The sequence below is a fragment of the Equus przewalskii genome, chromosome 1 (genome assembly GCF_037783145.1).
Source record: "Equus przewalskii isolate Varuska chromosome 1, EquPr2, whole genome shotgun sequence".
NCBI classification, from domain to species: Eukaryota; Metazoa; Chordata; class Mammalia; order Perissodactyla; family Equidae; genus Equus; species Equus przewalskii.
The window spans coordinates 111,344,024-111,632,381 of NC_091831.1; the positions used below are offsets into that span (position 1 = coordinate 111,344,024).

The 288,358-nt window shown below is 42.6% G+C and overlaps 1 protein-coding gene and 1 pseudogene across 1 annotated transcript; both read right to left on the minus strand.

Annotated features, from left to right (window-relative positions):
- Nucleotides 1-5,680: 5,680 nt before the first annotated feature.
- ATP10A (ATPase phospholipid transporting 10A (putative)) lies at nt 5,681-185,516 on the minus strand. The gene is given in 23 exon segments (XM_070572238.1): nt 5,681-5,960; nt 5,962-6,540; nt 6,683-6,870; nt 7,347-7,451; nt 7,530-7,610; nt 9,190-9,390; nt 13,048-13,173; nt 15,087-15,163; nt 17,769-18,096; nt 23,611-23,795; nt 29,363-29,489; nt 29,579-29,682; nt 42,909-43,506; nt 49,378-49,572; nt 50,870-51,087; nt 54,248-54,500; nt 56,665-56,795; nt 57,842-57,973; nt 58,332-58,438; nt 68,971-69,056; nt 116,581-116,785; nt 181,886-182,456; nt 184,317-185,516. Coding segments are annotated over 23 exon segments (4,848 nt in total). The 5' UTR covers nt 184,537-185,516; the 3' UTR covers nt 5,681-5,929.
- Nucleotides 185,517-288,329: 102,813 nt separating this feature from the next.
- LOC103567321 (RNA helicase Mov10l1-like) overlaps nt 288,330-288,358 on the minus strand; it is a 6,967-nt pseudogene continuing 6,938 nt past the window's right edge.

Consider the following 288,358-nt stretch of genomic DNA (forward strand, 5'->3'; position numbering starts at 1 on the left):
GTTTTATTCAATACATTCTTTTTTTTGTTGCTGCAGTAACATTGGATTGTAACATTATATAGCTTTCAGATGTACATCGTAATATATATCGATGTCTGTGCAGATTACATCATGTTTACCACCCAAAAACTAATTATAGTCCAACACCACGCAGATGTGCCTAACCCCCTCTTTTACACCCCCCTCCCCCCTTCCCCTCTGGTAACCACCAATCCAATCTCCGTTGCTATGTGTTTGTTTGTCATTTTTTTTATCTTCTACTTATGAGTGAGATCAGATGATATTTGCCTTTATCCCTCTGACTTATTTCACTTAGCATAATACCCTCAAGGTCCATCCATGTTGTCACAAATGGCCAGATTTCATCATTTCTTATGGCTGAGTAGTATTCCATTGTGTATATATACCACATCTTCTTTATCCATTCGTCCCTTGATGGGCACCTAGGTTGCTTCCAAGTCATGGCTATTGTGAATAATGCTGCAATGAACATAGGGGTGCATGCATCTTTATGCATTTGTGTTTTCAAGTTCTTTGGATAAATATCCAGCAGTGGGACAGCTGGATCATATGGTAGATCTAGTCTTAATTTTCTGAGGAATCTCCATACTGCTTTCCATAGTGGCGGCACCAGTTTGCACTGCCACCAGCAGTGTACAAGAGTTCCCTTCTCTCCACATTCTCCCCAACACTTGTTGTTTCCTGTCTTGTTAATTATAGCCATTCTGACTAGAGTGAGATGATATCTCGTGGTTTGGATTTGCGTTTCCCTGATAGCTAATGATGTTGAACATCTTTTCATGTGCCTGTTGACCATCTGTATATCTTCTTTGGAGAAATGTCTGTTCAGATCTTTTGTCCATTTTTCAATTGGGTTGTTGGGTTTTTGGTTGTTGAGTTGTATAAGTTCTTTGTATATTTTGGATATTAACCCCTTATCTGATATATGGTTTGTGAATATCTTCTCTTAAGTGTTAGGTTGTCTTTTCATTTTGTTGATGGTTTCCTTTCCTTTGCAGAAGTTTTTTAGTCTGATGTCATGCCATTTGTTCATTTTTTCTTTTGTTTCCCTTGCTTGGTCAGACATGGTACTTGAAAATATGTTGCTAAGATCAATGTCAAAGAGCATAGTGCCTGTGTTTTCTTCTAGAAGTTTCCTGGTTTGGGGTCTTACATTCAAGTCTTTAATCCATTTTGAGTTGATTTTTGTGCACAGTGTAAGATAATGGTCTACTTTCATTCTTTTGCATGTGGCTGTCCAGTTTTCCCAACACCATTTATTGAAGAGACTCTCCTTTCTCCATTATATGTTCTTGGCTCTCTTGTCGAATATTAGCTGTCCATAAATGTGTGGATTTCTTTCTGGGCTCTCGATTCTGTTCCTTTGATCTGTGTGTCTGTTTTCGTGCCAGTACCATGCTGTTTTGGTTACTATAGCTTTGTAGTATATTTTGAAATCCAGGAGTGTGATACCTCCAGCTTTGTTCTTTTTTCTCAGAAATCCTTTGGTTATTCGGGGTCTTTTGTTGTTCTGTATAAATTTTAGGATTCTTTGTTCTATTTCTGTGAAAAATGTTGTTGGAACTTTATCTGATAGAGATTGCATTGAATCCTTTTGTGTTTTTATCGAGGCTTCCTTAGATGGGCATGATAGATGAAATCATTGGCCTTTGGTGATTGAATACATTCTCTAGCCCCTGTCCCCTCCTCACGGGTCAGGGTGGAGGTTAGCAGGTGGGAGGGTGGTAGGACTGAAAGTTCCAGCCCTCTGATCACATAGCTGGCTCCACTGGAAACCAGCCCCCATCCTTAGCTGCTTTCCAAAAGTCACCTCATTAGCATAAACTCAGGAGTGGTTTAAAGGTGCTTGTTATGAATATCAAGACACCTTTACTACAGGAAATTCCAATGGTTTTAGGAGTTCTGTGCCAGGAATGGGGACAAAGACCAAATATATATTTATTATAAATCACAACATTACAGTGGGCCTGAGGGAAGTTTGTAAGAGCAGCATCCTGGATGGTTCAACTGATAGTTCCAGATAATAACAGATCTGGGTTGGCAAATCCCAAATGGGCCTATAAGAAGCCAAGAAGGTTGAGAAAGGAGCTGTGTAGGGCATGTGGTTCTCAGATCGCCCGTGGGAAGCAAAGCCTGAGGAGTGCCTGGAGCCAAAAGGCAGATAAGACCCCAGGACCTGCCCCAACTGCCTACAGGGCCACCCTCTCCAGAAGTTTGATATTTGATTTCAATTTCTTCTAGTTTTACCATGGTTTGAGCTCTTAAATGTTTTAATTTATTTGGAATTTATTGCTATGGACATAAGATAATGAATTATTTTTCCACATTGTTGACCAATGCCAGTGTGATTAAGTAACTATTTCTCTTTCTTACTGATTCTTGATCATGTTTTAAAGCATAAATTAAGTTCTTGTATGTAATAGGATAAATTCCTGTCATTTCTAGCCAGTTCTATTTACGTATCATTTCTTGAATTATTATTATATTAAGTTTTAGGGCTTTATGAGATATTTGACTAGTTTGGTTTCTCCATTACTTCCATTTTTCAGAATACTCTTTGATGTTTTTGCCTGTGTATCTTGCCAGATAATCTCCATATCCATGCTATTAATTTCAAAAATACCTAAACAAGGAGAAGGAATAAAAAAGAACTAAAAATTTTAAAAGGCTATAGAGATTATGTTTGGGACGCAGCACCTTTACAGTACTTAGCTTTTTAACCCAGAAATGAGGCAGGTCTTTGTAGTTAAGACTTTGGCTAACGTCTTCGGAAACTCTGAAGTTGTCTTTATACTTTTCGAGACTATTTCTGCATTTACATTTTTATTAGTGTTGATCTTATATTGGTGAGTGAGATCTTTTCTTTCCCTTCGTTGTGCTCTGTAGGAAAGCTACAGTTAGCTTTCCTCATAGCCAATTTATTGCTTCATCTTATTAGTTCCGAGACCCTTTTAATTTATTCATTTGGACTTTTCAGGTATACAACCACATTATGCTTAAGTAACAATAATTTGGTCTCTAATTTCAATATTTACTCTTTTTAAAAATTCATGTCCTATTGCATTAGTTCAGAAATTCCAGAAAATATTAAATAATAGTGGGTTATAACAAGTAACTTTCCTTTATCTCTATTTTAACAGGAATGTTGTTAGTGTTTCACTATTAACATTTATTCTTGGATTCAGCAAGCATGTACTGAGTGCATTCTAAGAGCTGGGTTCTATGCTAGTGCTTGGGATATAAGGTGAAGAGAACACAAGATCCAGCCTCCAAGAACTTAACACTGGTTTGGGGTTTGACACAGGCATTCTGTTTAAGGTCAAATAATTAGTCCAGCCATGTTGTCACCAAGAGCAGAGGCAGCCTTAAGGAGCCAGCCTTCTTATCTATTTTAGGTTTGCGATTAGGATTGGGTAACATATTTACATAGTGTTTTTTTTTTTATATGAAGATTAGCCCTGAGCTAACATCTGCTGCCAATCCTCCTCTTTTTGCTGAGGAAGACTGGCCCTGAGCTAACATCTGTGCCCATCTTCCTCTACTTTATATGTGGGATGCCTACCACAGCATGGCTTGCTAAGTGGTGCCATGTCTGCACCCAGGATCCGAACCGGTGAACCCCGGGCCACTGAATCAGAACGTGCGAACTTAACCACTGCACCACCGGGTGGGCCCCTACACAGTGCTTTTTTGAGATAATCATGAAATTCACCTCTGTAGGATGCTCATTTTGATCAAACTTAGTTGTTCATGATGGATTATTATCATAGGCTTTTATGAATATTCTTCATCCTAAAGAGCAGCTAACTGCCAACGCCTTTCATGATGTTTGTTTCTCTTAAATGGCTTTAGTATGTGTTTTCCCAAAGCCACTTCCTGGATCATTCCACTTCCCAAGAGGAAGTATCTATGGAGAGAAGATGTCCTTTGGAAAGAAGGTAGGTTGTGAGTGCAGGAAAATCTAGAAGCTGGGGCTCTCAGATACTCTGGTATCTGAGTAAATATCCATACAGTTCTTGTACTTTATGCATACAGCCATTACCTTAATTCAGGAAACTGTAATGTTGTACCTCTTCCCAAGGAAATTCTTTTCATATGTGTTGCTCCAAGAACAGATGAGGTAGCCTCAGTCATGGGGGCAGGGTTGGGATTGTGTCACCTTCAGTCCTGGGCATTGCTGGCTGCTGAAGCCTCCTCCACTCTCTCGTCTCTCTTTCCCCTCTAACAGGTCCCAGATATTCATCTGAGAATCCACTCATGCAGCCCAGGTACTTGGAGGGAAGCTGACCTCTCTCCCAGCTCTAGCTGGGAGCCCCAGCAGGACATTCCCCTTAGTTTGGCAGTACCCGGTTTAAGGCTGTCATGCAACCTCTGTGGTATGAGGTGAAGGAAACCAGGATTCTGCTTGGAATGTGGAGAGTGGTGCCTTCTCTCTCCTCTGGACAGTGTGATGTGAGCCTATGTCCTGGGATGGTTCCAGCCATGTCATCACCAAGAACAGAGCCAGCCTTAGGATAAAATTGACCCCAGAAAGCTTAGGGCAGGAAGAATGGAGAAAAGCCCCGGGTCTGAGTTGCTGATTTCAGTCATGCTGAGACCCACCCTCTCTCTGGCCTTGCACACAGTGAGACTTGCCTTCCTTTCTGTCTGACCGGATGAGGTGCATCTTCTGTCATGTGCAATAAGCCACACCCACTCGATAACCAGACATTCTTCCTGTATGCTGTGCTCAGGAACTGCTCAGTCCTGAGACCCTCCACTCTCTGTACCTTGCTGTTCTCAGGGACAGGTAGACACAGAAGCCCTAAGCAGGGAGCACCCTACGCACTTCACATCCCCAGCTGAGCAGAGCAGGCACCTCACTGCTTGGCAAAGTGCAAAGAGAGGGCTCCGAAGAGGAAATAGTGTGTAATTGCCTTAGGTTTTTATAATTTTTCCCTCTCTTTTTCTCTATTTGGAGGCACAGAAATAATGATTCATAAGACAAATGTGTAAAGATACACACTTAAAAAGCCTAGCCTCTTGGCAGAAAGGGCTTGGGGGGTGCAGATGACTGGTGCAGGGAGCTGTGGTGTAACTCAGTGTCACAGCGTGACAGTGTGCAGCTACCATGTCACCTAGCTGTTTCCTTTTTGGTGTCTGAAAGGACTTGCCATGAGGAAGTGTCCTTGGCACTCAGAACATGCTCTGTTAGGTCACAGATTAATAACTCCACACAACAGTGGCAACTGGACACACACTCTTTGCTAAGTGAAGTTGTTTATTGTCAGGATTTTGACAAGCAAGACTCTACACAGGAACCATAATACCCACAAGGCGATCTTTATGAAATGCCTGTGTCAAATTGAATGGTGGAATGAACTTCACGTATGTGTTTTTCTTGAGTTCTCATTTTCAATTTTCTGGGGGAAATGGAGCCCCCGCTCTCCCAAGGTAGCAGAATCGGGAGACAGACTGGGGGGGGGTCTGCTGTTGGGGGCCACATGCTCGCCCCTCTGTCACCTCCCCTCACTGCTGTCCACACCCACCCAGGTTCCCGGTGCTCACACACACATTTACACATGGGGAAAGCAAAGGTCACGCATGTTGTAGAAAACCAATCGTACTGCATTTTCTTATAAAATGAGATGAAAAAATAAATCTAAACACACTTTTCAAGTGTCACTCTTCTTTAAACTTTATGTATGTTAAAGTTCTTATTTTTCTTTCCAATATACTCTACTTAGAACTTTTAAAAAGTATACTTTCTTTTTTGGTACCTTTTGTTTCCCGTGTTAGCCTTTGAAACATATAAAATACATCTCACTAGAACTCTTCTGTGCAAATAATAAACCATCTATGTTATAAAAAAGGCCATTTCAAGGTTTTCACAGTGGCTGCTGTCAGCTGCAGTCCCTGGAAGATGCTCCTAGAAGTAGTCCGTGGTCTGCCCGTTTAAGGTCCTGTTCTGGCTGAGGGGCGCTGGGCAAGAATTCGCTGTCCTGCTTGTCCATCTGTAAACTACCTCGGGAGAACTGTAAGACACTTCCCAGCCTGCTGACCAATGAGAGGGAGGAAATCCAGTTGAGTGAGCTGAAGGTAGGCAGGTTGAAGATGGACGACAGGAGGGTTGTCCTACTGGTGCTGGTGGGTTTTCTCTTGGAGTCCCCAGGACACCCTTCCAAGACAGCCTCTTCTGGCAGGGAGGACCCTGGGGTCTGACTGCTCAGTCCCGCCAGCAGGGTGTCCTCCCTCAAAGGTACGCCCATGTCCACTGTGCTGGGCTCCCCGCTGGCCTCTGGGGAGCAGGATGGCTGTTGCGTGTGCCAAGACACCGGCAAGGTGCAGTCCTGGGAGAGGGGTCCAGAGGTACTAACGCTCTTCTGTTCCGCCGGTTCAGTTCTCATTTCTCCTGGGAGATGTCCCTGAGCAAAGGTCTCTTTGGGAGCATTGAATTTCTTGGGGGACTTCTTGGTGAACTGGCGTCCCAGCTGAAGTTGGGTGGGGAAAAGGCTCCCCTGCAGGGCTTTGAAAAACAATCTGGAAAGAGCATATAAAAAAGTCAGCTATCGCTGTGGTGGTGTCTTTGAACTTTCTGAGACTCATACAGCGCAAAAACACAGATTTTAAGATGCTCTCAGAGCTCACTTAGTACTTGAGAGACAACATCCTTGATACCCACCTGGGCAGCAGCGCGGTGACAGACGTTAGGAGACAAGTCAAGTAAAACATGGGGTCGCCCATTAATATTTGCATTGTCCAATAAGGGTTGGACGGAGGATAACAAGTTGCACACGAAGCATTGTAAATCAAAGCCACAGTGAAAAATAGAAGGATACTGAGGCCACAGGCTGTCCAGTTGAGCCAGGTCTGAGGGGGAAAGAGAAAGACAGGGCTTTTATTTCAACAAAAATGCACTGGTCATCCGTGAGTGGGTGTGATGTTCTAAGAGCTTAGTGAAAACGGGGGTCTTGGCATGGCTGACTGGTGGGGCTTGGGGAAGCCTCGGGAACCTGTGGACCACCCTGGACACAGGTGAAGAGATGGAAGTCACGGTGTGAGAGAAAGGAGAGAGGGAAGGGAAGCACGTGGTAGAGGAGGAGGGAAAGAGGACGGGAAGGAACTAAGTGCTGCCAGCAGAAGTGTGGGTCATGGGCTGCAGCAGCTCCCACACCAGGGGCTTGAGCACATGTGGCCAGCCCATGGATCTGTGTTCTTTCCCATTACAGTGAGGCTGGCTTTGTAGTCCCCTGTCTGCTTAAAAGCCTTCTAGATCTCATGGAATCTGTATGGAAGAGTGGGACTGGCAGCATCAGCACCCTCTGGACCACGCCTGCCATGCTTACCCATGTCTTGGTTTCAATACCCAGGTGCAGCAGGAAGGTGAACAGTGCGATCGCCGTGATGAGGGTCCCCCAGGTGAACACGTCTGTGTCTGAGTCGTAGTAGGCCTGAAAGATAGCAGTGCTCTGTGCCTGTGGGACGCTGTATGAAGCTGATGGGAAAGGCTGTGCCAGGTGCCAACTTACCAGGTAAGGAACGAAAAAGCACACCAGGCTCTGGAAGGCAGCGTCGGCCATGTTCAACCAGAATGTACGCGGCCGATATTCCTGAGACACAAAAACCAGCACAGAGATTACAGGGAAGTGCTCATCTCTTCAAATATGTTTTTCATCATGCTACAGGCCAGTGACGAACAAGTCATGCACCCCAGGGAAACCTGCTCATTCAGGACTTTGGAGAGGGAGGTCCCAGAGGGCTGGCAAGAAAACACTACACAAATGCCTGCCGAAGCACCTTCAGCTGAGTCACCACTGACAGCATCTGTACCACAAGACAGCCACGGCAGTTCTAGGTCAACAGTAGGAAGATGAAACTGCTAAGTCCTATGAGAGAACATTTCCTTAGAGGAGACACAGAACCTGGAAACCAGGGCATCCTCCTCCAATTTGAGTCCTTCTACTCCTACGTGGTCAGGGTTTTGTCTCCTTTTGTTGGTGGATCCCCTAGAATGTTTCTTAAAAGTGAGGCTTTTAAAATTAGATCATGGATATGTTTTAATGTTAAAATAAAAAAGCTGTATACTAAGGGCAAAAATGACCTTGATAGATGCTGAGTCTTCAGTACCTGGGTGACTAAATTTGTGTGTGAGTTCCTGAGCAGCTGGCCGGTACTGGCCTGCAGAAAATGCACTGCAAACAGACAGAAGGAGAATCTAATGAGCGCCTATGAAAGTCCTGCCTAGGCTCTTCCTGTTGGTCATCTAACCACAGGACAAATGCCCTGAGTCTTGGTCCCACAGCCAGCCGAACAGATGAGGCCTGGCTGAGTAGAGGCGACAGTAACAAGCAGAGGCCTTCCTCACCTGCCTGACCCTCAGTCACCCGCACCCATGCTGCCTACTTGGTGGGAACCCAATGTCAACAGAGATGACCAGGGGAACTCAACTCATAAGTAAATGAACTCTGAATTAGAGTATATTGTAGGAGGTATGGGGCTCCATTCCCTTTGCACACATTTAATAATTCCAATTAGCTTAAGAGAAGCATTTAGCTGGCTTACATTGATGGCTGGCTGAGAATAACTGGTAATTAGCATGTCAATCTATGGCATGCATTGATGCAAACATGTATTTACATCTGTTTGTATTCACTTGTTCTTTCAACAGTTTCCCTAGGGGTTTATCTTCTTGTTAATTCCCATTCAAAATAAATCACATTTTTGGGGGGATTGTTTTAGAAAAACCCCTGCCAGGCTGCAGAGATCCCATGTGACCCTGATGTAGATTCCAAATGGGCTTTCCTTGGGCTTCTAGAGATTCTTGGTGTGGATACAGTTCTCACCTCACTATACACTTTTTTGAATCCTCCTCTCTTTTTTAAGCTTTATTGAGGTAAACTGACATACAAAAACTGCACACATTGAAAGTAAACGACTAGTTGGGTTTGGACACATGCATACACTCACGATACCATCACCACAACCAATCACCTCCCTCGGCTTAATGCCTTGCATAGGCAAGTAGACAGAGTTCATTTTTTTCCTCTTGCTGGTCAGATTCTAGGATTTTAAGAATCTGTCTCAGGGTGTCCATTTAAAGGGAGATGTAGGGACTTGCACTTTCCAGCAGCTGAGCGTGGTGGGTGGGAGGCCCAGGAAACAGGAGGTAGAGGCAGGAGGGAGCCTCACCTCCATGTGCTGGCCACTCCTATAGAGCTGTGGCTCAGTCAGCAGCACATAGGCTGGCACGTCCTTGTCCAGCACCCCAGTCACGAGCTGGGGAAGCGATGAGAAGAGCAGATTAAAGAGGATCAGATACCACTGGTCAATCATGGTGGATGCAGAGAAGCCACAGTAAAACTGGAACCAAAACAGGAGGCCCACGAACATCTGAAATCAAGCCAGAAAGAGGGGAATGAGCAATTCTTCGTTGCCCTTGCAGATTCTCATCCGAGAGATCTAAGGGTTTTGCAGAGTTTGACTATAAAGATCGAATTTATAGGCAGCAGTTTCCTCCAAAGACAGTCCTAACCTTGTTGCCTTCTGTCTCTCCCTCCACCTCCTCCCTGTGCTCTTCTCATTCCCCTCAGTGTGAAGGACTGGTAGCACGAGCTGGGAATTCCCATGATCAGCCCTTGGAGGGATGAGCCGCAGATCATTAATGGAAAACAAAAACGGGTCCAGCAAAGTCTGAAGGCTGCTCACATTTCAAGAGGACCAGCTGAGTACATCACCCATTATGGTTTTTTCCCTAGTATTCCTCCTCTGTGACCCTAAACCAACCTACCTGTGCCATATGCCAGGTCTTTCCTCCCTCTTTAGTTATATACCCTTTTTGCTGAGGAGCAGTGAGCAATTATTGGCTCCCACGGCAGAGAGGACACAAGCATGGCAGCGAAGTCAATGATGATACCAATATTGCTGCCTTGACTAAGCCCTGATATCCACTGGGCACTCTGCTGGCAGATGAGTTACAGGCATTATTGCTGGTTCTTACAGCTACCCTCACTTTGCCAAACAGGAAAGTGAGGTTCAAGGAGTTGAACAGCCTCCTCAAACCCATGCTCAACAGGAGGAGGAGTTGGGTGGATCTCTTCTCACTATTACTAGATCACTGAGTATCAGGGGCCAGAGTGCATTTATATGAGGGGCATGGCAGTTTAGCAACTGCCAAGCATTCTTAGAATTATTAGCTGTGCAACTTGGCACAGATCATGTAACCCCTCTCTGCCTTAGTCTCCTTGTTCATGAAATGGGCATACCAATGATACTTAGCTATGGGGTTGTCATGAGGAGCAAATGAACTAATGCATTTAAAGTACTCACAAGAGATCCTTGCACACTGTAGGCACTCACCTATGGTTTGCTGTTGTTACCATTAGCAGTAAAATTATTTCACTTGAGGCTCAAGCAGCCAGTGTGCTTACCCCATTTAGAGAAAAGGAAATTAGGTGCAAGATATTAAATTATTTGACTATGGTCATTGTATAAGTAATAAGCCAACTTGTTTACTCCTGGACTCTGGCCTGACAGACATGGACAGCCCCAAGAGAAAACACGGTAGACGAACATTCTCTGCTGGGCTCCATAGACAATGGCCTTGGTTTTGTTTCTGCAGTGGCCACAGTCTACCTATCTGACCTTGATTCAATCACTTAACCTCTCTGAGCTTCGGTTTCTTGACCTGGAAATGGCTTGAGATATAACCTATAATGATATAACTTTGATATAATCTATAACCTATAATGACATATTCTCCAGGTCCTGTTTCGGCCTAAGATTTAATGCAACGTTTCCCCTCCACACTGAAAACGGACAAACTTGGATTTTTCATTGACTTTCTTCCCTTTCTCACTCCCACGGCTGACTTTCTCTCACCCACCCCGACAGGCTTAGCCTAATGAATCATCAGTGAGCAAGTGCAGTCAGGAGAACGAGGAGGAAAAGTACTTAGATAATGGAGACTTTTTTTCTTGTACTACCAAAAAGCCTTCTTCCCAAACCACTGTTGCTATGGAAACTTTTCTTCTCTGTTCTTTATTGGAAAGGAAGGCCAACTTATTCCTAAAATTAATGACTTTCTTACTTTGGGAGGCAGAGTGATCATCCTTGAACTCCTCAAATAGATTAAGTGCTTGTTAACAGTGGCCCTGCATTTTTTAAGGAATAAAAATAAGCACCTCCTTCTTTCTGTCCTCTCCGTTAGCTCAGATTCATCTGGTGGGCAGGAGGCTCTGCCCACTCCAGGTGGCCACTCTGGCCCTTGTTTGCAACTGAAATGTTGAATGCCTTCCCCTCAGTCTGAGAAATTTTCATTAGGAATTATGAGGAGCAAAGCTCAATTCCCAATGTTGTTGTTTCAGATAAAACAAAATCCATAGAAGGCAAATAACTTGCTTAAGAGCGCACAGCTAACGAATGACAGAAACAGGGATAAGATTCTGCCCCGACCAACCCCACTCACCCTTACTCAAGGCACCTGTCCACCCCTTTGGGAGCTGGGAACCTCTAGGTTTGCAATTGTGTGCATAGGGCCTCAGTGCTGGGGATGCAATGCCAGGTGGTCAGAAGTGAGGGGGAGTGATCAGCAAGGACAGGGGCAGCGCAGCCCTGCCTCGCTTGGATACAGTCCCAGGCAGAATCTAATCTGAATTAATTTCCAGAACTCAACCTATCAAATCAGACAGGCCCTGATTGGTCCTGAGCATTTGTATTCATTTGCTAGAAGACATTTCAAAAAATGGTGAGAGTGAGGGGGCAGGAGAGGATGGAAAAAGAAAGGTAGGTCTAAATCTCCAGAGCAAACAATTAAGAACATGAGCAAGAAGTGTACTGATGGCAGCTGAGAGTTAGCATGGAGATTTTAAATGGAATTACATAAAAAAATAATAAAATAAAAAATATATCTTTTAACGTATTTTATTCTTTTTCAGAAGAGTACAGGATGATCTTCGCTGTGGTATCCAACGTGGTAGATTTATGGGACTACTCTGGAAGGTCACTGATGCCAAGAGTTTACTTATTTTGTCTCCTTGTTTGTACATTCAACCACAAGCTATCAGAGGCAAGGGCAACAAGCCCAGGAACTTCTCAGCAGAATGTCCACACCTCACTTACAAGTAGGGCAAGTTCTGAAGTGGCCATGCTGTCCATCAGGGAGAGGTATGGAGAAAGACTCCTGTCTTCCAAGTACTTAGTAACGAAGGAACTAAGAGTCAAATGTGAGGATCCATGTGAAATGGACCAGAGCCCTGGATCAGAGCCCCTGGAGAGACAGAACTGTCCTCAGCCAATCAGGCCTGGACCTGACCTGACTGAAGGGGCAACTCCAGACAGAGCTGGCCAGAAGGGGCGCATGTATCCTGAGAGCACAGGAGAGACTGTGGCCAGGTCCTGTTGGCGGTTCCCTTCCTGCCAGGCCCAAGCCTACACCTTGACCTGGGACTCGCTTGCATGGCCTGTTGTGGGTGTGTCCAGAGGGAGGCCATTCAATATCGAGATCATAGTGTGACAACGTGCTCCTATTCTGACTCCAGGGCTGCCAATCACACACCTACTTATCATTTCATTTCCCTGGCCACTCTAGAGAAAGCAGTGATTGGAGGGCTTCTATCTGTGGACACCTCAGCAATCTGCTCCTGAGAAACACGTTAACACAATGGTTAAGAGCTTAGGGGTTGGACTGGATGGACGGGGGTTAAACGTGGCCTTGACTGCTGACTACCTGTGTGACCTTGTGCAGACCACTAGACTCATGATCACTCTACTTTTCGTTCTAAAGCACTAAGTGGATGTTCTTGTTTGATCTACCTGTTTCCACAACCTTCTCCCTTAGAGGAGCAGCTACCCTTAAGAGCCTGTGAGCTAGACATCTGAGCCTACAGGGTGCAAGGCAAGGCCAGGCCAGGCCTGGGGTAAATGCACAAAGGCCAACCAATGGGAAGCCGTGAGGTGGCCCGCTGGCTGCATTTGGGTGATAGTCCTATGAATCTCAGGTTAGGCCTTTTGATTCAAAAACCCTAAAGACTGGTGGTGTCAAATACCTACTGTGTTTTTGTAGAAGAAATACAGCACCATGTTGGCAAGTCGGGAATAGCACCAATGTCCGTGAACAATTAAGAGTCTCTGGAGGTATCGGAATCTCGGCACTGCAAAGTCGCTGGCCATCACTGCCTTGAAATGGAGAGGAGTTCTCATTATTGGTGATGTCTCACTCCGCCTCATGTCTGTCTTATCTCCCCCGAATTCAAGGTAGAACATGGATGGAGAAATCCAGTTTGGAACACGGTGTGCAGGTGACTGCCAAGGCTCGCTTTACCATTGTTTCCCTTATTATCTCCTTCAAATAAAAAAATTCAGTCTCGACAAGCACTCTAGTTCAGGGATATCACCTTATAGGACTCATTTAAGATTTCCAATACATGTAATTGATTGATTTTTAAAAGTGTTTGCTTTGTCTTTCCCATGCTTTCTTTCATAAGCCAAAAAAAAAAAAAAAAAAAAAGCGGAGATGAGCACAGTTTCCCTGCTTTTCTCTGCCCTCTGATATTTTATTCATCTAAAACATATTAGGATCTCAACCCAAAGATGAACCAAAGCTGTCCCTTTTGTACATGTCACAGACAGATGGTCAGCTGTCCTAGGAGGTGCATTTTGGGTCATTCTCCTCAGGAGTCAGAGGCGATAAGAGAGGCAAGGCCCATGGCTCCACTGATATCCTCGTAACCCAGTCCCAGGACGGCCAGTGCGGGGCACTGGACGTCGACAGGAGGGAGTGGGGACAGCAGGCTGCCCCTGTCAGCAGGAAAGATGTGTTGGGGCAGGAGCTCCCCTTCGCTTCCTTGGGCACAGTGCTCTGCACAAGTAAGCTAACCAGGCCAGACCAATGACATCAAAACGACACCTTTTGTGCCCAGAAAAACTTGGAACATACCATATAATGAATTTCTCTATTTGGAAAAAAAAATCAAAGAAAATGTCAGGAAAAGACAGATTTACACTTATCTTTGGAGGGTTATTCCATACAAAAATGTAAGTCTGCTTTTAAAATTTAACTAATTTCCCTACATTCAAATAACACCCAGAAAAGAGCACAGCACACTTGAGGTATTCCTTTCTGTGAAAGACAGTAACGTCTTTAATACATGGCAGACGTTTGAAGCCTCAGAACTTCTGCTTTTTGAACTGAAGGATTTAAAAGAAAATACTGTCTCTATACTTCTTCCTGTTAACACATAGGGGTTTGAAGGGCTTTGTGCATTCCTTAATTTATTATTCACCATTTATTGCATTATTTATTTCATTTGTTTCATTATTCATCCTCTCAAAAATCATTTATTAAGACCCTTCTATTGCCAGACTTGGACCCATGAGACAGGGTCCCTTCCTCAACAGAGTTAGTCTAAAAATTCAGCCGAAGGGATGGTTGTCAGAAAGAAGTTAAAGAGAGGAATGCGAGGTAGACCCCTAGACTGTCTTTGAAGAAGCTCCAGCCCTTGGGAACTGCAGATGAACCCCTCCTACCAGGCCGTGCCTGCCTCTCCAGCCTTCTGCCACTCCTTCCCACATCCAAATCTAGGTCCTAAACCCAATGCTTGCCCTTCTGTCAAGGTGGCCTTCCCAAATGCTTCCAGCCAGGTTAGACCCTCCTGTGAAATATCCAGCACAGAAAATAGTGTTTCTCTTTCATAGCACTTATTACAAATTAGGACTATTTGTGTACATTTAAAAAATGTCTTCCAAGGATGAGCCATAAACAGCCAGAGAGAAGGCAATGACTCACATTGCCTTTCTCTGCTTCACTTACTCCACGAAAATATACTTATAGACATAGGCAGACATATTTACTGCACATTGCTTCATAAATAGGAAGCTTCTACTTCTTATCTTCTACTTATTCTACTTATTCTTCTACCTTATCTTCTACTATTGGCTTAGCAGAAGGCGAGTATCAGTTGTATTGAAGGCCAAACCTTTAGCTTTGTCAGACAGAGCCAACAGGAAAGCCAGGACAGATTGTGGCGTGACAGGACAAGGGGCCAGTGAAGGCCAAGTGGCCACACAGGACAGCCCTGATTGGTCTTTACCTGCATGCCCTCCTGGCCTGAGATTCCCACACCCACATCTGCCACCTGGATCATGCTGACATCATTGGCTCCGTCTCCTAGAAACAGCACAGGCAGGAAGAATCGTTTAAGTTGAGATGCACAGGATCAGATCCTGTTGGGTTGATGGGTCTTTACAGGGACCGAGTCCTGTGAAAGGGTCATGGGCAGAGCGAAGAAAAGGCACTGCAGTGTCTGCCCTGAGAGAACTGAGTGAAGCTGTCAGAACATGGTGTGAGGTCTGGAACTACCAGCCACACTAGGAGATGTTGGAAAGGAGGCTGGAGTTATCCCTTTTTATTTAGTATTCACTCTACATCATTGGCTCATACACCAACAGAGCCCTTAACACAGTGTCTGGGACAATGAAAGATGCTATCATCACCTTCATCATTATTATTTACTGAACTACCCTGGTCTTTATCTCATGTACAGCACATTAGTCACAGCTATTCCAATTCATACTTACAGGAGCAGTTTTCTAAACTGAGAGAGGAGGCTAAATTCTGCCCCGCAAACAGAAGAGTTCTTTCTGCACCTTATTACCAGCTAGCTTATTAGCGACTATGCTCACCTGTGGGCTCTCTGAGGGGGCAATAAAGGAGAACTTCTATTTATTCAGTCAAACTGCCAATAGAAACGTGTAGGAACACAGGGCATAGGTCAGAGCTCTCGACACCTTTGGGGAAAGGCAAGCAGAGACTTAAAGTCATTGTTACTCAGTGATAGTGACCATTCTTGGAAGGGGGCAGCAGAAAGGGCCAAAGCATGGAGAATCTCTCAAGCTGCAAAAATCCAAAAGCACAGTTAAAGTCAGAGTAGCTCATAACATGCCTACAGGATGGCTCTCTTCTGTGATTTTTCCGTTCTTTATTGCACTGAGTCCAACACCAGCGATCAGTCAGTATTTGTTGAACTGAAATTCTGTGAAGCAATAGCAGTCTCTACAGTTCTTCCCAGAATGTCCCATTCACAATGAGACACGGCAGCCTCCTCTGTTCTCTGTATCATAAACCACTGGATGCCTGGGAATGGATCACATCAGTGTTCTAACTCATGGTCAAAGAAACGAGCTAAAGTTCTGAGGGGTCATTTCTTTCCCTTTCCCTTTTGAGATTCTATTTGTTTCTTCTTTTCTTTGTAACCAGCCAAAGCTTCATCTCCATTTTCTTAAATGAACACCACACATCAGTGATTCAGTGGCTGAGCCAGGCACTGACCAAGCTGTGACAATGTGGTTTATCAATCACATCTTAAACCAGCCTTACCAGGGGGACACGGATCCTCATGTCACCACTTAGGACAGGAACTCAGAGGAGCAAGGTTGGCGGTGAGCATGCAGACATGCAGACCCAGCCTGAAGACTCCTTAGCTCCTGCCTCCAACACTTGCCCAGGGAGACCAGAAGGCCCTCCAGGCACATGAGGGCAAAGGTGGTCCTGAGGCAGCTTCCCTCAGGAGGGCCCCACCCCCGGAAGAGCTGCCTGTCTTCCCTCAGCCTGAACCAGGGGACCACAACTGAATATGTGCTCACATCTGTGCCAATCTCACTCCCCTCCATGGCCCTCAGGATTTGCAGAGCTGTCTCCATGATGATCACATTAAGGCCACCAGACCTCGGACCCAGGTTCTACACTGGCCTCAACTCTGTCCTGATGAGGTGTCCCATGTGCCAGGGTGACAATCCTCACATCAACAAGTAGGGGCTGTCACAGACCTTTTGCAGAAAATACTGTAATTATTACTGATTGGTGAGGATGTTTTATTTCAGAGCCAACTCTCACCTGGGTGTGGCTTTTATATGCAGGCAGACCAAACTTTATAGCTGGGGATCATGGGGATTACCCTTTCCTCAGGCTACCTGCAGCCTTTCCTGGTTCTCACCAGCATGTGGCACTGCTGAGTCCCTGAACCTGGCTGGAGAAGACTTGACCCAGCTGTGGGTGGGATGATGCCTTGCAGGGGCAGGTCAGCACCATGTAGCACTGGAGAGGAACCCAGAAGGCTCTCCAGGCCAACAGTCTGCATGGAAAAAACACCATCAAACACACAGTCGTTAAGGAAATGGCATAACATTCAGCAACTATTCATATCTTAGGATGGATTTATTTAATTAGATGCTTGTCTTGGAACAATGAGCAAAGTAAAGCTGACAAGAGGCAATGGGAATTCTGATCACCAATCAAATCTGTGGATCCTTATGGCATTAAGAAGCCTTAGACTCCAGGTGGCTCATGGTGACCAGAAGAACTCGCAAAGGGCCTTCTTTCTATGCTGGCCTGGGATAATGCTTTGTGTGCAAGACTCTGCTATCGCTGTGGCTGTCTGGGATGGGCAGTTCTCTAGTCTCCTGTCTCCCAGGAAACAGTAAAAGCTCCATCTTCTTAAACCACGTTGTATTACTGACCTCCTAGTAAGTAGCTATAACTGTTGTTAATCTATTTTGTGGCTTTCACATCTAAGCTTTATATTTGGAACAGGCTGCCTGTTTCATTGCACTGGGTATGATTTTGTGAGTAGAAAAAAAAGCAAGGAATCATTTTCCCATTTTATAGTATAGCATGGAAGGGGTAGGAAATTCAGGATGCATCAAGAGGAAGCAGCTGCAAGAGATGGGGGCTGCTCATTCACACACAGACTCATCAGGTCAGCCTCGATACTTGCCTATGGCCAGAGTCATGGCCTTGAGCTTGCTTCTGACCAGCTTCACCACCATGCTCTTCTGCAGGGGTGTCGACCGACAGCAAAGGACTGACCGGCACTGCTTAGCGAGGAAAAGAAATTTATCCTCTAGATTTTTCTCAAGGGCATAGGCCAGACTTCTCCCATCAATCACAAGGCTTGGACTGGGGTCAGAAGTGGTAGACGTGGAGGGGGCGCCGAGAGGGGAGAATCCCACGCTCATGTTGTCCATAGTCTTCTCAGGAGTGCTGCAGGGGCTTGTGGACCGCACGTAGTGTAGGCACTGGTCCAGCAGGGCTGCGCATGCCTCCTAAAATGGACATGAGAGGACCGTGCAGTTCACTTGGCTGCATGCAGACCAGGTGACCCTCCCCACACATCTGGGTCTGACATTGTCCAGGGCATCAGGCTGCAGGTTCTGCCCAGAAGGCCTCCCTCCAGAAACTGGGAAGTTAGTTGAAGAGGATGACTTTCCACAGAGAAGAGAACGAGCTGGTCTAGGGTTTCTATAAGATTTTCCTTTATTTCCCATTATACCCTGTAGAGGTTGAAAGAGAATGCCTTCACTTTGGGAGGCCTAACAATTTTGTGGCTAGATTGCTCGCTGATTAGGCAGAAGGGGCCTCACATGTACTTCTCCATAGTTCTCTGAGGTCCTCATTCAGCCCCTGAAGAAGTGTAATCATCAATGTCTCTCTAAGCTCTCCAGCTGACCAGGAAAATGACGTAAAAAAAAAAAAGCATAATTACTAAGCCTTTTAATTGGCAATGCTCTTCCAAAACTCTATCTGAATTCCAGAAAGAAGAGGAAAACTTATGGAAGAATCTGCAGGTCAGGGGACAGAGACATCGGAAGGACAGCTGTTTCCAGGAACAGACCCACTCTGGGGAACTCAAATGGTTCCTGGTCCTCCATGGGCAGTGAGCCCACCGAGTTAGTGACCAGTTTCCTACAGAGTATGGAAATCAAGCTGTGTCCAACAACTTCTTACTAAGGACCTTTTATATTTAGGAAAGTGAGGGAGACCAGAGAAAAGAGGATTGGAGAAGACAGTTAGCAGCCTTGGGGCGATAGGCAGGCAGCCAGACATGCAAACACACATAGTCACACACACTCATGACCACAGCAAGTCGCAGATCAGAAGGTGAAAAGTGTTACTGGATACAGACAGGGAAAGATTTGCTTCCAGCGTGGGGTTGAGAGTGGTAGCAATTGGGGAAGGCTTTGAAGAGAATGTGGGACCTCAACATAGCAATCCCTGAGTTCCCTGGTCCTAGCACAGAGCACTGACAAGGTAAGATGGAGCAAGCACACACCACCCTGTCTCCCTCACTGATGCAGTGATGGCACCTGGACAGAATTCACAGAGCACTTATTCAAGGACTCTGGAAGGAAGGAAGTAGTAGCTGTTGGATTAGGGAAGAAAACCAGCATTCCAAGCACAATGACCAGGTGGCTGAGTTTTCCATTTTCACTCTGGCAGCCTCTGGTCTGGACCCATCATAGAACCTGAGAGTGGGTACCAATGCAGGGACAGAGGGAGCTCCAGGAGAAGCCCTGCGGGTCTGGTTGAGGAATGGAAAAAGGAAGTCCCCATGCTCAGAGAAGATAGAAGAAATTTCATTTTAATTTATTTTTCTCTATTCTCTTGACCCTAGCCCCAGGCAATTTTCCCATGGTGGCAGTGGAAAGAACAGCAGTGGCAACAGGACTGTCTGTGCTGAAGATTCTGAGGGAGATGGACATTCTCTTCTGTCCGTGAAGCTGTGGTCCCACAATGGCAGGATAACTGTTGCCTTCCTTCTTTCTGTTCAACCCTCACTTGGCCCTGGAGGTAGATGTCAGTGCAAAGTACAAAGCAGAAAAAGGTCACTCAAACCCCAGCTTCCTTGACATAGGACTGAAAAGGGGAGTCCCAGAGAATGGGAAAGTACTGGAAAGACTGTGAAGAGGGAGGAGCTTGGCTAACTGGCCCCATGATGTGGTTTATTAATTCCTGCGCTCACCCACAAGCTGTGCACTCATGGACATAATCCTAAACAGCATAACAAAGACTTTTCACAATTGAACTCTGGGGTACATTGTTACTCAAATTGCAAACTGACCTCAGGGTGGCAAAAATGTGAGACAGATTCTAACAGCTGGGCAAAGGCTGAACAAAACTGACACTGAAACCAACACAGAGGCTGTTGAGAGCAGGCAGCCTGAACTCAAGAGGGTTGATCACCTGTGTAAAAAAAATCCACATTCTTCACAGAATTAAAAAATGACCAGAATGTCATTCAAAATGCCCACAATATAACCCAAAATTTATCAGCACACAAATAACCTCAATGTATGTGGAAAAAGACAATCAACAGAAGCCAATGCCAAGATGACACAGATAGTGGAATTATTTGGCAAAGGCTCTGAAGAAGCCTTATTCTCCAAGAGGTAAGAGTGGGCATTCTGGAAATGAATGGAAAGGAAGTCTCAGGAAAAATATAGGAGATATAAAGAAGAACCAAATAGAAATTTAAAAAACAAAAACACATTAACCAAGATAAAAAGCTCACTGGATTCTAAATAATTTATGTAGATACTCTGCCCTCAAGGAGGGAGACTACAACTCCACATTCCTTAAGTGTGAGCTATACACAGTGACCTCCTTCCAAAGAGTACAGTATAGAAAGGGGTGAAAGAATTAGTTTACAGTGGAGAAACCTGACAAATATAACATTAACAATGATAAGCCATGTTGATATGATGTACCGTTGATATCATGTGATGAAATGATGAAAATGGCATTTTGTCTGTGGCCTTCTTCCCCTAAACCCACTGCCCTACTCATGAGAAAAACATGAGACAAATTCCAATATCAGGGCATTCTACAGAATACCTGACCAGTACTCCTCAAAACTGTCAAGGTCATCAAAAACAAAGAAAGTTTGAGAAATTGTTGAATCCAAAAGAGCCTAAGGAGACACAATGACCAAATGCAATGTGGTATTCTGGATGAGATGCTGGAACACAGAAAGAACATTAAGTAAAAATTAAGGCAATCTAAATATAGAATGGATTTTAATAAGTAATAATTTACAGATGTTAATAATAGGAAACATTGAGTGTGGATTACATGGAAACTCTCAGCACTGTCTTCACAATTTTTCCTTAAATCTAAAACTGTTCTACATATATCAAGTTTATTTAAAAAAAAAAAACTCACTAAATAGGATCAACAGCAAAATAAAGATAACGAAAGAAAAAGTCAGTGACTTCAAAGAGAGATCAATAGAAATTATCCAATTTGAATAAGAAAGAAAAAAATTGAAAAAATGAAGAGAGCATCAGGGATCTTTGAGACAATACCAGAAGGCCTAACATTCACGTTGTCAATCTAACGAAGAAGAGAACATGTGGTGCAGAAAATGTGTTTGAAGAAATGATGGCTGAAAACTTACTGAATTTAATGAAAGACATAACCCCACAGATTCAAGAAGCTTAGCAAATCCCAGAGTATAAATCTAAAGAAATCCATGCCAAAACAGTCATAATCAAACTGATTAAAACTAAAGACAAAAAAAATGCTCAAAAACAGCAAGAGAAAATGATTCACTAGTCACAGGGTAACGATGATTCAGATACTGTTGATTTCTCACTAGAAACCGTGGTGAAATAAAGACATTCTCTGTTGAAGATAAGTAAGAGAACTTGTTGGTAGGAGACCTACTTGAAGGGAAGTGATAAAGGAAGCTCTTTCAACAAAAGGAAAATTATGCTGCAAGGCAACCTGGAAATCAGGAATTAAAGAAGAGCAACAGAAATTGTAAATATTTATGTAAATATAATGGACTGTTCTTTTCCTCTTGAATTCTTTAAAATAGGCTTTTTGATTGAAAGCAAAAATTATAATATTATCTGACGAGGATTTCAACGTTTGTAGCTATAATATATGACACCTACATCATAAGGGGAAGAGAAGACAGACATATGCAGTGACAAGATTTCTTCATTCCACTTGAAGTGACAAACGACTGATTCAAAGTAGACTGAGAATTTAAGTATGCACATTAATCTCTAGAAAAAACACTAAAAAACTTAAGTGATGTTGAAGAAACACAATAGACAAATTAAAATAAAATACTAAAAAATGTTCAAATAACCCAAAAGAAGATCAGAAAGGGAACGGAGAAACCAAAAACAGAGAATAATAAGAAAACAAAAAATAAAATGGTAGAACTGAATACAAACATATTGATAATTAGACTAAATGTAAATGATCTAAGCATATCCATTAAAAGGGACTGTCAGAATGCATTCAAACATGATCTACCTGCCAAAAAAAGCCTTATTTTGAATGTAATGCTATAGGTAGATTAAAAACTAAAGGATGGAAAAAGATACACTATGCAAATACAAATCAAAATAACTGAGTGACTGTGTTGGGGCAGAGAGTAACTATTTTAGGATTTGCAGGTCATTCGGTCTCTGTTGCAACTACTCAACATTGCCATTATAACGTGAAAATAGCCAATGATTGTACATAAGATCAAAGGCAAGGCTGTGTTTGAACAAAACCTATTTATAGAAATAGGTGATGGGCTGGATTTGGCCCATAGGTCACAGATTGCTGAACCCTATTATATAAGAATTAACCATACCATCTACAAACTGGATCTAACTGATCCACCAGCCAACAACAAAGCAGAATACACCTTCTTCTCAGGTGCGCGTGAACATTCACCAAGACAGACCACACCCTGGGCCATTAAAAAAATTAACAAATTTAAAAGAATTAAAATCATAAAAAGCATATTCTATGACCATAATGAAATTAAAACAGAAATCAATAACAGAAAGACAACAGGAAAATCTCCAAACACGTGGAAATTAAACAAAACACTACCAATTTTAAGACATAATAAAACCACAGTACACCATAGTATTGGTGAAGGGATAGACACATAGATCAATGGAACAGAACAGAAAGTCTATAAATAGATCCACACAAATAGAACCAATTGATTTTCAACAAAAGTGTAAAGACAATTCAATGGAAAAAAGACTTTCAACAAAAGGTGGTGGACTAATTGGACAGCTACATGTAGAAAAGTGAAGTTTGACTTAAACCTCACACCTTACACAAAATTCTACACAAAACAGATTGTGTCTAAAGGTGAGATATTAACCCAAAAAATTTAGGAGAACATATAGGAAACATATTTGTGGTTAGGCACATCTTAGATCTGACTACCTAAAGGATGATCCATAAAAGAAAAAGTTGATGAATCAGACATCATCATCCAGCTTGAGGAGACGCTTCAAGTGGGAGCTCACTGGAGGAATCAGAGCCCAGACCAGGATTTTACGAGAGGTAGGTACTCCCTACATACTGGGGGATTTAATTAGATAATGTGACTGGATGAAAACCTTCAGTGCCCATTGGGCCATCCATGAGACAGCCTACATTGTTGTGAGGACTTTGATGTGTCCTGAGCTTCCAGGTGATCTCATGAAAAAAATTTCTGATACTGTTGACATGGATACTTTATCAGGAAAAAGCAGGTTGAATTTTGCAATAATAAAGCCCAGATGTGTGTTCTTTGAAAGAAATCTAAGAAATTCCAGCAAATTCCGCACCCTCCAAGGCAACAATGAGCATGTTCTAAGTGCCAGAAACATAACACAGAGGTGCAAACAGAGAGGCAGAGGGAAAAGGCCCACCTCACAGTGGATGCCAGCAACGGAGGCTCCCTGGTGGCCTTCCCACAGAGCTCTGCTGTGGGTGCTGGCCAGGCACGTGGCTGCCTCAGGCAGAGCAGGGCCTCCTCCCAATCCACCTACCCGGGATTCAGCATTCAGGGTGATGATGTCCTCATCATGGTCCAGAAGTTTGCAGGCGTACGCAATGTTAATGGCTGTTTCTTGTTTGTCACCGGTGAGAACCCAAATCTGAAGTCCTGCTTGACGCAATTTAGTAATGGTTTCGGGGACTCCATCCTGTAGGCGGTCTTCAATCCCAGTGGCACCTGGTCAAGTGTACAACAGCGTGGGTGAGCCCACTCCTCACGTGCCCCCAGACCCTGATGGGGTGTGGATGCCATATACCAATACACCAAAGATGTCCGCATGGCCCTGTAGACTGGGATCTGCTTGAGATCTGACTCATTTGGAAGCACTCTTTGATGACTCATCATTTCAGGACAGTGGTGGACACTTACAACACCTTTCTTGACTTGACACAATCGAGGATGCATAGGAAGAACTGGGAGGCACTGAACAGACTTCCTTGTACCTACAACAAAGCACCTTCAATGCTTTCTAACTTTTAACTTTATAGATAACTTGGAAACAAAGCTTGTGGGGAAATGGTGGCAATGACCACATTCTGAGGGATGGAAAAGTTTTAAGAATTACCCATCCCACATAAAGCTTCTGGTGAATGACATCCACAATGTTTGCTCTCAGCGATGCTCGAAACAGACTGCACAGGCCCATTATTACTTGAAAGCAACATTATTTTGAATGTACTTTCCCCACAAATACAACGAATAAGAGGCGAGTTTTCCATTTAGGTCTCAGGATATTGGTAAAAATATACCACTCAGTGGGAAATGTGCTCTCTAGGCCAGCCTCAGTGTTTTCCTCTGTTTCCAACTTGGTGAGATGGTCTCTACCTTCCCTCTAGAGGTGTGTCATTGACTGAAGGCTCCTCATCAGCCCTGCCTTTCTCTTTTATGCCAAGCTGTTCCCTGTGCTGGGACGTGGCTATGAATGTGTCCCCTCCAAATTCATAGACTGAAGCCCTAATTCCCAATGTGACGGTATTAGGAAGTGGAGCCTTTGGGAAGAGATTATGTTATGAGGGTGGAGCCCCCACGAATGAGATTAGTGTCCTTATAAGAAAAGACACAAGAGAGATGATCTCTCTCCACCATGCAAGGATACAAAAGGAAGACAGCAATCTGCAAACAAAGAAGAAGTTCTTTATCAGGAACCAAACTGGCCAGTACCTTGATTTAAGACTTCCAGACTCGAGAATTGTGAGAAACGAATGCCTGTTGTTTAAGGCACCCAGTCTGTGGTATTTCACTATAGCAGCCCGAAATGACTGAGAAAAGCCCATTCCCTTTCTCCTCCTAGAAAGGACCAGATGGCAGGCACAAGGAGGATGGAGTCAAGGTATAACACATGTACAAAAAGTGCCCATTTCCTAAATGATACCCTTCATTGTGCTTTCACAAATCACACATACGTGTAACCAAGGTCAGGATAAAGAGCTCCTCAGAAGCCACCTTCAGGGGCAAGTGTCTTCTGTCTTCCACCTCATGCACCCTGTGTGGTGTGTTGGACCTGGGCCTACCTCCCACTTGAAGAATGCACCAGAATGTTAAGTGGGACCTTGAGAAGGACCCAGAAAGGAGGAGGGGATATCGTACCCCAGCTGCCCTCTGCTCTGAACCATGGAGTCCCCATGGGACGGACCAGGCAGAGGTGTGGGGTTCGAGGTCTACTTAGGAATGAGACCGCATTATGGTCCATGCTCACTGTGAACACCTCCCTGACCACTCAGGCACCAGGAGGCCATCTGGTCTTGGCCTCTCCACTCTCGCAGCCCTCTGGCTCTAGCACGAGGAAGAGTGTGTGCCTGGTCTCTGACTCCCTATCTTCACCATCCAACAGAGTCGTCATTGTTCAGCGCATCCTAAGTGTCATTTCTTCTGTGACATGTTCCCTGACATCTGGTGAAAGAGGGTAGGATGATCAGGCCTGCTTCCATGTGTTCATAGTGCCTTGTTCATACTTAATGCTAATAATAATGATTATGGAATAATCACAATGACAGCTAACTTTGATGGATTGCTATCTGCCAGATAAAAATTTGGGCAGCATCCCTAACATCTGAGTACTACAATTATCCCCATGATACAGACGTGGAAAGCAAAGGTGAGGGAGGTGAGCCTGCAAGGAAAGGGCCAGGATTCCAGGCACAGTATGTCTAATGTCCCAAACCTCTGAACCGCACGTCTGCTCTGGGATAATTCTTCCATGATGGTGTGGTGATTCGTGTATAACTCATTCAATTGTCACCCTTCATTAGACAGCAACTTCCTACAGAAGAGACCGTGTCTCCTGTCTCTGTATCTTGGCCACTCAGCCAGGGCCCCTTGGTAAATGCCCACCAAGAAAGAAAGCAGGGAAGGCCTCACAGATGAATTCAAGGGCAGAGGGAGTTTGCCCCTTTATGGAAGACCTAACACCTTGAAAATATAACTTATTTATTTCAGGACTTAATTGGCCAAAGTAACGGGCCCCCCACTGGGTCACTCAACTGACCCTCACCTATATAAAGTGCAGCTTTGAATCAAACACAGAATATTATTGATATTAGAAACAGAGTTAGGGAAAGTATGTTTGTCTCAGCATGAAATATGGCTGAGGATAAAGAGTAAATACGAGGGAACAGTCCTTTTAAAATGATCTGGAAGCACAGCATCTTTCTCCAGCTCTCCAAGGTAGCTGTTGTTAATATAATGTATGTGACTTTGAGTAAATGCCACCTTCTTTACAACCTGATCCTCGGGAGAACCTGGCATTTTGGGTATTATAACAAGGGTGCAAGCTAGTGCCTCCAGGCCTCCCTGTGCTCAGATATAGGCAGCTGTTAATGGGAGGGCAAAGCTTTCACCAACTGAGGAGTTTCAGATGACACTTGGAGAAACTAGCAAGAGTGCGGAGGAAAGTGAGCAGAACATTGTCCTTTGAATTTAGGTTCTTGGCCAGAACATTATGGAAAATAACATTTCAAGAACACAGCATGAATGATAGTCTTTCCTTTGTGGTTCTCTGATGTTATTGAACATGAGAACCTAAATGAAAAGATCTAGAAAGGGGTATTTGGCTTTGGGATATTAAAAATAGAAACAGCTTACTTCACATTTCTCAGAAATGAATCTGAGGAGCTGGGACACAGTGCCAGTGGATAAAGCTGTAGGGAGCATGGTGGTGGTGGCTCTCCTGTTTTCCAGCTCAGGCCTCATCCTGAACCATAAATATCCCAGGCTGCAGGAGATGGTATGTGTTTAACAACCAGCTTGCAGGAAGAGGCTGTCTGATGCACTTGCCCCTTTCTGTGATGGAAATACCCTCACCTTGGCTTGGATTTCAAGCTAGCAACATAGCGTCAAAGGCTATGCAACGTTCCTGAAAATTCATGCAACACAGCAAACAGTGATTGCAAAATTTCCAAAAATTTATCAACAGGGTCTCACCAACAGGCATGAGCAGGCCCCAGTACACTGCTGGTGCCCACTATGGACAGTCCAGTGGTTCCTATTTTTTTTTTAAAGTAGCACTTTCTTTTTTGTTTTTTTAAATGAAGATTGGCCCTGTTCCTAATCTTCGTCTCTCTTTTGTTTCCTCCCCAAAGCCCCATTACATAGTTGTATATCCTACTTGTAAGTCCTTCTTGTTCTTCTATGTGGGATGCCACCACAGCATGGTTTGATGAGTGATGTGTAGGTCTGCACCTGGGATCTGAACTGGCGAACCCCAGGCCGCTGAAGCAGAGTACGTGAACTTAACCACTATGCCACCAGGCAGGTCCCCCTGGTTCCTGAACTGACCCATCTCAGAGCCATTCTAACACACTCCTGGAGAGAAGCATCAGCCTCAGGATGACAGTGGAAGGTGGCTGAATCTGAATTCTGAAAATCTTCACTAGCCAGGACACAGACCTGACGCCAAAAGAAAGAATGGGGACAGGGATAAATAGAAAACCATACTTGTAGAAGTTTACATAGTTGCCTGAGTAAAAGTTACAGAATCCAAGCTAGAAAGCAATTCCTGTGAAAAAGATCTAGGAAGGAAGACTGATTTCAAGTTCAGTATAATCCTAGGGTATACTAGGGCTATCAAAAACTTAGGACATGTTAACAGAGATATAGCATGGGGGCCGAGGGAGGTGATGAATGTCCAACTACCAGAGAAAGTTTGTAGAAGAGGCCAGCCAGGCTGTAACAGATGTGGGAGCAGTAACCTGAGACTCATCACCATGCTGCTGCTGAGGGCTGGACTCAGTACCTGCACCTTGCTCAGTGCTTCACTGCATCCCCTCTGTTCACCCTCACAGGATTATTACCCCGCAGGTAAGGAAAAGACCTCGTGGCCAGTAAGTGCCAGAGCCAGGACTGGACAACCAAGCCAGGGCTCCTAGACTCTGAAAGAAGGAAAGGTAGGCATGCCTGAAAATATGGGTGAAGAAGGGGATGGCTCAGGGTGGGTCTGGGGGGTTGCTTACAACCCTGTCCTCACACAGTTACGGTCTCGTCCTGTAGAAAGGGGAAGAGATTGTGTATGCATTGCTCCAGAGGGTGGGACCAGCGCCCTCTAGAAGGCAGATTTCATTCCATTCAAGAAGTCAGACTGTCAAGGGAGAGAGGCTGCCCCGGAGGGAGAGTGCTCCAGGGTGAAGTGTCAGAGGTTGGGCAAGCGTGTACTGCACTGCAGGCCAGGAGAACCAGCCGGACCCCTGCTTAGCCGACAGGTCTGATCAACAGGGTCTTTCGGAGAAGCACATTCTAGATGTGAAGAGTTTTAGTTCAGTAAATCAAAACTTGGCCGTCCAGAAGACACATAGCTGTTTTCCAAGGGTTTCTCTGAATTCTCCCCAGGGACACTGTTCATGGCATCTCTGCCTCTGGATCCTGGGGCTGTCCTGAGTAGTGCAAGGCCTCTTACAGGACACCATAAGCAAAACAGAACATTATATAGTATGTGTATACATTGTGCTATTAAATACATGAGTTAATATGAATTAGATATTATATCAGATATGCATATATAGGTATACAGACATCCCAACTCATCTGCCAAGGGAACAAGGCCAAATGAATTACAGCCTTTCTGTGTGAAATGAAAGAGGAACCTGTTTCTTCGTGCCCCAGGAGTACCATCTGACCATCAGACCACAGGATGGGGTGTGTGTATACATAGCAGGTCACAACTAGCTCCTGGTGAGGACACACAGAGCACACATACAGAGGCTCAAGTAATTTAATAATGCTTCAATAAATATTAACTATTTTAAAATATTAAATTAAATATTAGAATAAACATTCAAGTAATAAATACTTTTATAAATACTAATAAGAACACAGTACCAAATATGGGCAAGTTTTAGTAAAAGTGAGTCTGTTTTCTTTTCATCCAAACTGAATCTGTGAAACATTCATAAGATGTAAATTAAAGTGCAGCCACTTCTGGGGTCCAACAGTTTCTTTTTGTCTCAGGGGTAGGCGGCATCAGTTGTTGAGAAGCCTTGCTCCTCATCTCTATTTTTGGTAGGAAAGCAGGATTTAAGGGGAGGCAAGTCGGCTGCCCTTGCAGGATGCCTGGCGGGGGACACATGGAATTCCACAGAAATAGTGGGCCACGGTGAGAACATTCAGTCAAGGACGATCCCACCTGAAGATCGCGCTAGTGTCAGGCCAGGCCTGTGCAGAGCTGCCAGTGGCTAGAGCTGTGTCACCTCCTATTGAGGACTGTCTCTAAACTCCACACTGCTCTACGCAACACACGTTGTGAGTGTAATTACCCAGCAGATGCAGATTCGTCTCCAGGCGGATGGCAGACTGAAAGAGGAGCTCCTCACGGTTGTCCAGGGAGGATTCTGCTTCCAGGTGGCTTTGCAACCAACAGGCATACTCTTCCTTACTCAGAACCTATGTGAGACACACTAATGAGTGCCCACAGGCACTGAGCACTGCTAGGGCACCGTCAGTGTGCCACTCACAGAGCGGCCCCCACTTACCCTCTTGGCGATGCACAAGGTGCGCAGGCCTTCCACCGCATACAGGTTCAGGTAATTCTGAGTCATGCTTTGGATTTTCTTTTGATGCCTTCCTCTGGCATCGTCTAGGTTGGAATAGAAGCAGAAACATGGATGAGTAAGAACAACAGAGTCCAGAGATCTCGTCAAAATGGCGGAGGTAGCAGACTCTGAACTCATCTCCTCCCATGAACACAACCAGGTTATAACTATTTTTGGAAAAATTACCATGGATAGAAAACTGGAAACTGGATAAAAAGAACCCCCACAACAAGGGACAGTGCTGACTAAGGTGGAAGAGGCAGAAATTCCTTCTGGAGAGAAAAAAAGCCTCCTTCTGGAGCAGAAAACTTTCTCAGCCAGCCAGGCAGGAGCCACCCTAAGGTACGCAGCCTTCTCTGGAGGAGTGAGGCCTGGAGCGAGGGCCAATACTGCTATAAGCACCCTTCACACTCAGCACAACTGAGATGAGCATCTTAATATCTGGCTTCGGTGGCCATTAACTGCAGCGGGGATACCCCCAGAAAAGCTACTGGATGAAAGCCAAAAAGACCCGGGCCTTAAAGGGCCCATGCACAAACTCACCCATCTCAGCAACCTAAAATCATCAGAGAGAAGGATGACAGTCCTGGTGAAAAAAGACTCACCTGGTGGGCTCTGAGTGCCTGTTGGTGAGAGGAGAGACCTCTCCCGAGACTGAGACATTGGTGATGGCCATTGCTGTGACCTGGTCCAGGCATGCTGACACAGACCCTGGCAGACGCCATTGGAGTTTTTCCCCTGGCCTATTATCCCAGGGGTCTGCCACACCCACTAGAGCACAGATTTAATCCAGTTCAGCCAGGCCAGGCAGCCCATCTTAGGGACCAGCCTGGCCCAACAGCAAGCCCTCAGGCTACTTGTTGGCTTGCACTGACTGGGTGCCTTGATCCTCTACAGGCAGGTGAGTGCGTCTGCCTCTGTGGGGGAGGGCCTGTGTGGGGGCCAGGTGAACTGTGGGGGATATTGCTGGAGAGGTGGGGGCCTCTGCAGTGTGGCATCAGGGTATGCTCCAGGGGGGTGGGAAGTGTGGACGGACCAGGACTGTACTGACAGTTTGTGTGGTCCTGTGGGGGGTGAGGCTTATCAGTGGAAGAAGACCTGTGCTTCACAAATAACCATAAAAAGGATCAGCCCCACCTTCCAAACCTGAAACAATTGGGTGTTCCCATGCCTAGGGCCAGCCCCACTCAGCTGCACTCCTGAGAGAACTCACAGCAGCCTTGTAGGCCTGAGGTCTATAGGAACTATAAGCCCATGAGCCTAGCAACCAGCTACACTGGGTACCTACTCAAATAACAGGAAAATGGCAACAAGAGTGTGCTGTTAGACCTAGTAGACAATGGTGCAGAGGCTCCCCAAACTGGATTTACAAACAGCCTGCCAGGGAGGGAAAGACTAGAATCCGTGGGTACCTGCATTAAGAGCAACCCTGCTACAGCAGAAGAACACAACTAGCCCACAAAGGGGTCACTCCTGGATCATTTGGACTGGTGATGAGAGGGAAGCACACTGCCGGGCCTCAAAAGGCAACTCTTACATAAGGCCACTTCTCCAAGATCAGGAGACACAGCTGACACACCTAATACATAGAAATAAGCACAGAGAAAGAGGTCTAATGAGGAGACAAAGGAATACATTCCAAGCAAGGGAACAGGACAAAACCCCAGAAAAAGGACTAAATGAAACAGAAATAAGCAACCTACCTGAAAAAGAGATCAAATAAAAACTAATAAGGATGCTCACAGATATTGGGAGAAGACTGGATGAACACAGTGAGCTCATCAACAAAGAACTGGAAAATATAAAAATGAACCAATCAGAAACAAAGAATACAATACTGGAAATGAAAAATTCACTAGAGGGACTCAATAGCAGAGTAGAGGATACAGAAGAACAGATTAGCGAGCTAGATGAAAGACTAGAGGAAATCACACAAGCTGAACAGAAAAAAGAAAAAAGAAATAGATAGAATGATAACAGTCTAAGGGAACTCTGGGACAATGTCAAGTGCACTAACATTCGGATTACAGGTGTCCCAGAAGGAAAAGAGAGAGACAAAGTGGTAGAAAATTTATTTGAAGAAATAATAGCTGAAAATTTTCCTAACCTAAGGAAGGAAACAGACATCCAAGTACAGGAAGCACAGAGAGTTCCAAACAAGATAAGCCCAAAGAGGCCCACACCAAGACACATTATAATTAAAATGTCCAAAATTAAAGATAAAGAGAGAATCCTAAAAGCAGCAGGAGAAAGGCAACAAGTGACATACTAAGGAAAGCCCATAAGACTATCAGCAGACCTCTCAGCCAAAACCCTACAGGTGAGAAGAGAATGACATGACATATCTAAAATGCTAAAAGGAAAAACCTACAGCCAAGAATACTCTATCCATCAAGGTTGTCATTCGGAATGGAAGGAGAGATAAAGAGCTTCCTAGACAAGCAAAAATTAAAGGAGTTTATCACCAAGAAACCAGTTCTACAAGAAATGCTGAAGGGACTTATTTAAGCGGGAAAGCGATGACCACAAATAGGGATACAAAAATTATCAACCCCCCCCCCAAAAGAAAACAGGCAATAAAATCACTAGTAAAGGTAAAAATATAGTAAAGGTAGTAGATCAACCATCTGTGAAGATAATATGAAGGTTAAAAGACAAAAGTACTAAAATTACTTATTTCAATGATAAGAGGGTAATGGAGAGACACACACAAAACAAGAGATTACATATGATAACAAAAACATAAAATGTGGGAAGAGGGGAGTGAAAAAGTAGAGCTTTAGAAAGAGGTCAAGCTAAAGAGTCTATCTACTCAATGTAGACTGTTATAAAGATAGAATATTATATAGGATCCTCATAGTAATCACAAATCAGAAACCTATAATAAGTAAGCAAATAAGTAAGACAAAAGAAATCAAACATATTACTAAAGAAAGCCATCAAACCACAAGGGAAGAGAGCAAAGGAAAAAGAAAGTAACAGAGAAGAACGACTAAAACATCCAGAAAAAAAAGTAACAAAATGGCAATAAATACACATTTATTAATAGCTACATTAAATGTCAATGGACTAAATGCTCCAATCAAAAGGCACAGGGTAGCCAACTGGATAAAAAAACAAGACCCATGTATATGCTGCAAACAAGAGACACACTTCAGACCTAAAGACACTCACAAACTGAAAGTGAATGGATGGAAAAAGATATTCCATGCAAATGGCAAAGAAAAGAAAGCAGGCGTAGCAATACTTATTTCAGACAAAATAGACTTTAAAACAAAAACTGTAACAAAGGACAAAGAAGGGCATTACATAATGATAAAGGAAACAATCCAAAAAGAAGCTATAACACTTGTAAATTTCTATGCACCCAACAGACGAGCACCTAAATATATAAAGCAATTATTAACAGACAGAAAAGGAGAAATAGACAGTAACACAATAATAGTAGGGGATTTGAACACTCCACTTACACCAATGGATAGATCATCCAAACAGAAGATCAAAAAGGAAACACTGGCCTTAAAGGACACATTTGACCAGATGGACTTAGTGGATATATATAGAGGATTCCACCCCAAAACCACAGAATACACATTTTTTCAAATGCACATGGAACATTCTCCAGGATTGATCACATATTAGGCCACAAAACAAGTCTCAATAAATTTAAGAACATTGAAATAATACCATTCATCTTTTCTGACCACAAAGGTACGAAACTAGAAATCAACTACACGGAGGCAATCAGAAAAGCCACAAAAATGTGGAGATTAAATAAAATGCTACTGAACAATGATTGGGTCAATGAAGAAATCAAAAAATTCCTGGAGACAAATGAAAACGAAAATGCGACATGCCAAAATCTATGGGATACAGCAAAAGCAGTTCTAAGAGGGAAGTTTATAGCAATTCAGGCCTACCTCAACAAAGAAGAAAAATTCAAAATAAACAATCTAACAGTGCATCTAAAGGTACTGGAAAAAGAAGAACAAACAAAGCCCAAAATCAGCAGAAGGAAGGAAATAATAAACATCAGCAGAAATAAATGAAATAGAGACTAAAAAGCAATAGAAAGAATTAATGAAACCAAGAGCTGGTTCTTTGAAAAGATAAACAAAATTGACAAACCCTTAGCTAGACTCACCAAGAAAAAAAGAGAGAAGGCTGAAATAAATATAATCAGAAATGAAAGAGGAGAGATTACAATGGACACCTCAGAAATACAAAAGATAATAAGGGAATACTATGAAAAGCTACATGCCAACAAATTGGATAATCTAGAAGAAATGGATACATTCTTAGAAACATACAACCTTCCAAAACTGGACCAAGAAGTAGAGAATTTGTATAGACCGATCACCAGTAAGGAGATCAAAACAGCAATCAAAAACCTCCCAAAAACCAAAAGTCCAAGACCAGATGGCTACCCTGGTGAATTCTACCAAACATTCAAAGAAGACTTAATACCTATCCTTCTCAAACTCTTCCAAAACTTTGAAGAGGAGGGGAGGCTTCCTAACTCATTCTACGAAGTCAACATTATCCTGATACCAAAACCAGACAAGGACAACACAAAAAAAGAAAATTACAGGCCAATATCACTGATGAACATCAATGCAAAAGTTCTCAAGAAAATACTAGCAAATGGAATATAGCAATACATTAAAAAGATCATAAGTCATGATTAAGTGGGTTTCATTCCAGGGATGCAGGGATGGTTCAACATCTGTAAATCAATCAACATGATACACCACATTAACAAAATGAAGAATAAAAACCACATGATCATCTCAATAGATGCAGAGAAAGCATGTGACAAGATACAGCATCCATTTATGATAAAAACGCTAAATAAAATGGGAATACAAGGAAATCATCTCAACGTAACAAAGGCCATATATGGCAAACCCACAGCAAATATCATTCTCAATGCAGAAAAACTGAAAGCTATCCCTCTAAGTACAGGAACCAGACAAGGATGCCCACTTACCCCTCTCTTATTTAACATAGTATTGGAAGTCCTAGACAGAGCAATCAGGCAAGAAAAAGAAATAAAAAGGATCCATATTGGAAAAGAAGAAGTGAAACTGTCACTCTTTGCAGATGACATGATTACAGAAAACCCTAAAGAATCCACTAAAAGACTTTTAGAAATAATAAATGAATACAGTCAAGTCACAGGATACAAAATCAACATAAAAAACCAGTTGCGTTTCTATACAATAACAATGAAGTAGCAGAAAGAGAAATTAAGAATAAAATCCCATTTACAATTGCAACCAAAAGAATAAAATACCTAGGAATAAACTTAACCAAAGAGGTGAAAGATCTGTACATTGAAAACTATAAAACAATGTTGAAAGAAATCGACGGTGACACAAAGAAATGGAAAGATATTCTGTGCTCTTGGATTGGAAGAATTAACATAGTTAAAATGTCCATACTTCCTAAAGCAATCTACAGATTCAATGCAATCCCTATCAAAGTTTCAAGAACATTTTTCACAGAAATAGAACAAAGAATCCTAAAATTTATATGGATCAACAAAAGACCCCAAATAGCCAAAGGATTTCTGAGAAAAAAAGAACAAAGCTGGAGGTATCACACTCCTGGATTTCAAAATGTACTACAAAGCTATAGTAACCAAAACAGCATGGTACTGGCACAAAAACAGACACACAGATCAATGGAACAGAATCGAGAGCCCAGAAAGAAATCCACACATTTATGGACAGCTAATGTTCGACAAGGGAGCCAAGAGCATACAATGGAGAAAGGAGATTCTCTTCAGTAAATGGTGTTGGGAAAACTGGACAGCCACATGCAAAGAATGAAAGTAGACCATTATCTTACACTGTGAACAAAAATCAACTCAAAATGGATTAAAGACTTGAATGTAAGACCCAAAACCAGGAAACTTCTAGGAGAAAACAAAGGCAGTATGCTCTTTGACATCAGTCTTAGCAGCATATTTTCAAGTGCCATTTCTGACTGGGCAAGGGAAACAAAAGAAAAAATGAACAAATGGGACTACATCAGACTAAAACGCTTCTGCACAGCAAAGGAAACCATCAACAAAACGAAAAGACAACCTAACAATTAGGAGAAGATATTCGCAACCCTTACATCAGATAAGTGGCTAATATTCAAAATATACAAAGAACTCATACAGCTCAACAACCAAAAACCCAACAACCCAATTAAAAAATGGACAAAAGATCTAACAGACAATTCTCCAAAGAAGATATATGGATGGGCAACAGGCACATGAGAAGATGCTCAACATCATTAGCTATCAGGGAAATGCAAATCAAAACTACAATGAGGTATCACCTCACTCTGGTCAGAATGGCTAGAATTAACAAGACAGGAAACAAGTGTTGGAGAGGATGTGGAGAGAAGGGAACCCTCAGACACTCCTGGTGGGAGTGCAAACTGGTGCAGCCACTATAGAATCAGTATGGAGTACCCTCAGAAAATTAAGAATAGATCTACCATATGATCCAGCTATCCCACTGCTGGATATTTATCCAAAGAACTTAAAAACACAAAGGCATAAAGATACACGCACCCCTGTGTTCACTGCAGCATTATTCACAATAGCTATGACTTGGAAGCAACCTAGGTGCCCATCAAGGGACGAACGGATAAAGAAGATGTGGTATATATACATAATGGAATACTACTCAGCCGTAAGAAATGGTGACATCTGGCCATTTGTGACAACATGGATGCACCTTGAGGGTATTGTGCTAAGTGAAGTAAGTCAGAAGCAGAAAGTCAAATACCGTATTATCTCATTCATAAGTAGAAGATAAAAACGATAGACAAACACATAGCAACGGAGATTGGATTGGTAGTTACCCAAGCGGAAGAGGAAATGGGGGAGGGCAAAATGGATGATTAGGCTCACATGTGAGGGCATGGACTATAATTAGTTTTTGGGTGGTGAATATGATATAATCTACACAGAATTTGATATATATTATGATGTACATCTGAAAGTCATATGTTATAACCTGATGTTACTGCAATAAAATAAATAAAAAAAGAAAAACAACAGAGTCCAGCAGAATGCCCTGGACCACTCCAGAAACCTCTGGGAGCTCTGTATGGTGCTGAAATCACTCTGCACATGCCACAGTTCATGCTGCTGAGAGTGTAGCACCATCCCAGAGGCTCTACTAGGAAGCTCTTCGCACCCAGCTTTTGGGCAGCTTCCCATGCCACATTGTAAGGTCTCTAGAGTAGTCACACTGAGTGAGACAGAAAGTAGAATGGTGGTTTCAGGGGCTGGGGAAGGGGAGAAAAGAAGAGTGTTTAATGGGTAAAGAGTTTCAGTTTGGAAAGATGAAGAAGTTTTGGAGATCTGGTGCACAGCAATGTTAATATAGTTAACACTACTGAACTGTATTCTTAAAAATGGTCAAGATGGCAAATTTTATGTTATGGGTTTTTTTTTAATCACCATTAAAAAAAAAGCTAACAAATTAGCTGTCAGTTAGTAAGAGTTCCCCACACATCCCCCTTTCTCTGTTTTCTGTAGACACAGATGAGGAGCAGACTTGCTGCTTTGCTTACTATACCCAACTGCAGAAGAGCTGGCTTTGAGCCTCACCCAACCGTAGAATCCATGCCAAGGTGACACACACCTTCTTACCTTCACCATGTTCTTGCGCCAACAATTATGAGTGGGAAGGCAGAATGCACTTTAGTTTGTTCATGACAAAAGTGTGTGATGAGTGTGTTTTGGGGCCAGTGCAGGGTAACTGGCCCTTATGTATACGCCTTGCTCTAGGTGGCTGCAATTGGAACACTGGGCCAGAATTTTGTTGCAATTCATTAAGCAGGAATGTCACAAGAGCGTCCTTTCCTGGTGATTTACTCCAACAATCTCCAATAAGGGCATGTGGGAAACCTCTGCACCAGTAGATTTATTCCATGTCTATTTCATTACTTGTAAATAGCACATACTTTCATATAAAATTTAAAGTAAGAGTTAGCTGTTATTTTAAAAGGAATCTCATAATATTTTTGACTGTTCTAATATCCCTTGTTGAAATGAGCAGCTCATATAAACAAAACCTCATTAAGAGTGATCTGGCATCATTTTGTCCAGAAGGTAGGCATAAATGGAGGTGCATATTCTTCCTCTGTTTATGAAAAATCATACTTAATTAAATATGAAATTTATTTCCCCAGAACACCAGTAGTGTTGCCAGATAGAATATAAGATGCCCATGGGGCTTGCCCGGTGGCACAGCAGTAGTGTGCATGTCCCGCTTCGGCAGCCCGGGGTTCGCCGGTTCGGATGCTGGGTGCAGACGTGGCACCACTTGGCAAGCCATGCTGTAGTAGGCATCCCACATATAAAGTAGAGGAAGATGGGCACGGATGTTAGCTCAGGGCCAGCCTTCCTCAGCAAAAAGAGGAGGATTGGCAGTAGTTAGCTTAGGGCAAATCTTCCTCAAAAAAAAGATGCCCAAATATTGCATAGGACATACTTTTACTGAAAATATTATTTGTTGTTTATCTGAAATTCAAACTGAACTGGACATTCAATACATTTTGCTTGCTAAATCTGGTAACCCCACTTACCAGTGGTGAGGCCCCTGGCTTGGGGAAGGCTGTCTACTACCCAAGGTGGCCCCTTTACAAACTGAACCTGGGAGGAACACTCTTACCTCCTGGACGTGTATTCTCCACAGAGAAGACAGCACCCCCAAGGGAACAAAGAGTCGTTCTTGAAGGCAAAAACATCTTTTTTATGTGTATAGCACAGATATACATATAGTACATAAACATATATACAGAATATCTGTGGCATTACAATGCCATGGGGGGACAATGAGAAAAAAAAAAGTCTAAAAAGCCTCCTTAAGGGGTCAATAATGAAAAAAAGTGAGAGAGAGAAAGTTGGGAAACACTGCCCTAGATTACTTTGCTTTAGGAATTTAAATTTCCTTAAAAGATGACACTCAAAGTCATCTTAACTTTGGCTACCATTTACTCCTGATAATGTGATAACACTCTTAGAAGGCCATGATAACATTATTCCAGATTCTGACGGTTCCTTGAGCAAAGGCCTGTCTGTCTGGGAAACGCTGGAATTCCAATAATAATAATAATGATAAAGTTCTTTGGTCCTCCAGAGATGGGAGGAGACGGTTGTGCTCCAGGGAAGGAGAAGAGTGCAGGGGCTGGGATGCTGCGATTAACCACATCAGTCAGAACAAAGCTAATGGAGCAAGAGGCAGGCCAGGCCACTGGACCCCAGGTGTCCTGGAGGAGGGTAAGGTCACACAAGAGGCCACACAGAGGCGTTCCTGTGCAGGGCAATCTGCAGCAGGGCCTGGGGACAGACCCCCCAGCCCTGAGGGGAGAGAAGCAGTGACTGCTCCACTGTCCCACTGTTTTTAAAATTGCTCCTCCAGACTCAAGGACACACAGCTCCTCGGCCACGTCTGGGAAGACCTTGCTCCTCATTCTTAGGTGGCTTCTCCCTTACAAATCCTCACTGCAACAATGGCTGGACAGTCACTGGGAAAAACCAATGTCAGGGTTTGTAGGATTTCATTCTTTATGAATGCTGGGATCCCTCTAAATTCGGATGGAGGGCATAGGAGAGTGCAAAGAACCTAAGCTCAAAGCAGAGGATCACCGAGGAGCTGGGAAGATATTGAGCCCTGTCCTAGGGAGTAAGGATGTGGACCCCCAGAGTGATTCGGTCAGCCCGGCTCTCCTGTGCTAATCTCAGACTACAGGCACTCCACATTCACTTTGCATTTTAAGTGATATTCATGCAATATTAGCCTCTTCTTCCTGATCTAACACAAGGCAACCCAGAACCCCTGTGGCTTTTCTACCTATGGTTCTAGGAGAAATTCTGGGTCCAGAACACAGCTGATTGGGTAATGGAGCAACATCACTTGAAGAAGTGGAATCAATGCTACCCAGCGTCTGATCGGTAGGTGGTGGCTGTCTGAGGGGGCCTATGCAGAAGTTCCTTGAGGCCACATGTGGGTCCTGGAGGGGCCAGGGCCACAGTGTTGGACAGTGACAGTTCCTGTCAGTCTGTTAAGATGACTCCCATGTCCACTGACCTCAAGACACAGCAGGCCTGAGATAAGCCCTGCTCCTGCTGAGCAGTGCAGATGGACACTGCAGTGGAGCACAGGCTGCTGGCTTGAGTCCCCACCACACACCACTGGCAATGCTCAGGACCCCGTGAAGGGGCCCTCAGAGGAAGATGCCCACTCCTACTCAGGATTTTAAAGTGTGTTTTTAAATTGCTTAAAGTGATATTTCCATTTCTTCTACACATTAGAAAAATTTATTTCTCCAACAAGTAGTTTCATCTCAGTAAGATGGAAAATTAAGAAGGAGAACTCCCTCCTTCACTCATGCATGCATTTATTGATTTACTGAATAGCAGCAATGTGTGAGGTCCATGCGAGGTGGTGGAATACTCTCCATCCTCACTCTTGGAGGAGGGGGGAGCAGTCTAGAAGTTTGTGCCTTAAAGACCAGAAAGACTTAAAGACTGAAGCACAGGCAAGTGAATCTTAAGGGGAAAGAGCCAGAGAAAAGGGAAAGGAACCTAGCTTATGCTTATGCTTTATACAAGCACAAAGCTAGGGGTACTGTGCTAGGGGCTTGGGTGGGGGCTTCCTGTGAGGTCGGCATCCTGGTTTCCCTTGTATAGGTGGGAAACAGAGGCACATAGAGAGTGACTTGTTCAGGGTCACCCAGGCCTTCAGTGTAGACCTGGGATTTGAACAAAGGTCTGTAGGTACTGCGGTGGGTGGAGTCCCTGCTTTCTACCTGATCCCACATAGCTTCCTGTCAGGGCAGGCAAGACGCAGTCATGTCCTGCAAATCTGACACGTTCCCTCTAACACAGTCACGTCCATCCCCAGCTTAGCCTCCTCTGCCTTATTTAATAAAAGTGGCATGAGCTCTTTGAAGAAAGATGTTGGATTAAATCCAAAGGGTAACACTCATGTGTCCTAGTTACTTTATCACCTGCACAGCTTGGCCACAGCGCTGTTTCCTGAGCACAGATCAACATCTGCAGGTCTGCTCCTCTCCACACCCCAGAGTAAAAGTTGAATGATTTATGCGTAATGCCAGGGTGTTACCAGTGGATACTTCAACATGACCCCAGAGCCATCCTACAGCCCCTGTCTTGGGAAACCACTGGGGTCTCTGAACATCATGAATCCTAATTTGCCTGTGTCTACATGTAGATCTTCCCTATCCAAACCTGTCTGAACCACAGACCACTTGGCAATTCCCAGAGGAAGGAGGAGATCTGCACAAACTGCTTATTTTTAATTTGCCCCTTCAATGTCATGGTTTGGGCAAGGTGACAGTTACAGCAATGTCATTCTTTTACCTATTTCTTCTACGGTGCAACAGATAGGAGGCTTTGCTCCTTCTCATCTGCAGGTACCTGGATGTGGATGGTAATTTCCTCCCAGGGACCCACAGTAGGAGATGGACAGCAGCAGAGGAGATGGGCGCAACAGCAAAGCTACACTGGTGCTGCAGGATCGGTGGAGGTGCTGTGAGGCTCCAGCCTGCACATGGGCTCCCTGCACCCCTGACCTTGATGTTGACTCTGACTTATAAGAGTTTTGTTTGCTTCTGCTTTGTCTATAAATTTGAGACTTTTTACTCATTTAAGAAAGTGCATTGCCAGCTAAGTGAAAGTGTGCCAACTGTGGCAACCTTCTCGGTTGCTCTGGGTCCCTGGAACAGCTCAGCAGGGCTCTCTGCCCCACCTCGGGGGCCTTTCCTGCACCCCTGTCCTACCCTTGCTTGCTAGTGCTGGTCCAGGCCTTTTACATCCCTGACACACTATACGTGGTAAAGTCTGAAACACAGCACTCCATTTAACTGTCTTTACTGCAAGGCTGTGGGATATGACAATGGTTATTTTTTTTTTACAATAGAATGAAATCTCAGATAATTGCCTATTTATCTGTTTTTCTTTGGTATGTATGCAAAAATCAAATTTCAGAATGAAGAAGACTCTTGGAATGCAAAATCAGCCTGTGAATTGGATTCTCTGTCCACCCTATGGCAGAACCACTGCAGGGGTGGAAAGGCAAAATTCTGCCCTCCAGAAGGTTATCTCCATGAAAGCCCATCCAAACTGTTTTTAGAGACGTATTTGCAAATTTAGCTCAGCTGCTTTTGGGAGGCAGCAGCTCTGTGATGGGAAAAAGGATTTCCTGTCTGCAGAGATCCTCCAGGGCACTTTCCCACAACAAAGTGGTCCTGGCCTTCAGAGCGACGAGTCCTGTTCCAAGGCACTGAGAATATGTTCTGTTCTGAGGCACTGCAATTATGGAGAGAGGACCATGGGAAGTAAGGCATTCCCTAGCTCCATCCCAGGGCTCCGGAAAGACATAGCCAGCATACGGGTTTTTCCAGCAGGTTGTACCCAGAGCTGTTTCCAGGATACAGCAGATAGGTAGGCTGTGGTGGTCAGGCAGAGCAGCCACGCAGGGTCCCTCCCTCTGCTAGTATCATCCACCTCCACTCTGCTTCTCTCCCTAGAGATCAGAAGTGCACTCCTTTGTTCTCCAAGTGCGGAGAGTGGGTGACCAGCTTTACAGTGGAGACCAAGGTGCTTCCCTCCCAAGTCCCAGAAGCATTGCATCTGGAAAGAGGTGAAGCCCTTCTGCTTGGTAAAGTTCCACCCTCTACACCAGTGGTTTTTGAACCCCTCTTTGCCAACCTAAAAGTTATATGGAACTCTAGTACACAAAAGAGGCCAGGAAGGGGCTTCTCTGCTCTAAGCTGGGACAAAGAGCAGGGGGCAAGAGGTCAGCAGCCTCCACTATGTGGGCCCCAACTGTGGACCGAAGCGGGTCCACAAATGGACTAAAAACTGTGGCCTGGGCCTCACAGCTGCTCCAGGTCCGGGCAATCAGAGAGCAGAAAGGAACTTTCTGGAACATTTAGTCTGAAAGTTCTTAGCTTTCATTGTCCAGATTTTAAACCTGATGCCTGGTCTCACCCCCATTGTTATGAGAGGAGTTCAGGCACTGAAGCCCTCCACCCCCTGCTCCCCAGTGCATTCTAGTCCAAACCCTTCAAAGGCGGAAAGTGCCATGCAGAGACGCAAATCTCGGATGGGGACTGCTTAAAAAAGGATTAATGAAAATCACTTTATCCATGGGACGGGACTGGGGGAGGGTTTGATTTCTTGGGATTCTACCTGGGGCTGGGGGTGCAGCCAAGCGAGGGAGCTGGATACCTGAGGAGCAGGGCAGCAGCAGGTCCATAATCACGGAGTCCGCCCCCTTGGTGTAGACGTAGATCTCGTCCGTGAGCGGGTGCCGAATCACCACCGACATCCTCTTGCGGATGGAGTCAAAACCCAGTGTATGCAGGAGCTCGAAGGTGAGCCTGCCCAGGTGGGGAAGTTCCACGGACACCTGGTCATGCAGCCGGTCCGCCAGCGCGCAGTTGTAGGCCCTGGCGGCATACACGAGCGCAGCCTCATCAGGGCTCTCGGCCTCATAGCGCAGCTCCTGCTCTTGCTCCTGTGCCTGCTCTAGCTCCCTCTCCCGCTCCTGCTCCCGAGCGGCCGGCTCCGGAGACCAGCCCTCAGCCCCGCTGCTGTAGCCATTGCTGGTGATGGCTGGCGTGGGCTGGCCCAACCTCTCCTCCAGTCTGAGCAGCGTGCTATTGTTGGACAGGGTGGACAGAAAGCTGGACCCCGACTTATGGGTGGACTTGGTGGCCAGGCTCCCAATGCTGCTGCTGCCCGAGGTCAGGCGGCTGGGTGTGAACCTCCGGAGGAAGTCTTCTATTGTCTTTACCGGGGACTTCAGCTCAAACCTCCCCCTCACCTGCAAGAGAAGCAGTCAGAAAAGAGGTGAAGTGTGTCCCCCAGAGGCCTCACCCCGACTACCACTGGGCACTCCTCCACTTCCCCAGCAGGGGCTCCAAGCACAGATATCCCATTTCTCAGATTTCCGGGCATGCAATGAAAATTGCAGCCAGAGTCAACATTTCTTCCTTGAAACCATCTCTTGGCCTCTTCCACTTCACTTAAACCAAGATTATCCAAAATTCATTCTTTTAGGATGTGATCACCAGAGTAGCCACAACTGAGGCTCCGGATTGACTCAGTGGAGTGTGTGGCTGGTGGTGTCCGCACGCTTTGAGACTGTCTCCTCTGCTGGCTGTCCTCTCACTGCAGTGTTCCACTGCTTTGCAGAAAAGGTTCAGAGGAGTGGGCTTATCATTGCCTGGCACTGCCTGGCATAAAAGCCAGCCTTTTTTGTTTTTAATTAAAAAACCATTTAACAAAAGGTCAATTTATACACTCCTTTGAATTATGTCCATAAAAAATTTAAATATACAAATAACCTTCCGAAACCCAAAAGAATCTTTCTAAACAAATGAAATACATACACAAATTCAGGATCCAAATCACTAAACAAATTTTTTAAATCACAAATTATGTATCTTCTAACAAGAAATGAAAACAACAAAATTACAGTTATATACAATTGTTAAAGTTTCAAGAAGCTCAATGATGGAGCAACAGAGCAACACTTCTGAGTACTGTTCAGTAATGCTGGTATAACACATCTATTTTAATTTTCTGCTAGAAAATGGATTTAGAGCTAACGTTGAAACAAAACATTGAATTATAGTTATCCTTAAATTTCTAATTTTGCCCACCAGTCCACAGTTGTGAATTACAGTAATAGCCTCCAGAAAAGGCAGGTATTTGGTAAAGCAAGGTACATAGGACCAAGTATTTTTCTTTTTTTTCTCTTTACTGCTTGGACAAAGTGATTTTTTTAACTGAGTTCATAATAGTTTACATCATTGTGAAATTTCAGTCCTACATTATTTCTTGTTCATCATCACATAAGTGCTCCACTTCGCCCCTTGTGCCCACTCCCCACCCCCTTCCCAAGGTAACCACTGAACTGTTTTCTTAGTCCATGTGTTTGTTTATAGTCCACATATGAGTGAAATCATATGGTGTACGTCTTTCTCAGTCTGGCTTATTTCATTTAGCATAATATCCTCCAGGTCAATCCATGTTGTTGCAAATGGGATGAATTTGTCTTTTTTATGGCTGAGTAGTATTCCATTGTATATATATATTACATCTGCTTTATCTAATCATTGGTCGATGGACACTTGGATTGTTTCCACGTCTTGGCTATTGTGATTAGTGCTGCAATGAACACAGGGGTGCATATGTTACTTTGGCTTGTTGATTTCAAGTTGTTTAGGTAGATATCCAGTTGTGGGATAGCTGGGTCATATGGTATTTCTATTTTTAGTTTTTCGAGGAATCTCCATCCTGTTTTCCATAGTGAGTGCACCAGTATGCATTCCCACCAGCAGTGTATGAGGTTTCTCCACACCCTCCCCAACATTTGTTATTTTTAGTCTTAGTGATTATAGCCATTTTAACAGGTGTAAGGTGGTATCGTAGTGTAGTTTTGATTTGCACTTCCCTGATGATTAGTGCTGCTGAACATCTTTTCATGTGTTTATTGGCCATCTGTATATCTTCTTTGGAAAAATGTTTGTTCATATCCTCTGTCCAGTTTTTTTTTTTTTTTTTTTTTTTTTAAAGATTTTATTTTTTCCTTTTTCTCCCCAAAGCCCCCCGGTACATAGTTGTGTATTCTTCGTTGTGGGTTCCTCTAGTTGTGGCATGTGGGACGCTGCCTCAGCGTGGTCTGACGAGCAGTGCCATGTCCGCGCCCAGGATTCGAACCGACGAAACACTGGGCCGCCTGCAGCAGAGCGCGCGAACTTAACCACTCGGCCACGGGGCCAGCCCCTCCTCTGTCCAGTTTTTGATCAGGCTTGTTTTTGTTGTTGTTCAGCTGTGTGAGTTTTATATATACTATGGAGATTAACCCCTTTTGGATAGATAATTTGCAAATATTTTCTCCCAATTCGTGGGTTGCCTTTTTGTTTTGATTCTAGTTTCTTTTGCATTGCAGAAGCTCTTTTAGTCTGATGAAGTCCCACTTGTTTATTCTTTCGTTTCCCTTGTCTGAGAAGACATGGTATTCAAAAAGAACCTTTTAAGCTTGATGTCAAAGATCATACTACCTATATTATCTCCCAGGAGTTTTGTGGTTTCAAGACTTATTTGCAAGTATTTAATCTATTTTAAGTTTATTTTTATGCATGGTGTGAGATAATGGTCTACTTCCATTCTTTTGTAAGCGGCTGTCCAGTTTCCCAACACCATTTATTGAAGAGACTGTCTTTTCTCCATTGTATGTTCTTGGCACCTTTGTCGAAGATTAGCTGTCCGTAGGTGTGAGGTTTTATTTCTGGGCTTTCAATTCTGTTCCGTTCATCTGTGTGCCTGTTTTTGTACCAGTACCATGCTGCTTTGATTACCATGGCTTTGTACTACATTTTGAAGTCAGGGACCGTGATGCCTCCAGCTTTGTTCCTTTTTCTCACGATTACTTTAGCAATTCGAGGTCTTTGTTTGCCCCATATGAATTTTAGGATTCTTTGTTCTATTTCCATGAAGAATGTCATTGGGATTCTGATTGGGATTGCAGTGAATCTGAAGATTGCTTTGGGTAGTATGGACATTTTAACTATGCTTACTCTTCCAATCCATGTGCATGGAATCTCTTTCCACCTCTATGTCATCATCTATTTTTTTCAATAATGTCTTACAGTTTTCATTGTATAAGTCCTTCACCTCCTTGGTTAAATTTATTTCTAGGTACTTTATTCTTTTTGTTGTGATTGTAAATGGAGTTGTATTCTTGAGTTCTCTTTCTGTAAGTTACTAGAGTATATAAATGCAACTGATTTTTGTGCATTGATTTTATACCCTGCAACTTTTACTGTAGGTGTTAATTATTTCCAATATTTTTCCGATGGATTTTTTAGGGTTTTCTATATACAAGATCATGTCGTCTGCAAACAGTGAGAGTTTCACTTCTTCACTCCCTATTTGGATTCCTTTTGTTCCTTTCTCTTGCCTAATTACTCTAGCCCAAACCTACAGTACTATGTTGAATAAGAGTTGTGATAGTAGGCATCCTTGCCTTGTTCCTGTTCTCAGAGGGATGGCATTCAGCTTTTCCCAGTGAGTATGATGGTGGCTGTGGGTTTGTCATATATGGCCTTTATTATGTTGAGGTAATTTCCTTCTATCTCCATTTTGTTAAGAGTTCTTATCATAAATGGCTGTTGGATCTTGTCAAATGCTTTTTCTATGTCTGTTGAGATGATCTTGTGGTTTTTATTCCTCATGTTGTTAACGTGGTGTATTGGTTGATTTGCGGATGTTGAACCATCCCTGGTTGGTTGTATAAATCCCACTTCATCATGATGTATGATCTTTTTGATGTATTGCTGTATTCAGGTTGCCAATATTTGTTGAGGATTTTTGCATCTATGTTCATCAGTGATATTGACTTGTAGTTTTCCTTTTTTTGTGTTGTCCTTGTCAGGCTTTGGTATTAGAGTGATGTTGGCCTCATTGAATGCGTTAGGAAGTATTCCATCTTCTCTGATTTTTTGGAATAGGTTGACAAGGATAGGTATTAAATCTTCTCTGACAGTTTGGTAGACTTCTCCAGGGAAGCCATGTGGTCCTGAGCTTTTATGTTCTGGGATGCTTTTGATTACTGTTTCAATCTCTTTATTTGTGTTTGGTCTATTCAGATTATTTCCTCTTGATTCAGCTTTGGGAGGTTGTAAGAGTCTAAGGATTTATCCATTTCCTCTAGATTGTCCATTTTGTTGGCATATAGCTTTCCATACTATTCTCTTAGAATTCTTTGTATTTCTATGGTATCTGTTGTTATTTCTCCTCTTTCATTTCTAATAGTATTTATCTGGTCTTTCTCTCTTTTCTTCTTTGTAAGTCTGGCAAGGGGTTTCTCAATTTTGTTTATCTTCTCAAAGAACCAGCTCCTTGTTCCACTGATCCTTTCTACTGCCTTTTTTGTTTCAATTGCTTTTATTTCTGCTCTGATTTTTACTATTTCTCTCCTTCTGCTGACTTTGGGATTTGTTTGTTCTTCTTCTAATTCACTCAGGTGTAATTTGGGAATGCTTATTTGGGATTTTTCTTGTTTGTTAAGGTGAGCCTGTATTGCGATGAATTTCCCTCTTAGTACCACTTTTGCTGCATATGTAGGACCAATTTTGATAAAGGGGCTTTTCTTTGTTCCTACAATGACTTTAAATATGCTACATATCCAGGTGGGAGATTCAGCCAGCCACGCTGGAGCTCCTGTGGCTCCAAATACCCTCAAAGGTGGCACTCGCTAAAGTGTTGGAACAGAAATGCACACAGAGATGTTCATTTACAGTCTGAGGTGGGTGATTGAATATTGTGCTCCCTACATGGAACTCACTACATGTGTGACACAGGCTTCAGTTATGTTGGGGTCTCTCTCATCTATTCAGTCCTTGCAACAATGACTAGGTATGTTAGATAGGCTCTAACCTAGAAACCAAATACCCCTCCAGGGATGCACATCAGAGTGATTGAATACAGGGTGGCGGAAGAACCCAGAGGCCAGATGAGACATGCTGAGACAGCTAAGAGATGAGCTGTAGCAGGAGACAGCTCTTACCCAGGCTGGCAGCACAAGCCTTCTGTCTCTGAGTCCTTTCCACTCGGATCTTCTGGGTCCACTGGGGCCTCTGCAGGCCCACGTGGCAGAAGCGAGAGCACAGGGGGGCTGCACTGCTGCCAGGCATGCTTCTGCCACAGAGAGGACAGGGACGCCTGGTTTACCCCACATCCCACACCAGTGGCTCCATCAGTGGAACCTGTTGGAAGGGCTGACCCAGGAGATCGGGAAGAGGCCTGGGAAAGCAAGGGGCTCAGGGGCAGGTCTATGGCATGCATCTGGCCCTGGAACACTTTTGTTTTGACCCATTTAAAGTTGCTTTGCTGCATTTACAAATCCATGCTTGCATGACTCCCATACCACCTGGCCCACCTGAGGACTTTCTGAGGAGCACCTGAGTTATAGAGGCTTCTTTCACACATAAAAGCTTACTCCTTTTGGAAAGAACTTTAATGTTAACCCAAGCAAAAGAACTTGGGTACTGCTATGCTTCCACCTCCTCAGGTAACCTCTGATTGATTCTCAATCACTTCTTGAATGACAATGTTAAAAACCTCTATTAAGGTCAAATACTTTTACTGTGTGCCAAACCCTATTCTGGGCCCCCTCTGTAAATCCTTACCACCACCCTCATGTCCCAGATGGGATTCATGAGGCACAGGAGGGGAACAGCTTGTCTAAAGCCACTCAGCTAAGTGGTGATGTCAGGATTCAAGTCCAGGCCACTCATCCCAGAGTCTGTCCTGTCCTCTCTCCTGTGAGAGTCTGCAACCCAGAGGCTCTGCGTAGGTTGTATAAGGCAGCCTTGCTCCTGCCCCTGCCAACCCCAGGCCAGGCCAGCAGCTCTGCACCCCTTCTGTCCAGGGCTCAGAGGGTGTGTGTCTTCTCCCACTTGGCCCAATCCTGGCACCCATCTGCTGCATCCTGGGATGGCACTGAAGAACCAAAGAGCTGGTTTGCCCCTATGAAGCCCTCTGCTGCATCCCCTTAAACATGAGAGGTGGTGCCGAGTGGCTCCTGCAGAAAGGAAAGAGCAGTACCCACAGGAAGACTGACAACAGGAGGGCTGCGCCAAAGGTCAAGGGCATCATGGGCTCACAGGAATACTCTAGAACTTACCTTTTGTCGTGGCTGATCCGGGGATGTGACAACCACTGTGTTGCAGATGGTGAGTGCAATGAAGAAGTCGAAAACATCAGACAGCTCTGGCGAGAGGTGGGCCAGTGGGTGCTCCTGGTGCCTAGCGACGGCCAGGCACCTGTCACACTCACTCACCTTCTCAAACAGCTTTGGGTCAGGTGCAATGTCTTTCTCCTGGGAAGAAAACAGAGCCTGAAGGGTGAGTCTGACCCAGTGACCTGACAAGCGTCTTGGTGCTTGACTATTGAAGGCACCCTGACTTTACCATCAGCAGTAAACGCACCTTCATCTCACACATACACATGTGCCATTTTTACAACAATAAATTATGTGTAATTTTAATTGTATGAGAATATATCTTACATATGAAATGAAATGCATATATTCTTATATATAAGATATACATGTTCTTATTATAAAATAATACATCTAAGAATATATATTAATATAACATATCTTACTCAGAAAGACTTCAAAAATCAGAGAATAGGGGAAATTTAGCAAATATCACCTCAGAGTAATGTATACTTTTTGAAAAACATGCTTCTGCATTTCTTTCCAGTCGTTTCTCTATACATTTTACATAATCAAAACATTTTATACATAAATTGGCAGTTTCCATTTTCCCCAAGACATGATATTGTCTGAACTTTTCCAGGCCTTTAAGAATTATTTGAAAACACAATTATCAACAACTTCAAAAAGGATTAGCATAATTTATCTGGCCATTCCTTTATCACCAGATACAGTTTTTTCACTGCTCTGCTGATGTAAATAACACACTGATAAACTTCTGTGTACAGAAATCTTTGCCTGAATCACTAAATTTGAAAGTTTGAGCATTTCAGATATTCTTGACCGATATTGCTACATGGATGTCAGGAAAACTTGTTCAGGGCGGTCTCCCTCCTGCCGAGTGTGAGAGCCCCCTCCCACGTACCCTATATAAACCCACATAATTATGTGGATCATAATTCTCCATCATCTCTATTTAAATGGTAGCATCTCTGTGGGTTCAGAAGGACATAAAAGAATGAGGCCACCACAGAGTGAACAAAATCGACTCAGAACTCTCTGCTCTTAAAACATTTTAGCAAGGCAAGGGAGAAAGAAGTTTTATTGGATTTGAGCTCATCTAATTAACTCCTTCTTTTTTCATTTGGCTTTGCTTTTTTTCATAGTTGTCGTCTTGCTCTGATGTTTTAGTTATTTCATTTGGCAGGATGGACTTCCTTTCTGTCACCCCTTTCAGTGGCTCACCAGCAATCCTCCAGCCTTAGAAGCTATAGTGAAGGGGCTGTAGATACAATGGTGTTGGAAAAGATACAGTGCTGTGGGGAAAAGGTGTTGGCCAGAAAGACTTCTGCTAACTGAGCAGAGTCAACCTCCAGCAACAGCTTGTTTGTATTACCAGGCACAGACACTTTCGATGAATACGGCATATGGAAGTGGGAAGGAATGGTGGACTCACCATGGGACTACTGAAGGCCGTGTGCTTGGACAGCATGCTGGCCCGCTTGGCCTCCGCCCGGCTGCCCGTGCGCCGGTGCGTCTTGGTGCTCTGGATCCTGTGCATGATGTGGACACTCTGGTGGCTCCCAATGCTGCCGCGCTGGGGCAGCGAGCTCCCTCTGGGCACCATCTCTTCCTCCTCAGAGTCCGCCTCCTGGTACTTGGCTAGACGCCGGGCTGTGGGCAGAGGGACAAGGGGTGACACATCATAGGGAGGCTGGGAAGACAGATCTGATTCAGAACACTCACAACCCTCACTCTCTAATGGCAAGGCCCCATTTAAAGAGGGTTTCCACTGAGGGATGGAGGACGTTCTCATTTCTCTGCTCCTTCAGTCAACCTGATGAGGTTGATATTCTCAACCCCAATTCACAGATGAGAAGGTTGAGTCTCTGAGACCTTAAGGAGCTTGCCAAGGTCACAGGACACAGAGGCAGGGAGTGCAGATGGCACCCAGGCCCGTGGCCCACCAGAGCTCATGTCCTGTCCATTATGGCACAGTAGCTGTTCCCCTCCATAAACAAGTCAAGCATGGGCAGAGATGGATTCACACAGCCCCTCCGTTCAGGTGGAGTCTTGGTGTAAACACGGGCTGGATGGGTCAGTGGCTGGGAGGAAGGCAGGGCAGACGGTGAAGGCCTGGCCCAGAGTAGCTGGGTTCCAGGCTTTGCCCTTCATCCTGAGATCATGGGGCCACCTGGCTCACTGGGGCCATCAGGATGGATTACATTGAGCATCTGACTTGCAGTCAAACAAAAATAACAGTTTTCATGCTGTGTTGAAGGTACAGTGTGGGGGCTCCTTGCTCAGGGCCTGGTGGGTACTGTCCACACTCAATCTGTACAGATGAAGCACCATGCAACAGCGGGGTTCACCGTCCTCCTGGGGTTGGGGTTGCACAGCATGGACTAATGCCCCTGGGTTTTAGAACCAGCAAGCAAAGCTCCACTGAAGAGGACCTTCACTGCGATGCTACACTCAAGCCCTTAGGGGGCGCTGCGAGCAGACGTCCCTGTGGCTGCTCAGTGAATCACAGGAAGTGCATCTGTGCCGCTGTTTCTTGCTGAGGATGGCTCTGAACACGTTTTCCTGGCTTTGCCTAGTTAGTTCAGCTTGTTCCATCATGGGTGAGCCACAAGGAGACTATTCATGAGGATTACTCATTCAAAACAAGTGATTACTCAGAACTGCAAGAGCAGGCCCAATGCTGGGCAGGAGTGCAAGGTATCCTCAGACAAGGCAGCCTGGGGGAGTGGCCAAGAGAAGGGGCCTTTATATAAGGATGCCTGTGGTGTTGGGCTGTGCTGTGGGCCCAGCCTTATATTCAGCATCTTTCTTTAGAAAGACTTTTCTTTAGAGATGAGAAAAATGGAGATAAGGAAAGAGAATTCACCTGCCCATGGTTACAAGGCTGAGTAATTGCTAACGCCAGGATTCTACCTCAGGGAGCTCCTAATTCCAGGAGCAAGATTCCTCCTGCACGCCCCACCCACTCTTGGCTGACATAAGTCCCGGTTTGGTGGCAAGTGGACAACAAGGAAGAACAAAGCCAGGACATGGGACTGTCTAGCTCCTAGGCTTGTGTGTTAGGAGCTTGGCGTCCAGCCTCCTGAAAAGCACACCTGCCTGTTCCACCCTCATGCAGCAGCTGTCGGATGTTAGCCTAAAAGTAGCCATCCCTCAGGCCATTGCTGGTGTCTCTGTGGTCTGCAAGTAGACAGCAGTTTCTGACCAGAAGCTGCCTTAGCGATGCCCTTGAGGACGATGAGGGCAAGGAGTGGGTGATGCCTGTCCCTAGGTGTGCACTGTCACCAGGACAATAGGTCAGAGAGGGTCATGACCACCCATGGCCTCCGTGGCCAGTTCAGGTATCTGTGAGCTGGGCTCAGTGCTCAGAGCCAAACCCAGAATTCATTTTACTAATGAGACCTGAGAGGTCAGGTCATGGGAGTAACCGCTAAAGATGCTCTTGGACCCGGGTTCCCATCAATGACTGATGGCAGCACTTCTTTAAAACAGGTTGCAGAGACTCCTGGTGGTTTCAGTCTTCAGCAGAAATGCTTTCTTGTGTCTTTCAGAGGTGATGGAACCCTTTGGTTTTACGGTAAGCATTTGACAACTGTCAAATTCTGTAATCTTAGTTGGGATTCTGCTCATTGAGCCTCAGGTCCAGCTTTCAAAAGCTGCTGCTGACCTGACTTCCTAGGTCTTTGACTCCTTCACAACTAGGCTGAGTTCTGCTTTTAGGTAAATAAGCTCTTCTGCACAAGGTTGAGGAATTACAGAAAAAGGAGAAGGAGAGGGTGGACAGGTGGTGGATGGGATACCATCAATGACCGTTTATTTTGGATGGCAAATAAAACATTAAACAAAGTAGGTAAGTTCCTATGCCTTCTTGTTTAATATGACAGCTTTAATTTTACATGGACATTAGTGGATATCATGATAATTCTTGGTTTTATAAAACTCACAAAAAATCTCTTGCTTCCAACAGATCCTTGCCACCAAATCCCCCTAAAGTACAGTTTCCTATTCTTGCCCACATGCTGTCCCTCTGTTCTATATTTGCTTCTGTTTCCATGGCAAGGTCTCTTTGATGTTCTCAGATGCCGTTTCAGCAAGGAAAGGGAAGGCTGCAGAGCAAGTGCCCCCTGTCAGAGGTGCGATAGCCCCAGAAACAGGACTGTGGCACAGGGACCCTTATCATGGTGCCCTCTCCTGACTTGGGTGCTCGCTGGTTACAGCCACACACTCAGCTTATGAAGTGGATGGCTCTCCTGTGTGTTTAGAGAGGCAGAGGCAGCAAAGGGTAAGGAAAGGAGAGGTGGGAGGAGGGACCGCTTGAAAAATCCAAACTGAGTGACATTTCTTTCCAGCTCCCACAGACATTGTATTCCAAGGGAAAGAATGCAGCATGAATTGCCCAATGCCATTCTGAGAATTTTCAGCTGAGAACAAGAGGACCAATGGGTGACAACAGAAACATCTCTGTCTCTTGGAGTGGTAGAGAGACTGGGTGCCTGAGAAGTTCCACAAGGATGCCCTCCTTAGTTCCCCTTGTCTGGCAAAAAATGAATGTTTAGGCAGATGCCCACCATATGGAGACCGTGCAGTGAGTGGGTGCTGTCAGCCAAGTGGAAGTGCCTTTTCCAAAAGTGCCACCAGGCTTCGGGCTCCCAAGTTCTCTGACAACCCTTCTATGTTGTATTCTCCCTCGAAAATCAGCAATCCCTGAAGCTTGTGTGCACATGTGACAGTGTGAGTGTGCATGTGTGCTTGTGCATGCAGCTTTGACACAGCAGCTTTCTGGTCCAGGACCCCCTCCCTACCCACTCACCATTTGCATCATGAGAATATTCTATACCAGACACAGTGCATCTTCGGAAAACCATCTTATTCTCAGTTAAAGTGCCCGTTTTATCTGAGAAGATGTACTGTATCTGCCCTAAGTCTTCCGTGATGTTCAGAGCTCGACACTGCAGCTGTGAGTCTGTTTCTTCATCGTACAACTCTACATCCTGGTTAATGAAGTACACTTGGCAGACTTTCACAATTTCAATGGAAACATATAAGGAAATTGGGATCAAAACCTGGAAGACACAAGACACAGAATGAATGGCTGTGAGGACCAGGGAGCTGCAGAATTAGTCCAATCTATTTAAATGACAAATGACTACAACCACAGGTAGGTAAGGACTATACTGTACCTTTCAGAGCTTAAACAGGTTGGTTTAGAGTCAGTATTGGAAAAGTACTAGGATATTGGCAAAGAGTTTAAAGTAGGACAGCCTATGGTGCCAGTGCAGAGCAGAAATCCACTACTGTGTTTGAAAGTATGGTAACCATGGCTTGGATAGAGGCAAGCGTTTTCATATTACTAAGTTGTGCTTGAGAGAAGCTAGGAAAGAAAAGAGAGAAAAGAGAAAAAAATCACATGGCACAGTCAGAGTCATCATAAGCAAAGTTTCCTCGCACCACAGTGGCACTCTGCCCCCAGGCTGTCCTGGGGCTCATGGCCACAGGAGTGCCTGTCCCGCAGACACAACCCCACAGTTCAGAAGAGAGTCTTTTCAGAGGTTGGTTTTGTGTTTAAGGACAATTTCTGTGATCTTGCACAATGCAGAGCAAAGAGAAGACGACTTTCAGAAGGATATTCAGTTATGCTTTGACAATTTAAGGATAGCCTCCATGAAATCAATGTTTAATTTTCTATTTTTTTGTGGAGTAACAGTATTGAACTGATGTTGATTGGCTCAGAATATCATATCTAGACTAACAGGATTCTCCTGGTAACTTAAGTAAGTTAATGCAACACCTACCACAATACTAACCCAAGGCTAGAAGAAAATTTGCATTTACAAAAAAAGACAGTGAAGTAAGACAGAGAAAGAGAAATACTGTATGATCTCACTTATATGTGAAATCTAAAAAAACAAACTCATAGATACAGAGAACAGATTGGTGGTTGCCAGAGGTAGGGGGTGGGCAAAATGGGTGAAGGGGGTCAAAAGGTACAAATTTCCAGTTATAGAATAAATAAGTCATGGGATGTAATGTACGGTATGGTGACTACAGTTAACAATACCAAACTGTGTATTTGAAAGTGGCTAAGAGAGTAAATTTTAAAAGTTCTCAACAAAAGGAAAAGAACATTTGTAACTATGTGTGGTGACGGACCTTAACTAACCTTATTGTGGTGGTCATTTTGCAATATCTACATATATCAAATCATCATGTTGTGCACCTAAAACTAATGTAATGTTATATGTCAATTATATCTCAATAAAACTGGAAAAAAGTTACAGAACAGAAAGAATTACTAATAAAATAATAAGTGAATTTCTTGAATAATTCAAAACCCCATATGAATCACCATAATAGTTTCAATCTCTTTTTCCATCGAACTTTTTATGAGAACTAGGAAATAAATTACCACTTTGAGTTCCAAAAAAGAACCCCTGCTATTTTGGAAAGTTAAATAAGGCTGTTTCCCATTGTGTGAAGCACAAGACAGCAGAGCTCCCCTCCTAGGCAAAGCTAAGCAAATGCTCACTGGTCACTCTGTGCTCCCAAGGAGGTTGACAGTGATGCTCACAGCCCCTTCTCCACTCTTTAACAGGCTTTTTGGGCATAGATTCTCAGTTAGTGACTGGGAGTCTTTGGGTAGGCATGTGAATTAGTAATGATAATAATAATAAACAATCTCACTAAATGCAGTGTGATATCCTGAATTGAATCCTGGAACAGAAAAAGCACATTAGTGGAAACACTAGTGGAATCCGAATACATCTAGAGCTTAATTCATGGCAAAGGACCAAAGTTGGATTCTTAGTTTTGACAATGTTCCATAGTACTATGATACATTCACATCTGGGGAGCCTGGCTGAGGACACATGGGAACTCTCTGAACTATTTTTTGCAACTTGTCTGTAAATCTTAAAATTATTTCAAAATAATGTGATTTTTTTTAGAAGTAATTGAATAGAAAAACAAAACAAAAGAGAAACAATGATAAAAACCAACCCTACAATGCTTAAGAATCTTAAGAACAGCAAAGGAGAATTTTACCTTGAAAAGCCCCAAGAAAAGACTCTATAAATAAATTAAGTGGAAAAACAAAATGCAGCATGTTAGGCAGGTACATTCATGGTCCTCCAGATGCAGAGATTATAGAAAATTCTTGGCAGACTATGATGACTTGAAGTTCTCCTCAAGGAAGTAAAGCAATTATTGTACGATACTTAGTACTGTTACCTGCAGAACTATTATCATGGTCAAAAATGAGTACACTGCAGCTGTGACTGGGGACAAAGAGCTCCCATCAGACTCGGGAACATCGAACAATGACTTCTTCTCTTTGTACCGCCACACCCATAGTCCGTGTCCTGTAGTAACGTTCAAAGAGAAACGTCATTTATCCAAAGGAAAAATAAGAACGCTGTAGTGCAAATTAAAGCAAAACTTTAAGACTGTGACTCGACGCAGCCACATGTGGGTTTATCAGCTGCCTTGCCACGTCAGAAAGCAAAAGCACATGGCACTGTGGCACCCACGATCAGACTGCTGGATGGCAGCAGGACCTGGACCTTTCCTCACACCATGTTGGCACTGAATGGCACCACTGGTCATAATGCAGGAATTGAAGGTGCTGGCAGCTGCCGTGGGAAACCCTCAGAAAGGAATTTCCCAAAGAGTGCCTCATAAAACGCCAGTTTTGTCAGTAGCCTCTGGATACCGCCCATTATTGTCCCTTCTTGGAGGTTCAAAACGCACTATCACAGACTCTGAGAGGCCAATGGCAATGCGCATTATTTCATCATCCGGGTCTCACACCTATCTGATAACGGAAGCCCTTTTCCTGTCCCATACACCTACGTCTCCCAGACCACGACACCCGCTGGTGCATGATGGCAGCTGAGCAGGGTAAGTGGTGAAGGTCATTTACCTAGAGGCTCAACACACTTCCCTGCAAGGTGCTCCCAAGGCAGTGTGCTGGGTCTGGGGACTTGAAGGATGGAGAGCACCAGAGCCCACATGCAACCCAACTGCCAGCTCCTTCTGAGGATCCCAATAATTTTTTTCCTCTTTTCATGGAGTTCTCATTAGTAGCATTCATCCTTCTCCTGCTGTTACTCTCAGTTCATCACCAGGTTACTTCTTCCATTGGAATCATTACTAGTGATATGATTAAACCATTCTTCTGTCCAAGATGTTGCCAATTCGAAAAATAACATTACTTCGCCAAGCCCATTCATCTAGGCATCTCAAGATGGCCTATGCTGATGCAAACATCCCGTGATTCCAAGTCAGTGACAAATGTGCATTTTAACTTTAGATCAGTGGATCAGGACGAGTTATGGGCAGCCTACCAGGCTCACCTGGAGGCTGTCCAGCAGCACCCACTCATTTGTGACCCGTCAAGGAGACTTACCAATCGCTGAGAACAGAGACATAAAAACAAGGAGGAGGACACACCAGAGCACATCGCAGTTCATCTGCCTCTCAAGCTGGCTGCGCTTGTAGCGGGGCCCGCTGTTATTCAGCAGAGCCTTGGTTTCGTGTCCTGTGGGGGAGAACGAAGGGTCACAGTGAATCAATGCCCAACAGTTAAGGGATGCACTACGCTGACTGCATGGCTTGAGGTATGATGCTGCTATACTTATGGGATAAGCTCAGTCAATAACAACTGTGGAGAAACACATGGGGAGAAACAGGCTAAAATGCTCAGAGAACACTTTTGGTTGAGGTATTATTAGAAGTTTTCCTTCTTTTTATTTTGCTCGCTTTCCAAATTTTCTACAATGGATAGATGCTGCTTTTATAATTAGGAAAAAAAAAACAGGAAGCAATGTCCAAGAACACGCAGCCCAATGTGGCCAGCCAGTGCTGTCACAGACCGCATGTGACACGGCCATGCCTACCCGCGTAGATGACGATGCCGACAACGGCCTCTGTGTTTCGGATGGTGCAGCCTCGCAGCAACAGGTTTTCTTTGTACAGCCCAGCCTTCTTCCCATTATCGTGTATGCTGTCGAGAAAGAGTTGGCACGAGTCACTCGGATGCTTACATGTTCCTTGTGGCTCAAGTAGCACTGCCTTTGGGAAGGAAGGCCTGGATGCTGGACTTGGATGGGGATCAGGGAAACTCAAGAGGGGTGGCTTGTCTCAGTGGACCTCTGCAAAGGCTGAGGGGGAGCTGGTGCTCACCAATAACTGGGCTTCTAGAAGCATCTCAAGAAACTGATATTTGATTGTTTACTTTGCCGATGGGCTTTGTGAAAAAATAAGATAGATATATTGGTCTCTGCCTCCAGTTCCTGACACTGGGCCCCTGAAACCTTGTAAGTAGGAGTGCTAGGAGAATCTTTTGTTCTAATATTTAGTCTCTGCCCCCAGTTCCTGACACAGAGCTCCTAAAACTCTTGCAAATTCCGAAGTGATAAGAGCAGTAGGAGCATCTTCTGTTCTAATATTTTGTCTTCGACCAGTTGTTCCTGACACAAGATACTAAAGCCCTCGTAATTTCCTGGGTGATAGTAGTGTCGTTTGTTCTAATGAGGCAACTCTGGGTGGGCTCTTGGATGGCTCCTGGATAGGGGCTGATCACCAGAAAGAACGAGCCATGATTAGAAGCTTGGAACTTTCAGCCTGGCCCCCTATTCTCTAGAGAGAGAAGAGGAGCTGAAAATGGAATTAAAAGTCCATCATGCTTCCATCAAACTCCCGCAAGTATGAAGTTTGGAGAGCTTCCAGGTTGGGGAACAGGTAGAGGTGCAGAGTGGAGTCCAGAGAAGACACTGAGGCTCCACATCCCTTTCTACACACTTGCCCTACGCATCTCTTCTCTCTGGGTGTTTGTCTGTATCCTTTATCATATCCTTTTATAATAAACTGGTAAACAGCAAGTAAACTGTTTTCCTGAGTGCTGTGAGCTACTCAAGCAAATTAATCAAATCTGAGGAGTGGGTCGTGGAAACCTCTGATTTATGGCCAGTAGGTGAGGAGCACAGGTGACAACCTGCTCTTGTGATTAGCATCTGAAGTGAGTGTAGGGGGCAGTCTTGTGGGACTGAGCCCTTAACCTGCGGGATCTGACACTATCTCCAGGTAGATAGTGTCAGAATCAAGTTAAATTGTAGGACTTCCAGCTGGTGTCGCAGATTTGCTTGATGTGGGAAAAATCCACACAACTGGAATTGGTGTCAGGATGGTCGTAGACTTATCTTCACCACAGGGATTGACCACAGCTAAAGAGGGCAGACGAGGAATGGGAGACCGAGTTGGGAAGCTGGCCAAGGAAGGCCCTGCTAGGTAGTCACCCACCCATCTCCTGCTTATCATATAGAGCACTGCTCCTCATCAGTACCTTGTGTGTAACAAAGATACAATGATTTCTCCAGTAAAGGGGATGATAGTGGTTTCAGCAACATTTTCTGCATCCTTTTTTTCTTATAAAAAGTCAAAATTTTTAGAAATGCTAATATATTAACTTTGAAATGTAGTAAATTCTATGAGACAATTTTATAAATTCGGTTTCACTGCTACTTAGATTCAGAGGGATAGTCCAAGTTCAAGCCACTAGTTGTCAAGCTCGTCTTCTTGGCTCACTAATGATGGCTGCGTCCTCACCCATGCTAATGAGGATCCCCCCTGTGCTAGAACCACACTGGGACAGACATGGTCCCAGGAGCCTGAGGAACAGGTCACAAGGGGAGGCACTAGAGGCTTGTGGAACTAGAACTGGGGCCCAGCTTAATCTACATCAGACAGTGCCACGGAGAAGTGGGCCTTCCAAGAAGCCACCTCCTCACACCCTCAGTAGACAGCACTCCCCACACCTCCCCAACAAACCCATAGCCCAAACCCCTTCTCTGTGGTTCTTGAAGCTCACCAAGGGCCCCTGTAAATGTTTTCCCTCCCACCAGCTCCTAGCATGGTGCCATTGACACGAGAACAGAGCTGGTGTGGAGAGGTGCAAGGTCAGAAGAAGCCCACAAGGTTTCCAGGGAAACAGAACTTCCTGCCACATCTGGAGCTTAGTCTCTGGCACGAGGGGCAGGGCCACCTCTCAACCTTAGACACAACCCTGTTCTTCACAACCAGGGAAATGAATATATTTTCTGGTGAAGAAGAGAAGCTAAAACATAGAGACAAGGCCAAACTGTGTCTGGGGGGGCACACTTTCCTCAAGCCTGTTATTCACAGTGTAGCATCGGGTCCCCTGCACAAGATGTGCAAATGAGCATGCAGGAGGATGCTCAGTCAACACTGTCCACGGTTCCCTTACGGCAATTCCAGGATAGAGTAAAACTTTGCTTTAAAAAGAGATTCAAGCCTGAAAACCTCCCTGCCAGCTAAAGCATCCAGAGACTAGCGTGTATAAGACATGACACTCAAAACTCGGCTCCCGCATCTGGAATGAGTGGGTGTCCGTGGCCACAGTTCTGTCTCTAACAGCCAGATCTAGCAAGTATTTCTCAGGGACAGGAGTGAAGAATGAATCACCTCAATCAAGGTTCCAGGCATGCTTTTTTAGGACAAGAGATGAACTCAATAGAAACAAAAATATTTCACATTAAGCTTTCTTTGACATGCCCAACACTTTTTAGCAACTACTGTGCTTTTTAATCAGACCAAGCCAGACCAGCACACATCCCCAGCAGGTGCACCGGCCTATATGAGGAGCATAGCCACAGGGACAAGCAGTGGACCATGGGACGAGGTCACACTCCTGAGTGAAAGACCCTGGTATCAGAAGCCAGAGGACACCAGAGGTGGGAGGAAGGGAGGCCAAGCTCCAGCAGAAGGCTGAAAAACGGCATCACCAAGCAGGCTTGGCCTCTGAAGTGCTGCCTGGGATTATGAGTGAAAAAGTCCCTGCCAAGAGCGGAGCAGGCCCAGGGCCAAGCAGGCATGAGGCCTGACTCCAGGAGGGTGCACACAAGAACATGAACCCATCAAGCTGCCCTCAGCGCCTACCTCTTTCTTATGGGTTGACTTGTGTCCTCCCCAGAATTCATATGTTGAAGTCCTAACCCTGGTATCTCAGAATGTGACTGTATTTGGAGTTAGGTATTTAAAGAGGTAATTAAGTTAAAATAAGGTCATACGAATGGGCCCGAACCCCTTATGATGGTGTCTTTATAAGAAGAAGGAATTCAGACACAGAGACAGACAAGCATAGAGATTAAGATGATGTGAAGACACAGGAGAAGACGGCTGTCGGCAAGCCAAGGACAGAGGCCTCAGGAGAACCAGTCCTGCTGACACTTGATCTCAGACCTCTAGCTTCTGAAACTGTGGGACAATAAATTCCAGTTGTTTAAGCCGCGCGGTCTGTGGTCAGCCTGAGCAAACTGATACACCCTTCAACATTTAATCTGAGCCCTTAGAAGAGCTCCTCTAGTCCATGTGTTCAGGTCTCTGACTCATCAAACCAATTGTTTCTAAATCAAAACTGTCCAAAAGTAAAACATGATGGGAGAGCTGTCTGGTGATATGTCCTGCCCACTGGCAAGTGCCACATGCAGGCTCCTTGGGAAATGGCAGAGTTCAGCTAAAAAGTGTCCTGCCTGTCTTTTCTTCCTCAGAAGATGTGTCTCCCTGACAGCTTGCTACTGGTCATGGAGCCCACGTCAGTGACCATACATCTGAGTCCCAGCGGGTGAAGGTGCTGACAGGGGCCTGCAACCCCATTTCCCCCAGGGCCAGAGGCCCTAGCGCAGAAGTCCAGGGACCTTGGACAATAGACTGCAGCCGATTCCCTCCCTAGGTCACATCACCTCCAGCACCCAGAGTCCTGGGCCCTCCTCTCTGCTCCGGACCAGGTACTGGCTCCACCGTCGATCCAGTCACCTGGACAGCATCCTTGGGTATCCTTGTTGATCCCTCCTCCCTTATTTTTACATCCACTCAAACATCAGTCCTCAATTTCACCCTCCTCGATGGTTATTTCTTTAACCCACCTCCTTCTCACTCTCTGTGCATCATTGCCCTAATTCAGCTTTCCACAGTTCTCTGCCAGAAACTGCAAAACACCCCTTGCTGGCCCAGTTGCCACCAGCCTTGGTCCCTCCTGTCCATTTCTCACACAATCCAGACCAACCTTTCAGTGTGCATGTCTGAATGTTACATTCTCCTTGGAGAATCCTGTATGAACTTCTTACTTCCTCTAGCTTGGAATGCATGACCCAGCCCACTCTGCAGCTCTTTCTGGATCCTTTCTGTGCAGGATTTCAGCCCCAGCCACCCAACACTACACAACCTGCTATCCATGCTGCCTTTCACCCCAGCACAGCCCGTGCCAGCCTCTCTGCCTGGAGGAGCTGGGCCTGCTGGCCTGGGCTCACATTTTGCAGGCTTCAGGAAGATTCTCTGTGCTAAGTACCCAGGCCCTGCAGCCAGGAGACTGCAATATTCTTCTGTGCTTCCTTGTCTCCACTTCTAAATATGGGACTCATACTTTGTTCCAGTTTGCATCCCTGATGTTCACCTCAGTGCCCAGCAAATGCTGAAGGTTGCCTTGCCCTTGGCTTCAGGTTGGGTCCATCCTCTGAAGATGTCAGAAGGACAATGGAAGAGTGGACAGAGGCAAAAGAGGATGGGGGTCTTATTCCCTGGCTCCCCCCAGGGAGAGAGCACTGGGCTGACCATGCCCCTGGACCAGGGCTGTGAGTCTCCTCAGGTGGCCCCGAGCATGAGTCCCTGGTGGCCACTTCTTCCCTGGGACTGTTGGGCCTCACAGTGGTGACAGCTCAGCTGCTACTAACCCTTGTGGCTCCCCTAAGCTCCACTCGCTCCACTCTCCAGGAGAAAGGGACTTTAGTGGATAGACCCCTCCACTTACGCAAATCTGAGTGCCTGATCCTAAGGGTACCCTGACTGACACAGGCAAGGTGGAAGGAACGATAGATAATTCCTTCCACTGTCAAACTCTGGGCAGAACTTTCTTTAAAATTATAGTTTTTTAAAATTATCAGGTTTTTGCTTATCTATGGAAGTGCAGAAATGACTAACCAGGTGCCTTTTGCCAATGTTAGATTTTCTTGAGTTGTAAATATGTTAGTTAAAGGTGCCAAGGTAAAATAAAAATACTCCAATTTTAAAGAGTATAGTTGATGAGGTTATAGTTCATCTTAATGCCTGGTCATTGGTAGTGAGGACATTTGAGACATAAGCCCACACAAAGCTCCATCCAGATGCTGGGCAGGAGGGATGGGGGACATGAAGGCTCTGCTTTTAGTAATGACCCTGATGTGGTCTCCTGTGAGGTGACAGTGGTCGTAGAGCACGTCATCTGCCGAGGTGGGGAGGCAGCCCCAACAAGCACGTCCTGGGCTCTAGACGGCAGCCGGTGCTCATGCAGTCCTGTGTGGTTGCATGAGACTCCACAACACTCAGGAGGGAGCTCAGAAGCTGTTCTGTGGAGGACTTTGGGGTAAGAAATGGGACACAGCTTTACCATTTGAAATGGAATTTTGCATCAGAGGACTAAACCAATCAACTTTTTTGCTTTATTTTTTAGGGGTAAGGGGAAATGTTTGATTGACTGCTGGCTTCAAAGGCCACCCATGGTGTGCCATGAAAGTGGCCGACCACAGCCAAGCAGGGCACCCTGAGCTGCCAGGTGCACTGGCCTCTCTGGGCAGTGGCAGGCCAGGGGCTGAGGGCAACTCAAAGGGTTGAGAGTGCTGTTCCTTCCAGTTCCTAATTATGAGGATTTCATTGGCACTTAGGTACACAGATTGCATTAAAATGCACCCAAATAATGAAGCTCCTGACACTTTTTTTTTCTTTTTCTTTTTTTTTTTTTTTTTTGCTGAGGAAGATTAGCCCTGAGCTAACATCTGTGCCAATATTCCTCCACTTTATATGTGGGTCAAAACCACAGCATGGCTGACAAGTGGTGTAGGTCCGCATCCCGGATCTAAACCCAAGAACCTGGGCCACCAAAGTGGAGCACACCAAACTTAACCACTACGCCATGGTGCCAGCCCTCGACATTTTTTTTTTAACTGCTTGAGATATGTTTCATATACCATAAAATTCACCCACTTAAAGTGTACAGTTGAGTGAATTTTTTTTTGTATATTCACCAAGTTATGCAGCTCTCACTATCAGCTAATTTTAGAACATTTTCATGACCAGAAAGAAACATGGTACCCACTGACAGTCACCCCTCATTCCCATCCCACCTCCACCTCCTGGCAACCACTAATCCACTCCTGTCACTGAAGATATTTGTATTGTGGACATTTCATACCAATGGACTTGTACACTACAGCTAACACCACTCTCTTGCACAAAGCGTTCCAATTCAAGACGTCCTTCACACATACTCCTTCACTCTGTTCTCAGGTCAGTCATTGTTGCTTCCAGAATTAGGAGGGAGTGAGGGCTCGGAAATGCAGGATGACTCTCTTTAGGCCACCTGTCCAGGGGAGGAGGAGAGCTGGAATTCAGACTTGGGTATTCTTGCTTGCAAACCCAAGCTTAGTTCTCCAAGTGCAAAAGACTAAGGTTCGAAGGTCGGACTGGCTGGTCCAAATAAGACTGAAACCTGATGAAACGGCTGTCGGCTGGGCTCAGCCTGCAGGTTGGGCTCCCTGGCATGACTGAGGCAACAGCGCACAGCTGTGTCAAGGCTGAAAGGAGGCCACCCTAGGCAGATAATGAGAGCAAGCCAACCAGCAAACCAGGAAACTGGCTCGGCTGCTGCTCAGCTCCCTGGTCTAAACTGCAGGTCTACTGCCCAGGTTAGCTCCACCCCTGAGCATCAGGACCAGTATGAGGCTGAGGCCCCCCTCTGGCTGCTGACAGGACTCAGGGGTGTGAGCAGGCTGCTCCCCTCTCCTCTGCACTCTTCCTGCAGCAGTTCAGCCTGACTTTCTGGGGCCAGAGGGCTGCTCACTCTGGTTGCACCCCAGAGCCACGGAGGGAGGAACTTTTAACACCCTGACATTCCTGTAGCAAATCCAAATTCCCCACCTGGTAGATGTGGCAAGTCACAATGACATGGGGGTCTAGGCACACAGATGGCCAGGACTTCGGCCCAGGCTAAGGGGCGAGACTCAGGGCAGCCAATTTGTTGGAAAAATTAAGGAAAAAGCCTGGCAAGACTGGAGAACAGAATGGGAAAAGATTTCACACAGGGGACAGTTGCCCTCTTCACGTTTCTCTCTCAGGCAACATGTCAAGGAGGACACTGGTGCTGGGAACCCTTGCCCCAGTTGGCCTGGCTGGTGACAGCATCCATCTGAGGGGCCGCCTTCTGAAGGAGGCAGCGGGGGCGCTGAGTGAGCCGAGGGCTGCGTGTGGGGGTGGTGTGGCACTGGGGCTGAGTGAGGATTCACGGGACACTGCCCCTCATTGGTCACCACCCTCTCCACACAAGGAAGTCGCCACACCCCATCACATGCCCCAGAGAGCTCTACCAGCTTGGCCTTTTGTGTCTTCTCTCTTCCTAACAAAAGCCCCTGTTCTTTTTTTGAAGATTAGCCCTGAGCTAACATCTGCCACCAATCCTCCTCTTTTTGCTGAGGAAGCCTGGCCCTGAGCTAACATCCGTGCCCGTCTTCCTCTACTTTATATGTGGGACGCCTGCCACAGCATGGCTTGCCAAGTGATGCCATGTCTGCACCTAGGATCCAAATTAGAGAACCCCGGGCCGCCGAAGTGGGACATGCGAACCTAACCGCTGAGCCACCGGGCTGGCCCGGCTGATCTTTTTTTGAGGCTTTCATTTCTGGCCCTGTCCCTCCTTTTTAAGCCACATTTCTGTAAAGAGTGGTTAAGCAATATAATTCCTCTTCCATCTCCTGCAATGTGGAGTCTGCCGTCTCAGGCTCCCCTGGCAGTGTGGTCCTCTCTTCCTAGGCTCCCTGTGAGGTCTAGCATTCTACAGACCTCCTTCCTAAACATCCCTGCTGTGCCTCCACTGCTGGGCATCGCCCTTGGAACTGCATTCCTGTGACAACAAGGCCTCCTGCTCCTGACTGCTGGGGCTACCATGTCTTCGTTCCTTCCCTCTCTTCCCTAACCCTCTGCCCCACCTTGGCCTGGCCTCATCCCTGACTTCAAACATGACCTCTACGCAGATGGGTCTCAAATCTCTACCTCCAGCTCCCACTCCCCTGATTTCTTGACCCATATTTTTTTTTCCTGTCAGCTGGGTCACTCCACCTGATGCATTTGCCAGTTCCTCAAATTCAGGAAACCTCAAAACCCCATCTTTCTTCGTCCTATAGCTTCTCTGACACATATACTGAAGACAAACCATCCTCCCAGCCACCTCTTCAATTGGATCTTCCTGCCTGGACACATTCAATCAGCTACCTCCCTCCTGACTCTTCTCTCTCCCTGCTCTACAGTATTATCTCTAATAGTAATATTAACAAGAGTAGCAGTAACCATAATAGCGGCGGATACTTATTAACCCACCCACCCTTCTGAAAGCTTTCTGTGGACTCAACTGACTAAACTTTGCACTGATGACACAAGGAGCTCCTGTAATTCTCCCCATTACAGAGATAAATCAAGTCAGGTTGTCTACTTGAGGTTATTTGGCTGGACAGTGTGGGCTCCAGAGTGCTCCAGCCTCAGCACTGAGCCACACTGTTTAATCTCCTACCACAAAGGTAGTTCCCTGAGGGTGGGCCCGAGAGCTGCTGACTTAGGGGTGAATTGCCTTCAGTGTTAATCCAGCTCTAGCGCAGGCAGCAAAGGGGTGAGCAGTCGTCGGAGCATAAGAGCGCCACACCTTCCAGGGCTCCAGGGGGACCCCAGAGATGCAGAGGAGACTGACTACAGTGAGGTGAGGTGTACAGTCTTGGAGAAGGACGTCTACCCTTTTTCTGTGGTAGTGTTGGCCCCCAAAAATTACCCCATGAGCAAGAACGTCCACAGAACATTCTCTCTAGAGGTTGACACTGCCTCCTTCACAACAGGTATTTCAGGGTCTTTGGAAACCCAGTACCTGCTCTGTTGAGAGATTCGTGGTGGTGTTGAGAATGGTGCCATGTGAGTGAGGTCCTGGGGACACCAGGTCAAGGGGTCCTGGAGAAGATAGCCCAGGGGCCAGAGAGGTTAAAAGTCCACAGCAGACCAGTTATGTGTGAGTAGTTGAGTATTCTCCCCCAAACTGTACATACTACATTTTAATGTTTCCTTATGAGTTTTGCCCTCCTTTAATTGGTTCCCTTAAGGGATGATCTGACATTTTCCAAGTTTGTGATCCTCAGGCAAGAATCAGGGCAATTTCAGTGTTACTGGGCCATCACTCATCAGCAGACAAATTTCACCCTTTACTGTTAACACTTTTTATTTGTTGATTCAGCCCACAACATGACGGAGAGCCTACTGTGTGCTGGGCACAGGCAACGTTGCTGGAGGTGTTTGTAAAGCAGAAGATTCAAACTTATACCAAAAGCTCTGGGAAGTGGAGCCCACTTTCAGAAGCAGAAAGTGGGGCAATGCGTCTATGTGGGGGGGGGGGCACTCTGCAGCTGGACCGCTAAGCAGCAGACTCGTCAGCTCCCACCTTGAGTGGGAGAGCCGGCCAGAAGGCCCCGAATTCTCCAGACAAGAAATCTAGGCCTGCAAGAGTTGACTGATGCACAAAAGATTGAGCAGGAAATCAGGGTAAGTCAAACCTGTGCCCTCAGGTTCTTGCTTACACATCTCCTTTCGTTCTTTGTGAGGTCACCTCCGACTGCCCTGGTATGCAACTCAGCGACTCCTTCATTCTCCCTATTTCCCTCCCATGTTATTTTTCCCCACACCAACTGCCTACACACACACACACACACACACACACACACACACTATTATTATTATTGAAATTTCCAAATGTATATGAAAGTAGAGAGACTAGTATAATTACCTCCTGTGTACCCAGAGCCAGCTTCAGTAAGGACCAACACATGGCCAATCCTGTGTCATTTATCCACCTTTTCTATCTTTCTGTTTTGGAGCAAGGGACTGGACTATTTGACATATTATATCTTGTACTTATTCTTGTGTTTATTGTCGCCCTTTTCCTGTAACTAGATGAAATGAACATAGAGGCAGGGATTTTGTCTATTCGGTTCATGGTATGATCCTCAGAGCCTTGAAGAGGGCCCAGTATTTTGTAGGTGATCAACAAATATCTTTTCAATGGGTAAAATCATAAAGGAACGAATGAATGAACTCCACCCAGGCTCCAGGTGTCTGGTCCCTGAGCTACCATTAATGGGGCCACAAGTAGTCAGCTACCCTTCCCTTGTCACTCCCTCACCTTCCCAGGAACCAAGAGAGGAAGGAAAAGCAGTCACTCTTCATCACAGGCTGCTCTGATGAGTTCCTACTGCATGTAGGATCTTACCAACTAGTCCCATAAGCAACCAAGAAGGCTCAGGTGCAGGGCAACACTCCTCAAAGGTGCACAACATGGCAAAGAATACGAATACTATTTTAGAACTGGTTTGTGTGTGTGTGTGTGTGTGTGTGTATACAGAGACATATTTACATATACAGTTTGCCAAATAGGATGACCACTTCAGGCAGATGTAGGATACTCACATGCAACCACGAAACCTAGTCAGGTCGTTGTTTGGCTTCTCACACTCGATTACACTGGTGAAGGTCAAAGGATTGAATTCAGAGACCTAGAATAATACAGCATGTAGACATTAGAGAAATATGGACTCAGACTGCTCTGTTCTAAAAGGCACTTGATTTTCTGTCTGGCATCCACGGCAGGGAAATGTTACGGAAGAAGGTCTCTGTCTAGTAACCTTTACAGAATCCCCATGCACATGGCACTTAGACCATGCTTCTTCCTTTTTATAATGAATGATAACTAATCATTATAGAATGAAGAGCAATTAGTAGAATAGTGAGTGAGTGAGCTGAAAGGATTGTAGCTCTAATGCAAAGTAAGAGAATATGAGATTACAGCAAAGGAAGCCACTAATGATGGGAAGGGATGAATGAGTTTCTTCAGAAAGACCAGCACCTTCCAATTTTCTATACAGATTCAGAGAAGCAAATTCCATCTGGAAAATAGGAAATTATAATAAACTATCATTTCCTCAATGTGTGCTAAAAATCCTTCACATATATTTGAAGAAAAACGTTTAAATAACCAATGTGTAAGGCAGTAATTTCTTTATTATTCTGCTTGATGAAAAAATGATAGCTCACCCCAAAGAAGGTCTTTCATTTAGAATTTTGTGACTGATAGATATAAAAGTGCCATAGAGCATATGAAGAGATCAGGAGTGGAGAGAGGGAGGAGAGGGAGGAGGCAGAAAGGAAGGAAATATAGAAAATAAGCCTTTAGTATAAATAACGGGCTACAATTCATGGATTTTTTAAAAATCAGCTCTCTCTTATTAAGCTTGTCATTCTCTTTTCTCTATCAAGTGTCACAACATGGTGAAAAGTCAAACTGTCTTTGCTCACACAAGTAAATCATCACACAAAAAAGTGCAACTGGTAAAAAATCACAGAACTGGCAGAAACATGGTTGACCCCAGCCCAGATAATTATTACTCCACTATGACAATGCAGTCCCTGGCACAGAATACAGCCATAAAGGTAACCACTCCAAAGGCAGTTCTGACCATTTTCAGTGCGTCCTGTAGGTTAAAGAGAAGACTCACTAGATGATAGTAGCGCAATTCAATAGCTAAAATTAAAATGTCATTTTAAAAAGCTCTTCTTGGACTTTAATTAGCCATCAGCCCCTCTCCTTGGACTGGAATGGCCTCTGGTTCTATTTCCAGAGTGAGGCTATGTTTCCAGAGCCCCGTGTGGATTATCTTAAAGCCAGTTGGTTGCTTTTTCCAGGGCAGACATCTGCAGATATAGCGTCCAGGATGGCCATGAAGGGAGTGAGTTCCAGAACATGCCAGGATTATTCTTGGCAGACAAGGAGGGGAGACTTAAAATACTCTGTCTCTGTTTATTATTCTTTCTAAGAAAAATGTACTGTGCATGGCTCAGAAATGGTAGGACATTCTGTCTCTGAGACTCCAGAGCTGCATTCATAATGTTCTACCAATGATCATATACATTGGGGAATGTGTATGGCCATGGCACCAGATGCCTGGCTTCATCTGCTTCGTCTGGAATTGGGGAGGATTTTGAGGATTTTTACAACTGGAGAGATCTTTAGAGACTGTTATGAGTTGAACTGTGTCCCCCATCCCTACCCCCAGAATTCATATGTTGAAATCCTAATCCCCAATACCTCAGAATGTGACCATATTTGGACACAGGGTATTTAAAGAGATAGTCAAGTTAAAATGAGGTCATTAGGGTGAGCCCTAGTACAATCTGACTGGTGTCCTCACAAGAAGAGGAAATTTGGACACAGACAAGCACAGAGGGACGATCATGCAAAGAAAAAGGGAGGAGATGGACATCCACAAGCCAAGGAGAGAGGCCTCAGAAGAAACCAATCCTGTGGACATTTTGATCTCGGACTCCCAGGCTCAGCACTATGAGAAAATAAATGTCTGTTGTTTCAGCCACTCAGTCTGTGGTATTTTGTTATGGCAGCCCGAGCAGACTAATACAGAGCCCATCTTTGAGTTTCTCATTTTACAAGGGTTTCACATCTGGAGTGCACCTTTTGGATGAGAAAATTATACTTACATTGATTGTTTTTAACTTAACTGGCGATGCAGTTTAATACCCCCATTTAAGAAATATATTTGTTTATCGCTCTATCCACTCATCTACCCACCTGCTTCATTCCAAACTGGCTTCAAGGCCATGCCCTAGTCATCCTTCAGCCAAGGTTTTGTCAACCTCCCCTTGGAGCATGGACAGAATGAGACACCCGAGCCCACCCTTCCCTTTGGAGTATGTTGACTCTACTTTTTTAAAAAAGCAGATATACGGTGGGGGAAGATGAAAAAGTTCTGGAGATGGACGGTGGTGATGGTTGCATAACAATCTGAATAAAATTAATGCCATAGAACTGTATACTTAAAAATGGTTAAAATGGTAAACTTTGCATTATGTACATTTTACTACAATAAAAAAAAGTTTAAAAGAGCAGATATAAATGAACATTGAGAACTGATTGTAAAAAACGAATTAATAATCAAGTAGAACATACAGCCCAGAAATCCAGGAATGTCAGGACAAACATGGAAAGCCTCATGCGTAAGTCATTCTTGAGGGAGCCACTGTATTACTTCACCTGCATCATCTGCATCATCATCATTATCGTCATCAACTACAATTACAATTCTGTAAATGTAAAAAGCTTGCTAAATGCCAGGCTTTGTGCTAAGTGCTGCTCATTGCTACTTACACCACTACTATGGGGTTGGTTTTCATACGACCTTTAACGTTATTAAGGACCATGTCCAAGGTCATGCCCAAAGTCAAGAGGCCTTGGAGTGACTGACAGAAGTTCCTTGGCCTCTCAGAGATCCAGCTCAGCCACCAACACTGACTGAGCCTATCTTGCATTAACAGGAAAAGACGACGCTCTGCTTAATACGCTGGAAAGTATATAATTGATTCTACAGAAATTTCCAAAGAAACTTACACATGTCTTAAAGTTTTAATGTTTTCCAACAAGTAAATGTACCCAGATCCGATGGTCTATACCCTCTTCTCATCTTTAGCAATGCCCATAGATGTGGAGTTAGCAGAGTTCACCCAAAAGTGGACTAAAAGATCAGGAGCCATGTGATTTAGTTCTAGGTGTTCTGATTAATAAATATGAGAGTTTTGCAAGTGAAGTGAGGGCATTTAAACTTGGATCTCCGAGGTCTCTGGAGCCCTGTGAACCCACAATCCCATGGGACGCAGAGGTGATTCTATTCACACCAGTGCTTGTGATGGCCTCAGTATGGAGAGGCACTGCAGAAAGAAGCAGCCTTACCTTGCCAGTGTTCTTGCTCCTGCAGGCCCTCAAGCCGAAGCTGCCAGCCCTCTGCAGCTTGGCCACGGTAAGCTGAGCACCTCGGGCCAAGTGCAGCTGATGACATCAAGCCAATGACATCACTCACTGCAGAGCACGCAGGTCCAAACCAGTACCTTACTGGCAATGAAATGCTCACAGTTTCTGCTGCCATACTCCAAATATTTCTCAAGCTTCTTTGAACAAAGTGATTTGCCCTTATTAGATGGAAAGGAAGAGGCAGGGTGGTGATGCAGGGTAGGCCCCTTAGCCCTGTCTTTGAACTTGCATTTCTGCTAGAAACTGTAGCAGCTGAAATCTCTGTGAACAGAGTCACCCCAGAGGGTGGTCCCTCTCTCTTTCCCTCCATAGATGCCCAGTGCCCACCTGTTTCTGATGCTCAGCACCCCCTCTAGCCAGAACAGGTATCTGTGCAGGTGCTGTGTACCCCTGTTCAACCACACGGGACAGGTTTGATATGTTATTCAACGGTGCCCATACCATTCACTGAATGGATGCTTGATCCATCTGGAAGATTCTGTTACCAATCTTGTATTTCACATTTGCATTAAATGAATTACTAATAAGTACTCAATAAAAGCAAAAGTGGACTTCCTCCATGCTACAAAAGAAGCAGTGATGTCTGGAGGGACATTTATAGTCCATCAAAACAGACACCATTATTTTTTATCATAAAAGAAGTGAAAAAAATGAGTTTACATTGCTTGGCCGATTGGATAAGCAAGTACTTCCAGCAGGGACCCTGCCTAGCTCTCTATCTGGAGATTTCAAGGTGAGGCTCTCTGCCTTGGTCTCTGGATGCCATGGTCACAGAGGAGCCTGGTGAGAGAACGCACAAAGCCCAGGAACTCCACCTCCTCACCAGCAACAAGACATGGAAAACACATGCTCCTTGTGTTCCCTGCATCTGGGACTCGGTCCTGAAAGTGCCCTTTGTGTCACCTGTCATCAGGCTCCTGGTCACAAGGGACTCAGGGTTTTCTCTCTACCTCCACCCTCAACATCACTGCCCCACACCGGCCTTTGAAGGCTGAATGCCCTACATCAGCTGCTGCCTTACAAGGTGAAACCTACACCCTGACACAGCTGCCAAGCTCTGCCCAGGGAGCCTTGAACTGACCCTGTCAGCTGCCAGCCCTCCCAGCACCTGTTCATTCCTCCCATGTGGCTTGTCCTGGAGAGGCACAAACCTTTGTGCACAGCTTCCTTTGCCCTCCCATCCTACTCTACCTGGAGAACTGCCCTCTACATTGCAGGATGTGACAGCTCCCCACCCTCCGAGCTTGCATGGCCCCTATGCACACACGCTTGGCTGGAGCCGGCTCCATCTCTCGTTCGCTAGACCTCACGTTGCCTGAGAACAGAAGCTATGTTCCCTTGAAACCAGCACAGAGCCTCGTGCACACACAGCCCAGGGGTGACGAATGCTTATTCCAGAAAGATTTCATGTACCACAAGCTTCCAAAACATCCCAGAGATCCATGCTGTGCTCTTGGGGGCCTACAGCCCCTGCTTGCTGGGTGGCCCCCCCACCCACTGCTGGGGAACATGGAACTCCCAACGGGGGCTGGTAGGGCTTCTCTGTATTCCAGAAAGCACAGTCTCTCTTTTATAAGTTTTTTTTTCACTTGGTAGTAATATAAAATGATTTCTTCAGAGTCTCTAATCTAGCTGCTAGAACAATATCTGAATTAATTTAGGCAAAGCATTTAACCCAAATTAATGAAATAATTACCCCAACTTGTTTTGCTGTTTCAATACAATTTGTTTAATACATGCCTGTCAGTGCTGTGGGAATTCAAAGGAGGGCAGATGGGCCAATACTGATGGGCGAATGAATGAATGAATTTACTTATTTACTGCAAAGACTGTATTGTCAAAGCAATATTTTCAACTAGTTAACCTGAAATGGGAAAGAAATTGTCTTGTCTACCACAGTGTCCCCTGGCACACAGTGGGTACTCAATCAGTATCTACTAATAAATAAAAATCTGAATGGAACTGTAGGCATTCTGGTCCTGGTGGCAGCAGACGTCAAATGTATGAAGAGCCTTAAATCAAAGGAACCTTTTCTCCAATAAGCTTCATAGATTCAGTGTTACTTAGAGCTTTTGCTCCAATACAAATAGAAATAGAATAGAAACGATCACAAAACACATCTAAGTAACTATTTAATCTACCATTGCAATAGTCGTGACTGTATTATTTAACGTGTCCTAAATATATCAGTGCATAAGTAGGTTGGCACAGCAGCCCACGACAAAGCACTGGACTGCAGGCAATACAGCTCACGACAGTCTCTGTGCTGTCATTATCTCCAGGGAAACAACGCTGACAGGGACCATGGGACAGACGTCAGGGCCTCAGCGGGCCTTACAGGAGGCTCCCGGAAGCTCAGTGCCTTTGACAGCTCATAGGGGAAAGTGATCAAGGGGTGTCTGGGTTTCTGCCTTCTTTTTCTAATTGCAAATTTTCCGGCCCTAAATCCAAGCATTAGAGACCAAGTGCATCTCTGTGTCTGAAGGTAGAAAGCCAGCCTTTCACTCCTGCAATCTGCCCTGAACATGCAAGAGCCAGGCCTCCCTTCCCTCCCTGTCTTTTCAACCTTTGTTCCCTTCCCTCCTGCTGTTTCACAGTCAGAAAACCTCCCAGCTTTCATTTAGATGGTGGCAAAATTCAAAGGCTCAGAGTCCTGGGTTTGAGTCTGAATTCTCAAAATCAAAAGTCTTTCTTTCCCTCTCAGCTAAAAATGCTTCGTGCTGCCTTTGTGGGCTGTGATTGCCAGCAGAATTCCACTTTCTCTTTTATCAAATGTATTTAGAGAATCTAAGGACTGGCTATGCCTACAAACAGTAAGCAACAAGAGCTGTTTTATAGAAAACCAACTTCAAAACCTAAATGAGGGCTGTTCTTTAAAACAGCCCTCTCAGAAGAACCTGTCCTTAATCCAACAGGTGCCACTGCAGGAGACATGTCTAGAGAAACACTATTGAGCTGCTTTGCCCCACCAGGTTGCAAGTCAGCCTGTCTTCTTCACAGCCACAGGCCTCTGGTCCCTCTTTCATCACTACCAGTGGGCGTGATGGTGTGAGCAAAGACGGGGCTGCAGGGTATGAACCTGCCACGTTCTGGAGATGACTGAGCAGAAAGTCCAGTCGGAGAAAAGGTGCTCTCTTCTCACCAGGTGGTGGAGAAGGGAACTGGAGTCTCAGATTCATTTATAACGAAGTGAATCCTGAGGCCAGCTCTCAATGGTAACCATGGAGGAGAAAGTCATACTGCTGGCTAGAAGAAACTCAGGATGGAGGATAGAGAAAGAAGAGGTCAAAGAAGAAGCTCTTGCACTAATCTGGGAACTGACTCTGAGACTAAAATGGCAGCAGGAACATGGAATTCTAAAGCACAACCAGACGAGCTCAGTCATCAGGATTCAAAAGAAAAATTGTCCAGCATTAAAGACATGCAATTTGGACAGACCATCTGGCTGAGGGCAAATAGGAACAGTGGACAAAACATTTCAAACACCAGCCTGAAGGTATCCGAGATTGAACAAGAAGGTGAGGAATACCCAAACAAGACCCAGAGAGTCCACACTGGTCTCTGGGGCCTCTTTTCCCTTAGAAAAGTCTAGTTTCTGAAAAAGTTGAGAAATTGAGTGGAGCCAGTGAGTCAAATCTTGGAGTATAGGACCTGAATTAGTTCACCATTTCTGCTGTAACAAATTACCACAAACTTGGTGGCGTAAAATAATATAAACGTGTTATCTTAAGTTCTGGAGGTTGGAAGTTGGAAATGGGTCTCACTGAGCTAAAATCAAGGTGTGAGAAGGGCTGAGTTCCTTCTGGAGTCTCTAGGAAAGAATCCACTGCTTGCTCTTTCCAGCTTCTAGAGGCCATTCACATTCCTTCACTCATGGCTTCCTTTCATTTTCAAAGTCAGCAACTGAGGATGGAATCTTTCTCCCACTCTATCATCTGGCGCTCACTCTCCTGCCTCCCTCTTTCACTTACAAGGCCCCTTGTGATTACACTGAGCCCACCTCAATAATTCAGGATAACTAGAGATAATCTCCCCACTTCAAGGATAGCTAATTAACCACCTTAGTTCCATTTGCAACGTTAATTTCCCCTTATGAAGTACCATAACATGTTCTCAGGTTCCGGAGATTAAAACACGGGAATTGTTAACGGGCTATTATTCTGCCTACCGTAGAATTCACCAACAGAGGGGCCTGTTAAACAGCTATGCTTTTTAATGGGTCCATGAAGAACTGAACCTCATAGAGTGAACTGGAAGAAAGAGTGGGCCTTTGTGTAAACTGCTACACAGCTTAGAGTCAACTGGGTGGCCCAGAAAATCTCAACCCCTAAAATTGAGTTAAAGTGATTCCAGACTTCTGGAACCCCCAGATACTGAACAAAACAAAAGTCCCCTCTTAATGAAAAAAACATAATCCTAGGCGTCAAATGATTTATAAAACACAAATTTCCAAGTGCAACGTCAGACACATACTCAAAGATAATCAGGTATAAGAGGAGAATAAGGCAGCATGCAACAAGATCCAAAAAACACAAAAATAGGAAGCAGCTCACAGGGACTTTCAATTACTATGCTTGCTAGGATCATGAAGCTAAAGCCAAGGCTGACATTCTAGAAGAGCTGGAAACCATAAAATGTGACCTAATGGTCAGATTTGAGAAAAACAAAAATAAAAACAAAAAACTAGACTTGAAAAAAGAACTCAATTAAAAGCGCACTGAATGGTTCAACAGTCGATTTGGCTGACCTGAAGAGAAAATTAGTAAACTAGAAGAAAGGTCAGAAAAATTGATTAGAATAAAGCAAGGGGAGACTAAAGACTGGGAAATAATAGAAGAGGGTAAATGCATAGAGGATGGAGAGGGAGGGGCTGATGTATATGCAATTGGAGCCCTAGAAGAAAAGGAGAGAAAGAATTAAGCAGAAGCAATGTTTAAAGAAATGACAGCTGAGAATTTAGCAAATCTGATAAAAAGTCCCCAACCACAGATCCAAAATCCTTAAATAGGACAAAAAAGGGAGATTATACCTAGGCACATGACACTAAAATGCTGAAAACCAAAGAAGATAAAATCTTAACAGGAAATTGAGAAAATAGGTCAGTGTTAAACTAGAACTAAACAAAATACTTAAATAGTGTCCTTCCAAGAGAAGGAAACATGGCCCTGATGACAAAAGGGTTAAAATGCAGGAAAGAATGAAGAGCAACACAAATGGTAACTGTGAGGGTAAATATAAATGCATGTTGGCTGTATTAAATATTAATAATGATGTCTTAGGGGATTTATAAACAGACTTAATTATAACACATGACTCTTTTTAACAAAAGGTCCTTTCGTTGTCCAGGAAGAGGATAAACATCAGTTCATATTAAATACTGATAGGTCCAAGACGCATGTTGTAATCTCTAAGCACTAACATAAGAGTAAAGGAGTGTATAACTTTCAACGCAACTCAAGAAAGAATAATAAAATTCTCAATCATGTAAAAGAAGGCAAAAATGGAGGGAAAGAGGAAAACAGATCAGGCAGACCAAATAAAAACTAAAAGATGGAAGTTTCAGACTCAAATGTATCAATAATAACATTAAAAGTAAATTAAGTAAAATCTTCTAATGAAAATATAAAGATCGTCAGAATGAATAAAACAAAACTCAACAATATGAAGTTATAAGAAATATACCTAAAACATACAGATATCAGAAAACAATGTGAAAGGATGAAAAAGATATCTGGCAAAGAGTAACAAAGAGAAAGCTAGTGGGCCTGTATTAACATTAGAGAAAGCAATTTTGAATCACAAAGAATTTCTATACACAAAAAGGGTTATTTGAAATGAGAAAAAGTTTAATTCATTAGGAGCATAAAAATAATTCTAAATTTACATACTACTAATAACATAACTTCATATTACAGATTGCAAAAATTAAGAGAAACAAAGAAGACATAAACAAATTCAAAATCTCAGGAGATTTTAACACTCCTTTCTCAGTGTTTGCTAGAACAAACAGTCAGAAAACTAGGAAGGTATAGAATTTTGAACAGCACTATCAACAAACTTATCCTCGTGGACATATATAAACCACTGCACTCGACAACCGTAGAGTGCGGTCTCTTCAAGTGCACTCTCAATGTTTACAGACAGTGACCACATTCTGAGCCATAAAGCAAGTAACAAATCTCAACAAACAGAATTCATATAGAATTCAACTACACCATAATTAAAAATAAGAAGAAAATTATTTTAAAAAACTCTCAGGGGCTGACCCTGTGGCCAAGTGGTCAAAGTTCCACACGCTGTGCTACTGCGGCTCAGGTTTGCGGGTTCAGATCCCAGGCGTGGACCTACTCCACTTGACAGTCATGCTGTGGCAGCATCCAACATACAAAATAGAGGAAGATGATTGGCAATAGATGTTAGCTCAGGGCGAATCTTCCTCACACACACACACAAAACAAAAAAACATTCCATTTGATTTGACATTGAGGAATACAATTCTAAATGACCAATTTAAAGACTTAAATGACCTAATAAATGACCAAAGGAAAAAAGTCACAAGAGAAATTAGGACATGTATTTACTTAAACAATATTAAATATACTATGCATCAAAACTTGTGGGATATTGCTTGCTTTCAGGGAAATTAATATTAAAAATATTAAAAGCTGATGTTAATGAGCTAAGCATCCATCTCAAATATTGGAAAATAGTAAATGAAGTCTAAAGAAAGTTAAGGCTATATTAAACATAATAGCAAGAAAAAACACAAATATAATAACTAACCCACCCCAGAAAGACAGAACTTGAAATACATGGGTACAAAATATGAATAAGAGAAATAAAAAAGGGGACATCACTGCAGATCCTATATACATCAGAGGTAAAAGTACTATATGAGTAAGTGTACGCAAATAAGTTTGAAAATTTAAATGAAAAGGACAAATTACTAGAAAAATACAAATTACTAAAATTTGTAGTAGAATAGTACATATTCTAAACAGTTATTTAACTTTAAACAAATTAAAAGATAATTTAAATCTTTCCACAAAGGAAATTTTAGATTTGGATGGTTTCACCAGTGAATTTTACCAAACATCTGAGGAAGAAATCACACTCACCTACAAAAGCAATTCAAGTGATGAGAATAAACACTTCTCAACTGATTTTTATGAAGCCAATGTCAACTTGATACCAAAACCCATCAAACACATTATAAAAATGGAAAATTACAAGCTTATTCATGCAAATATTCTTTAAAAAACATTAGCAAATTAATCCCAACAATATATGTTAAAAAATAATACATCAAGAAAGTGGATATAGTCCAAGAACTCAAGGTTAGTGTAGCATTAAAAAAATCAGTCTAACTAGCCACATTGCACAAAATGAGAAAAATCGTATGATTATCTCAGTTGAAGCAGAAAACACATTTGATACAATTCAACATCTGTTCATGATAATGTCTTCTTAGAAGAATAAGAATACTTAGTCTGTAAAAAGCATTCAGAAATATCCTAATGAAATATCATATATAATGATGAAATGTTCAAATTTTTCCCTTTAAGATTGGTATCAGGGAAAGAATGTCTGATTTCACCAGTTCTATTCAAGACTGTATTGGAGGTCCTTGCCACAGCAGCTGGGCAAGAAAAAGAACCAAAAGTCTAATAATTGAAAAGGTAGAAATAATGCTACCATCATTTGCAAATGAAATGATTATATGTGTAGAAAATCTAAAATAAACTTCAGAAAACTTGTTAGAATTAATAAGTGAGTTTAGCAAGATTTCTGGAAACAAGATCCTCCATTGTATTTCTATAGATTGTATACACATACATACATATATAGGTATGTATATTGCATTAATTGTTTTGTAAATGCACACATGTTGCATTTATATACACATTATAACAAGCTAACAAAATAATCTTATAAGACTAAATCTAAGAAGAATGCGCAAGGTCTCTATGTTGACAACTACAAAGCATTATTGATGGAGATATATAATATTTATGAAATAGAGGACTCAAAATTGTACTTATCAAATTCTCTTATCCCCATATTTATCTATGTAGTCAATGTAATTACAATAAAAATTCTAACGTCTTTGGGAACTTGACAAGTTCTTTCTAAAAGAATGGAAATGTAAATGGTCAAGAACAGTAAAGACACTCTTGAAAAGAAGAGCAAAGTGAGAGGAAGATCACCACCATGTATTAAGACTTATCAGAAAGCTAGAGTAATTAAAACAGTGCACTGCTGGTGTAAGGATGGACAGTGAATTGAGAGAACAGAATAGAGAGCCCTCCCAACAGAGCCTGTATATGTGCTCATCTGATTTATGACAAGGTGGCATTGCTTTGGAAAAAGGAGGTCTTTTCAATAAATGATTTCGGGATAACTGGGCATCCACAGGGCAGAAGGAAATGAAACTTGACCCTACCTCTCAACTACAAAAATCAATTCCAGGCGGACTGTGGCCCTAAATGTGAAAGGTAGAACCAATAAAGCTTTTAGAAAATTATAGGGGAATATCTGCATGATACCAAGATAAGGAAAGATTTATTAAATAGGACTCCAGAATCATAAAGAAAAAGACTAATAAATTGTCTTATAGCAATATTAACAACTTCCTTTCATCAAAAGGGTGGAGAGGCAAGCCACAGAATGGGAGAAAATATCTGCACATGACTTTTATAAGAGAATATATAAAGAATTCCTAGAAAATGATTACAAAAAGACAGAAAACCTGGTGGAAAATTAGACAAAGGACTTGAATAGGGACATTACAAAAGACAGTATCTATGTGAGAAAAAAAATAGAAAAGAAAAGATCTTCAATATCCTTCATAATCAGAAAAGTGCAAATTAAACCACAATGAGATGCCTCTACCTACCCATCAGAATGACAATAAAAAACAAAGAACCACGTGTCAGTGAGGACCTGGAGCAAAGTGAACTCTCACACACTGCTAGTGAGCACAACCACTCTGGATGACTGTTTGGCATTATCTATTAAAGTTAAAAAAGGTGTGGAAATGGAATGGCCCCTCTCCTTATTGCTCCCAGTGACCTTCATGAGGAATTTGTGCTTCCTGTCCCTTCAACCTTAGGATCTGCTGGACTAGAAGCCCTAGTTCCTCAGCGGGGAAGGTGGAGGTGGAGGGAGATGATTTTCTACCAAGAAACCATTCCCTTAACCTAAAGCTGTTGCTGCTACCTGTCACAGGCTCCTCATGCCAGAACTTGAACAGGAAAAGTTTGACCCTAATTATCCTGAGTAGAGAGGGTTGTTGCTATATCAGGGGGGCAGGGAGGAGCATGTCTGAAATCTAGAGAATTTGCTAGGGCATCCCTGCTACTTCCATGACCGGTGACAATGAACAGGCAACTGCAGCAACTATGGCCAACAAGGGCACAGTGACCAGGAGCTCATGGAGAACGGAAGTCAGAGTCATCCCACTAAGCAGACCTAGACCAGCAGACGAGGTGGTTGAGGTGAGGGGAATCTGGAATGGGTGGTTAATTATGGTCTTGGGACCAACAGCTGTCTTCTCATTTTACTTTTTTAAAAGAAATTGCTATGGCTACCACTTCGAAGAAATGACATAAGGGTAGCATGTACTTGATGTGGAGAATGAGTAGATTTGGGTGGTGTGCTGAGAGGAGCCACGTATACGTCCTGTGTCATCCCCTTTCCAGCACGTGCTTCCTGCCTTCCACGGCCAGAACCTGCATCTTTTTACTTGAGGGCTTTTGGGGACTCACAAAGCCCACTCCACTGTCCTAGGGCAGACTGGAAGTGTTGGAAATTAACACCTCCTGGGAGTGTCTCTCAACCAGGGAACGGCAGGTGTCAGTGTATAAACATCTCAGTCCCCTTGCCTCTCAGCCTGAGTGAATCTAATGTAGCTGTCTACACTGCCATCCAGAGTTTAATAAATGGCTGTGATCCAGTTCCACTTGCCGACAGTGGAAACCTGCTTGGTAACGTGCCCTTTAACAGCTGCCTTCCTCCCCAGTCTTACTTCCCCACTCCCCCATTTGTGTTTCCTAGAATCATCTTCCCCAAAACTGCTTGCACTCAAATCCTTTCCTCTGTGTCTGTTTCAAGAAAATATGATGACAAGGGTTCAAAAAGAAAATTCAAGAAGAGGGAAGAATTGAGAAGAGGTACCATTTGAAATGCACTTTGGTTTCCTCACCTTTATTCTCTTTGCACTGCCATCCTGACCATACTCTATTTATAAGTTAATTTCAGAACACATGGTTTCTATCATTTTGGTCCCATGATCCCCTCAATGGCTCCTGGTGCCTAAGAAATTAAGTATAAATGTCTCCACCTGTCATTCATTGCCTTGACAAAATGGTCTCCAACTGCCCTTTGCTCCAGAATTTTTGCCTGCTGCTGCCATCTTATATCTGTATGCCAACGCAGCTGGAGAACTCACTCTTTTCTGAAAATGCAGTCTAATCTTTCTTGACACCCTGTCTTTATTCAAGCTATATCTTATACCGGGGAGGTTCTTTAAATTGTTCCAATGTCTACATTATCTTATTAAGAGAAATAATGAGTGTGAAACTCTGCCAATTGTAAAGTACTATTCAAATGTGAAGTTTTTCTATGCTAACGTAAGTGCTGACCAACTCATCCTTCAAGGCTCTTTTTAAATCTCATCTTGTGTATGAAGCCATTTTCTTCTGTACTCAGCTTCTGAAGTGTCTTCTACCAAACTGCCTCACTAACTTCTGCTTGGATGAAAGCAGTTCATATACTTGTCTTAACATTGCCCATGACTGTAAATGTCGTGAAGGCAGGGGCCATTCTCCTCATGGGCATTCTCCCTGCAGAACTAAGTGCCTTGCTTAGGGTAAGAGGTCAAGCATGTGTAACTGAGTGAATTAAAAGACAAGTGCAATCTACAGGGGAAAAGCATCCACAACAGGGAGGGAGATTTTAAAATGTAAAGTTCAGGACTTCCACTACTTGTTGATTTAGTAACAGAAACTAGACTTAATCTACAGTCAGAAATAATAAACAACAGACAAAATATATAAAACAAAGACCTTGAAGACACTGAACATTTGGACAGCAACAGCTGACATGGAAAACAAAGGAAGTGAGCCCTACAATTGCCTCAGAATACTGCTTTGAAATACTTTATTTACAGACAACGACAGACAGAAAGAGAACATAGAAGTTTATTTCCTCAGTTGAGCAGCTGGACCTCAGAGTCCAAGGAGACTAAGAGAGCTAGAGTTTGCAGGATAGAGTACCTGAGAGGAGACAAGTGCACAGAGAACCCTGGAGACCTGCACAGGGTTCCCCTGGAGAATCCAGCAAGGACAATGGACATATGCATGTGACAGGACTACTTGAGAATAGGCAAGAACAATCCAAAAGGATTAGAGGGAGCTGTGCTCTGGGCTTACTCAGATCCTGGACCAGTGCCTGTTCCTACCAGGCAGACTGGAAAAACTCACAATCCATGGGCCCTGGTAGAAGAGTCAGAAGTGGAGAATAATTAGCTCTAGGTGAACACTGCTTCATACCCATCTAAAAAATCAAACTATTGCCAGTTATTTAACTGCAGTCCAGAGTGAAGCTCAAGAATATTTATAGGAATATGCAAATAGACAGCACCCAATAATGTAAAATCCAAATATCTGGAAAGAAAATAAGACTCATAATGAGGAGAATAAATAAATCAGTTGAAACTGGTCTGGAAGAGGCACAGACGTTAGAATTAGAAGGAAAGGACATTAAAACAATAATTATACCTGGATTTCCTACGATCAAAAACTTAAGTAGAGTGGGCCAACCCCATTGCCTAGTGGTTAAGGTCAGTGCACTTCACTTTAGCAACCTGGGTTCAGTTTCTGGATGCAGACCTATACCACCTGTCAGCAGCCACGCTGTGGCAGTGGCTCACATACAAAACAGAGGAAGCACGGATGTTAGCTCAGGGCCAATCTTCCTCAGCAAAAAAGAAAAAAAAAACTTAAGTAGAGATATAGAAGGTATAAAAAAGATCCAAGTTGAACTTCTAGAAATAAAAACTACAATGTCTGAGATGAAATTTACACTGAATGAGATTAACGGCAGATTAGAAATTGCAAAAGAAAAGATAGTGAACTTGGAAGATAGTAGCAGAAACTATCCAAACTGAAATACAAAGAGAAAAAAGAGTCAAAAAGGAAGAGAGCAACAGCAAATTATGGAACAACTTCAAGAAGCCTAACATTTGAGTGCTTGGAGTCCTCAAAGGAGAGGGATGGTATGAAAAAAATATTTGAATAAGTAATAGCCAAAAAGTTTCCAAACTTGATGAAAACTATAAATCTACAGATCTAAGAATTCCAAGCCCAAAAGTTATGAAGAAAACTACAAAGGCACATCATAATCAATTTGCTCAAAGCCAACAACAACAAAATCTTAAGAGCAGCTACGTTATATACAAAGGAAGAAAAATAAGGATGACAGCAGATTTCTAACTGGAAATAATGTAAGCAAGAAGAAAGTTGAGCAGAATCTTTAAAGCACTGAAGGAAAAGGTACTGTCAACCAGGAATTCTATACTCAGTAAAGTTACCTTTCAAAAAGAAAGGCAAAATAAGGATGTTTTCACATATACAAAAGCTGAAAAAAAATTCATCACCAGCAGAACCACACTACAAGAAGTGTTAACTGTTCAGGCAGAAGGAAAATGATGTCATTTGGAAATATGGCTCTGCACAAAAGAATGAGGAACATAGGAAATGGTAACTGCATGGGTGAGTATATAAGATTTCCTTCTTATTATATAAATCTCTTTAATATATATGTATAAACAAAAAATAATAACAAGATGTTGTGGTGTCTATAACATATAAAAATGTAAAATGTATGATGACAATAGTATCAAGGCTTCAAGAAGAGAAATGGAAGCATATCACTGCAAGGTTCTTTACTCTATCTGAAGGGGATAATATCACTTGGGAGAGACTGTGATGAGTTAAAGATGTATACTATAAACCCTGAAGTAACTTCTAAAAGAGCAAAACCAAGAGTTATAGCTAATAACACAAGGGAGAGGACAGAAAAAGGGGACAAAGAAAACAAATATCAAGATTATAGACTTAAGTCTAACCATGTCAGTAATCACATTAAATGCAAAACCTTTAAACACCCTGATTAAAAGGCAGAGATTATCAGAAAGGATTAACAACAACAACAAAAAAGACAAGGTCCAACTCTATGCTGCTTACAAAAAACATACTTTAAAAACAAAGACACACATAAGTTAAAAATAAAAAATTGGTATGTTAATACTAGTCAAAAGAAAGCTGAAGTAGCAATATTACTAGCAGACAAAGTAAAATTTCAGAGCAAAGAATACTGTGAGGGATAAAGAAGGTCATTTCATAGTGACGAAATGGTCAAAATGCCCCAAACAATGAAACTTTAAAATAAATGAACCAAAACTGATAAATCTGCAAAGTGAAATAGACAAATCCAGAAAATTATACTCAGAGGTTTCATTAGCCCTTTTCCATAATTCATAGAACAAGTAAGCATAACATTAGCAAGGACATGGAAGATTTGAACACCACCAAAAACCAGAATGACCTGCTTGACATTTACAGAACATTCTACCCAATAACAGCAGAATTCACACTGTTATCAAAAGAGCACATGGAGCATTTACCAAGATAGACCATATTCTAGGTAATAAAACAAGTATCAGTAAATTTAATATAGTTCAAGTCATACAAAATATGTCCTCTGACCCCTATGGAATTAAGTTAAAAATCAGTAACAAATAACAAATGCCCAAATGTTCAGAAAAAAGGTAACACATTTCTAAATAACCTATAGGTCAAAAAGAAATCAAAAAGGAAAGTAGAAAGTGTTTCGAACTGAATGTAAATGAGAACACAAATATATGGGATTCCATTAAAGCAGAACATAAGGGAGAAATTTATAGCACTAAATTCATGATTAGACATGAGAAGTGGTCTCAAGTCAGTGACCTCAGATTTAACCTGAAGAAACTAGAAAAAGAAGAATAAATTAAAGTAAGCAAAAGAGTGATAAAAATCAAATTGGAAATCAATGACATAGAAAACAGAAAAGCAATAGAGAAAATAAAAGAAAAAGCTTGCTCTTTGAGAGCATCAATAAAGCTCACAAACCTCTAGCTCGACTGATAGAGAAAAAAAGAGAGAAGACACAAAGTACCAATATCAGGATTGAGAAAATATGAACAAACATTGCCAATTAATTCAACAAATTGGACCAAAAGGGGAAAACTGCTTAAAAGACAAACCACTAATACTTACTGAAGAAGAAACAGGTAACCTGAATAGCCATGTATCTATTAGAAAGTTGATATATGATATGATCCTCTATATACAAAGTCTTAAGGAATCCTCAAGAAAGGTACTAAAGCTAATAAATTCAGCAAAGTTACAGGATACAAGATCAACAAACAAAAACCAGTTGTTTCTATACACTAGAAACAAACATTCTGAAAAGCAAGTTAATAAACTTATTCAATTTATTATAGCATCTAAAAGAATAAAATATCTCGGAATAAATTTAACCAAGGAGGTGAAAGATTTGTGTACTGAAAACTATATACTATTGCTGAAATAAATTATAGAATACCTAAGTAAATGAAAAGACATCAAGTGTTCAAGGATAGGAAAATTTAATATTGTTAAGATGCCAGTACTGTCCAAAGCGATCTACACCTACAATTCAATCTGTTTCAAAATCTGAAGAGCATTTTTTGCAGAAATGGGAATGTCAATCCTCAAACTCATGTGGAACTGTAAGGGGCCCCAAACAGCCAAAATGATCCTGAAAAAGAAGAATGAAGTTGGACAACTCATATGTCCCAATTTCAAAACTTACTACAAAGCTACAGTAATCAAACCAGTGTAATAGTGGCATAAGGAGAGACATATAGACCAATGAAACAGAATACAGAGCCCAGAAACAAACCCTCGCATATAAGGTCAAATGATTCTTAAAATAGATACCAAGACCACTCAATGGGAATAAAATAGTCTCTTCAACGAATGGTGCTGGGACAACTGGATATCCCTATGCAAAGAATGAAGTTGGACCCCTACCTCACACCATATAGAAAAATTAACTAAGCCAGTGTCAAGATGGCAGCATAGGAGGACTCTGAACTCCCCACCTCCCTTGGACACAACAAATTTACAACAACTTTTGGAGTAATTATCCTTGAGAGAGAATTGGAAACTGGATAAAAAGAACCCCCACAACAAGGGACAGTGCTGACTGAGGTGGAAGAGGCCGAAATCCCTTCCTGGGGAAGAAAAAGCCACATTTTTAGCCATGGTGCTTCACAGCCAGGAGCAATCTTAAGGTAAGAAGCATTCCTTGGAGGACTGGCAGCTCTGAGCAGGAGAGCTTTGACACAATAAGCAGCTTTTGAACTCACAACAACCAAGACAAGTGTCATAATATCTGGCTTTGCTGAATATTAACAACAATGGGGAACATGCCAAGAAAAGCTATCAGACATAAGGGAAAGAAAAGCCTAGTCTTAAAGGGCTCATGCATAAATTCACCCATTTTGGAAAGCAACCTAAAATCAGCAGAAAGAAAGGTACACAGTCCTTTGGAGAAAAGAGACTCACCCGATAGACTATGGGCACATCTCAGTGAAAAGTGAGACCTCTCAGGGACTAAGACATTGGTGGCAACCATTATTGTGACCTAGTACAGGCATGCTGACACAGATGCTGGCAGACACCATTGGAGTTCTTCCCTCGGCCTGTTAGAGCAGGGGTCTGTCCCACCCACTAGAACATCAATTTAACCCAGCTCAGCCGGGACAGGCAGCCACCCTAGGGACTGGCCCCAACCAAAAGCAAGCCCTCGGGAAACTTTTGGGCCTGCAGAGGCAGGGTGTGTGGGACCTTTGCAGCAGGGTGATTGGGTCTATTCCTTTGCGGTAGGACACGTGCAAGGGGCAGGACGTGTACACAAGGGGCAGGACTGTGTTGATGGGGTGTGTGGGCAGAATGTGTAGGGCCTGCAGGTAGTGGGGCTTGTCAGCTGCAACAGATTTGTGCATCTGAAACAGCCGTATAAGGGATCGGACCCACCTTCCAATGCCTGAAACAACTGTGTGCTGCCAGGTCTGGGGCTGGACCCACCTAGCTGCACCCTGGAAAGGCTGACAATAGCCTTGCAGGCCAGAAGTCTAGGGTAATTGTAAGCCCCTGAGCCTAGCAACCAGCCACACTGGAGGCCTGCTCACTTAGAAAAAAAATCCAACAGGAATGTGCTATTAGACCTTGCAGCCAACTGTGCTGGGGCTCCCCATGCCTGAAAAAGAAACTGAAGGGATTGTAGCAGCTACAAGCAGCTGAGTATTACAACCAGTTGGCCAGGGGAAAGGCTAGCCTCCCCATGCACCCCTGCAGCAACACAAGGACACATGTAGCTCACGTAGGGGACACTCCTGAAACATTTGGAACTGGTGATGAGAGGGAAGCACACTGCTGGGGCTCATAAGGCATCTCTTATTTAAGACCACGTCTCTAAGATTGGAAGATGTAGCTGATCTACCTAATACATAGATATAAGCACAAAGAAAGAGGCAAAATGAGGAGACAATGGATATGTTCCAAATAAGGGAACAGGACAAATCCTCGAAAAAAAAACTAAACAAAACAGAGATAAACAATCTACCTGGTAAAAAGTACAAACTAATAGTCATAAGGATGTTCACTAATCTTGGGAGAAGAATGGATGAATTCAGTGATAAGGTCAACAAAGAATTGGAAAATATAAAAAACAACCAATCAGAAATGAAGAATACAATAATGGAAATGAAAAATGCACTAGAGGGACTCAATAGCAGAGTAGATGATACAGAAGAATGGATCGGTGAGGTGGACGAAAGACTAGAGGAAATCTCCCAAAAACACACTGAAATCACTGGTAAAGGCAAATACACAGTAAAGGTAGCAGATCAAACACCTATGAATAAAAGAAGAAGGAATTAAAAAGAACGAGGATAGTCTAAGGGACCTCTGGGACAACATCAAAGGCACTAACATCTGTGTTCTAGGTGTCCCTGAAGAAGAAGAGAGAGAAAAAGGGGCAGAGAATCTATTCAAAGAAGCAATAGCAGAAAACTTTCCTAACCTAAGGAAGGAAACAGATATCCAGGTACAGGAATCACAGAGAGCACCAAGAAGACAAACCCAAGAAGGCCCACACCAAGTCACACTATAAACATAAAATAAAGTGTAAAGAATTAAAAATAAAGAGAGAATCCTAAAAGCTGCAAGAGAGAGGCAACAAGTGACATACAAAGGAAACCCCATAAGGCTATCAGCTGACTTCTCAGCAGAAACCTTACAGGCTAGACAGGAGTGGCACAATATATTTAAAGTGCTGAAAATAAAAAACCTACACTGAAGAATACTCTGCCCCACAAGGTTATCATTGAGAATGGAAGGAAGATAAAGAGTTTTCCAGACAAGCAAAAACTAAAGGAGTTTATCACCAAGAAACCAGCCTTACAAGAAATGCACAAGGGACTTATTTAAGTGGAAAAGACAAGACTACAAATAGGAATAAGAAAATTATCAATTAAAAAAACACACTAAAATCATTGGTAAAGGCAAATACACAGTAAAGGTAGCAGATCAACAACCTATGAAGATAATATGAAGATCAAAAGGCAAAAGTATTGGGACGACCCAGTGGTGTAGTGGCAAAGTTCACACACTCCACTTCAGCAGCCAGGGGTTTGCTAGTTCAGATCCTGAGTGCAGACCTATGCACTGCTTATCAGGCCATGCTGTGGTAGGTGTTCCACGTATAAGGTAGAGGAAGATGGGCACAGATGTTAGCTCAAGGCCAATCTTCCTAAGCAAAAATAGGAGAATTGGCGGTGGATGCTAGGTCAGGGCTAATCTTCCTCAAAAAACAAAACACAAAAGTACTAAAATTATCTGCTTGTAGGATAAGAGGGTAACAGATATACATGAACAAAAAAGAGGTTACATATGATATCAAAAACATAAAAGGTGGGACAAGGGGAGTAAAAGAGTAGAGCTTTTAGCAAAAGGTCAAACTTAAGGGACCATCAATTTAACATAGGTTGCCATATACATAGGTTATATGAATCTCATGGTAATCACAAACCAGAAACCTATAATAAATAGACAACAAACTAAGAGAAAGGAAGCCAAACCTAATACTAAAGGAAGCCATCAAACCACAAGGGAAGAGAGCAAGAGAAGAAGAAAGGAAGAGAGAAGAACTACTAAAACACGCAGAAAAGAAGTAACAAAAGGGCAATAAGTATACCCTTATCAATAGCTACCTTAAATGTCTATGGACTAAATGCTCCAATCAAAAGGCACAAGGTGGCTGATGAGATAAACAAACAAGACTCAGATATATGCTGCATACAGGAGACATACTTCAGAATTAAAGATACTCACAAACTGAAAGTGAAGGAATAGAAAAAGATATTCTATAAAAATGGCAATGAAAAGAAAGCTGGTGTGGCAATACTTGTATCAGACAAAACAGATTTTAAAACAAAAACTGTAGCAAGAGACAAAGAAGGGCACTACATAATGATAAAGGGAACAATCCACCAAGAAGATATAACACTTGTAAATATCTATGCACCCAACATAGGAGCACCTAAATACATAAAGCAGTTATTCACAGACATAAAAAGAGAAATGGACAGTAATACAATAAGAGTAGGGAACTTTAACACTCCACTTACACCAATGGATAGGTCATCCAAACAGAAGAAAGACAAGGAAATAGTGGCCTTAAATGAGACATAAGACCAGACAGACTTAATAGATATGTACAGAACATTCCATCCAAAAAACACAGAATATACATTCTTTTCAAACACACATGGAACATTCTCCAGGATAGATCACATATTAGGTCACAAAACAAGTCTCAATAAATTTAAGAAGACTGAAATAATACCAAGCATCTTTTTTGACCATAATGGTATGAAACTAGAAATCAACTACAGGAAGAAAATCAGAAAAGCCACAAATATGTGGAGATTAAACAAAATGCTACTGAACAATACTCAGGTCAATGAGGAAATCAAAGGCAAAATCAAAAAATACCTGGAGGCAAATGAAAATGAAAAGGGCATATGCCAAAATTTGTGGGATACAGCAAAAGCAATTCTAAGAGGGAAGTGTATAGCAACACAGGCCTACCTCAACAAACAAGAAAAATCTCAAATAAGGAGTCTAACAGTGCACCTAAAGGAACTGGAAAAAGAAGAAGAAACAAAGCTGAAAATCCATAGAAGGAAGGAAATAATTAAATTCAGAGTGGAAATAAATGAAATAGACACTAAAAAAAAAAAAAAAAAAAGAACAAAGAAACAATGAAACCAAGAGCTGGTTCTTCGAAAAGATAAACAAAATTGATAAACCTTTAGCTAGACTCACCAAGAAAAAAAGAGAGAAGCCTTAAATAAATAAAATCAGAAGTGAAAGAGAAGAAATTACAACAAACACCTCAGAAATACAAAGGATTATAGGAGAATACCACAAAAAGCTATATGTCAACAAATTGGGTAATCTAGAAGAAACGGATAAAGTCTTAGAATCATATCACCTTCCAAAAATGAATCAAGAAGAAATAGAGAATTTAAATAGACCATTCACTAGTAAGGAAATCAAAAGAGTAATAGAAAATCTCCCCAAAACTAAAAGTCCAGGACCAGACGGCTTCCCTGGTGAATTCTACCAAACATTCAAAGAAGACTTAATACCTATCCTTCTCAAACTCTTCCAAAAAATTGAAGAGGAAGGAAAACTTCCTATCTCATTCTACAAAGGCAATATTACCCTGATACTAAAACTAGACAAGGGCAACACAAAAAAAGAAAATTACAGGCCAGTATTGCTCATGAACATCAATGCAAAAATCCTCAACAAAATACTAGCAAATCAAATACAACAATACATTTAAAAAGATCATACACCATGATCAACTGGGATTTATTCCAGGAATGCAGGGATGGTTCAATATCCACAGATCAATCAACATGATACACCACATTAACAAAACGAAGAATAAAAATCACATGATCATCTCAATAGATGCAGAGAAAGCATGTGAAAAGATACAGCATCCAATTATGATAAAAACACTGAATAAAATGGGTATAGAAGGAAAGTACCTCAACATAATAAAGGCCATATATGACAAACTCACAGCTAATATCATTCTCAATGCAGAAAAACTGAAAGCTATCCCTCTATGAACAGGAACCAGACAGGGAAGCCCACTTTCACCACTCTTATTTAACATAGTACTGGAAGTCCTAGCCAGAGAAATTAGGCAAGAAAAAGAAATAAAAGGGATACAGACTGGAAAGGAAGAAGTGAAATATCACTATCTGCAGTTGACATGATTTTATATGTAGAAAACCCTAAAGAATCCACTAAAAAACTTTTAGAAATAATAAATGAATACAGTCAAGTTGCAGGATACAAAATCAAAATAAAAAAATCAGTTGAGTTTCTATACACTAACAACAAAGTAGCAGAAAGAGAAATTAAGAATACAATCCCATTTACAATTGCAACAAAAAGAATAAAAGATCTAGGAATAAATTCAATCAATGAGGGGAATGACCTGTACACTGAAAACTATAAAACATTGTTGAAAGAAATTGAAGACAGAACAAGAAACGTAAAGATATTCCGTGCTCTTCTTGGAAGAATTAACATAGTTAAAATGTCCATACTTCCTAAAGCAATCTACATAGTCAATGCAATCCCTATGAAAGTTCCAATGACATTTTTCACAGAAATAGAACAAAGTAGCCTTAAATTTATATGGAACAACAAAAGATCCCGAATAGCCAAAGGAATCCTAAGAAAAAAGAACAAGTCTGGAGGCATCACACATTCTGATTTCAAAACATACTACAAAGCTATAGTAATCAAGACAGCATTGTACTGGCACAAAAACAGACACATAGATCAATGGAACAGAATCGAGAGCCTGGGAATAAACCCATACATATACGGACAGCTAATTTTCAATAAAGGACCTAAGAACCTAAAATGGAGAAAGGAAAATCTCTTCAAAAAATGGTGTTGGGAGAACTGGACAGCCACATGCAAAAGAATTAAAGCACACCATTATCTTCCAGCATACACAAAAATTAACTGAAAATGGATTAAAGACTTGAATGTAAGACCTGAAACCATAAAACTTCTAGACGAAAACACAGGTAGTACACTCTTTGACATCAGTGTTTGCAGTATATTTTCAAATACTATGTCTAAGCTGGAAAGGGAAACAACAGAAAGAATAAACACATACGGCTGCATCACACTAAAAAGCTTCTGCACAGCAAAGGAAACCGTCAACAAAATGAAAAGAAAATCTAACAATAGGGAGAAGATATTTGCAAACCACGTATCTGATAAGGGGTTAATATCTAAAGTATATAAAAAACTCATGCATCTCAATAACAAAAAAACAACCCAATTAGAAAATGGTCAAAAGATCTGAATATTTTTCCAAAGAAGATATGCAGATGGCCAACAGGCACATGAAAAGATGTTCAACATCACTAATTGTCAGGGAAATCAAAAGTCATCAAAACTACAATGAGATACCACCTTATTCCCATCACAATGGCTATAATTAACAAGACAAGAAATAAGTGTTTGAGAGGACATGGAGAAAAATGAACTCTCATACACTGCTGGTGGGAATGCAAATTGGTACAGCCACTATGGAAAGCAGTATGGACATTCCTCAAAAAATTAAGAATAGAACTACCACTACGGAACTACACTAAGGAACTACGATCTAGCTATTTCACTGCTGGGTATTTTATCCAAAGATGAAAACACGAATGCGTAAAGATACATGCACCCCTATGTTCATTGCGGCTTTATTCACAATAGCCAAGACTTGGAAATAACCTAGGTGCCCATCAAGGGACGAATGGATAAAGAAGAAGTGGTATATATACACAATGGAATACTACTCAGCCATAAAAAAGATGAAATCTTGCCATTTGACAACATATATGGACCCTGAGGATATTTTCCTAAGCAGAAAAAGTCAGAGGGAGAAAGTCATATACCATATGATCTCACTCATAAATAGAAGATAAAAACAACAACAAACAAACACATAGAGATAGAGATCAGATTGGTGGTTACCAGAGGGGAAGGGGGGAGGTAGGAGGGTGAAAGGGGCGATTAGGCACATACGTATAGTGATGGACAGTAATTAGTGTTTGCTTGGTGAATATGATGTAACCCACGCAGAATTCGAAATATAATGATGTACACCTGAAATTTATATAATGTTATAAACCAATGCTATCTCAATAAAAAATTTAACTCAAAATGGATTGATGATCTAAATGTAAGAGCTAAGACCATAAATTCTTAGACGAAAACACAGGGGTAAATCTTCCTGACCTTGGATTTAGCAATGGATTCTTTAATATGATAACAAAAGCACAGGCAACAACAACAACAAACTGATAAAATGACTTCATCAAAATTTTAAAATTTTGTGAATGAAAGGACATTATCATTAAAGTGAAAAGACAAGCTACAGAATGAAAGAAAATATCTGCAATCATATATCTGATAAAGGTGTAGTGTCCAGGATATGTAAAGAACTCTTACAACTCAAAAACAAAAGACAACCATATATTTAAAAAATGGGAAAAGAACTGGAATAGACATCTATCCAAAAAATATACACAAATGGCCCATAAACATATGAAAAGATGCTTAATACTTTAGGCATTAGGAAAATAGAAATCAAAACCACAAGGACATACCAGTTCACATATACTAGGATGGCTATCATTTTTTTTTAAAGAAGGAAAATAACAAGTGTTGGCAAAGAACTGGAGAAACTGAAACCTTCATACACCCCTAGTGGGAATGTAAAATGTGTAGTTGCTGTGGAAAAGAGTTTGGTGGTTCCTCAAAAAGCTAAACATAGAATTACCAGATGACCCAGCAATTCCACTTCTAAGTATAAGCCCCAAAGACTGAAAACACAGACTCAAAGAGAACTTGTACACCAATGTTCACTGCAGCATCATTCATAACAGCCAAAAGGTGGACGCAACCCAAGGTGTCTACCAACAGCTGTCTGTCAACAGATAAATGGATAAACAAAATGTGGTACACACGTACAATGGAATACTATTTCAGCCACAAAAAAGGAATAAAGTTCTGATACATGCTACAACATGGATGGAACTTGAACCATAATAGTAAGTGAAATACGTGACACCAAAGGACAAAAACTATATTATCCCATTAATATGAAATATCTAAAATAGGCAAATTCATAGAGACAGAAAGTAAATCAAAGGTTGCCAGGAGCTGGGGGAATGAGGAGTAGCTTAATGGTTACAGAGTTCTGTTTGGAGTGATGAAAAGTTTTGGAAATAAACAGCGGTGATGGTTGGATAACATTGTGAATAAAGTTAATGTCATTAAATTGTACATTTAAAAATGGTGAAAAAAAGAGCTAATTTTATATTATACATATTTTACCACAATTAAGATAAAAATACTGGCTGACCACTCATGACACCAAATGTTGTGGAGGGTGTAGAGGAATCAGAATTCCCACACATGCTGGTGGGAATGTCAAATGGTGCAGCCAGTTTGGAAAACAGCTGGCAGTTCTCAGAAAGTTAAATGCACACCTACCATACAATCCAGCTGTTCCACTCCTGAGTATTTTATTTATCTAAGAGAAATAAAAGCCTACTTCGACACAAAGACCCATACAGGGATTTTCATAGCACCTTTACAGCCAAAAGCTGTGAAAAACCCAAACGTCTATCAATAGATGAATGCATCAAGATACATGAGATTTATCAATATAAAGGAATACTTCTGGCAATGAAAAGAAAAAAAATTATTGATAGAAAACAGCTTGGATGAATCTCAAAATATCTGCACTGAGAGAAAAAGTATATACTATATGATTCCATTTATATAAATCTCTAGAAAATCCAAAATAATCTATAGTGACTGAAAGAAGATCACTGGTTGTCCACAGGCTCAGGGATGGGTGGAAGAGAGGGATAACAAACTTAGGGGTGATGGATATGTTCACTGATTTCACTATGGTGCTGCTTTCCCTGGTGCAGACATATCTCAAAACTCATCAAATTGTCCACTTGAAATATGTGCAGTTTATTGTATGTCAATGACACCTCAAGGAAGCAGTTTTAAAAATGAAAAAGTAGCTGAAATTTGCAACTGATAATTAACTAGCAAAAGTTTTTTATTTCCTCTAGTGGCACACAAATTTCCCCTAACTTTTTATTTTTTGAACAAGTCTTACAGAGCAAATCAAAACAGCCGCTTAATGAAGCCTGTCCTTCAGGAATTACACTGCTATCTGACTTCTCCGAGGCTATGTTCACCCTAGGAAAAGAGAAACTTCTGTAAGAAAATAATTGCTCCTCCACCTGTGCTTAGTTCATTCTCCAATAAAATTCACCTGCCTAGGGCAGGGGCTTTACTTTTACAAGGCTAAGTTACTTGCACATGGGATTCCTAAAATAAATTCTTTTCACTGGGGCTCAGTGTCCTTTTAATTCTAGATCATTAATTTACCATCTGCTTATTTGTTTGTCTCCTGAATATTAGCAACTGGTGAGCCCAGTTCATCCCAGATGACAGCAGATGATCAGCTCCTGCTTGCAGCTGCTGACTCTCCCAGGGTCCTGGGACTCACTTCCTCCCGTAGACTGGCTCCCCAGCCTCTCTTCAAGCACTGTGCTCCCTGAGCCTCGATCACCAGCTTTAATTGGCTCTCAGTTCCTCTCTTTTCTAAACCTTCCCATCACTGGACTCAGCTCGGCTCCCACGCACAACATTTCTGATCCTGGCTCCTAGGAACATCCACCGTACACCAGGTCCATTGCAGACCCACCCAACAACTAAATACAGCACTGTCTTTTACTGAGCACATGCCATGTGCCAGGAACTGTGTCTTAATTTGCCTCCCATCTTTACAACAGCACTATAAGGGAAGTATTTTCTTATCCACTTGACACAGATCAAGAAACCGGGATCCAGAGGGCATGTAACTGGTCCCAGGCAGAGTCAAGCAGGAGTCTTCCCCCTTTGGAGGCATCACTCCTCTTTCTTTTGCTCCTTCGTGCCCCCAGGGTCAGTGTCCAGCTTGGTGGGAGTGGAAGAAGGGGGCTCCCACTCACAGAGGACTGTGCTGTGTGTGCTGCTCTCACGCATGCTTCCCTTTCTCCTCTGCTGTTGGTACTGCTGGTTCAGTGCCTCCTCGCTTTGCTCTGCCCAACAGGTCAAGAGTAGTGGCCTCTGTCGCTTAAAACGACTTAGAACGATGGTCCGAATCACACGCTTAATTGGCTAGCAACACTTATTCTCCTGACCAAGTCCCTAATCCTCATGAGGATTAAAAACTTGAGCAAATAAAAGAATCCCCTGTGTTATCCAAGGATCTGAAGTCAGACAGCAATTCTCCTCTTGGCCAAACAGCCGTGCCTCTCTGCTCCCTCTGCAGCCTTCAGTGCACCTCTTGGGGCAGCCAGGCAGTTGTGGTTCTGTCCTCCTAGGGTATAGGGCAGGAGACTCTTGGCTCCTGCTGAGCACAGAGTCAGTAGGTCAGTTTACCTAATTCCCGCCAGGCTCACTCTTACATGCTCCTAGGCAACTGCCCTGGTTCATCCAGATCAAAGCAGAGGAAAAGTGAGGAAGAGAAGGAGCACAGAGAGGGGCGCCCTGTCTCTAAGGTTCCCCTTGTTATACACATGTATAATCTACCTGTGAGCAGCAGACACCAATGCCCACACACCAACTCCACCCGTGCTGGCCTCTGACGAGATCCATCATGCGGCAGCAAGCGAGGAACAGAACTTCTGTTGATAGTCATTTTTAACCTCGTCTTGAAATGTTTCTCTTCTGTAGTATACTTCATGATGTACCTAAAGTATTAGTATAGTAGTAATTTGACCCATGAAAACAGCATCGGTTCAACCTAATACACAGAATTTAATTTACAAGGAAATAAGCACAAACCGCAGGGAGGATATGCACCCGGTCACTGGTTACCAATTAGGGTGGGTGAACAAGTTTGGGAACTGGTGACCTTGCTGGGAGGACAAAGGGCACGTGCACAGTTAGAAGAATCCAAAGGGGAATCCCAGGTTTCCCATGCCCCAGTCATGTACCTGCCAGCACATCGCTGCATCTTTTGATTACATACAGGGATTTCAATTCCCGCTGGTGGAATTAAAGTGGGGACCATGGTAGTCCTGTCTCATGAGTGAGAACTAACAGGACACGGACATGAAGTGATTAGCCTGGTAAAGGGTGGCAGTGAACATGAGGCCCGTTGTGGCCCAGGCTGAGCACCTGGAGGGGCCAAGGCAGGAGACGGGGTGAGTGGGACCACAGGGGACCCAGAGGAAGCCCTAGAGAGACTCTCAGGGCTTCCTTCCCTGAAGAAAGCACCTTACACATCCAAGGGGCCACACTGATGATGTCCAATCATTCTCTGGGGCACAAACTCTTCTAGGCCACAGGGCCCTCTGTGTTAATTATTATCCCAGCCCTTCCTTTTGCAGATAAGCACACCCTCACCTCACAGCTGCTGGCTGACAACAAGGCCACAGATCTAGAGCTTCCTCCCCAGGAAGGAATTCTGCCCCCCAGGACCCTCTCCCACTCCCACACTAGGGGAAGACACAGTACTGTCTTGATCATGCAAGAGAGTCTAATTTGAATCTCCCTGCCCAAGTCCACCTTCCTCGGTTCTATTCTTCACAAAGCTGGACCTCTGACTGCAGTGCAAGGAGGCAGACAAGACATGCCTCAGCCGAAGCCCGAGTCCACTTGTTGCTGTGCATCCCACTCTGAGAAGCTGATTTCATGTGCCTGCTTCTCGGCAGCCGCATTTATAAAATGGGAACAGTACCAGAAGCAAAACCATCAGGTTGCTGAGGGTTAACCCCTGGGGGCCTGGCACACGATGAGCCCACAGGCTGGCACTATGGTTGGATGCTGTGGTGACTGGGCACAGCTGCCTGTGTAGCTCTGTTGTCTCATCACCCCACACCATTGCATCCTTGCCCTCTTTCATAAAAGGCAGTCGCAGAGCGGGGGCAGGAGGGGCCCTGAGACCTTATGGTCCAATGACGTCCATCTCTAGATAGGGAACAATCCTTGGGACAGGAGAGGGGTGACCTGGTCAATGTCCCCTGGCCATGTCACGGCCAGTGTCCCCACTCACTGCCTCCTGAAATCACGACTCCATTCGCTCCCACTTCTCTTGCTCCCTTGGGAGACCCTGGGATTGCATGGTCCCTCTCAAGCCATTGGTCAGCATCAAAAGCAGAACAGTCAGGGCCTAAGCAGAAGAAGTGCCAGAATGGGCTCCTCCCTTTGTATTTTTCATATTCTCTCCAGGGAAAACCCCAAAAGATCCCAAGTAAATGCACGTGATCTTAATTTTATGTGTCAACTTGACGAGTCACAGGGGTGGGCAGATTAAACATTGTTTCTGGGAGTGTCTGCAAGGGTGTTTCCAGATGAGATCAGCATTTAAATCAATGGACTGAGTGAAGATTTCCCTCCCACACTCCAGTGGGCATCATCCAATCCCTTGGGAGCCTGAATACAACAAAAGAAGGAGGAAGGAGGAATTTGCCCCTTTCTTCCTGCCTCACTGATTGAGCTGGACATCCTCTCATCTTCTGCCCTCAGCCTGGGATTTACACTATTGGCCCACACGGTTCTTGGGCCTTCAGTTTCAGACTGAATTACAACACCAACTTTTCCTGGGTCTCCAGCTTGCAGATGGCAGATGATAGGACTTCTGAGCCTCCATAATCACACGAGCCAATTTCTAGAATAAATCTCTCTCTATATATAGATAGATCTCCACATACATAGATAGCTATATAGCACTATTTCTCTCTAGAGATCTATCTATAATAGAAAGAATGATTTATTATAGATATTGGCTAATACGTATATATAGAGAGAGAGAGATAGCAAGATACCAACATGAGAGAGAATTTATCTATCTGTCTCTCTCTCTTTCATTGGTTTTGTTCCTCTGGAGAACTCTAATACAGTGCACAACAACCTTTTAGGGTCTGTCATCCTTTCTGAGTATTCCCAGAGACCTAAGTATGACCTCTTCCCAAAACAGCCTCATGGCCCTAAGAGCAGTGGGTATGAACCAGGCAGAGGCTGAGAAGAACTCAATTTCTGTAAATGGTTCCACCCTTAGTGATTTCTACCAAAGACAGCCTCCCAAGTTTCAGCTGACCGAGGTGGTAAAAATCACGATTCTTGGGACAAGCACTTCCTAACGGGAAAGCTGCAGGTCTCTATATATCTTACTACGCTCACACACACACACGCACGTGCAAACACGTCAGTCACATGAGTGTGCTGTGTGCCTGCTGCTTATCCTTACATTTTAAACATTAAAAACCAAGAGTACTTGTTATATATATACATATATATATATATGTATATATATAATTTTTTTGGGGGGGGTGAGGAAAATTGTCCCTGAGCTAACAACCATTGCTAATCCTCCTCTTTTGCTTGAGAAAGATTGTCACTGAACTAAAATCCGTGCCCATCTTCCTCTATTTTGTATGAGGGGTACTGCCACAGCGTGGCTTGATGAGCAGTGTCCAGGTCTGCACCCAGGATCTGAACCTGTGAAACCCGGGCCGCCGAAGCGGAGCGCACAAACTTAACCACTACCTTAAGCCACCAGAACGGCCCCCTACTTGTTATATATTCTAATCTTGTGTGTAATATTTCTGGAGGCCTTAGAGGATAGAGTGTAGAATTTTAAAAACAGGCAGTACCTGAAAAGAAGCCAGACTGCAGGAGCAGAGGAAATCCCCGAGGTTGCCCAAGTTTACGCCTGGAGGAGAACCCGGGACCCTGAGTAAAGGAGGTCTGAGGCGGGCTGTGGGTGATATTCTAAAATGCTGGTGTCTCCTAACAGTGTGCCCACTCTGGGAGGCGGTGGGCTGAGGGAATTTAATAAAGGCAGACACAATGAATGAAGAGCCAACAACAGGAAGCAAAACAGTTCAGAAGTGGAGGAGCATTTCAGGTGGGTAGAGGGGCTTCCTTGGGAGGCCAGCGGACAGAGGTCCTCATTTGGGAAAACTGGAGGGAACAGAGGCTGTCGGTTCAACGAAGACCAGGACCCAGCACCCGCTGTAGAAGGACTCACCCCAGGAGGCACTGTTGATAATTAACTACTGTGCAGATCAGAGCCAACCACACAGGCTCCTCTCCCGTGGCTCAATCCATCAGTAATGCAAATAAGCAGCCCGGAAATTACATCCATGGGAGAATATCATTCAATTTTATTTTATCCAGAGTTTTTCAAAGCACATGTTTTGTAGAAGGCGATCTATGTTTGTAACTTTTTTAAAAAAGGAAGTATCTTAATCAGTGAATTAGGGAAATATCAGCTCTGTCATGTGAGCAAGAAGAACACAAAGACTGATTATTATCCCACTCACGTCTGGAAACAGAGGAAATAATTACAGAAGAATAAGTATTCATGTCCAGGTGTAAATCCTGCACTGCATGGCTTCTCAAACATGAATGCCCTGGGGACCCTGTCAAAATGCAGATCCTGCCTCTGCAGGTCTGGGCAAGGCCGGGGACCCAGCATTTCTCACCAGCCCTACATGAGGCTGATGCTGCTGCTCTGCCCATCAACCTCTGGAGCAAGGACCTAGGAACACATGGAATTATGTGCAAGAAGTTTTTCAGTCTAAGATCCACGATGCAGTATGGGTTTCCAGGAACAAGGATGTTCCCTTTCTGGCAATCTCAGCCATCCTTAACTTCCCCTGTCTGAAACACAAAAGTTGGTACCAAGGATGGCTCCACCTGTGATACTAGAAATCGTATGGGCTCCACCCTCAGACTCGAGGGTGCCAAGAGCTAACGGCTCCAGCCCGCCAATTGCAGAGGGTAATTCCGTGGTGTGCTGTGACTGCTTATGAGGAGACAGAAGAAACAGTGGACATAAATTAGGGCTTGCTTCTAGATTATTTTCCTTTGTAAGACTGGCCTTTACAACAGTCCTCCAGTTTGAGGTGGGGCCTGTCTGGAGAGGCCTGGTGGCCCCGTGGACCCTCATAATGAAGTTGGCCCTGCCCTGTGGGACACTGTGTCTGCTGAGCTCAGCACAGTGGCCCAGGCTCCCGGCCTGCAGTAGAGATTTGTCTGACAGCCACTGGCACATTAAGCCAATGTCCTCCCTTATTCTGTGGAATACCTGCCAATAACTGCAATACGTGACAAAAGAATTCCCTCTAAAATTGGAAATTTCCTTAGAGGCATGTGGCCCTGCCCCTGCAGTTGAGCCAAGCAGCCCAGGTGTTGGTTTTGTCCTACTTGCTCCCGTGCTCTTGCCCCAGTGAGGCTCAGGTTAAAGCCACAGACCCAGCATTCCACAACCCACAGGCCACAACCCACAGGCCAGCACTCTGCCTGTGGGGAACTTGCTCTTGCCACAGTGCTAAAGCTGCCCTCCTCAAAGGCACAGCCGGGTGGCGACTCCCACAGCCTCAGGGAAGGTATCAATGACACAGCCTCCTCCTTCCCACATCCCTGGACAATTCCCTACTGGCGCCAGAACCCTCCAGCCTCTGTGGACCCACTGAGCCCAAGGCAGTGTGTCTCACTTCAGACAGACCTATTGTGTTTATTGTCAGGCTCTTCTGCACAGAGAGGTGAACTCTTCTACCTGTAACTTGTTTGCAGGGGCCACTCCCACTCTCCCTGCAGAAGCCCTTCAAGGATAGCAGCAGGGGGGCAGGGGCAAAGCCAGTGACAAGAATGGCCACCCCCGCTGAGCAATGGCCTGCCAGGAGAGAAGGACCTCTACATTCTTTCCATTTTGCAATGTTGAAACTGAGGCCCAGAGAAGTCATATGACTCTCCTGGGTCACGAGCTACCCCACGCAAGGACCCAAAGTCTGCTCTCCTTGCTGCTCTGCCACCAGCCCCTGTCTTTAAGTGCCATGTGCTGTGACCAAGCTTGCCCGTGCTCCTCCTTCTCAGACCCTCCACTGTCTACCAGCATCTTCTTCCCCAGGCCCTTGCAGTGGCCCTGACTCCTCCTAAAATAGAGCTTTCTTCTGAACCGGTAAGAATGGGTGAGAAGAACTGGCCTCAGTGAGACAGGCTGGGAAGCTGAGAAGACAGGAAGCCACAGGCCACTTCACAGACCAGGGAGGGTACAGCTGTATTTCTACTTTGCACGAAGTGGAGGGCTGCAGCACTAAGTCAGCTTCCCCAGCTCTGCTGGCCTCTACAACAATTGGGTTTTTCTCCCAGAAATTCTTGGAGGGAGTGCGGCAGGCGGCGCTGACACGCACAGAGCATTCCCCTCCATGCCTACCAAGTAATAGGCAGAGTTTAGGTGTGGTGACTGGGGAACCTAGGAGGTTGGGCATATTCCTTCCCGGCTGCTTAAGCAGGCTTCAGCATGAATCCGGCTCTGTTCCACTCAACAGCTCAAATTACTTAACCAGTGTTTCCTTGAGGCAAGAGATTTTTTCTATTTTAATTACAGTGCCTGGCACACATAAGTGCTTAATAAATCTGTGAGCAATGAATGAGCTTTTCAGAGCCTCCCATTCCTTTCCTTGAAGGCAAATCCTGGATACTGCCACCCTCTGGGGGGGGAGGGTGACAAGGCAGCATCCCCAGCACCACCTCCCCACTCCCCCCTGCCTGCTCCTCACACAAGGACAGTAGAAAGCAAAGATACAGTGAGGGCTCAGTTCTCTCTCCACATCTTGGCTAGATCTCTAAAGGTGACGGGTTGTCATGTAATTTAAAAGCCTAATGCAGCATCACGGTGGCAACACGTGATCCGAGATGCTCCAGTGCAGTACCCACACTGAGGTGCAACTACTTCCAGTCCTTACCATCTGGTAACAGCAGCAAGCACCTAACACGTGCAGGGGGCCTAGACAGGTCATCTCATCTCCCTGCGAACAGCCCCAGGAGGGTCCCTCATCACCCCCATCTTACCAGTCAGGGGTCCCCACCCCAGCTCCCATCAGCAACAGAGCCGACTCCAGCCTAGGCCTTTCTATCCCCAGAGCTCAGTGTCTTGCTCCACTACAGAGTGCCCACGGTGCCTCAGCAAAGCCTCCTGGAATGAAGCCAGGACTAGAGCTACAGCTTGGTAAGGCACAGAGTCACAATGCACCCTAGGAATAATCTAGTCAGGGTTTCATCATACATTAAACCAGTGGAACTCTCTTATCAACAAAATCTTAAGGGGAACCCATATAAATGTGTGTCTATGTATACCTATATCAACTATATCTACGTCTATGTGTATATATGTATTTACATATGTGTGCATGCATATATATATATATATACACACACATACATATATATGCATTGTGCCTGCGTGGTTTCTTTGCATCAGCAGTTTCTTTAGACCCAGTTGTTCTGCCTGGTAGCAAATTATAGTCCATTTTCAGACAGTAATCAATTTACTTTCTGCCCATTCTGTTCTAGGGAGCTGTTACTTAACTTTACCATGGTGCACAAAAATGCTACTTGCCAGGGCCAGCCCAGTGGTGTAGCAGTTAAGTTCGCGCACTTTGCTTCAGCAGCCCGGGGTTCCCCGGTTTTGATCCCGGACTCAGACGTGCATACTGCTCATTGAGCCACGCTGTGGCAGGTATTCCCCATATAAAGTAGAGGAAGATGGGCACAGATGTTAGATCAGGGGTAATCTTCCTTAAAAAAAAAAATGCCACCCGCCACTGCAGGCTTTGGAACGAGAGACTGCCAAGATGAGAACTGCAATTTGGGTTGATGATTCTGGTAGTCACTGCAGCAGAGTGCAGGGCTGACTGCGTTGAGAAGAGACTGTGTGGACACAAGGCAGTCCCCTTGAGAAGGTGCAAGGAGGAGCCAAGGAAGCAAAGGACGGACACAAGCACCCCTGATGGGCAACCCCAATGAGCTGAAGCAAGCAAAGGGCAGGAGGAGGGCCGTTGGGAGAATGGGCTTTGTAGCCATAATGCCTGGTTTGCAGCAGCCCCTTCTCTGACGAACTGCATGATTTTGGGCAAACCATCTAACCTCTCTGGACCTGGACCACCTTATTTGTAAAACAGGGAAGCAACTGTGCTTATCTCAGGGCAGTGGTTCTCAGCCCTGGGGAGCTTGGAAAACACCAGTGCCTACCCACCCCATGCCAAGGGAGCCAGGGTGCTTGTGGGCCTGGCCCTTGGGACACCTAAGTCCTCCCCAGAGGATCTCGTGCACCCCCAAGGGTGGGTTTAGATCAATCATACTCGCAATGTGCTAAGTGGAAAGTGCTGGCAAATGTTAGCTGTGGAGACTACTCCCATCAGCTCGCCCCCTGGCAGTTTTCAAAGATCTGAAGAGCTCTCCTTTGGAGGGGAAATTAGACATGCTCCAACTGGTCCCAAGAGGGGAACTTTCAGAGCCATCTATTTGAGATGAATCTCATGTGCTGGCCTAGACAGGTGCACGGAAGGGCCTTGGGTGTCCTTGACTGAGGTGACACCTGGTGAAGGTGGGGCCAAGGGGGGCTGCCTCCTAAATGCCCCTCATCCCTGTGAGTCTGGTTCCCAGTCCAGAGTTCCACAGGACTGAGACTGGGTGTCTGCACTCAGTGAGGGAGGGTCAGGTCAGCGGTAACTCCAAGACCTGGGCCCAGGTGGCTGGGAAAGGACCAAACCACTAACAGGGTGCAGTGAGAGGAGTGGCCACGACAAAGGGGAGCGTCAGATCAGCAAGGCCTCCTGAGCTGTGGGGTGAGCGGTGGATGGAAGGGGCACCCCAACCATCTGCTCCTGCCACAGGACCTCAGTGGCATTAACTGTGGACTTTGTGAAAGGTGTAATCAAGGGAAAAATGGCTTCCTCTGCTTAGAACACAAGCAAATGTTTCCTAGTTTCCTTATGTCACAGGTGTGAAATCAGGCAGAGCTCCACGCTGGGCAGCGAGCCCCGCTAGGCCAGGCATGGCAAGAGCTGGACTCCTACCTGTCCACCCCAAGGAGAGCCACCCTCTACCCCGCAGCTTCCTGCTTTGTTTTTCCAAATTGTCTCTCAGAAGAGCTCTCTTCTTACTACTGACATGAAACAAGTCCTGAGATTCCTTTTATAATGTGAAATGAACAAGTGGATAGGAAAAACACAAGATATCACGTCCAATGGAAATGACACCTTCTTTGAAGATCGAAAGATCAAAAGGATATTTTAGTCAAGGGTTGAAAGGTATTTCCCTCACTACTTCTATGGGAAATTATTAGGAGAAAGGGTTTCTGTCCTGGCAGGGTATTAACTATTAACACTTGGACGTACACATGATATGCACATACAAACACATGCACACACACAAATACTTAAAAGAACTCTAATCAAATTTTTGAACTCTATCCCATAGTAAAATTCATGTTCTCTTTGGTCCATTGTCACCCACAGAGTTTTTAATATATAATGTATGCATATATGAATGTTTAGCTTCCTGGCAGGCTGCAGCCAGCCAGAAAAGCCATCCTGCCTAGGCCTTCGGCAAATGTACTAGAGCTCAAGTTTCTAGCAACAAGTTCATCAAGAGAAAGCATGTTCCTCCTCCTGGCAGTGGAAGACAAGTGATCTGGAATGCAACGGTGGGTTGATCTGAGAAGACTAGAATGTTAATGCCACCTTCAGGAATGGTAGTCACCTTCACTCTGAAACTGCAATGTTATGGATTGAATTGTGTCCACTCTCCAAATTCAGACATTAGAGTTCTGAGTTCCAGTACCTCAGAATGTGGCCTTATTTGGAGAAGGAGTCTTGACAGAGGTAATCAAGTTAAAAGGAGGTCATTAGGGTAGTCCTAATCCAATGTGACCAGTGTCCTTATAAGAAGAGGGGATTAAGACAGATGCACATAGAAGGATGACCACATGAGGACACAGTGAGAAGACAGCCATGTACACACCAAGAAGAGAGGCCTCAGAAGAGACACACTCTGCCGATACCTTGATCTGGGACTTCCAGCCTCCAGAACTGTGAGACAACAAATTTCTGTTATTTAATCCACTCAGTCAACAAATACATGCACATTTAAAACATGACCCATGCAGAAGCTGAGAATCACCCTGGCCAAGCCTGCAGCCATCCCTGCCTGAGGATTTCAGCTGGGAGACTCCCCAGAACTTGAAGCTGACACTTCTGCTGGTGTCTCACTGACTCCTGCAGACTACACTGAAATGAGCAGGGACCATGATGCAGTGCTGGACCCGAGGCCTCAGAGCCGGGGTTTGAGAGTTGGAGCATCATGAAGCCGATGCCAGGCATCCCTTCCTTCCTTCAGCCTGACACAAGTCTGCATTTCTCCCCATTCCTCAGGAGATTCCCTGTCGAGGCTGTGAGAGTGGGCTTCCTGAGCACTTGCTCCAGAAAGGCATGGCTGGCACCCCTCATCGTGCCGTTTGAGGTCTTGGGACACCCAGGCCTGACCATAGCAGCAAGGGAGTACTTCTCAGTGAGTGCACCAAGGTGCCACCAGCAAAGGCCTGTGTGTTCTCAGTGGAGGAGAGACAGATCCCCTCAAATGACCCACGGGAACCGGGGACTTAGAAATTCCATTCCCCCAGTGTGGGCAGGGCCAGGGAGCACAGGGTGGTAACCAACCACTGCATTTACAAAGTAACTTTCAAAACCCTCCAGCCATCCAGTTGACCTACACATGTCACTGCCCCAACATAAGAAGTGCTCAACTCCATGTTTTGGGAGCATCTGAGACTACTATTAATTGCTGGAGTTAAAACTTTGATTTGCAGACATATTCTCAGTTGCTCATGATTTTTTCCAGACTTTACCATGACTGTGGATTAGCCCAACTTGGCCCACATCAACCAGAATATGCAATAGCATGGTAAGGGTAATCCCTGCAGGTGGCTCTGAAAGGGCCTCACAACCAGGCACTGAGCTCCACTGGTCTGCCTGGAACCTGGCCCACCACTCCCTTTGGGTCAAAAGGCTGAGTGAGCCCCTCTGTGTCTCTGTTGCTTATCTGTTACATACAAATAACAACAGAACCTCCCTCACAGAGTCCTCCAGAGAATTAGAGGAAGCAAGAACAAGAGAAGGCTCAGAAGAGGGACTGGCACATTGAGCACTGAATGAATGTTAACTGGTACTATTGCCTAGGGTGTGTGTGTGTGTTGGGGGGGATCTTGCTACTCTCACCAGAAGGGTCACAAGCTTTCTGAACACTGACATAGAGCTCCCCCAATGCCAGGTTCTAGGCGGTACGAGCCCTGTATCTCCTGTCAACAGGTGATTTGCAGGCAGCTTGTCAGGGAGACCCCAGTCTCCCAAGGAGGTGCAATGTCCAGAAACACTCAGAACAGGTAGGAGGGCTCCCGCCTTGCTGACTACCAACTGCCCCCCAGCCTCCTGAGGCTTGAAACAACAGTCCTATCTCAGGTACAAAACCCAAGCCTGCACGCACACCTCTGTCTGCCTGCTGTTGGCCTTGAAAGGCCAACTCTCAGAATACCAGAGAAGGGTTTCCATGGCTAACACCGGTCTCACTGGGCCGAGGCAGAGGTGTCAACCTCACAAGGTCCGTCCTCACAAAATTTCCTGCCTGATGGTCAAGGCTCCAAAATGCTTGATAAAGGTCGGACAAGCAAACCAACTATTTGAAGTTCCATCCAAAACAAACCTAAATCGGTAATGCTTTGAAGTCAGCCTTTACCACCCAAATGAAAGGGCTTGTTTTTAGCCAATGGTGGGTGCAACTGCTGAAAAGTTAGCCACTTCAGGGGAGAACTAATTTTTTTCCTTTTTTCTCAAAGCCACAAAAGTCACGTGTAGACATCTTTGTTTAAGTCTTGCGGTGTGTGTGTGTGTGTGTGTGTGTGTGTGTGTGGTTGAGACAAAGAATGACTTCTAAGCTTTGGCCCAATTCTTAACTTATAAAACCCCATCCTAAGCACCTGCTCTCTGGAACCCGAGGGGAAGACTTGTCCTCATTGGCAATAACCCTTTTTATAGTAGGAGTGGGAGCGTCAGGCATTCTGACAGATAGACCACTGAAAATGGCTTCGCTGAAAACTGACAAACTAAATAAGTTTGCTTTAGGCCTGACCTCAGATTAGTTAAAACTCCCACTGGGGCCCATTAAGTCATGCCCTTGGCACCTTTCACAACATGGGTTGCTCATTAGCAATGGTGAAAAGTCCTGAATTTATTTCAATATGGCTTAAACCCAATTTAGATGTCAGGAAGCATGGTTTCATCCATATACAAGTAGGTAATAGTGTTTTCTGAAGTACACTTTTTGCTTCCCTTAAAGACAGAGCCCCCTCTAAGGTATGGTTTCTGTTAATACCATTATGAGAGTGCAAACATACAGATCTCTCTGCCTTGGTATCTCTCACTCGTGGAGAGGCGAAACTCTAAGGAACACTAACACCAAAATGAGAAGCAAAGTACTGCCTTCCACCGGACAAACATGAAAGCATTGTACAACTTCCCCAGCAATTCTTGGTGAAATGGGGAAATAGACTCTTACACAGAAAAAAAATTAGAATAACTTGAAGAATTTAAAAGCTGTGGTGATCAGGGTGTGGCGACTGGTCTTGTGCTGTGGAAACAAGGAACTTCCTCTTGTTGGGGCCTTTGCTCACAAAACAAGTGAAGGTACACAACACCAGGCACAGATGCTCTTCAAGGAACAAAGTGGTCCACAGCCCACTGAACAGACACTGCACTGTCCAGGCACCTGCCACCTAATGCATGCCATGCACAGTAGGTGCTCAATCACCAGACTGGAAATTCCAGATTCTCCAGGAATGTGCCCTTGCGGATCAATCTGCTTCTAGAACATTATGTCCTAGCCCAAGAAAGAATATGTATTCTCTCCTCAAAGCTAATAGAAAGTGATACCTTAAGCACTCTCATCTCATGTTGCTTTCTTCTTTAGAACATGCACACACTTGCACACACACTCACATGCTTGTGCAAACACGTGTGCACAGACATGCACACACTCACACACAAACACATCCACACCCACTTGTGAGGAAGAACTTAGCATCAACTGGACAGATCTCACACTGTCACTTCTTACTGGTAGAGAAATTTCTGCTCCAGAAACATACACACTCACACACACACACACACACACACAAACACAAAGCCTCAAACCCTTTGCAATTGCTGATGCAATTCAACTATATTTAGGAAAGTTGGAATTTGATTAAATTCCCTTTTTTTAACAATGAAAATACAGTCAGAGAGAAAAACAGAATTTCCCACTGTATACCACCATAAAGAGAACCAAAACTTCTTACTGCTTTGCTTGTCTTTTTCCTAGAACAAAAAATGACCACTTCTAACCACACAAAAAACATGAAGTTAAATGCACACAGAGAATATTCAAGTTTCCATACGTTGTAATAAGATCTTTTTGGATTACTACTCAAGTTAGGCTAATATTATCAACTCTATGGCACTGAGTTGCTCTCACTAAGATCACACACCTTACCCTCTATAAGCATTGATTTGCTAGATCACAGGATCCAGGAAAAGAATCTCTGGCAAAGTCACCAGGATTAGAAACAAAAAAGATCTTACTACACAATCGAATTTACATTGTCCATGAAGCTAACCCAGTTGATATTATAAAACATGGAATGTCTCAGATAATTACATTACCTACCTACCTGGATTGCTTGGAATATCCACACTTGCTGGAATTACAATTTTAGTCTAAATACTGTTGTGTTCTCCAAGTAATTTTCTTTCTCATAGTCTTTCCTGTTACATATTTAATATCTTTCAACAAAAGTATGTGATTGTTAAATTTGAGACTGAAAATGCCCCACGATATAAATTACGAACTTAGAGACTTGAAAAGAAAACCACACATTTTTCTGTAAAGGCTTCCTGTTGACCGATCCAATGAACACACTCAGCCAGCTGTCTTTGTTTTCTACTTATATGATGGATTGTTTCCTCCTCCAATTCCACGGCCCACAATGTAGTTAATTTAATTAAAGATTAACAATCTGAAAAGCTTAAGGAAAAGGCAGCTTTGGTGCAAGAACTATCTTGCAAACTCTACTTTCTCACCTCTAGTTTTCACTTGGTAGAGATGGTTTGGGGAACATGCATAGGTAGAAACAAAAAATAATAATAATTTTGTCTCCTACATATTGGGAATTTTTAAGTCATTTTTCTAAGCTCCTTGAATCTTTCAAGTAACTTTGGGGAGAACTGCCTCTCCCTCATAAAGGAAATTTTTCTTTGTCATTGCCTGAGAGTGCCTGGCCCCCAAGAACACTGGGGGGAATTTGGTAAAAATATATGTGCAAAGTGGAGGTAAAGCCACATAATGGTCTTAGGATCACTGCAGGTCTAGACATTCGGTACGTGTTTTCGAGTAGCTTCTCAGACTCCTTTCAGCCTAGGAGAGTTTCCATACCGGTTTCATCCTTCCTCTTGATTGGGAGCATCTACCAGGCACACACGCAAAAGCACACACCCACACATGCCTGGAAAGGCTTATGATTGGCAGCCTTGTGATCTCAGCTCTTCCTGCAAGCCTCACAGTCACTGCTCCAGACGGCAAGAGGCAGATGGCCCCGTGGGTGTGCCTGGGGGAGAGGGCAATAAGCCCCTAGTCCATCCAAGAGACAAACTGGAGGAACGTGTTTTCTCAGTAAATTAGCCAGTACACAAGTCACCTCCTGGACAGCTCCTCCCAGACACTGATGAGGCTGGTCCAGCAATGTCTCAGGTCCCACTCTCCCACAGCTCTGGGGGAGGCCTGCCCTGCCCCACCTACACCTGAAATTCCAACACCCACCTGACATTTCACATCCTGTTTGTGCTTTATCATTTACTCCTCAGCACCAATGCTCTTCCACCATCTGCCTAATTTACTTACTTACACGGCCTCATAAACGCTGTGAGGGGAAAGATGGTAGCCTGCTTTGACCAATGCAGCGCCTAGAACTGCATTTGAAGAGAGTGGGCAATCAATAAATACTTGTTGAAAGAATGAAAAATCAAAAGAATTAGTCTTTGAAAAAAGCAACTTTTGTATAAAATTATCAGCCTAAGGAACTCCCAATTCTGCAGAAATGACTGTGCAAATGTTGTGATAGATGAACTAGAAACTTCTACTCGTTCAGAGGCTGAGGGCACGCAGGCTCACGGGCAGGGATGCAGGTCTGAAGGAATATTTGTGAAGTGACCACAGATGCCAAGTGCGAAACAGGAGGCCTGGATGCTGGAGAAAACCAACTCAGGAGGTGAGAGAACCCAGAACTGGCTCCCAGCTCTGCCCTGATTTGGGAGGAGGGCGCCTTGGGAGAATCTCCTGATGTCACATTTTCCATTTCTCATCTATAAAAGGATGTGACAATCACGATCTCACAAGATTCATATTAAAAAAGATGTGAAGTTGTTTTTAAAATGTTTGTGCTACCACAAATGTGAGAGGCATGGCGAGGGCTGGCAGTGTCTGGGAGCCTTGTCCTTGGGTTTGGCGGTCTGGGCAGGCTGTGCATGTTGCCTTCCTGCTGCTAGCCCTCCAATTCTGTACAATTTGTCCAATGCTCTTCATTAAATCCTATCCTATTTCCACCTCTGAGACGCCTTCTGACCTGTGTCATTGCCTAACATACCTGGCACCCAACCCTCCCCATCCTAGCCTTCAGAGTAAGTTTCAAGCTCCTTTTTCTGGAAGCCTTCCTTGACCTCTTGACGGCCACTTTGCAACCCCAATCCCCTAACAGGAGACCCCAGGATTCTTATTTTTTTTAAAGATTGGCACCTGAGCTAACAACTGTTGCTAATCTGCCAATCTTGTTTTTTTTTTCTGCTTTATCTCCCCAAATCTCCTCCCATACATAGTTGTATATCTTAGTTGCAGGTCCTTCTGGTTGTGGCATGTGGGATGCCGCCTCAACGTAGCCTGACGAGCAATGCCATGTCCGCGCCCAGGATCTGAACCGGCGAAACCCTGGGCCACCGTAGCAGAGTGCGCGAACTTAACCACTCAGCCACGGGGCCGGCCCTCCCAGGATTCTTTCTGCTGCTCAATACCGGGAGTCGGCTAGTGAACAGGCCTGAGTCCTCAAGGTAAATTATTAGACCCTGCAGCACATGGACCATGTCCCTCTTCATCAGCATCCTTCTCAAAGCAAACAAGCACTTCATAAATGACTTCTAGAAAGGGAGAGGGTGGAAAGAGGAGCTAAGTTTTTGCCTTGTCAGTAGAGGGCACTGGAGGGACGCTGCAGGAGGAAGGAACTGGCTTTGGGGTGGTGGGGAGTCTGGATTTATTCTCCATTGCCAGGCCCCTCCAGGTTTTTCCAAGACAGGAAGCCTGCAGGGCACAGTTTTCTCTGGGACTCGGCCTGTGCATGTTTTCTTCAGCTCTCAGCTTGGATAACCAGAGGCCCTGAGGGCAGGGGCCCAGATCCCAACCTGGGCCGCTGCTCCCTGTACCTTTTCCTGGAACGCTTCTACATGCAGCCCTGAGCTCCATGGGGCCAGCTGTCTAGAGAGCCACCACCTGGGTTTTGTCTACTGCAGTGGTGGGAGCCACAAGCAGAGGGTGGCATCCCTGGCATCCAGCGGCCAGAAGCCCCTGGCATCTCCCAAGTTCCCTGGCTTGGCACTTCCCTGTGGACGGTTCCCCTGCACCCTGAGGGTCCACTTCTAGCTTGCACAGCCCCTCAGCAGCTTTTCTACCATCACCTGAGTGATGGCCGTGCCCTCGGCCATCAGAATAAGACTCAGCCTGGGGGGCCTCTCCCTGGGTGCTATCTCAGCCCCAAGGCCAGTGGCTGCTCCTCATTCAGCTATGTCTGTATTCTTGCAAGTTTTTACTTCTTACTTTACTTCTTACCACACAGTCCTTCAATGGAATTCTTTTTTTCTTGGCTGAGGAAGATTCCTCCTGACCTTAACATCTGTTGCCAATCTTCCTCTTTTTGTATGTGGGCCGCCACCACTGCATGGCCACTGATAAACGAGTTGGTATACGTCCATGCCTGGGAACCGAACCCAGGCCACCAAAGCAGAACACGTCAAATTTAACCACCAGGCCACAGGGGCTGGCCCTCCCCTGGAATTCTTTACATTAAACTTTCCCTGCCTGAATCATGTGTGGTTTCTGCTTCCTCCATGGAACCTGACAGATACACCCAGTCTCTGCATTAATGCCAAGCTCCTCTCTTATGCTTCACCTAAGTTTTGCAAATTGCTTCTAATTTATGTTTTCCTACGGGCAACAACTTCCAAGTGACCAGTCCTCAAACTCGCAACATATCACTTTGTATTGGACAGGAGTCAGTTCTTCTCCAGTCTGAGACACTAGCTGACTCCGTTTTATGAAATCGCTTAAATACAGAGAACCGAAATGTTCTTGGCATTGGAAGATTGCAGTCAGAGCCTTGCTTTCCAATTGACAGGTTTGTAAAAGTCAGAGACTTCCTATGTTTATTTTCCATGACATGGTTCATATATTTCAGAATAATAATGTATGAACAGGAATTCAAGTACCAGAAAAATGTCTTTGAACATTTAGGGAAAGAGTAAAAAAAAAGAAATGAGAAAGCGAAAAAATATACCAATAATGAGCACTAGAATTGTGGATGCATATTGAAGATTTGGGGTGCTGATAAAGAAACTTTTTCTAAAATCAGAATTGTTTGGGTTGTTAATTTTGGCCATTTTGACTAAATTATGGCTCAACCCATTACTGCCACAGACACTCATGGGGCCCTACAGAAGGTGATATAGGATGTGTCTGTCTGCAGCCATCCTTGAGTTTTAAACATCCGACTAACAAACAGCTTGTTTATAGAAAGCATCATTGAGCTATGAAGTGTTCCAGTTGTTGTTTGGGGAAAAAGTGGGCAGAGGAGCTTTTAAATATTACTGAATTCAGTCACTGAATAAAACCAGAAGGTATGAAACAAGGAAGCTATTCTTGAGGCTTGACCAAAGAGAGACACTTGTGGCTTTTCCCCCACCCACTACCCTAAACATGCATGCTCTGCTCTTCGGTTTTCAAATTTTGCCATATCTTCTACAGTGTCTGAAGTTTCACCCATTAGCTATTCACATACATTCATTTACGTTACAGTCATCCTCTGTGCTCACTGGCTGCTCCTCTAGGTGGGTAACGTTCTAGCCTGTGCAGCCACTGCCTTTTCTTAACCCCGTGCAGGCCGAGATCACAAGAACTGGGAGGGAGATGCAGTATCCTACTGATTTCAAGGTTAGTCCACATACCAATCTGTGCCCTGGAGAGGCGTTAGGAACTTTGGGTTCTGGGAGCCTCCCAGACATGGTTGAGACAGGCATCCTAGGACAGGGCAGGTATTAGGAGAACAAGGCTCAGGCAAACCCATTTCTCTTCCAGACACTTCCTGATCCTGGCAGCTCACGCTACTTTAATTTCACTCGGAGTTTGCAGCCCTGCATCCTCTGCACAGACCGGGAGGTGGGAGCGTGGACTCTTCACAGGGGCTTGAACTTTCGGGCCACAAGGCTGCTGGTGAATGCAGTCAGACCTCATTTCCCCCTCTACGTCTCACTCCCCATGGGCTGTGCATTTCTGAGCTGTGGCTGATGTTCCTCTAGGCAGAACTGAGTTATGGAAGACCTGATGCTGAACTCAGAAACACCCTTGAGGGGAGCGATGCATCGGCAACAGGCCATTACTTCTTCTGCTGTGTTGCCGTTTAGTGAGGTAGAGTAACAGCTGGGTAAACGTCAACAGTCAGCTGGTCGTAAATGTCCCTTATAACATTAAAGGGACTCCAAATACTATTTTGAGAAACTCAGAAGTGTACAGTGGAAATGACAGTCCTAAAAACTGGGTCCTGTTCCCCACAGCTTCAGGCTACTCATGAGCTCAGGAAGGTCAGGGGTTCTCTCAGACCCTCAAGTCCCCCACTTGTCTACTAGGAAAAGGGGCCCGGCCTGATGGAAGGGGAATGCAGTGCTCTGAAGCCCAAAGGGCCGGCATGGGTGATACTGTGTGGACATGGTGCCTGGGATGCCCTGGAAGTGTGGGGGCACTTACATGCTCAGAGAAGCCGCGGACCACCTGCCGCCGCTTCAGGTTGGTCTCTCCGTCTAGGTTGGCAGTCTCAATGTGGCACAGCCCATCGGGGTCGCTGGAGGAGAGCAGCAGAATGTCCGCAGGGATGATCTCGTTGCAGCGAAGACGCACAAAATCTCCCACGTGGATTTCTTTCCAGAATCGGTTCACATACTGCTTTTTTTCCCTGGTAAAGAGACCATCATTAACAAGACTGGCAGGAGGTTGATCATGGTCAGAGCTGAGTGAAGGGCACATGGAGTTCCCTTAACAATTCTTTGTACTTTCTAGTATGTTGAAAATTTCCATAATAGAAAGTATTTTAAAAAGAATATTCATAAAGGCCACATATAGTATGACTCCATTTATAGCAAATATCCAGAAGAGGCAAATCTATAGAGAGAGAGGCAGATTAGTGGTTGCCAGGGGCTGGGGAGAGGGGAAGTGGGGAGAAGTTATTTACTGGGTACAGGGCTCAGTTTGAGGTGATGAAAATGTTCTGGAACTAGGTAGTGGTGATGGCTGCACAACACTGTGAAGGCACTAAATGCCACGGAATTGTACACTTTAAAATGGGTAAAATGTCTACTCCAAAGAATTAAAGGCAAGGATTCATAGCATCATTACTCACAATAGCCACAAAGTGGAAACAACTCAAAGGCCCAACAACAGATGAATGGATAAGCAAAATGTGGTATATCCATACTATGGAACACTATTCAATTGTGAAAAGGAAGGGAATTCTGAAACATGGTACAATATGGATGAACTTGAGGACACTATGCTAAGTGAAATAAGCCAGTCACAAAAGGACAAATACTGTCTGATTCCACTTCTATGAGGTACCTACAATAGGTAAATTCATAAAGACCAAAAGTAGAACCTCTCTACATCTCATTGTCCTCATCTGCAGAATGGAGATAAAATAGATGCGTCCTCTCCACATCATTCAAGATGATGTAGATAACACAAGCCAGTCCCTCAGAACCAATGCCCAACACAGTCAGTTTTCTACACCTGTTAGTTACTATTAATAGATATTTAGATGAAAACGTTATTTGTAAATTTCTTTAGACTTTTTTTTAACTCTGGAAAAATAGGCTAATTAGTCCCACAGAGGGCATTTTTAAGAGTTCCTCAGAGGCAGTTTCGTCCGTTGTTATAACTAAGTAGAGGAACATGGCTTTATCCCAACATGCTATGCTATATGAGGAAATCTTACCAAGAAATCCGCTGGGTGATATTGTTGAAGGAAAAAAAACACTAAAACACATTTCACTTCAACCATCACCTTCTTTCTGGTTCTTTCCCCATAAAATGCCGCTCCTTGCCTGCGTGTCCAGACTGCTGAATTAGGGCAGCAATTCTGGATCTCAAGGTGGACCAAGTGAGCTACATCTGACTCCTGAGCTTCAGGGGTGAAGTACTGAGATATTTTTTCCATACTGTGAATCTGAGGGAACCCATGGTAAACTTCCAGGGGCTCCTAGCCATCAGGTGCTCCAGACACTGAAGAGAGCAGTATTCCCTTCCATTTTAAGCCTCTATTTTCTTGTATTCCTCTAATTCAAGATCTTCCAAGCCTATTATGTGCACAGCATAGTTTTGTCATTATAGGGCCAACAAGGATAAATTAGATATAGCTCTGTCCTCAAAAAAAAGAAAAAAAATGCAAGGCAAGATCAAACCACTAGATAGCACCCCCTGGGGGCAACAGAATCAAGACCCCCCAATGTGAGCACAAAGGTATTCTTCCTGGGCCAACCTGCACTCCCTACAAGGCCAGGGCCTTCTTCAAGGCTGCTACTCCAGCTGTGACGAGGTCCCAGCAGGCTCCAGCCTGAGGTCAGCTGGCTCTGAGATAAGACACAGAAACAGCGCTCAATCACCTGCTCATCCTGCTCACTCACTGCCAGTCAGACCTCTTCTTAGTGGACAGACAGCCTTGATGTCTGATAAGAGAAACCACAGTTAACCACATTCCTATTTTCTTTCCTAAAGGTCAGACCTTGACTTTATATCACTGTGAGCAGTAGCTCCTCAGTCTTTCTTCCCCATCATGACCATTGGTTGGGTTCCCACAGAAAGTACAAGGGAACTTGAAAGCGTCCGTCCTCTTCCAGAAGAAAGTTTCCAAACGCTAGGTCACCATTTAGTCACAGGGGAAGGCAGCGTATGCTCTGAGAATGAGCTGGACAGGCTTTGGTGTGATGGGAACTGCCAGGAGACCGGCGGTCTGGACTCGCCCGGGGACAGGCAGAGGGAGGTGACGCCAAGGAGGCGGGGAGGGAGTGCTGTCTGTGCACAGTTTATCTTAACTACATTCCACTTATAGAACTCAACAAAAAGAAAGTCAGTTTCCATCTGCCTTGTAATCTTAAAACATTAGCTTGCCTGCTCCATCAGAACATATTTTTCAAACAGCAACTTTGGTAGAGGCATTTGAGCCCCAAAAGAGATTTCCACCCAGCCCCACACAGCCCCCAGATGCGCCTGGAAACAGCAGGAGATGGGTGAGGAGGCTTCTGGTGATAGTCTTGGGGAGAGGACCCACATGAGCCACGGGGGGCAGAGGAAGCCGGAGGCAGAGTGGCTCCAGGAAGCCTGAGAAAGCGCTGGTTTCTGTGAAAAGGCTCTGCAGCTCACAGGAATTCCTACAGCAGCAGGACCCTGGAAAACCCAGAATCGGGAAACAACAACAGCATAAAGGAACCCCTTCATCACCTCCATAGACCAAAGATTTTCCCCATGAAAGCCACACACTTCCGTCAGTTGTGCCAGCTGGAGTGCCCAGCACCAGGCCTGGACCCTACACCAACCCTGCAATGTCCCTGCCTGCTTTTCTCTTATTTATTTTTATCATACATATATATATATATATATATATATATATATACACGCAAAATATATCATATATATTTTTATATATGCCACTATATTATATACTACATTACATATTATATAGGTACATATATACATATACATTTATAATATATACATCACACACAACATATGTGTATTATATATAACCAGCCCTCCTTTTCATGGGGAAGGTTTATTTACTTTTTCCCAGCAACTGTGTTTGGCCATGGGGTCTTTAAGGAGGTAATGAAGTTGAAATGAGGTCATAGGGTGTGGGGCCCTAATCCAATGTGACTGAGTGTCCTGATAAGAAGAGGAAGACACCCCAGGGGTGTGTGCACACAGAGGAAAGCCCATGTGAGGTCACAGAGAAAACCGTCGCCTGCAAGCCAAAGAGAAAGGTTTCAGGAGACACCAATCCTGCCAACACCTTGATCTTGGACCTCCAGCCTCCAGAACTGTGAGACGATAAACTTCTGTTGTTTAAGCTGCCCAGTCTGTGGCGCTCTCTTTTGGCAGCCCAAGCAGACTAACACCCAATAACTTCCATTCTCACCACTCCTGCTGGAACGAGCAGCTCCCAGGCTGCAGCGAGAGAACAGAATGAGCAGCAGAGGACGCGGGTAAGGGAGGGGCATGGCATCAGGTGGATTATCCACATGCATGTGCCCCACACTCCCCTACACATCTGTGCACAGGAAAAGCACCATAGAGAAGACAGAAACGAATCCCGCTGACACAATACTAGAACACTGGCATCCTAATAACCTTCTTCTTAGACTTTTATAAGGAGCAGGTAAACAATTTGGGACTGGCTTCTGTTTCCAGAGTCACTGTGGATGCAGTTCAGGGTGGACAGGATGTGGGACCCTTCCAGTACACAGGAAAAGTCTCAAGAGTGCACACCACCCCACGGCCTCTCTGCAAATTCCTGAATTCTAACTCCAATCAGGGACATGCCTGCATCCCTCCAGGAACCACAGGATGCTCCTGAGACGCATGGGTTGTATTTTTTAAAATGGTAAGGTTTAAAATCGTCCCAGTCCTCAATGCTATGCATTTGTTTACAGCAATTTTACGAAGTGGCACTGTTCAGTTTGCCCACACCATATTCCTTCTAAGGACAAGTGCCACCCCATGAAGCAGCAGGACTCTGAGATGACCTGATGTACACGTCCTGCCAGCCCCTCTATGAGGTCGGGACTATGAAAGTGGTGGGAGTCAGTCCTGCAGATGTAACTAGGGTGACCAATCAGTAGACTATGACCCAGTCAGCAGGGAGACCACCTGGGCCTGACAGAGCCACAGGAGCCTTATGAATCTGGGCCTAAGGGAAAAGACAGGGAGTCAGACACTGGAAGTATCAGACAGCAATGGAGGGGCTACATGGCCAGGAACTGAGAGTGGTCCCCAGCCACCAGCCAGCAAGAGCGCGTGGTGTCAGTCCTGCCACTGCTGGAGCTGAAGAGTCTGAAGGAGACTGGAAGAGAACTTGAGGCTCAGACAGGACCACAGCCCCAGCTGACACCACCACTGCAGCCTGGCGAGACCTTGGGCAGAAGGCTCCCGAAACCATGAGATAACACGTCTGTGTTGTTTCAGCTGTTCAGTTTATAGTGACTTGTCACACAGCAATAGAAAACTAATATATACCATTTCCTTTCTCTGCTCAGAAGCAGGAGCTACATGCTTCTCTCTCCCTGGCGATTCGATCTTCTACAGTGTGCAGCAAACTGACAACTCCACCCACACTCAGCTTAATGATATGCTTACCTGAGAAAAATAACTTCACGGGAGAAGAATGCAGAGCAACACGTTAAAATCCAACACGTTTCTCTCTCTCCACAAAGTGGAAGCCCATCAGAGGGCATGAATACCACATTCAAATGTGGGGAAACCCTGAAAACATGCAGTCTTGTAACATGGGCTGTGTCACAAATATTAAAAACACGGGACATGGTTACTCCACAGGAACGACACCGGCTCTTGCGATGAGCCACAGTTCCCTGCTCAGGATTCCTGCTGGGTCTAAATTCAGTGTTGATCCAAGAGAGTCAAAGGTTATTAGTGAAAAAAGTGTGATATTTCTGAGATGGGGAAAAAAAACAAGGTGAAAAGGAGTAGTGATAAAAATGTCTTGTTAAAAAGATCCAGTTATGAGGTCAAAGGCAAAAGCGAGTCTTTTCTGGAAAAGCCCTGCCACTGGTTTTCTGCAGCACTGCCTCATCTCTCAAACCGCTGTCTGCTCAGCTCTTAAGTGAGGGAGTTAAACAGAGGATCTGAAAGGTGTGTTCTGAGCCTAACGTAAGCCTTCTGTGATTAGTTTTCCTCTTCTGGGAAAATCTGTTAACAACATTTTATAACTAGTCATGCTGAGCTTTGAAATTCTTATCTGAGCCTTTTTTGTCCAAAACAACACAATGCAGGGGTGAAAGAATAAGGACATATTAGGATGACGAGCGACAAATTTTATTTAAAGAAAAGCAGTCAACAAAATTTTAAGATTCCTTAATTCATCATTTTTGCTCCCTGGTTCAGGGGAGTTAAACTATTTATTTGTACTAGTTATGTGGTTTTTTTTGCTTTCTTTGTTTTTTTGTTTCTGCTTTATCTCCCCAAATCCCCCTGGTACATAGCTGTATATGTTAGTTGCAGGTCCTCCTAGTTGTGGCATGTGAGATGCCGCCTCAATGTGGCCTGATGAGCGGTGCCATGTTCGCGCTCAGGATTCAAACTGGCGAAACCCCGGGCTGCCGCGGCGGATTACACAAACTTAACCACTCAGCCACGGCGCTGGCCCCAGTACTAGTTATGTTTTTAAGGTTATTAAGTAAACACCTTCATAAGAGAAGATAGCTGACTTATGGAATTTACAGGCATAACGTTAAGTAGTTGAAAAGCACATTTTTGCTGGGAGATCACTGTTACTTTTATGTAGCTCTTCATGAATGCAGGGTCAAGGACTACTGCTCAGAAATGTTTTCTTAATGTTTTATTTTTTGAAATGCCTCAGAATCGTCACCATTTCAGCCTCACTGACCCGCTGGGATTCAACGCGTCTCTGCAATGGCTAAGAGTTTTCAACAACGTATTTATAAATCCCTCCAATGTGTTTCATGAAGCTGGGATCTATTTCATAAAACCAAACAAACTTAGATACAGTTTCTTTTAAAAAGGCATTTGCAGGAAATAAGGGAACTGTACTTGCATCTTTAACATGCTGTTTTCAAGTGGATTTGCATTTAGGTTATCGGCTACAATTCTCCCTAATAGTAAAGGAACATTTTTTTCTTAAGTTGACAACAGATTCCAAATTTGCCCACAACCAGTTAACACCCTTGGTGACCCACCGCCACTTCTGTACAAGGACAGTCACAATTATTATTGGATCCTCACTGTCCCTGGTCCAACCTGGGCTATGAATCCATGAGTGGGCTGTTCCATTTGTAAGAGTCCTCCTGGGCTGGAGGAAGAGGGAGAGGAAGAAGCACGCTCATTTCTGATTCCACCCACAGCACGTTACTCCTGACTTGCCCTTGACACCATCATTCACGTTCAGTGGCACTGGAGTCAACATAAACCAGTAGCAGGCATTTGCAGTGGCATGCTGCCTACACTGCTGACCATGTCCACAAAATACCACATGCCACATGCATGGAGGTGCCCCCTGCCGGCTTCCCAGGGCCTCTTACAGTTTGAGATGCTTGCCTCTTCTATTTTTTGGTAATTTAGGAGATGAATGAAAAGTCTGAAATGCTTATAACATGCATACACAGTTCATTTTCTTACCCTTACACTATCTAACCACTTCATATGGCCATATTTTCTTGTATACTTGCCCATGTTCCAAAAATGTCAGCTTTAATTCAGTTGCATATTATTTTCACAACTACACATGGGAACCCCTTCCCCACCCTCCCACCATTCACTACACCCACACCCTGCTCAGGTGCTCGCCATGGGGGCATGGGGGTAACGAAGGCTCATTTCACTGCCTCCCTTGCTTTCTCCCCCCTTTAAACTTGTCTTTCCTCCAACACCACCAACCAACAAAGGAGTGCGTCTTGGGTTAGGATGGGCAGGAAAGAGAGTGAGGAAGAGAAACAAGAGATAGAGGTTTTTAAGGTTTGAGTGCTAAAATTTTTTAAGTACAATTTAATGCTGAGAGGAAGGACACTTGTTTTGATTAGGCAATCAGGGACTGCTTCCGAAAGAGTGGGCATCTGAATTTAGATCCTAAACAATGAAAAGAATCTTAGCCCGACCCATACCTCACCCCACCCCAAGGGGACTACCTATACTACAGAGCGGAATTTAGGGAGAGGCTGGAATGGCAGTGCCCAAATCAATGACAAGGCAGGGTCAGATCAAAAGAGATCAGGAGACTTGGAAATAGAAACAGCAAAGAAAGGATCAGCCTGGAAATCTGACTGTACAATCTATGTGACTAGACACCACAATAGATTAGATGAGGATGGGCATGCTGGTGTCCAGGTCTCCAGCCCTGGTGGCTGGAATGTTACTGCTGCGAACCTCACCCAAGAGTGGGTCTGTTGTGGGAAGGAACAGAGTCTAGTTGTGAGCAATTCTGAGTTCAAGGTGCTGGTGGGGTGGGCTTGTGGGAGATGCCCCTAGCTTTGAAGACAAAGGCAGATAAAGACAGGAATGTGGGGCCCACAGCATAGAGGTGACAGGACCCTACTGTGGACACCATCACTGAGATTACCAGGGAGAGTACGGCTGGAAGGAAAACAGTGATGAGAGCTATGCATGACTGGGGGACGACAAAGAGTAGGGAAGTGCTCAGGTGGGGAAGCCAGCAGAGGTGGCTGGGCAGACAGGGCATGGCATGGGCTGGGGTCCAGAAGAGCACAGGGTCCACAGAATGAAGGTGTGCCCAAGTCTCCGTGGTGCCCACCCACCACCAAGGGCAGCCAGGGGTAGGAGTCCAGGGAGCCTCCACGCCTCTCCCTTGGTCCTTCCATGGTCAAGTGAACGCATCTGGAAAAAGAGTCATGGAATGTGAGCACACAATCATAGAATTTTTATTTCCTTTTTTGGAACTGCAACTTTCAGTAGCACACACTTGAAAATGGCACACCCATTAAGAAGAAAGGTCACCTTTCCAAACATTCCTGGTACTTCATCTCCCTCCAGACGTGTTCACCACTCAAGCACATTTCCTGCCCAGCTCACGTGAGACTTCAGACTTTTGAAAGACTGAGAAATGTCTTCCAGAAGTGAACCTTCTGTACAAGGGTCATGAAGGCTTAAAGTCTTGGGACAAGTCTTTCAGCCATCACCAGCTGGAGGTCTAGACATCAAATCCCCATCAGTATTGAGACATCATCGTCATCTTAATAACAATAACAACAGAACAGTAAGCACAGCTTCCCTGCATACCGCTCATTAGGAACCAGGCACTGTGCGAGCATTTCATGTCCTTTATCTCAGGGAGTCCTCACACAATCCGGACACTGTATTCTCACGTACAGATGTAGAAACTGACGTGGAGAGACTGATCCATCCAAAGCCACAACCAGAAAGTGGCAGAATAAGAACCAAACCTGTTTGACTCCAGGGTCCACGAAGCCTCAAGGCGATCTGGTTTAGAAAGCACATTTGATCTGGTGGTCTAAAGGAGGAAAGTCTAGTGACAACTTTGCAAAACTCTAAGCCAAAAACTCTTCATATTTTTCTTTTAAATTATGCAGCCCAGAGACCAACATGGTCTGAAAACAAAATATTGCTATGCCTGAAAAAAGGTGAAAAGGCAGACAGTTCCAGCCCGATGCAGTGTTTGACACAGACACAGAATAACAAATTTTGGTCCATTTTCCAAAAGCCCTGCCTATTTGCAAACAACCAGAGGGGCCATGTCCAAGGTCAGAAGTCACCAAATTGTGGTCTTTGCAACAAACTGGGAAGTATGCCCCAAATCAGCCTTGGCAGGTGGAGGGATGAGCTCATCGTTCACTGAGACCACCTGCACCCAGGACCTTTGGAGCCACTGCAACAGAGGGACCGCTGTCTGCCTCTCACGCTGGAGACTCCCTCTGGGATGAAAGGCGGCTGGTGGTTGTCACTAAGGCAGGAAAGTGGTTTATTCTCACAGCTTCAGGATGACTTGGTAGCTTTGGGAAGTGCTCCCAACTTGGGCAGGACACAACTGACACTGTTGGAGACAAGGCTTCGGACCAAACTGCTCATTTTCAAATACGGTGGTTCCACACTACAGGCATCTTACAGGTCACTTCTGCGGAAAGCTGTCCCGTCCTTTCTCAAAAATACCTCCTGTGGAAAATATTTACAAACAGTACTGGTTCTGGAATGATCAATCATTAATGATGCCTCACATCTGGGCAGTGCATCGCCAAGGGTCACAAGCACCAGCATATGCACTGTTTCTCTAAGTTAATGACTCAAGTAAGAGGCACGGCCAGAGGAGATGGCTCAGGGCTGGGGGCCTATCCTCTAGCACCTGGGGTTCCTGGGCTACAAGTAGGGGTCTGAGCAGCCTCTCCAGGTTCTTCCAGGAGAAACTGTTCTCCGTTAACCTCGAGCAGCCCCTCCTCTGGTCCTAGGTACTTCCCGCTCTCGAGGTGGGCACCAGACCTTCCACACGTACCCTGGATTGAGTGAGGCCATGGTCTCTATTTGGATTTCCCTTTCTATTTTTTTGTGCATGATTTTTTTCCTCGTTATTTTTTTTTTCTTTAGGAAGACTGGCCCTGAGCTAACATCTGTTGCTAATCTTCCTCTTTTTTTTCTCCCCAAAGCCCCAGTACATAGTGGTACATCCTAGTTGTAGGTCATTCTAGTTCTTCTATATGGGATGCCACCACAGCATGGTTTGATGAGCAGTGCATAGGTCTGTGCCCAGAATCAGGACCAGCAAACCCCAGGCTGCCAAAGTGGAGTGCGCAGACTTAACCACTCAGCCACGGGGCTGGCCCCCATCACTGTTAGCTTTTGAGTGAGTTTGACTTTGCCCTGTAAAATCAGAAATACCACCAATGGACATCAAGTTACCTCTTACAGCATGAGCCACTATTCTGTTTTCTTAGAGAGACGAGGTGACTGTTCTCAGTAGTCAAGGGAACCAGGGGGCCTGGATGGGCGGTGCTCACCATAGAGTCACACGGAAAACATGACTGCCTGGTGAGTGTCATTCTGTACTACTTCACTGGCAGACAACAATTAATCTCTGTGAAGAGAAAGCCGTTTTCCAAACATCAAATTGCTTCTGGCATCCTCTGGATGAGACAGGCATGTTACAACTCAAGTGGAGTAATCCTTAGCACCAGGCCCAATGCTTTGGGGAGAAGAAAACATTTCACGGAATTTATTTTTCAGGTGGTGGGCAAATGAAGGAGTGTGTGTGGGGCGAAGAGACAGACAGACAGAGATAGAGACAGGGAAAATTTTCACAGCACTTTAAAAAAGCTCACGAGACTGTAAAATTACCCCAAATTTAATACACAGTCATTACACAACAGGCAGAAAAGGGGAAAGCCCAGAATGAGAGAGACAATGGCTTTAAAGCAGGGTTTCTCAATCTCAGCAAGACAGACATTTGGGGCCATGTAATTCTTCATCACCAGGGCTGTGTTGTGTTGTAGGACACTGAGCAGGATCTCTGGGCTCCACCCAAGAGGTGCCAGCAGTGTGCCCCTCCCCACAAGCTGTAACACCCAAAAGTGGCTCTGGATGTTGCCAAATGCCTCCCGGGGTGCAAAATCGCCTCTGGTTGAGAACCACTACTTTGAAGCACCCGGGACAAACATTCTGGAAAATGGATTATTGAGTAAAGGCTTACAGAAACAATACATTTTAAAAATCATACAGGTGAGAACTCAGCACTGAAACAGAAATGGTAAAATCTGCAGCAGGAACTTGACCCAAATATGTTGTGTAATGTACAGAATGTGTCTTCTTTCTCCCCTAAACTGAACCATCTGCTTCTTCGGTGAGATACGCTAATGGATTCTGAATCTAACACGAAAAGGCAGAGGCAGTGAGAGAGGACACTTGGGGTGATTTTTTCTGAAGTGAATCTTGCGAGAGCAAAATTACTAAAAATACAGTAGTTTAAACTATATGCATGAGATATTTTCTAAAATATTTTCTAGTCCAGATATCTCCAAAAAGCTATATGCACTGTAAGAAACGTCCCAGATGTGTGTGGAAGCACACATGAGCATGGAGGAGACTGCCCAAATGCATCAAGAGGAGTGGAAAACACTGGCCCCTCTGAGGGGAAGTCAGAAAGGACTGATCACTGTCCTGGCAGAACTCTCCCTCAAATGACAAGGGCCTCTCGCTTCTTTAGAAGAATGGGTGCCGAGTTTCTCAGCCCACACTATACTATGCTAGGACCACACAATTATTCACTACAAAGCAACAGTGCATACCCAGAAGAATGAACTTTTCCCAGGAAATGTACTAGCTTGCAATAGCAAAATGATACCTAAAAGCAAGACAACTTAGAGACCAATTTGGAAATTTTAACATTGAACTTTTTCTTTTGACTAATCATTTCTACCGCAGACTTTTCTGAATTTCATGGAACATTCTCAAAATATCTCAGCAGATATCACGACGAGGGGATCAGATTCGCCATCTCAATAATAATACTGCCCATTTGTAAAGCATGTATAACACTTTGGGGGCTATTTTAGAGTTTTCAAGGTAACTTCTTCTACATCATTTCACTCATTGGGATAACATCCCCACAAAACAGACAGAAGTAATATGATCCACATTCTTACAGGAGATGCCCTAAAGCTAGGAGAGGTCTCATGTTTTTAATAATTTTTCCTAAGAGGCTATGAGAATTCACATTTCTCCATCGGTATGTATCTAATACCGGCCCCCGTATTTCTGCAGCAATAGCTGCTTCTTCCTCTCTTCTTAAAACCTCCCTGCCAGTCTGACAGGCAGGATACCACGCTTTACCTTTTTATCTGCATCTCCCTGACTCCCAGCCCATCTGACTTGTTCTTCTGAGAATTAACTGCGTATTTTCCCCTCATTTTTTCGACTGTATTGTTTGCTTCATTCTTGACAACTGAATTTTTGAGAGCTTTTATATTAAATATAGTAATCCCTTTTCTGTCTCTTGCCTTGAAAATATTTTTCTCTAAAGAACTATGGTTTGTTTTTTCAATTTTTGCTTGTGGTGTATTTTCTCACATAACAGTTCAAAACTTTTATATAGTTTAATATGTCTGACTTTTTTTAGGCCTGGCTTAAGAATGTCTCCTGCGCCCTTGAGCTGTATGTGTTGACTCTGTTTTTTGTGGGGGAAGTGCAGAGTTCTTTTCTTTTTCATATTTAAATGTTCAAACCAACTGATGTTCATTTTTATATGGTACAATCTAAGGGTCTAATGCTGTTTCCTCCAGAGAGCCAACTGTTTAAACACTATTTATTAGATAATCTTTTTCCCATTGAACTTAAACACCCACTCTAAAATTCTCACATATAATATCATTTATTTGGGGTTTACCTTTTATGCTGAAGCAATCAACTTGCCTTTTTTCATGTCCACACTATACTAGTCTGACTGCACAGTGTGTCAGCTCAGCTCCACCATGAGGTACCCCAGCCTGGGTGAATAAGCCCCTAGGAGGAGCCCCAGCTCAGCACGTGGGGTGAATGCTGGACAGGCTCCCACTCCCCCCTGCAGGGCACGCAGGAGTCACACACAACTGCATGGTGCAGCCCTGGTTCCACTAACTGGTACCAAAAGTCCCTCCTTTTTCATCTTTTTAAAAATGTCTTGGCTATATTGGGCCATGATAAGGCCATTTTATTCAATCCCAAGAGAACCTCCAGGCAGAACTGTACCACACACAGGCATATTCTTGGAAGAAAACTGGGATTGCACTAGCACTCACTCTTCCACCAGGGCCACGGGAAGCTCTCCATCACCCAGTGCATACATCCTTCAAACCCTTGCCTACATTCTTGCTTAAGTCCTTCAAGAAGACAGTGCTGTTTTTTTCACGAAGGTTTGAGCCTCCTTGTTAAATTTATTCTGAGGTATTTTACAGTTTTTGTTCCTATTTTCAGGGGACCATCTTCCCCACTTCCTCTCCTAGGTGCTCACTGCTCCCTGAAACACTCTAAGTAGTTCTTCTCCGTGTGGTCACAAGGCTTCCGCAGCAGCTTCCATTTCTGTGGGTATGAGCCCCCCTGCTCAAATCATCTGCCTCTCCCTGGCAGGCAGGCCCCTTTGGAGGAACAGTCACTGTGCTCAGTTAGCATGCTCCGGCTCTGCTCTGCTTTGCTCTTTAAAGTGATGGACGGTGAAGTGGTCCCCAGGAGAGCAGAGAGCACAGAGCTTCACCCAGGCCTCCCTAGTAGCCTCTCCCAGCCTCAGGGGCAAGTGAAAATCACCCCTGGGACTAGGGTGTCTAGTCACTTTTTTATGCACTGACAGGCATCCTTGCATGCATGGAGGGCCACCTTCCCCACTGGAGGCCCACAGACCTCTGCAGGCCCAGGCTTTTTCAAGATGTTCTGCTTTGTGAGACTCATCCCAGGTCTCTCTGACACTCTTCTCCAAGTGCCTGTGGCCTGTGGGGGGAGCCTGCACTGGTGCTCATTAGGGACCTGGATGGAACCCAAGGCCTGCTCCAGGTGCCCAGAGACCCCAGAAGCCACTCTGCTCAGGCTCGTGGGGTTGGAGGGGAGAAGGATTTGTGCTCAGGCCACATTTCCCCAGAGCGCCCTACTTCCTCTGAATCCGAATTTTGAAAGCAAAAAGACTTCATTGGTGACAAGCTCCCTCCCTCTCATTTGAAATAACAAGGGAACTAAGAGCCAGAAAAGCAGATCAATCTCACTCACTGTGGTGGGGGGTAGGGGGAAGACTGGGTCGGTGCAGCCCAATTTGCCTCTTCCTGCACTGTTGGGAGGTCCTCCTGATGCTTCCTGCAAAGCACCTGCCTCCCCAACCACCACCAGCCTGGGTTTCTCCTTGCCATGCAGAATTAGAAACCAAGCAAGCAACCTCTTCTCTACATAAAACCTTCCTAAAAAAAAAATCACCACAATGACATTTTTCCATAACATATTTATTGCAAATGTCCCTAAATTGTGACAGGCTCTGAAGAAGCAGGATCACTGAAAGACCTCAAACAAGCACTGCCCCTCTCAGAAGATTTAGCCCCTGGAACAGAAGGAATGCCAAAATATGATCAGACTATGCTATGGTGACATGATTTCTTCTTATACAGTTTGTGTGGTGACATAGGACACCTCTGGTATTCACAGCTTGGGGGTCAAATCCCCATTTTCTCCAGTAAAGCAGTTAACAGCAGCAGTAACCTCAGGAAGTTGACTTCACCCAATAATTTTCTGAGAACGATCAACAATGCTGGAATTCAGAACAAACAATGAACTCTGTTTTCCTCCTTGGGTAAAAATATGGTGAGACCGGCCATGCTGACAGTCACCTTTTCCCATGTGCCATGGGCGCCAAACCCCACAAGGCCACATCAGGGTCACTGTCACCATTCTGTCTTTGCAGAACCCCTGTGAGGTGGTGCCATTTCCATCTTAAGGATGAAGATACTGAGAGTCAGAGGGGGTTAGGTTAATTCCCCAAGACTTACAGCGAGAAGTCAGGAAAGCTGCTCTAAAAGCATGCATAGAAGGAAGGCCTGAAACTAAAGTAGCTCGTGCTTCCAATTTTAGATAATTGGGGGGAAAATGCTGACAAATGGGAATTGCTAAATTATAGATGTTCTTGCTTTTCTTTATTTAGAAAAAAAAAACAGTATAGTTTTTGTTCTTTGGGAAATTGAGCACATTACAACTGGTTACACACAAAGTGTTCTTTGTCGCCATACAAATGTACAAAGATAAGACGCTCGTCCCTCCTGAGGAACTGAATCAGCCAGGGGGTTCCCACCACCTCAGCGCCGAATTGCCGTCACACAGCTGAGCCCACCTCACGGGACCTGGGTGCCACAGACGTGACTGTCACACACGGTCCCTCTGGGGGAAAGCCTGCACCGACCTGTCACCTCTGGTCCAATTTAAAACCCGTAATAATGATGAGTCTGGGCCTTCGCTGAAGCCTTCTGAGATGAGGGAGTAGGAGACTCTCCCTCAGCGCTCCTCAGTGATTTGGGATTGAAAGGGCTTGTAAATAGAAACAAAAATTGTTTCAGTGTTTTTGGATTCTGCTTATGTTTCTAACAATTTAAACGTCGCTGAATTACATTTCCGATTTTGGTTTTAGCAATAAGGTATTATCCTTATCACTATTCTTGGTAGTACTTACTCTCCCAAAGTGTGCCAGATAGGTACCAGCGCTAAAATTACTGCCTGCAAATATTACTTTAGACATTTTGTTCCTTAACTCTGAATTTGTGTGTCATGAAATCCACTGGGAAAAGTTTGGCCTGTGAAAACAGTTTGTTTCAGAGCTAATGAATATGAGCTGAGCGTCCATCTACCTCGGTCATCTACACTGCCACGCTCTATCAGGGCCTGGGCCCACACACAGCAAGCCCAGGCACCTGGACCGTCCTGCAGCAGGGAACCGCCAGGGGGTTTACAGACAGCTTTTCACGCGCACACTCTGTGCTGACAGTCACCAGGGAGCAGTCACCTCTCTTCATACAACCCTGGGGTTCCCACTGGGGGACGTGCCCCCCATAATCACCGATCCAGTCACAGGTGACCCCACAGCCAGGCAGGCTTCCTGGGCATGGATGGAGCCACATGTAGTTTGATAGGTGTTCTCTGCCCAGAACTTGCCTGGTGTCCCACTGAGATGGGCCAACTGGGTCACAGGACAAGCTATCCCTGGATAGAAGGGGCGGCAGCAGTGATTCGAACTCGCCTTGGAGAGGCCTCTACTCCTTCAGGGGCTTTGGAAACTTTAGTAAGTTGGAAATGTTATTTTTTCAGAAAAGAATTCACAAAGCACAAGTCTTTGTAAATTAGGACTCCTGAATGGCATTAGGAAATGCTGCCCCCTAGGCAAGGCAGGGTCTGAGGCCAGCACTGTGGTGGCTCCCTGCTCCCTTGTCCCTGTCCTTCCTGGATGCCTTCCAGGGGCTCTGTGCTCCCTTGAACTCAAGTCTCTGTCTGACTTCTCTATTTTCCGCTAGGTTTTATCTTTTAAATCACGGACTCTCTCCTGATGAAGACGGGATGCTCTCTGAAGGGTGAGCAGGTTGTCAGGTCCCTTCCCTTGGGGACAGTCACCAGGATGGCTGCTCCACAGCTACGATCTTCCCTGCCTCAGGCTCAAGGCTCAGCCTCCCCACCCTTCTAGGGCAGAACGTTGTAACAAGAGATGACTCTCCTCTGGGGCAGGGGACAGAAACTGCAGGACAGAACACACACAACCCCACCCTGCTCCCACCCTCGGCCAGGATTCCACATCTAGGTCAAGTCCTCCAGGGAAGTCCACAGAGGAAACTGAGCATGTGTCACACACAGAGATCAGGCTCACCACAATAAGAAGTTTCCTGAGAACAGAGTTAAATGTGAGACTTCTGTGACTATTACATACTTAGTCTTAAGCTTCTTAAAAACATAACCTTTGCAAAGTCTGTCAGGGCCACACATCTGGGATACAGACTTCGTTGGCTGGCAGAGGCCCCCAGTGACTCCCGTCTGCCTTCTCCCTCTCATCTGCAGTTAATAACTTACTAGCACACCCCTCTATTTATATACCAACGTCAGACACTCTTCTGTGGATAACAGCCCGGCCCTAGTTGGAAGGACCAGACTCCAAAGCCAACAAAATCAAAGTATCTTGGAGGAAAATAAATGCTCCTGAGGCACCAGGTGCAGTATGTGCTTCATGTTTCAAGGGTCTGGATTCCAAACTAGGACAGTTCCCTCCCTGAGGTCAGTGCTCCCAGGCGAGGGGCGTGGGTGCCCACCTTCCCCGCACCTCCCGCAGTCCCCCTGCTGCCAGCAGAGCTGGAACAGGTGCCCCTAAGGCCCAGAAGACACCACTATGAGAGTCATTTGTTGTAGAAAAGGGGGCCAACCCTACACACTCATGTGGGTGACAGGAGGTGGACATGAAACCACAATGACCCTCAGAATGTGCTTATAGGGGTCAGATCACCCACCACAGCCTGTCTGTGGATGTCCTATAGAATGGCTGAGAGCACATCAGAAGGCAGAACGAAACAATGAGAAGGCTTAAATCAGCAGGAGAAAAAAGGGCTTTTCTCCTGCCTGCAAAGTACCAGATTCCCACATGGTGAAACAGCTTCCAGGACCCCATGGCCACAGTGGACTGGATGACACTCAAACACTGAAAACAAGAACACACTCTCTCCAGACTGTGTGGGCAAATCTCGACTCTGTGGGAGCTTCCTGATGCTCTGGCTAGCTGACCCCCACCCCTCACTCAGAAACACACAGCATGCCTCCCACACGCAGACAAGCCGAAAAAGCGACTACACTAGGAGCCCAATAATGCAAACTAAGCCTAGTTTAGCGTGGACAGGTTTGTCCTGCAGCACACTCTGGAACAGTCCCTGAGACTTCCCACCCATCCCAATAAAATCCTCTCTACTTCAAATATCAGCACTCACGGTAACTATTTTAACCATCTATTTCTTATCCTATTTAATTTTTTATCTTTCAGTTTATTATTAGTATTTCAACAACATCAGAGACTATGTGTTTTTACAGAAGTAAAATCCACACATTTCATATCTTCTCAGTGTCTGAATAACTCTAGCTGTCTGCACTACCCTTATGCTGTTCCCGTTTAGAGCTTCAGCCACAAGGCGTGGGATTTGGTGAGTCACTCTGGCTGAAGGGAAAATGCGTTTCCTTTTAGGTAACTACCTTGAGAAAAGAAAGCCCTTTGGCAGCCTCCCTTCAGCCACGGAGGGCAGTCTGGCGCACGCAGTGTTCCCAGGGAGACAGGGACTCATCTCACATGCACGAGCCCATATGCTATCATGTGTGCACTGGGTTTGAGGAGGCTACTCAGCCAGCAGCAACGCAGACCCTGGAGGTGGGAACACACACACACAGCATACAAGGGGGTCTGGGTGCCCCTCAGCGGCACGCAAGTGCACAGGTGTGAGGCAGGTGAGCTGAGAAGAGGAGCCAGGGATGGGGGCCAGACTTCTAGGTTAAACCTCCAGAGTAGGCACTTATGAGCTGCGCAGCCAGTCATGTCTCTGACCTCAGAGTCCGCATGTGCAAAGCAGGATAACAGTGATGTCCCTGTACCATGGGTGGTGGCCCGTGGGTGAGGCAACACGAGCCAGGACAGCCTGAGCTCAGTTCTGCACTCAGGGCCACTGTGAACGTGTCTCAGGTGCAAGTCTCTGGGGGATGGTGGTTGGAATGCTGACTCACGTTAACCTCCCAAGCAGCCAACACCTATCACCCTTAGTTCCCCATTCATCAGGCCTCAATTTGCTCATTTTGGTAAAATTGTTCAATAGGGCTCCTGGAGCAGCTTGCTTTTAAGGAAAATACACCTTCTAGCTCTAGAAAGCATCCTGACCCTGATGCCGATGCACCTAAGGCTCACCTGGCCTCCTACCTTTCGCACCATAGGGCAGGAAGGGCACCCCAGTCCCCCAAAGGGAATCCCTCATACTAACCTCTGAACTCCAACGCGTCCTACAGAACACAAAAGCCATCCGTTATTGATCCATCACTCTGATAACCGCTCCAGGTTGGTGAGCAGCTACTCACGTGCCCTGAGCCAAAGGCTGAAAACCTCTCCATATTTCAATGGGAAGGATCTCATTTACATTTTTATACCGACACCAGGAACATACGCTACACCCGAGGAGGGCACATGGCCTACTTAGGTTCAGTACCACAGCCAAAGCCACCTTGTTCACCAGAGAGACTTTTTAAATTATTTTTCTGTTTTAAGTCAGAAAAATGTTGCTTTAGGGCCAAGATTTTATTTGGGAACTCTCCATCTGGATGCTTTTCTCCTTAGAACAGGAGAAAAATTGGGCAAAATGCACAGTGGAAACACTGGTGTGTGCCCATCCCCACAGGACAGACTGCATTGTCTTAACATCGCAAACACAGAGCTGGGCTTTCCTCGTTTAAAACGAAGAAGACGACCACACTGAGGATAAACGTTGAGGCAGATGCTCTCAGGCCCACGAGCCTCCCTCGCTGCAGGCTGCAGACCGGGGCTACACGGACAGTCTACCGAGTCAGATCACTAGAATAATGAAGCTGTTTCCTACGGCTCCTGTAACACATTACCACAAACCCAGGGGCTTAAAATCACACAAATTTATCACCTTATAGTTGTGGAGGTGAGAATTCCCAAACGGATCTCACTGAGCTAAAATCATGGTATTGGAGGCTCTAAGGGAGAATCTGTTTCCTTGGCTCTTCTGCTTTCTAGAGACGCCCACATTCCTTGGCTCACAGCCCTTTCCTGCATCTTCAAAGCCAAAAATGGCAGCCAAGTCTTTCTCACTGAGCTGCCTCCTGTCTGGTTCTCTCTTCCGATTCTTTCTTCCCCCTTAAGGACCCCTGTGATTACATTGGGGTCACCCAGATAATTCAAGATAATCTCCTTATTTTAAGGTCATCTGATCAGCCACCTTAATTCCACTTTACCATATAACCTAAAATATTCACTGTCCTTCAGTATTAGGATGTGGACATCTTTGGGAAAGCCATTATTCTGCCTATAACAAATCAAAAACAGAAGTTTGGTAAAGCTGCATTTTACATATGAGGAAGATGTGGCCAATATTCAGTGGGGTGTGCTGTTTTAGGGGCTTCACCAAGAACTCAGTTTCCACCTGGTGCCCTCATGATCAAGGGGTCTTTGTGAGGTGGGATAATTCCTGACATCAGGCAAGGCCAGGTCACAGGAATACATCCTCATCTGAGCCCCTGGACACAGCAATCTTGGGGGTCTGAGGAGATAAATTATTAGTAGGAAGGTAGTGGGGTAGTGACACTGTGGCCTGCGTTGAGGCCCTCCTTCCCAGTCTCTCAGGCACTTCCACTACGTTGTCCTCTCTGACTCTTGAATTACACACTACCCCTAGGCTACTCTTTCATTCATTCATTCATTCATTCACTCACCTAGCAAGCATCTGTTGGTTCTGCTGGGCCCATGCTAGGTGCTGAGGATACATCAGGGAGCAAGGTGTGCTCATACCCTCTGAGCGCCTGCACATTTTTCTCTGCTTCTCAAGCATAAGGACCATGTCTCTAGAGTGACTCGCCCACTATCAAGAGTTCTTCAGAGAGAGTAACAGAACCAAAATAAGCAGCCCGAGCTGCTCTGTCTTCATTAGTCCGTTTGACCCAGGATTTGGCCACAATGTAGCTGCCATTTTATCCTCAGATGAGCTAAATCCAGTCCCCATCCACAAGTGCCTTTGTCACCAGCACTTGTTCCATAAGGATATGCATTCTCAAGGCTCCAATGCCTGCTGCCATCCTGTCTGTGCTTCCAAGACAGCCCACAATGGGCATGCCAGCAGTGCCTGGTGAAGTGAACAATGGATTCAGAAAGCCCAAGAGTCAAGCTCACTCAGTCTTGACCACGCTGGGAAATTCCCAAACCTCCACAGGCCTTGGCTTCTCTGAGTGTAGAATGGAAGGAGCAGTGCTCCTCCCAGACATGGCCACACGTGCGTCTCTAATGCCACCCACGTTGGCTGGTCTGTCTTCACACTGCTCTGCCTCAACAAGTGTGTGTGAGAGTGTGTGTAGTGTATGCAAGAGTGTGTGTGGTGTATGCACATAAGTGTGTGTGGTGTATGCAAGTGTGTGGTGTGTGTGTGGTGTATGCATGTGAGTGTGTGTGTCAGTGTGGTATATGTGCGTGAGTGAATGTGAGTGTGCATGATGTATGCATATAGGTGTGTGGGGTGTGAGTGTGTGGAGTGTGAATGGTGTGTGCATCTGTGTTTGTGTCTGTGTAGGGTATGTGTGTGCACACGCACGTGCAAATAGGTACATGCAGACATACACGTAAAGGACAACTGACAGGGAGCAAACAAAGTAGAGCAGAAAGAGAATGAGGCCTCAAATAGAGCCCAAGTGTTCAAGTTCATCTCTGTGATGTGGGTCTGGACAAGCCATCTAACTTCTACGGACATGAACATGAGTCATCTTATCTGTAAAATATGCTTAATGACTAGGCAAGGCAAGTTGTCTCTCAGAATTGTCCTTGAGAATCAAAGCAGAAATTTTCCAAAGCATACCAAGAATTTGTTGAATAGTTAATACATACATTCAAATAAATGTTTGCTGACTAGTCAAATGAATAATAAATGTGAAATTTCTTTTAGAAGTAAAAAATAAAATACTATAGAAATATTAGATATTTTAAGTTCTGGCTTTTTCTATTTTAATGAACCTTGGGTAGGTGGATGCTTTTGGTTCAGAAAATAGAAAGGCGGGAATGGAGTAAAAGTAAAAACTCTTCTGAAATACAAGGCACACTGTCAAAAGAATACACACAGAGGGTGTGGTGAGCTGACGGTGATGCACAGGGACGTTCTGAGAGAAGCCAGCCCCAACATCCACAAGTGGATGGATGGACCACGTGTGGGCCCACGTGAGCCTGCTGGACGCCCACTCAAATGATACTTCTCAAGGCTTGTTTTTGAATGACTAGTTGAGTCCCTCCGACCCACAGCGCAGAAGGAATCTATCCCGCCAAGCCACACACTGGTCTCAGAGCCACTACCTCACAAGGGATTAGAACCACGCTGCCAAGTGGAGGATTTCAAGTTCATCCTGCTGTGCCTAAGAGTCATGATCCAGGAAAAGACAGGTTGCCTTCACTAAAACAGAAAGTCGTTTATCATAATCAATTTTTTCAATGGTAGCATTTACCAAAAAATGTTCCATCTACCGCCTCGTAATTCACACTAATTTTGTGCTCTCTCCAAGTTAGAACAGTAACAAAAAGGCTACTTATAGATTCTGATGGGGAAAGTAATGATTAACATAAAAGTCAGAGTCTTGCAGCCCAACAAATGTAGGTGTACTCCTCTCTAGCACCTCCTGGGCCCACAGACTGGAGGGTCACGCTTCTCCTCTAGGAGTAGAACACAAGAAAATGCTAAATCCCTACGTAAAAAATGAAGGCTGTCTTCTCTCCCAAAAGCTACTTAACCCTAGAGATTGTCAAACATTTCACAATTTGCTTCATGAAAACAAGTTTCTACCTTTACTAAAAATAAAAGAGAAAAAGAAAACCTGTAATCCCCATAGTTCCCAAACAGAGACTAGAAGAAAAGCTATTTTAGAATCAAAGAAGACAGGAGCATCTGCTATTTATTTCCAATGGTTTACCTTAATTATTACAAAGCTCCTTAATGCTTTGAGAAGAAGCAACTGAAAACTTCTGAACAGGATGATTTTCTAATAGAGAAGATTAACATCCTCTTGGCCATGCAGATTCATTCCATGTACTACACAAAATGGTCGCCCTAATTCATTTTCTTCCCTCCTCCCCATCATGATTGTTCCCTTACCCCAAATCACGATTCATTCTTTCTCCAGGAATAAGTGAAGGGCAGGCACATATTTTTCTCTAGTGTTTCTAAGAGTCACACAGTTCTGACTACTGCTGACACCTCCACACACCACGTTTCCATAACACGGATGGGCCTCCACCATGGCTAGGTCAGTTTTTTAATGACAAAAGAGCAAAGGGGAGAGAAGGAAATTCTCAGGACTTCTAAAGAATGACTCAGAGGTTGTAAGAATAGGAAACAGCTTCACTCACTTTTTCACTTACATTTTTCAAGAACCAGCTCACGTGCATCTTCTCTCCTCCATCAAGCGCCTCTGAACTCTAGAGATGACCAAATGCCAGTCTCTGAGCACCCGCATCACAGGCAGGGAGGGGCGGGCAGCAGGGTAGCACCCTAGCCTGGCCACGTGCCTCCTCACCCACTCCACAGTGGCCATGTGCACACAGCTGTGGGCTGGTCTTCAGGCCACCGTCCCTGCCCCCAGCCCATAGCAGGTCTCCCAGAGATGCTCAAGGGAGCTTTGCTGGCTGAATAAATGAATGCTTTGAAAGTCCTTGCTACAGTCAAGTACTCCTTGATGCGGGATGTGGGATGATAGTTTTAAATGAAGTCTTAATTAACCAATTATTTTTAAGAGGAAAATGAATTTATTGGTACCAATTGGAACTCTGAGATGACTTTCTTATGGATTTTGTCCTGTCTTTATAGTGAAGATGAAGGGAAAAAGTTTGGTTGAATGATTTCTTTGAGGAAGACCACAGTAGAACATTCTAGGAAGAAAAGAGCAATCGTCAAATAATGTTAAAGTTAAATATGTCATATTCACCATTCAAATGTGCCAAATATATCAGCAGGCTGAGAGAAGACACGTCCTGATTTTATTTTTTGTTCCCATGCCGTACTTACATGAACAACGCTTTAGTTTTGCAATACAAAAATAACATCACCACGAATTGCCCCTGGATATTAAAGTTACTCCCCAGTATCCAGAAGATTACTTCCCAATTCTAAGGCTTGTTCTCAGGATTGCGTTTGCTTTTCGTCAAGGTCTCACTATGGCCTTACTGTCCTGCAGAGTGTTGTGGATTAAGCAGCTAGCCATAAATTTAACAGTCAAATGGAGCAACAAAGGATTATTCAACACAACTGATCAACAATCTCCTTGAAGCAGTTTCCGGTTTGTCTCTTGCTTCCCATGTGGGAAAACTGCATAGGTAATTACTAATTTCCAACTTACGTATTTTTATGCTAATATTTTCCCCACATTCAGTGACCAGCCTGCATCTATGGTATTTATATGCTACATGCTGTCCATTCTTTGGGGGAGCCTGGAGAAGTGTCTTGGATGAGATGGGATTTAGGTTTAGGATTAAAGAGTGGGGGGGATTCACAAGTGCTAACATTCTACAGGCTTTCCTGGGCTTTGGGGAAGACTAAAGTCATTGGGAGAATGTTATGTCTCAATGATTGGCCGTGAAATGGGGGTGTGTGGAAAGGCCAGAAGTGGGCAATAAGGTCCTTATAGAAGATGAAGGGGAGACATAATGGCTAAAGGAGAGGATCCCTACTGTGTTCTTTTAGGCTGGAGCCCTGAATTAGCTTCCTGAGCATTACGACAGTCTGTACTCTAAGTAAGAGCACCCCCAGGTGGCCGTAGATGGGATGGTGGGAAGTGGAGAAGAGAGATCACCACCCAAAAGAGCCCAGTGAGTGTGGATGGTGGAGGCCCTGAGAGATGTCACAGTGGCGGAGTGCCCATGAGATGGGGTACAGGAGGAAGCCTGTAATTTACATAATCCCCAAACAGAGTCTAGGGGTGAAGAGGGGGGTGAGGTGAGTCGTGAACTGAGGGCATTCACTCCCCAACATTCAAGGACAATGACTGCATGGCATGTTATGGAGGATGTACATTTTACTATGATTTTCTCAAAAGAATGGATTTCCTTTTAAAACCAAAGACAAGAAAAAAATCAAATTAAGCAACAAAGCTTAATTTAAGAACTTCATCATAAATTTGCTGTGAGCTAAAATAAAAAAAGGGCACATTTCCTTTATCCAAGACTGTCTGGTGGTTTTTTTTGGTAAAGTCTATCTTCAAAGTAGCACATGATTAAATTTCTGTTTTAAATGTTCCACTTGTATTCATTTTTCTTTTCTCTTAGAAAAACCTCAAAGTCACTCAAAGTTCCAGAGATGTACAATGTGGCTGAGCACAGTGCTCATCACCTGGACTTGCTGAGAAGGTGAGAAGATATTTCCATTACTGCAGTTCACCTTCGGTCTCTGCCAGCACATTGTGACTTAACATGGGACCCGTTGCTAAAAATCCTGAAGGAGAAATGAGAATGGGATCAGAGGAACTTAGCCCTCTTTCCCACAGACTTCATTCTCAGCTCTACCTACGGACTGGTTATATCTGGGCTGGTCACCCAGTAGGGAAGTCACCTGTCTCGGAGCTGCCCAAGCCAGAGACTGTGTGAACTTCAGGTGGATCTAGAACACAAATGATAAACTATCTGAACACAAGAAATTAATCACAAGAATTCTTCTTTCCGAAAAAATGACAATGTGTATTTTAGAGTCTAGTCCTAAAAGTCACAGTCCTCAAACAGAGATGAATGCTCACTGGGAGTTTCCCCCATCACTCATGACTAACTCCTGATGATCCATGGTAGTGATGGGGGCAAGGAATGAGGAGGCCAGAGCAGGAAAACCATTCTCAAGCTCCTCATCTCCTGCAAACTTTCTAATAAGATCTGCTGTCAGAAAGCCCAAGGACCTAGTTCAAGTTTCCCTAACTTTTCTATCCGTGGTCACCCAACAGAACAGCTGTTAGAAAAGCAGTGGGGTTGTCAGGAGAGGGAGTGCAGGGAGGAAGGCTCAGAGGAGTTACCAGCTTGACTGATTAGAGCCCGACATGCCTGCACTGTCTAGAATTCACAGCCCTCATAGGTAGCTTGAGCACAGACTATTCCTCTTGCCTGCATATTTTATGGTTCCATCAAATCTGAGCATGTTCTAGGAAATGCACATCTATGCATTTAACTATTTTCAAAGTGTAGCAATGCCAAGAGAGCTCTGGGCACACAGGCTGTTTTTCCAAAAGTTAAAAATACAAGATGAAAGATGGCCAAAGAAAACAGTAGCCAAATTAAACTCAGATTATATGTCCAACAGGGCTTTACCTCCTACCTGCCTACAACAGGCACAAGAGGAACAAGGCATGTTTGTACCTCAGTCTGAAAACTGAGCCAGCAGTTTGGGGCAGGACTTAAAGAGGCAAGGGTTGCCCAGGGTCTGATGTAAAAGCCTTCCACAGAAAATACCCCACCCCAGGATTCCAGTGGGTGACCACTGCATGGTGAGCAATAAGTCCTCAAAGCCAGGAAGGTAAGGTGCTGCAAAGACCCAAACACCATAATTATGTGTAAAAGCTAAGTGGAGGGCATCCTATGGTCTTCCTTTTGACCACAACCTTACAAAAACAGAGAGAAAGTAATGATGCCCTGATCTGAGAGTCAGCAGAAGGCTTCTAGCTATATGACTACCGTTGTGTGTTTTAAAGAGGTGAAGGAATCATGGTATCCAGCAGGGGATACAGATGACCTGAGAGAACCTTACTAGGAATTTTACTTCATTGGGTTAATTGCAGCCCATTAACACCCAATATCCATAAGCTACCAGACAATGGGGTACAACAAAAGTAGGCCCTAAATAGATCAGTATGGGTGAGACCCAGGAAGTGGGGAAAGGTCAGCAACAGCAGGCACTGCACAGGCCCAGCAGGGAGCTGCTGGGGTGTCTCAGGCAGACATAGTCAGCCCAGGGCTCTGGCAGGCTCTTCAAAGATACCGGAGGTGGGTGATTAAGAGGAAGAAGAAGGTCAGAGGCAAATTTTGCTGACTGGCCAGTTCTTGGCCACCAAGAAAGAGAAGCATCCCACAAGAAATAAGGCAGAGTTGGGAGAAGAATGGAGAGGAAGAAAATAAGAGAAGATCAGGAGATGAAGACGAAGAGGGGAAAGACAAAATGAGTAGGGTGGGGCATGCCAGTAGCCCTTCAATAACTGCCCCAAGTGGACACTGTACCCCTGAGGGTTCGCTCCAGCTTTAAACAGATGGAGACAGTGGATACTGCCAGCTCCACTATTTTTCAAGTGTTTGTGGCAAGACCAATGCATAAGTGGAAAGGTGATCTGAAAATTTGCAAGAAAGGAAAAAGCACTTGTAAGACTGTGAGGAGGAAAAGATGCAGGTGCCCAAAAACACCACAAGTGTCAGGAGTGCAGCAACAGCACACACGGGCTATGTGACATACAACACACTCTGTGACACACAGGGACCAAGCTCAGCCTCCGTCCAGCTGGACAACGGCTCATCCCCACCAGCCACTAGGTGCCTGTCAGTGCCTGACTGCACTCCACTGCTCTCTACTCTACAAAAGCCACCCTGGAAGTCAGGGGAAACTGAGGCAAGTGGCTGGAAGCTGCTAGCAGGCGGTGCATAGCGTCACACAGGAACCAAGAGGGATGACAATTCTCACTCAGTGGGTGTTCCGTGTCTCTCCCCATATGACTCCTCTGAAAGGGACCAAAACACCATTGATTAGGAGACAGTGAGAACACTTTTAGGAGCAAGGATGACAGCTGTGCTCCCTGCTGGACACTCTAAGAACCTGGAGCCTAGGAGTTAAAACCAAAATGACTTTGAGTTCTCACTGTTTTGTTTTTTCTAACAGTTTCCTTAGTTTTTGACTATTCTCTGGTGAAGAGCATGGTATCAATCACACTTAAAAATAAGTCAGGAAACAGGAACCTCATTGGGATTCTTACCGTGCTGAGAACATTGCTGTAGTTGGATACCATGCCCTGTTCCAAGTACAAAGCCCTATTTGTCTCTGCTGTAATGCAGAGTGTTATGTTCTACAGTTGCTACACAATCGCTTTGAGGAAACATTACTATAAAAATAAATAAATTTCTTTTTTCATTCAAAGTGAGGGAAAATAACAAGGACACCCTAACACACCCATGAACCTTTTCCAAGAACACTTGCATTTGTCGCTGGCTGGCAAGAATGTTTTGCTGATGATATCAAAGCCCTTTAATTTATCTACAATCAACCTGACTTCAATGCAGAGGAAAAAATACTCATTTTTGATCCACTTTAAATTAAAACAAGCTATTTTTTTTGGTTCTGGGCTGTCTTTATTTTACTTTAAACACAGGGGAATATACTAATCTGAAACCTTGTACTATTATTCGCTTTTGGCTATGGAAGGGCAGCAAAACACATTATTAATCTCTGAGCTGGATTTTTAGAAAAGACAAAGTATAATTCCATTTTCAAAAATGATTACCAATTTCCCCTTCTGACCAAGATGAAAGAAAGGTACAGGATTTACTCTCCTCTAGGAAGTAAGTAAGAAACTGAAACAAAATATATTTTTCAAAAACGGTTCTCAGACACTGGAGAGCAGGAAGCTAGGGACAATGAAACAAGGTGAGCCCCACTTTATTGTCTGGAGAAAGTTGCCTGGCTACAGACAGGACAGGGAACCAGGCAGAGGCCTTGGTCTCCCTAAGTGGAAGAGACAGGGCTGAGGGTCCAGGGAGACCAAGGCAGCAGCAGTTTGCAGGGCAGAGTCCAAGAAAGGGGAGAGCTGCCAAGAGGGTCAGCTCTGGAGGCCAACGGAGGGTCCTCCTTGAGTTTTTGGCTGAATCTTGATTGGATGGCTGCATGTGAAGAAACTACCCGAGGCAAGGGCAAGAGCCACCTGAAAAAAAAAGCTAAGGAAAGCTCTCGAGCTCAGAGGGGTCTAGAAATGTCCTTGCTGTCACCAGCTAGGGTGGAAAATTTCTTACTTCAAAGGACACCAGCTAGAGGAATCTGATGGGTGTTATCTCAGCATTAGGGAGAGAAGGAGCCCTAGGCTACAGGCTACTCTGATCCCACCTCACAAAGGTTAAGTGTATGGCTCTACAGGACCACACTGCCTCTGAGTAACTTAACCACATTGAGAACAAGGCTCAAGAATATTTATAGGAACACAAACATGTCCAACACCTTAACAGGTAAAATTTACAACACTTGACCTCTAATAAAAAATTACTAGGCATGCAAAGAAGCAGGAAAATACAACCAATAATGAGGATAAAAATCAATCAATACAAACAAATCCAGAAATGATACAGAAGACAGAATGAGTAGGACATCAACACAGTCGTGATCATTGTAATCCATGTGTTCAAGAAGCTAGAGGAAAGATTAAATTGTTAAGTAGAGACATGAGATGGATTAAAAAAATAAAGACCCAAATCAAACTTCTGGAGCTGGAAAATACAAAGTTTGAGATGCAAAACCCACTGGATGGGATTAATGGCAGAGTAAGACATTGTAAAAGAAAAAATCGGTGAACTTGAAGACATCGCAATAGAAACTATCCAATATGAAATACAGATTTTAAAAAAAGATGTTGGAGTCTGGTTATGAGAAGAGCATCAGTAAGCTGGGGGACAACTTCTCATAGCCTAATCTTTCTGCAATTAGAGGTTGGGGCAGAGAAGAATAGATGAAGAAATAATGACTAAAAATTTTCCAAACTTGATGAAAACTATATAGCCACAGATTCAAAACACCCAATAAACCCCAAGCATGAGAAACAAGAAGAAAACGACAGCCAGACTCATCATATTCAAATTGCTTAAAATCAACAACAGAGAAGCATAAAAACAGAGAAAAAAGATACATCAGTACAGAGAAGCAAAGAAAAGAATGTAAACTTCTCTCTGGAAACAACAAATCAAAAAGATAGTGGAGAAACACCTTTAAATTAATGAAAAAAAAGTTTGTCTACCTACAACTCTGCACCTAGTGAAAACATATTTTGAAAACAAAGGAAAAATAAAGACCTTTTCAGACTTAGAAAAAGGGGTAGAATTCATCCTGGGCAGACCTGCACTCCAGGAAAGTAAATGGAAAGCCTTCAGGCAGAAGGAAAATGATGTCAGATGGAAATCTGCATGTAAGACAGGAACGAGCGATTGTGCCATCTGCCTTGTGTCACCAATGATGCCTGCAGATCAACAGCTGTGGTCTGGAGTCCAAATCCTCATTTGCCCTTTTCCTCGGCACTGTCCGTGCTGACTGGGGCCTCATTTTCCTGTGTTTCTTTAAAGTTGCTCTGGGAAATGCACATTTCCCTGTGGATCCCTGGAGCTTTCCACAGTCTTAAAGCTGGGCAGATGGGAGTCAGTTACTTCCAAAGATAAACGAATAAACTTTCTTAAGTTTAAATTAGGCTACTTTGGATTCCCCTTGGAACTATTTCTGGTTTTGGAACTCATTTTGTATATATAAAAAGAGGAAAATCTTTTATATTTACAAACTTGAGGATAGACAGAAGAAGATAAAGGCAGAGGCAGCCATACAAACTGGAAGCATAAAGTCTGTCAGAGTCTGGGACCAATGTTAAAAAATTAATGCGAAAATGCACAAATATTTGCACTTTTTGTATACAGCGTATACCCTCTAAACATGAAACATCTGTCTGGCTTGTGGAGAATAAGCATGCACGAAGGTTCTCTCAAGAGACCAGAATATCCTTTTAAGAAGAAAGATATTACAGTTGAGTGTCCTGCTGTTTGTTAAAATCAACTTGATTCAACTGCACGCCCTTCACCGGCCACGCCCGCTGCCAAGTTTACACCGAACCACTGGGCGCTCAGAGTTAATCCAGAAAACCCACACTGCATCCAACCTAAACAAAAGCTGAAATAGACACCTACTCCCTGGGTCCAGTTAGTTGAAGTTACTGGTCAGTTAAGATTACCAGTCCTCAAAATGACTAACATAACCCCAAGTTCCAAAACAGCAGAAATCTGTGTGGTATTCTAGGGAGGGGACACAGGGAGGTGACAGACAGCCAGAACGCTGTGGCCACAGACTGACCACTCACACACTCTATGCCTGTTTTCTTATTTTATAAGTGCACTTATTTCTCGTTGCATAAAGGAGGGACTGTGGCTCTCCAACTGCCTCAAGGTTCTATTTCGAACACTTCTAAAATAGTATCTACAGAGCTGATAGAAGCTCTGTTCCATGGGAGTGTCTCGGTCCCAAACTAGTGGTCCACAATCACTTTTGCCCTCGGAGTTGAAAAAAAGAGACATAAAAATGCATTAATAAGAGTCTCCATGTCTAGCTTGCTGTGAAACTGCAACTCCATGGGAAAGAGGGGCTTTCTCGGGCCGAGCTGGCTTCTGCAGCCACAGGGTGCCAGCCACCACAGCATGCCTCAGTGCCTGCAAGACCTGGACCCAGCCTCCGTGTGCACACACCCTTCTCCTGGCCTCTTGCTTCCGTCAGCGCCTCCCACCAGCTCTTCCCATTTGCCATTCCAGGAGTGGCCAGGCAGCAAGAAGATGGAAAATTTAAATGCATCAATTTTGCTATTTATTAGCAGATGTTCTTCAAATTGCAGAACCTCAGAGGGCAAAGAACCTTAGCATTCACCCTTTCCAAATCTCAACAACACAGGCTAAAATCAAACTCAGGAATGAATTCTGCAAAAACATTTCATTAAGCTTATTGTAACGATCAGATTTTCTTCACACGTGAAAAGTGGCTTTTCCCAAGAAAATAATATTGCATTGGAAATGTTAAAACAACACGCTGGTTTAATTTATTAGCCATTTTAGAGGAAAAGTTAACTTTACCAAGCAACTAAACTCCCCTGCTTAAGATAACACATTTTTGCTTTAAATAGGATAATACTTTTGTATTTACATTGACTTGTTATTTTAGTTCTAACTCTTGCAAGTGTAAGGAAATTTTACCTTTCCGATTCTAGGCTGATTAATCTGAGGGTTAATCTGACAATTTCATCTAATGAAAAAAGTTTCAAGAAAAGGAGGAAAATTACTTATATCTTTTTTAACCAGAAATTGCCATAGTAGGGGATCTAGAACGCCCATGATAATTAACTTACAGGGAAATTAAGAATACTTCTAAAAGTGAGATATTGCCATTCCTTTACTATCAATAATATTTACACTTTAGAATTTAAAATGTTTGAAGGCGGTGAATAGAACTTGCACGGCAATAAAAACTATGATGAACGAGACGACAAACCTCATGTTGCTTTTCTGACTTTGCTTGTAAAACAAAAGTGGAAAAATATGGAAATGAACTCAAAGTTCTTCCTTTCTAACTGTGCCTAAAGAATAAAAGTGGTTTTACGTAAGGTAAAAATTCAGATTTCTGTTAAGTGATAGCCATAGTAAAAATCAATGAAATACAGAGAATTCTGTGTAAGTTTTTCTAGAGTATACATTTATTTAATATTTTCAAAAATACTGTCATGCCCTTAATATCTCTTTAAAAGGTAAACATCAACGAAGTTAAAGATTTGGCTATTTCTCTCCCTAACCCTGCACTATCAGCCATCATGTTACACCGTTTCGAGATAGTATGATACTGCAAGAAATTAACAAATGAGAAAAAACTGATTTTTTCTGTCTTATCTATATGAATTTTTGAAGTCTGATTATCTGCAAAGTGAAAAGATCTAAGATCGTGTTTAAAGCATTATTCTCCTCATTAGACAGAAGAGAGGCTTGCAAAGAAAAGCCTGCTGTAAGAATGGGTGTGAGAATTCCTGTTGTGGCTTACTCTTGGCTACAAACAGTATGGGTCCCTACCCTAGAATTTCATAATGTGTAGGAAAAAAATTCTGCTTGAATTTTACAATTTAGCTAATCTATTATTTATAATGTAAGTTTTCCTCCCCCCCCCCTTTTTTTTTGGTGGAGACAATTGGCCCTGAGCTAACATCTGTTGCCAGTCTTCCTCTTTTTGCTTGAGGGAGACTGTCCCTGAGCTAACAACTGTGCTAGTCTTCCTCTATTTTGTATGTGGGACGCTGCCACGGCATGGCTTTGATGAGTGGTATGTAGTTCCACACCCAGGATCCGAACCCACGAATCCAATGCCACCAAAGTGGAGTGCGTGAATTTAACCACTATGCCACCAAGCCAGCCCCTTTCCTGTCTCTCTTTTAACAAATAATGCAGTCTGTATCCCACTGTAAAGTAAAACCCTTATTTAAATAGATCAGTTTAATAGATCAATTTCCAATTTTGATAGTATGGAGACTATTAAAATGAAAATACTACTCTTTTGGTAAATAAAATTTCACTTAACATAGTTATCTTACAAAAGTGTCTAAAAATGATTGATACGATAATTTATTTAGTGAGTACAACAACTGCCCAAACGCACACCAACAGCTCGCTCTTTCTTTTCTCCGAACTCTCTTGTCCACATAGATTAGAGCTGAAACAACACTGGTCGCCTCCATGGGTAAGAAGTGATTGTGAGGTTCAACTATCAGTTCAGCTCTTAACAGAGGGAGATGCAGCTGGGTCCACATTACCTAACCTTTTCCAGGGTCCGATTCCTCATCTCTAAAACGGGAACGATATCAAACAGGGCTCTTTTGAAGATAAAGAGCACTAAAGAATTTAGAGGATTATACATAATTCAGTGTAGACAGCTGTGATGATGGCAACAGAGTAAACTCCTACGGGGAACATACATTCATTTATACAGAATACATAACATACTCATTATTTGTTTTCCTCTAGAAATTAGTTTTAATGTTCTAGTAAATCAAATTTTCATGGAATTTGTTTGAAACAACTGAGAAATAAATTCATAAATATAAAAAGCCATCCTGAAAAACATTATTAATTCATACCATTACTTGTGTGATCTTAAATTCCATTAAAATGAATCTTAGGGATAACTTTAAATTGTCAATTTAACTTTATTTTTATGCAAGCAATATACAAAAATAAAAATAGTTCCTCTTCATAGGAGATAAACTTAAAGCAAATTTAAACCAAAAACAATTCTTAATGTGGAAAAATACAGGACAAATATATGAGAAAATAATTTTCAAAAAGAGTAAATTAATAGTAAACAAATATTTTTAAATAAAAGATATTAAAGAAAGAGATATTATAGTGATAAATATAATATGTATAGATGAATATAAATATAACAGAACTATCATGATCATAATCAAAAACATCAATAAAATAGCCAGATACAAGTGAACAACATACCTAAGCTTTGGCAGTCACTTGCTCAACCATGTGGGGAGGGAGCATGTCCAGGGAAGGCAGTTCACTCACAATAGCACAAAAATTATAAATAGAAAGAAATAAATTTAAAAATTAATGTGCAGAATCTATACGGAGAAAACGGCAGTGCTTTCTCAATGACTTAAAAGGAAATTTTGGCTAATCGAGAGACCCATCATGGCCCTAAATGGAAACACTCTACACTATATCGATACTGCTTCTCTTCATATAAGAGCAATCTCAACCAAAACTCCAAAGGGACTTTTTTGGGGAGAGAGTGGCTTGAAAATATTTCTAATATTTATACGGAAAAGAAAATCGATGAAAATACCCAAGAAAACTATTTAAGTGGAGTGATTTTTCACCACGATGTGTTAAATGTTTATAAATGCGCAACGTAATGTGCAAGATAAGATCAGTGGTGTGTAATAAGAAGATTAAAAAAAAAATGAATACAATAAAAGTAGGATTTTAAGTTGGTGAGGAAGAGAGAATTCAATAAATTCTCCTTGAAAAAATACATCATATGAAGGTGAAAAGGCCAAAAGGGAGTTGGACGACATATTCAAAGCGCTAAAAGAAAGACCATGAGCCACTAAATCTATATCCAGCAGAAACTATCCTTCAAAAATGAAAGGGGTGGGGGGTCGGGGCTGGCCCCGTGGCTGAGTGGTTAAGTTCGCGCGCTCCGCTGTAGGCGGCCCAGTGTTTCGTTGGTTCGAATCCTGGGCGTGGACATGGCACTGCTCATCAAACCACGCTGAGGCAGCGTCCCACATGCCACAACTAGAAGGACCCACAAGGAAGAATATACAACTATGTACTGGGGGGCTTTGGGGAGAAAAAAGGAAAAAAAATAAAATCTTTAAAAAAAAAAAAAATGAAAGAGGGGGGCCAGCCCAGTAGCATAATGGTTGGGTCCACGCACTTCACTTCAGGGGCCCAGGGTTCACAAGTTCGGATCACAGGTATGGACCTGCACACCGCTCATCAAGCCATGCTGTGGTGGCATCCCACATACAGAGTGGAGGAGGACTGACAGGAATGTTGACTCAGGGCCAATCTTCCTCACCAAAACAAGAGAAAAACTGAAGAAGGACTTGACATTCCCAGATAAACAAAAACTTGGGAGAATTCATCACTAGCAGATTTCCCCTATAAGAAATACTAAAGATAGTCCTTCAGGGTAAAATGAAAGCACACTAGACAGTAATCTGAATCCATCTGAAGAATAAAGAGCACCAGTAAAAAAATCTACTAATTAAACATAAAAGAGAGTGAAATGTAATTTTTTGTAACTCTTTTTCCCCCTTGATTTAAAAGACAAATGCATAAATCAATACTTAAAAATCTAGGTTGATGAGCATAGAAGGTATAAATATGTAATCTGTATAACAACAATAGCACAATGCAGGGAAGAGCAAATAAAACTATATAGTAAGCAGCAAAGTTTTTATAGTACTGTAATTAAGATGGTATTAATCTAAACTAGATTTCAAGAAATTAAGATGTTAATTATAATACCCAGGGTAAACATTAAGAAAATAGCTCCAAAAAAATAAAACAAATGACCATGAGAATAGAATGGTACGCTAAGAAATATCTATTTAACAAAAAAGAAGGCAGCGATGGAGGAAGAGAGGAACAAAAAATACATAAGAAACAGTGAAAATAAATAGCAAAATGGAAGACTTAAATCCTACCTTCCCAGTAAGTACATTAAATGCAAATGGATCAAACTCTCCAATTAAAAGGCAGAGATTGACCAAATGGAGTTTTTAAAAAAACATGATGTGCCTATATGCTATCTATAAGAGACATCCTTAGGATTAAAAAACCAAATAGGTTGAAGGTAAAAGGATGGAAAAAGATATAACATGCAATTGGCAACCAAAAGAGAGCTGGATTTGCTACATTAATATTAGAAAAAACAGATTTAAAATAAAAATTGGTACTAGAGAGGCTGTCCCCATGGCTGAGTGGTTAAGTTTGCACGCTCTGCTGCAGGCAGCCCAGTGTTTCGTTGGTTCGAATCCTGGGTACGGACATGGCACTGCTCAACAAACCACGCTGAGGCAGCATCCCACATGCCACAACTAGAGGGACCCACAACAAAGAATATACAACTAGGTACTGGGGGGCTTTGGGGAGTAAAAGGAAAAAAATAAAATCTTTATAAAAAAAATTGGTATTAGAAATAAAGAACAATATTTTATAATGATAAAAGGGTCAATCCATCAGGAATCTTACAATTATAAACATAAATGCACCTATAAAAAGAGTCCCAAAACACATGAAGCAAAAACTGACAGAATTGAAAGATGAAACAGATTCATCAACAATAATCGATGGAGATGCCGATATCCCACTCTCGATAATGAATAGAACAACTATCAGAAAAGCAACAAGGAAACAGAAAGATTGAACGAAATGAACTGGATCCATAAGACAACTATAGACTATGTCACCCAACAAGAGCAGAATACACATTCTTCCTAAGTGCACAAGGAACACTGCAGCACAGACCACACGCTAAGCCATAAAACAATCCCCAATAAGTTTAAAGGACTGATATCATACCAAGTGTGCTCCCCAACCACAATGGAATGAACTTAGAAATCAATAATAGAAGCAAACTTGGACAATACAAAAATACATGTACATTAAACAATATACTCTTGAATAACTAATAGATCAGATAAGAAATCACAAGACAAATTAAAAAATACTTTGAGATGAATATAAACAACGGCACAACACACCAAAACTTATGGGATGCAGCTAAAACTGTGCATAGAGAAAATTTTAACATGTAATATTTAATATTTGCATTACTGTTTTCAAATACAAGCATTTCCATGTAATTAACAGTACTGTTAAATACAATTTAATAATACATAATATTCCAACAAATGAATGTACCATAATAACTAAGTATTAATGATAATTCAGTAGCATTTAAGTTGTGTTCTATTTTTGCTGTTGTAACAATTGGCTCTCTTTGGGCACTTTAATTTTTAACTGCATTTAAGATTATTTCCCCAGAATAGATTCATAGAAATGGAATGTTCACTTAAAAGGTAGGTATTTCTATGGCTGGTGATATCTGGCAACCTTATTTGTAAGTTATGTTCAATATCATACATAATGCTACAGGGATTGGGAGAAAGGATGGGTGGGAGACAACATAATCCCAACATGCTTGCGAGAACCAACATGGTAAGGAGGGAGAAGTGGAAGCCAGTTATATTCCCTCCTTTCTCATTTTTCTTGTAATAACACAAGTATATGAAAAGAATACTTTTTTATAAAATAATTTTTATAAAGCTTGGTCACACTGGCCTGGGGGAAGGGTAGGCGGGTTCTCAGTTCACATCTCTTTGTGGCCGGGTAGTAATGTCATCACTGATGATGATAACCTCTGACAGCACCCAATGAGCAACAACTATCAGGGCTTTGCATTATTTAACCTAACCTACACTCAGGGGATAATAGTAGTTCCATTTTAAAAACAAGTTAAAATGGGGTACTCAGTAAAAGCATTTCTTAAATAAGTGAGTCAATGAGTACTGTGTTGATGTTATTTGTTCTTTAAAATATATATATATATACATACATCTTCAGCGTCTTTTAGGAGGCAACGTCACTCTACTCTAGGAGTCAGGTATTCTTGCTCCCCTGGAGTTTACATTCTAACGGGGAGGGAGGGCTGCAAAATAGCCAAGGACACAAATAGGTAAAAGGTCAGAAGGGGGTAAGTGCCATCAAGATTAACCGAGCAGCTTAAGGACAAAGACAAGGTGTTCAGGGAAGGGTTCCCTGAGGATGTGACACTGGAGCCAGGGAGTGCTGGAAGAAGGTTTTGGAAAGATTCAGAAGGTTTTAGAAAGTCCCTGAGTTAGGGCACCGCCAAGAGGCCAGTGTGACACATGGTGGGACTCAAGGTGGTGGGTGAGGACACAAGGGAGGGAGGTAGCAGTCAGTCAGGTACAAAGCCTGTAGGCTGAGGAAAGAGCTTAGGGTCTGACTGTGAGGGGAGTGTGGAGTGAACCAGGGAGGCTTCCAAGCAGAGTGTGTATGATCTGCTTTATATTTAAAGGCACCACTCTGGTTGCTGGTTGGAGGGTACATGCTGTGTGCTGGGGGCAGAGATGGAGGTAGGAACCGGCAAGAGTAAAGGCAGAGAGGCCAGCTAGGTGGTATGGTCAGTTGGAGTGGAGGGGGTGAGAAGCGGGCACACACAGGACCTGAGGGAAAACCAGCAGGAGCTGGGAAGGGAATGAGGCACAAAGAGGGGCCACCCCACAGCACAGGCACAGCAGGGGGTTAGCTGTAGGAAAGAGAGTATCACTGGGCAGTGCCTTGCCCTGAGCCCATATCCTCACCTTCACCTCCCTGAGAACGTGCCCCAAGATGCCACGCCTGTGCTCTACTAAAGGACTACTCTCCCCTCCTTCTCTGACTGTTGGTTTGGGGTCTGGACTAACCAGAACTCTCATGATTATAACTAATTTTCCCAGACCTGAGCTGTCCCAGAAAGGCATGACACTTTAAGACTATCTTTTTTTCATTTTAACTATTAGACCCTTTAAAAAAAGTAACTTTAGAAAACTTGCCACCTGATGAGAACTTCAATATCTAACAGCTTATGGGAATCGGTAATTCAAATCTAAGGAATTTATTTTCTCAGACTTACAAAAGATACCAAAAAACAATTAGCTGAGCTAACAGTACTCTAAGAGGGAGACGTCAATACTTTGCTGGCTTCACAGCTTCACGATGTGCCAGATTTTCCTTCATCTGACTGCCCATCCACATTATTTAAAGCCAAAATTATATTTGGAGTGAATGACAAACCTGCAATGAAATGCAAACAAAGTTCACAGCCACCCAGCCACCTTCCCCACCACACCCTGTCCTACCCTCAGCAGACAGGCTGGACCCTGGGCCTGACCCAGGATCCCCTCCACTTTGTCTGGATGTCTGGAATCATTGCCCACACCCTCTCTCTTCTAAGGAAGCCCAGCTCATTCCAAAGCCATGTGTGCCTCGGGGCCTCCGTGGACTCCTCCCATACCCGGTACATGCACAGCAATGACACATCATCACCATAACAATGTTGTTGGGCAGTTACTGTAACTCTAACGGGTTCTGAGTGTTTACGCTCTCTCAGAAAATGCCAGATTTATTCATGACACAGTTAATCTCCTTGATAACATTTTCCAGGGTAATGCTATGGGCAGGCAATTCCTAATAGGAGATGGAAACACATTTGGGAGTTCTCCAAAAATACACATTCAGTGTGTAGAAATGTGAAAGGAAAGCTGATCTAGCAATATCCTGGAAATACTTAGCAATCAATTCTAGTATCTTCAAGGAATTTTTCCAAATAGCATACGGATTAATGTACCATGTTTTCGGAGTTTCTATTTATCTAAAAACTCTAATTGAGCTCATACGACATGCCAGGCACTGTGCCAGGTAGGGGAACTGCGCACCGATGAGGGAGACGCTCTCCTTGCACTTACAGAGGCTCTTGTGTGTACCACCTCACTGCCTGATCCAGGTACAGACATCTAGACAACAAACATCGTCAAAGATTTCCAAAGAGCCACACAGCCTTCTGCTCTCAATAACTCCTCATTATTCACCACCAAAAGGGAATCCATAAAAAAAAAAAACCTTCCTACAGAGACTTCCAAGCGTCAATAAGTGATGACGGCAATTATAACGTGATGAATAATGTCACCCAAAAATGTCATGTCTACTCAGAACCTCAGAACCTGACTTTATTTGGAAATGGGGTCTTTGCAGATATAATTAGTCAAGTTAAAATGAGGTCATACTGGATTAGGGTGGGCCCTAATCCAATGATCCTGTCCTCATAAGAAAAGAAAACAAAGGTAGAGACTCACACAGAGAGAAGAGGGCTGTGTGAATACGGAGACTAAAATCGCTGCAAGGCAAGGAACACTATGGATTGCTGGCAACCACCAGAAGCTAGAAGAGGCAAGGAAGGATTCTTCCCTCGAGCCTTCAGAGGGAGCGTGGCCCCATGGCAGCTTGATCTCAGACTTCCGGCCTCCAGAACTGCGAGAGAATACATTTCTGTTGTTTTAAGCCACCCAGTTTGTGGGAATTTGTTACAGCAGCCCTAAGAGACTAGCACAGCACTGGTGGAGAGCTGACATTATTTCCTACTCACATACAAGGACTCGTTTTAGCAGAGAGTTAGGCTGAGTGTGCTGTGCAAGGCACAGACATCATCAAAGACTGGTGACACTCTGGACCCATCACCGGAATTCCAAGTTGGCCTCTTTACATCCCAGGCTGCTGATGGGCAGATTCCATTTTTGCATTAGGATCGTGGGTCCTATTTAAAATGGGTTCCAGGTTTTTTTCAAACACATTTCCTTTGCATCAGAGTCACTCTACTTTCATACACTACATGTGAAGCAGAAAAATAAAATAAAAACAGGCAACAGCTAGCCTTCTGCCTGAAGGACAATAAAAGAGCATGAAACACACATGCATGGTGGCCATGCTCCCCGAAGACTGTGCTGAAATGGAATATCGATGTCTCCCTGGAACCAGTCAGTGAAACCCAGCTCTACGGTGCCAAAGTGGATTGGTTAGAGCCCAGTTTACACTGACTTTCTTGTTATAACCTTCAATATTATTTTTTAGAGAATCATTTGACAGTAGAGTACTGCTACCAAATATTTCACTGTGGAGTTGAATATCAAAAAAGATCCATGATCCATTGCCCTCCCGACCCCCACAGGGCAATATCCCTCGGAAGTGACTCCCCTACTACTTGTCACAGTGAGAGAGGAGAAACAGGCACCCATTCAACAGCCTCTGCGGCTGCACCCTGGGCTCCAGGAGTCAGTACAGTCTTTACTGCATGAACACAATCCAGGAGCTCTGTCACTGGGCTCAGAGCATCCCACTCAAACTCCCATCTCTCTCCACTGTTTCTTCCCTCCAGTTTCTTACACTATTCCTGCTCCACCTTTCTCAGGTATATCTCTTCATTCTTTCTTTCCGTGCTCTTTTCTCTTTGTTAATTCTCTTTGCTTTCTAACTTCCCTTATGCAAATTGTCTGAACCAACGACCCCATGAGTCTGTTGTGACAAAGGAAACACTCCCTGACCACCGAGGTGGCAGCACCAACATCAAAGTGAGAAGCATTTAAGATTTGTGGCGCAGGCTGACCTGCTATAGCCAACAATGAAGCAAGGCCATCAAGTACAGACATATTTTATTAAATTCGTGTCTACCCACTCAAACACTAAGATATCCCCAAGGTCCCATGCAAACCCCACCTTCTCCAGGAAGACTTCTCTGGCATTGCAGCCACCGTCCCTGTTCCCTCAGACAGCTGGACCTCCACCTCTATTTAATTAATTAATGCCAACAATGCACAGGAACTGTCCTAAGATATTGCAGGTATTGACTCATGTGCGCTGCTCCCCACAGCAACCCTGGGAAGTGGGTACTACCATCACATCACGCTTGACTCACAGAGGAGGAGAATGAGGGCAGAAACCACTTGCAAAGAGATACACATCTAGCAAGGCCATCTATGTGCATGTCCGTCCCCCTAACAGCTAGGCTGTAAGTCCCTTAAAGGCAAAATCCAATGTTTCACCTTTGTGTCCGCATAGCACCTGGAATGGGACTTTCTATGTGTAGATGATGAGGTTGACTTGAAGAACAAAGCAGAAAGGTATAAACTGTCATGCTCTTTAAGCTCTAAGAACTAATTATTTAACACAAATGGGCACCAATGGGCACCAGTGGGCAAAGGACCAGAAAAGACACACACATTCACAAATGGCAAATTTGGTGAAAATCACCTGCCTGCTTCCAGTTAGCAGAAGGACTCCTGGGAAATAGCTGAGGACTTGTGGCAGACTTTGAGCAAACTGAAGGGGGAAAACACTGCAGACTTGGTTAAGAGCCAGGCAGGAGGTAAGATGGGCCAGGCAGGGCTGAACTAGGAGACAATGCTCTTGGAAGGAAGACCCTGGCTGGAGGGCACTGTTCCTCAGCAGTGTGGAGAACAAGAGGAGGGAGAGAGCTGATGGCACCAACGCTCGGGGGCAGGATGCTCCAACTTCAGCACATGGCAGCAGCAAACACGCATTATGGCACCCACCCCACACTCTGATGCAGCTGGTCAGGGACAGGGTGTTAGAACGTGCACCTCTAACGAGTTCCCAGGTGATGCTGACGAAGCTGGTCCAGAGATCACACTTTGAAAAACGCTGCTCTTGGGGGTTCTAGCTATAACTCTAGCAGAAGTTGTTCCAGTGTTTCCGTGAAGCTCCACACTGATGTTTCTCATTATATCCCAAAATTTAGCCAAGTTAATACTGGATCTGCTTAGGCTCTGAGTGCAAACACGACAGACCCAACTGCTTTCCAAAGAAGATGTGCACTTCCTGTTGCTGTCTGCCTTCCTTAATAGACCTCATTCTACTCTGCTGGCAGAAAAATAAACCAGCGGGAGGCAAGCAAGCTTTCCATTGCAAATCCTTCCAGGATACGAATCCTTGCAAGCGTGACTAGCCAAGGCAGTGAAAGGGGTGGGAGTAGATAAGACAACTATTCATCTAGGGAAACACATACACCTGGAAAAAGCACTCCTCCAGGTGATCCTGATGTGGTCCTCTGGGGAGGGCCTGGCCTCCCCTTCCTTTAAGTTGAGAAAGTTAATTTGAATAGATCAATGTGTATGACTGTAAGATTCATTGTTTTATTAAAAACTGGGGCATATGGAGATTTTAACACTTTAATATATTTCATTAAATATAAAACATTCTTCAACTTTTAGAGAAATGGTGATTACAGAGAGGAATTATGTTGTCACAAGGTTACCCTGAAGTTAAGTAAAAATTTGAGTGTATGAAAGTGTGTAAAAAGTACTAAGATGCTACATTTCAGCGGCAAGGGAGATAACCAGTGAAAGAAAAAGACATCTGAGGATATCAAAGGCCAGACAGCGGGGCATTTAATTCTGATCAGTATTCGTGAGAGAGGTGTCAGACCTACTCGGCTCAACATCTGGGTCTACCAGGAATCCCCTTCACACAGCACCAAGTAGCTGGTCACAGGGGAAAACCCCCTCAGGAAGCGTGTACCCCATCTGGCTACAGTCCGCCTGAGGGTCAGCAAGTGCTCGTTTGACCCAATTCAGACATATCAGAAACTGCAATACTTTTGATTTTTCAATGTGAAACCAACATGCTCAAAGTAAAGTGCTTACTACTCAGCAATAAGAGTCTCCGAGGGAGGACTCACACTTTGGAATGTACTCTTCCCTTCCTCTCAGGTTAGTTGCCTGCAGAACACAAGCACAGGACACCAAGCAAGCTAAGCTCACGCACAGACCTCAATTTCCCTCAGGGAGTCAGAGGGAAGGCCCTGAGATTGTCAGTTCCAAAGGAGCCTCTGAGGAAACATGCCCTATGCCCAGCAAGGTGACGGTAACAAATTCATATCCCCAGAGAAGCCACGCTTGGGTACAACCTTCCAGCCACACTGTTAGTATGACAGCCCAAGGGGCACCCCCAGCTTAGACTGCACTATATAGCATCCCAATTACAGCCTCAGGACTTGGTTCCATGCTCAAAGTCGTCCTGTAATCTCTCTAGATAATATTTTACTAATCTAACAACTGGGTGTTGTTACTCAAATGCAGATCAAGTTTCAATTTTCTGCATCTTTAAACTCCCTCTGCAATGGGATCACTTGCTGCTTTTTATGGGAAGCATCCCATTGAGAGTTATGATTCTTGATAATAATACCGCAAGTGGCATTTCCTTAAAATCTACTTCTCTTGCGCAAACAGGGAAAGGGCAGGCATACTATCTCAGTTCCAGAAGCGGCCTTTCTTTACCGTTTCTAGTGTGTTTTCAGAAGTATTGCCTATCGAGACTTCTTCACCTTTCCACATGATTGCAAGACACCTGCCCCATGTTCAGTATGACTCGTCTCATGGGAGTGGATGTCACTGACCACAAGCTTGTTTATTTTAGGAACGTGCGATACAGTGTAGTATTTCTCTGCAGTATCCATTTCCTGTAAATATGTTAAAAGTGCACATTTACCTAGGTGTGAACTGTGACATAACAATGTGCTTTTATCCAACACCCTTCCTTTCTAGAAGACATTGGCTGTTCCTCAGCATCCAGTCACAATTCTGATTTCAAAGGCGAAGGGCTATGCCGCTCCCAGGATTGAGACAGGGATAATAAATGACTCCAGGGTGTGTGCATTAGTGCATCCCTTCCGACTATAATTATCTGAATTACCCATTACAATAAGATAAGATACTAGTGGATATTTCCAGGCATTAATTTAAGCTAATATTCCCAAGCCTTTTATATATCCCTTATAACCAGAGAACAAAGTCTCCTTAAAGTCAGATCTGGAATAATAATGAGATTCTTCTATTTGTCCTTAATTATAGTTATTCATAAATCTTATATGCTTATGCCCACACCCATGAGAGACGTTGTCTCCCAAGTGCTTCATCTCTGCTGGAAAGTATAAATGTCTGATTACCTCTCCCTAGAAAAAGTGGCAGGCACATTTTTTCTCCCCATCTCATTTGCAGAGTATCCCAATGGATCAGGGCCTCCTCCTGAGGCGTTGGTCTTGGCAGCCCCACATTTCAATTGTCTGGGTGCTAGGTACATTGCACTTCTGTGTCTCCTTTTCATATTTAATAATTACAGTTTCTAGTAACAAAAGGATCATCTTTAAACTTTTTATTTTGAAATAATTATAGATTCACAGGAACTGCAAAGAAATGTACAGGGAGGTCTCATGTACCTTTCACCCAGCCTCCCCCGATGTTAACATTCTGCATAACCATAATGCAATATCAAAACCAGGAAACTGACCTTGGTATGATCCACAGAGCTAATTCAGATTTCACCAGTTTCAAGTACACTCGTGTGTGTAGGTACTGCCATGAAATTTTCCACAGGTGTAGCCTCTTGTAAACATCACATTAAGATACAAGCCCTCTCATGCAACCTCTTTGTAGCTACACCCACCTTCCCCCATCCCTAAGCCCTGGCAACCACTAATCTGTTCCCCATCTCCGTAATTATGTTATTTCACAAATGTTACATAAATGGGATCACGCAGTATGTTTCCTTTTGAAATTGGCTTTTTGCACTCAGAAAATTTCCTTGAGGCCCACCCAATAGTTTTGTGTATCAATAATTCATTCCTTTTTATTGCTGAGTAGTATTCCATGGTGTGGATGTACCACAGTTTGTTGAACCATTCATCTGTTGAAGAACATCTAGGTTGTTTCCAGCTTTGGGCTATTATAAATAAAGCTGCTGTGAACATTCGTGCACAGGCTTCTGTGTGAAAATAAGTTTTCAATTCTCTAGTGCAAATGCCCAAGAGTGCAACTGGGATCATATAGCAATTCTGTTTTTAGTTTTAAAAGGACTATTTCCCAGAGTGGGTGTATTTTACATTCCCACCAGCAGTGTATGGGTGATGCAGTTTCTTTGCATCCCTGGAAACACTTGATGTTATCACTATTTTTATTTTTTCTATTCTGGTAGATGTACAGTGATATCTCTGTGGTTTTAATTTGCATTTCCTTATTACCTAAGGATGCTGAACTTCTTTTCATGTGCTTATTGCCATCTGTATTTCTTTCTCAGTGACATGTCTCCTCATGTCATGCCCATTTTCAAGCTGGATTTTTTTAATGTTCAATTTTTAGAGTTCTTTATATATTGTGAATACAAGTGCTTTCTAGGATACGTGATTCACAAATATTCTCTCCCAGTCTGTAGTCTGTCTTTTCGTTTTCTTAACAGAGTCTTTCCTGTAGCAAGTTTTAAATTTTGATGAGGTACAATTTATCAATTTTTCCTTTTATGGATCATGCTTTTGGTATCAAGTCTATGAGTATTTTGCCTAGTCCTAGGTCCTGAAAAATGTTTATGTCTTCTTCTAGAAGTTTATAGTTTTACATTAAATCTATGATACTTTGGGAGTTAAGTTTTGTATGAGGTATGGAGGTTTAGGCTTTTTTCTTTCTTTTTTTTTTCCTTGTGGCCTATGGATGTTTACTTGCTCCTACACCAATTATTAAAGGCTATACGAATTGCTTTTGCTTCTTTGTCAAAAATTAATTTGGTATACTTGTGTTGGTTTATTTCTGAGTTCTCTATTCTGGTCCATTGATCTATCCCTTGCCAGTACCACACTGTCTTCAATTCTGTAGCTCTACACTAAGCATCAATATCAGGAAGAGTGATTCTTGCCATTTTATTCTTTTTCAAAATTATTTTGGTTATTCTAGGACCTGTGCTTTTCTTTTCTTTTTCGTTTTTTTTTTTTTTCTGCTGAGGAAGATTAGCCCCAAGCTAACATCTGTGGCCAATCTTCTTCTGTTTTGTATGTGGGTCACTGCCACAGCATGGCTGCTGATGAGTGGTGTAGGTTTGTGCCCGGGAACTGAACCTGGGCCGACAAAGCAGAGCATGCCAAACTTAACCACTAGCCCATGAGGCCGGCACCTGACCTGTGCATTTCCATGTTAATATTAGAATAAGTCTGCCCACGTTCACAAAAAGCTTTGCTGAGATTTTGATAGGAATTGTGTTAAACCTACAGACAATTTTAGAGATACCTGACATCTCTATTATGTTGATTCCTTCAGTCCATGAACATGGTATTCAAATCTTCTTTAATTTCTTTCATCAGCATTTTATAGTTTTCATTATATAGATCTTGTACGAGTTCTGTTAAATTTAAACCTAAGACCTAAGTATTTCATTTTCTTTGGAGCAATTGTAAATGGTATTGTGCTTATTTTCACTTGTCCATTGTCAGTACAGCCATGCACTGCATAATAACGTTTCAATCAACAACAGACTGAATATACGACAGAGGTCCCATAAGATCAGTACCACACAGCTTAGGTGTGTAGCGGGCTATACCATCTACATTTGTGTAAGTACACTCTATGGTGTTTGGACAATGATGAAATAGCTTCACGATGCATTTCTCAGAATGTATTCCCGTCATTAAGCAATGCATGACTATACATAGAAATGCAATTGATTTGCAGATTTTGGTCTTATATGTTATAATCTTAATTAATGAGATCATTTTTTAGTTCTAAAAGAGTTTTTTTCTTTTTGGTAGATTCCTTAGAATTTTCTTCACAGTAATCATGTTTTCTGAAAATTGAGTTTTATTTTTTTCTTTCCAACCTATATGAATTTCGTTCTTTTTCTTACCTTATTGCAGTGATGAGAACTTCTAGTACTGTATCAAATAAGAGTGATGAGAGTGGATATCCTTGTCTTGTTCTCATTTTTAGGAGGGGAAGCATCAGTCTTTCACTATTAAATATGATGTTAACTCTAGGTTTTTTTACGTGTTTTAATAAGGAAGTTGATAGCACCTCTCTGGGCCACCTTCTGTTGTGGTGGGGGTGGGTGGGCAGAAGCCTCTGGGCCTGGGTCTCCTTGTGTCACTGAGTGGAGATCAGGGAGATGCTGATACCACCCTTGCAGGAGGATCAGACTGCCCACTGGTGCCCTGGGTGTGAGGAGGGACTTGGGCTCTCGGAGGTCGCGGTTGGGCTTCACCTTTGGCCAGAGAGAGCCTTTTTTGTTTTGTTTTTCTCTATACTTTTTGGCAGTTCTGGCTACACGCCTCTCCAGGCCGGCTGGGAGATAAAAAGCAGACCCAGAGAATTCACTGTGTAATCATCCTCATATTCTGAAGTCTCCAGCCAGTCTGCTGTCTTCTTCCAGCTTCCAGGGTCCTTTTATTGTTGTCTGTTAAATTATTTCCAGGATTTGGTTGTATTTACAAAGGAGGAGCTGGGAAAAGTGAATCTACACCATCTTATCCTGGAACCAGAAGCCGCTGTTTTTCAACTTTTCTACCACGTTTCAATCAACTGTTAAGAACTGAAGCATTGATTTATATTTACTTGTATTTTTGAGATATTTCCTGAGAACTGCATCATTTTCATACTGAGATAAATAGAATTTACATAGTCTATATAAATGATTAATGTCAACAGTCTTTTAGGCCTCTGTCACAAACATCATCTATTTTATAAGGTCTCTTTTACTGCTAAAAGTCTGACTCTATGATCAAGCAGTTTCAGTTAAATACTAAAATTCCCTTCCTCCATCACCCAGAACTTCCAAACCCAGTGGTCTAAACAGCTGCGAGAGGGGCCAATAGTTTAATGTGGGAGAGAGGGTACAAAACTAAATTGTGCAAACTCATGTCCAACATGGTCACTACAGATGCCTCCTCTCTGGTGCCAGAGAGAGAGCAGACATGAACCAGATGAGCAGCAGGTCCATCCTCCAACCCTCCCACTCCCCTCGGCCTAGGGTATGGTTGTGGCATCCAAAAAACTTTTATCACCACCTCAATTCACACCAACATGTGTAGAGGGTTTCAGAGGGCAGAGCTCTGCAGATGTTAAATTTTAAAAAAGAAAACCAGAGATAGAAGGAAATTCTCTCTTCAGTGCGAATGAAGAGAGAGAGAGATGTGATTTAAATGGTAGGAAGCATAACAAATTCTCTAAGACCCTGACTGAACTTTGCCTCTATATAGACAGAAGTGTAGATTCTTCCAACTCAATGCCCAGATTTGGTGCAGAAAAGAGACACTCCTTTCTCTGAAGGGATTTGTCATGTGCATCCTTCATTACAGCAAACACATGTACACACACAGGCACACATGCACACACATCAGTCATTTCAGGCATCTATGAATGAAGGCAGCTTCTTTCAACATCCCTCCCTAAGTCCTGACCTCACAGATTCCCATCTATCCAGAGTTCATCCAGGCATCCAGAGAAGGAAAGGTCCTTTGGGGACATTCAAGAACTCATCTGCAACATAAAGACAGATGCATGGCCACCAAAATGAAACTCCCAGTGACTGAGCGATCTGGGTAAGTCATGCTATGCCCACAGCTACTGCCACAGATCCCACTACTTCTAGAAGCTATTTCTGGACCCTCTTTCTGGTTGCCACCAGAAACTATAAACTCATGAACACTTAACAGACACTGTCAAAAAGGGCTGGAGTCTCCTCTTCATCTATTTCCTCCTCTCATGGGTTCAAGGCACAGTTTTGGAGTCTTCGTCTAAGATGATAACATCACCGTCGGCCAAAACTATGACCAGAAACTTGTGTGCAAGACAAATCAAGTGGATATGATGCCTTACTTTACTATCACTACAAATAACAAGAAGGAGCCAAAATATCAGAAACAAATCATACAAGGCCACAAAGCACACAGGTATTAAAACATGCCTCTGTCATATGCTTTGATACTGTCTATTATTTCCAGTTGGTTGTATGTCATAACATTACAATTTGAACGTTTTCAAAAAGAGGGGAGAGAATTTGTCATTCAGTAGAAACAACCTTGAGATAACAAGTCTTGAGTTTCTCTCCATCTCCCATCTCTGATCCAGCTGGACCCTCTACAAAAGGAGGATTAATAAACTGCAACCTAAAGTTGAATTACGAAGTAAATAAAAGGAACAGTTACAGGCCTTCCTACACAGGGGATCCTGTCTAAGGTAATGAAGTTTAAGAGAGATTTTACTACTTATCACCATGTCCCTAATATAGTCATTTTTATGATGTCTTATTTTTGAAGAGATATATTAAGTTCTCAGGTAATCAAAAGGGAATTAAATACGTGATTTTTTTTTCCTTTAAAAACAATTTCTGTGTTCCTGCAAGCTCTTAAAATGTATGTAGAGCAAGCACTCACTCCTTGGTAAAAGGAGGTTTAGAACCAGCCTCTTTCAGAGAGGCCTCTACAGTCACACAGTGAGAATGATGGGTGAGGGGCCAGCTCAGTAGTGTAAGGGTTAAATTCTCACATTCCAATTTGGCAGCCTGGGGTTCACGGTTCAGATCCTAGACACACACCTACATCACTCATCAAGCCATGCTGTGGTGGTGTCCCACATACAAAAAATAGAGGAAGATTAGCACAGATGTTAGCTCAGGGACAATCTTCCTCAAGCAAGAAGAGGAAGATTGGCAACAGGTGTTAGCTCAGGGACAATCCTCCTTACCCAAAAAAAAGAATGATGGGTGAGGTGGAGAAAGAGCTGCTGGGTGCAGGGCTGTGGGCATGCCATGAGGCAGGCAGATCTGGTTCTGCTCCCCAGCTGAAACACAGCTGGAACTGTGGACCCATAAGCTCGCCCTCTGGGGACAGGCTTAGCCCCACCTATAAAATGAGACAAGGAATGGGACTGGGGCTATGGGGGTTGGGAGCTGGTGCGACAACATCAGGGACACATGAGATGCTCTGAGCTCCTTTTTGTCTTCAATGATAGATGCTGAGGTCTGGCCAGTACCCTGTTCCTCTAATCGTCAATTATAGAGTGCCTTGGAGTTGACCAGGAGGGGCACAGCCCTAAACGAGGGCCCTAGTAAGGGTTGAACTGATCCAGGAGAAACCTCCAAATGCAGGGAGAAAGTGGCACCTTCAGTGACATGGTAGACACTCACCAAGCAAATACCTTAGCTTCCACACCCCTCACCTGGCGAGTCTCACAAGCTCTGAGATACACTAACGGGCAGCTTCTCACTCTGACTGCCAGGAACCAAAGCGTGAACAAAGGACATAGACTAAAAATAACAGAAAAGGGAGACAGAGGTGCAAGAGTTGACAAAAGGCAATGAACACCAAGTCATGCCTTCAAAATCAAGAAGTCAGCACGGCCCATTGTCCAGTGTGTGCATCAGGGGCCACATCAGCGATGAGACTGGCGGTGATAACACCCGGCCTCCTCCACCAGCGAGCGAGCCCCAAGCTCTTGGCACTGCTCCTCACTCTGCAGCGAGCCCACAGCTGTGCCCACATGGCACAAACTCAAGCTCAACGATAAAGGAGGTATAACATCTAGGCGACAAGACCACTAAGCAGCACTTGACCCAGTCTAAGTTGACAGCAACTCTGCCAAGCTCGCTGTGTGCACCCATCCAGGGGGTGACAAGTAAGGTGAGCAAACATCTGGCCAGGGCCACTGGACACCTTACCATTGGCAGTGTCACCTCAAGTTAAGGGGCTGATGCAACCTTCTCAGAGTTCACGAGAGCAACACAAAAACTAATGGTGGGAAAAGACTCCATCATTCACACTGTTCTAGTCACCACCCCTGACTGTTCCGGCCCTGATACAGCCCCTGGAAAAGGCATCCACATGAAATCTGTGCATAACATCCCCATATATGTAAAGTGCAGACACTCAAGCAGATATTAGCATACCTGTGTTCAGAGAAGCATTATTCACAATACCCAAAAGACAGAAACAACCCAAGTGCCCATCGACGTATGAATGGATAAGCAAAATGTAGTCTATTCATACAATGGAATATTATTCAGCCTTAAAAAAGAAGGGAATTCTGACACATGCTACAACATGGGTGAACCTTGAAGACATACTAAGTGAAATAAGCCAGACACAAAAGGACAAAGAGAGTATGACTCCACTTCTACGAGGTACCTACAGTAGTCAAATTCATGGAGACAGAAAGTAGGATGTTGGGTGCCAGGGGCTAGGGGAGGGGGGAATGGGAGTTGTTTTTTAATGGGAACAGAGTTTCAGTTTCAGGCACTGAAGAAGTTCTGCTGATGGATGGTAGTGATGGTTGTACAACAATGTGAATGCACTTAATGCCACTAAAGCTTACACTTAAAAATGGTTAAAATGGTAAATATTATGTTCTGTATATTTTACCACAATACAATTTTTTTTTTTAAGTAAAGCGCAAGCAAGAACACACTGGAGAGAAGGTGGCCAGTGTGCCTGTGCAGCACAGCTCAGACTGCCCCATGTGAAGTGACATGCCCCATGTAAGCACACCATCTATGCCATCAGCCACCCTGCCAGGCCCAGGAAGTGGACAGAGTCAGACACCCAGCACCTCACGGGCCTCGACCACCAGAACCAATCCCACAGCACAGGGGGAAGGACAGTCCCTCTGTGCACATGGTGGGCATTAGTGGTGCATGAGGTTCTTTTAAACTTCATCAAGTAGCCCTAGATAAAAGAAAAATCATGAGAATGAACTGGACTGATGTGCAACTGACCTGTGCAATGTTCTTTCAGTGGTCTAGGATGGCATCACTACAAAGAGCTACTTGAGAGAAGCTTCCTTCTGGAGGTTCCAGGACACAAACCGTGTCCTTGCCTTTTCCAGCTTCTGGAGGGACCCACATTCCTTGAGTTGTGGCCCTTCCTCCATCTTCAAAGCCAGCAATAGCAAACTGAGTCCTTCTCACATGGCATCTCTCTGCCCTCTCTTCTTCCCCTTCTTCCACTCTTAAGAACTCATGATTAGATTGGATTTATTCAAATAATCCAGGATAATCTCCCATCTCAAGGTCACTGACTAGCAAACTTAATTGCATCTGCCACGGACCTTAATCCCCCTGTGCCACATAACCTAACAGAGTCGCAGGTTCTAGGGATGGGGACATGGGTATGTCTTGGGGGGTTATTATTCATCATTCTATGACTCACATATCACAAGGATTAGTTCACTCATTTGTCTCTTCATTCAATCAGAGATGCTGAGGCTCTGCTCTGGGGTAAAACTACAGGGACAGTGAAGACTGGCTGGTCCCAGAATGGCCCAGAGGGTAGGACAGAGCACTCTGCCCGTGGAAACAGCAGAGCAAGGGAGGGCACTAATACCAGATATGGAGGAGGGACTCCTGCTCCCAGCAGGAGCAGCAGTAGGAGGGAATGGCCACGGGCCTCAGAGAAAAGAGCTGGAGATGGGAGAGGGTGGCAGTGGGGAGGGGGCTCCGGGCGTGTGCAGAGCAGGGAGAGCATGTGCCCGGGACCCGGGGCAAGGAGCTCCAGAGCTGCAGCTCAGAGTGCTGAGTGGGAGTGACATCTGGTTTCACCAGAAGTTTCCAAGATTCAAAGAAAAAGATCGCTCTGGTGGCGATGAGGAGGGTGGACCAAAGGTGAGGCCCTGACAAAGGTAAGAGTAGTTAAGTCGAGAAGTGAAGTCAGATACACAAGGAAGGTGAAGAGGGTCTGAGGGGAGTAGCTCCAGGGCATGCCTTAAAATGCAGGCTTTATCGTTACTCAGGGTTAGCCAGGCCAACAGATCAGGATGAGCGCTATTGCAAAGATAGTTACTACAGGGTTCCCAAGAGGAGCGGGCATGCCACACCACAGGGGGCCACCTGGGGAAGCACAGGGGCTCAGTCAGGAGGCAGAGGGAGCGAGAGGAAAATGTGGGCGAGAGCCTTTACTGTGGTTTCCACAAGAAGTAATGGGCAAGGCAAGGTAAGCAAACTTAGGAATAATTTCAGGACTCTGGGGCATAGGGGCTGTCCCTAGCTGTCTGATACTGGCCCTGGGGTGATTAAGGCAGGTGGATAGTGGCCTAGACTGCCCACTCTTGTGGGCTCTGATTGGTTGGTTTGCATGTGGAAGGTGCACTCACACGTGAGCCTTCTGCTGTCTCCAGGAACTGGCCAATCTTGAGAGAAGCCATCCCTCCAGAGTCAGCAAGACCCCAGATATCAAAGCATCAGAATATAGGCAATAAAAAGACATGGTTAACACAGGACTGAAAAAGCGAGAAGATGTCACTAGTTAGGAATAGAGGCAAGAATTACAGACACGATGCTCCCTCCATCCGTGCACACTCCCTTCTCCCAGCCTGGTGTAGCACACTGAAGGAATTCCTGTTAAGTCCCACCACGCACTTCACAGAGGAATTAACCGGAGGAAAACTGGAAGAGTGAATGGAAGAAAGGAAGACCAGAGCAGGGAGGTTTACAGTGATCAACAGTATCTACACAACACATGAAGACGTCCCTCCCCACGGGGCAGCCTCTGCACTGGGACTCAACTCAACTCTAATTCTCAACTCCGTGTGAAAGAACACCAGGGGCCTCTGCTAGCAAGCGTGGTGTCCCAGCCACAGCAGGCTCACCAGTGTGAAGCACGGCAACCAGATTTCAATGTAATGAATCAAACTTTCCATCCCACTTAAAAGCAACAATTTCCTCTCCAAAAGAGAACTGTAAATGGAAAATGTTACAACGCAAGTCACAATGCCACTTAAGTGCCAGGAAAAGATGCACACATCTGACTTTAGGACTAAAGTCTGTCACGGCAAAATGAATAAAGAAAAGAATGCCGATGATAACAATTACAATATGAATGTTATTGCCTAGGTTTCTGCCAATTAGTCTTGTGGAACAAAGCATATCTAATAAACTATCATGCAGTTTACTAAAAGTACTCTTTGGGGCTGGCCTGGTGGTGCAGTGGTTAAGTTCGGCAGTCCAGGGCTTACCAGCTCAGATCCCGGGCATGGATTTAGCACCACTTATCAAGCCATGCTGTGGCAGGCATCCTACATACAAAACAGAGGAAGATGGGTGCAGATGTTAGCTCAGGGCCAAGCTTCCTCAGCACAAAGAGGAGTATTGGCAGCAGATGTTTGCTCATGGCCAATCTTCCTCAAAAGAAATAAAAATAAAAAAATAATAAAAGTACTCTCTTTTAGAAGATAAATAAATACCAAGTGTACCTCGAGACTTGAATGGAGAGGGGACATCTGTGGCCCTTATTTGTCTATTCTGAAACAAATCCCTTGGATTTATCTTTAAAAATGGCTTGTTCAGAGACAGTCACAAGCTGAGAGCATCCCGAGAGGAACTGCTGCCTCCCTGCCCACAACTCTCTCTCTTCCTGCAGTGTCTTTTTGCCTCGTGTTCTGAGTTTTCTGAGTCAATAGATTTCTTAAGCCACTGTGCACTGAAGATGACCAAGATATAGAGAATGAATGGGTTTTGTAACTGAAATAAAAATAATTTCCAACTTGGGAGAGGGCAACAGGAGTGGCCCCATCTGTCTCTCTGCCCTGGGGACTAAAGAGAAAAGCCCAGAAAAAGGATGGTGGCCATACCCTCTGAGTAAACCCAGGGCACAACCCTCCACCCACTCACCCACTGGGACAACTGGAACTGCTGGGTGACAGCCAGTGTCTGGGAGCCACCCACACGAGGCTGGCGGGACAAGAAGCCTCAGCCATGGATAGGATGCCACCGAGCACTGGCCACACTCGCCTCCCCATCTGCAGCTCACACTTTCTGCAGAGACCACCAGGAGTCCCAAGGTCGCATTTTGACAAAGAGTAGAACTTAGAACCAAAATTCAATCTCCTGAATTTGATATTTTGTAACTCTTAATTAGAAGTGCACAAAAACAAAGGGCGGGACAGAAGAGCAGCAAGAAAGGTCTAAACCCCACAGAGGACCCAGCTCAAATGTCTGGTGACAACTTGGGTTTCCTTCCATTACATCAACCCCTCAGGTACTGGATTCCTCTGGGGGCAGACGTTTCATTCAAAAAGCGCTGATGTGGAAATTATACGGGATCCGTGACGTTAGCAATGGGGGTGCACGAACTGTTTTCAATATTTCAAAATGCTCTTCAAAACCTATACATTCACCCATGATAAAACTACACAGGCAAATCACACTTAAAGCACTTTGTCTTGGCAGGAAGTACATGTACTTCAGTGTAATGATAATGTTTAGAAACATTTTAACCAAAAGATCTTGGTAACACTAATAATCAAGCATAGTAGTATAGTCATAATAATGAACTGCAGCTAACCTTTTCAAACACTTACCCGCCTGCCCAGCGTGGCTCTACCCGTTTGCACATTATCTCACTTGCTCCTCACAGTGCACCCAGAGACTGTATCCTCCACCCTATTTAAATGAGGAGACTGGGCCACAGAGAGACACGGGCCACCCAGCATCTAACTGCTGGCACAGGTTCCACTTCATCGAGGGGGGTTTAATTGTCTCTGATTGACTCAAAATGGGCAAAAGAATTCACTATTTCCTAATGAAAATAGTTTGGTAGGCAAAGTATTTCAAAATACATTGTCCCCAAAGGAAAAATAACCAGAGGGTATGTCAGGGCAATGCACACACACTGTACTCCGGGAAAATTCAAACCAAGTAAACAGAGAAAGCCGAGCTAAGACTATTCTAAAAAAGCAGACAGCAAAATAGCCTTTCCATTTCTCCTGTGAGTTCTTTCAATGTGCTATATATAGCAAAGTAAATCTTGTGCAAATAAGCACACTGGGTTCCCCTGTTATGGGAATTCAACAAAAAGTGGACCACCCCATCAGGAAGGACAGAACCCTAACAGCCAGACAGCCCCTTTTCAATGCTCCCAAGTCAAGAAATACAGAAACGTGGATGAGCTTTGTCTTTAAAATGGTCTGGCAAAAGTGCTTTTCAATGAGAGCCTGACTGGTCATTGGGACAGGGGAATTCTTGTGGAGCGGACTGTCCTTAGCAAGGCAAGGGGATCTGATACCATCCAGGAGCCTGGGCCAAGAGCATGAGGTCCCAGGAAGATCAGCAGGCACTGTGGTAACTAAATATTTGCAAACACTCCTGCAGGCAGCATTACCCCCAGATGAGACACCTGACCCCTTCCAGGAAAGATGGAACCTGCAGAGTTAACGATCACCATAATGAAGGACGATCAGGTGAGGATCCAGCTGGGCCACAGCATAGCAAACTAGGAACAGGCACATCGGGCTTCCTTGGCAACTGAAAGCTATAAAAGAAGTGCATTAAATACCAACACCTCTTCTGGTTCCAGAAGTGGGGTAGGAAATGTTTAAGATGAGCCTGGAATATGGACCAAAAGAAATTATTAAACATTATGTCAAAAGGACTCAGCCATCAGCTTGATTGGCTTCTGCTGACCAAAGAACATCATCAACTATAGTGTCAACTATAGTGAACTAAAACTAGTGAATTATATTTAAATCTATGAATTCCATAATAAATCCATGAAATTCACAATAATTTTTAAAAACCTAAGTAGCCCCTAGGAGAAGTGGGTGACTCCAGAACCAGGGCAAGGAAAATAGAAGATGTGCCTGGAGTGTCTTGTAGAGCCAGAGAGTAAGGAAGGACTCAAGGAAGGTTGGGGGCACGTCTAAGGACACAAGAGCCAGACTGGGAGAGCACCCATGGTCAAAACTGGATCACTGTGAGGAACAAGAATAATTCTAATAGTATTCGATCATAACCCATAGAAGAAAATAAATAACTATTAGTCTGTACTGATATAAATAATTGAGTAAATAAATCAACGAGGAAGGAAAAAAGCCTCTTCATACAGAAGGAATGAGGGAAAAGAAAATCACCATTAGAACACCACCATGATAATCATCGCAGGGGAGACTCCCCAACGAAGCCTAATGTTGGAGGGCAGAAGTCTGAGGAGAAATGAAACGCCTGCACAGTCTCAAAGTATCTACCCCAGTATATTTATTTTTTTACAAAAGGAAAAATAATAAATTTACAATGGAGAAACCCAGCAGACATCATCCTAATCAAGTGATCAAGGTTAGTGTCATGAATAAGCAGATATATTGGCATGATATACCCCCTGATATCATGCGCTGAAAAAGGCATCACTTTGGTGGTATTACTGCCAAAAATCCAAAATCTCAAATCTGATCATGAGAACCAACAGAGCCACCCAAACTGAGATAAATTCTACAAAATAACTGACCAGGAGGAGGGACTGCCAGAATGGTGAAGTGAGAGTTTCCGAAATTAGAAATCAATAACAGAAAGAAATTTGTAAAATTTACAAATATGTGGAAATTAAACAACACATTCCTAAATACCAGTGGGTCAAAGAAGAAATCACAAGGAAAATTAGAAGATGCTTTGAGATGAATAAAAATGAAAATATAATACACCCAACCTAATGGGATGCAACTAAAATAGTTCTTACAGAGAAATTTAGAGCTATAAACACCTATAATAACAAAGAAAAAAAGATCTCAAATCAATAAGCTAATCTTCCAACCTGAGTAACTATAAAAAGACTAACCAAACCCAAGTGAAATAGAAGGAAGAAAATAATAAAGATTAGAGAAGAAATAAATGAAATAGAGAATAGAAAAACAATAGAGAAAAATTAACAATACCAAAAATTGGTCCTTTGACAAGATCAATAAAATTGGGAAACCTTTAGCTAGAATGACCAAGGAAAAAAGAGAGAAAGCTCAAATTATTAAGATCACTAATAAAAGAGGATACATGACTACGGACCTTACAGAAATAGAAAGGAGTAAAGAGAATATTATGAACAAATGTGTGCCAGCAAATAGATAACTTAGATGAAATGGACAATTTCCTAAAAAGATACAAAACTGCCACGACTAACTCAAGAAGAAATAGAAAATCTGAAGGGACAAGTAAATAACAAGTAAAGAGATTAAACTAGGAATTTTAAAACTCCACACAAAGAAATGCTGAGGCCTAGACTGAAGTTTTGCCAATGTTGAACTCTTCCAAACATTTAATGAAGAATTAATATCAATTCTTCACAAACTCTTCCAAAACAGAGAATAGCAGGAATACTCCTCAATTCATTCTATTCTATAGTATTTTCCTTAAGCAAAACCAGACAAAGATACACAACACACACGCACTCACTCACACACACCAATATCCCATATGAATACAGGTGCAAAAATCTTCAACAAATTCTGGCAAATTGAATCCAGCAAAACATGCAAAGGATTATACACCATGACCAAGTAGGATTTATCCCAGGAAAGCAAGATTGGTTTAACATTTGAAACGTCAATCAATATATTATATTAATTGAATAAAGGACAAAAGCCACATTATCACGTGAATAGATGAAGCAAAAGCATTTAACAAAATCCAACACTCTTTCTTCATTAAAAACAAAATGGAAAAACTCAACAAAGTTGAGAATAGAAGGGAACTTCCTCAACCTGATAAGGGCATCTATAAAAAAGCCCAGCTAGCACCATACTCAATGGTGAAAGACTGAATGTTTTCCCCTCAGACCAGGAAAAGGACATGTTTGTCCACAGAAGATCCTAAGGAATCCACAAAACAAGAATGAGAACTAATAAATGGGTTAGCAAGGGGGCAGGATACAACAGCAAGATGCAAAATGACTGACCAATACTTATTAATGCAGTAATGGAAAAACTGTTTAGATCTGAATAAAGAAAGTAGTTTGAGTAATAGTTTTGTACTAATGTTAATTTCTTAGTTTTGACCATTGTAGTACAGTTAACTGAAACATTAAAATTAGAGGAAGGTGGGTGAGGGGTATATAGGAATTCTGTACTCACTGCAACTTTTCTGTCAGTCTAAAATTACTTCGAATAAAAACTTTAAAAATTTTAGAAAGCTAGTTGGTTCCCATTAGAAGACGCTAGTGATCCAAATCAGGCACTTAACTCTCCTTTCCTACATGAGACATAGGGAAACCAGGGCGCAGATGAGAAGGGCCTCCTTATAAAAGTATTCCTGATAATAATGAAAGAATTAGAACATCACCATTCTGCAACCTCCAACACCATTCTGCAACCTCCAACAGATCAACAGATGTAGGCAATGATCATCAATGGCTGCTCACATCACAAAAAAAGAGACAAGGGAACATCATGTTCCTCCTTTTTCCTCATATAGACTTTACAGGTAACTAATTCTCTTGCCTTTTTCATCTGACTGCAGATATTTGCTTTTACTTTTTCTAACCATTATGCTCCTCTTGATGGAAGTGCAGAACACTACTTACGCACATGATTTTGATGAAAAAAGTATCAAATTGAACCTGATGAAGCTCTGATAAAGTGTCCAGACCCACCTACCACTTCACAGGAAGTACAATAGAAAGGGACGTGTTACAGATGCCACAGGAAAGTAATCAGCATAGTCAGACCGTGGGAAACCCTACAGGACAAATAACTCAGTTTCTTCTAAATAAACTGCAAGGGAAAAAAAAGAGGGAGAGAGAGAAAGGGAGTTACAGAGAGGGAAATCTAAAGATTAACAGAAAGAAGACCTAAGAGACACATCTGCCAATCGCAATGGGGAGACCTTATCTGGATCTGATTCAAACACACAAATCGAAAACAAATATATGTCATTTATGAGACAAGTGTAAATCTGAACACAGGCTGGGTATTTAATAATATTAAGAAATTAATATTAATTTGTTAGGCATGATAATGGTATTGTAGTTCAGTTTTAAGGAGTCATTGCTTTGCTTAAGATAAATACCAAAATATTACAGAAGAACTGTCATGATACCTGGGATGTCCTTCAAAATAGAAGGGAGAGGGAGTGAGTGGCTAAAATAAAGCTGGTCCTGAGCTGCTAACTGTGAGACTGGGTGACAGGCATGCAGAGGTTCATTTTACGTGCACTTCTCTATATGTGTGAATAGAATGAAATTAGAAATCAATAACAGAAAGACATTTGGAAAATTCAGAAATATGTGGAAATTAAACAAGACATTCCTAAATAATCAGTGGGTCAAAGAAAAATCACGAGAGAATTAGAAAATACTTTGAGATTAATAAAATTAAAAAGATTTTTTTTTTTAATTGAAGCCTATTGCTCTTGGGGCTGGGGTGGCAAGTACGGGAATAACTGTAAACATGGAGCCAGCCCAGGATGACTCTGGGCACAAACCATGGTGCTGTGATCTCCTGACAGGGGACTTTAGGCAAACTATCGAGTCTTGAGCTTCAGTTTCTTCATCTCCGAAATGGAACTGTTGTGAGGATAAGATGGAATTGTGCATACAGAACACTTACCTCCTACTAACAAGTGAAAAGAGAACCACCCCATGAATAAGACTGCCTTCTGACAGCAACCAAGTTTTTACAGAAAGAAAGGTTCTTTTTCTACAGCTTGACCCGATGAGCCCAGTCATATATGACACATAACCAGTATCAAAAGAAAAGCTATTTCCAAAAGACATGTGAAAGGCAATGTCCAAATATGATTCCTCAAGCGTCCCCGGCCTAGCACTCCCGAGGGACGTGCCTGCTCAAAGAGGACTCACATTATCCTCGCGAGTTCCCACCTCCTAGGTCTTGTCCTAGTGTCTCTGCTTTTGCAAATCTTTTACTCCAAATAAGACAAAAATACCATGCTTCCAGAAAGGTGTTTCTGCCTCTGGCAAGGAAGAGATGTGGCTCTGCAGGAAAGAGAAGGAAGGGGAGCAGAGACAAGATAAAGGAAGAGAAAATAAAAGGAAGACTTTGTGGAGTCTCACTTCAGGCTCTTCCGAAAAAACAAATCATGAAGCCAGGGCAGCAGGTTGGACATACAACCCAGGTGAGCTGGGGAATGAAGTGAGAATCAAAGGAATCAGAAGAGATAACAATGAGAGTAATTCTCAAATAAGCACGGAGCACCCCTGACTGGTCCCAAAAGGTGACAGAAAGACACCAAGACACCACACTCAAATCCAAGTCCAGAGACAAAAGATTTGGGGAAAGTCACCTTGGCTGATTTCATGCAGAAACGCTCCTGTTTCCATCATCCTAGAGAAAGACGCTGAAAGGTGTCCATAAGATGATATTTGAGTCATCACAAAGCGTATGGCAGCAAAAGGGCAAAAATTCCACAATAACTCAGGTGAGGTTTGGGGCAGAGGGAGGGAGGTCCAGAGGACAAGAGCGCCGGCCCCTCCCCAGCCAAGGGACCAGGGCCAGAAAGGGCATGTGGACCTGGGGCCAGCACCCCCCTATACAAGCTAGGAAACGGAGTGCAGGCCAAGGAGGGGGCTTGTAGGCTGTCCCGGGCCAGTCAGGGCCTGAGCTCAGCCCAGGGCCCGCACCTCAGGCTGCTACGTCTGGGGAGGTGGATGAGAGCCCTTTCTAGGATGCACATTCCTGCTTCCTCCCTTTGCCTCTCTCTGGCAACATCCCCTTCTAGAAATGTTTCTTCTTCAGTCTCCTCATAACGCCCTGCCCTCCTCTGATAGGTACTCTCTGCTTTCCCGTCACCAGAACCACCACTTTCCAGGCTGACTCCATTCCCCTCCCCTTGCCTCCTCCAGTCCCACCAGCCTTGGCCATATGGTTACTAACTGCCCCCTCAGCCAGCCCCTGGTAGCACTAGCCTTGTCCCAGCTGGACACTTCTTGTGGAGGCCGATGCCCACCAGCTAAAGTGAAGTCCGAATCCCCCAGAAACAGAAACCTGAAGCCACATCACCCCAGATTCCCACCAGGGTGCATGGAGTAGGGGGTATCAGACTCAGAACGCCACTTTCTTTCCACCTGTGGCCAGGAGGGAGATGGTTTCTCTAGCCAGCCTTTGTCAGCACCAAGGACGTCCATGTGACCACGAAGGGCTTCTCGTGCCTGCCCCACCCCACTAGACCACAGCCAAGTGATGCCCAGACTGACCTTTCCCACCTAGGCCTGGGCCACAGGCAGGACCCGACCTCCGAGGATCACCCACTATTTCTCTCCCACTGGGCATGGCTCAGGAGGACTTCCTAGACAAAGTCTGAAATCCATGAGAGGATACAACAGGCTCAGGACTTGGAAACAGAGGACTGCTTCTTCAACTTCTGTGTGCAAACAAATCTGTGATGAAGACGCCAGCTCTCCCACCTCCAGAGGCTCAGGGCTGGGGAGGGAGTGCCTGGGAAGCTGTATTTCTAACAAGTCTGATGAGAGATTCTCATAGAGAAGGGACCCAAGGACTAGGTTATTGAGAACCACCACACAAATAACGGTATAAGTATCTGATGCTCTGCAGGCTACATAGTCCAAACACAAAGGGATGTCTGAGAGAAGTCACCATCCAGAGACAGCGTCAGCAGGTTGGGCTTCCCCAGCTAACACTGGCTCTCATTCTTCATTTACATGTGTTTTGACTGAACACCCCTCTGCACATCAACCATAGCAATGACATGACACAGAATCAATGTGGACGGTGCACAACTGTGCTCCCCGTTGTCTCTGTAGTAATCAAAGGTGTGACACAAAATAACTCATTTCCCTGGCTTCTCAGGCCAGTCCCGATGCTAGCTCCCTAAGATCCTACGCTTCAAGCCCGCACTTCGCCCCCACACAGGTTATGACCCAGTTGCAGTCTCAGGGTGCCCTGACCCTGCCACGTCCCCCCCAATCATTACCACCCTGCATTCCCTCACCTGCCACATCTGCCCCTCCCGCCCCTTGTCTAGCCACATCCTCCCTAGTCCTCAGACTCATGCCCTTCTCTGGGAGGCCTCTCCTGACCTGCATCCTGAATCCTTGGGCTTGGAGCCCCTCCCAGGGCTCCCTCATGCACATGCCCCCCAGTGAGATCTGACCCCACAGTAAGCTCTGATGAGACCCAGCCTCCTGCTCTTTGTATCTCCAGGGCCTGGCTGGGGTCTGGCTCAGTGAGGAGCAGCTCATGGCACTGGTTTGAGCTGATGCACAGGAACTGAAGCAGCTACACGTACCCTGGAATGAGCGGGTGCACAAGTCACCCACCGTTCACAGATGACAGGAGAGAGCTCAGAAATCCACACTACCCACAGCTCAGTCACGAAAACACCAACACCAGACTCTCTGGGCCTGGAGGAGTTTCACTGGCTTCCGAATGGGGGATGACTGTCCTCCAGATAATCCTCCTCTCCACACACAGCTACTACCCCTCCCACACTCGCACAGATGTAACCGGGGACCCTCCCAGGAGGAAGCCCATTCTCTCCCCAGGAAAGCACTCAAGGAATTCGACTTGGGAGCTGGGAAGTGTTGAGGAACTTCTCCTGAAAGAACCATTATCCTCCAGGAACCATCCCCACAGACTGTACTGACTGTTGGAGAATCCAAGTCCAGTCAGGGGAGGAGGGGAGGACAGGGATGGGTGTGGTCCAAGGGGAAGACGAAGGTTTCAAAATCCCATGAAGCCTTTCAAGGTCATGGGTCAAGACAAATGCTTGTGGGTCCCACTCTCAGTTTTCTCATCCGCAAGATGTAGGTGATGGTTGTTACAAGGGTCAAATGACATAACGGGTGGAAAGCACTTTGTCAACTGAAAATAAACTATATTTCTTGAGGCCTAAGTATTTCTAAAAAGGAGGCTACAGGGGCCACTGGCTCAGTAATAAGAGGAAGTGGTATGTGTGCAAAGACAAACCTGCTAGACTCCCACCGGGGTTATGCGGTGCAGAGGCAGACAGAGTCCTCACACTGGGGATACTGAGGGCGTAAGTAAGGAGTGCCCCCTCCTCTCTCAGCTTCAGGGTTCTGGTGAACAGGATCCAGGAAATCCCACAGCCCTTTCCATCAACATCATGCTTGCTGACTGGACAATAGGGCAGAGCAAGAGGGGCAGCTTACTCAAAGTGTGGGTCATAAGCATCATCTCTGTGCTAATTAAATACTCAGCTTCCTGGGCCCAATCCCAGATGAGCTTGGTCAGAAATGTTGGGAATGGAGCCTGAGAACTGTTATTTGTAACAAGCTCCTCAAGTGATTCCTACATAAATTTAAGAAGCACAAGCACTGGAATACTGGAAAAGCTGTGCTGTCAGAAAGACCTGGGTCAAATTCCAGTACCACTACATAGCAGCTGTGTGGCCCTGGGCAAGAGACTTAACCTCTCTGAATCTCTGTTTATTCACTTTTAAAATAAGTATGAAGCACAACCAGTGTTGCTGGTAGGGTGAGAGGTACTCAAAGGCAGGAAAGGGCATTCACGGTCTTCATCTGAGCTATCCTACCTATTCTACTGTGACCCCCATCTTTTAGGATAACAGTGCGCCACTGAGAGCACAAGGGGTTTCCTAGAGACCTTCACAGGGGATAGAGACTGGGCAAGGTTAATGTCCTCCAACTCAGGGCTCACATTAACCATTACACGAGGAATCAAGCAAGGCAAACAGGAGAGAAAGATGGGCTCAGCTTGGGATGGTGGCCAGGACCATCTGCCTTCCTGAGAGGTGTGACCTTGAGGTGGGCTCCAATACTAAATACAGCTCCAAGATGGATTTGCAGACAAGCAGTTCTCTTGGATATAAAGGAAGAAGAGATGGCAGGCATCCTGGACAGGCCCAGCCTGAAGGTCTAAAACTCTGGGGAGGTGCAGAGAGAGAGAAGGAGCAGGAGCAGCCCAGCAGAAGGAACTTCCCGGTACTAACTGTGGGTATGGCTCAAAAATCCCTCAGAGCCTCAGTCTTTCCATCTGGAAACTGGGATCAGTTTTAAGAAAATGAAACAGTCAGCTATAGGATGGTGCCCAGCTGGGTGGCCTGCTCACAGCTCACATCAAGGAATGGACACTGCTGATACTACTCCTGTCCTTTCATCTGATCTTTGCTGGGCATGTCAGAAGTAGGTGGCAGTTTCACTCCATCGTCCCAAGACTAGCTGTTCTCCAAGACAGAGCTTTAAACTCCTGTGCTGGCTGTTAGAGTTATTAAACATCCTGGCCCACAAGGGCTAGCCAAAGACTGAAGCAGAGACTTCAGGTCAGGGCATCTGGGAATAATTTCCCCCCTTTCTGCTTATAAAAAAGGCGGGAGCGGCTGGGAATGAGGACGCCCAGCAGCGGCTGAATTCCAGCCCTGGGATCACTCTGGTTGGGACGCAGGGTCTGAGTGAGGATCAGGGACAGGGTACGTCCCCCGGCCACGCGCCCCGGCATCTAGCGTTTCCTGCTCTCCGCACCCCGGTTGCAATGCCCTCGCTCAGCCCCAGGCCCCTCGAGGGCTGCCAGACTCTCTGTCCCGAGTTCACTGCTCTCCCATCACCCTCAACCAGTGCCACTCACACCGCGCCCAACACTAAGTTCTCGGAGCGCCCGGCCCTGCGTGGACTCCGCACTCCCCCGCCAGGCCCGCTCAGCTCACCTGCTGAACACGAGACAACCCAGGTGGTTGATCTCGTGGTCCGAGCGGTGGCGGCTGTAGTCCTCCCACAGGTCCTTGAAGGCCGTGACGGCCAGGATGAACAGCACGGGCGCCAGCGTCAGGCCAGGCTGGAAGGCGTTCACCGCTGGCACAAAGTTGAGCATCGCGATGAAGACGAAGTACACGTTGGCCACGCGGTGGAACTGCTCGAACAGGTTCTTGGGCAGGAAGGATAGTAGAGTGTACTTGGTGGTCTTGAGCCGGTTGTCCGCCAGGTGCTGGGCGCCCCCGCACTGCCGCCGCCGCGCGCCCTTGGCCGCTCCTGCCGCGGTGTCCTCAGCACCCGGTGGCGGCATCAGGTTGGAGCGCACCGTGCGCTTCCTGCCCTCCCGGCGCCGCCGTCGCCGCCACCGCCACCGCCGCCCCGGGGGCGCGGGCTCCTCGGCCGCCGCCGGCTCCCGCTCCATAGCCGCGTGTCCCTGCGCCGGCTCCTCCTCCGCTCGCGCCCGCCCGCGCCAGCCTCCTAGACGATCATCGCCCGCGGCCGGGCGCGGCGGCTCGAACTCCCCGCCTGCGGGACGCACGGAGATGGCGGTCAGCGCGCGCCCGCCCGGCCCACCCTGCGCCCAGCCGCCTGTCCGCAGTCGGGGCAGGGCGCAGGCGGGGCCGCCGCACCGAGCCCCGGTACTCGCGCCTTCCCAGGCCGTTTCCGCCGCGGCGGCTCCCGGCCCCGCCCCGCGCCGCGCCCGGCGGGGACACTGCGGAGAGCGGGAAGCAGAAACAGCCGGGGCTGGAAACTTTAGAGCAGTTTGGTTTCCTTTCCTTGAAGCATCAGTTTGGTGTCAGAACAGAGCAAAGGCACCCTGCTCTTGGTAGGGGAGAGGACGCTGAGGAGTGTGAGAGAAGAGGCCCCGCCGTCCCTGGGCAGCCCTGCCTCCAGCGCCCTGCAAGGGGACTAGTCTCTGGGGACCCTGGGTCAGGAGTCTCCTCCAGGAATCAACTAGCATCAAAATCCAAATGAGCCATGGAATACCAGTGCTCCAATTTTTAAATCTTATTTACCGAGGACAACTGCTTCTGGGGAGACTCAAGAAGTCTCGAGTCTGGGTCGCCTCAACCCCTTTCCCTCCCTTGACCAGACTCCACCCACTTTCAGATTCACTTCTTGGGTGAACTAGACTTTTTCCTTTCCGTGACCATCACTGCCTTCCTTACTTCCCTAAATAGGACTTTTTTTCTTAATTGAAAGGAGGCATTTCGCTGTAGCAAAGGCAGGCTCTGGTTTGCAGCTATTTCCGTCTCTCTTCCTCTCTGGTCAACCCTGAGGGCCAAAATACTCCAGTGTGCTGTACTGTAGTTCTGTGGTGGCCTCTATGGTGCAGACAGCGACAAGGAACTGAGGAAGGTTGTTGGGGGATTCAGGGGAATCAGAGAGGGGAGTGTGTGAAAGGTGGGCAGTGAGAGAAGACTATGCTGGTACTGGGGAGTCCCCACTTCTGCAGTAAGACTCTCCCCCAGAGGGACCACGGCTGGGACAGGGCGGTAGAAGCACAGAGATGAGATGCAGGGATTTCTTGCCAAGGAGTCCACGGCTAAGGATTTGGGTAAGAGGTGCACTTTTGGGTACTGCCTGTCTGGATTTGGAGAGCTGTTGGCCTCCTCCTCCTTCAGACCAGCCCTGTTTCTCTTCCTGCTGTTGGCACACTCTTATCATCTCCCAAGAGACCACTTCAGTAGCCTCTACTGGCCTTGGGTTCTTCCCTCTGGCACCTGCTCGCAAGTCGCTTCCCCAGTTTTGCTGGAATCACTTACCTTTTCCCCCGACCCTCTCTCAGGATACTCCTCACCTCCTGTACCCTGGCTTACACCCCATCCAGCCACCAGGGTCTCACATTTCTACAGGGAGCCTTGCCACACACCACAATATCTACCAGAATCCAGCACAAGGAGGGTAGAGAAGGTACTAAGGGTAGTACTGGTACTAAAAAAAGAATCCATGCCATATATCAAGCTGCCCCCCAAACTCCCACTGCCATTCCCTAGGGGTACAATATTGATGTGTCGAGGACCAGATCAGAGAAAAGTTTGGCTAAAGTATCTACATTTTCAGAGAAAGAAACCAGATCTCACAGTGGACCAATGACATCTGAAACTAAGTATTAACAACAAATGAAGGACCATAAGTTCTCTGGTTTCCAGTGACTAAGACCACATGGATCCACATTTTCCTTCATCATCTGACTCAGAGAGGGCTTGGGGTCTGCTGGTTCCCTCCGTTTCCACAGATGCCTCCTGTCCCTACAGGTACCCCCAAGGTTGGGCCAAAGCCTCCGGGGTGGGGCTCCCTGCCTCCTAGTCTCCTCGCTTCAGCCAGACCACATGTTTCCAGAGTGGTTACTTGACCTACCTGACCCTTCCTTTCATTCCTTACCCTGGAGTTTACTGTTTACAAAGTCAAATGCTGAGTCCTCAAGCGGAGGTCCTTTGAGGCCCTCGGGGGAACTGGCATCAAATTGCTGATTTAATTCCGCCCCTCTGGACTCCCTGCCCAGCCACAGGGCAAGAAGACAGGCCTTCTCAGAAGGGCCTTGTTTGTTCCCATCTACATTCCACTCTAAGATTCCAAGGCTCCGTGAGTCACACTGCTCCATAATTCTGGAATCTTTGCCCACTTGCTCTTCACCAATCTGAATTCAGTATTTCCACTAAGGCCTCGCTCAACTTGATTCCTGGAAGTTCCCATGCTGCGGGATCTATTGAACCTCGTGGAATTACTTTTGTTCTGAGGGGTATGCAGTGGTGTGTAAACCTCCCTTAGATTGTTCCACAGGGGTTTTGAGCTTGAATGTCTTCTGCCAGCTAAACTCTCAAACTCATCTGTCCAGGCCAGATCAAGGCTTGGATGGACTCCGGGCTGGCTCTCTGGACGAGTAAGCCCTAACAAGGCCCTGCTGCTGGGCCCTAGGCAAGTCACTTTCATTGTTCTCATTCAGGGAATATTTGTTCATCACCTACTGTGTGCCCAGCACTGTTCTAGGCACTGGGATCACAGCAGAGAATTGCCAATGACGACAGATATTCTCCTGGATATAACATCCTAGTAGGAAGAGGCAGTGTGATGTGATTTATAAGAAGAATATATATTTGGTCTTCATCCTTTTCCTGGCACAGAGTTCCTAAAACTCTTGGAATTTCCTGAGTGATGAGAGTAATAAAGATGTCTTGATGTTCATAACAAATCCCTTTCAACCACAGCTGAGTTTATCTCAGTGAGGTGACTTTTGGAAAGGACCTAAGGATGCTACTGATTACCAGGGGAACCAACCATGTGATTAGAAGTCTGGAACTTTCTGTTGTACCCCTTGACCTCCTGGGAGAGGAGAGGGGCTGGAGGTTGAATCAATCTTCAATGGCCAATGATTTAATCAGCCATGCCTATGTAATGAAGCCTCTATAAAAACTCAAAAAGACAGGGTTCAGAGAGTTTCGGGGTCGGTGAACATGTGGAGACACTGGGAGAGTGTTGCCTGGAGAGCACTTGGAAGTTCCGGGTTCTTTCCCCATACCTTGCCCTATTCATCTCTTCCATCTGGCTGTTCCTGAGTTATATCTTTTTAAAATAAACTGATGATCTAGTAATTAAAATGGTTCTCTGACTTCTGTGAGTTGCTCTGGCAAATTAATCCAACCCAAGGAGGGGGTCATGGAAACCCCCGATCTATAAACTGTTGGTCAAAAGCACAGGTGACAAGCTGGACTTGTGATTGGTGCCTGAAGTAGGAGCAGTCTTGTGGGAATGAGCCTTTAACCTGTGGAATCTGTTACTATCCCAGATAGATAGATGGTGTCAGCCTTGAGTTGAATTGCAGGAGACTCAGCTGGTATCGGAGAATTGCTTGGTGTGGGAAAAACGCTCCTACTCACATTGGAATGGGAGTCCCATAACATAGGCAGCAACTGAACAGGGACTGGGCATGTTCCCAGCTCTCTTGTTCTGTTCTCCTGAGGGCTTCCCACAAGGAGGGCACAGGAAGCGGAAAGGCGCAGGAAACCTGTGGGGAAGGGTATGCTCACCTACTGTAGTGGGGGCTGTGGGAGGAACCTTCCTAGGCAGACCTGAGCAGAGGCCTAAGGAAACAAGCCTTGCAGACCAGACATCTGGAGGAAGAAACAGCAAGTGCAGGAAACTGTGAGGCTCCAGGCACAGCCAGATGGGCTGGTGACTAGAGCCAAGTGAGTGAGCAGAGGTGTAACCAGGAGTGGGCTCATGTAGGGCCTGGAGGATCACCATGAGGATTTTGGCTTTTAGCTGAGTGAGAAAGGGAGCCTTGGAATGTTTTGAGCAGAGGCGTCATGTGACTGGACTCAGGTTTTTCAAAGATCATCCAGCTGCTGTGTACAAAGAATGCAGAGGGGTGAGTTCAGCAGCAGGGAGACAGTAAGGAGCCATGGCAGTGATCCTGGAGAGAGCGGATGCTGGTTCAGGCCAGAGTGGCCATGGTGAAGGGTAGGATATGGCCTACTTAAAGCAAGCAGGATCTGCTATTGGACTGGGTGTGGGGTATAAAAGAAGGAAGAGAGTTGAGTCTGGCCTGAGCAGCTGAAAACTTGAGTTGCTGGGGCAGGAGCAGTAGGAGGGGCAGGCCTGGAGGTGGTCACCAGACCTCAGGAGTGGAAGTCCAAAAGGCAGGGGTGCACACATCTGAGCTCAGTGAGGAGGCCCAACCAGAGATGTCAGTCTAGGGTTACACAGTGGGTCTGGGTAGAGGAGAACATGGCTGGGAGTGGGAGGGGGGCAGAGGCACCAGCATTCAAGACTTTACCCACCTGCGGAAGGGACAGGCATCCGGGTTTGCTTCAAGTGCAACAGGAAGCTGTGTACTGCCTCAAGCAGAAACATGAGATGAGAGGATCTGATTTTCCCTTTTAAAAGATGGAAGATGGATTTGGGGCCCAGTAAAAGCCAGTGAGGCAATGAATTAGGAGGTGACCTAGACCGGGCAGTGGCTAGACAGAGTGGGACAACTGGAAATATGTCTTCCAGGTGGAGTCAACATGATTGGCCAACAGGCTGGATGTTTGCATGAGGAAAAGAGGTGAATCAAGAGTCACACTCAAGAGATTAGTTAGGGGGAACAGAATATGCCGCCCCAAAATATGCCACTTTGGCATATTGATTATTTTGAATTAAAGTTACTTGAGAAATAGCGAGTGCTAGAAGGATACTCTGGCCCTTCTTGGTCACTCTGAGAACAGGAAATACATCTCCCATGTGAAAGGTACCTTCCCTTTATGAGGAGGGTGGAAGGCATCTTTATCATCAGAAATAGAGAATTTAGGGCCAAGAAGGCTTGTTCTTTCTTCACTAATTTACTACCCAAGCCCAAACCCCTTTGTCTTGTCAATTCTTCACAAATTTGTTGTTTCTTTGTCTAAAAGGTATAAAAGCTTCCTGCTTTGGTCACTTCTTTGAGTCTCCTATTTTTATGGGGCTCCACATGAGTATGAAATTAAATTTTTTTTATTTCTATTAGTCTGTCTTATGTCAATTTAATTATTAGGCCAGCCAAAGAACCTAGAAGGGAAGAAGGGAGAGCTTTTCTGCCCCTACAGGGAAGAACAGGTTTGAGGAAGAAAACACGAAGCTAGTATAAGCCATATTAAGTTTGAGGTGACTGTTCAACGTCAAATCGATGTCAAGAGGCAGTGGCACAGTGAACTCTTCACATTATAGGAAAGGCCAGCACCAGAGATACAGATCTGGGCAACGTCAGGAGGGACCTGTGACGTAGAGCTGTGTGATGACAAGATCGTACCAACAGATAGAGCGTAAATAGAGTGTGTAGAAGAGACACTGGACATTACTTTCTCACTGAAAAATGTAGGGAATTGGATGAGGCAGTCATGAAGACTGCTTCCGGCTTTCACGTACCAAGAATCGGCACCTTAGATGGCGTGATGCTTGCTTAATAAATACTGATGGAATCAGTAGGAGTCACAATCCACAACGTTTTAACCTGGCAGCATTTGTTCAATATTTGCTCTTGTGATGGTCTCTAACTGAAAAAAGAAAAAAAGGCATAAGAGATTCTGAAATTTGTAATGTGCAAAGTTAGGCACAGAAGCTGTCCATTAATTGACAAGGCCTTGACATTCATTCAGAAATTATTGAAGTATAGAGTCATGAAAATTAGATTGATTGGCAATTTGATTAATTGGCTAATGAGCCAGTAAGCTGATTCCATGATAATGTCCCAAATCGCAGAAATGCCAAATTTCAAAGACTTAAATAAAAATTTCTATTTTAGGAAGCCTGTCTGAGCACAATTGTTTTCCTTTTCTCCAAACTAAATTCCCTTTAAAAAGACAAGTGATATTTTTTTTAAAAGGATACATGTATAGTTGTGCTGGGAAACTGGGGAAAATCTCTTCAGTAGATGAAATAAGATTCTTCAGAAGATAGAGAGGGACATCTGAGAGATATAAGGCAGAGGAAAGTGGATTGATGAGGAAGTCTAATACATGTAAGGACATACATTTTAGAGTTAAGTAGGCAAGGACGCTTTAAAAAAAAGTGAGTTTTCCAAACAGATCCCTGGAAAGCCCCAAACGTGAAACAGCAGGTCTGGGAGCAGAGCTGTTTTGGGGCATCTGGGCAGAGAATGCCGTCGATAATTCACTGCATCCAGGAAAGTGTGTCACTGTAGACCCCATGCTTTGACAAGTCGCTCTCATTGCTGGCTGCACCTTAGGGTTCCCTGGTGAGTTTCAAAGCCCTCGCCGGAGCCCACGTCTTGCTCCAGATCAACTGTATATGGGTGACTTTAATGTGCAGGCAGGGTCAGGAACCTCCAGGCTACATCTGCAACTACAGGCATGAACCTATAATACAGTCAGGAGCCATGAGGTGTTTGAGAAGAACCAGTAGCATGAAAGCAAGAAGGCAAACTCTGCAGAGGCAAATCATTCCTCTCGGAGAATACAGAGCTAATGCAGAACACAGAAAATAACACTAAAAACCACTATTATCCTTAAAAAGATCCAAAGGCCAGCCCACCCATAAAATTGCCGTGGAAAAGAAAGAGACGAGGGACAGTAAAGAATTCTTGGGAGTAAAAGACAGTGTAGGCTACATATTTTTTAAAAACACAATACACAACAATGTGAATGTACTTGGTGTCACTGACCTGTACACCCAAAATGGTTAAGATGGTAAATTTTATATTATGTGTATTTCATCATAATTCAAAAAAACATAATAAAGGGTCAAAATTTGTCATACAGATGATCAAATTGAGGAATTCTTTCAGAATGCAGGGCATAAAGATGAAGAAATTAAAATAACAGAGAAGTGGCTAAAAACGTGGATGATGGATCCAGAAAATTCCCTCACATATCTGCTTATGCTAATTGCAGACAAGGTAAATTGGATCAACACTTCAGAGAACATCTAGAAAAGATGGACAAAACATTAGCAGAAAATCTATTTGAAAGCATCAGAGAGCTAACAGAGAGCAAAGCTAATGAGGCCAAGGCACAGAAGAAGGAGGAAACCAGAGGGCAGAGTCCATCTCCTGGGACAGGACTTTCCAGGCCCCTCTTCCTATGAGGCCCATCCTGTGTTCTTGCTCTGTCCGACTTCGCATCTGATGTGCCATAGGCTTGTTTGTAGGCTGTCCCTTCTGCATGACTAGACCTGAGCTCCACCAGGCGGGGCTCAGCATCTGCAGGTTCACCCGTGCAAACAGTCCCTGGGGGCTAGGAGAGCGCAGCCATGGGTGGTCTCTTACTAGGTATTCAATGTATAAATACTCACCTTTGTTACGTGATGGAAAAATATCAGCACCATTCCACAGGAACCAGATTTTGATATAGGTTTCTACATTAGTCAAATTGACATTCAACTCTCTTGGCAATTAAATGCATGTGCAGACATGCAAGAATACAGAGAGATAACCACACATGCCGGTTTTCTGAAAGAAAAAGATTTACCTTGCTGTCCATGGTATTATATTTACGTAGTGAATATAAAATGCCTTTATATACTAGTGTTCTTTTTCTACTTTCTATAGTTAGGCAATATAAATTAGTATAAGTGATTCAGGAGTAAGAAAACATTTTGAATAGATTAATAATCCCCAGAAGATCTTAAAAGGGTCTTCAGAAATTCATCCTCCAAAAGCACCCAATGAAGAACATTGGACAAATTCTGTTGAAACTTCAAAATAGTTTATTCCTTTATTTTGTTTATAATATGGTGTAGAAAGATACTGAGACTTTCTCAATTAGTCCTAAAAGGCTGGCAAAACCTGTATTAAAACCAGAGAGTGGAATTGCAGAGGAACCATTTATAGTTTATTGATATTTATTACCCTATAGTAATATTTATAGTCATAAATATGAGAAAAGAAAAAGGCACAATTTATCACTCTTTGCAACATCACAGCTTTTATCTAGGAAAGTGGTTGGTAATACAGCTAACTGCAAGATAAAGACGTACAAGTAAGAGCCAATTAGAAAATGTAATGGATCAACAAAAGAATTTCATTTTTAGAATAATATAAAATACCTAACGAAACGCAATAAAAAACCAGTTTGGGATGTATGTAAATAATCATCACAAAAACCAACAATAGCAGAAGTAACATTTGACCTTTCCAGAGCATGCAACACCTGCCAGACACATGCTGCTCATTTTATAAGCATCATCTCCATCCTCTTGGCCCTTCCATGAGGTGGAAGAATTTTTATCTCAATATTACAGATGAGGAATATGTGATTTCATGGCTAGTCAACATTTTACTGAAGGTGATAGAGGAAGATCTGAGTAAGTTTAGAAATATGCCATGTCTCTGGGTGGGCCTCTCAAATTAACCTATTGATTCTGTGCACTTTCCAAACTAATTCCAATTGGATTTATTACTTTCAACTTGACAAGTTGAGTACAAGTAACTGAAGAATAAATGAAAATAAATACGTAAAAATGAATTACATCTGAAAAACTCCATTTCCAAACAAGGTCACGTTCTGAAGTACCGGGGTTAGGACTTCAATGTATGGATTGGGGGAGGACGTAATTCAACCCATAACAATTCCTAAGAAGTGAGATGAATTAATTAATAATTTATTGAAAAAATCCTTGCTATGACCAGACTGTAAGAGAATGGACAGGCAAGAAGGGAAGAAAGGATATCCAATTTTAACTGTTTTTTGAAAAGCAAGAATATTTTTATTAAAATATCAGTATTTTATATACTTGTAGAAGTTCAGAAAACACAAATAGAGCAATCAAGGTAAGATAATGGCTGTATGAGGACAGACTGAAGATAAAGGGAAAAAACCCTCACATGTGATAAGTATTTACCATGGGAAAGGTGATATGCTGGGTTCTTTTCTGTATTTTTTTAAATTTTATTTATTGTTATTATTTTTTATTGAGGTAACAATGGTTTATAATATTATACAGATTTCAGGTGTACATCATTATATTTCGATTTCTGTGTAGATTACATCATGTTCACCACCCAAAGACTAATTACCATCCATCACCATACACACATGCCCAGTCACCCCTTTCACTCTCCTCTCTCCCTCCTTCCCCTCTTGTAACCACTAATCTAATCTCTGTCTCTATGTGTTTGTTTGTGGTTGTTTTTATCTTCTATTTATGAGTGAGGTCATACAGTATTTCACTTTCTCCCTCTGACTTATTTTGCTTAGCATAATACCCTCAAGGTCCATCCATATTGTTACAAATGGCAAGATTTCATCTTCTTTATGACTCAGTAGTATTCCATTGTGTATATGTACCAAATCTTCTTTATCCATTCATTCCTTGACAGGCACTTAGGCTATTTCCACATCTTGGCTATTGTGAATAAAGCTGCAGTGAACATAGGGGTGCATATATCTTTACACATTCGTGTTTTCATGTTCTTTGGATAAATGTCCAGCAGTGGAATAGATGGATCATACGGTGGTCCTGTTCTTAATTTTTGGAGGAATCTCCATACTGTTTTCTACAGTGGCTGCATCAGTTTGCATTCCTACCAGTCGTGAATGAAAGTTCCTTTTTCTCCACATCCTCTCCAACACTTATTTCCTGTCTTGTTAATTATAGCCATTCGGACCATGAGGTGATATCTCATTGTAATTTTGATGAGCATTTCCCTAATAATTAGTGATGTTGAACATCTTTTCATGTGCCTGTGGGCCATCTGTATATTTTCATTGGAAAAATTTCTGTTCAGATCTTTTTCCCATTTTTAAATTGGATTGTTGGCTTTTTCTTGTTGACTTGTGTCAGTTCTTTAATTTTTTGGAGATTAACGTTTTAATGGATATATGGTTGCAAACACCTTCTCCCAGTTGTTAGATTGTCTTTTCATTTTGTTGATGGTTTCCTTTGCTGTGCAGAAGCTTTTTAGTCTGATGTAGTCTCATTTGTTTATTTTTTTTTTTCCCTTGCCTGGTCAGACATGGTACTTGAAAATATGCTGCTAGAATCAATGTTGAGGAACATACTGCCTACGTTTTCTTCTAGAAGTTTCATGGTTTCAGGTCTTACATTCAAGTGTTTAATCCATTTTGAGTTAATTTTTGTGTATGGTATAAGTTAATGGTCTACTTTCATTCTTTTGCATTTGGCTGTCCAGTTTTCCCAGCACCATTTATTGAAGAGACTTTCCTTTCTCCATTGTATGTTCTTGACTCGCTTCTTGAAAATTATCTGTCCATAGATGTGTGGGTGTATTTCTGGGTTCTTGATTCTGTTCCATTATCTTTGTGTCTGTTTCTGTGCCAGTACCATGCTTTTTTGGTTACATTGTAATAACCAAATCGAATTTGGTTGAATTTTATTTCTTTTCTTTTTTCCCTTTCTTTTTCTTTATTTCCTTCTATTTCTTTTTCTTGCCTGATTGCTCTGGCTAGGACTTCCAATACTATATTAAATAAGAGTGGTGTAAGTGACCACTCTTGTCCAGTTATTGTTCTAAGAAGGATGGATTTCAGTTTTTCTCCATTGGGTATGATATTAGCTGTGGGTCTGTCATAAATGGCCTTTATGGTGTTGAGATAGTTTCCCTCTGTACCCATTTCATTCATAGTTTTTGTCATAAATGGAAACCATATCTTGTCAAATGCTTTCTCTGGATCTATTGAGATGATCACGTGATTTTCATTCTTCGTTTTGTTAATGTGTTGTATCACATTGATTGCTTTGTGGATATTGAACCATCCCTGCATGCCTGGAATAAAACCCACTTGATCATAGTATATGATCTTTTTAATGTATTGTTGTATTCGATTTGCTGGTATTTTGTTAAGGATTTTTGCATCAATGTTCATGAGTGATATTGGCCTGTAATTTTACTTTTTTGTGTTGTCCTGGTCTGGCTTTGGTATCAGGATAACGTTGGCTTTGTAGAATGTGTTAGGAAGCTTCCCTTCCTCTTCAAGTTTTTGGAAGGGATCGAGAAGGATGGATATTATATCTTCTTTGAATGTTTAGTAGAATTCACCAGAGAAGCCATCTGGTCCAGGACTTTTATTTTTTGGGAGGTTTTTTGTTACTGTTTCAATCTCCTTACTTGTGAAAGGTCTATTTAAATTCTCTGTTTCTTCTTGATTCAGTTTTGGAAAGTGATAATGATTCTAAGATTTTAGCCATTTCTTCTAGATTATCCAATTTCTTGGCATATAGCTTTCCATGGTATTCTCTTATAATCCTTTGTATTTCTGAGGTGTGTGTTGTAACTTTTCCTCTTTCATGTCTGATTTTATTTATTTGAGCCTTTTCTCTTTTTCTCTTGGTTCATCTAGCTAAAGGTTTGTCAATTTTGTTTAACTTTTCAAAGAAACAGCTCTTAGTTTGATTGATTTTTTCTATTTTTTTTTAGTGTCTATTTCATTTATTTCCACTGTAAATTTAATTATTTAATTCCTTCTACTGATTTTGGACTTTGCTTTTTCTTCCATTTCCTTTAGGTGCACTGTTAGAGTGTATATTGGATATTTTTCTTGTTTGTTGAGGTAGGCCTGTGTTGCTATACACTTCCCTCTTAGAATGGCTCTTGCTGTATCTCATAAATTTTGGAACGTCATATTTTCATTTTCATTTGTCTCCAGGTATTTTTTGATTTGTCCTTTGGTTTCCTCATTCACTTAAGCATTTTTCAGCAGCATTTTGTTTAATCTCCACATATTTGTGGCTTTTCTGATTTTCTTCCTGTACTTGATTTCTAGTGTTATACCAGTGTGGTCAGAAAAGATGCTTGGTATTATTTCAGTCTTCTTAAAGTTATTGAGACTTGTTTTGTGGGCTAATATGTGATCAGTCCGGGAGAATGTTCCATGTACATTTGAAAAGAATGTGTATTCTGTGGTTTTTGGATGGAATGTTCTATATATGTCTACTAAGTTGATCTGGTCTAATGTGTCATTTTAGGCCAATGTTTCATTATTGATCTTCTGTTTGGATGATCTATCCATTGATGTAAGTGGAGTGTTAAAGTCTTCTAGTATTTTGTGTTACTATCTATTTCTCCTTTTATGTCTGTTAATACTTGCTTTATACATTTAGGTGCTCTTATTTTGGGTGCATAGATATTTACAAGTGTTATATCCTCTTGGAGTGTTATCATTATGTAGTGAACTTCTTTTTTCTTTTTTCGGGTGAGGAAGATTGGCCTTGAGCTGACATCTGTTGCCAAGCTTCTTCTTTTTGCTTGAGGAAGATTGTCCCTGAGCTAACTTCTGTGACAATATTCTTCTATTTTATATGTGGGATACCACTACAGCTTGATAAGTGGTGTGTCAGATCTCATCTGGGATCTGAACTCACAAACCCTGGGCCACTGAAGCAGAGCAACCAAACTCAACCACTATACCACTGGTCAGGCCCTGTAGTGACCTTCTTTGGCTCTTGTTACAGTTTTTATCTTAAAGTCTATTTTGTCTGATATAAGTATTGCTACCCTAGATTTCTTTTCATTGCCATTTGCATGGAATATCTTTTTCCATCCCTTCACTTTCAGTTTCTGAGTGTCTTTAGGTCTGAGGTGTGTCTCTTTTATGTAGCATATATATAGGTCTTGTTTTTCATCCAATCAGCCACCCTATATCTTTTGACTGGAGCAGTTAGCCCATTGACATTTAAAGTGGCTATTGATAAGTATGTAATGATTGCCATTTTGTTACTTTTTTTCTGGCTATTTTAGTAGTTCCTCTCTGTTCCTTTCTTCTGCTCTTGCTCTCTTCCTTTATGGTTTGATGCCTTTCTTTACTATTATGTTTGGCTTCCTTTCTCTTAATTTTCTGTGTATTTATTATGGGTTTCTGGTTTGTGATTACCATGAGGTTCGTAAATAATATCCTATTTATGCAGAAATCTATATTAAGTTCATGGTCTGTTAAGTTTGATCTCTTGCTAAAAGCTTTACTCTTTTACTCCCCTCCTCCCACATTTTATCTGTTTTTTTTTTTTTTTTTTGAGGAAGATTAGCCCTGAGCTAACTACTGCCAGTCCTCCTCCTTTTTTGCTGAGGACGCCTGGCCCTGAGCTAACATCCATGCCCATCTTCCTCTACTTTATACGTGGGATGCCTACCACAGCATGGCATGCCAAGCGGTGCCCTTTCTGCACCCGGGATCTGAACTGGTGAACCCCAGGCCGCCGAGAAGCAGAACATGTGAACTTAACTGCTGCGCCACCAGGCCGTCCCCTGTTTTTTTTTTTTGAGGAGGATTAGCCCTGAGCTAACATCTGCTATCAATCCTCCTCTTTTTGCTGAGGAAGACTGGCCCTGAGATAACATCTGTACCCATCTTCCTCTACTATGTATGTGGGACGCCTACCACAGCATGGCTTGCAAGGCAGTGCCATGTTTGCACCCGGGATCTGATCTGGTGAACCCCAGGCCACTGAATCAGAACATGTGAACTTTAACCGCTGTGCCAATGGACCGGCCCCTGACATTTTATGTTTTTGATATCATATTTAACCTCTGTTACCTTGTTATTATGGAAATAGATAATTTTAGTACTTTTCTCTTTTGACCTTCATATTAGCTTCATATTTAGTTGGTCCGCTACCATTACTGTGTATTTGCCTTTACCAGTGACTTTATTGTTTGGGTTTTTTTTTTTTTTATACTGTTCTTATTCCTATTTGTGATCTTTTCTTTTCCACTTAAATAAGTCCCTTTAGCATTTCTTGTAAAGCTGGTTTATTGAGGATAAAGTCCTTTAGATTTTGCTTGTCTAGAAAACTCTTTATCTTTCTTTCCATTCTGAATGATAACTTTGCAGGGTAGAGTATTCTTGGCTGTAGGTTTTTTACTTTCAGCACTTTAAATATATTGTGCCACTCCCTTCTAACCTGTAAGGTTTCTGCTGAGAAGTTCACTGATAGCCTTATGGGGTTTCCTTTGTATGCAACTTGTTGCCTTTCTCTTGCAGCTTCTAGGATTCTCTCTTTAACTCTTGACATTTTAATTATGTGTCTTGGTGTGAGCCTCTTTGGATTCATCTTGTGTGATGCTCTCTGTGCTTCCTGTACCTGGGTGTTTGTTTCTTTCCTTAAATTAGGAAAGTTTTCAGCAAATAATTCTTTGAATAGATTCTCTGTCTCTTTGTCTCTCTCTTCTCCTTCTGGGACCCATATACTCTGAATGTTAGTACACTTGATGTTGTCCCAGAAGTCCCTGAGACTGTCCTCAATCTTGATCATTCTATTTTCTCTTCTGCCTGAGTGATTTCCTCTAGTCTTTCATCCAGCTCACTGATGTGTTCTTCTGTATCATCTACTCTGCTATTGATTCCCTCTAGTGAATTTTTTGTTTCCATTATTGTATTCTCTAGTTCTGATTGATTCTTTTTTATATTTTCTAGTTCTTTTTTAAAGTTCTCACTGTGTTCATCCATTCTTCTCCGAAGATCAGTGGGCATCCTTATGACTACGGGTTTGTACTTTTTATCAGGTAGATTGTTTATCTCTGTTTCATTTAGCTACTTTTCAGAGGTTTTATCTTTTTCCCTTAGTTGGAACATATTCCTTTGTCTCCTCATTTTCACTCTTTCTCTGTGCTTATACCTATGTATTAGGTAGATCAGCTATGTCTCCCAATCTTGGAGAAGTGGTCTTATGTAAGTGATGCCTTATGACACCCAGAAATTGGCTTCCATCTCATCACCAGTTCCAAATGTTCCAGGAGTGTCCCTGTGTGGGCTATGTGTGCCTTCTGCTATGGCAGGGCTGCTCTTGCTACAGGTGCACAGGGAGGCTAGGCTGTCCCCCTGGCCTGCTGGTTGTAATGCTCAGCTGCATGTGGTTGCTACAGTCTATTCAGTCACTTTTTCAGGTGTGGGTAGTCCCAGCACAGTTGGCTGCAGGGTCTAATAGCGCATTCTTGCTGCGGTTTTCCTGTTAAGGTAGTAGGCCCCCAGTGAGGCTAGTTGCTAGGCTCAGGGTCTTACAATTGCTGTAGGCCTCCAGCCTCCAAGGCTCTTGTCAGCTCTCTCAGTAGAGCAGCTGGGTGGGGCCAGCCCTAGATGTGGCAGCACACAATTGGTTCAGGCTTTGGAACGTGGGGCTGATCCCCTAGGTGGTTATTTGAGAGGAAAAAGGCTGCTGCAGTTGATAAGCCCCACTACCCACAGGCCCACACACCCTGTCCATGCAGTCCTCCCAGTACACATTCCCTGACCCACTGAAGGAGACCCACTTGTCCCACTGCAGAGGCCCCACACACTCTACTAATGCAGGCCCACCCCTCATGCACACTTTGCCCCTTGGAAACGCCCTGTCCCACAGAGGTGAACCCACTGGCCCTGCTGCAGAGGTCGCACATACCCTGCCTATACGGGCCCACAATTTGCCCAAGAGCTTGCTGTTGGGTGGGGTCAGTCCCTGGGGTAGGCTGCCTGCCTTGGCTGAGCTGGATTAAACTGGTGTTCTAGTGAGTGGGGCAGACCCTGCACTAACAATCTGGGGGAAGTACTCCAATGGTGTCTACCAGAATCTGTGTCAGCATGCCTGTACTAGTTCACAATAACAGCTGCCACCAGTGTATCAGTCCCTGGGGAGATGGTTCTAGCTGCCTCCTGCCTTGCCAAGATGCACCCAGAGCCTATCAAGTGAGTCTCTTCACCAAAGAACTGTGCACTTTTCTCTCTGGTGATTTTGTGTTGCTTTCCAAAATGGGTGAATTTATGCATGAGCCCTTCAAGAGTAGACTTTTCTTTTTCTTATGTTTGATAGGTTTTCTGGGGATATTCCCTGTTGTTGTTAATACCCATCAAAGCCAGATTTTATGAGACTTGTCTTGGTTGTGATGAATTTAAAAGATACTTATTGTGTCAAAGCTCTACCACTCAGAACCCCTACTCCTCCAGGGAAAGACGCATACCTTAAGATTGCTCCAGGCTGTGAAGTTCCATGGCTAAAATGTGGAATTTTCCTCTCCAGGAAGGAATTTCTGCCTCTTCCACCTCAGTCAGCACTGTCCCTTTTTGTGTGTGTGTTTTTTTTTAATCCAGTTTCCAGTTCTCTCTCAGGGGTAGTTGTTTGAAGGGTAGTTGTAAATTTGTTGTGTCCATGGGAGAAGGTGAGTCCAGAGTCTGCCTATGCCGCCATCTTCCAACAATCCAATTTTATCTTATAGAATAACCAAGTCTGTGTTTGGGCAAATAATATATTATCTTTTTGACAGATAGTAGACTGATCAGTAGATAGGTACTGATATAGATAATAACGTACTGCTTCACTGATGAAGGAATTGTTAAGAGAAGAAAGTGATTATCTAATGAGAGAACTCCTTTCCCAAGAAGATCTGAGTTCAATTATGATTAATTTAAATGTCAATCAATCCACGCATAAAACTATTTCACAATGTGAATAAATAATTATTGAGCACTTACTATGCATCACACACTATCATAACCATCAAGATTACAAGGACGCATAGTTAGCGGTTTTTTTTTTTTTTTAGAAAGATCAGCCTTGAGCTAACATCTGCCGCCAATCCTCCTCTTTTTGCTGAGGAAGACTGGCCCTGAGCTAACATCCATGCCCATCTTCCTGTACTTTATATGTGGGACACCTACCACAGCATGGCTTGCCAAGTGGTGCCATGTCCGCACCCAGGATCCAAACCAGCGAACCCAGGCCGCTGAAGCAGAACATGCAAACTTAACTGCTGTGCCACCGGGCCAGCCCCGTTAGTGCCTCTTAAAGTGTGGTCTGTGTGCAAGTTGATGCACTGCTTGTTAGACAAAATGTCCTCAATGAAAGAAGCATTATGTTGACTTTACATTGTGGGGCAAGCTCCTTAGCTGCTTGCAGACAAGCAACAAAGAATGGTGCTACTTGAATAACACTGGAATAGGGCTTTGTCTCTGCCCTCAGAAGCCCATGGTTACTGGGGAGACTAACATGTATTATGACAGTGTATCATCTTTGTCCAGGCATATTCAAATGCCATGGCTGAAGTTTTCTCTTCCACACCCATTGCTGCCCCTGTAGGTGTCAAAGACCCACCTCTGTTTTGGAAGGACACAGAAGTGTCCTGGGCCATTAAACAGGAAGAAATGTATACCAGGAAACGACATAAAGGCAAAGAACAAAATGCCAGGGCAGCATCTGAGGCTCCTGCCAACTGTGGCTTATCTGCAGGCACTGACTCGGCTTCTACTGGTTTTTAGGAGCTGCTACCAGGAGCTATGGAGGGTGAGGCCAGACAGTGTTCCAATGCCAGCCATGGTTCTCCACAATTGCCCACCAGCCAGATGCTCACCTCCCTGGCCCCGACCCTGGCAACCTTCTCCAGTCCCCCAGCTATGAGGTGGTCTTGCTCTTCCTTACTATGTTTCCATTTCTACTATAATATACCACCTTTCCTTTGATTCTCAAGAGTATGTTTTGGAAATCAAAATACCCCACACCTGAGAGGGCCAGCCCGATGGTGGAGTGGTTAAATTCACACGTTCTGCTTCAGTGGCCTGGGGTTCTCTGGTTCTGATCCCAGGTGTGGACCTATGCACTACATATCAAGCCATGCTGTGGCAGGCCTCAGATATATAAAGCAGAGGAAGATGGGCACAGTTGTTAGCTCAGGGCCAGTCTTCCTCAGCAAAAAGGGGAGGATTGACAGCAGATGTTAGCTCAGGGCTAATCTTCCTCAAAAACAAACAAAGAAACAAACAAAACTAAAACAAAAGCAAAACACAAAACCTGAACATATGGTCATCCTAATTTTATGCCTCATACATCTGTTCTACTCCCAAAGGATTAAGAAGAAGTTCCCAACATGGAAGGGCAGGAACAGAAAATCACCAGGATCAACATCTCTAGATCCTACCTCCTTCCATGTAAACACCTAAGTGCCCCATGTGATTCCACTTCTGTGATAGAAACCTCTTTAGGGCTCTGTCAGAGAAAGGTCAATGCTACCTGGAGAGAGGTAGTTGAGAAAGGCTTCAGACAAGAGGTAATCCTTGAACTGAATTTGAAAAGAGATTAGGAACTTCCCAGCCAGAGGGAAAATGGGACATGGCAGAGAGTGGAATAAGCAAAGGGTAAAACAGCCAAGTGTTTAGGCTGTTAGCATTAGGCTCTTGGAATTTAGGGTGTGAGTTTAGGAAGAACAGAGGTGGTAGGCCAGGTAAAAGGGATCTTGTTTGAATTACATCAGTGTGGTTGTTGTGTATCCTGTGTGTGGTAAGGAGAAGCATGATTCTATCAACCTCTTTTGCTCTTTAGCTACCCAAGCATGGGTTCATGCTTATTCTCTGACTGGATTTGGATCCTAAATTTTGTCTCGATCCTGCTGCGGACAATCCAGATGTGGCAAACACTTGCCTCGTAAGGGAGAGTTAAAATAAAGGGAAATGGTTTCCGTACAATAGAAGCAACTTTGAGTAAAAATAACTTACACATATCCTCATGTGTATAATTCAGGTACCCACACAGAAAACTGAACGTTTCCTGTTGCTTTTCTTTTGTCTGTAGTCATTATTTTCTGGCTTGATTGAAATTTTCACTTTTTAAAAATAAAACAGGTCCTATTTCAAGTAGATTCTGCTGGTATTATTAGTATTAGGATTATGGCTATGGGAAGTACAATAGTTTATAAGCTCAAAGGAAATAGGGGATTTGAAGGAGAGAAAAAATATGTATAGATGGGAGAAAGGCATGTACTTTTAAACCGTTTTTTACATTGCATTAGATAGTTGGTTTTGTTAACACTGCTCCCATGTGAGTTTTCCAATATCACTAACCAATTAACTCAATTCTGACACTAGATAGTGTCAGATCCCACAGGTTCAGCACTTGGTCCCATGAGACTGCCCCCACTTCAGACACCAATCTCGAGTCCAGGTTGTCACCTGCACTTCTGACTGACTAACTATAAATAGAAGGTTCCCACAACCTCCTCCTCCTCCTTCAATTAATTTCTTGAGTGGCCCACAGAACCTAGAGAAATATTTACTTACATTTTCCAGTTTATTCTAAAGGGTATTATAAAGAACACAGATGAATAGCCAGATGAAGAGGTACATAGGATGAGGCCTGGAAGGGTCCCCAGTGCTAGAGCTTCTGTCTCTGTGGAACTGGGGTGTTTCACCCTCCTAGCAGGTGGATGTGCCCACCAACCTGGAAGCTCATCAAATCTCCTTGTTGAAGGGTTTTTAGGGGCCGGCCTGGTGATGTAGTGGTTAAGTTCAGGCTCTCTGCTTCAGTGGCCTGTGGTTTGTGGGTTCAGATCCTGGGTACAGACCTATATACTGCCCCTGAAGACATGCTGTGGCGGTATCCCACATATAAAATACGGGAAGATTGGCACAGATGTTAGCTCAAGGCCAATCCTCCTCAAGCAAAAAGACGAAGATTGGCAACATGTGTTAGCTCAGGGATAATCTTCCTCAAGGAAAAAAAAGAAAAGAAAAAAAAGAAAAAGAAATAAATCCCAGCACCAAGGACTCATGTACTGACAAGGCTGAAGGTGTCACTTAAAGCAGAGTCAGAAGAACACCTTTCAATTTCTCTGATTTCTTCAAAATGATTGTTTTTTTAAAATAAATCTTTCATACTTTAAATTTGTTTAAATCACTAAATTAAATTAAAGTGATTTGTTAAAATCACTTTTGTAGTTTAACTGTTTTTAAGTGTTTTTTCTTGTTTTAAAGTTTGCAGGAAATTTTCTACGTTATAACCCACGTGGGACAATGTTTGTAAATTGTCCAAGTGCAAACTTTAAAAAGACAGAGAGAGAGAAAGAAAGAAAAAGAAAGAAAGAAAGAAAGAAAGGAAGGAAGGAAGGATGGAGGCAGGGAGGAAGAGGGGGAGAGAGGGATAGAGAAAGAGAAGGAAGGAAGGCAGGCAGGAAACTCGTGGCAGCTTCTACTTCTAGCCGTGATGGAATAACTGGCACCAGACTAGCCCTCCTGCCATAAACAACTATCCACATGGACAAAACACATGAGGCAATTGATCCCAGACCCTGGGCACCAGAAGGAGAGGAATGTGACTCCTGAAAGAAAGAAAAGCATGAGGTGAACACCAAGACTGTCTCAGTTATTACCTGAGGGCATTTTGCAAACTGTAGCTGGAAGTGGAGAAGGTGGAGCCTACAGAGATCACAGTGATCTCACTGAGTAGCAGATGCCTTGCTCGAAGTTCACAGTTATTTAGGCACCTGCAATCTGCAAGGCAGAGTATGGGGGAACTGTGCAGAGCAGGAGTTTTAGAAATTTGCTTGGTGTCCATTTAGTCTGTGGCTAAATATTAAGATATACAAATGTAAGTCAATATTCTGCAAGAAATGGCTGCTAAGTTTAACAGAAATTCCAGAGACAGCACAATGCTGGAGGTGCTGGGAGACAGAGGCGCTCTTACCCACCAGAAGGTTCTGTCTTCAAAGACACAATGCTGAACACCCCGAATATTCAAATGGCTTTGGGAAAGCCATGCCTTAGGGGCAAGACTACATCAGGCAAAGAATAAGGGCTACTCTATACTTACATTTTCAAAGTTTAGAGCAAGTCTCAACTTGATCAAGTTGAACAACCAATAAATTAACTGCCTATCAGAAAAAACACACAAGTATAAAGGAAGAGGCCCCAAAAAGACTCTTAGTGACCTAGCATACACAATATCATGCAAAATATCAGATGAAACAGGAAAATGTGACACATAACCAGCAAAAAACCAAACCAAAGTGAAAAAATAGAAAATAAACTTTATGACCCAGATTTAAAGTTACAAGGCAAGAAAATTAAAGACAAGGACATTAAATTAGCTATTTCAAGTATGTTCAAATACAGAGAAAAATACAGTCATAATGAACTTAAAAATAGAGGGCATCAGCAGAAAAATAAGAACTATAAAAAGAAAGAAATGGAAATTTCAGAACTGAGAAGTGCAATATACAAAATGAAAATTTTACTGGATGGGTAAATCTATGGTGTAGATTAATAGTGGACTGAAGAATACAGAAGTATGCTCAATAAACTTTGAGATAGACAAATATAAATTATCAATCTGAATTACAGAGAGAAAAAAGTGTTTCAAAAGTGAGTACAGAGTCATGGATCTTTAGGACAATATTCAGTGGTCTAATCTATGTATAATTAGAGTTTCAGAAGGCAATGAGAAAGAGAAAAGGCCAGGAAAAGTATGTGAGAAAATAGTGGCCACATATTTCCCAAATTTAGTTAAAACATAAGCTCCCATAAGATTACATATGAGGGAAGCTCAGAAAACTTCAGGCAGGATGAATAAAAGAAAACCATGCCCAGCCCTTAGAGTTGAACTGCTGAAAATCAGAGATAAAGAGAAAAATCTTGAAAGCAGCCAGAGAAAAGCAGGCACATTATATACATTACATACGGAGGGATGATTTGAAGGGCAGCTACTTCTCATCAGAAACAAGGGAGACCAGAAGACAAAGGAATGATATCTTTAAAGCACTGAAAGAAAAACTATCAGTTCAGAATTTTATATCAGTAAAAATTTCTGCCAAAAATGAAGGTGACATAAAGACAGATTAAGATAAACAAAAGCTGAGAGAATTAATCACTGGGTTAGAAGAGAAACTAAAAGGACTTCTTTAGGCTGAAGAGAAATAAAACTAGATGGAAATCCAGATCAGCAGAAATCAATAAAGAATACCGGATATAGTAAATATAGAATATTATTTTTCATTTCTTAATATCTTTGAAAAGCAAATGATTGTTTAGGCAAAAATTATGCCAATTTATTATAAGGTTTATAACATGACAATTTAAAATATATGAAACAATAGCACAAAAAGTAGAGGTTCAGTGGAATCACATTATCACTATAACCTACAGGCATTAAAAGAATAATGAGGAAAGATCGCAAATAACTTTATACCAATACATTCAACAAATTAGATGAAATGGGTAATTTCCTTGAAAAACAGCTTACCAAAACTAATACAAGATGAACAGGAAATCTGAATAGCTCTACATCAATTAAAGATATTAAATTTATAATCAAAATCCTTCCCATAAAGGAAACTCCAGCCCCAGGTGGTACAATTACACACCTACTGGAATGGCTGACATGAAAAGGAACAACATTGTCAAATGTTGGCAAGGATGTGGAGGACTGGAACTCTCATGCACGGTTGGTGAGAGTGTAAAACTTGTACAACCACTTTGGAAAAATAGTTGGTATTTTTTATTTAATCAAACATCTGAGATCAGCAATTCTAGTCCTAGGCATTTACTCTAGAGAAACAAAAATGTATGTACACAAAATGGCTTGTTCATTGCAGCTTTCTTCAAAATAGCTAAAAACTGGAAACCACCACAATGTCTATCAATTAGTGAATGGATAAGCAAAATGTAACATATCCATACAAGGGAATACTATACAGCAATAAAAAGGATAGACTTAAGAACATAGATGAGTCTCAAAACATTATGCTGAGTGAAAGAAGGCAGACAGAAAAGACTACATAATGCTTGATTCTAGTTAAAGTTCAAGCGTAGGCAAAACTAATGTAACTTGAAAAACAATCCAAGCAGTGGTTTCCTCTCTAGTAGGGAGACTGACTGGAAAGTGTCTCATGAGACCTTTGTGCAGTTTTGTAAATATTCTGTGCCTGGATAGAGTATGTGTCACATGGGTTTTTGCATTTCTCCTTACCTTTGGGAAGGAGATGTGTCAGTGTCTGGACAGGGGGATGCAAGGGATCTTCTGGGGTGCTGGCAATGTTGTATTTCTTGACATGAGTGCATAATCCTTAACTGTACATTTATGATTTGTGCGCTTTTCTAAATGTACACCATACTTCAAAAATAAGTTAAAAATTAGAAACCCTTTTAGAGGACATATGGCCCACATATGCTATCTTCCTATGGTGCAGTTCAGTGGGGTGGCTGTGTGGTCAGGTTCAGACACTCTCCTTGGCACCCCTGAATCCTGTCTTCTGTGCTGCATCAGATGCTTCCTAATGCTGAAAGCTGTCAGAGTCAAGTTGATTTCTCCAGCAGAGTAAGCCCCGTTGTGGCCTTCCCAAGGAGGGATTGATCTAACTGGCTTACAGAAATCATGAACCTAAATTCAGTTCTCTTTTCTTTGTAATAACATGACATTATTTATTCTAATTTCTGACTACCACATGGAAGCAGCTGACTTGTTCTAGCTCCAGTAAATGGACACACCAAGAGAAACCAAAATACACACAAAAAGTTTGCAGACACTTGCCTGCTTGCCTCTGTTCCCTGGCCTTCAGTCTCTGGTGTCCTCTGTGCCTCACCTTCCCAATCTGGCTCTGCCTCTTGCTTCTGCTTTATCAGCCTACTTAGTACCTGCCTCTCCAGCTGAAAAAAGGTCAATTTCTTTTTTAAATGATATATTATTTTCTTGTATTTACTAATTTGAAGAATAATGAGTTGGTTCCTGCTCCAAGAGAAAAATGTACATCTGGCCACAGTCCTTTCAGAGAGAGCACAGAGGAGCCTGCTGCTGACTTCTCTGGACTGCTTGCTGGGAGAAACCTCTGGTGGTGATGCATGCCCTTACTTTAATGCTGTTGCTATATGCAATACGTCAGATTCTTTTCCTGTAAAAACCTGTGGATTTGTAAGCACTGCCATTGGGTCCTGTGAGTCTTCCTGGCAATCAAATCCTGTTTAACTGCTACTGTCAGTGTGCTAGGCTAAATCAACTTTCCCAAGGACTTCTCAGTACAACGACATTCAAGTCAGTCTCTCTCTCTCTCTTTCTTTTTTTTGGTGAGGAAGACTGGCCCTGAGCTAACATCTGTTGCCAATCTTCCTCTTTTCACTTGAGAAAGATTGGCCTTGAGCTAACATCTGTGCCAATCCTCCTCTACTTTGTATATGGGACGCTGCCATAGCATGGTTTAGTGAGTGATGTGTAGGTCCACACCTAGGATCTGAAACTGTGAACCCCGGGCCGCTGATGCAGAGTGTGCAAACTTAACCACTACACCACTGAGCTGGCCGCAGTCAGTCTCTTTTTAAATGCTATATTATTTCCCTGTATTTAGTAGTTTGCAGAATAATGAACTGGTTCCATAGCATCCTCCAACAGTGACCAATGTGGCTATTTTTTTGGTATTATAATGAACTCATGGATTTCAATATATTTGATGTCTTTCAATCACTGCAGACAGCATTTTGGGGCTCCAATTGTCCTACTATTGGTAAATGAGGGTCTCTTCAAGTTAGTTTCTGAGTCTTTTTGATACAATTCTAGTTGTGGTTGACAGCTTCCTTCATCTCTTGGATAAGATAATGTTCCAGGCTCATCTTGTACATTTCCTGCCTTAGTCTGGAATAAACCAGTTCTCCAAAGAGCCCGGAGGCTTAGTGTGGAAATGATATTTAGAAACTGCTGTCTGGGTGACAGGGCATTTATTGCTACTGTGTGGTCATTGCTTTGACTTCCTTAATAAGCAGCTACAAAAAAGTCTTTTATATTTTTACACAAAAAATAAAGGTATTTTCATTTAGAATGAAAAATAAGAAGAAAACTGGCTCCTGGCACACTGAGAAACAAAACTGAGAAACATATATAAATAAAAAATGTAATCCTATCGCAACCATCAGTACAGTTTTTTCTTCTAAATAAACTATAATATGTTCAAAACAGTCACTTAAAATTAAGGCATGAAGCATTTTTGAGAAAGACTAATAAGTACACAACATTTAGTTCAGATCTTTACTTTTTAAAAGTTAAAAAAAAAGGAAAAGAGGGGGAAAAAAGAGAAACTTTAGGAAAGTGAACAGAAGTGAGATCCCAGAGGGAGACGAGTTGACTGCATGCTTTCTCTTGTGTCCCGCATACACTATGTGAACAAATTCTACAGATTCTCCCCTCAAAATATACTATAGCCCCCTCCTTCTCACTTTACTGCTACAGTCCTAGCCCAAGCTACCATCTTTCCCCTAAAGCACAATAGCCTCCTGGGTCTGGCTTCCATTCCCCCTGGGCGGGAAACTACCACTCTGGTCTATTTCTCACAGCAGCCGGAGCAATCGTTTTCAAGATGTGTCAGGTGAGGTTACTCCTCTATCCAAAACCCTCCATTGACTTTCCAAAGCCCTTGCTCTGGTCCACAAAGCCTGCTGTGCTCTGCTTTCAGTCATCCCCATGGCTCCATTTTGTATCTCCGCCCACTTGTTCACACCTGTATAAGCAACCCCGACCTCTCAGCTCCTCCATGAGCACACTGAGCCTGCTCTCACCTCAGCTCTCAAGCGTGCACTTGATATTATGGTCTACGTGTTGATTTTGTTTATCGTATGCCTTTCCCACACCCATCCCCAACCTATGTGAATATAAAGACTGTGAAAACAGGACAACAGAAATTGTATTTGCTTTGTTCACACCTATAGCTTCAATGCCCAGAACCATGTCTGGCACATCGTATGTTGTCAACAAATATTTGAAGAATGGATAAGTGAGACAGTTGGGAAAGGGGAATAAGAAACTGAGATACTGTTAAAACACAGACAAGTGGTGTGTGCATGCAAAAACACATAAACTAACAGTGATAATAATAATGTATGTAAATTTGAGAAAAAGCACAACAGAGGACATAGCGGGTAGGAAATAGGACTAAAAGATAGCAAAATAAACACAGATGTGACAAAAGACTGAATAGAAGGGGAAAGTCCAGGGTAGGAAGAATCCAGTGAGAGGAAGACTGCAAAGGGTTCTCTGCCCCCATGCTCTTTGGCCTAGCCCAGTGGGTCCCTCTCCTACCTCCTCCCTCTGGATTCCGGCAGCTTTGGCAAGTCTGGGTGGAGTGGGTGGGAAGAATGACTCTTCGTCATGAGCTTCCCTGAGATCTCTCTCAGGTGGTTTTCTCTGCCATGAAGTTTCAAAAGTCTGTTTTGTGAATCCAAGCGCTGTCTCTGCTGCCTTTCTGGTCACTGTCCCAAGCTGGTAAGACGAGGCTTTCCAGGTTGCTGCTGAAACAGAAGAAGGGCCAGAGGGAAGGCTGAATGATAAACACCTTGGTTAATATCAACACATTATCTCACCACATAGGTGTTTGTTAGGGCATAAATGTGTTTTTTCTTCTCCATCCATCAAGAAAGGCAAGGTGCTGGGGGTGGGGTGGGGGATGGATGGAGACACCTGGGGCACGGGTTTGGTGTTAAAGAAAAAGACCAGTGAGATGAGAATTTCAACACCTCCAGTCAAGTTCACCCACGCTCCTTCTCCCAGGCTCTTGTCTGTCCCCTTTCAACTCAAAGTCTTGCCCAATGTCCCCCTCCCATGCCAGAAGATCTGGAAGCTCATGCCTCATTTGGGGAGCTGTTTCTGGTGTAGGGAAATGGTATGGAGACTACATATACACACGCAGGGCACCAGCTTCCACGGAGCTTGCCAGCCTGGGATTTTTATCATTTTATGTTTGTTAACTTACTAATTATAAAATCATACTTTGTTGCCTTAATTTGCATTTTTATCACTTGCAGCCATTTTTCCAAATGACTGTTCTTGTAGGTACTGCTGTGTCTTATGCTTTACCTACACTGATTCTTTAGTGAACTTCTTTCTTCTGATGCTTTAAAATTGGCTTTTGTACATTTTTAAATGCATTACCTAGATTCTCTTAAATGCCTAATTTCTAGTTCATGTTTGATGTTTCCTAATATTTACTATTTCAATTTTTAGAAACAGCATTATACCTGTTTAGTAATTCTGGTGCCTAATAGTTTTGAACCTTAGTCCCCTATATTTTTATTTTTAAAATATATATCTATACCTTTTTTTTGGCCTCAGTGTATAACTTTTATTTTCTAAGATAGAATCATGGCTCTTCTTGGTCTTTTGGAATGAGAAGGAGGGGTGAGTGAAGGTGGGAGTCTGCAGGGAGAGGGAAGATGGGCAGGGGCAACGGCAGGAGGTGGAGCCAGGCTACTACTCTGAAGACTGTCTGCGAGGTTGGTGAGAAATCTGATGTGATGACACTAGGGTGGAGGGGAGGGGAGGGTTGAGACCTGACATAGGACTCTTGGAAATATATTTTATATTACATTATATATTATATATATATAGCTGAACTACAAACGAAGCTTATGCTCATAAGCCGATTGTAAACATTCCAACGATACAGAAAACCACGGAATAAAAACTGCAAGCCTCTTTTACCCGTTCTCTACAGAAATGCCACCCTGTCGCTCAGCAGTGACATAATGAGAATACTAATCTTGTGTTCAGGGCACTAGCAATAAAATGAGATTTTCAAGTAAGAAGAAAAATCAGAAGCTCTTGGTCTTACACTTATTTTATAGTTTTGAAAAATTATTATTATATAAGGGGAGGAGGCACCGTGATGATTTAGTGTTTGGTGCCAACCAAAGGACTTACTAGGGTCTCGCTGTCTCCATAAGGATATGGTTTTTTCTTATATAAGTGGTGGTAACAGGACTTATCCTGTGTCTTTGCTTGCCATGTGACAATGGGAGTGTGATATGGGATATCTTTCCCTGCAGAACATACAGATCTATCTTACCCTTTGTGGTAGCTCTGTTACGTTCTCTGGCAAAGTGTTCCCAAAATAAGCTTGACCATTTACATATCGATAAGTGTTTAGATCATCTTCAATGATATCCTATTGCAATGTGACCGTAAACATCCTTCACACTTGCACTTTATGCACAGGTAGGGAATTGATACAGGTTAGGTTACTAGGACTGGTTTTCTAGTCAAAAGAAATGTGCATTTGAATTTGGATAGACACAGCCCTTCCAAAATACTGTACCGCTGGGAAGAGTAAGATGATTCCCCCACAACTAAAACAGTGGGATACAATCCGTCTGTCTACTTTTGCTCATCTGGTGGGAAGAATTGATAGTTCACGGATCCTAAACAATTTTGAATGCCGAAGGATTTTGAAGTTATATTTTAAAGAGCTTTCCTGGTGACAATGTGGAAAGTAGATTAAAGGGAAGGTATTGAGGGTAAAATGCACATCAGAGAGAGTGAAGACAGAAAATAATTATCCAGGCGAGAGGAAAGGAGGGCAGGATTTGGGGGGTAGCCATGGGTCTGTCAAATGGAGCAGGTATGAGAAACTTGCAATAGGGAGGATTAGAAAGGTATTTGTCATATACCCCAAAGCTACCTCCTTGCTTATGCCCTTCTCTCTCCATGCCCATAATGAAGCTTCCCTATGTGAAGACAGAGTTTGTCCTGAGAGATAGCTGCAGAAGTCAAATGCATAAAGAGGAAGACTGAGGCTTGGTCTCTTCTCAGGCAGCTGATCTCCAGGAAGTTGAGACCAACCAGGAGGTTGGACCAGATGACACCAAGGGTACCTGCTGCCCTCATAGTCTTGGGCACTGAGTGTGAAGAGCTTTGACCTTGGGTAGAAGAAAGAAGATTTTACTACACCTCCAGAATCTTTCTTATCTCTTCAATGCAGAGAACTGTGTGCAGATTCATGAGGTGCCAAGAATTTTTTAAAAAGTGAGTTAGATGGGAAATTTCTATAGAATGCTAAAATTGCTACCTTCAGTTTACTTCACTTGTGCTGGAGAAAGAAATAAAGGATTAGGAAGTATAAAGGGAAGATGTTTAGGCTGGAATAGAAATGTTTTCTCATACTGGTTATGAATTAAGTGGACCAAGCTGTGAGCCAAGCAAGCCTTTATAGGAATTAGATAATTTGGGATGGTGAGACTACATGGCTGGCATTTTTATATAACATACCTCCCATTTGATTAGCACTTAAAATTTTTCCTAGCACTTTCTACTTATCAATACAATCTCATTTAGTTTTATTTATTTATTTGCAAGGTTGCTTTCTAGTGCTGGGGGTGAGGGTAGGGAGTGGAGGGGGTTGGGGAGTGGAGGAGGTGGGAGGGTGGGAGGATGGGGTAGGGTGTGTATTTGGCTGTGAAAAGGCATCTAACAGTCCTGCAGAACCTTGCCCCATGAACAATGCTGCATAGGGACCTGGAAACAGAGACTTTGGGGCTGTGAAATGCTGAAAAGGCTAGAGATATCTCAAGCTATGGCAAAAAACATTTCACTGCAGTAGCATGCAAGCAGCCAGGAATGATGCCAACTGAAGTGACTGCAGCCAGTGGAAGCCTGAAGGGAAACCAAGTTCATAAATTTGAAGAGTAGAAAAGAATCGTGATGGCAACGAAATATTTCTCTGTAAAGTAACCAGGCTAGTCTCAAACAGCAGTGGCTGTCAAACTTTATAAACACTAAGTACTTCCCAAAGAGAAGGCTGTTGCAAGCTCCTGAAGAGGCACCCTCAGATCTTTGCTTTAATAAAAGAGACCGTTGGGCTGGTTAATAGAAAAATCATCTACTAACTTTCCCCCAGGGCTAATCTCAGGGCAAAGGAGGGGCAGTATTTAATATTTTATGATAAAAAAAATTTAAGCAAATAGAAATTCAAGAGAGTAGCACAACAACCCTAACATAACCACTGCCCAGATTCCTCCTTCCTTTTTACTCTTTCATGTAGTACATTCAATAAGTCTCCTACTATTTTGACATGTGGGCAGTTTCTGGTCTTTTGCTGCAATGAACACTCTTTTGCCTATATCTTTTCACATTTTGAAAATTTATCTTTAAGCTAGATTCCTAGAAATGTGATTGTAGGATCAAAGAGGAAATACATATGCGATTTTGCTCCATATTGCCAAATTTCCCTCTATTACGTTATCACCTCCCACATTTGAGAGTGCCTACCTCCTCACAGTCTCTCCAGCAGTTTGTTGTCAGTGTTTTTGCCAACCTGGTAGGTGAGAAATGGTATCATAGTTTAGTTTTAAGATGTATTTCTCCTATTTTTTTCTTTTGTTCAGAATTATGAGGACTTAAACACTCTTATAGTGACCATTTATGTTTTCTTCTACTCTTATTTAAGGATTGTTTCTCACAAAGGCAGGGAATGGCAACAGGTGCTTAGAGATGAATTGTTGGGCCTGACTTGAGTGCTACAGATTCTGTTCCAAATCTAGACTCAACAGGATTAAATGTTCCATGATCAACTAGCAATGTCTTCTTCGGGTGGGGTAAAGATACCTGTGGTAGGTACTCCTGATCTTAGCCACTCCTGTTAGAACCAACTGCCGATTAAGTCAGAATCAAAATAATAAGAAAGTCTACAAAAATGTTTTTCCCTCTGCTTGAAAGTATATCTCTTGGTTTGAAGAAAGATTGTATTGTATATTTAGTATAATTTTAGAGTTGCATTTTTCAATTGTCCTAATTCATTGAAATCAATCATTTTTACATGTTCAACGTGGTAGCTCTTGTAGAGGAGTAAAAATTGATTATATAAGTGAAAATTGAATTAGAATGTCAACATTCATTTCTATGTAAATTATATTTCAATTAGTTATTTTAACTCAATTGCCTAGAGTTCCAAACTTACTAATATGTATCTCAAAATATGTAATTTGTAAAAGTCCCAAATTCTTTTTTTAATTGAGATGTAATTGACATATAACATTACATTAATTTCAGGTGTACAATATAAAGATTTGATATTTATACACATTACAAAATGATCATCACAATAAGTTTAGTCAACATCCATCACCTCACATAGTTTACAAATTGTTTTTTCTTGTGATAAGAACTTTTAAGATCTACTGTCTTAGTAACTTTCAAATGTATAATGCAGAATTATGAACTATAGTTACCATGTTGTACATTATATTCCTGTAGCCAGGTACCTGATGATTACTGTAAATATTCAATAACATCGCCTTTCGACTTTGTTATAAAAAGAAGTTAATCTTGCCAATTTGCTGTTTTCCTGTTTAACCTGAGGGGTAACTCAAGGGTCACAAGAATTTATGAGCCTGTATTACCAAAGAAAATGAATCCCTTCAAGATCACCAGATAACCAGCCCCCAGCTGCTGCTGATGCCCAGAAGTCAGATTGCCCAAGGACTTATTAGGAGGGAAAGAAACACGGATTACCCATTGTTTCTCCAGAACTCCTCCTGCTTAGCCCCTTAGCTCTGTAAAACCCCCTGCTTTCTTCTCTCATTAAAGTAGATTTGTGAGAACCCATGCTCTTGACTTCTCATCTTGGCCAATTCGAATGAACCTTTCTCCATCTCCAAGCCCTGATGTCCCAGTTTGGCTTACTGTGCATTGGGCACACAGACTTGAGATTAAGAGGTTCAGTATCAGTCTCATGATTTTTTTATTTTATAACTGGAAGTTTGTGCCTACTGACTCCCTTCACTCATTTTTCCCACCTCTCACCCCCTGTATTTCTCCTATTTTGAGTGAGTTGATCATCTTTTCATATGGTTAAGGGCTCACACTTTTTTCCCCCTGTGAACTCACTCTCTATATATCTTGCCTGGTTTTCTATAGGGTTGTTGGTCTTTTCTCTCATTTGTTCTCAATTTTGAATTTTGAGTCATAATTAGGAAAGTTGAATTTTGAGTCATAATTAGGAAAGTTGAATTTTGAGTCATAATTAGGAAGGTTTTCTTACTCTAGGTGATAAAGAAGTTTACTCTTATTTTCTTCTAGAACTTAGATAGTTTCCAAATTCTACATTTAAACTTCTGTTATATTTGTAATATATTCTGGTATAGAGAATGAGGTATGGATCCAATTTTACTTTTTCTAGATAGCTATCCAGTTGTCCCAACAACATTTACTTGAGGTTGCTATCTTTTACTAGCTGATTTAAGGAGCCATCTTTATCGTATACTCTAGCTCCGTGTGTACATGGTTCTATTTCAGTTATTTATAGTCTGTTTCATAGGCCTGCTGTCCTTTCATTTGCCAACACTACACTATTTTAATGAAGAAAGGTTTATAATATACTTTAATATCTGGTAGTTTCCCTCTCTTGTTAATTTCTTCCAGAGTGTTTCTGACTGTTCTTACTTACTTATCTTCCAAATGAACATTATGATGAATCTGTACATTCAGGTCTTTTATTGCTGCATCATTTTGTGAAAACAGATGTCTGCAACCCCACAGGTGCTGAGAGCAGCCTCCTGATAGTGAGCTAAGTTGTAGTTGCATTGGCTTCCTCTAACATTCCTCAGTAACCCACCACAAAGCTAAGAAGTGTCTCTGCCCTTGGTGAGCTTACAATCTAATGAAGAAGGATGAACACAAACTACTACAACACAGGAAGAAACCCTAAGTTACTAGAGGGCACATATTTAATAGGGACTTTCCTAAACATGTGTGTAGAGACCCATAAATTGCCAAGGCCTAATAAATTGAATGGATGGGATAAAGGCCAGACTAAAATCCCAAGTTCCAAGGGGGACAGAAGATGAAGATACTCATTTGGAAATGGCAACCTTTAACAAGATTGTGGGATTTTTGATTGGCCTTGAAGAATTAATTCTAGTTGCTGTGCATGACCATGTGGGAAGAGAATGACCCAGACAGGGGAACAAAGCATGTAAAAGCAAGGAGGCAAGGGGCTTGTGCTGTATTTAGGAAATGGTGATGAATCCTTGGTGCTGAAACAAATGATGCTGGAGTTGTATAAGAGAATGTGGAGGAGCAGGGGTACCATAGGCATAGCAGGAAATGAAGTTGGGAATAAGGGTTGGACTCAGAAGATAGGAGAACATGAGATGTTTGGAATGTGCACACTTATGGTCTTTATGATCCTTTGAAATTTGGGGGCAAGGTGGAGATATCAGTAACACGATTATATGGGGAGAGTTAGAATTTGGATGTGGCTAATTTTAGACAGAGTAAGTGATTCTTTATTGTGGCAATTAAAAATATTATAGGGGCTGGCCCCGTGGCCGAGTGGTTAAGTTCTTGCGCTCTGCTGCAGGCAGCCCAGTGTTTCGTTGGTTCGAATCCTGGATGCAGACATGGCACTGCTCATCAGACCACCCTGAGGCAGCGTCCCACATGCCACAACTAGAAGGACCCGCAACGAATATACAATTATGTACTGGTGGCTTTGGGGAGAAAAAAGGAAAAAAATAAAATGTTTAAAAAGAATAAAAAAACAATTATCAACAACTTGAGGTCCTCTGAGCCTCATGACCCAAAGTTAACATGGTACATGTTGAAAGTAGGAAACCTTAGTGTAGACCTCTAAAGAAAGTTAAATGAGTAAATTTATGTCTGACTTGAGTTCTTGACAATAATGTAGCAATTCTAGGCAACTGAGCCTTAAGACTATCAGAATTTGTGAGCTGATATAGGTGCAAAGAAAGTAGTTTTGTTACCATACTAACTCCTAATTCCTTGTTTTAAGTTATAACATGATAAAAAGTGGTATTCTTTTATAGAAATGTAATCTTTTATACTTTAAAACTCTCAAAGTCTTTCTTTCCCAAAGAGAATCCACTTTTTACTCACATGTAGTTAGAGGAAAAAAATGTCCTTCTTAATCCTTTGCTCACCTAGAAGAAAATGTGGTGCTCCAAACTATGAATGTTTATTGTATTTAACCTTCAAATTTTCTACTTATTGATCATAAAAACATACGTTTCATTAAAAACTGTCAGTAAATTGCTGCCTTACCTGTCACTCTGTCCCAGGACAGCTGTGACTGAATAAGCACTGTGTGTAGTTTCTGCTGACTAGTGTGCAATTCTCCACAAGAGTGGGATGGAGGAGCAGGAGGGACCTGCTCGTTCACAGTGCCCTCATTCACAGAGCTTGAACTGACAAGACAAGACGGGCGAAGAGTAGAGCTGAAGAAATCAAAGATGAGACTCTACAATTAGAAAATGAAGAAAAATTGCATTTTAATTTAAGCACTAGGAATTCAAATCAAAATTGTCACAAAAGGCTATTATTATTTCAAATTCCACTTGTTCATTGTTGATATATAGACAAGCAGCCAACTTTTGTATATTAACCTTGTATTCTGCAACCTTGCTATAATCACTTATTACCTCCAAGATTGTTTTTGTCAATTCTATCAGATTTTTTACATAGACAATCATGTCATCTGCAAACAAAAACAGTTTTATTTCTTCTTTCCCAATCTGTATGCTTTTTATTTCTTTTTTTTTGTATTAGTGCATTAGCAAGGACTTCTAGTCTGATGTTGAACAACATAATGAAGAGAGACAAATTTTCCCTTTTCTTGATTGTAGTGGTAAAGCTTCCAGTTTCTCACCGTTAAGTATAATGCCACCTGTAGGTTTTTTATAGATGTTCTTCATCTGGTTGAGGAAGCTCCCCTCTGTTCCTAGTTTACTGAGAACTTTTATCATAAATGTGTGTTGGATTTTGTCAACTGTTTTTTCTGCATCTATTAATATGATCATGTAATTTTTCTTCTTTTGTCTGTTCATGTGATAGATTGCATTAATTGACTTTTGAATGTTTAGGCAGCTCTGCATACTTGAGATAAATCTCACTTGGTTGTGGTATATATTTCTTTTTATATGTTGTTGGATTTAAAGGAGTATTTTTATTATTATTATATTTAATAAACATTGCACCAATAGCTCAAATAAACAGTGTTGTGGAAAGGAAAGCCAGTACCTCTGGGAGACATGAGTCCAAAGCATAGTAGTGAAGAGTAGAGAACAATATACAGCTTGAGGAAGCTCCACTCTAAATCAACAGCCAAAAGTGTGTGTATAAGAATGATAGAGAGAAATACTGAGAAACAATTTCTATTGGAAAGAGTTTTGGAAGGCCTTCAGTATCTGAACTCATGATCCAAGCTCTCCTGTGGGGGCAGCCTACCTTGGTATTGTTGCCAGGCAGGCGTGCTCCAGACCTCAGGGCTGATGGGGCAGGAGTGCTTAGTAGTTGACAAACGTTGGCCAGGGCGCCTATGACTTACAAAACTAGAACCAACTTAGGGTGGTCATCATGTATGGCACAGGCAACTGAGCTATGCTGGCAACCCACTATGCTGAGGAGGATGCCATTGTGTTCCTCATGGAACTATTGCTTCATTCACAGTACAGACAGACTCACTGGTGTCGGGGTGGGGGTGGTCATAGGATTTGAAAAAGACAAATGAAAAACTCAATCTTCCTTGAAATTTCATTAAAATGTGAAATGCGACAACAGCAAATATAAATTGGAAATGAACAGTTCCATATTATTCTATTTTTTCATAATCTCATGTTTTTGCATATGTGCCAGAAGGAAATAATCTCTGATTCTCAGAATCTCTGTAGTTAATGCGAGTTTCCTTTTCCTTTCAACCCTCCCTCCTTCTTCTCTTTCTCTGATAAGATCATGTTTTCCAGACTAGACATTATTTAAATCGACATTTATTTTGTCATGACATGTTTTCATCTTTCAGCTCCATGGCAGGATCAAACAAAAATGGATGTATTTTGAAACAACCTCCCTTCTCTTTTGAAGAGCTATGTGCCAACAATTTAAATCAAGGTCGTTCTTTTCCTTTGAAATTTATCAAGATGAACTCTGACCTACCTTCTCTGATATCCCAAATCAGCTTTATTTTCCAACTGTTGACATTCATGTTAGATCAAAAAGGAAAACATTTTTCATTTCATCTTAATCACCTGATTTATCACCAGTTGATGTCTTCTCATCTTTTCAAAGTAGAGTAAGATCCTATCACTCATTTTGGCAGTAGCTGGAGCTTTGGTCTCTGATTTCCGTCCTCTATGGGGACTCAATTTTTTATTCAGTGTTCAGGGGTTACTTCAAAGCTTTTGAAATTATTATTCAACTCTGCCTCATGATGAAAATGCTATATATAATACATCTCTAGTTACAGATGAGTGTTAGTAACACTTTACCTTTCAATTTTTCCTCATGGAAAATGAAGGTTCTCATTACCAAGAACAGGTATTTAACAACAATTATTTGGTGCGAAATTAAAGCAAAGTACACCTAGAGCACACCATCCTGCCGAGACATTTAGAAAAAAAAAATGCACACATAGATGTGAGTGAGGGGGAAGTGCACCACAGATAGCATCCACTGGATCCAAACAATCTGCCAACAAGATAAAAGATTGAATAGCCACTATACCCTTTCTTTTAATTTGGGCATAGCTCTGACACGCTTGGTGTTTAGGTTTCCTAACAGTAGATTGGCAATTGCAGATTGTCCAAGGAAGTTAGAGGCAGGTATTCTGCCTGCTGAATGAACTGATGGCTGACAGCCTGTTGTCCAAGGAGGGGTCAGAATGACCTGGAAAAGCCATCAAAAGGATTTAAGTCACATCGGGCTGGAGCGCCTTTATGAAGAAAGAGACCGTCCTCCAGACTCTGCTGGCACATGAAGACATCACATAAATGTTACAACTTGAACTCCATGGCATGAGCAGCTCCTACTCAGGGTAACCAGCTGAAACCCACCCCCACAGTATGGAGGAAAAGCTGGAGTACACCTTCCAGAACCTCTGGTGCTTCCTAAGTTCTGTCCTCTGTCCCCTGCTGCATTTTACCATTTAATCTTCCAGTCAAATCTATGAGTCAAACTCACTGTATCCTCCTTTCTACTGATTGGGAAATGGAACCAAATTTCCCAAGGCCACATGGCCAGTAAGTGACGGAGGAGGATCAAGCTTAAGCCACCTGCCTCCAGAACAGCCCAGTTCCCAGAGAGTCATCAGAGTCCTGTAATCTAATTACCACGTGCCCTTGTTAAAATCCTTGGCTCCATCCTAAACCTGCTGGATCAGAATATCTGAAAGTGGGGCCTGGGGATCTGCATTTTTTACCATAAGCAGTCTGAATACTGAGAACCACCATGTAGGTTGTAGTCTCTGCTTCTCTGTGGAAGACATGTAATTCCCATACATAGAGGGCAACAGGATGTTCAGTTCTTGGCCAACACTCAAAACCCAGGTCTCGGGAGACAAGGTGGACATAACGCCAATGGTGGATGGCAGGAGGAGATGATTTTGGCCAGGACAGGACACGATGATGATGGCCATAGCAGGCATGGTCCAGGCACCTCTGTCCCCTCCTCCAGGAGTCCCATTGGAGTGACAGAATAGACACTTTCGAAAAGTAAGAAAATATACAAATGTAGGAACACGGGAAAGGAGCCATCAATGGGCCATGAATTCTGAAGAAATCTTGAGAGATTATGCAGGTGAGGTCTGATTGTTTGATCAGGAAGAGATAGAAACTATAATCTGAGTATCTGAAGGTCAGCAGGGGTCCTCCTCTGGAAGATTTGAGAAATAAGTTTAGGTCTCTCAGCACAAAGGCAGGAGTGGTGGTAAGATCCAGTGAATCTCTGCACCCATCCAGGGACTTTAGCGGTATTTGGCCTTTACTTTCTACCCATTGTCTGCAAACAATGATGCGCATGGCCCTCAGCTGAGGCCTTGGTACTGATGGGCAGGGGCTTGTTGGGAAGGAAGAGGTCACCCCTTTAGAACATGGCTCCAACAGCCTGCACTTTTGGGTGGCTCAGTTGCTGTGAGTTGTGCCTTCTTCCCTACCACCTGTACCAACTCCCTCAGTCTTCCCTTCAAAGGAAAACTACCAACAGCAGGGAAAGAGTGAGATGAAAAAGCTGACTCCAGAGCAGAGAGAATCAGAGAGCAGGAGAAAACTTGACTGGATATAAATATTAATTGAGTGTATAAGTAATTGTATATATTAACATGTGTAATATTATTATACACACATGTTATTACATATGAATACATGTATTATGTATTCATACAAAAATTAATTTGTAAATTACACATTATTACATATATTATAACATGTTATAATGCAATAAATTGCATGTACCTGCATGTTACATATACACGCATGTAGTATGCATACATACATACTATGGGAATATATAGCTTTAAAATGACAATGGTCTGCTGTGAAAAATGAGCCTTGGAAAACTTGAATTTGTTCTTGAAATTAGAAACGTTATAAATGAAATCTAAGTCTAAGGGAAGGGCAGGATAATAAGTGGGAATGGCTGAATACCAGGTTGCAGATCTGGAAGCTGGAACTGTAGAAATCTCCCAAGACTTAGAACAAAAGGGCATAAAGGGAAGTTCTTAGAGGACCTGAAGCTGGAAACCATGGCCAGTGGTCACCCTAGCAGAGTGTGGCTGGAGGAAGAGAAGAAGAAAGACTTTAACTCTTCATTGAGGGCCCTTCTGAACCATGTGAATTTCTTCCTTTACTTGGATTAATCTTGCACACTGTCCTGGGGTGGCCAGGAAGGTTCTGAACAAGAATATTAAATCAAACTGGGCACTGTTCTTCTGCACGCTTGTTGAACAACACAAGGTGGGAGTCAAACCTTGTGTAAAAGTTCCCTCTGTCCTTTAGGATGCCTATTTCCATATCTATTACATGAGCTTCCCAGGGAAACTTGTCTCCCTTTTGTCTGCGTTTCCTTTGCCCTAGTTGGTGTGCGGCTTAATGGGCATTTGGAATTCATCCAGCCTTTGATGCTGAATGTGGAAGAGAACTCACATGACATGGCTAGTGTCAAAGTGTTGGGCAAAGCCCTCATCTGTCTGGACAAACTTCAGCCCTCACAGGCAAGTGATTACATCCCAGCTGCATAAATCTCTAAATGGGGCAGAGGTAAGGCTGGCAGCAGACTCAATCCGTGGCTTTCTTCAACGCAACAATGGTGGGTGCGGGGGGTGGTCCGTGAGGGGAAAGGTGTCTGTCCTTCATGGTCTTGGTGAAGTGTACCCTTTTGACTTGAAGATTCATTCATTCCTCTGTCACCAGTTAGTACATGACAGCCACATGGCCACCTGAGTCCCTGCACCCGAATACCCATTTGATTGTCTTTGTTTTCAAGTAGGAGAGAATTCACTGCTCTCAGAGGTCTGGGAGGGAATGAAGAGTTTGAGAGTCAGCATCAGTCCTGGCAAGAGGCTGGCAGAATCCTATAATGGGATGTGTGGTAGGCAGAGTTCTAAGGTGGTTCCCAAGATCCCTGCCCCTGGTGTGTGTGCTCTGCATAATCCCCTCCCCTTGTGTGGGGGCTGTACCTGAGAATACGTTGGGGTTTTTCTCTTGTGATTATGTTATATTGTCTGGCAATAAAGAGATCTTGTAAATATAATTGAGGTCCCTAATCTGTTCACTTTGAGTTAATCAAAAGGGAGATTACTCGGTGTGGGCATGACCTCATCAGATGAATCCATAAAAGAGAGAGGAAACATTAGTAGACATCTTCCTGCTGGCCATGAGGATGTGAGCTGCCGTGTTTTGACTAGAAGGGCCATGTGTCCCAGACCTAAGAATGGATTCTAGCAGCTGAGTGTGACCCTCAGATGACAGCCGTGAGAATATGCGGATCTGTCTTATAACCGTAAGAAGCTGAATTCTGCCGAGAACCAATAAGCTTGGAAGAGAACCCGCATCCCCAGATAAGACCATAGCCCATGCTTACATCTTCATCTCAGCCTGGTGAGACCCTGAGAACAGGACCCAGCTAACCTGTGTCCAGAATCCTAACCTGACAAAACTGAGATAACAAATAGATGCTATTTTAAGTGGCTAAATTTGTGGTAGTTTGCTACACTGCAATAGAAAGCAAACACAGAGTGAGATGCATATCAATTGAGGTTCAAGGGGGTCTTCCTTCAACTGGGAGTAATCTGGAACTGAGGCTGATTCATCATGGGGGCCACACATGTAGAGGGGTCAATTTCTAAGGGAAGCCCCTCAGCGAGTGATTCCTTGGGAATGCGGTGTAGGGTGGTGCCTAGGTCTGGAGCCAGAAGAGAGGCAGCAGCATCTTGACTCCATGTCACTGGTTCTGTGATCTTTAGGAAATGCTTTCACCTCTGCAAGACTCTTCCACTGTCTATGAAATGGAGATAAGCATATCCCCCCACGCCTAGTCCTATTGGGAGATTGAGCAAGACAATTCTTAGAAAGCTCTAGTCACAGTGCTGGTGACTCAAAAGGGCTTGGGGAACTCTGATGATTATTCCATCTCAAAGGGTTACTGGAGCACCTGGGTGGGGTCTGCAAATGTACCCACCACCAGTCTTACAGGGACCTGGGTTCTCAGCAGGCATGGACCTGTGGTCATCTGACACCAGAGCCAGAGTCAGGGTTGATGTAGGGCCGACACAGGGACTGGGGGTCACTGTGAGGAGCAGAATAACATTTGATTCTAATGATGACCCCAGGTGCTAAGAAAAGGGTAAAGAGAAGTGTGTGACCCATTTGAGAACATTTCTGTGCGTTTGGAAACAATGGACGCAAACAACAGAGGTTTATGATGAGGGCTGGGCAAGTTGGTTAAAGGAGGGACCCAGACTGAATAAAGGCTGAGAAGCCTTGGGCTGTTGCTGGGGGGACAGTGACTCAGGCATGCCCATAAGTGGGGTTCCACAGTTGCTGATCTCTAGACAGGGTCAGTTGTTGGCCTGGGCTGACCATGGTGACCACAGCTATGTTAGGAGGAACTGAAACTTATGAGAACAAACGCAGCAGAACTAACTCCCACTCCCAAACCTCAGAGATGGAAAGGAGCAGGCTAGCCTGGGCTTGCTGGGGGGTTATGGTGGGCATGCCCACTGCACTCGAATCTAGAGTGAAAGATAAACAAAACCAGACACTAAAGGCTCAGGACAGATTTTAATCACAAATATACTATTGCAATAGGGAAGAGTCTGCTGTGAATTGAACTCAACTTGGATTTGCTCAGAGGTGACGGGGTGCTTTAAAGGGAGAATAAGGGAGTAGGGAGGGGGGTGACTGGGCACTCAGAAGAGTCAAGGGAGTGAAAAATTACAAAAAGTGGAAATGAGGGTTGGTCCATATGCAACCCATGTGGGTTTGCTAACTAACACTTACCAAAGTTAGGCTCCTACCTTCCCACAGAGACTGGGAGATAGGGACCCCATCTTTAGGAGTTGGCTGCAACAAACAGTCAATTCTTTTGGCTGAGTTTTCTCAGGAGGGCACTTTAAGGTGAGATCAGGGGGTGCTGTCTAGAGTCATCCTAGGGATGCATCTTGAGCTGTTAGATACTATGTTTGTTTTTGTTAAAGTCTTTATAGGCCAAAGTTGAGGGTACTAAAGAAGAGGGCTCAGAGGAGCCTGGCTGGAGTTTGGTCAATGGGGGAATTTTTGTCCAGAGCCTCTCACAGCCTAGGTCCTGCCCCTGAACCCCATGGACCCCCTGCACTGACTCACTCCAGTGGGCCTCTGTACTTCACCATCAAGGTGCCTGAGATGCTAGCCTTAAGGAGCAAGAGTGTCACACTTCATGTTCCACAGAGTTCTGACAGCCTAAGAAATAGTTTGGTGACACCATGATGAGACAGGCTTTTTAATGTCAGGACAGTTTCAAGCCCTTCCTCAAGCTCTTCAAACTCTCAACATCTGCTGTCTTCCTTTTAACTACAAAGAATGCCACCCCACTGATTGGCCTTCAATGCTGGAGCGGTTCCATTGAAGGCATTCCTCTTGGGCCACTGAGCTCAGCCCCAGCCTCATTCTCTGGGCTGCAGGCCACAGTCTCCCTGAGGGATGGCACACTGGCATGCTAGTGGGATATAAAATGAATTTACCCAAGTGTCTTTTATTCATTCACTAACTCCAGTTACAACATTGAGATGTTCCCGGCAGAAAAAATCAATTGACCTCTAGTCTAAAAATCACGGCTGGCCCAGTGGCTCAGTGGTCAAGTGCACACAGTCCACTTTGGGGGCCTGGGGTTCGCCAGTTCGAGTCCCAGTTGTGGACATGGCACTGCTTGGCAAGCCGTATTCTGATAGGTGTCCCACATATAAAATAGAGGAAGATGGGCCAGTCTTCCTCAGCAAAAAAAAAGAAAAAAAAGAGGAGGATTGGCAGATGTTAGCTCAGGGCTAGTCTTCCTAAAATAAAACAAAAAAAACTTTCAAAATAATCTCTTTTTAAGAAAGAAGTGTGTGTGTGTGTGTATAGCTTATATATGCATACATACCAATATGTATGTATATAGATATATATACATGTGATTTTTTGATAACAGCTATAGTAGAGCAAGACTACTGAAAGAATACTGCATTTAAAATGCAACATTGTGCTGAAAACAGTTTTGCTAAAATATGGTCTATAATCTGGTTTTAATTGTTAAGAGAACCAGAACTGTGATGGAACAGATACAGTGGCATTTGTTTGTCTGGGATGGGCCCTCTGGCTCTCCACTTCTGAGGCTGTGTTTGGAGGGTGCTGTGATATGTGGGCTCTGGAGACAGTGTGTTGTTGCTCCCCAGGGCTCTCAGCATCCCTCACCCTGGGCAGTCCTCCTAGGCCGCCCCACCCTGAGGGCAGGACACAGCATCTTCAGTGCCCAGCATGAGGTGGGGCCTCCACAGAAGAACTGGTCATATGATTCAGGGTCCTCCATAGCAGTTTGCTGAATATGTGGTAGACAAACAATAAGACTTTAGCAAAAAAAAAAAAAGAAAGAAAGATAGTTTGGAGTGACATGCTTCTGTTCTCACTGGGATTTATGCAGTGCAGCCTTTGGCAAACTGGGATCTGCAAACCCAGCAAGACACAGACTTCCAAGGGCATGGGAAATTCTAAGGGAACTGTGTTCTAGATCCTTCCTTCCTGAAACCATTTGCCTGGCAGGCCTGATGGAGTAACAGTACCTCCCCCTTCCCTCCACCACATCCCTCGCTCCCTCGGGCAGGGATGGGGCAATGATGTCTGGACCCCAAAGAGGGTAAAGGCCTTTCTTGGAGCTGCAGCTAAGAGGATGTTCATTGTGCTGGGAAAGTATTCAGAAAGTGTAAGATTAATGGCTATGTAACAAATTCTATTGCAAATCAGAGAGTTCTAGTTCTTTGCTTTCTACAAACTGAAGGAAGATGTAGTCAATTTATAAACTGATAGATCAGATCATTAATAATAACTTTTAATGGGGCCAACCCAGTGGCATAGTGGTTGAGTTCATGTGCTCTGCTTCAGCAGCCTGGGGTTCATGGGTTTGGATCCCAGGCATGGACCTAGGATGGCTTATCAAGCCATGCTGTGGTGGCATCCCACATAAAACAGAGGAAGATTGGCACCGATGTTAGGTCAGTGACAATCTTCCTCAAGCAAAAAGAGGAAGACTGGCAACAGATGTTACCTCAGGGCCAGTCTTCCTCACATACGCAAGAATAATAATAATAATTTTTCATGATCAATACTATGTAATTTTTAGCATATAACTCAGGGCAGAATATTTCTAACTGAACTCCTTCCATTCCTATGTATTTATTTATGTGAAGAAGTTTTTCTCCATGCCTACATATATAAAAAGAAGAGGAACACAACTGAAACCAAACCCCATCTCATACTACTGATAAGTAATATTCAGCCATGGATCCATGAAATAGTTTGAAAAAAGACTCAGTACCGTTTATCTCATTACAAGATGAGTTTTTGATAAATGTATATTTTCAGTAATAATTAATCATTATTTATCAAAAGTTATAATATAGTCATTTCACTATAATGAATTGAGTATTAATAATAATTACAATGAAAAAACAATCAGGAAAAAATCATTTAACATTTAGAGAATTATGTTTCTCAAAATTTAAAATCTTAAGTTTCTGTACATATTTTTGTTGCAGAAAACTCAACAGTGTAATCTACAAAAGACTTTAAAACATTATGATAAAAATCATTATAAAATTATTTAAAAATTATAAAAAATCATTAGAGGAGTGATGTCAGCATCATGGCAGAGTGAATTCTCTGTTGATCTCTCCCAACCACCATACAATGAAAAAGACATTCATACTCCAACAGAGGACATCCACACAACAAAAAAGACATCTGAGAGACCAACACAGCCACATATCAGAGGGTGGGGAGGCTGGAGCCCCCCTCAGGGGAGGTGGAATGGGTTAAGAGAAAACTTTGCTCCCTTCCCAAAAGACTGTCATCCAGGACTGCACACAGCCTCTGAGAGAGAAGGAAGAGGGCAGCGAAAGCTTGTTCAGGATAACATCAAAGATCCCCAAGGTCCCTCGTAGCTGAGCAATAAGCACCTCCTGAGGTGAAAGCTAATGTGGGGGTGACCTCATCAATCCAACACCCCAAGAGAGCAGATAGTGAGAGCAGAGCAAGTAAAGCTGGGAGAGAATACAGAAGAAACAGCCCCTTCCCTGCCACTTGCTCAGCACGTGGGATGCCAGTCAAATGCAGAGGGCTCAGAATACATGACTCTTGACCTCCACCCAGTGGCAACAGGTGGTAACTGAGACCAAATAATACCAGGATGTGAAAGAACAAAGCCACACACTCTAGCAGTATCAAAAATCATATTAAATCTCCAGAGCACAGAGAAAATGACAAGTACCCAGAAATCAGTTCTGAAGACACAGAACTATGTAATCTAAATGGCAGAGAATTCAAAACAGCTATCATCAAAAACCTCAAGGAGTTAAAAGGGAATGTAGAGAAACAATTCAACAAGTCCAGGAGTTACTTCACAAAAGAGATTGAAACTATAAAGAAGAATCAATCAGAAACATTGGAGATGAAAGACACAATTGATGAGATAAAACAAAATATGGTTTCCCTGAACACTCAAGCAGACAGCATAGAGGAGTGAATCAGCATAATCAAGGATAGACACATTGAAATACTCCAGATACAGAAGGAGTGAGAACTGAGCCTAAAAAGAAATGTAGAAAGTCTCTGAGAAATATATGACTGAATTAGGAAATGCAACATAAGAATTATAGGTATTCCATGGAGATGGCCCAGTAGTGCAGCGGTTAAGCATGCATGTTCCACTTTGGTGGCCTGGGGTTCACTAGTTTGGATCCCGGGTGCAGACATGACACCACTTGACAAGTCATGCTGTGGCAGGCATCCTACATATAAAGTAGAGGAACATGGGCACAGATGTTAGCTCAGGGCCAGCCTTCCTCAGTAAAAAGAGGAGGATTGGCAGTAGATGTTAGCTCAGCGCTAATGTTCCTCAAAAAAAAAAAAAAAAGAAAAGAATTATGGGTATTCCAGAAGGATAAGAGAAGGAGAATGGAGCAGAAAGCTTATTCAAAGAAGTAATAGCAGAGAACTACTGAAATCTAGGGAAAGAGATGGAAATCCATGTGGAAGAAACCATCAGATTTCCTAAATATGTCAATGTAAAAGGACTCACTGCAAGACATATAGTAGTGGAACTGGAAGAAGTGGATGACCAAAAAAAAAAAAAATACTAAGGGCAGCAAGGCAGAAAAAAACAACCTATAAAGGAACCTCTATCAGGCTTTCAGTGGATTTCTCTGCAGAAAATTTACAGGTGAGGAGAGACTGGAACGACATATTCAAATCTTTGAAGTACAAAATCTTTCAGCCAAGAGTATTCTATCTAGAAAAATATCCTTCAGATATGATGGAGAAATAAAAAGTTTCCCAGATAAAGAAAAGCTAAGGGAGTTTGTAGCCACAAGAACCCCCCCTAAGAAATACTCAAGAAGGCCTTCATACCTGAAAAAAGAGAGAGAAAGGAGTTACAAAGCATGGAGTAAGGAGATAAACAGGTAGACAAAAATCAGAAAATTGTAGCTATACATCAGGACATGTTATCAAATACTCAAGTATAACATTAAAGATAAAGGGAAGAAAAACACCAAAAACAAAGTTAATCTTGTCATTTTAACTACAAACTCACAACACAAGATGGAATAAGATGTGAGAAAAACAACTTAGGAGGGGAAGAAGAAAGGGACTGAATCGCTTTAGAAGAAAATAAGAGCCATCAGAAAAGGGACTATCTTATCCACAAGATTTTGAATTCAGACTTCATGGCAACCACTAAATAAAAAAGCAGAACATAGGCACAAATAATAAATAAGGAGAAAATAAAGACACACAACATAGAAACTACATAACTCAAGTGGTAGACCAAAATACACAGGACGAGAAACAAAAGAAATACAGGAAACTGGACAATGAGTGATAAAATGGCAGCATTAAGCCCTCATATATCAATAATCACCCTAAATGTAAATGGATTGAATTATCCAATAAAAAGACACAGAGTGACGAGATCTATTAAAGAACAAGACCCAACAATATACTGTCTCCAGGAAACACATCGCGGCTTCAACAACAAACACAGGCTCAGAGTGAAGGGATGGAAAAATATACCCCAAGCTACTGGCAAACAAAACAAAACAAGTGTTGAGATAATTATATCAGACACAGTAGACTTCAAGATAAGACAGGTAGGGGCCGGCCTGGTGGTGCAGTGGTTATGTTCACACATTCCACTTCCCAGCAGCCCAGAGTTCACCAGTTCAGATCCCGGGTGCAGACATGGCACCACTTGGCAAAAGCCATGCTGTGGTAGGCATCCCATGTATAAAACGGAGGAAGATGGGCATGTATGTTAGCTCAAGGTCAGTCTTCCTCAGCAAAAAGAGGAGGATTGGCAGTAGTTAGCTTAGGGCTGATCTTCCTCAAAAAAAAAAAAAAAGATAAGACAGGTAAAGAGAGATAAAGAGGTGCTGTATAGAAAGATCAAAGGGATACTCCACCAAGAAGACATAACACTTATAAATATCTGTGCACCCAACACAGGAGCACCCAAGTACCTAAAGCAACTATTAACAAACCTAAAGGCAGATATGAACAATAACACAATAACAGTAGAGGACCTCAACACTCCACTCACATCAATGGATAGATCAGACAGACAGAAAATCAACAAGGAAACAGTGGAATTAAATGAAAAGCTAGACCAGCTGGACTTAATAGACATATATAGAACACTCCATCCAAAAATAGCAGAATACACATTCTTCTCAAGTGTGCAAGGAACATACTCAAAAGATAGGCCATATGTTGGGAAACAAGGCAAACTTCAACAAAATTAAGAAGATTGAAATACACACATCTTTTCTGATCACAAAGCTATGGAGCTAGAAATTAACTACAAGAAAAAAGCTGAAAAGGGACAAAGATGTTGAGACTAAACAACATGCTACTGAACAAGCAATGGATCACTGAAGAAATTAAAGGAGAAATAAAAAAATATCTGCAGACAAGTGAAAATGAAAACATACCATATGGGATGCAGCAAAAGCTGTGTTAAGAGAGAAATTCATCATAATACAGGCTCCCCTTGACAAACAAGAAAAACTCCAAATAAACAATCTCAAACTACAGCTAATCGAATTAGAAAAAAAAAAAGAATAAACAAATCCCAAAATCAGCAGAAGGAGAGAAATAATAAAAACCAGAGCAGAAATAAACGCAATTGAAACAAAAAAGGCAGTAGAAAGGATCAATGAAACAAATAACTGGTTCTTTGAGAAGATAAACAAAATTGACAAGCCCCTAGCCAGACTTACAAAGAAAAAAGGAGAGAAAGCCCAGATAAATAAAATTAGAAATGAAAGAGGAGAAATAACAATGGATACCACAGAAATACAAAGGATTATAAAGAGAATACTATGAAAAGCCATATGCCAATAAAATGGAGAATCTAGAAGAAATGGTACATTCTTAGACTCTTACAACCTCCCAAAGCTGAATAAAGAAGAAACAGATAATCTGAGTAGACCAATCACAAGTAAAGAGATTGAAACAGTAATCAAAAGCATTCCTCCACAAAAATCTCAGGACCAGATGGCTTCCCCAGAGAAATTCTACCAAACTTTCAGAGAGGACTTAATACCTATCCTTCTCAAGCTATTCCAAAAATTCAGGGAAGATGGAATGCTTCCTAACACATTGTACAGGATCAACATCACTCTGATACCTAAGTCTGACAAGGAAAATACAACAAAGGCAAACTACTGGCCAATATCGCTGATGAACATAGATGCAAAAATCTTCGACAAAATATTGGCAAACCGAATCCAGCAATACATCAAAAAGATCACATCACAATCAAGAGGGATTTATACCAGGGACATAGGGATGGTTCAACATCAGCAAATCAATCAATGTGATACAATACATTAAGAAAATGAGGAATAAAAATGACATGATCATCTCAATAGACATAGAGAAAGCATTTGACAAGATCCAGCAGCCATTTATGATAAAAACTCTTAACAAAATGGGGATAGAAGGAAATTACCTCAACATAATAAGGGTCATATATGACAAATGCTCAGCCAACATCATGCTCAATGGGGAAAAACTGAACACCATTCCTCTGAGAACAGGAACAAAACAAGGATGCCCACTATCACCACTCTTACTCAACATCGTACTGGAGGTTTTGGCCAGAGCAATTAGGCAAGAGCAAGGAATAAAAGGAATCTAAAAGGGAGTGAAGAAGTGAAACTCTCACCCTTTACAGATGATATGATCTTACACATATAAAACCCTAAAGAATCTGTCAGAAAACTATAAGAAATAATTAACAACTACAGTAAAGTTGCAGGGTACAAAATCAACTTACAAAAATCAGTTACTTTTCTATACTCTAATAATGAATTTACAGAAAGAGAACTCAAGAATACAATTCCACTTGCAATCGCAACAAAAAGAATAAAATATCTAGGAATAAATTTAACCAAGGAGGTGAATGACTTATACAATGGGAACTATAAGATATTATTGAAAGAAATAGATGATGACATAGAGAGATGGAAAGAGATTCCATGCACATGGATTGGAATAGTACACATAGTTAATGTGTCATTAACACATTAATGTGTCATTTTAACACGTAGTTAAAAATGTCCATACTACCCAAAGAAATCTACAGATTCAATGCAATCCCAATCAGAATCCCAATGACATTTTTCATGAAAATTGAACAAAGAATCCTAAAATTCATATGGGGAAACCAAAGACCCCGAATTGCTAAAGCAATCCTGAGAAAAAAGAACAAAGCTGGAGGCATCACAATCCCTGATTTTAAAATGTACTACAAAGCCATAGTGATCAAAACAGCATGGTACTGGTACAAAAACAGGCACACAGATCAATGGAACAGAACTGAAAGCCCAGAAATAACATCACACATCTACGGACAGCTATCTTTGACAAAGGTGCCAAGAACATACAATGGAGAAAAGAGAGTCTCTTCAATAAACGGTCTTGGGAAATCTGGACAACAACTTGCAAAAGAATGAAAGTAGATCATTATCTCATGCCATACATAAAAATAAACTCAAAATGGATCAAAGATTTGAAGATAAGTCCTGAAACCATAAAACTCTTGGAAGATAATATAGGTAGTACACTCTTTGACATCGAACTTAAAAGGATCTTTTCGAATACCACGTCTTCTAAGACAAGGGAAATGAAAGAAAAAATAAATAAGTGGGACTTCATCAGACTAAAGAGCTTCGGCAAGGCATAAGAAACTAGGATCAGAACAAAAAGACAACCCACCAATTGGGAGAAAATATTTGCAAATCATATATCTGACAAGGGGTTAATCTTGATAATATATAAGGAACTCAAACAACTGAGCAGGAAAAAAACAAATAGCCCAATCAAAAGATGAGCAGAGGATATGAACAGACATTTTTCCAAAGAAGATATAAAGATGGTCAATAAACACATGAAAAGATGTTCAACATCACTAATCATCAGGGAAATGCAAATCAAAACTACACTAAGATACCACCTTACACCTGTTAAAATGGCTATAATCACTAAGACTAAAAATAACAAATGTTAGAGAGGGTGTGGAGAAAAGGGAACCCTCATCCACCACTGGTGGGGATGCACACTGGTGCAGCCACTATGGAAAACAGTACGGAGATTCCTCAAAAAACTAAAAATAGAAACACCATGTGACCCAGCTATCCCACTACTGGGTATCTACCCAGACAACTTGAAATCAACCATCCAAAGTAGCATATGTACACCTATGTCCATTGAAGCACTATTCACAATAGCCGAGACATGGAAACAATCTGAGTGCCCATCGACTGATGACTGGATAAAGAAGATGTGGTATATGTATACAATGGAATACTGCTCAGCCATAAAAAAGACAAATTCATCCCATTTGCAACAACATGGATGGAGCTGGATGGTGGTATGCTAAGTGAAATAAGCCAGACTGAGAAAGACAAACACCATATGATTTCACTCATATGTGGAATATAAACAAACACATGGACAAAGAAAACAGTTCAATGGTTACCAGAGGAAAGGGATGGGGGTTGAGCATGGGGGTAAAGGGGAGCACTTATGTGGTGACAGATAAGAAATAATGTACAAGTGAAATTTCACAATGATGTAAACTTTTATGAACCCAATAAAAAATTATTATATAAAACCCTGTGGGGTATGAAAATATAAGCTGAAGGAGAATGATAAATAATACAAAATTAAGCTGTTAAAGAAGAGCTTGTTCACGTACTTTCAAAATGAAGGATGACTGATATCAAAGTTTTAGGCTCTTTAGATTCCATTGGATACATGTAAAAGAGTATGTACTTTTTGTAATGTCAACATGAGCCGTATGCTGAAAGTTAAATCTTTTGTAATGACTTCAATGTATGATTAAAAATGTTAAACGTCAACTTGAAAAATGCCCTGGGGTACGTGTACATCACATTGTCTCTGGGAGTGAGAGTCCAAAGGCTTGCAGACCCCTGGTGGAGAGAAGCAGTATCTGAGTAAACATTTCCTGAGGTCATTAGAAGGCAAGTGGTTATTGAGACTTTAGGGGACTGCTCTGCTAAAACCCCTTCTCAGGAGCTATGAAAAATCCTGGAACATATAAGTGAATGAGGAAGGGCTAGCTAAGCCTCAAGACAGTGAAAGGAATCGCATATAGGAAAATCACACAATTTGACCATATAAGAAATTTAAACATCTGTATGTTAAAAAGTACCTGAACTAAAACTAAACATCTGTAGTTAAAGTAATGGTTTTCTAACTTTTTCTCACAAATTCCTAAAAGTACATTGAAAAACTGCATGCCTTTTTGCACACTGTAAAAATATCTTTTGATGTGTTTCATCCTAAGGTTAAATATTTGAAAAGAATATAATTTCTCGTATATTGCAAATATTGGCAACTTACATATATATACATTATATCATTCTTTTAAGGGTGTACAATGAAATTTAAATCCTCCAGTAATATAAAATACATTATCAAATACATGAGAAAATCTTTGATAGCTGGAAATTGTTTTTTTCGGTGTTTAATTTTTTCTCTTCCCCACACAATTTTTTTTTTTGAGGAAGATTAGCCCTGAGCTAACTACTGCCAGTCCTCCTCTTTGTGCTGAGGAAGCCTGGCCCTGAGCTAACATTCATGACCGTCTTCCTCTACTTTATATGTGGGATACCTGCCGCAGCATGCTGTGCCAAGCGGTTCCATGTCTGCACCCGGGATCCAAACCGGCGAACCCCAGGCCGCTGAGAAGCAGAACATGTGCACTTAACCCCTGCGCTACCGGGCCAGCCCCTCCCCACACAATTTTATACTAACATTACTTATTTATTTGTTTGCTTGAATACTTTTATTGATTATTCTATAATACTTCTCTCTCACAAAACGTGTGTAAATTGATCAAAACAAGAAATGCACTAAAATTATTATTAAATAATCATGAAATTATATTGGAAATGCATCACTTAGTGAAATGGAAGAGGATTTCTTTCCAATTAACCCATGCACCCATGGATGAAGATAGCTTAATTAGAGAATGGGGTAGAGTGCAGCACTGAACCTATTCTTAGCTTAGCTTTTTATAGCTGTAGCACTGAAAAGTCTTGATGTAAATAGCCTAATTTTTATTACAGCAATGATATTCAATTCTTTGGATGTCTTTGGAGTTATATGCTCCAAATCCCATAATAATTCAATATTACAAATTATTTTCAAGGATATATCTGCTGACTGCTTGATTCAATTCTGTTAAAAGTAAAAATTGGAAACCACATACTTGCCATGGGGTTGGCTACCAAGTCAGTAAGTCATTTACTTTTTCAATTTCTGGGAAATATACAAGAAAAAGGCTTTATCAGGATTAACAATGTGATAAGATAATTTTCAAAAAAAGGTGAAATCATGATTATCATACATTTATAAAATGAATACATGTTAAAGATTTTACTTAACTCATTATCAGTGAGGAAACTAGTAAGATATTACAACCAGTTCAAAGGACACTCCAGAAACAGACACGTTTATAGATCTGGAATATTGACAGGAATATATGAATGCATGCAAATCAGCAGCCTCTTCCATCTTGGGAAGGAGAAGTCAGCCTGTTGGACCTCCACAGACACTGCATGTTACAGGATCTACAAACAGGAAGTATTTTACACTATGATCAGTTGTCCATGAGTTACTGAGATGTAAAACATCTCAATGGCAAGAGAAGGCAAGAATCAACACACTGGAAGGGTGTGCTCTAGAGTCTAGACCATGCATAATTCTCCATTGAAACACAAATTCTCTCGTATAATGACTATTTCTGTTTCTTTTTCACTTTTAGGCTATCAATAAAGGGTTGGGAAAATTGAAACATTAATCTCAAAAACACATTTGCTAATACAATATGTTTTGATTGAACACTTTTACCACATACTTTAAGTATATTTTCTCAAAACTCTGAAGTTGTAGATTTAGGTTATTCAGTCTATGGAAAATGTCTGCCACATTAAGCTAATGGTCAACCCACCTGTCACATCACAGCCAATTTCTGTTAGAAAAAAATATACTTCATTTTTATATATACAAATAAATTAGTTGACATGTATTGTAAGAAATATTACAAAAAGCATTGAGAAATAAATCATGGAAACTGTCTTTGAAGGTAGACTAGCAGTCAAGATGAAAACAATGCTGGTTAAATATAATTCAATTATTCCTTCTATTGTTATAAAAATAAGATAATGCTGTTTACTATCACTTAATTTGTAATAATGAAATGTTATATGTAGCTAGACTTACATGTATGGGCAAGAAGCATAGGAGAAGCCTTGGTATGCCTTTGATAAATGTGTAGACAAGCACACCTTGAACTCCAATGTTTGGCTTAAGGAATGATTAAACAAAAATTATTCTTTTAATTAAATGAGAATAATTAAACAAGAATTATTAGTTAAAACACCAGAAAATAAATTCACTATTTTTTTACACAAGGTAACCAAACTTTTCCTTGGTCTCACCCCTAAGGTATAACTTTTGTTTTTTGATTGTAAAAAGCAGAACATGTTGAACATTCTATCTGATCAAATAAAAGTGAGGATTTATGATTGTAATAAATATTTCATGATCTTGTTTGATCACATAGGTTTGATTCCTTTATTGAATGATGCATTGAATCTGAAAGCAAATTCATAAAATATTTATTTGCACATCTTGTATATCTTGAAAAATTTTATAGTCTTGAAAAAACATTCTATTTATGACAAAAAGAATCAGCATCATTAACATGCATTGCTCCCGCTGTTTGGAGAGACTTTATTTCCTGCTAATGTTATCTCTGCTAACACTCTTGAACGAAAGAACAAAAGATATTTTTAGAATCTAACACTTTCTTTGCTTTGCTATCACAGGACCTGCACTCAGGAGCTATGCATCCTCTGACAATAATGGAGAAGAGGGGGTTCAGAGAGGTGAGGTCACTCCCAGTCCTTTACTACAGTGACACTTAATTCTGAACAGCCCAACAAAGACCACAGTCTCAGCTTGTAGGGACAGCATCACCAGTAATAGCTCTGTGCATAAGAGCAGGAGAGAGGAGCCTAACACAGGCTTTAGGTGTTTTCTTTGCTGTTGAAGGATGATATCTAGAAGGATCTTTTGGTTTAGTTGTCTTTTACATTCTTTTATACATCTGGGCATGTGAGGCACAAGCTCTGCTTTTGTTACATGAGGAAGGCATTGTGGAAGGAAGTCCTGTGTGAATCAGCTTCAGGGGCAACTGCATGGATGTTATCATCCAAGGGGGGTTGTCTGCCCACCTCAAGACATGCCATAGTTGAGAGGCAAGGTGGTAGGAGAGAAAGGGATTTATTACAGCTTGCAAGCAAGGGGAAAGGTGGCCAACTAAATGTGTGAAGGAACCATCTTACAGAACAAAGACTACAGGCCAGTTATATTGGGGACTGGTCTCTGGGTGGGAGAGGCATCTGATCTCCCAGTGAGGGGAACCATCTGATCTCCAGGTGGGAGCAGACATCTGGTCTTATTTCCTGATAGTCTTGTTTTACTGGCTATGCATCAGAGACTGGAGTAATGCCCTATACCTTGCTTTTTTAGTTGTCATTGATGATGGCTATCAGCATAGACTCGCTGCCTGGGGGTCATCACATTCCTAAGGAACACAAAAGAGAAAAGTTATCAACTTATAGCAGCTGAGTGGGGTGGGGGGGGCGGTGCCTAAAATCCACAGAGCACGTCTGGATTAGTTAATCAGAAGTCATTCAAAGTTACAATATGGTTTCTTTTCTACAATATGGCTTCTCTTATGTCAACCTTGTGTTGAGCCAGTATTAATTCCCTACTTTTGTTGTTTATCCCTAAATTTTGAGGGCTACCCTGCTGATGAGGGGCATAGGTTGTTTCATCTCATTTAACCAGTCTCTTAGTAAGACAGTGATGCACATGGGCTCCCAAACTTCGTTCTATATTGTGTAAAAAGTAAACCCAGTACTTGACAAGAAGCATTTCTAGAAAAACAAAAGGAAAAACAAGATTAATGTTTGGAACAAATTATAGACAACTTCATGAGCCCAGAGAGTAGCCAGTCAAAGGATTTCTAGATGTCAGCGTCAAAGCATCGTTTGCAGTTTGAAATGTCTCTGATAATGTCATCAGATGTTAAGATATCTTTCTGAGTGGCTTACACTTCAACAGAAAATCTCTTTTAAGTTTATATCAAGTTGTCTAGTTTTAGTCTGCAGGGCTTCAGGAAAAGAGCAGGTTTGGTTTTCAATGATTCTGAATGGAAATCATGGACAAAATTTAAAACAGTAGTTTGGAGATTTTTAGCCAGATATTTCAGGAGACTAGAAGAATTCAGGATCTGGTCCAGCTTACAGACAGAAAACAAAAACCTCAAAGCTAATTATCAGAACTAGAATCTAATATTCATGAACATGTACTATAGTCTCTATTGAAATACAATTTTTATCTCTAAAATTACCCTAATTTTTACCAAAGATAGCCAATTAAGACTCATTGGATTGGAAAATAAGTCTAGTTTCAATAAAATTGGCCCAATTATTTACATAAGTACAGCAAGAATAACAATTGATTATACAGGATCCTTTAAATCTGCTTTGCTGGAACTTTAGACAAGGAATCTCACACTGGACTTTAAAGACCTCTTGAGACCGGGAAAGCCAAGATAAGGACTTGTCATCATATTTCACTTGCAATATCTATAGATTTAGGTGGATTCCTCTCTTCTTGAGGGCCCCCCAAATAGTCTGAGGTTCCAGGCACCTGCCAGAGAAGTGACCTTCTTTACTTACCTGGTAAGGTTGCTGGGAACCCTGTAAACAAGGTAACAGACTAATATTTCCAAATGGATTTATTTCATAGAGTCCAATCTTTGTTCCTCAAAAGCTGTCTTGTCATATCTGAATCTTTATGTTTCTCTCAAATATAACATTCCGGTCAAAGCTTTGGTAATAATCAAGGTTCCCAATTGTGTCCTGTTATAAGGAGAATAGATTCTTATTGAACTTATGCAAATAACCAATATAGCCTTGAAAACAATACTCATTCACTAACAGTTTTCAAATCCTGGAGGTATCAGGTAGGGAGAAAAAAGATAAATGTTTCAATTTTACTTAGAAATGTATAATTTTACCAAATTGCTATAAGTCATAGTTAGCTTGACAGAAAAGAGAAAAAGATTTCCTTAAATCTAGAAAAACCAAAACATCAAAAAATCAGCACTATCTCAAACAAAAAGTCATAAAAATTATAATCATCCTCATCAGTTCATTCAGTCCTGCGTACTTGATTATTGATCTTAATCTTTTCTTAGCAGTTTCATGAAGTCATCAGTTTCTCTGTAAGAGTTCTGTAGTTTCTTATTCAGTTCAGTTTCACAATCTGAAAGTTTATCAGAAGTCTTTATTCTAGACTAAGTGTCAGAGTCCTTTCCATGAATTTCTCTGAAGACAAAAAACATCTGTAAAAACTTCAGAGTAAAACAACTACTTTATGCAAATGACAAAAGACTCAAAAGGGGAATTGACAAAGAAACTTGGCTATTTTTATGACATACAACACTTCAAGATAATAACTAGAATTATGACTGACAACCAGGACAGTTCAGAATTTTAAGAATGTTATATAACTTTTAAAACATTTATATCAATAACATTTACCCACATAATACCATGTGAGAAGGTTTATTATCACTTATTTGACAATGTTTTCCTTGTAATTTGACGTACTAAATAAGCCTAATTAGTTTGGTATCTTCTTCTTTATAGGAAGAGAGAGAATTAATTTCTTTGAGTAGTCCCAGGGCTAATGGAAATTCTCAAAGTTTCCTTTTCTTTTTTTTTTAAAGTCCAAAGAAAGACAATTTTGGGAAAAGTTCATCAAAAATATCAAAAAGTTTTAAAACATTTGGTCAGATAGGAAATGATGCTTAGTTATCCATTCAATCAAAGTGACAACAGAAACAGTAAAAACAAAACCAAAACCAGCTTAATAGAGAGACCTCAGCTTTTTCTTTTTTTATTTTTTAGGAAGATTAGCACTGAGCTAACATCTGCTCTCAATCCTCCTCTTTTTTGCTGAAGAAGACTGTCCCTGAGCTCACATCCATGCTCATCTTCCTCTACTTTATATGTGGGATGACTACCACAATGTGGTTTGACTAGTGGTGTGTAGGTCCACATCAGTATCTGAACAGTAAACCCAGAGCTGCTGAAGTGGAATGTGTGAACTCAACCACTGTGACACCAGGCTGGCCCTGAGACTGTAGCTTTTTGAACATAGGAAAATATTTTGACAAAATGTAGTTCTCTGTTTTAGGTAGACTTACTCAAAAATAAAGAAAAACATTTTATGACTTCTTTATCAAGGGTAGACTGAAAGTCCAAGAAAATGATCCTTTTAAGAAAGAGAAAACCGAATATTAATTTTGCACCTGCTCACGTTTGACATTAAGGCTCATTTACTTAATTGGATTTACTTTAATCTTAGCCAACTTGACAATGCATAAAACTCCTCAGAGTTTTACTTTCACAAAATTTCTGTCACTTTTTTTTTTTTGGTGAGGAAGATTGGTCCTGAGCTAACATCTGTTGTTAATCTTCCTCTTTTTGCTTAAGGAAGACTGCTGCTGGGCTAACATCTGTGCCAATCTTCCTATTTTGCATGTGAGATGTTGCCACAGCATGGCCTGATGAGCAATGTGTAGGTCCACATCTAGGATCTCAACCTGTGAACTCTGGGCTGGTGAAGCAGAGTGTATAAACTTAACCAGTATGCCATTGTGCTGGCCCCTTCCGTCACATTTTTACATTCAGATATTCCCATTCTTTATATTTTCTTTACTGAAAACATACATTTTCATTTCCTTGAAAACAAGGATGTTGTCCTCATTAATTTCCAATAGCTTTAATTACAGATACTAATTAAAATTTTAACCCTTCAGGCCTTAGTGAAAACTAAAATTAAGCAGTTATGAACTGTCTTTTACATTAGCATCCTGTGGCTTAGAAAATTCATGAGCTCTTTTCATATTTCTAGAAACATGCTATTTCATAGTACAATCTTTAATAAAGTACATGTTTACTAATAGACCCAAACATATTTTAGTCTCTCTGTAATAAGAAGCCAAAAGTAGATAAACCAGAGTTAATAATTAATGTCTAATATTTTATCTTATTTGGAAATGGCCTAGATACTCAATTATTTTTTATCATTCAGTTTAACCTAGCAAAACTTCAATGTTTCAAGTTACCAAAGAGATTTTGGAAGCTATTTTAAGTACTCATGTCATAAACTATAATTATTGCTGAAAATTTACCTATCAACGCTTATCTGACTTACATCTACACCATGTTTTGGTAACAATCATAGTCAGATTACTCACAAAAATATTATGTGACACTAAAACAGTTAGCCATCATTTTATGTTGTTTTAAGTGCATACATCATAACACATAGTCATTGTTTAAAATTTCCCCCCAAAACTTTTACCTTTTTTACATTTATTTATTTTATCTGTTTCCAATAATTACTTAGATTGTCTATAAAGACTTTGAGGCATTGATGAAACCAGTTATTATTCTAAGCTATTATTTTGCTGACAAGTTTATAAACTTGTCAAGTTTATACAAGTTTGTAAACAAGGGATAACATGGGCTTATTTGACTAGTAAACCCAGGCTGTATGTATGCATCATATCCAATGCTGATAACTGTGAGGACTTGTTCATTTTAATCAAACCAACAATCTTAAATAAGCTTTCAGTTATCAAAGATTAATTTATATCATGTTAACTTGAAAGACACTTGAGTTGGCTGCATTTAGAAATAATTTGTGTAAGCACTTACTTTAAGCCAATTAAATAGAGCTCTTTAGAATTTATAACATGTTGGTAAAATATCACACATATATAACATACATATAGACACACATGCACATAATTTCCACAGCTATTCTTTTAAAATTACCATCATGAATCAGGTACAGTAATACAAAGCTCCCTAGTTATGAATCCAAATTTTGTTTTAAGCCTTTTTTACGAATGTTTGTGGAAAAGACACTCAAGATGTTAGACTTTTGGTAAGGGCGCTCTTATGGCAACTTTTCTTCTTTTTTCTTTCCGTCCTAGGAATTAGTGATGGGCTAAATTCCCCAGAGGATTTGCAAACTGTTTGAGATAAAGGAAATGGGTGGAACTTGAACTGACTCTAGAGTTGCATTTTCTGTCTTGCAAGGGTTTTTTAAAAGACAATTGCTCTTGATTTCTCAGAAATTGGATTGTAACATAAATGACAGTATAGCTTGATCTACCTGTCCAACTACCTCACACAGACTCAGAAAAATCACTCAAGATTCCTCCAAGATGGAGTTTCTGGGGCATAACCCATCCAACTAAAAGTGTTCCCAATTAGTTAAAATGCACCCAACGAGTGAGTCTCTGGAGATACTTGGGGCATTCCTCATGGCAGTAAAGTGGGTGTCTGACTGACAGCAGGCCCAGAGAAAGGTGCAGAGCCTGACTGCAGGTGTCAAAATAGATATAAGATTTAGTTAAATTCCACTTAGCCCAGGCACTTAGTCCCTGCACCAGCATAAGGCAAGCCAGAGAGGCAAGAGGCAAAGGCCTGGAGTGGGCCAGGGGCTGGGGCTCCCATTGCTGAGATTGAGAGTTAAATATCTGGAAGAAAGCTTTTCAAGTTTTCAGTTTTTACAGAAGGTCCAGGTTCTGCTCAGTTCCAGCCTGAACTTAACCTTAACTTAGTGACAGCAGAGGAGGTGACAAACGAGGCAGACAAAGAAGGCAATGAGGTGATCAGGCCTCACTCTCACAGCATCTTCCCAAGGGTTATCAAAATGAGGGTTGCATAAACAACAGTTCCCATTCTGGGACACACAAACCCAGAAGGACAATTTACAGAATAAATTACAGGTCTTCTGTCCCCATAGCTGACTCAGTAGGCACCTAAAATACTCAACAGGTTCTTGATAGGAGACAAATCAGAGTTCCATATTGTTAGTCAAATTACTGACCTAGGGGCCAACCTCAAATCACTCCAGGTACCCAAAAACCAGAAGAGAGCTTCCATGGGTGGAATGCTGACTCTCTGAAACCAGAGACTGCAGCCTTGTCCTAGGGCTGACCCAGGGCAACCTGGAATCCCTCCAGGTGTCAAAACAGATTAATAGAAGTCAGGACCACAAAGGGAAGCACCCTACTGGGGGCTGCCAGGGAGATCAGGCCTGGAAACCAGAGGAGAGCTCTCAGGGCTGGAGCTCTTGACTCGTTAAAGATTTCTTTGTTTCTTGATTCTAAAACTCAAATGGAGCTCAAAGTGGCCACTGTAAATTTAAATTATCCCAGGTTAACTTGCCAGCTGTTTACAGCTATGCTCACTTTAGGGGGCTTTTCCCAAGGTGGCCACAACAAACAAGGTAGTTTTCTAAAGAGAGTTTGTTGCAATCACTGAGAAACTCAGTCCCCAAACAGCCAATTTTAAGCTATTTACTGACACAGACACAGACACAGAAAAACCAGACACTAGTGAACTAGTTCTCAGATTTAGGGTAACAAGTCCTACAACTGTTCCCACTCTGAATGTGTGCCCAGATGGTCCTATCAAACTCCAGATGGCCCTTTTGTAAATGGAGGGACACCAGATGGAGGGGAAGGGAGTTCACAGGCATCCCCAAGGTGACTTACCCTATTCAAGATTGAGCCCATGGACTCGCCAGACATAGTTGTTTCTCCTCCTACCCCAGTGAGCTTTACGAGGCAGCCAGCATCAGTATGGAAAGCAGGGAGGGAAGTTCCCAAAGACAAAGAGAGTCTCAGCAGTGCAAGGGACTTATCCAACAGGCTGCCTGTCTATGATTGACTGGCCAGGAGCAAGACTTAATGTCCTGCCAGAGTTGCCAAATTTGTCACTACCCAAGGAGGGTCATCTGCCTGCTGCAAGACATGACAATAGTTGAGAGGTAAGGTAGTAGGAGGGAAAGGGATTTATTATATCTTGCTAGCAAGGGGGAAAATGGCCAACCAAATGTCCAAAAGAATCATCTTACAGAACAAAGACTACAGGCCAGTTATATAGGCTGCTGGTCTCTGGGTGGGGGCATCCATCTGATCTCCCGGTGGGGGCAGACTCTGGTCTTCGTTCCTGATAGTCCTTTTTTTTTACTGGCTATGCATTAGAGACTGGAACAACACCCTCTACCCTGAACTTTCAGTTGTCATTGATGATGGCTATCAGCATAAACTCTCTGCTGGGGTGGGGGTCACCACCTTCCTAAGGAACACAAAAGAACAAAGTTATCAACTTATAGCAGCTGAGAAGGGCCATAAAATCTACAGAGCATACCTGGGTTAGTTAATCAGAAGTTACTCAAAGTTACAATATGGTTTCTTTTCTCCAATATGGCTTCCTTATGTCAATCTTGTGTTGAGCTGGTATCACAGAGACTTGAGGAAGAACTCACAGAATTTTCAGAACTTACAGAATTATTACCTTACAAATGTCTGTACCCATGTTTTCCTCTGAAACACATTGCCTACTCCAAGGGTTAGCTTAAAGCCTCTGAGAAGAGGGAGAAAAGAGTGGATATAGGTCAGGCAGGTGCTTATAAGCCACATGGACACAACCTCCCAAATTGAGCACATCATCATCACCTGGGCACTCTTAGAAATGTCCATTCTTGGGACTCACCAAAGACTTACTGAATCCAACTCCATGTGGAATCAGGTCCTTTGCTGGCTGGTGAGCAGATTTCTCAAATATTGGAGAACTTGAGAGGGAAAGGTAGGTGGTAAATATCACCCAAGAAATTCCAAAACGAAACAAGGGAGATGCGGAATATTCTTAATATTGATGAATAGAAAATGAGCAAGACACACAAAAGATGAAATACAATCTCCTAATAAATATAAAGAGATTTCTACCTCTCAAATATAAAAATGCAAATGAGGAAATTAGCATTTTGCCTATTATCTAAAATTGAAGAAAAAATGAGATAATAGCCAGTATTAGCAAGGGTTATAAGAAAGAAAAAACAGTAGTTTTATATCTTACTTGTGTGACTATACATCATTAAAGCATTGTATTTCTGGAAAGCAATTTAACAAAAAGGATCCAGAACCATACAAATGTTTACCTTTTAAAGTTATATTTCATTTCTAAGCATTTCACCTAAAATAATGCACATAAAATTTTTCTCTACTAGAATATTAATTTTAGGATCATTTATTTATGATAAAAATTGCCCATACCATAACTATTAATTAAAGAGGAAGAGTTAAATTTTTTAAGAAATTCATCAGATTGATATTATGCATCCATTTCCAATCTGCATTCAAGGAAAATTTAATGACATGGCAGAGATGCCGACAATGTGTTATATGCAAAGAACAGGATCCAAAACCTTACATACAACAGGCATTTCTTTAAGAGAAAAAAAATCAAGAGCTTGAATTTCTTCTCTTTGACTTGCTTGTTTTCCCCCATCTGCCTTTTACATATTGATCGAACACTTTATACATCAACTGACCAGCATTCTGAGCTATCTCATGGGGACACTCCTTGCTGGCTGGCCAAACACTTAATTTTGGCAGCTTCATCAATGCAGTGTTTGGGCAATTATTTGAATATCTTTTATTACATTTTGCCCTTATTATTTTATAAAAGAGAGAGGAAAATGGAACCATGAAGGTGCTATGGCAAGGGATGTCGTTCTCACAAACGTAATGAAATCAGTGGGAAGCTGGAAATCTGAAGGAGGCCAGTGGCTGCAGTCATCCTGCTTTGACTGACTTAGTCTGTATTCTCAATCACTTAGGAAAGATTCAAAATTAATGATGATGTTCATAATGCTGGAAATAAACTCTGAAGATCGTGTCTGAGAGGCAAGATTTGATTAGGAAATTGTCATAATCTTCGTTTCATGTTTCAAAGTAGGAATCTGTATGCATAGAAATAAATCTTGGAAGGCAATATAGAAGAATATTAAAATATTAAAAATGGTTATTTATAGATGATGGGGCTACTTTCATCTCTGTTTTCTAAATATCCGCAAGAGAATATGAATACCTTTATCATCTGATAATGCAGCAAATGTTATTCTTAAGGGGAAAGAAGAAAACTCACCCAATTAACTTGGTGAAATGTTACTGAATATTGGGGGCCCACCCTGTTGCCGAGTGGTTCAGTTTGCGTGCTCGGCTTCAACAGCCCAGGGTTTTGCTGGTTCAGATCCTGGGCACGGACATGGCACTGCTCATCAAACCACGCTGAGGCAGCGTCCCAAATGCCACAACTAGAAGGACCCACAAAGAAAAATATACAACTAGGTACCGGGGGGCTTTGGGGAAAAAAAGGAAAAATAAAATCTTTTAAAAAAGTTACTGAATATAATAATGTTGCTCTTTTCTGAGCCTGTTCCAGCTTGTCAAAGTTCCTTTTAAATGTGGCCTTCAGAGTCTGCCATCACTCTCTAGGTGTGGCTGATCCCCTGGGGAGACTGGATGGAAGCAGAAACTCTCAGAATCATTCAGATTAACAGCTCCCCTGACACTGGAATCCCCAGTGCTATTTCTCCATTAGCCCTAATTTGCTTTTCTACCAGAGTCCTTCAGTTGTACAAAGGCAGTTCTCCTATCTCCCGTCTTTATTTTTCCCTAAAATTTACTGATATTTATAATGTACCAGGCACTGTAATAGACCCTTGGCTCTTTCACATTATTGAATGACATCTTCTCTTTTCCAGACTGTATGTCCCTAAGCCTTCAGTCTTTCCTTCCAGGACAGAGTGTTGGGTGCTCTCACAATGATTTGTTGATGCCCTTTCACATGTGATGACTAAAATGACCACAGAAGTAGCCTTACCAAGCAAAGTATCAAGGGAGAGTAGCCTCTAGTTCATCCCTGTAGCTGACCTGGCTGTGATGATTCTGCTGTGAGATTACATCTATGCAGACTGCTATACAGGGCTGGTTTGCTGAGGGGTGTGCTCAGCTCACATCTACAGACACACAAACACCTTGGTCAGTCCTCTTCCTCTAGCCTTCCCCTTCCCACAGTGGCTATCAGAATTCTCTTTGTTAAATACAGCTTTCCCCCTTTGTTTCCCTGGAGGGTCTCCCAGCCTGTACTATTGTGTCCAAAGACCCTTTGGGACATTCCTCCCAGTTCATAACTTAGCCCCAACTAACCTTCCCGCTTCACTTTCCTGACAACCATTTCCTGCTTCATTGCGTGGTCATGGGGCAGCAGTTCTCAACTGGGGTGGGTGGGTGGTGGCTTTACCCCCAGAGGACATTTGCCCACATTGGGCATGACTTGGGTAGGGTATTCTACTGGCATCTAGGGAGTAGGGCCAGGGATGCAGCTAAACATCTCACAGTGCCCAGGACAGTGCCCACAACAAAGAAGTATCCAGCTCAAAGTGTTGAGCCCATTGAGTTTAGAAACCCTGCCCCATGGGAATGAGAAGTAAAAAAATTAATAAATGCAAAGTGCTTAGGTGGTCTCTGGGTCAGCAGGAAGCCCTCAATAAATGCTAGCTATCATGGGATGGTCTGAACTATGGCGACCCCTCAGAGCACTTATCCCATTGTTGTACCAAACTGCTTGTGGACGTTCAGTTTCACATTTAATTGCAGACTGCATAGAGGCATGCAAACCTCATATGGACATAGAGCCCCCACCCCCGACATCATCCCTTGTGTACTGTAAGCACTCCTACTGAGGATGGAGGGGTAGGAGGAACACAGTGCTGACCACTGGTGGGGAATGAACACCCCCAGTTCTCAAATCCTAAGGTTAAGTGGGAAGAAAAGAGGTTGTTGGAATGCATTTATGATTAATTCCACAAATTTAGAAGTTTCTACTGCTAAGTGAATTTGAATTAAGCAATAGGAAAAGTACACAATTTCTCTGTTCTATAAAGGAAACACACATTCTCTTTTGTCCTTTTTGTGTATAAAGTTGGCTGTGACCTACAGAGATATAAGATACCATTTCCATACCAATAGCAGACTTTCTCTGTGAGCTTAGAATCTAGGAGTTGAGGGAAAAGCCCAACAAAAGGAGATCTTCCCCCAAATCTGCACCTCCTCAGGGCTTCTGTGGAAACGTGGGATCCCCAACAGTCTCTCAGGGGCCCCACACACCCCAGGCAGTGTCAGCCCATGTCCCTGAAAACTCAAAAGGTTTGCATCATGAACGTAGCCTTCTCTTTGGAACCTGGGAAGTACTTACCTTTGAAAGAAATTGGACGATTCAGCGAGAAGGTCAAACACTGGCCAAACCTTCAAAGGACAAAAACAGCTTTCTTTGAAGGTCCTCAGAACATTTTGGGGCTCTGGGAAGTTTTAGTTCTTAAAATAATACTACAATCGCCCCTTTGGTCTCCAGAATGTCTGCCTGCCGCGGCAATTGGAAGGGTGGAGAGGGAGTGGCTGAAATCACCTTCCCGTCTGTAAACTCCACTGAAGAATGTGGTTGGCGTCTTCTCACACAGGCTGCCCAAACTGAAATATGCTTTGCTCTACCCCAGGGGGACATGTTGAAAGTCCTTCATAGAGCCCTCTTGTTACTCAATCTGAAAGAGGGATTGTCCTGGTGTGGGGTGGGTTGTCACACACATGTGTATTAGCTGTTTTGTTCCCTAACTTTAGCAAAGCACAGTGCTGTGAAAGTCGATGTGAGCCACAAGGCAATGCACCCGATAGGCTCCCTGGCACCTCTGGGGGCTGGTCCTGCAGGCTAAGGAATCCCAGAATTGACCTGGGGTGGGGTTTCTAATGGAAAACCCCATCGCCTCCCCCCTCTCCTTTAACTCTATCCTCGGCACACCTCTCAGGAATAACTAAATCCCACCTGACATAGGAGCCAGGGCAGTGGTTCATATGTTTGAGCAGCTTCTGAGGTGCTTGTAAATCTACTCGCGTTAATATTTGCCTGAAAAGTGATTACTATTTCAGAGCAATATACCCATTGGAGAAAGCAGTTGCGGTGCTGCACTTTCAGCTGAGGAGAGCTGGGTGTGTCTGTCTCCTCACTAACTCTCCACTGGCAGCTCCTCCTAGCAGCACTCTCCTACCCGACTACTCCTCAGGGCCCAGGATCCTCTTTACTCTGGGTCTCATCCCTGTTTTACAAAGAACAAATGCCACAAGGGATAAGCCACAATGTTCATAAATAGGTAGAGGATCAGGCCTCAATTCTGTGCTATACAGGCTGATTTAGAGGTGATTTACCTGCAGCCACATGGAGAGGGTAACCTGTGTCACTATAGGATGATGGCAGTGCTCTGTGCCCACGTGGCCTGCCATGGTCTGTGGACACAGCTGCCTCCCTGCCCATCTCAGGCCCTAGACCCCGAGGCTTTCCTCCCCTAGATCCTCTCTCCTTCAGCTAAACTCATTCCTCACATACCTTCTACCTCTCCCAAACTTAGCATTGCCACCTGCCTTGCTTCTTTAGGCAACAACTTCCAACGTTCTCTTTTGAATTTGATCCTCTCTTTGAAATTCCAGTTGATCCAGACCACAGACAGATGACTTTATGTGTATTAGCACGAGCTGGGTCCAGTCTCCACCCATCTTCTAGGCCTCGGGGCTTGGCTGCAGAGGGTTCTGAGCTCTGCTAAGGCCTCTGACAGGCAGGGCACGACTCCAAGGCAAAGAGGCATCTGTGATGTCTTTAATGTGGCGCACAGGACACCATGTGGGGTGAGCCGGGATTGTTCTTAGCCTGGCTTGGGAAGGCAAAACGGGCAGAGGTTGGAAGTGGGCCGTGGGCAACAGTGCCATCTAGTGGTGCATGCGCAGCCTGCACCACCAGCTGCTGGGTGGTACCATGTGTTGGAAACCGGAATTGAGAGGATGCAGTCATGCTTGACTTGGCCAGGTGTGGAACTCCTTCTGGGGTAAACACTCTATACAAATGGCTTAACCCCAAAATACTGCTTTCCTTTCATTTGGGTTCCTTTCCTGGACTTTAAATAAAGATGGAATTTTTATCAGCTGTCTAGCCCTATTTTACGTATTTTCCCTGAAAACTGTTTTATATTTATTTACTATAAGAAGAAAGCAGCTAGTGTTTCTAAAATGACACCACCCTTCAATCACTTACTGCCTAGATGGTAGCCCTTGCCAAGCCCATTTTTCTATTTTTATTGGAAAATCTCATAAAGAAAAACCTCTTCTTCCAAATTTGCTTTTGACAGAAAGGTGGTCTAAGAAATAAGCAAGCTCTGTATCTAAACTTAATGGTCAATCGTCAAACACTTGAGGAGTTTAAGAAGAGCAAGGCTGAGGAATGAGCTGATTGGCTGGCACAGAGGTGCATGGGCTCTCCAGAATTCAGGGGGCACTATGGGCATGGGAAGCCGAGGAAAGGCCTGAGGAGGAGGTCATCCCAGACAGTCCAGATACACACAGGGAGAGAGAGAGCTGGCAGCACGCTAGACAGAGAACAAAGCCTGGATTTGTAAAACATGAGCCCACTTATTTGAATTTCATTGAGGAGGGAAAATGTATAGCCAACCCATTGTGACCTGTCCTCACCCCTGCATTTGTCAGCCACTTAATTTGAAAAGAGAGTTCTAATGTTGAGGCAGAAAATGAATTAAATTTCATATGGTTTATTTGGTAGGTTAGACAGAAAGAAGTTCTAGCTAAATTTAATTCTAATAACATTACACCTTGAGCCAGAAAGTCTTCTTATCCAAAGCCAGCATTTGCAGTGAAAATTTAGAAAACAAGGATGGGATCCACCTTGGCTCTGGGAATTCTCTCAGAATCCTGGAATGCAGCTGGAGGGTTTGTTACCTTGATGATACCACCACTCGTCAATGATGTCTGAAGAATGTTCACTGGTGTTCTAAAGGGATAACTCATGTGCGTCTTGATGCCATTTCCCTTAAAACCTCTGACTTTCCCAGGAACAATTTCTCTTCATAAAAATAAATTTAACTTGACGTCCTCCAAGTAAGGAAAACATAATGCTCTGTGCAGTGTGAGAAGCATGGAGATGTTTGCACTCTAATAGAGCTTTTGACACAGAAGAGCTATCATTTGGATATTTACAAATGAAATGTAGTACTAGACAAGGTGGAACTTTGATCCACACACAAATCACCTCCTAATTTCCTCCAGTCTTGTTTGTATTTGATATATTATGGCTTCATGGTACCAAGATATATGTATTTAGTCAAGTGAATTTATTGGGAAATATATTTTAGTGACAAATGCAAAGAGTTTTATAGAGACTGAGAATGATATGTCAGATTGACCTGGAGATTAATACAGTTTAGCAATTCAGCAATATAAATGTCCAGTGTTTGTCTTTTAAAGAGTTTTAATTCCCCAAGGAATCTCAATATCTCATCTTTCATTTTTGTTTGCGTCAATAAAATCCTATTTGTGTAAAAATGGTTTGGTATCCAGAAAGGTCAGGCAGGTCCTTCCTGATGGCTCTTCTAGCCACCCCTCCTCCGTCCAGCACCCACACACAAGCTGGCATCACCTTCCCCACTCTTGGGCTGAGGTCCCTTGGCTGCCTCCTGAGCATGCTCAGCAGTGCTTTTAGACTAACTAAAAGTCTGTCTTCCACTTACACATGCTATATCATAAGTGTTGTTTGAGCCCATGGCAGGCCACCCCCAAATATCCCACAACGGCATGCTGATCATTTTGAGTTAAAGTCACTTAAGAAATGGCCAGTACAAAAGGACACTCTGACCGTCCTTTGTCTCCCTGAAAGCAGAAAATAAATCTCCCCTGTGAAGGGGCCCCTCCCTGTGCCTGAAGGCTGAGAAAGACATCCTTATCACCAGAGCTAGGGCATTCAAGGGAGAGAAGCACGTATAAATGAACTTGGGTACTTTTTACTAATTTACCACCTCAAGCCTAAACTCTTTAAATTCTTCTCTTATTGCATATCCCAAATGTAAGTTTCTTTGTCCTGTCATTTTTCACAAAGTTATGGTTTCTTTGTATAAAAAAAGAAATGTAAAAGCAGCCTCCTTTGCCCATCTTCGAGAGCATCATTTTTCTATGATTTCTAATAAGTACCTATTAAATTGGGTTTTTCTCCTGTTAATCTAGTCTTGTGTCAATTTTATGATTAGTCCAGCCTTAAGAACACAAGAAGGCAGGAGGCAGAAATTTCGGCCTCCCTGGCAGTGCCTACAGATCTTAGCTAGACTAAGAAAATATAAAGTAATTCAAAAGTATGACTGAGTTATGGGAGGTTTTCTTTCTTTTTATGTTCAAGCTTTCAAATTAAAGCTACTAAAAGTACAACCTTGATACTTGCTCTAATATCTGAAACTTTTGGCTGGAAATGTTCTGGCATCTGATTTAAAACACAAACTGTATCTATAACATGACTTCTTAAATCATTTTTAAAGTTTTTACCAGTATATCCTAGCCCTGTGCCACTTTTGCTAGTAATTTTATGGTAAGTGAGTTATTATACTCTTGGTGTTCCGTTTCTGGTCATCCAGAAGAACTTACAATTTAGTGAGCATCATGGCACACCTTCGCGGCTTGAATGTGGCCTGGGCCCCCAGATGGCATCAGAGGCTGTATCCTGAATCCTCTTTAGAATCCAGGTGGGTTGTTTCACATCTAAATATGGGTCATATCGAGCTTTCCCTCTGCTGTCAGCATGTCCAACTTCCTTGAGGAGGGTGATCAGAGGGCTCCTGGCTGATTGCTCTGGGGCCTGGGGGCAAGTCTGCACCTGAAAGGCTGAAGTATTGCCTTCACCTGGCACAGGATATGGGGCCAGACAAAGCTCAAACACCTTCCACCTTGATGCAGAGGGAACCACCTGGTTGGTTTTCTTGGAGGTTTAGAAGTTTACAATCCTTGGATGACAGCAGTGGTTACAGCATCAAGCCCAACACATTTGATAGATAGAAAATGTAGCCCATTTCTCTCCATCCCATGGGCTACACCTTGACCTAACGTTTTTATGTTGGATATTTGTGCTTACTTCGGTGCCTTGTTTAGGGTTTGCTGAAGATGGCGGTATATAGGCTGAATTAGCAAGGGATGGTAGGGTTTATCGGGGTTTATCGATTATGGAACAGGCTCCTCTAGAGGGATGTAAAGCACCGCCAAGTCCTTTGAGTTTTAGGCTGTTGCTAGTAGTACTCTGGCGAATAGCTTTGTTGTGGTGAGCTATTTTAGTTTAGGGCTAAGCATAGTGGGGTATCTAATCCCAGTTTGGGTCTTAGCTATCGTGTAGTCAGAGGTATTAAAGTCACTTTCGTAGTCTATTTTACTTTGGTTGTAGCTTTTTACGGCTTAACTGGGTTTTAACTTTATTTTGGTATTAGTCTTTGACACGCTTTACGCCGGAGGGTTTATTAATTTGGGTTAATCGTATGACCGCGGTGGCTGGCACGAAATTTACCAACCCTTATTTAATATAACTTAGTCGAACTTTCGTTCATAGCTTAATTTTTATCACTGCTGTGTCCCGTGGGGGTGTGGCTGAGCAAGGTGTTATGAGCTACTTTTTAGTGTGCTTGATACCTGCTCCTTTTAATCGCAGAGACGCTTAGAGACTTCTTAGAATGGGAAGTTCTTCCTGCGATGTGACTTGGGTAGTATGATGGTTAATTTTATGTGTCAGCTTGACTGGGCTAAGGGATGCCCAGATAGCTGATGAAACGTTATCTCTAGGTATGTCTGTGAGGGTGTCTCCTGAAGAGATTAGCATTTGAATTGGTTGACTGAATAAAGGAGAGGACTCTGATCAACACAGGTGGGCATCATCCAATCTGTTGAAGGCCCGAATAGAACAAAAAGGTGGAGGAAGGAGGAATGTGTTCTCTCTGCTTATGCTGAGACACTCATCTTCTCCTGCCCTTGGACATCAGAGCCCCTGGTTCTCAGGTCTTCAGACTTGGCCTGGAAATACACCACCAGCTTTCCTGAGCCTCCAGCTTGCAGGTGGCAGATTGTGGGACTTTTTGACCTCCATATTCATGAGAACCAATCTCTCATAATAAATCTCTTTCTATTGTTAACAAATCATTAAAGAAGGCAATTTAGGTGATACAAACAAACTAACACTTCATGAAGTGGACAGTCTTTATTTGGAGAATTGCAAAATGGGGCAGAAGGCAGGAAGCTTTTATAGGATAAAGAGTGAAGAACAAAGAATAGAAAAATAGAAAATATCTGATTGTCTGAGGCCATACAGTCAACCTAGTTTGGAGTGAAAAGGCCCAGAGCTGGGTTGGTGTTTGGGGATCGGCTGACAGGATATACTTCGTTTCTGGTCAAGTGGAGCATTTACAGGGACACAAAAATTGTCTAAGTTTCAGTTTGCTGATGTGGCACCCCAGGCAGGAGTGACTCCATCTTGGGTCTAGGAAGTTATTTTGACCCTATATATCTCTATATATCCTATTGGTTCTGTTCCTCTGGAGAACAGTAACACAGGTGAGGTCTCCATAAAACACCAGGAGGGAGTCGGAAACAGAGAAGTCTATATCTGAAGAAACTTGAATCCAAGCTGCAGCCAACATATTAAAGAAAAAAAAAGGCGGCAAGGAAGACTCCCTCCCAAGCCTCTTCTCTGGAGTCTCAGTGGAGTGCCCCACCTATGGGCGCCCCAGCTGAGTGGAGGGCTGGGGAGCCTGTGGGACGCTTTCCTGGACCTCCCTCCTGCCTGGCCCTTCTCCGACCCTCCTACCAGAGAAGCAATTTCCCCAGACATCCTGACCCACTTTCCATTTTCATTCGGACCTCAAGCCATTCTTGGAGAGCCAGTTTTGTGTGTTTTTTTTAGGGGGGAGAGTGGGCTAGTATTCTGATATACTTTCCTACTTTAAACTACCAATACCGAAGCATTGTTATTTTTGTTGGTGTAAAACTGCCTTTTCAATATTTACTCTGAAACATTGTCATGTGGAGAGTTATAAACTCCACGGTAATTTGACACCTAACAGAGGTCCACCCATTTAGAAGTTGTACTGACCAGATCCTTCTCTGTTTAAAACACTTCCAAGTTCTCTTACTGTGGTTTTAACTCCTAATTCTCGGCTGACAGTTGATGAGGGAGGTGAGCCGCTTTCTCTCTTCATTTTCCAGGGATCCCAATGGGACTTTGGTCTCCTGGGAGAGGTTCCTGAGGCCCCTCTGACAGCTGGGCTGGGGTGGGGGTGGGGGCCGGGGTGAGGGCAAGGGCTGACGGGGAGCAGAGCAGAACAGAGCAGAGGGAGCCACAGTGTGCAAGGGCCTGGCCAGCTTCCAGAACCTCTGGAGCCGGGCTGGTGCCCTCCAGGGCCAGATTCTTGCCCTCCTCCTCCAGTCCTCTGCCTGAGGTTGACTCCTCTTCCCCAGGATGAATTATTCTCAGCAGTCATCTCTTCCCCAATTACGGAAGAAACTCCATCTGGAGGTCTGGAGGGAGGGGGGCCGGTGGGTCATGCCTCACCCTGACTCCCTGCTGGTGCTCTCTCAGCGTCTTAGGACAAAGTGGAGAAAATAAAAGCTACCCATCTCCCCTTTTAAAACAAAGGACCTTGAGGGTATTATGTTAAGTGAAACGAGCCAGACAGAGAAAGACAAACACCGTATGATTTCACTCATATTTGAATGATAAACGAACACATGGATAAGTGGTACACAGATTAGTGGTTACCAGTAGGGAAGGGGGTGAGGGGGGAGGGCAAAAGGGGTAAAGGGGCACATGTGTATGATGATGGACAAAACCTAGACTATTGGGGGTGAGCAAGATACAGTCTATACAGAAACTAATATACAATAATGTACATGTTACACAACGTTATAAACCAATATGACCTCAATAAAATAAGTTAAAAAAACCAAAAACAAAGAAACACCATTAACACGATGAATGTACCGCATGGGTGATATTTTCATTTTTGTCTGGTGTTGCATTCACAGGGAGGAGAGGGTCAGAGGGAGGAGAACTGAAGAAAAAGATTGCATGTAAAAGCTGACGGAGCGGAGTAGAGCTGGGTATTTCACAAAATGGCTTCGGCTGGGAGGCTCCCCAACCTGGAAGAAGCTCTCTAAAGAGGCAGGGATGGACACCTCCACCAGCCCCACTACATCAGGCTGCTACTACTATATGCAACCGATGTTTTGTGTGTGTTTGGGGCCATGTGTGGGGCGTTCCTTGGGTGGAGATTTAGGGGCTCTGCCCACTGCTTGCTCTGATACACACCTGGTGAAAAGGAGAAGCATCCTTGAGGAGAGAAGAGGCGTCTGCTGGGTCCTTTCTTGATTCTAGGCTGTATACAAATTCTAAGGGAGGGCTATCTGAATAATTCTATTTTTGAAAAAATTATTTTTTAAAAATTGTGGTAAAATATCCATAGCATAAAATTCACCATTTTTGAGTGTACCGTTCAGTGTCATTAAGTGCATTTGCATTTTTGTGCAACCTTCACCACCATCCATCCATAGAACTCTTGTCATCTTATAGAACTGAACTTTTTGCCCATTAAATGCTAACTCCCCATTCTCCCCTCTCCCCAGTCCCCCAGCCCCAGGAACCACCATTCCACTCTCTGTCTCTATGAAGTTGACTACTGTACCTCGTATAAGTAGAATCATACAGTATTTGTCTTTTTGTGACTGGTTTATTTCACTTAGCATAATGTCCTCAAGGTTTATCCATGATGTAGCATGTATCAAAAGTTCCTTTTTGTAAGGCTTAATAATATTGCATTGTATGGATAGACCACATTTTGTGCATCTATTCATTTGTTGATGTGCATTTGAGTTTTTCCCATCTTTTGTCTATTGTGAATAATGCTACTGTGACCATGGATGTACAAATATCTCCTCATGTCCCTGCTTTCAATCCTTTTGGGTGTATACCCAGAAGTGGAATTACCAGGTCATCCCCGAATATTTCTGCTTTCAAATTGACTTGGTGAATGGATGTGCTTCCATGCTTCACCATTACCCATGTTTTCAATGGGACTCACTGGGCATATTCTACCCATGACAAGGAAATAGGCTTTGGAAAGCTAGTTAACTAGAGGTAGTGAGCTGGGTTTTACTGTGTCAACCATCAACATGTATCATTTTCAATAAATGCTTTTGTTAAGGGCACCAACATTGAAAATGCTTAATTAGTCTATTAAAGTAAACATTGCCAATTAAACAGCACAGAGGTTTGGCCCCAAATTGTTTATATTTATTTCAAGTTTCTTCCTAATTTGGGAAAAAGATTATTTTTGGGCAAAATCAAATTGACAGAGCCAAGAGCTGGCCAGCTCATGGGCTGTGCACTTCCTGTGCCACCTGCATGACGGTTTGTCAGTGAGCCCTTGACCTTATTGAGGAGAAACCAGAAACCAGAAACCATACTTTTCCCAAAGATGATTTGAAGTACTTTGCAAAGCCCTTTACAGCACAGAGAACACTTAGGTGGTCTTTGCAAACAACCCATGGAGTGAGGGTAAGATATTTCTCCCAAATTTTCAAAGCTTTTTTATTTTCATTTTTTTGTTTGTTTTTGAGGAAGACTAGCCCTGAGTTAACATCTGCTGCCAATCCTCCTCGTTTTACTGAGTAAGGTGTGTCCTGAGCCAACATCTGTACTCATCTTCCTCTATTTTATACATGGGATGCCTTCCACAGCATGGCTTGATAAGCTGTGCATAGGTCCATGCCTAGGATCCAAACTGGTGAACCCTAGGTGACCAAAGCAGAGCATGAAAACTTAACTGCTACCCCATAGGGCTGGTGCCATAAAAGCTTTTTTAAAATGGAAGAGCTTCTCCAGGATTGATCATATATCAGGCCACAAAACAAGTCTCAAAAAATTTATGAAGATCGAAATAATGCCAAGCATCTTTTCTGATCACAAAGTTATGAAACTAGGAATCAACTACAGGAAGAAAGACAGAAAAGCCACAAAAATGTGGAGATCAAACAAAATGCTACTGAACAATGATTGGGTCAATGAAGAAATCAAAGGAGAAATCAAAAATACCTGGAGACAAATGAAAATATGACATGTCAAAATCTAAGAGATGCAACAAAAGTGATTCTATGAGGAAAGTTTATAGCAATTCAGGCTGATCTCAACAAACAGGAAAAATCTGAAATAAACATTCTAACAGTGCACCCAAAGGAACTGGAAAAAGAAGAACGAACAAACTAAGCCCAAAATCAGCAGAAGGAAGGAAATGATAAAATTCAGAGCAGAAATAAACAAAATAGAGGCTTAAAAAATAGGAAAAATCAACGAAACCAAGACCTTGTTCTTTGAAAATATAAACAAAATTTACAAACATTTAGCTAGACTCACCAAGAAAAAAAAGAGAAGGCTCAAATAAATAAAATAAGAAACGAAAAAGGAGAAATTACAATGGACACCTCAGAAATAAAAATGTTATGAGAGAACACTGAAAAGCTATATGCCAACAAATTGGATAATCTAGAAGAAAAGGATAAATTCTGAGAAACATACAACCTTCCAAAACTGAATCCCAAAGAAATAGAGAACTCGAATAGACCAATCACCAGGAAAGAGAGTGAAACAGTAATCAAAAACCTCCCCAAAAATAAAAGTCTAGGACCAGATGGCTTCTCTGGTGAATTCTACCAAACATTCAAAGAAGACAATATTTGTCCTTCTCAAACTCTTCCGAAAACTTGAAGAGGAAGGGAGGCTTCCTAACTCATTCTACAAGGTCAACATTACCCTGATAGCAAAACCAGACAAGGACAACACAAAAAAATAAAACTACAGGTGAAATTACTGATGAACATTGATGCAAAAATCCTCAACAGAATACTAGTAAATCAAATACAAGAGCACATTAAAAAGATAATACACCATGATAAAGTGGGATTTATTCCAAGGGTGCAGGGATGGTTCACCATCTGCAAATCAATCAATGTGATACACCACATTAACAAAATGAAGAATAAAAATTACATGATCATCTCAATAGGTGCAGAGAAAGCATTTGACAAGATACGGAATCCATTTATGATAAAAACTGTAAATAAAATGGGTATAGAAGGAAAATACCTCAACATAACAAAATGCATATATGACAAACCCACAGCACATATCAGTCTCAATGGAGAAAAACTGAAAGCTATCCCTCTAACAACAGGAACTGGACAAGGATACCCAATGTCACCACTCTTATTTAACATAGTATTGGAAGTCCTGGCCAGAGCAATCAGGCAAGAAAAAGAAATAAAAGGGATCAAAACAGGAAAAAAAAAGAAGTGAAACTGTCATTAGTTGCAGACAACATGTTTTTATATATAGAAAACCCTAACGAATACACTAAAAAAACTTTTAGAAATAAATGAATACAGTCAAGCTGCAGGATACAAAATCAACATACAAAAATCAGTTGTGTTTCTATACACTAAGAGTAAAGTAGCAGAAAGAGAAATGAAGAATGCAATCCCATTTATAATTGCAACAAAAAGAATAAAATACCTAGGAATAAACTTAGCCAAAGAGGTGAAAGATCTGTACACCAAAAACTATAAAACATTGAAACAAATTGAAGAAGACACAAAGAAATGGACAGATATTCCATACTCTTGGATTTAAAGAATTAACCTAGTTAAAATGTCCATACTTCATTAAGTGCTGTAGATATTCTGTGCAATCTCTATCAAAGTTCCAACAACAGTTTTCATAGAAACAGAACAAAGAATTCTAAAATTTATATGGAACAACAAAGACCCCGATTAGCTAAAGGAATCCTGACGAAAAAGAACAAAGCTGGAGGTATCATACTCCTGGATTTCAAAATATATTACAAAGCCATAGTAACCAAAACAGCACAGTTCTGGCACAAAAACAGACACACAGATCAATGGAACAGAATTCAGAGCCCAGGAATAAACCCACACATATAAGGACAGCTAATTTTTGACAAGGGAGCCAAGAAGATACAATGGAGAAAGGAGAGTCTCCTCAATAAATAGTGTTGGGAAAACTGGACAGCCACATGCAAAAGAACGAAAGCAGACCATTATTTTACACCATGCACAAAAGTCAACTCAAAATGCTTAAAGACTTGAATGCAGGACCTGAAACCATGAATCTTATAGAAGAAAACATAGGCAGTAAACTCTTTGACATGAGTCTGAGCAGCATATTTTCAAATACCATGTCTGGACAGGGCAAGGGAAACAATAGAAAAAATAAATAAATGGGACTACATCAAACCAGAAAGCTTCTTCACAGCAAAGGAAACCATCATCAAAATGAAATGACAACCTAACAATTGAGAGAAGATATTTGCAAACCATATATCAGATAAGGGGTTAATATCCAGAATATGCAAAGAACGCATACATCTCAACAACAGAAAACCCAACAACCCAATTAAAAAATGAGCAAAAGATCTGAACAGACATTTCTCCAAAGAAGATACATGGATGGCCAACAGGCACATGAAAAGATGCTCAACATCATTAGCTATCAGCAAAATGCAAATCAAAACTATAATGAGATATCACCTCAGTCCCGTCAGAATGGCTATAATTAACAAGACAGGAAACAACAAGTATTGGAGAGGATGTGGAGAGAAGGGAACCCTCAGACACTCCTGTTGGGAGTGCAAACTGGTGCAGCCACTATAGAATCAGTATGGAGTATCCTCAGAAAATTAAGAATAGATCTACCATATGATCCAGCTATCCCACTGCTGGATATTTATCCAAAGAACTTAAAAACACAAAGGCATAAAGATACACGCACCCCTATGTTCATTGCAGCATTATTCACAATAGCCATGACTTGGAATCAACCTAGGTGCCCATCAAGGGACGAATGGATAAAGAAGATGTGGTATATATACATAATGGAATACTATTCAGCCATAAGAAATGGTGACATCTGACCATTTGTGACAACATGGATGCACCTTGAGGGTATTATGCTAAGTGAAATAAATCAGAGAGAGAAAGTCAAATACCATATGATTTCATTCATAAGTAGAAGATAAAAACAGCAACAAACAAATACATAGCAACACAGATTGGATTGGTGGTTACCATAGAAGAAAGGGGGAGAGGGAGGGCAAAATGGTAGATTTGGCTCACATGTGAGGGGATGGACTATAATTAGTTTTTGGGTGGTGAACATGATGTAATCTACACAGAATTTGAAATATATTACAATGTACATCTGAAAGCTATATAATGTTATAATCCAATGTTAATACAATTAAAAATAGATAAATAAATAAAACATAAAAGATTGAAAAATTGAGGTGAAATCCACATAACATGGAAGTAACCAAAGAGTGCAATCCAATTATATTTAGTGCATTCGTAATGTTGTGTAACCTGCATCTGGTTTCAAGGCCATGATTGAAGGCGAGAGGCCGAAATCACAGTGTGATGTTTGCAGAGATGCACTGGCTAGGGATGCCAGAGGGCAATCAAAATTTAAGTGGCATTCACATAGAAAATAAAGAATTGAATTAAAACAACAAAAATTAGAGAAAAATATGGAATTGAAAGACGATAGAATCAGATATTAAAATTACACATTTAAACACTAGTGCTTTGCTGGCTTCTAATAAAGTTGAACTTCAGGAGGCTAGCACTGAAAGGTGACACTAGTGAAAAATAGCATCCATATGGTTCCTTGGAAATATTGGATGAATATGAGGCAAAGAATGCACTGAAGTACCACTTTCTATTGACATACAAGTTCAAAGTATTCAAAAACTGGCAAATATCATGGGAAATCCACCAATATGACAAATATAGCCAGTTACATGCTTCACATTGCTTCTTTTTCATTTTTTTACTGAGGAAGATTAGCCCTAAGCTAATATCTGTTGGCAATCTTCCTCTTTTTTTTTTTTTTTTTTTTGCTTAAGGAAGATTAGCCCTGAGCTAACATCCATGCCAATCCTCCTCCACTTATATTTGGGTTGCTACCACAGCATGGCTGATGAGAGTGGTGTAGGTCTGTGCCTGGGATCCAGGCCCACAAACCTGGGCCACCTAAGTGGAGTGTGCCAAACTTAACCACTATGCCATGGGGCAGGCCCCTGAATTGCTTCTTGATGAAGGCTCAAATAATGCAAACATGGCAGTGTTTTGGTAAATGTCCAACTGAACATGGTAGTAGTGTGAAGGAAGAATTTTGGTTTTTGGCTTCATTATTTATAAGCCCAACAAGTTCTGAACTGTATGAAACCAAAAAGGATTACCTAGTCAACAAAGGTGGTTTGGAGGTTTTTAGTTTTGCATAAGAGGATGTTCTGATGGTGAACCTGCAATTACGGGAAACCATTCTGAACAGTTATCCAGATGAAGGAGCTTGTGCCACAGCATTTTTCACTAAGGAAGTTTTGCTCTCTTCCCCTCAAAATGTCAGCAGACTTAAGTAATATATTAAAAGACAGGGAAATTGATAAAGAGAAATGGACCCAATTCTCTACTCCTTCCTGTAAGCATGCCCTTTGCAGCTCCTTCCACCATGAAATGGAGTCCATTTCCCCTCTCCATGAATCTAGTTTGGCCTTTCATTATGTATTGGCTGTTAGAATGCAGGGGAGGTGAAGCTGTGTTTTGACTCTAGAATTCAAGGGGCTTTGCATGCTTCTCTCTTGGACCTCTGTCAACCCTGGGCTAGTCTGATTAGTGACGGAAGACACAGGTCTCCTTTACCTCCACTGTGCCATCAGTCCACCCACTCCCAGACAAGTGACACCCCCTAGTATAGCTGGTTCTCACTGAACAACCAGCCAATTTGGACTGAGTCTGGCCTAGATGTCAAACTCAGAAGATTCAAGAGCGATCACCAACAGTTGTTATAAGCCCTTATATTTTGGGGTAGTGTAGTAAAAATTGTAAATTATGTAAAGATTGAGATGTTACACTCAAGAGGATTCTTTTTATGATTTGATAACATGAAAGCTGATCACAAAAAACTGGTATTGCATGTGGATGTGTGATGGTTATTGAGGAGGAAAGTTCTGCCAAGAATGTTTAAATTTCAGAATAAATTTTTCATGTTTCTGTTTTTGAGTTCATAATAGTGTACATCATTGTGAAATTTCAGTTGTACATTATTTCTTGCCTGTTACCACATTAGTGTTCCCCTTGACCCCCTGTGCCTTACCCCCACCCCTCTTCCTCTAGTAACCACTGAACTGATTTCTGTGTCTATGTGTTTGTTTATATTCCACATATGAGTGAAATCATCTGGTGTTTGTCTTTCTCAGTCTGGCTTATTTTGCTTAGCATAATTCCCTCTAGGTCCATCCCTGTTGTTGGAAATGGGATGATTTTGACTTTTTTCTGGCTGAGTAGTATTCCATTGTATATATACACCACATCTTCTTTATCCAATCGTCATTCATTGGGCACTTGGGTTGCTTCCACATCTTGGATATTGTGAATAGTGCTGTCATGAACATAGAGGTACATATGTTACTTTGGATTATTGATTTCAAGTTGTCTGGGTAGATAGCCAGTAGTGGGATAGCTAGGTCATATGGTATTTCCATTTTTAGTTTTTTGAGGAATCTCCATACTGTTTTCCAAAGTGGCTACACTAGTTTGCCTTCCCACCAGCAGTGGGTGAGGGTTCATTTTTCTCCACACCTTCTCCAACATTTGCTATTTTTAGTCTTAGCGATTATAGCCATTTTAACAGGCATAAGGTGGTATCAGTGTAGTTTTGATTTGCATTTCCCTGATGATTAGTGATGTTGAATACCTTTTCATGTGTTTATTGACCATCTGTATATCTTCTTTGGAAAAATGTTTGTTCAAATTCTCTGCCAATTTTTTGATCAGGCTGTTTGTTTTTTGTTGCTCAGTTGTTTGAGTTCCTTATATATTATGGAGATTGACCGCTTGTAAAATATATGATTTGCAAATATTTTCTCCCAATTTGGGGTTGTCTTTTTGATCTGATCCCAGTTTCTTTTGCCTTGCAGAAGCTCTTTAGTCTGATGAAGTTCCATTGTTTATTTTTTTCTTTTGTTTCCCTTGTCTGAGAGGACATGATATTCACAAAAATCCTTTTAAGCTCAATGTCAAAGTGTGTACTACCTATATAATCTCCCAGGAGTTTTATGGTTTCAGGACTTATCCTCAAGTCTTTGATCCATTTTGACTTTATTTTTGTGTGTGATGTGAGATAATGGTCTACTTTCATTCTTTTCCATGTGGCTGTCCAGTTTTCACAACACCATTTATTGAAGAGGCTGTCTTTTCTCCATTGTACATTCTTGGCACCTTTGTCAAAGATGAGCGTCTGTATATGTGTGGTTTTATTTCTGGGCTTTCAGTTCTGTTCCATTGATCTGTGTGCCTGTTTTTGTACCAGTACCATGCTGTTTTGATTACTATGGCTTTGTAGAACATTTTGAAGTCAGGGATTGTGATGCCTCCAGCTTTGTTCTTTTTTCTCAGGATTGCTTTAGCAATTTGGGGTCTTTGGTTGCCCCATATGAATCTTAGGATCTTTGTGCTATTTCCGTGAGAATGTCATTGGGATTCTGATTGCGATTGCATTGAATCTGCAGATTGCTTTAGGTAGTATGGACATTTTAACTATGCCTATTCTTCCAATCCATGTGCATGGAATCTCTTTCCATCTCTTTATGTCATTATCTATTCCTTTCAATAATCTGTTATAGTTTTCCTTGTATAAGTCCTTCACCTTCTTAGTTAAATTTATTCTTAGTTTATTCTTTTTTTGCGATTGTAATTACAATTGTATTCTTTAGTTCTCTTTCTCTAAGTTTGTTATTAGGGTATGGAAATGCAAATGACTTTTGTAAGTTGATTTTGTACCCTACAACTTTACTGTAGTTGTTAATTATTTCCAATAGTTTTCCAATGGATTCTTTAGGGTTTTCTATATATAAGATCATGTCATCTGCAAAGAGTGAGAGTTTCACTTCTTCACTCCCTACGTGGATTCCTTTTATTTCCTTCTCTTACCTGATTGCTCTGGCTAAAACCTCTAGTATTATGTTGAATAAGAGTTGTGACAGTGGGCATCCTTGTCTTGTTCCTGTTCTCAGAACAATGACGTTCAGTTTTTCCCCATTTAGTATGGTGTTGCCTGTGGGTTTGTCGTATATTGCCTTTATTATGTTGAGGTAATTCCCTTCTCTCCCCATTTTGTTAAGAGTTTTTATCATAAGTGGCTGTTGGATCTTGTCAAATGCTTTCTCTATGTCTATTGAGATGACCTTGTGGTTTTTATTCCTCATTTTGTTAATGTGGTGTATCACATTAATTGATTTGAGGATGTTGAACCATCGCTGTGTCCCTGGTATAAATCCCACTTGATCATGATGTATGATCTTTTTGGTGTATTTCTATATTCAGGTTGCCAATATTTTGTTGAGGAGTTTTGCATCTATGTTCACCAGCAATATTGGCCTGAAGTTTTCCTTTTTTGTGTTGTCCTTGTCAGGCTTTTGTATCAGAGTGATGTTGACCTTGTTGAATGTGTTAGGAAGCATTTCATCTTCCCTAGTTTTTTGGAATACCTTGAGATGGATAGGTATTAAACCTTCTCTGAAAGTTTGGTAGAATTCCCTAGGGAAGCTGTCTGGTCCTGGGCTTTTATTCTTTGGGATGCTTTTGATCTGTTTCAATCTCTACTTGTGATTTGTCTACTCAGATTATCTATTGCTTCTTGATTCAGCTTTGGGAGGTTGTAAGAGTCTAAGAATTTATCCGTTTCCTCTAGATTGTCCATTTTGTTAGCATATAGTTTTCAATAGTATCTTATAATCTATTGTGTTTTTGTGGTATCCATTGTTATTTCTCCTCTTTCATTTCTAATTTTATTTGTCTGAGCTTTCTCCCTTCTTTGTAAGTCTGGCTAGGGGTTTGTCTATTTTATTTATCTTCTCAAAGAACCAGCTGTTTGTTTCATGGATCCTTTTTACTGCCTTTTTTATTTCAATAGCATTTATTTCTGCTCTGATTATTATTATTTTTCTCCTTCTGCTAATTTGGGCTTTGTTTGTTCTTCTTTTTCTAATTCAGTTAGGTGTCATTTGAGATTGCTTATTTGGTATTTTTCTTGTTTGTTAAGGTGAACCTGTATTGCAATGAATTTCCTTCTTAATACATCTTTTGCTGCATCCCATATGAGTTGATATGGTGTGTTTTCATTTTAATTTGTGTCCAGATATTTTTTGATTTCTCCTTTAATTTCTTCAATGATCCATTGCTTGTTCAATAGCGTGTTGTTTAGTGTCTACATCTTTATCCCTTTCTCTGCTTTTCTCTTGTAATTAATTTATAGCATTGTGATTGGAAAAGATTCTTATTGTTATTTCAGTCTTCTTAATTTTATTGAGATTTGCCTTGTTTCCCAACATATTGTCTATCCTTGAGACTGTTCCGTGTGCACTTGAGAAGAATGTGTATTCTTACTGTTTTTGGATGGAGTGTTCTATATATGTCTATTAAGTCCAACTGGTCTAACTTTTCATTTAATTTAACCATTTCCTTGTTAATTTTTCTGTCTGGATGATCTATCCTTTGATGTGAGTGGAGTGTTGAGGCCCCCTACTATTATTGTGTTATTGTTAATATCTTTTCTTAGGTTTGTTAATAGTTGCTTTATGTACTTTGGTGCTCCTATGTTGGGTGCATAGATATTTATAAGTGTTATTTCTCCTTGATGGAATGTCCCTTTGATCATTATATACTGACCCTCTTTGTCTCTCTTTACTTGTCTTATCTTGAAGTCGACTTTGATATAAGTATGGGAACCCCTGCTTTATTTTGTTTCCCGTTATCTTGGATATCATCTTACATCCCTTCTCTCTGAGGCTGTGTTTGTCATTGGAGCTAAGATGTGTTTCCTGCAGGCAGCACATTATTGGATCTTGTTTTTTAATCCATCTCACCACTCTGTGTCTTTTTATTGGAGAATTCAATCCACTTACATTTAGGGTGATTATTGATATATGAGGGCTTAATGCTGCAATTTTATCACTCATTTCCCAGTTCTCCTGCATTTCTTTTCTTTCTGGCCCTGTGTACTTTGAGTTATGTAGTATTTATGTTGTGTTTCTGTTCCTTCTCCTTATTCATTATTTGTGTTCTGTTCTGCTTTTTTGTTTAGTGATTGCCATGAAGTTTGTATTCAAAATCTCATGGATAAGATAATGTCTTTTTTGATAGTCTCTAGTTTCCTTAGACTAAACCAATTCAGTCCCTTTCCTTTTACCCTGCTAAGTTGTTTTTCTCACATCTTGTTCCATCTTGTGTTATGAGTTTGTGGTTAAAGCGACAAGATTATCTCTGTTTTTGATGTTTTTCTATCTCTTTGTCTTTAATGTTATACTTGAGTATTTGCTATCCTGCTCTGATTCTGTCTACCTATTTATCTCCTTACTCTGTGCTTTTCAACCCCTTTCTTCCTTTTTGTTCTCAGGTATGAGGGCCTTCGTGAGGGTTTCCTGTAGTGGGGGTTTCATGGCTATGAACTCCCTTAGCTTATGTTTGTCTGGGAAAGTTTTTATTTCTCCATCATATCTGCAGGATATTTTCACTGGATAGAGTATTCTTGGCTGAAAGTTTTTGTACTTCAAAGATTTGAATATGCCATTTCAGTCTCTCCTAGCCAATAAGGTTTCTGAAGAGAACTCCACTGAAAGCTTGACAGGAGTTCCTTTGTAGATTATTTTCTTCCACTTTGCTGCCCTTAGTATTCTTCCTTTGTTATTCACTTTTGCCAGCTTCACTACTATATGCCTTGCAGTAGGTCTTTTTTCATTGACAGATTTAGGAGATCTGATAGCCTCTTCCATGTTAATTTACATCTCCTTCACTAGATTTGGGAAGTTCTCTGCTATTATTTCTTTGAAAATGTTTTCTGCTCTATTCTTCTTCTCATCTTCTGGAATACCTATAAGTCTTATGTTGCATTTCCTAATTGAGTCAGATGTTTCTTGGAGACTTTCTTCATTTCTTTCTAGTCTTAGTTCTCTCTCCTCCACTATCTGGAGCATTTCAACTTGTCTATCTTCAACCATTCTGATACGCTCCTCTATGGAGTCCCCTCAAGTGTTCAGGGAATCCATACCTTGTTTTATTTCTTCCATGTATTTTTTATCTCTAATATTTCAGATTGATTCTTCTTTATAGTTCCAATCTCTTTTGTGAAGTTGCTCCTGAACTCATTGAATTGTTTCTGTACATTTTCTTTTAACTCATTGAGGTTTTTTATTATAGCTATTTTGAATTCTTTGTCCTTTAGATTATGCATTTCTGTGTCCTCAGGACTGGTTTCTGGGTATTTGTCATTTTCTCTCTGGTCTGGAGATCTAATACAATGTTTGATATTGGTAGAGGGAGTGGCTCTGTTTTTTCACATCCTGGTCTTATTTGGTCACAGTTAACACCTATCACCACTGGGTGGGGCTCTGAGCCCTCTGCCTTCCATGGGGATCCCAGGTGCTGGAGCTGTTGCTGGGCAGGTGGGGGAGGGGTGATTTCTCCTGTGTGTTCTCAGGCTTTTCTCCCTCTGCTCTCACTATCTGCTCTCCTGGGGTGTTGGCTTGACAAAGTAACCCCCGTGAAAGCTTTTGCCCCAGTAGAGGACTTCCCTCTAGTCTGCAAGGGCTCTGGGGGATCCATGACATTCCCATGAACTAACTTCCCCTCCCCCATTCCTTCCCTCTCAGAGGCCTCCCATGGTCCCAGGTCCCAGTCTTTCGGGGGAGAGTGAAGATTTCTCTTATCCCATTCCACCTCCTCTGATGGGGGCTCCAGCCTCTTCACCCTCCATCGTATGGCTGCGTGGGTCTCTCCAATGTTTTCTGTGTTGTGTTTGGATGTCCTCTGTTGGAGTATGAATGACCTTTGCATTGTATTTTGGAGGGGAGAGATTACTGGGAAAGCTTACTCTGCCATGATGCTGATGTCACTCTGAATGTTTCTTAAGATGGGAAGCCAGTTTGGTTCCAACTTTTCCATGATGTGACTTGGAGAGCCAGATCTGCTCACTTGTCTGTTATCTGCAGTATTTTCAATGATTCTAATATTTCTCTGCAAGAAAGGAAGGCAATGTGAATTTCTGCAGCAGATAAGATTGAAGGGAAGAAGTAAGTGAGAAGAGTGGAAGAACAGAGTTTCTACTGATTATATATGGAAGACCTGCCAAAGTGAGTAAATTAAAATACAGGATGCCCAGTAAATTTGAATTTATATTGCTAAAAAACATAATTTTTAGTATAACTATGTTGCAAATATTGCACAGGGCCTACTTACACAAAAGCATGTATATATACTTTTTGTTTATCTGAAATTCAAATTCAACTGGGCCTCCTGTACTTTACGTAGTAATCCTGTTACACAGTCTAAATCACACTGTAATTCATCATCTATGATCTCCAGTTTTCCTTGTATTCTTGTCTTAACTCCCATGGATAGCACTAGCATAATACCAGCTACCCCAGAACAAATGATATCTGCTGAGTGATCCATTGTGAACATGCCCATTGGTGTGAGTTCACTCAAACAGAAACTGAGGTCTAGAATGATGATGAAGGAGAAGAGGTGAGTGAGAAGGAAATGAAGCTGTGTCGTGTAATAAATAGGCCAGAACTGAACAGGGGTTCTGAAAAGGAAGACTCTTTTTTTCTCATCAGGGCAAAACTCACTCACTTACCCATATGAATGCACGAGCACTCATATGCACGCTCCTCCCATGTTGTTTCATGCCTCTTTCAAGCTCATCCCCAATTTCTGCCCCCCTCCAAATTTCTGCAACCTTGTGGATTCAATATTCAGGAACATATTCCTCTTTTATGGTATGTGATATGTGGGAGGAAGGGAAGAGAAGATGTCATTGAACTTGAACTGGGCCCCTTTCCAAAGGAAAATATTTCAACAGCTCTGCTATGCACTGGTGGGCTGAGGTGGTATCTTCAATTAAGGTTCTTGATTTTTCATATTTGCAGTTGAGCAATAAGAACTCTTTCTTGGGGGCAAGTGTATTTTCCACACATGGAGCAGATTCTTCAGAGGAAATGTATATATACACTTTGGAGGGCAGGTGCATGTAATACATACACTTATTTTTCTTGGCTTATGACATATGCAAAGAGTTCTTGTACTACATAGAAGATCATCATTTTTCATTTTCTATGTTGAGAGTGCTCTGAAAAAAAATTGTAAAATCTTTAAGAATAGTTTATCTAGTTTCTGGGGAAAAATACCCAGTAAAAAACTTAACTTTGGCTACATATTTCAGCTGGTGATTCTAGAATATTAAATCTGGGCTCCATTGACTGGGATAAAGGCTGGATGCCCATGAGGAAGGAGACTACATGAGGAAAGACCCTATGACATCATGGCAAGTGTTTGCGTTAATGACACACCCAGTCCTTCCCCAAAGGGACCTATGGCCATTTACTTGGGTAGCCATCCACTGGGGAATTGACATGTCCACTTTGTACCTCCTCCCTGGGGCCACATGCACCCAGTGACTGGTCCATAGAAGACTACAAGTCCAAGGCCTCCTGCCTCAAAGGTGGACAACTGTGAAGGGGTAGCCCAGCTTCAGAGTTGCCTGAAAGCTTGACTGAGGGATCACGGTGCAATCACTCCCTCTGAGTCATCTTGCTCTCCTCCCTCTCCCAGTGTGATTCCTGAAAGCACTCCCAGTAAATCTACTGTGCACAGCCTGTAGAGGCTGTTTCCCAGGGAAACTGACCATTAGGAGCATGTCACTATATCACTATCTATGTAGTAAGTGACTCTCACTTGGATCAATTAAAATTGCAGTTGTAATTTAATTTTGTCAGTAACAGTTAATTGTGAATGGAATTGTTTGAGGATATTTGTTTATTACATTGTTGATTCAAAAGAGTCCTTGTAGAGATAGATTGCTGTGATGAGCTAAAATCATCAAACATCCTGCCATGCTACTGATTTCCTCCTGATCAGTATCTAACCAAACTCAAGAGAGAATCTGGCTAACAGGAGCTGCAAACACATCTTTTGCTTTGTGAAATTTATTTACTACTGTTTTGCTCAATCTATAAAGGGAGATCTGGAGCAGGAATAGAGGGAAGAATAGAGGGAAGAATAGTGAAAACAGATGAGGGGAGACAGTTTTAGGCTACTTGAACTAAACATCTGTCCACTGGAAAAAGACACATTATGTCCCCTTCCTTGGGAAGGAAGAACAGAGTGGGGCTGTGTTCTTGGTAGTGGGGTGTGTGGCCTTTTCAAAGGTCAGGGGTGGGGTGGTGGTGCTAAATATTTTCTTTAGGTATGTAAGCAACATCCAAGAGTTAGCATCTGCCTAGAGTTCTCAACTTCTCTCTTGTGTGTTAAATTTCTATTGGATACTTAAAAATGGCTATCACACTGATATTTCAAACTCAACATGTTCCCAAATAAACTCAATCCCTTTGCTCCTGACTGCCATCCTTCTTTGTCTTGTATACAGTGTCTGCCTTGGTTTTTAGTACCTGTGCTCAACCCCCAAGTCAGAAATCTGGAGATTATTCTTGATCCCATCTCTCCCCATCCTTCTGTCAACCTCCACTAATCAGGTTTCCAGTCCTATTGACTCTCTTTCCCAAACATCTCTAAAATCCATCTCCTCTGTGCTATCTTCAGAGTCATTGTAGATTTCAGGGCCTCATTTTCTCATGCTTTGACTATTGAAAGATTCTCTTATTCAGTCAATTAATCTCTAGTATCTTCCTTCCAATCTATCTGTCACTCCTCCGCTAGGATATTCTTTTTAGACAACAGATCTGACTATATTTTCCCTTGGTTTGGCATTGAGTGGTGTCATGGATCCTCATTACTGGCTACTCATCCAGCTGATTTTCAAAATGTGATCCCCAGAGCCCAGAACAAGACTTCTTTCATCTGTCTTAGATCCTGAGCTTGAAGAAAGGTATCTTTCACTGGAGAGTTTGGAAACTATTGTGATGCAATACTAACTGCTGCTATTCCCCCAAAACACTCCAAGTTGCTTCACAAATATTTCCTCTTGTACATGGATCTGTCTGGAACTATCTTCACTGTTTTTACAACTTGGTCGATCATTGATTATATTTCAAAACGGAGTTTGGAAGTCACTTCATCTTTGAAGACTTCCTGAACCTAAAGCAGAGCCCATCACTCAGAGGCCACCTCACTTTTATTTTTTACCATTTGGGATTGAGAAGAAAGCACCTCTTCCAACTCCATAAATCCATGATTTTTTAGATTCTATTTTCTTTTATTCCTGCTTGCAAACTGGCCAATTCCTTTCTGAGCTCATATTTTTTTCTCATAAAAATATACTAAATGCAACCAAAACAACTAGCATAGACTACTGATGTTCTGTTTTCCAACTTCTTCCCCTTGAGTTATAAATTCATTAGGCTTATAATTTGACTTCTAAGTTATTGTAGGAAACAGTTTTAATAAATATTTTACCATTACATTTTATAGATTGTGGTCCTTTTGTCCTCCAGTGGCAATTTCTTCACAAGAGTGCTAGACGTCATCTAAGTCAATGTCACATATTACAAACTCGTCACAATGCCCCAATCCTGGTTAACTTTTTTGCATGGCACGATAGGCTAGGTTTTGCTGTGGTAATAACTCCAAAATGTCATGGCTTAAACAAGCAGAAATTTATTTCTTCCTCCCTCCACATGTCTACTGTTCGTTGGGTCACTACTTCATGTTATTGTCACTTTAATTCCCAGGCTGACAGGGGTATGTGATCTGGAGTGTGGATGGTTTCTGTGCTTTGGGCAAGAGCCCATTGTAAATCCCACCTGAGCCCTTAAAGCTTCTTCACAGCAATGGAACATATGACTTCTTCTCTCACTATGGTGGGCAGAGCATGCTACATGGCCATATCTCATCACAAGGAGGTGTGACTATGGTCCTATCTCTAGAATGGGGAATATTTGATGCACTGGCTCATGATCTCTATGGCACAATTCAGTGATCCTTGTTGATATGCAAGAATTTGCTTTTGAACTAGTGATTTTTTGTGAGGTATCTCTTTGGTTCCCTATGCAGTAGTTTCTATGATTATGAATTTATTCAAGTGTTCAACTTATTCTGAGTCAATTTAGTGATTTATGTATTTTCTTTTTGAAAGATCTTTGAATTGTTAGATTATTCTTTCTTCACTTTAAATTATGTTTTGGAACTTATTTATCCTATTTCTAGTTTGTCTTGCTTTGCCATTGACCTTTTAGCAAACATATTTAAATATATTTTTCTGTCAACATTGAGAAGTAATAAGAGCTATCATACATTGCTGGAGAGAATGTTCAGCTACTTTAGAAGATATTTTGGCAGTTTCTCAAAATGATAAACATGGAGTTACCACATGACCCAGCAATTCCACTCCTCGGTATTTGGCTGAGAGATTTGAATACATCTGTCCGCACAAAAACTTGCATACAAATGTTTAAGGCAACATTATTCATAATTGCCAAAAAGTGGAAACAACCTAAATGTCCATTAAGTGACGGAAGAATAAACAGATGCCGTATATCCATATAACGGACTATTATTTAGCCTTAAAAAGGAATGAAATACTGATATATGCTACAATATGCTGAACTTCAAAATGTTAACCAGAAATAAAGAACATTAACTGAAATAACTAGACCTAATGACCATGTATTTTATGATTCCATTTATATTAGATGTTCAGAATATGCAAATCCATGGAGACAGAAAGTAGATTAGTGGTTTCAATGGGGTGGGGGAGATGTGAGTATAGAGAGGGACTGCAAATCTGTATGGCATTCCTTTATGTGGTAATGAAAATGCTCTGAATATTAGATAGTGATGATAGTTACATAACTCTATAAATATATTAAAAACCACCGAATTGTATACTTTAAAAGGGTGTACTTTATGATATATGAATTGCATCTCAATAAAGTTATTATTTAAGGAAAAGAAATAGCCATTATCTGTAATCTTCATATTCTAGACAAGATGAGACCTTTTACGTAATCCCACATCTCTCTTTGTCTTTCTCCTTGGGTTTCTCAAGGACTTTCCACCTACAGTGGCCCTGACCTAGATCATCCTTCCCACCAAATTCATAGCTCTGCAAAGTGAAGAAAAGGGCATCCAACTTACGGCTGTAGGATTTCAAGTCGATATCATATATCCAATGATACCTACATGTTTCAAGATATTATTTGTGAGAACATATTGAGAAACCAAAGCAAGAATAACAATTTTAGAAATATTGCTGGTACATATTCCTTAAAGCCAGGATTCACAAGACAAATGCCAAATGCCAGCACTGTAGTTGTGTACACATGTTGGGAAAGAGGAAAAGCATTATCCTCTGTGGTTCCCAACATAGCAGAGGAGAAATATGGAAAGGAGAATATGTTGTTTGAAAAATCAAATTTCAATTTATCATTGCTTTCATTTGTTTTCAGTCACAGTATTCATTTAGATGTCCCAGATAACTCAAAGGAGGCCATGGGTCATTTCTGTTTGTTAAAAGTGCACATAGGTCAAACTACATCATAAAATTGCCTTTGGCCTACTGTGTGTGTGTACCTATGTGCATATCATATATAAATGTCCTACTCTTCTATTAGATAACACATGTCCAGTGGACAGGGGTCATGTCTTCTGTGTCTTCTGCTTGGAGTCCTAGAAAGTATGGAATATATTTATGATATGGTCTTGGTTTCTTCATTGTAAATTCTGGATGATGGCTATCTCTCTCACAACAATCAACAATGTGGATGAATTTAAATAAGAATATCCAAGAGGTGATGTCAGCATCATGGTAGAGTGAGCTCTTGTTTTGGCCTCTGCCCTCTAAGATAGAAAAAAGACATTCATACACCAACAGAGGACATATACACATCACAAAAGACATCTGGGAGACCCATGCAGCCATGCTCTTGAGGGTGGTGACAGGGCTGGATACTCTGGAGGAAGTGGAAGCTGATTTGCAGGAGCATTGTGGAGAGAGATGGGCCACGGTGGTGGGAAGTGTGTGGGTAAAAAGAGTACCCCATCTCCCCTGGTACTCCGGCCCCAGAATCGCCTGGAGCATACTGTGGTGAGTGTGGTAGTGGCAGCAGAGAAAGTTTGCAGCCCCAGGATCACCCAGAGCAAGGTACAGAGAGCTTGGAGGTGGTGGCAGGGAAAGTGCACAGCCCCAGAATCATGCAGAGCATGGTGCGGAGAGCACAGCAGTGGCGATGCGGAAAGTGTGCAGGTGAGGAAAGGTACCCCATCTCCAACCAGCACTCCAGCTCCACTAATGCCTGCAAGGGAATGGTGGCTTGAAAAAGGGAAAGTGCACAGTCCTACAATCCCCAGAGCTCTATACAGAGAGACAAGCAGGGGCTGGGGGAAGCACTGGGGAAGGAGTGTACCCCTCCCCCTGCTCAATGCCCCAGATCTGCCATCAAGCAGTCACTCAGAGAGAAAACCAGTCATGACTGGAGCTGGGGAAGTCCATGTTCATGCCAGGCCCAGAATATATAGTGCCTGATCCCCAATCAGTACATGGAAGCTGTGACCAGATAAGAGCACCATGAGGAAGTGAAAATCCACTCCATAAAGCAGTATGAGTAGGTATATTAAATCTCCAGACCAGAAGTAAAATGACAAGTACCCAGAAACCAACCCTGAAGGCACAGAAATCATAACCTAAATGACAAAGAATTCAAAACAGCTATCATAAAAAAAACTCAATGAGTTACAAGAAAACACAGAAAGACAAATGAACAAATTCAGGAGCTTCTTCACAAAGGAGATTGAAATCATAAAAAAGAACCAGCAGAATTGTTGGAGATTAAAACCACAATGGATGAAATAAAGAAAAATGTGGATTCCCTAAAAACAGAGCTGACAATATGGAGGACAAAATCAGACAGTTAGAGGATAGTACTATAGAAATACTTTAGAGGGCAGAGAAGAGAGAACTAAGACTAAAAAGGAATGAAGAAGCTCTCAGAGAAATATCTGACTCAATCAGGAAATGCAACATAAGGATTATGGTATTCAAGAGGAGGAAGAGAAGGAGACTGGAGCAGAAAGCTTGTTCAAAGAAATAATACGTGAGAACTTCCAGAACTTGGGGAGAGAACTGGAAATCCACATGAAAGAAACTTCCAGATCTCCTAACTTTGTCAATGTAAAAAGACCCACTCCAAGGCATATAGTAGTGAAACCGGCAAAAGTCAAGGACAAAGAAAATATACTAATGGCAGCAAGGCAGAAGAAAACAACTTACAAAGGAACCCCTGTCAGGCTTTCAGTGCATATCTCAGCAGAAACCTTACAAGCTAGGAGACAGTGGAATGATATAGTCAAAATCCTGAAAGACAAAAACTTTCAGCCAAGAACACTATATCCAGTGAAAGTCTCCTTTAGATATGACAGAGAAATAAAAACTTTCCAAGGTAAACAAAGCTAAGGCTGCTCATTGCCCAAAGATGCCACCCCCCAAAAAAAACCCTCAAGAAGGCCCTCATACCTGAAAAAAAAAATAGGAAAGGGGCTACAAAGCCCTGAGCAAGGAGATGAATAGGTAGGCAATAATCAGAAAAAGTCAGCTCTCTATCAGATCAGGTTGGTAAACACTTAACTTTAACATCAAAGATAAAGAAAAAGAAAACACCAAAACAAAAATGATCTCATCATTATAACCACAAACTCACAACAAAAGATGGAAAAAGATATAACAAAAATAGCTTAGATGGGGAAGAGGAAAGGGATGGAATCAGTATAGTCTAAGGAAATGAGAGGCTATCATAAAATGGACTATCTCGACTATGAGATTTTCTATACTTAACCTAAGGGTAACCACTAAATAAATCATTAGAATAGAGACATTTACGATAAACAAGGAGAAAATGAAGAAAACCAACAGAGAAAACTACCTAATGAAATTGGTAGTCCAAAATATATGGGATGAGAAAGAAAAGAAATGCAGAAGAACTGGGAAACGTGTGATAAGATGGCAATATTAAGCCCTCATACATCAATACTCACTCTAAATGTAAACGGGTTGAATTCTCTAATCAAAAGATACAGAGTGGCAAGATGGATTAAAGAACAAGACCAAACAATATGCTGCCTCCAGGAAACTCAGCTCTAGAGAGAAACATAGGCTCAGAGTGAAGTGATAGAAGAAAATACTCCAAACTAATGGCAAACAAAAGAAAGCAGGGGTTGCCATACTTACATCAGACAAAGTAGACTTCAAGATAAAATTGGTAAACAGAGACATAGAGGGGCAGTATATAATGATAAAAGGGACTCTCCACCAAGAAGACATAACACTTATAAACATGTATGCACTCAACACAGGAGCACCAAAGTACATAAGCAACTATTAACAAATCTAAAAGGAGCTATCATTGACAACACAGTAATAGTAGGGGATCTCAACACTCCACTTACATCAATGGATAGAGCATCCAGACAAAAAGTCAACAAGGAGATAGTGCAATTAAATGAAAAACCAGACCAGATGAAATTAATAGATATATAGAGAGCACTCCATCCCAAAACAGCAGAATATACCTTCTTCTCAAGAGCACATGGAACATTCTCAAGGATAGATAATATATTGGGAAACAAGGAAAGCCTCAATAAATTTAAGAAGATTGAAATCATATCTACTAACTTTTCTGACCATAATGCTGTGAAATTAGAAATCAACTTCAAGAAAAAAGCTGGAAAAGCAACAAAAATGTGGAGACTAAACAACACAATACTGAACAACCAACGGATCATCGAAGAAATAAAGGGAGAAATCAAAAAATATTTGGAGACAAACGAGAATGAAAACACACCATACCAACTCTTATGGGATGCAGCAAAAGTGGTCCAAAAAGGGAAATTTATAGCAATACAGGCCTGCATTAACAACAAGAAAAAGCTCAAACAAACAATCTTAAAATACACCTAACGGAATTAGAATAAGAAGAACAAACAAAGCCCAAGCTTAGCAGGAGGAAAACAATACAAAATAGAGCTGAAATAAATAAAAGTGAAACAAAAAGACTGTAAAAAGGATCAATGAAACAAGGAGCTGGTTCTTTGAGAGGATAAACAAAATGGACAACCCCTTACCCAGACTTATGAAGAAAAAAAGAGAGAAGGCTCAAATAAATAAAATTAGAAGTGAAAGAGGAGAAATTACAATGGATACCACAGAAATACAAGACAGTATAAGAGAATATTATGAAAAACTATACACCAACAAATTGGACAATCTGGAAGAAATGGATAAATTTTTAGACTCTTAGAACCTCCCAAAACTGGGTCAAGAAGACAGAAAGAATATGAATAGACTGATCACAAGTAAAGAGATTGGAACAGTAATCAAAAGCATCCCAAGGAATAAAAGCCCAGCACCAGACAGCTTCTCTGGAGAATTATCCCAAACATTCAAAGACAGTCTATTGCCTATTATTCTCAAAGTATTCCAAAAGATTGAGGAAGATGGAAATATTCCTAACACATTCTACGAGGCCAACTTTACCCTGATCCCAAAACCAGATAAGGACAACACAAAGAAGGAAAATTACAGGCCAATAATGCTGATGAACATACATGCAAAAATCCTTGACAAAATATTGGCAACCCAAATACAGCAATACATTAAAAAGATCATACACCATGATCAAGTGGGATTCATACCAGGGACACAGGGATGGCTCAACATCCACAAATCAATGTGATACACCATATTAAGAAAAGGAACAAAAACCACATGATCATGTCCATAGATGCAGAGGAAGCATTTGACAAGATCCAACACCCATTCCTGATAAAAACTCTCAGTAAAATGGGGATAGAAGGAAATTACTGCAGAATAATAAAGGCCATATATGACAAACCCACTGCCAACATCATACTCAATGGGGATAAACTGAAAGCCATCTCACTGAGAACAGGAACAAGACAAGGGTGCCCACTCTCACCACTCTTATTCAGCATAGTACTGTAGGTTTTGGCAAGAGCAATTAGGCAGGAAAAAGAAATAAAAGGAATCCAAATAGGCACTGAAGAAGTGAAACTCTCACTATTGGCAGACGACATAATGTTATATATAAAAAACCCTAAAGAATCCATTGGAAAACTATTAGAAATAATCAACAACTATAGCAAAATTGCAGGATACAAAGTCAACTTACAAAAATCAGTTGTAGTTCTATACTCTAATAATGAACTAACAGAAGAAGAACACAAGAATATAACCACATTTACAATCACAACAAAAAGAATAAAATGTCTAGGAATAAATTTAACCAAGGAGGTGAAAGACCTATGCAAGGAAAACTATAAGACATTACTGAAAGAAATCGAGAATGACATAAAGAAATGGAAAGATATTCCATGTAGATGGATTGAAAGAATAAGTGTAGTTAAAATGTCTATTTTACCTAAAGCATCCACAGATTCAATGCAATCCCAATCAGGATCCGAATGAGATTTCTCACAGAAATAGAACAAAGAATCTTAAAATTCATATGGGGCAACAAAAGACCCTGAATAGTCAAAGCAATCCTGAGAAATAAGAATAAAGCTGGTGGCATCGCAATCCCTAAGTTCAAAATGTATTACAAAGTTACAGTAATCAAAACAGCACGGTACTGGTACAAAAACAGGCACACAGATCAATGGAACAGAATTGAAAGACCAGAAATAAAATCACACATCTATGGGCAGCTAATCATCGACAAAGGAGCCAAGAACATACAATGGAGAAAGGAAAGCCTCTTCAATAAAAGGTGCTGGGAAAACTAGACAGCCACATGTGAAAGAATGAAAATGGACCATTATCTTTCTCCATACAGAAAGAGAGACTCAAAATGGATCAAAGACTTGAAGGTAAGACCTGAAACCATAAAACTTCTGGAAGAAAATATAGGCGGTACGTTCTTCTACATCAGCTTAAAAGGATCTTTACAAATATGAGGTCCGCTTAGACAAGGGAAACAGAAGAAAAAATAAACAAGTGGGACATCATCAGACTAAAGAGCTTCCGGAAGGCAACGGAAACCAAGATCAAAATGAAAAAACAACCCACCAACTGGGAGAAAATATTTGCAAATCATATATCCAATAAGGTGTTAATCTCCATAATATATAAAGAACTAACACAACCAAGCTCCAAAAATTAAACAACCCAATCAAAAAGTGGGCAGAAGACATGAACAGACATTTTACTAAAAAAGATATACAGATGGCCAACAGGCACATGACAAGATGCTCAGCATCACTAATCAGGGAGATGCAAATCAAAACTACACTTAGATATCATCTTACGCCCATTAGCATGGCTATAATCACCAAGACAAAAAATAGTAAATGGTGGAGAGGTTGTGGAGAAAAGGGAACCCTCATCCACTGTTGGTGGGAATGCAAGCTGGTGCAGGCACTTTGGAAAACAGTATGGAGATTTCTCAAAAAATTAAAAATAGAACTACCATATGACCCAGCTATCCCACTACTGGGTATTTATCCAAAGACGTTGAAATCAACAATTCAAAGAGATTTATGCACCCCTATGTTCACTGTGACATCATTTACAATAGCCAAGACGTGGAAGCAACCCAAGTGCCCAGCGACTGATGATTGGATAAAGAAGATGTGGTATATATACATACAATGCAATACTACTCAGCTATAAAAAAAGACGTAATTGTCCCATTCGCAGCCACATGGATGAACCTTGAGGGCATCATATTAAGCAAAATAAGCCAGAGAAAGACAAAAACCGTATGATTTCACTCATATGTGGAATATAAACAACTTATGGACAAAGAGAACAATTTAGTCCTTACTAGGGGGCGGTGGGGGAAGAGTGGGCACAAGGGGTGCAGGGGCACATTTATATGGTGTTTGACAAATATTTGTGTACAACTGAAATTTCACAATGTTATAAATTGTTTAGACCACAATAAAAATTTTTTAAAAAGAATATCCAAGAGGATGTATAAAAAGCCCCTGGGTTTGGCCCCAAGGTTTTCAGTGATGAATCTTTCTTGAGAAGCAAACAAGTAAGGATAAAAGGTTGAGGGCTGGGATTTGGAGATTCCTTCTGGGAAGCACTCAGGGCACAGAGAGCTCCAGTAGGCATGGCAGGGCCTTCAGTCTGTGGAGGAACAGAGAGCACTAAGCAAGCAGATGGCCAGGCCCAAGAGGAGTGATAGCATCTCCAGGCCTCTCAGGGGTTAGCTTGCTGAGTGACATGAGCTCAGCCCCTAGCTGTGGTGATAGCCATAGCTATTGTGGTCCTGTAGTCCCTGAGCCACGTGGTCCTTGCTTACTGTCCTGGGATTCTCTCCATTACTCCATCTTGGGGAAAGCAGCGGCTGAGCCCAATGCAGCCAAGTCAGGTAAAAACTCAGGATGATGAAAATCAAGAACAACACGGATGAATTGGGACTTAGGAGCTTTCTTGCTGCTCAGTACATTGACTATAGGGCTGCCTGCCAGATTTAGCAATAAAAATATAGGATATCCCATTACATTTGAATTTCAAATAAATGACCAATAATGTTTTAGTATAGTGTGTCCCAAATATTTCAAATTTAACTGGGTGTCCAGTATTTTATCTGTCAATAAAATAAATGACAAATAATTGGCTGCTATTTCAGTATCAGATACAGCATAGAATCATCGAGTCAAATGGGACCTTTAGTGCTTATTTACTCAATGCATTACTGTAGTCAAAGCATATCTGAAACGCCCTAGGAAGGATTAGATCCTACCTCTCTTAAAGAACTCCTTTACTTCAAGAAAATTCTAGCATCTAACCCAAGTCCACTTTTGTGGTATCTTTAATTCAGGTCTGTGTGAATGTGTATATGTATATGTCTATATGCGTGCCTGTGTGTGTTCACGCATGTGTGTGCACATGTGGGTGTGCATGTTTACGTGTGTGTGTGCATGTGCATCCTTGTCACTGGTAGAAAGAAGGACACAAAGAAGTGTATGCTTGCAGACCTGAATTAGGCTGTGTCAGACTTCTGTCACTTGTGAGCACTGGAATTAGGGGTGAGTCATAGGGCTCGGCAGAATAGGACATTTGTAACAACCTCAGAGAATAGAAGACAGTCTCAAGAAAGACCTATTTATTCCAAACTCTCAAGCAATATCTCTTCAAAAAAATGAAAGGTAGGATGACAAAAATATGCCAAATGATAATTTAAAGACAGGAGTATTGTATTTCTTGAACTTTAGCATATAATTTACTGAACTAAGATGTCAGTCATTGTAAGCACATGTGGTCACATTTTTTTTGAGTGCATATAACCTTCTAAAATGAGAACCAAAGGAAGCACTCATGAACAACTCATGTCAGGAGTCTGTTTATAAAGAACACTTTGTATACATTGAGGTGTGGCTACTAGCAAATTTAATAGAAACTTATTCCCATACATAAAGAAAGAAATGTATCTTTTGACCTTCCAAGAAGGAAAAGGCACTTTGTGGCCTTATCTAATTTCAAGGCAGACATCTGTATAAATTATGCAGCTTGCTCTGGAGAACAGCAGAGTGGTCTCTCAATATTTTCTTTTTCTTGGTTTGGTTCCAAGATTAAGAAATTGGTGCAGCTGAGTGGAAATAACTTTTTCATTATTACCTTCTTCCAATTTTTTTCCATGTAAATTGTTTTCCCCAAAGAATAGAAAAGAGCCATATGTCATTGGCTGGTTGCTATTGCCTCTCCAGTTATTTCTGTATCTTTCAGTGCACAGAAAGAGCGATACATGCCCTCAGTGTCTCCTGTTTTACCCTACTCTTGGTTAAGTTGGATTTAAAATGAGTGAGCACTTTTCTTCTAATTCAAAGATAATGTTTCTGCTTTGGATTTCAGTTACTTATCAAATGCTTGTCACTGCAAGATGACTGGGTCATCTGATCATCCAAACTTCTTTAAATGAAAAAATTGAGACCCACTGAGGGCATATGACTTGTCTAGGGTCACACAGATAGTTAATCTCAAAGTTGAGTCTTGAAGTCAGATTTCTTTCTCATCTGTCCCCCTTCTCAGTTTACCATCCTCAAACCCTGGACCTCTGAAACTCTCCCACTCCCTACTCACAACTGCCCTCTGCATAATATGTTATGGAAAAACCTGGTGTCTCCCCTCTGTTCATTTTTAGTTTGGTTCAATAAAATTCCAGTAACGAGGAGATAATTTGCTGTAATGGAAAGAATTTTGGCTGAGAAGGTAAAGATATGGATTCTACTCTTAATGCAATCACTAATGGTTCCAAGATGTGACAAGTGATTGGTTTACTGCTCTGAATCTCAGTTTCCTCACTTCTAAAATAAGGAGCTGGGTTATATCATTTTTAACGTTCTTACCAGTTGCAACATCCAATAGAATATTGCAACATGGCATATCTTTATCTCTGTGAGGAAGGTAACCAAAGTTGAAGAAAATCAGGATTGTGTTTTATATCAGTGATTGAATATGTAAGCAGCTGTAATTATGGGAGAATTATTCCTCTCTGGTGTGTGTATGTGTCTATTGTGTGTGTGTGTGTGTGTGTGTGTGTGTGTTGGGGAGAACAAGGATAGAGTATAAGCAGAATTATGGAATTTTTAAGGGTAGTTTGGGATGTGTGTAAGAAAGCTGACAAGATGTAATGTTTAAAGAAACTATTAGGATAGTAAATCATCATAACCAAGCGAGGTTGTGTTATTTTCCCATTTAAAACCCATGCAATTTTCTAAAGTGTCTACTTATTAAAACTATGCCTTGGTGTATTTTCCCTTCCTGTTTTCAGGGAAGAAATACATTTTTAAAACTTTAGGTTACTATGGGAATATGCATACAGTAGTGCATCAGGTTTGAAAACACACTTAAGGAGCCAGCCCCATGACTTAGTGGTTAAGTTCAGTGTACTCTCCTTTGTCAGCCTGGGTTCGTGGGTCTGGATCCCAGGCTCAGACCCATACCACCTGTCAGCCATGCTGTGGCAGCAACCCACATATAAAGTGAAGGAAGATTGGCCCAGATGTTATCTCAGGGCTAATCTTCCTCAAGAAAAAAAAAAAAGAGAGAAAGATTGGCAATAGATTTTAATTCGGGGCTAATCTTCATCAGCAAAACCAAAAAAATACAGTTAAAACCCTTGCAGTCATCTTACTTCTTTTTGTCTTTTTTTTTTTTTTTTTTTTCTGCCATAATGCTGGGTCACCTTTGCCACATGAGTGGTAGATCATGAAAGTTTAGAAGTGCTATAAGTGAGGTCAGAGCCAGAAACAGAAGCAGTGCAATTAGAATAGAACCCTTGAAGATAAAGCATAAAAGGGACTTCCCTCTGTATCTGGTGTTTCACTTTTGACTTATTTCTCCCTGTCCTCCCAGTAAAGGTAAGTCTGTAACTCTCATATGCAGCCTAGCAGTTAATAGAAACTTGTCTTCTGCAACGTGCAGGGATAGATTTATTGAACTGATAATACTTTCTCACTCTTCTTTTCAGTGATGATTTATTTAAACTCTCCAATTGATTTAAATTTAATAAAAAAGGAACTTTGCACATTGCTTTGTTGAAGTTAGATTTATCATTTCCAAAAACACTGCAGTATTCAAGATTAGTGCAAAAGGGGCAATAACGGTTACTGGATTTAATTAAAAACAATAAATCAATTGGTCAGTGGTAATGGGTGCTCCACATAACCCATTGGGTACATGACTATTTAAGGAGTCAATATTTTAATCTTAAAACATCTGATTAGACAAGATCATTGAGCTAATGGCTATTCGATAAAGCGATGGCTTTCCTTTCATGTGGGGACTGTGAGGGCTGCCTGGCTGGGGGAGGATGCAGTTGGCTTGTGCTTCCCTTCAATTTGCAGTGTTAGGGAAAAAAAAAACAACCCAGGATGCATTTTACGGATGAAAGTCAATAACATAGAAGGGATTTTCTGGGGAAACCATTTACTGCTAATTATGGTATATGCATAAAGCTCTCTGTGGTGCTATGAGGTTTTTACTCAGCTGTTTCATGCAGGGCAAGAAATAGACTAAACAGTGTGAGACGTATATGTAGCTATTCATAAAATGACCGTCACTGATCTCTTACTTGGAATTTTCCAAAGACCCCGGCTTTCAGGCATTCTTCTCCCCCTTTTTTCCTCCTCCCACTTGGCTTCAGGAACAGCTTATAGCCTGCTTATCTCAAGAATTAGCCGAGAGAAGGGGCATGGTGAGTGAGGGTGCTTGCTATCCACACGAAACGGACATAAAAGGGACATTTTCTTTTGAAATAAATGAGACCTTTAGACTATTTTAACTAATACATGTTTCTACAAATCCTCAAGAGAAAATCATGTAACGTCCACTGAAGTGTCTTAGAAACTATATGAGCATTTATACATATATATGAATTTTATATAATATATAAAGAATATATATATAAATATATGTATACAATACATATATTTGCATTTTACATAATATAAATAATATATATAAATACTATAAATATATGCACTATACTAAAGGTAGACTGATTATTTTACTTAAATCAGGTCTTACAGAAAAGTTTTGCTAATGAAGCTCAGGCAGCCTGGCTGATGCACACACAAGATCACTCGTTGCAGCAACCTTGCATAAGCTCCATTTAGAATATAGCCTTCCAACTAGACGTCTTAGAAGAGCCAGTTTAGAGGCATGTAGGTGCTGCCTGGGAGCCCAGGTACCCGTCCTCAGTGCTCATCTTTCACTTCACTTCCCTGCCTTCAGGTGTCCTGTGATGCTCCGCTTTTCCTCTGTTTTTGTCTTTTTGATGAAGGCTTAATTATGAAGGTTTTAGCATCAGTTGCCTTGTAGCCTCTCCTGGGAATATCCATTTTTAGACTAATGTATAGTTGTGGATAAACGATACATGTCTTTTGAGATATTTTAGGCATTTTCCTTCAACTAGAGATATGATGGGAGGAAAACGAGGACTAGGGAGCAACTTCTTGTGACCCCAAGAATACCTGTCTCCTTTCATGGTCAGAGTTGATTTCAAAGGTCAGAATTCCTTTCTAAGACATAAACTGAAGTGGTTTGTACTCCAAGTTTTGCTTTTTTTCCTACAAAGATATATATTCTTGAGTGGACATCACTTACTGGAAAAGGCCAGCAGCTGAAATGGAAAGAATGTGTGGATTTTGCCAGCCCCACTATTTACTCTATGAAGGTGGAAATAGGCTATTTAATACAAGGACGCAACTGTCGATGTAAATCTGAAAGAAAAATGGGAGCTTAGCTTTTGCAGGAAGCCTCTTGTTAATGCTGAGAGGTTATAACAAAGGCCCCGTTCCCTTTTTGCTGGGGCTGTATAATTACAGGAAGTGAATTACAGCAGATTCCCTGAGCAGAACTGAAATTTATGGTGCAGATTCAGAGGGCAGCACATGAGGTTCACAGGCTTCTAAATCGACAGACCACAGTCAGCATCTGATATTGCTCAAACAGTGTTTTTATTTTTCTTTTGTAGCTTATGGTCTGTAATTTTGTTTATACCTCTTGTCAAATGTAATATTACAAGAGTAGAATACTACATGCTCAATGGTTAGAAAGGCCAAGGAGGTTGGAAGAGGAACATAAACTCTCCATACCACTAGAATGGAAGAAATACAGGGTATCCAACAAAATGCCTTCCTAGGAGAGGATGGATCTTCACAGTGAGCCAAGCTTTGCTCTTCTCAACTTGCCGCAGGTAGAGGAGTCGCTTCTTTGTAACCCATGAAGGCATGCCCTCTGGAGGTAGGCCCACTAAGTAGCTGTGAGTGAGATCGCAGAGGGCAGTGCAGGTAGGGACGGGGGCCTGGGCAGGGGCATACCTCTGGGCTGCAGAAGCCCCCTCTTGCTTTCATGGAGGGTCTTTCAGGCTCTCAGAGGTTGTTAGGCTTTGATGTCCATCAGGATCTTATATGCCTAAAAGCTGAGGTGCTTAGAAAATAGCCTCCTCTACCTGCTCCCTGCTTTTTCCTCCTCTCCAAAGTGGGGGAGAGGGATATGACCATCTTGGAGAGAAGGCATTTCTTGTGTGAGAGGCATGCTCAAATGGTGAGCCATGCAGCCAGCATGTGGATCTGAGAACAGTTCTTGGAGGTCAAAAAAGTCACCTAAAAATACCAAAGGTAGTCAAAATTCAGTGTGTTTGTAGGAGGCAGTGAGGGGTCTTGGGTTTCCCCCAACGTGCCCCTCCTCTGTGCAGAACCAAGCAGTACCCTCGGCCTCAGCTGCAACTTCTCCAGGACCATAATAGAACTCCAGGACTTTCCACAAGGACTGGAGCAGGACACAGAGACAGATGCCACAGAGCACCTTAAGAACAAATAGATTAGAGTACGTGTGAAAACAGTGAAAAGACAGAAAATCTATCAAGGACTATCAAGGATTGAATGGATGTTTTTTAAAAAATTTTTTAGTTTTCAATTTTTTTTTGAGCTAACATCTGTGCTAATCTTCCTCTATTTTTCTGTATGTGGAACACCTCCACAGCGTGGCTGGTGAGTGGAGTAGGTTCACGCCTGGAATCTGAATAGGCGAACTCAGGCCACTGAAGTGGAGCACAGAACTTTAACCACTTGGCCTCCAGGCCAGGCCCTTTAGTTTTCTTTTTTTGTTGTTAAAAATTTTAAAAATTTTATTGTGACAGCCACATGCAAAATAATGAAAGTAGACCATTATCTTACATCAAACACAAAAATTAATTCAAAATGGATTAAAGACTTGAAAGTAAGACCTGAAACTATAAAACTCTTAGAAGAAAACACAGACAGCATGCTCTTTGACATCAGTCTCAGCAGTATCTTTTCCAATCCCAAGTCTACTCAGGCAAGGGAAACAAAAGAAAAAATAAACAAATGGGATGACATCAGATTACAAAACTTCTGCACAGCAAAGGAAAGCATCAACAGAATGAAAAGACAACTGACTAACTGGGAAAAAATATTTGCAAATAACATATCAAACAAGGGGTTAATTTCCAAAATATATAAAGAACTCATACAACTCAATAGCCAAAAAATGAACCACCCAATCAAAAAATGGGCAGAGGATATGAACAGACATTTTTCCAAAGAAGATATATAGATGGTCAAGAGGCACATGAAAAGATGTTCAACATTACTAATTATTATGGAAATGCAAATCAAAACTATAATGAGATATCATCTTACACCTGTCAGAATGGCTATAAATAAACAAGACGAGAAATAAAAAGTATTGGAGAGGATGTGGAGAAAAGGGAACACTCATACATGGCTGATGGGAATGAAAACTGGTGTAGCCACTATGGAAAACAGTATGGAGATTTCTCAAAAACTAAAGAGAGAAATACCATACGATCCAGCTATCCCACTACTGGGTATTGATTCAAAGATCATGAAATCAACAATCCAAAGAAATTTATGAACCTCTATATACACTGCAGCATTATTCCCAATAGCCAAGATGTAGAAGCAACCCAAGTGCCCATCAGCAAACAAATAGATAAAGATGTGGTATACATACACAATGGAATACTACTCAGCCATAAAAAAGACAAAATCATGCCATTTGTGAAAACATGGATGGACCTTGAGGATATTACGCTAAGTGAAACAGTCAGATGGGGAAAGTCAAATACCACATGATTTCACTCATATGTGGCAGATAAACACAGATAAGGAGAACAGACTAGTAGTTATCAGAGGAGGAAGGGGTGGGGGCAAGGCAAAAAGGGTAAAGGGACACATATGTATGGTGACAGATAAAAACTAGACTATTGGTGGATATGATGTAGTCCATACTGAAATATAGTGATGTACACTCAAAATTTATACAATATTGTAAGCCAATATGACCTCAACAACAGCAAAATTTTATTGTGATAAGGACACAACATGAGATCTGCCCTCCTAAATCTCTGTGTTACAGTATTAATTACAGAAACAATGTGGTACAGCTGATCTCTAGAATTTACTTATCCTGCATAACTGAGACATGATGCCCACTGATTGGCAGCTCTCCATTCCCCCCCAGCCGCTGCAACTGGCAGTCCACACTGATGCTACGAGTCTGGCAGTTCTAGGTCTCTCCTCTGAGAGAAAGCATGCAGCACTTGTCTTCTTTGATGGTTTATTACTCAGTGTAATGTCCTCCAGGTTCATCCATGTTTTAAAAGTCAATCATCTTTTAAAGAGATTTTTTTAAAAAATAAGAAGAAACTCTTTATCCACATTTTTATCATTTCTGGTCCTTTCCATGACTTTGGGTGGACTCTCATTTCCGTCTGGCATCATTTCCTTATGCCTACAGGACCACTAGGTGTAGCAGTGTGGGTCTGCTGCTGACTAGTTCTGCTATCTCTAAGCTTTGCTGTGTCTGAAGTTGTTTTTTATTTCATCTTCATTTTGAAAGAGTTTACTGGGCACAGAATTCTGGGTGAGTTTTTCCTTTCAGCACTTTAACGGTGTCCTTCCGCTGT